This window comes from Vitis riparia, chromosome 5 (assembly GCF_004353265.1).
Source record: "Vitis riparia cultivar Riparia Gloire de Montpellier isolate 1030 chromosome 5, EGFV_Vit.rip_1.0, whole genome shotgun sequence".
NCBI lineage: Eukaryota > Viridiplantae > Streptophyta > Magnoliopsida > Vitales > Vitaceae > Vitis > Vitis riparia.
The window spans coordinates 9,828,512-10,061,653 of NC_048435.1; the positions used below are offsets into that span (position 1 = coordinate 9,828,512).

Below are 233,142 nucleotides of genomic sequence, written 5' to 3' on the forward strand. Positions count from 1 at the left end.
AATTAAAATAAAAAAAAAAAGTAATAAAGGAAAAAAAATTAAAATTTAAAAATTATTTTTATGTAATACTATAAAAAAAATTATTTGATTAAATAATTTTAAAATATATAATATGTTTATTAGTTTTAATTATATTTCACCCTTTTCTATAATTATATTTCACCCTTTTCTATTTTTTTATAGTAAAATTAAATATAAAAAAATATTTCCATATAAAGTTTATATAATTTAAAAATATATATTTTTTATTAATTTTAATTATATTTCACCCTTTTTCTTTATTTTTATGATAAAACTAAATATAAAAAAATTTATTTTTATTTATTTATTTGAGAAATAATTTAAATATATATAATTTTTTATTAATTTTAATTATATTTAATTTTCTTTCAATAGTAAAATGGAATATAAGAAAATCATTATTCAAACAATTTTTCGTGGTTAGTATTTATTAGAAATAAAACATACCATAAAAGGATGCGTCACCATCACCCGTCCTTTCTTTTGGCTCCAGCCTTCAGCCTTTAAGAACCACTCGTCAGTTTAACGGTGCGCCACCCTTGGTTATTTCATGGTCCAAATTTTCCCAAGTATCCCTATCTGTACCTCTCATAGAGTTGATATTTCAACAGAACTGAACTGAGAAGCCCCTAGCGTTATCATTTGACATATAAAATTTCTTGAAAATTAATCCCTTTTGTACCACAAATGAGTTTCTCATCATCTTTATTAAAAGACTAAACAGAAAGTGCACCAAAGCAAATGCTTCAAAGTCCTGTAAAAATCAAATATCAATATGAACAGATGACCTTCTATCCTAAACGTGCCCCATACCTTACAGAAATGGACGCCCATACCTAGTCAGATTCAGTTACCCAATGTCCTCTTCAAATGCAGCAATTCTCGCTCCAAATCTCCACTTGACTGACACATGAATAAAAAATAGCCTCATGCCCACTTGTCTTCCTTTCAAGAACCCATAAAATACTATATATACGTATCTCCATAAAGACACCATATTCAGATCTAATTAAGAAACAAGTCCTATCCTAGCAATCATCTGACAAAACATGTCCAATCCACAGCAACAGTGGACGCCCGCCCAAGCCCCCAATCAAGCCCAGGTATGCTAGTTGACGGAGATGGGTTCCACATTCATTTACCATTTGTACCTTTGCTTATATCATTTCTTTTTATTCACATTTTCACGTGTAATGTGAGGAGGCTGGCGCAGAGAGGGTGACCCAATCGTCTGTAAGTTCAGGAAATTCAGCCCAGTCCATAAGGGAGTCTTCCCAACAAGCGGACCAGCCTCAAGGGTTCCTCGAACAGGTTCTCTTTTAGCCTATATAACCTTAGTCTAGGCAGTTCATTTGTATTAAATTCAATGTTGAAATGGAATTTAATTTTACTTTGTTATCATGTTCCATGATGATGATGTTACAGACAGCAGGACAAGTGATGGATATGGCTCACGGGGCAGGGAAAAGGGTGATGAACGTGGCTCAAGGGGCAGGTGAGACGGTGATGAATGTGGCTCAAGGTACTGGACAGACCGTCATGAGCGCGGCTCATGGTGCGAGGGAGACCGTCAAGAAATCGCTTGGAGCTGATGACAAGGGAAATTGAAATTCCTCTGTGTTTTCCTTTCTTTTCCAAATAATTTCAACACCCAAATTGAAGGGTTCTTGCAAATTTTATTTATTTATTTATTTTTCTGAAGTTTAATTTTGTATCGATTGTTTTATTAATATTTGATAATAAAAAAAAAATTATTGAGACGCTATGAATTTATTTTTGAGATGTATCAATTGGAAAATAAAATTTTATTTTTGAGCTTTTTGTACCTTAACATTTAAAATATAAAATAAGTGTACACAAATAACATCATTAATATTGAAAAATATAAAATACAAATACAAATTTTATATATTAAAATTTATTATTTACTACTTAATACTCTTATTTACATGAAATTAAAAAATATATATTTTGATAATAATATGTATTTAAACTTAAGGGTATAGTATTATTTCAATAAAGATAAATTTTTAAAAAATAATTATAAATTAATAATTTATTTATCAATAAATTAATAATCTTAAAATAATAAAGATAAATTAAAAAAAATGAAAAAAAATGTAGAAATATGAAGCACAAATGTGGTTTCATTTTTGAATTTTTTGCCTTATTGAATTTAACACTTTTGAACTTTTTGTACTTTTTAATTTCACATTTTTGCATGTCTTTATATATATATATATATATGTCTTACTTATTCATATAATTTATCAATTTAAGATTATTAAACTTATTGATAAATTAAATATTAATTTATTAATATTTTTACAAATTTATCTTTATTAAAATAATAGTACTCTTAGGTTTCCACATATAGATTTTTATTATATTGAAGTGTATGTTTTTAATTTCACATAAAAAATACTATTATTTATACACTCATAACATATATGCCTTGAAGATACATTTTGAAATTAGTTAATGAAATTAATTTAAAAAGTTTACTGCAAATTTTAATTTTTGTTAGCTTCATTAAAGTAAAAAAAAAAAAAACCACCAAACATTTATATAGTGGGAAAAAAAAGTAAATAATCCTACATGCCTCCACAAGGAGAAAATCTATGTATAACTAAGACTCTCTTCCTTTTTGGTCACTCATCTCTAATCATAGCAGTAAACAAATCTACATATGACATACGATGAACATCTAACTATGACAGAACCGAAAATAGAGGTAGTGGAGGTAGCATTCTACGTCAACATTGGCCACGCCTACCTCCCAAATTCTTAGGGGTAAATCTAATTAGGTAGATATGAGTCTTCACAAATATAAAGACAAATATAGATGGGTCTAGTGGTGGTAGATGTTTGTGCTAAGGGTATGAGTGATGTCCAAAACTCGGGTCCTAGTGGAGTAGTTAAGGAAGCATCAAGGTACAGTGAAAGGGGGTTGACATATGAGGTAGCGATTATTGAAGATGGTATAAAGAGATTATAGGTACTAACAGTGCATTTAAAGAGGTAGGGTTTTGTGCTGATGTTGGGTCTGAAGAGATAGGTCATTGTATTGATCGTGGGTCTAAAGAGGTGGGGGGTTGTGATGATGTTAGGTTTGACAAGAAGATAGGTTAACAATTAATATATCTACCTCCCCCTGAGATGTCCATTGACCTTAAACAAGTAGCAATCAAGAAACTGTGGACTGTGTTGGTGGCCTACCTCCTCCATGTTATATATGTGGGAGATGATACTTCTCTTGAATTATTCACATAACATCAATGCACCTGTGAGTATTATCAACAATACCAGTGTGACAAGTATTACTATCAAAGTCCTTTAATGTTTGACCTTCTTAAGATATGATCGATGTCATTGTTAAGATAAAACCCTTAAAAGTATAACATGATGTAATAAATTTTAGATTTTATTATTTATTAATAAAGTTCATGTTTTCACTTTTATCTATTCTTATTCAATGCATTAACTTTGTAAGAATTCTAGCCTACACCTCTTATATTGTGTATGACTTGGGTACATTAGGAGTAAAGATAAAAATATTGGTAATCACAAATATATCAATATTTCAATTTTACGAATATATAATATATCAGAGATATATCGATAAATATTTTGAAAAAAGATTTTGATATGCTTAAAATTGATTAAAACTTATGAAAATATTGAGAAAACTCTAAAAATGATATAATAAACAATAATAGACATTTTAAAGTTGTTTTATATAAAAAAAAATGATATATGTATATGATATAATTAATCATATTTGATAATAATATCGTATGCATCGATAAAAAATATGAATTTTATAAATATATATATATATCTTATTAAATTACATCAAATATTATTCAACAATAATGTTGTGATATTTGATTATAATATATCTAATTTTAAAAATTATAATCCATTTAATTTCAATTATATTAAATGATATAAAATAAATGATGATATATGTATAATTTTTTTAATATTTATATTTTTTATATTTAATTAATATATAAATGATATAAAAAACTGTTAAGAAAATGATACTGATAGTTTTTATATTTTTAATAATCAATTAAATGAAATTTAAAAATAAAATAATTAGAATTAATTTGTTTATTAAAATATTCTTTTTAATATTTTGTTTTATGATGATTTTACTATATATTTATCTTGTGCCCTTAATTTAACAAATGGCAAGTTAGCCTAATGGTCAACCAAGGCTATTTGTTTGGTTTTGAGTCCCAGCGCCTACGCCACAATTTAAGATTTTTGAGGGTTTGACCATGCATTGACCAAACCACTTGCATGTTGACCAAATCGGTAGAAATCTTATTTATCGTCGATATCTTGGGCAAAACACGTCGATTTTTTTTTTTTTTTTTTTTTGGAAATTTCACCCATTTGACATTTTGTCACCTTGTTTCGTTTTCACAGCCACCGAAACACGATATTATGATGAAATTTCGTCGAAATTTTTGGAAATTTTCATCCTTGATTAAGAGTTGTACAAAAAATTCGAGTTACAAGTTCTTTATAATTGGATGATTTGTTCACAACTAATTTATGGGCCTGTTAGATTAATTTTTGTAATTAATCTATAATTTGGGCCACACATGTAAATAATTAAAATGTGTGTGCTATCATTTAATTAAGCCTAAATATAGTGATCTAATTAATAATTGATTAATTGGCTTAAGGGTATAATTGTCATGAGATTATTGTGTAGATACCATTAGATAATTATTATTTCTATGAGGGGCAGAAATATAATTGTGATAAAATTAAAACTGCCCTAGCAGTTTATAAATAGGGTTATGGTCCCCATTCTACCACTACGCATTCCAATTTCCGAAAATCCTCTCAGAGAGAAATTGACACAGAATCTAGTGGCCAGAATTGGAAGACCATCTCAAAGGTTTTCTTCCTATAAAGTTTCTCCTTCAATGGATTCAGGTATGTTTCCGCTATTATTTTTCTACTCATTTTTAATCAGGAGATTCCAGTATATACGAAATTAGGGTATTCATCTTGGTTGAGTTATAACAAAAAATATTATAATATATATGAAATTAGGGTATTCACCTTGGTTGAGTTATAACAAGAAATATTCCAGTTTATATGAAATTAGGGTATTCACTTTGGTTGAGTTTTAACAAGTGGTATCAGAGCCAACTCCTTGATTAATTTTTGAGTTATTATTTTAATATATATATATATATATATATATATATATATATATATATATATATATATATATATATATATATATATATATATATATATGTCAATGGATTAAGATTTATGAAATATTGAGTTGATAAATTTTTTTTTATTACTATTATTATTATTATTTAATAGCATTTTATGATATTAATATTTAAGTTATTGATCTAGCATTTTTAAATAGGCTAATTAAAGCGGAAAATCACCAAAGTGACATCTTTCGTGTAGATTAGTCTGTTCGGGGTGTTAGATATTTGTGTGTATGTGATTCATGCGGGTATTGACTGGCCCAAAGGAAAGTTAATATTTGGTCAAATTGCATACATACCTGTGGTGATAAATATGTGATGATTATAAAGGTAACTTAATGTGAATAATAAATCAATCCAAAGATAGATTTATTATTTGACATAACTTATCATCAATGTTTGATCACTACAACAAGAGTACCACTTACAGTTAATATTACTGTCCAAAGACTTGATATTAATGTTGTGCTAGGTATTTTGAAATGTCATAATTTGCTTTTAAATTTAAAGATTATGTGTTTAATTGCTTATTTTATGTGAGCATGATGGTTTATGTGATTCATTTTATTTTGTTCTGGATTCAGCTTTTATATCAACTACTTCTATATCTGCCAACATCAATAATGCCCCTATGTTAAATGGGACTAATTTTAAGGACTGGAAAGAGAATATGATGATTCTCTTAGGCTGCATGGATATAGACTTAGCCTTGAGAATGCCCAAACCCGATGAACTCAATGAGCAAAGTACTCAAGAGGATGAGGTTTATTGGGGTAAGTGGGAACGTTCAAATAGGCTAAGTCTTATGATCATGAAGCGCGGAATTCCAGAAGCTTTCAGGGGTGCGGTAACCGATGAGGTTACTAATGCCAGTGACTTCCTTGCGGAAATTCAGAAACGTTTTGCCAAAAACGATAAGGCTGAAACGAGCACGCTTTTAGTAAGCTTGATTTCAATGAAGTATAAAGGCAAGGGTAATGTTCGGGAGTACATCATGGAGATGTCTCATCTTGCTTCAAAACTTAAGGCTTTGAAACTTGAGTTATCTGATGATTTACTCGTGCATTTGGTTCTCATCTCTCTTCCTGCACAATTTAATCAATTCAAGGTCAGTTATAACTATCAAAAGGATAAATGGACTCTTAATGAGCTCATTTCATTCTGTGTGCAAGAGGAAGAGAGATTGAAGCAAGACAAGACCGAAAGTGCTCATCTGGCTAGCACTTCAAGGATAAGGGCAAACGAAAGAATAAGGATAATAAGGTTGCTGCTTCTAATGGCCTAGAACAAAAGAAACAGAAAGTTGAGGTAACATGTTTCTTCTGTAATAAGCCTGGACATACTAAGAAGGAATGTACCAAGTATGCTGCTTGGCGTGTTAAGAAATGTATATTTCTTACTTTGGTCTGTTCTGAAGTTAATTTAGCTTCAGTATCTAGAAACACATGGTGGTTAGATTCTGGTGCTACTACTCACATTTGTGTTTCTATGCAGGGTTGCCTGAGTTACCGAAAACCAAGTGATGCTGAAAGATGCATCTATGTCGGAGACGGTCAGTCGGTAGAAGTGGAGGCAATAGGGCACTTTAGATTATTATTGAAATCTGGTTATTTTTTGGATTTAATAGATACTTTCGTTGTACCGTCTTTCAGACGGAATTTAATTTCAGTTTCTGTTTTGGACAAATCAGGTTATTGTTGTTCATTTGGAAACAATAGATTTGCATTATCTATTAATTCAAATGTTGTAGGAACCGGTTTACTTAATGTTTATGATAATCTATATTTGTTGGAAACTGTTCCGTCCTATAATGAAACCTTGCATGTGGAATCACGAGGTACAAAACGTAAATTGAATAAAGATAATTCGGCCTCATTGTGGCACAAACGCCTAGGTCATATCTCTAAATCTAGAGTTGAGCGACTTGTGTCCGATGGGATTTTAGATTCACTTGACTTTTCAGATTTTGATATTTGTGTTGAGTGTATTAAAGGAAAACAGACCAAAACAAAGAAATTAGGTGCAAATAGAGCTACAGACGTCTTAGAATTAATTCATACAGATATCTGTGGACCATACCCTACGGCATCTTGGAATGGTCAACAGTACTTTATAACATTCATAGATGACTATTCAAGATATGGCTACCTATTTCTTATACATGATAAATCACAATCATTGGACGTGTTCAAAACATTTAAAGCAGAAGTTGAGTTACAACTCAACAAAAGAATAAAGAGCGTCAGATCTGACCGTGGTGGTGAATACTATGGTAGATATGACGGATCAGGTGAACAATGTCCAGGACCATTTGCTAAATACCTAGAGGAATGTGGGATCGTCCCTCAATACACCATGCTAGGATCACCTAGCATGAATGGTGTAGCAGAAAGACGAAACCGAACCCTTAAGGACATGGTAAGGAGTATGATTAGTCATTCTACTTTACCCGAAAAACTCTGGGGTGAGCACTCAAAACGGCAGCTTATATCCTAAATCGGGTGCCAACTAAAGTGGCTGCTAAAACGCCTTATGAGCTTTGGACTGGTCGAAAGCCCAGTTTAAAGCATTTTCATATTTGGGGATGTCCAGCTGAAGCGAGACCTTATAAGCCTCATGAAAAGAAATTGGACTCTAAAACAGTTAGCAGCTACTTTATTGGCTATGCAGAGCGATCAAGGGGTTTTAAATTTTATGATCCTGCTATTAGTTCAATTTTTGAGACGGGAACTGCAACATTTTTTGAGGATGTTGAGTTTGGGGGGAGAAATCAGGCTAGGAATATTGTCTTTGAGGAGGAAGAGGGATCTACTATTGCTTTTGATAATGTACAGGTTTCACTACCTATCATTGATCAAGATGTAAATTTGGATCCTCAACCAATAGACAATATTGTTCCACCCTTAATTGCAAATGAGGACATTGCTCCTGAAGAACAAACTCAACAACCTCAAGAAAATATGCCATTAAGGAGATCCACGAGAGAGAGGAGACTATCATCACAAATTATCTAAACTCTAAAAAAATCTTAACTTTTCCATTATTAACAAAAATTGCCCAAACCAATACTAAAAAAACTAATTTGTCAAACTAAGAAAATGAATTGTAACCACATTAGACAAAAATCATAATTTCATGCGTTTTAGTTTTAATTTATCTTTTAGTTTAGATGTTATTAAAATTCAGTTTATTAGTTCAATTGATTCCATGCCACTCTTTTCATATCTAAAGGTTGTTAAATTTAATTCATGATTCATCCTTCTAGTTTATTAGTTTTAGAATTTGAGTTGGTTAATTTATTTCATTCCGCGTTGATATATTCATGTTTTAAAATAAATATATAAAAAAAATTATTTTACTCTTGATTGATCCTGTTTTAGTTGATATCTTTTAGAGTTTTAATTAATTCGATTGGTTTCATATTGATTAGTTTAGGTTAAGATTTTTTTTTTAATTCTATTTTTCTACTAATTCTATGCTTTCAAATTGTAGGCTATTAGTTTAATCTATCCCCATGTTGTCATTTTGTGTTTAAAAATAGTTCATTTTATTTTTTGATTAATTTTATTTATTTATTTATTTATTTTCTTTTCATTATTCATTTGTTTAGTTAGTCGATTAAATTTATTACTCCAAATCGTCAATATTAGTTGATACGTATCGTTTGTACTATTTTAAAGGTCACATAATATTTAGTGCTTGATTAAGTTTATCTTAAGATTAAATGTTGTTAAAGTTTCAGTGCTTGTAAGATCTAAGGTTTTGGTTTATCACTTTGGTCATCCTTTGTCAAAATCAATTTTTAGAGGCTATCGGAAAATAGTGAAGATTGGCCTCCATTCCCACCACTTCAATTTTATCGGTTGTCAAAAATTCTACTTTGTGATTTGTTCTTTTTTTTTTTTTTGCTTGGTATTTTGATTCATACATTTTATTGTTTTTAAATTAACTTCTTTTATCTTAAAAACATAACAATATTCTCAAAATCTCATTTCCTTAAAAAGCCATTTCAAAAATTCATTTAGAGTTCTCAGAATCAAAATCTCATTCCCTTTAAAAATTCACTTCAAAAAATTCCTTTAGGATTCTTAGAATCAAAATCTCATTTTTTAAAATAATGTGCAACCATGTTTTGATCGGTTCACATCTTTCAAATAAAATTACAGTTTTAAACAAAACACGAATCAAAGTTTGTGGTCCCAAATAAATGGGATAATTCTAGGCTAAATTTGTGTATATCAATTGGGGAATTGGTGAAACCCCTACATAAGAAAATCTTTTCAAATTTTATTTTTGTTGCCACATTTGACACTTGTTGAAATCACGTCTATCTATTTTTTAGGAATTATATACAAAATGTATGTGATAATTGATGATTCTGTATACTTTGATCACTTTTGCTATGCTAATTAGATAACGAGCATGCTAGGATTTCCATATTTTATTATTTATTATCTAACCCCTTACAACTTGAGGAAGTACGTTACAAATTATCTATGCTATCCAGGTATGTCCTTTATCACCTACTTTCTGAATTCTGTGAATATGCTTGTCATTGCAAAATAATGCTTATGTCTAATAATGCTTGAGTGTTCTGATATACATGTTTCATTGTTTGATTATTTCTAATAAAACACATGCTGGATGATATATTGTTTAAATTAACCATTGATGTTTTATGATAGCGCTTAAGAAGTGGTTCAGGTACGCACCCTAACTCTCCTTTATTGTGGTTTGATCCTGTTTGGCATGTTATTTTTTGTGATCACCTTAGTCAACCTAGGCACCCTTAGTTAATCAATTAATTGCCGCTAGGAATATTGTCTTTGAGGAGGAAGAGGGATCTACTATTGCTTTTGATAATGTACAGGTTTCACTACCTATCATTGATCAAGAAGTAAATTTGGATCCTCAACCAACAGACAATATTGTTCAACCCTTAATTGCAAATGAGGACATTGCTCCTAAAGAACAAACTCAACAACCTCAAGAAAATATGCCATTAAGGAGATCCACGAGAGAGAGGAGAAATGCAATTTCGGACGATTATATCGTATATCTCTAGGAACATGAGGTAGAAAGTGGAATGATGGAAGATGATCCAATCAACTTCCAGTAAGCCATGAAAAGTTCCAACTCTCAGAAATGGATTGAAGCCATGAATGAAGAGTACAAATCTATGCAAGACAATAAAGTTTGGGAACTTGTCCCATTACCAGTTGGTACGAAGCTCATTGGTTGTAAATGGATATTTAAAACCAAGCGGGATTCAAATGGTAATGTAGAAAGGTATAAAGCACGTCTTGTAGCTAAAGGCTTTACTCAAAAAGAAGGAATTGACTTCAAAGAGACCTTCTCTCCAGTTTCTACGAAGGACTCTTTCAGGATAATCATGGCACTAGTTGCACATTATGATCTTGAGTTACATCAAATGGATGTTAAAACAGCGTTTCTCAATGGTGACATTGATGAAACAATTTATATGGTACAACCAGAAAATTTTGTGTCCGAAGACTCAAAGAATATGGTTTGTAAATTAACTAAATCCATTTATGGGCTCAAGCAAGCTTCTCGTCAGTGGTACTTCAAGTTTCATCAAATTATTGTCTCATATGGTTTTAAGGCAAATCTTATGGATGAATGTGTGTATCACAAATTCAGTGGGAGTAAGTATATTTTCCTGGTTTTATATGTCGATGACATATTGCTAGCCACAAATGATATTAGCATATTGCACGACACCAAGAGATTTTTATCAAAACATTTTGAGATGAAAGATCTTGGTGATGCCTCATTTGTCTTAGGAATCCAGATACACCGAGATCGTTCTAGGGGTATTTTAGGATTGTCACAAAGGACCTATATTGATAAAGTCCTCCAAAGGTATGACATGCAAAATAGCAAACCAGGTGATACCCCTGTCGCTAAAGGAGACAAATTCAGTCTTAATCAATGCCCTAAAAATAGTTTAGAAAGTCAAGAAATGCATAAGATTCCTTACGCTTCGGCTGTGGGGAGTCTAATGTATGCTCAGGTATGTACACATCCAGATATTGCGTACATTGTTGGCATGTTAGGCAGATATCTAAGTAACCCTGGAATGGATCATTGGAGAGCAGCCAAGAGGGTTATGAGATATTTACAGAGAACAAAAGAGTACATGCTTACATATAGGAGATTGGATCAATTGGAGTTCATTGGGTATTCCGACTCCGACTTTGCTGGATGCCAAGACAGCAGAAGATCCACATCAGGCTATATTTATCTGTTGGCTGGTGGAGCAATTTCATGGAGGTCTGCCAAACAGACACTCGTAACATCATCCACCATGGAAGCAGAGTTTGTAGCATGTTATGAGGCATCCAATCAAGGAATATGGCTACAAAATTTTGTCACTGGGCTGCGTGTTCTGGATGGTATTGAAAGACCACTGAAGATATTTTGTGACAATAAATCAGTAGTTTTATATTCCAATAACAACAGGAGTTCTACAAAATCAAAATACATTGATATCAAGTTCCTAGTTGTAAAAGAAAAAGTACAGAGTGGACAGATATCCATAGAGCATATTGGAACAAACTCCATGATAGCGGATCCGCTTACAAAGGGATTACCACCCAAGGTCTTTCATGAGCACACTGCTCATATGGGTGTTGTCTCATTTGAGGATATCCAAATTTAGTGGGAGTTTATATTATTCATTGTATATTGCTCTATGTTATGTTTAGACTTTATCTATAAATTTGGATTGTGTTCTGCAAAAATAAAGTATTCATTTTATTGCACTCTGTTAAATTATGCTAAAGATTTGATCTCAATAAAGTTAAGTAGGACCAGTTGGAAATAGGCATGAACAGATCACATTGCATGTAATTTTCATGCTATGCACTCATGATTGATCTATGTCATTTAGCTGTGTAGATATATGTGACCATTGATTGGTCTAGTAACGATTGATGTAACAAAGACCACCTTGATCCTATGTCAGTATAGTTAATGGACGAGATTGTTCGGATATACCCTAAGAACATGATAGCAAATTTTGACCTCATAAGGTTAAGCACATTTATTTGATTACATGTGCATGTGGCCCAATGGGAGATTGTTAGATTAATTTTTGTAATTAATCTATAATTTGGGCCACACATGTAAATAATTAAAATGTGTGTGCTATCATTTAATTAAGCCTAAATATAGTGATCTAATTAATAATTGATTAATTGGCTTAAGGGTATAATTGTCATGAGATTATTGTGTAGATACCATTAGATAATTATTATTTCTATAAGGGGCAGAAATATAATTGTGATAAAATTAAAACTGCCCTAGCAGTTTATAAATAGGGTTATGGTCCCCATTCTACCACTACGCATTCCAATTTCCAAAAATCCTCTCAAAGAGAAATTGACACAGAATCTAGTGGCTAGAATTGGAAGACCATCTCAAGGGTTTTCTTCCTATAAGGTTTCTCCTTCAATGGATTCAGGTATGTTTCCGCTATTATTTTTCTACTCATTTTTAATCAGGAGATTCCAGTATATACGAAATTAGGGTATTCACCTTGGTTGAGTTATAACAAGAAATATTCCAGTATATATGAAATTAGGGTATTCACCTTGGTTGAGTTTTAACATAACCAACCCATTAAAGGTTGTAGTACACTACTTCTTAATTAGAGGTATAGTCTTGACTATCAAGATGATGTTCCCATAGTAAGTGTACTAGTATGTATGATTACACATTAGGCAAAACCTATGATGAGTCATGACATAAGACTATCAAGTAATCATGACTTGACCAAGTTGCTTCATTGTATTGTCTCTCAACCTTGAGACAATATTGAGTTTGTGTCAAAGTTAGCAATGACTTTGACCTATGAGTGAGATCATAAAGTGGTTATATATCCTATAGATTGGGTCACTATTAGTGGAAAATGGTAACAATAAGTATTTTCAGTAGAGGCGTCATGATATCTCATGGAATTGAGATAGTGTTTCTCTTTGGTGATCATAAGGAAGTGTGTTTATGAAAACTATGGTCATAGTAGTTCCTTAAGTGGAACTTGACATAGGCTCTTGGAGAGCTAAATATGTAAATTGTTCACAAAAATCGAGGACCTAAAACTCAAGGATAGTAGAGGTAGTCTTGAGAGGTTGATAATACTTTTCACCTCATTAGACTACAAACACCATGAGAAAATAAAGGCTAATCTTAAATGAGAAAAACACCCAAGATGGGGTGAATTGAGTTTTAAAAAAATTCTTTTTAAACACAACAAATTTAACCACAAGAGAAGCAAATATAAAGAGATAGAGTTAGAGAAATCAAACTTAGATTTTATAGTGGTTCGACACTTCCTTGTCAACGTCCACTCTCCTCAAGCTCCTAATCGAGTAAGAGTTCTATTAACTTGAAGCTTCAACCAAGTTTCTAATCACCTTTACACTTGGATTGCGGTTCTAATGGGCTTTTACACAGTTTCTTCAAGTTTCAACTCACTTGAAAGCTTTAACACTCAATTAACAAGAATGAATCTCTCAACCTAGCTTAACAATAGCTCAAATAAATTTAAGGCTATGATGAATCACAAAGGTGCACTAAAGGAAATGCAAATGGAGATTTAATGCACCAAGAAAAGAATGAGAGCTTTTAAGACAATAACAAGTGGGTAGACAACTAAATGTAGGTGTTCTCTTATTCATAAACGAAGTGGAACTCTTTATTTATATTTCTAACATCGGGAGCCAAGAAAATAAAAAAACAGTATTAACCAATCGAGTTGGGGGTCGATCTGTTTACTAACTGTTGGAGCATTTAATGTTTGGCAGGTGACCGTTACCTTCAATCGAACCTCGACCGGAGATCAATCGGGAAGGTAAATACATCGACTGGGAAAGAAAGATTACTGGAAGAGAGAGAGTATTTTTTGCACTCCTCGGCCAAACCTCGATCGGAAAAGGGAATCGGTCGACCAATACCCCTAGCCAGTTGGCCAGTGCCTCTACTGGTTCACCATTTTTGACCCCAAAACTTATCTTTTTATGGTCTTTTCTCTTCTAACACTTAGACAAGGTCTTTAGGTAAATTAATATGTCAATTTTGAAGTGATTTGCCTAAGGTTTATTTGATAAAACTCTAGTTTTGATGGAAATGTAGCTTTAAAGAATAAACCGAGTTTTTCAAAAATGCATGAAATGATATGTAAAACCTAAGTGCACCCATGCATTCACCTTACATATGTTTCCTATGATTAAAGGTCTTCCAAATGTCTTGATATTGCATCTATTTGGTTTTTTGATGAATTTCTAAATGAATACCTGAAATTATTTATAATTCAAACAAATTAGTAATTTAACCATGATTTGTTATCATCAAAACCTAGTTAGGAGAACCCTTAGGCTAACACACTAGTTCATAGGGAGACTATATGTAACAAATAGTATATTACAGACTTGAGCACTTAGTGTTTCATTATAATATACATAGGGTATTGGAGTGCATATGCCAGAATGAAAATGAGCCATAGAGATTTGATTTTGAAAATCTTGTTTAAGAATTAGGCATTTGTCTCAATAATAAGAAAGTCCAAGGGATGAAGTGTTCCTAGACAAGGAAGACTTTTAACTTGTTATTTGACTATTTTGACTGTGTCTATATGAATTTGAGTCAAAGGCTTGGGATTTTTTTTAAGCCTAAGATACATAAGTTTAATGATTGTCCTAAGGTTGAGATAGAAGTCTAACACATAGTTAAGACTTCCTAAAAATCTTTGAAGTTGATTTTTATCTTTGATCTCATCATGAAATTTATTTGCAAATTCGATTGACCTTTGAATAGGTTTTATCATTCCCTGGAGTATTTCAAATCCTAAGAATCTCATCTTGGTTTGAAATAACTTGATTTTAAGAGCAAATACAACCAAACCATTTTCTTTGATAGCCCTTTAGAATATGTTTAAATGTTTGAAGTGATGTTTAATAGAATTTGAAAATATAATCACATCATCAATATATACTATAGAAAAGTTAGTATAAGGATTGAAGATGTCATTCATTATATTTTGAAACTTTGAATGAGCATTCTTCAAATTGAATGACATCACATTCCATTCATAATTCCTAAATGGAATAGTGAATATTGTTTTATTCATGAAATTAGATTTGCTAAAATCCCGACTTCATATCAAATTTTGAAAAGATCGAAGAATCTTTTCCTACACATTTGGCAAGGGAATTCAAAGTCAAATGGTGGTCAAACTTTGTTCCATTCACCACTCAACAACTCCCTCACATCAAAAATTGGATTATTGTTAAATTCTCTACAATTGTTCAAACTTCTTTTCAAATGCCCTCAATCATTCTAGAATTCTTCCTCCATTCTCAAAAATCCTTTTTTCTATTAGTAAATATTTCAAAAATCATTTTAAAATGCTTCAACAAAAGCTACTGAAACATTGTCTTAACTCGGCTCAGACTCCAAAGATGATACCTCTTCAAGCTTCAAAGAAAATCAAATGAAGATATGTGTTATGGATTGTCATACACACCTTTGGAGTAAAGGTTTCAATAAAATTCAAACAATTTTCAAACTCCTTCAAAGACGAGAACTTGGCTCACATTAAATGAAGGCTCTCCTGTGCTACTCTTTACCTCATGTTCTAATTAGTCAAGTTCAAGAGTTGGATCTCCAAATTACTACAATCTATCTAGAAGATGGACATCTCAGCTCTCTTTTAGAAGATCGAACTTCAAAATCCATATCTTTATAAGATGTTAATTTATTATATATTTATAATATTTATAAAATCATATGAATAGCATTGGAAATTTATTAATTTTGAATTATTATTATTATTTATTTTTAACAAAATAAATCAATTAATGTTAATATCTATATTTTATAGTATTTATAAAGATATAATTTATGATTTTATTATATTACTAAAATTTATAATTTATTTATTTTGAATTTGTTTGTAATTAAAAAATTGTTTTTATTTTAAATAAGATGTCAATTAAATTTAGTTTACATTATATAAATTGAATTTACAATTTGTGTTTTTTAAAAAATTAAAATTAAAAAATTATTTTTAAAAACAACTTATATAAAAGAGTCTTTAATTTTTAAATTTTTAAAAAGTATTTTTAACAATAAAGTGTATCAGGAAATCAAAATACCCTCTATTTGAAATAAATTGAAATCTCACTTATAAGTGAAATTTTATTTTCATTATAATAACTTTTGATTTTATTTTCATTCTCACTTTTCATTTCGAATTACAAATACATCTTTTATGTGGTAATTTGGTTGGGATTATGCTTTGATATTCCCAAAAGTGGTATAGTTTGGTATAAAACTTAAATTAATGACGGGTGAGATAAAAATTCTTTTTTTGTCTTTTTCTCATTTTCTTTATTATTATTTTTCTTTCAACTTACTCTTTTACCTTGATAATATTATTAATTATTACTATGATTAAAACTTTTTAGTATATTCTAGCATAATCATGAGGTCTATGTTATATATATTATTATTTTTAATATGAAAATTTAAATAACCTTTTTAATTTTCTCCTTTTTAATATATATGAAATTAGAATAAAATTACTTCTCATAAAATTAAATTATAAAATTTTTTAATATTAATTTATTCATATTATATCATTTAATATAATTAAAAATGTTAAAAAACAAAAAATTGAAAATAATAAAAAAGAATTGAACCAAACATGATAGGATTGGATTGAGCAAGTATACGAATTTCTTAAATCTTCTCATCTTATCCTATTTCTTTATTTAATTTTTTGGTATGAGTTTGAATAATATGGTCGAGATTAGGCTAGATGTGACTCATCTTGAACTTGCTCCATTATCATCATATAAGTGTGATACAATAATAATAATAATAATAATAAGCATTGTTATATTAAAGTTATTAATAAGAATAGTAATAGAATATTTAGGTGAAATTAATAATAATAAAAACACTGACAAGATAATAATATTTTGGTTGAATAAAAAAATTAAAATAGTTGTTATATTTATGTTGAATAAAAAATGTCAAATATTTTGATTTTTTATTTTTATTGAGACAAGAAATTATATAGATTTGAAGGGGCATGAAATCAAATTTATGATTTTCTTTGTAAAAAACTAAAGCAGGTGCCAATAATCCAACATAGTGAGAATTCTAAGTGAACGGGTAAGAGAAGCAGGGTCAGACCCGAACCCGATGCACAATCTAGAAGTGACCGTTGGGAAAATTGGCTCCTCTTCTTTCTGACTCCAGGGCCTTCTTCTCCTCCTAACCCATCATTCATTCACTCATCGTTCTCTCTCTCCCCTCCCATCCCCACCACCTCCTAAAATTACAGAGCTACCACTGCCTCACACTTCCATGGCCACTCTCCTACCTCTCCAATTCCGAAAATGCCCCTCCCCTCCTCCACCCAAACTCCACCGCAGTCACCACCTCCATGCCCCTACTCTCGCTCTGCGCTCCAAGTCCCGCCTCCTCTCCTCCATTTCTTGGAAGCTTAGGGTTTTCAGCTCCATTTATTGCCTTTGCAAGTCCAATTCTGATGTCCAAAGCGTTTCGGGTCAGGATGAGCTTCAGCGCCCTCCCTTCGATATCAATCTCGCTGTCGTCCTGGCCGGTTTCGCCTTCGAAGCCTATACCAGCCCACCTGTAAGAAGCCCTTTCTTGGACCCCTGTTTGGTTAAGCAGAAGAGAAATATAAGCGAAAAGTTCAAGCCAATTATTTGTAGTGGCCATGTTAAAATGATCAACTCTTTTTTTTTTTTTTTTTTCCTCCACTTTTTCTGACTGATCAAACAGGATGTAGGGCTCTGTTTGGTTGGTGAGAGAATGGACGAAAAGAAAAGAATGTGAAAGCCACGCCTTTTGTGTTTTACTTGTTATCTTGGTTCCTGGAAACGGAAGAGTTAGTTAATGATTGGTTGATTGGGATTTGGAGGTTTCTTTTCTTGATTCCCCAGATAGCGAAAAAACCTACCGCAATGTTTATTTAATTTGTAATGTATTTTCCTTGGCAACCACAAGGAGCAGTCAAATTTTCTGTTTTGAATTAATTCCATTTTTAATTGTTTTGATTTTTATTGACTTTGCTTCGGTCAGGAAAATGTTGGGAGGCGTGAGGTGGATGCAGCGGATTGTACAACGGTGTTTCTTTCAGAGTATGCCATCTACCTTTTAGCATTGGCACTTGTAATTTTGTTGTATATGCTTGCGTATTGAATTTAAGTGTTGTTCTTTTCTCATACCAAAATAGAATTACCTATTTTTCTACAAATCTATAAAGCAGTCGTGACTGGAGTCTGAAGTCATTGAAATTTTTTTAATTTGCTTCTGTGTCCACTTCCCAAAATTTCATGTCTAAGGATGGTTTGCCTCATGTAATTTCTTTGACTGATTACTAACTTCTCCATGGAGTTCAAATATGCTATATATGTTGTTGTTACATGTCATGTCTTCCATCATATTCGACTCAACAAGGTCTTAATAAAAACTAGTTGGAGTGACTGTTGACTGCTTGTTCTCATTCAGCTCTACCTACAGTTGGTTCTCCACTAAATCATTTTCAACAATGTATTTATGTACTTCAAAGTCATGGTGAATTTGACCTTCCTCTTGTCTTTGTGTTTAAACTTGAATCAAACCACTTTTTGAACTTGTCCATGCATTGAACTTTGACTTGACCTGACCACCTTAGAAGATTTCCCTTCATCTCATCCTCACGTGCAGTACCTGCATCCTTTTCTTATTCTATTTTTTCTTGCAATGGTGCTCATCCATCCTAACATCTTCCCTTTAACAACACTCGTTTTTGTAAATGTATCTTATTGCTCAACAAGTCAACATTGTGTAGTATAAAGCTGAGTTGATCTTTACCTTTAAGATTTTCCCTTTTTGATCTCTACTAATTGATGCTGCTTACCAACAGTTGACGCTAATGCTAGGCTTTTTAGGATAAATTAAGGTCTAGGAAGCTCTTTGAAGTTTGGAAGTTAGTTATTTCTACACTTCTTTGTGGACCTCATGCATTTACTAGTACCCCTTTGAACTTGTTAGTGCTAGTTTGAAGGTACATTTGTAAATTAGAGAAGTTAGGCGGAGAGATTGGGCATAAGTAGTTTTCACCTTCTTTGGACTTTTTAAATTTTAATTTTGATGGATGTTCTTAGTAACCCGAGATACAGTGCTTGTAACATTAAAATGTAGATTCAAATTGGAAGAGTGTCTTGAGATCATTGAGGTACAGTGCTTGCAACATTAAAATGTAGATTCAAGTTCTTTTTACCCGAGTTTGGGATTGATGTTAAGGCTCTTATAATTACTTTTCTAATAATTTTGTGTCACTAATCTATTTGGTATAAAGTAAATTAAAAAATGATTCTTAAAGAAGCTCTGACCAACTTTGGTAGCAATTTGAGACGTAGGTAGAAGGTAACTTTTCAAAAGTGATTTTCCAATAATCAAGGTTTTTAATCTTAAATTACCTATTATACCTTCAAATCATTTCCTTTTACAATTTCTTTATATGTTTTTTTCCTCTCTCATCCTCTACTCTAAAACCTTATCGAATTTATATCTTATACTACTCTTTGTAAAATGTAATAGAAAAAAATTATATATGTTATTTGAATTTAATTAAAATAGAAAAATGAATGTATTCATTTTAAAAAATAAAAATAAAAATAAGTTGATTTTTAAATAATAAAATGATCTATTTGATTAAATATTGATTTTTATATCATAATAAAGGAAATTGTTTAAATTTTGACTTCTTATTTTGGTCATAATGCATGTTCACAATAATTTAATAATCTAATTTATCAAGCACTTAGATGTTAATTTTGAAACTTATAATACTTTTTGAAATCTTTGTTTATCAAGACTCAATTATTTTTCATCAAAACTAATTTTTCTTTTGTATAGATAACAATGATTTTCTCAAAAGTCGTAGCAATACCAAACTAGCCCTTAAAGGGTTAGTTGCAAGTCAAAACTTTGAGATTTTTAGATATATAAGTTGAGGGTAACTTAACCATTATCACTTTGTTGAACCATTATCACTTAGTTAAACTAAATTTTGATGGGTTCTTTGAGTAACTTAAGGTGGATAGGGATTGAAAGGTTGCTTAGGAACCAATTTGGCATAGTGTGGTAAGAGCATTTTTCAAACTTGTATGTCAAGGTTTAGCCATTGAGGTAGAGATTCTAACCCTTTTCGAAGGGCTGTTCAAACCAAAATCTTTAAACCTCTCCAATCTCCTAGTAGAAGGAGATTATGCTACTTTCATATCATGGACGATTAAGAAAGAAAGAGAACCCTCTAAGTTGGATGAGTTGTTGTGTCAAATTATTGATATTTCTTTAGAGTTGCAATGCCTCTTCCCTTGGGATGCTTACTTACACAATCATGTGATAGATGTGTTAGTAAAGCATGGAGCTAGGTTTCCTTTTGTATTTCAATGCAATGAAATGAGGCCTACGGAGGTATGATAGGTGGATTCGATAAATTATTGATGTTATGAGTGACTTGAGATGTGTTTTCCTTGGTTTCCATTTGTTGTTAACCAAAAAGTAGATTATTTAGCCAAACAAGGGGCTAGACAATTAGATCATTTTTTTGGTTCCCTTGAGATGTGTTGTGCTCTTGGGTTGTACATTATTTTGGTTTCCTTTAAAAGATATATAGTTTGTTTTGCTTTCTTTTTGAAAGATATGCATATTTTCTTTCCTTTTCTTCATTTTGTTTTTTTTTTTTTTGCAATTCGTGGGAAGATTTCTCATCCATTGTTGTGTTCATCATACTTAATGCAATGAATTATCTTATATTTTTTATTAAACAAGAGTTCAAATCAAAAGTAAGGAATTGTTAGACACAAGAGAAAGTTAGAGCTAGGGGTGACAAACTTGATATGACTTATCCAACACAACTCTAAAATGACATAAAGTGAATTGGTTTAGGATTGGACATTATCGTGTATTTGTTACAATTGTGTTGACTTCTATAACATGTTTAACAAATGAGTCATATTCAAATTTGAAAGTGCAACATGCTTGACCATCAGTTAATAGAGTTAACAGTGTAAAAACAAAATGATTAAAATCTAAGCTATTTATACCTGTTTAACTTACATAAATTTACTAATTTTTTATATTTTAAAAATTGTAGAGTAAAAGAAATACTTTATATTTATACTATAGTTATAAAAAAATTAAATAATTAAACTAATTGAAATAAAGTTTTATACATTTAGAAAATTATGAAGGTTAAAAATATTTAATAATAAAAAAATTAAATAAAACTATTAGATAAGAATAAAATGGAAATTTTATTTATCTTTTATTTTATAAATATATTATAATTAAAAATTAATACCTAAACTAATTAACATTTAAATAAATTTATTATTTAAAATAATAAGAAATAAAATTTAAATTAATCAAAATAGTATTTTAAAAATAACATTTTATTCATTTAAGATCTTAAATAACTTAAATGGGTTAAAATCATGTTAATGAGTTTAACATGTTAGAATCCTGTCAATGGGCTATTTATATTAATCTAGAATAATCCAACAAAAACTATTTATTAAACTAGTTGCATGCAAGGATGAAAATATCGGTAATCATGGATATATCGGTACTTTGATTTTACGGATATATTGGAGATAAATCAGCGGATATTTTGGAAAAAAATATCGATAAACTTAAAATTGACCAAAATTTATAAAAATATTAAAAAAAAACTTCATAAAAATGTAGTTAGAAGTATAATGATATTTTTAAGTTGTTTTATTAAATAATTTGATATATGTATAATATGATTTATTATATTTGATAATAATATTGTATGCATCTATAAAAATATGAATTTTATAAGTGTACATTTATTATTAAATTACATATAATATTATGATATTTGATTATAATATGTATAATTTTAAAATATATATTAATATTAAAATTATGATCCATTTAATTCAAATGTATTAAATAATATAAAATAAATTATGATATATGTACAATTTTTTAATATTTAATTAATTATTAATGATATTAAAAACACTATCAAGAAAATTATATAATTTTTACATTTTTGGTAATCAATTAAAAGAAAATTTTGCATTTAATTATAAAATAATTATAATTAATTTGCTCTTTAAATTTTTTTTTTAATATTTTCTTTATATAAGGAGTTTAACTATATATAGGTTTAGTGCATATTATTTAACAAGGGCAAGTTTACCTGGATGGTAATTGGTTTGAACCCCAAACCTTTTGGTTTGGGGTTCGATTCCCCTCATCAGCAGGAGAAAGGCCATTTTGGGGGGACTACTATAGTGGCACTGGCACTGTAGCTGCTTTGACTTCACTGTAGCGCGTTTGACCCGTTGACCCCACGTTGACTAGGTGATATATCGGCAAAATAGGCACTGTAGCTGCTTTGACTTCACTGTAGCGCGTTTGACCCGTTGACCCCGCGTTGACCAGGTGATATATCGGCAAAATAGGCACTGTAGCTGCTTTGACTTCACTGTAGCGCGTTTGACCCGTTGACCCCGCGTTGACCAGGTCGCAGATATATCATGAGATATCGCCGATTTTTGGGGATTTCTCCCGAAATTTCGTCGAACCGATATTTCCTAATTTCGGCAATATTTTCTTCCCTGGTTACATGAGGTCACAAGTGTATTATCCAAATGACAAGCATATTGAATTATATCATGGTAGTCTAACATGATTATAATACTAGGTTGCTCAAATTGAGTAAATTTTTAGATTAAATAATTGTACATATTGAAAAAGAAAACGATAGTAGTTCAAAATGGTAACCATAATAAAATATTTGTAATCTTCATAACCCTAAAATTAATAAAGATAATAACTATAATTGGCTTTAGTTACCTAAAATTAACATAGAAAATCTAAAAGGATAACAAATCTAAAATAATAATGAATCATAAAAGAATAAGAAATCCAAAAAGACAAATAGCATATAAGATTAGGAATCCTAAAAAATAGGTAGTTACCCATAATAAGAAACCAATCCAAATTGATATAGATTCTAAATGTTGCAAAGCTCTTTATGGTTGAATTAGTCCCTTAGATTGAAAAAGAACTCATGTCTTGAGTTTTTGGTTATTAGAAGAATTTTTATGAAGGGAATAAAAAGCTTGAGATTGGAAGCATTCAAATATCATAAATCCTTTGAAGAATCTCAAAAAGCTCAATCTTTCTTAAGCTCATTTGAATTCTATCTTTTATCATCATGACCCAAACAACATCACCAATAATTTTTATTATTTTTTTTTTATAGGTAAGAATAGAGAGTATATATATACAAAATGAGACACCGATACAACGTCCTAAAGTATACAGGAAGTATTCACCGACCACCTAAAAGGCTCACCCAAGTGGGAGAGGGAGGGAGAGAAACAAAAAAATCATTTGCCCCCACTTAGAACCTAGCCAATCAATAAAGTTAAGAAGAGAAATAGGGTCCATATCTATAGACACCCTAGACCAAGACCACAAATTACAAACAAAAGAATTTTTTATCCTTTAGACTGAAAACTCTGCATTATCAAACACTAACATCTTCTTTTCCTTCCACACCATCCAAAAGATACATAAAGAGGCCACTTTCCAAGACTTTTTATGAGCTTTACTCATAAAGGAACCATGCCACCCAAGTAGGAGCGTCTCCTTAACTGAATAAGAGAGAACCCAAGCCACACCAAAGAGAAAAAAAAAGTAGCAACCATAGAATCCATGTCTTTGCATAGTGACGAAGAATGTGATCAACAGTTTTTTCTTCGGAGTGGTAAAGAGAACATTTGTTTGCCAAAGAAAACCCCTTCCTTTAGACTTGATCCAAAGTTAAGGCTTTCCCTTATGTCGCCTCCCATGCAAAAAAAAGTCACCTTTGGTGGCGCATAAGATCTCTAAATGATACTCCATAGGAATAATAAAGAGGGTCATTGGGCTCCAAAACAGAATAGAGAGATTTAACCAGAAGGTTCTTGCTCCTTGAAACCATCCAAATCACCTTATCTTTCTCATTCCTTTACACCCTTTTTGCTTAAAGCTTCACCCCCTTTGCCTTCGGAGTTACAAACATCTGTCATCCAAGCTTCCTTAGAGATGGCTACGACAAATAAGGAAGGGAAGGAAACACAAAATAGCTCATCTTCACATCACTTGTCATTCCAGAATCTCACTCTTTGACCATTTTCCACTGAGAAAGAAATTTTGCTACTTAAAATATCTCACTCCTTTCTTATGGTTTTTCAATGGCTAACACCATGCCTATCTCTCACTTCACAGGATCACCACTCCCTTTATCTTTACCATACTTCTAACTAATAACTTGCTTCCAAAATGTTCCCCTTTCATTGGCAAAACGCTAACTCCAATTGCAAAGGAGAGCTTTGTTGATCCCTGATAGACACCTCACACCCATGCCCCCTTTCTTTCTCTCCGAATAGACTATCTTCCATCTTACTAAATGAGGTTTCTACACAAGTGCCCCACTACCTCAAAGAAAATTCCTTTGAATCTTCTCCAATCTTAGTCTAACTTGCCTTGACATGCAAATAACATCACCAACATCAAACACTATCCATTTTGTGTGTGTGTTTACTATCTTCCAACTTAATGCCTTTTTTGCTCAAATAAAATAAATCATGTCCTCAACTCTTATATTGTATCTAAATTTTCCTATTGGTAATAAAATAATGCTCTTTCATTTCATAGATTTAAACTTAATTTATTTTTGAATAGATGCAAGATGTTTTTTTCTATCCTTAGAAAAAATGTATGTATTTCTCTAATCAACGTATACCACCTTATTGTCATATTGTCATAGCCTACCAAATAGAAGATGAGATACATACATAGCCATTAGCCACTACATCCGAATTTACAATAAGTCTTGACAATATGCCAATCCTTTCACGAATGGAATAAAAAGCTTGACATTGAAAGCATCCAAATTGACTTGGTAACTTAATTTCATAAGCCTTATCATAAATCTTTTCAAGAATCTCAAAAAGCCCAATTTTCATGTTGCCATGAGTATGGAAGTAGGAGCCAAAGCTCGGATACCAAATCCAATGCTACCTTACCATAGGTAAACAATAAAATGTCGTTTGTAATAATAACTCAAATGGAATGTAAAACAATCCTAACTATAATAAAGTATTTGTGATCTTCTTTAGCCCTAAAAATAATTGGACAAAAATGTACATCCTTTTTATCTATATATTCCTTTGTTGTTTCCTATCAAAAAAAGAAAAAAAAAATGGACAAAAATTGTAACTGTAATTGGTTTAACTACTTGAAGTTAAAACAAATCTAAAAGAATGAAAAATTTAAAAAGAAAAATGTAAAATTCTAAATTATTCTTATTTATAAAAATAAAAAAATGCATCAGAATATATATATATATATATCTAGCCTCCCCTATTCTAGAAAATGATAATTCTTGATATACATGGTAATTCAAATCTCATAGTAACTAATTTACAGTTGTACCCAAAGAGTCCTAAAAGGAGAAAAGTCCCAACTAATTTACAGTTGTATAAGAGAAGTCTTAAAAGGAGAAAAAGTCTTAACTCATTTATAGCTATGTAAGAAGAGTCCTAAAAGGAGAAAAATCCTAATTTTTTTTTTTATAGGTAAAGAAAATATCTATTGAAAAAAGACGCTAAAAGAGCTACTCAAGGTATACAATATATAGATGAAGGACCTTTTCCTTTAATAAACTTTTTTGATTGATTGGGTTCTAGATGAGGGTTGGTGTTTTTTGTATCCCCTCTTCTTTTTGTTCTTACTTTTTAGCGCCTCTTGTATACTCCTTGTATATTTTGGGTCAGCCTTAAGGCGCCCTTTCTTCTAATATATTTTTTTTCTGTGTGTTTACTTATAAAAAAAAAGGTATACAATACTTATACACTCACCGCCAAACTGACCAAAAAGATCAAGAAAATAAGTGCCTAGTTGGGTGAAAAAACAACCTTAACTAGAGCCCAACCAATAAAAAAAAACTAACTAAAGTTAGAGGGTGATCAACTATAAACAACTTTGCCTCTGACCAAAGAGAAAAAACAAAAAAGTATTTGAGTATCTAGATCAAAAACACATCATCATTGAAGGCTAATCTATTTCTCACCTTTCAAATCGTCCAAAAGATGTATAGTGGAGCTGCTTTCCACACCTTACACTTTTTGCCCACAAAAGAACCATGTCAACTAAGGAGAGTCTCTCTAACTGAAGAAGGTAGCACCCAAGGCACCCCAAACCAATGTAAAGAACAAAATCCACAAGACTCTTGTTTTAGTATAGTGAAGAAGCAGGTGGTTACACTTTCTTCTCATAGCACAAAAAACATCTATTTGCCAAGGCCCACCCTCTTTTTGAATCAAGTCCAAAGTTAAAGCTTTGCCCCACGTAGCCTCCCAAGCAAAGAAGCTAATCTTGGGCTGCACCTACATGTTCCAAATGCAATTTGAAGGAAACAAAGAAGGGCTGCCCGACTCAAGAGCATTGTAGAGGGATTTGACCGAGAATTTCCCACTCTTTTTTTTAAGTCCAAAACACCACGTCTTCCACATCACCGCACACTTTCTTCCCATGCAGCCGCCTCAAGAAGCTTTTCGCCTCCTCCACCTCCCAATCATTGAAGGATCTTGAGAAACAAGGGTTCCATTCCCCCTGACCCCCCTTAGCCAAGGAGTCCCAAAAATCCACCACCCACACCTCCTTATCAATAGCTAAATCAAACAAGGTTGGGAATGACACACTCAAAAGGAGAATCCCCACACTATCTATTCCTCCAAAATCTCACCCTCCGCCCATTACCTACAGAGAAAGAAATCCTAGTACCCATAATGTCCCAATCCATCCTTATCCCTTTCCATAACCCAACATGATAGGCCTCTCTCACTTCCTGAGAACACCAACCTCCTCTTTTTTCTCCATACTTCCCTCTAATCACTTGATTCCACAAAGCCTCTCTCTTATTTGCGAACGAACAATTCCATTACAAAGAAGAGCCTTATTTAGAGTGGAAAGAGACTTGATCCCCAACCCTCCTTTCTTCTTACTTAAGCACACCAACTCCCATCTCACTAAATGAGGTTTTTGCTCCAAATTTCCACCTTTCCAAAGAAAATCCCTTTGAATATGCTCTAGTATTTGTCTAACTGAGCTTGGCATGCGCAACAATGATATCAAATAAATGGGTAAATTTGATAACGTACTTCGAATTAGGGTCGTCCTCCCTCCTTTGGAAATGTATTGTCTCTTCCACATAGTCAACCTTCTACGAAACCGCTCTTCCACTCCATCCCAAATTGTTAGACTTAAATGTTGCATCTAGAGGTAGGCCCAAATAAGTGAATGGGAGGTTGCCCACTCTACAACCAAATTCCATAGCAAGGTCATCAATATTCTTCACACTACCCATTGGGATTAATTCTCTTTTTTCCAAATTTATTCTTAACCCCGACACGACCTCAAACCACATAAGCAACCAGCTGAGATAGGTCATTTGATCTTAGGTAGCTTGGCAAAACACCAAGGTATCATCAGCAAACAACAAATGGGATATCTGAACCCCATCTCCATTCCATCCTTTCATCGTGCAACCTGACAAAAAACCTCCATCCACTGTCTTTTTTAGGAGACAACTAGCACCTCTATGGCAATCACAAATAAATAAGGTGATAGTGGATCTCATTGCCTCAAACCCCTTGACTTTGAAAGAAACCAGTAGAGTTGCCATTAACCAACACAAAGAAACTTGTAGTGGAAATCCACCATTTGATCCACTTAACCCATTTCTCCCCAAAACCCATTTTCTGCATAACTGTGAGAATAAAAAACCAGTCCACATGGTCATAAGCCTTCTCTATGTCAAGTTTGCACAAGATACCACATTTGTTATTCTTCAGAAAAATCCTAAATTATAGGACCCAAACTTTCAACTCTCTCCCTTAAGCTGGTGAATAGAAATTCTTTATTCCTAACTTGACTATAATACCTTGACACGTGGTATTAGCTAGGCTTTAGTTAGAACATCTACAAGTTGGCCACTAGTCTTAATATATGGAGTGCAAATAAGACCACTATTATTTTATCAGAAAGAAAAAGGGAAGACCACTATTAAGCTTTTCTTTTATGAAATGTCGATCTACCTCCATATGCTTTGTTCAGTCATGTTGTACTTGATTATGAGTGATGTTGATTACAATTTATTATCACAATAGAGCCTTATAGGGTGTGTCAACTTGATTTTAAGATCATCTAAAATAATGTTAAGCCATAGTAATTCACAAATTCACGAGCTGTTGCCCGAAACTCCACCTCGACACTTGATTTTACTACCATTGTTTTCTTTTTATTTTGCCAAGTAACTAGATTTCCTCCAAGAAAAGCATAGTACCCTGATATTGATCTTCTATCTAAAATTGATCTAGGATAATCTGCATCCGTGTAAGCTTCCAAGCACAACTCCGTACCTTGTTTGAACAACAACCCTTTACCGAAAGTTCCTCGAAGGTTGTCTATGATCCAATAGACAACTTGAAGATGAGTCTTTGGGATTGTGCATAAATTAACTGACAATGCTCATATCATGTGCAAATGTTTGGTCTAGGATGTGCTAAGTAAATAGGTTTGTCCACTAGTCATTAGTACATGCCATGATCTACAATCCCATCCTCCAAGACCTCTCTTAATTTGTGGTTTGTATGCTGACTTACATCAAGTTTCCCGGTTTCTTTGAGAAGATCAATCACATATTTCCATTGTGAAACAAAGATACCTCCTTGAAATGAGCCACTTTGATTCCTAGGAAATATTTCAACCTATCAAGCTCTTTAATCTCAATTTCTCTAGCTACACACTATCGAAGAGCCTCCTATTCTATAGGATCATTATTGTTAACAATGTTATCATCCACATACGCTAACATAGTTGGCGTCCCCTCTGAAGTTTAATGCTTGATGAACGAAGTGTGATCACCCTAACTTTGTTTATATTTCATTGCTAACATCACTTTAGAAAATCTCCTAAACCATGTTTTTGGAGATTGTTTTAAGCCATATAAGACTTTTTTTAAATTTGCACACCTTGGTTCTACCAATACTTTTGCCAAAACTTGGAGGAATTTACATATAGATCTCTTTTTCTAAATCCCCATGCAAAAATGCATTTTTTTTTTTTTACATCAAATTGCTATAAGCTTCAACCAACATTAGTCATTTCCATATAGATCTCTTTTTCTAAATCCCCATGCAAAAATGCATTTTTTTTTTTTAACATCAAATTGCTATAAGCTTCAACCAAAATTAGTCGCCAACAATAATAACACTCTCACGGTATTCATCTTAGCTATGGGAGCAAAGGTTCCTTGATAATCAACCCCATAGGTTAGTGTGTAGCCTTTTATTACCAACTTAACCTTATATCTTTCCAAGGACCCATTAGCTTTGTACTTAATTGTATACCTATTTACACCCAATTCGTTTCTTCTCCTTAGGCAGCTCTACTATTTATATGTTCTATTTTTTTCTAGGGCCTCCATCTCAACACTTATGGCTTGTCTCCAATTCTCATTGTTAAGTGCCTTGACAAGGTTTTGCGGAGTGGTTATGATGTACAAATGAGTGACAACACTTTTATGGGACTAGGAAATCAAATGACACAAATAATGAAAATAGATGTTGTGTGCATTGTCTTGTACCTATCCTAATGGAAATAAGTAAATTAAGATCATTGTCAACATTTGAAGTACTAGGAGAGAGAGAGAGTTATTACCTGGCCTCATTTCAGACTCTTGTATGCATGGGTTCAATGGCAGATGCCTTCTCCTCGAGTAAACTTGTGATGGTTGTGTGGCAGTAGTTTTTGGACTAGTGTTAGTAGAAGGATCTAGTTCATTGTTTTTTGAAGATGGGTCTAATTCGGGCTCATTTGGAATATGAATAGAATCGTTAGTGACAACATTGGTTGAATTCGGATTTGAAGGGATAGAATTTATGGGTAACATAGGAAGGTCAAGCCATGGGGACGAGGAATCTTTATATTTCAAAGGTAATGTCTTCCCTTGAAGATAAGAACCTCATAAGTAATTTTCTTTTTTTTGCAACGGTTACATCCATAGATACATAAAACTTTTCTAGAAGGAGGGTGATAGTATTTGTAGCCCTTTTGTGTGGGTGAATACCCCATAAAAACACATCTCAATGCCCTTGGTTCTAACTTCTCACGATTATGTGCATGAATGTGAACAAACAATATCACCCAAAAACCTTTGAACTCAATCTATAGGTGGTATGACAATTAGGAATGAATTTTGCAAACACTTCCATGGGACTTTTGAATCCTAAGACTCTAGATGAGACCCGGTTTATTAAATGGACAGTAGTTAAAACAACTTCCCCCTAATAAGATTTTGGTACGTGCTTTTGGAACAATAATGTTGGAGTAACACTAAGAAGATGACCATTTTTCCTTTCAACAATCTTGTTTTGTTGGTTTGGATCAACATAAGATGACTCATGAATTATCCCCTCTTGCATTGTCAATTTTGACCTTTTTTTATACAAACCCTGAATTGATTTTTAACCATGGAATGAAAGATGGCAAATATATTGCTCACTTCAAACTTTTGTTTTAACAAGGAAATCCATGTTACCTTTGCCCAGTCATCAATGAAAATCACAAACCATTTAGCACCAAAAACATTCAGAACTTGAGACGGACCCCAAATATATCATTATGCACCAAAGTAATGAAAGGAAGTTTTTGTATTGCTTAAGGGAAACCGAACACATTGATGTTTGGTGAATTCATAGATGTCACAATGGAAACTATTTAGATCCACTGATTTACATAACAAAGGAAACATAGTTTGAAGAACTCTAAATGAGAGGTGCCCAAGACAAAGGTGATGAAGCCAAATTTTCCCCTTATTGGAAGGTGTAGTTTTGGTCAAAAAGGATAGAGAAGACTAGTTTTTTTTTTTTTTTTTTTTGTTAACACACCCACTGGTTTTTCAAGGTAGTAAAACATGTCCTTTGCTTTAGCATGCTCAATTGTCTTCCCCGTAGCTCGGTTTTGAAACACACTAATTTTGAAAAAAGATTACACAACAATTTAGATTGTTGGTTAATATATTAATTGACACAAGGTTAATCGAAAGTTTAGGTACATGTAACACAACTTGTAAAACAATAGATTGAGTGAGATTAATTTTTCCTTAACTAGCAATTGTGGTAAAGGAACCATCCACAATAGAAATCTTTTTGTTATTGGGGCAAGGATTAAATAAAGAGAAACAAAGAGTAGACTGGATCATGTGGTCTGTGGCTCTTGAGTCAATGACAAATTTTAGGTCCTTAAAATATGAGAAATAGAAGACTTACCTGTTTGTGCTAAAGAACACATATTTGACTATTTATCAAGAGTACTTAAATAAATCTATATAGCCGTTTTTACCTCTTCCTTGTTTAGTTCTCCAAATTCTTTGCTGTTAAAACTAGGTTTTCTTGAGTGCTTCCTTTATAATTTGCCATATTTGCTTGACTGTGTTGTTGGCATGCTTTATTTCCCTCATTCCGATTCAGATTCTGAGGTTTTCCATGAAGTTTCTAGTACTTCTCTTTAGTGCGTAGGGGCTTCTTGCAAAAGGTACACCAAAGTTCTTCATGATTGAGATTCTTTAACCCATCGTAACGCCCAACTTCTCCAACAACAGTTGGGTTGAATTTGTTTCACTTTGCAGCAACCATGGCAGAACCATCAATAGAAGAAGGTTCAAGCATCACACATTTCCAACTTTCTTCAGCATGAATAATGAAGATGACTTCATTCATTGATGGAAGTTCCTCTTTCGCTAGAACTTGGACTTGCAATTGATCAAACTCCACATTGAGCCTAACAAGAAATTCAAACATTCGTTCTCTTTTTACAAATTTTTTAAGCATTATTGCATTTTCACTAAATTTCATTTGAATGTTCTGGTAGTAGTTAATTTCCTGCCACAAAGTCTTTATGATATTGGCATATTCAATTATAGATCTGGTTCCTTGTTTTGTAGCCAAAATCTTCACCTTGATTTAAAAAATTTGAGCAAAACCTTGTACCTTTGAATAGGTTTATCAAATGGGCTCCCAAATCTCCCTAGCCATTGTAAAAAAACATATGTGTTCTACTAACTTTAGGGGTCGTTGAATTCCATAACCAAGACATGATTATGGAATCCTCTGCATCCCAACTCTGAAATTTTTGGATCTTCGAGCTTTGGTCCTATGTCAATTAAATAACTTAGTTTTCCTCTTCCCTTTTGAAAGGTATGCACCAGCTGAGACCATTGAAAATAATTCTTCTTAGTAAGGCGGTAAGTAGCTTGGAGGTTCTTTAGTTCCCTTGTGGTTTGGCTTAGCCTTAGTAGAACTAGTGGTACACCGAGAGCCTAGAGTTAGCTTTGATACCATGTGAAATTTTGAATTATCCTTACTAACAAAAATCAAGAGATACATCACAATATCTCTCCCTCTCTCTCTCTTTCTCTCTCTCTCTCTCTCTCTCTCTCTCTCTCTCTCTCTCTCTATATATATATATATATATATATATATATATATATATATATATATATATATAGTCTCTCCTATTCTAGGAAAGGATAATTCCTCATATATGCGGTAACTTAAATCAATTCAAATCTTCTAGTAACTAATTTACAACTGTACACAAAGAGTCTTAAAAAGGAGAACAGTCCTAACTAATTTACCGCTATACAAGAGGAGTCCTAAACGAGAAAAAATCCTTATAAATTTATAGCTATACAAGAAGAGTCCTAAAAGGAGAAAAATTCTAAATTATAGGACTCAAACTTTCAACAAAAAAAACTTAAGAATAGGAATTCTATAAAGATAAGAAAGTTAGCTTATCAGGGGAAAAAAAAAGAAGGAATTTTGGAAAGACATAAAACCCAAAAAGATAAGAAACCTAAAAATTACAAATCCTAAAATTAGGATATTACCCTCAAGGCAATCCAAATTGGATATGGATTTGTAGTCCTGTAAAACTCCTCATGCATTGGGTTGTATCACTAGTCAAGGAATCAAAGCAATATTGTTTAATGCATTTGGATGATACTCTAATGTGTTGGTTCTTTGGGCAAATGTCAATATTGTCTCCATATATCTGAGAATTTATTAGTTGAGGCATGATGTCACACTTGAGGTTTTCTTTACTGTTGCTGATTGAAACTTTCTGAGAGAAAAAAGAACTTCTCTATTTTTCTTATTGAATGAAAACGGAAAAAACACAAGAATAAATAGGGTGAGATATTCTCCCTTAGAAAATAGGAACATGTGGTTTTCTTAGGAAAAGATTTCCAAATTTTCATTATCTAAAAATTGGTATACAAGGCTATTTTTTTTTTTATTTTATTGGAAACGACACAAAGATATATTGATAGAAAAAAGTATAATAAAAAGGATGAGAAATCCTCCCTCCAAAGACAACTAAATTACAGGAAAATACACAGCAAACAAACGAACTCTCTATAAAGGACCATTCCTTATGTAGTACACACCGCTAACCAATCAAGTTGTAACACATTAAGGGGAGTCCCCTTAAACGCCTTGGAACAAAAAGCCCAAAGAGAAGCAATGAATACAATAGAGTCTCAAAGAAACTCTGAATTCCTTGCTTTATCCTCGAAAATCCTCGCGTTTCTTTCCCACCACACAACCCGAATTAGAGCAATTCTTGTAGCTTGCCACAAAACTATCCCCCTCTTAGAAGTACCAAATCCATTAAATTTGATGGACATCATGTCAAAGATGCTCCTCAAGGGAACCCAATCCATCTTAGCTAACTGAAATAACCTGTGTCACAACCCAATCGTCAAGGAATAATGAAAAAAAAGATGATCTGCTGATTCCCCATGCTTCATGCACAGAATACAAATATCAGGACTAAGGGCTTTGTAGGGTCTTCTCACTTGTAGCATGTCATTAGTATTCACCTTCTTGTGTGCCACTAACCAGACAAAGGACTTCACTTTGAAAGGAACTTGAGAATTCCAAACGAACTTAGAAGGGAAATCCTGAGAAGATCCAGAAAATTGAGATAAAGCTAGAAAGAAGGATTTGATTGAAAAAGCCCTGAAGAGGATAATGGCCAAAATCTGGCATCTGGGACCGAAGGAGATAGGTGCAATTCATCAAGTGACCACATGAGGCCTTCTAAGTCCTCTATCTCAGAATCTAACAGGTTACGACGGAATTTTAAATTCTAAGAGAAAGGATAAGTAGGATCGAGAACTGAAGAAATAGGAATGTTTTTATCCACGACTACTCTAAATAGTCTTGGTTATTGGGTTCCCAAAGGTTGGTCCCCCCACCACAAATCTTCCTAGAACCGAATTATTTCCCCATTTCCTACCACAAACCGAGTAAACAAGGAAAACTCCTGAAAGACTTGTGCAATAGCCTTCCAAGGATAGCGATGTGACCATCTTACTAAAGTGTTAGCATCCCAACCATTGGCGTGTGAACCATAAATGTTTAAAATGACCTGATGCCATAGAGCTGAATAGGATACCTCCACAGCCATTTCCCTAAAAGAGCGAGATTCCTCAAAGAAATATTCCTAAAACCCAAACTCCCTATTGCCTTCGGTTTACACACAACATCCCACCTCACTAAGTGATCTCTTTTACCTTCCCTAATCCCTGACCATAAAAAATCCCTTTGCAACTTCTCAATTTTTGTAGCCACTGAGGCGGGTAACTTAAATAAGGAAAGGAAGTAACATGGCATATGGGTAAGGCAAGATTGGATAAGAGTTATCCTTCCCCCGAAGGATAAGTAGGCCTTTTGCCACCCATCTAATCTACTTGAGACTCTCTCAATCACTGGATCCCAAAAGCCACACGCCTTAGGGTTCCCACCCAAAGGAAGACCTAGATAGAGTATAGGCCAGCCGGAAGCCTTGCAATCAAGCATCTCAACCAATCTTGAAAGATGAGCCTGATCAAGATTGATGTCATAAATACTACTCTTGTCAAGGTTGACCTTGAGCCCAGAAATGTGCCCAAACACTAACAACTGACTCTTGAGAGTCTGTAGATCTTCCTCCCTTGTGTTAGAAAAGAAAATGGTATTATCAGCAAATTGCAAATGGGACACCTTAGTTCTGTTTCTACCCACCCTGAAACCCTCCAACATATTTCTTTCCTCTGCTCTCATAAGCATCCTACTCAGTACATCTGCGACTAAAGTAAACAAAAAAGGGGATAAAGGGTTACCTTGTCTTAATCCTCTCGATGCCTTAACCCACCCTTTAGTGCTACCATTCACCAAGATTGCATAAGATACCGAGGATAAACATCCACTCATCCATTTCCTCCATCTAGGACTGAACCCCTTCTTCTCTAACACATGATCCAAAAAATCCCACTTCACGTGATCGTAGGCCTTTTCAAAGTCTATTTTGAAGACGACACCTTCCTCCCCTGATCGTCTTCTCTCGTCCACTATCTCATTCACTATAAGAACCGCATCCAAAATTTGTCTCCCTTGAACAAAAGCGCTTTGAGAATAGTGGATGGTCTCATGTAGAACCCCTCTTAGACGCCCTGAGAGCACTTTGACTATTATCTTGTAGAGACTAGTGATCAAACTAATGGGTCTAAAATCTGATATTTTCTTTGTCAAACTTTTTTTGGGTAATAGGACAATGAAAGAGGCATTAGTGCTTTGATTGATAATTCCACTCCTATGAAATTCTGCGAACACTCTCACCAAATCCTCCTTTATCACATCCCAACAGTCTTGGAATACTACAATAGTAAAGCCATCAGGCCCCGGAGCCTTGTCCTTATCCAGTTGAAAAATGACCTTAGAAATCTCTTCTTCAGTGAAAGGGGAATCCAACCTTAACGTGCTCTCTTTCGAAATAGGGGACCAATCTAATCCTTCAACACCCCAAGACTCTCTTGTAGGGCTCGCGTAGAGCTTTTCAAAGTAAAGTAAGATCTCCTCTGTGATACTCTTGGCATTCTTCAACACTAAGCCCCTCTCATTCTCCAACTCCTTGATATATTTCCTATTTCGCCTGCCATTAGCCACTTTATGATAAAACTTAGAGTTACAATCCCCTTCCTTAACCCATTTCACCCTAGCTTTTTGTCTCCAATGGATTTCCTCCCTCAAAATTAATTCCTCTCTCAAAATTAATTCCTCTAACTCCCTTTTTCTTGAGGCTCTTTGACTTAACAATTCAAAAGTGAGACCCCCTTTCTGCTCAATGACATCAAAGTTAGCTAAATCGTCGAGGATACTTTTTTTTCTTTTCATTAAGCTCTCCAAAAGAAAACTTATTCCACTCCTACAATTTGGCTTTAACATATTGTAGTCTCCTCATGAACTTGTGGCCTTCCCATCCGTTTCCTTGAAAACCACTCCACCAATTTCTAAAGTTCTCCTTGAAATTAGGATGTTGTAACCACATATTCTCAAACCTAAAAGGTGTTGGGCCCCACATAAACGGGTTGGTATCCAAAACAATTGGCCAGTGATCCGAGGTCCTTCTAATTAGGGCTTCTTGAAGGCCTTGGGGAAAGAACAGCCCCCACTCATTTGAGTAAAGAAAACGGTCCAGTCTCTTACACACGGGATACTCTTGCAAATTTGACCAAGTGAATGAAGCGTTCCGAAGAGGTGGGTCAAGCAATTCACATTCTCTAATAAAACTATCAAAGTCCCTCATGCTTGAAGTTAGACTAGAACCCTCCAATTTTTCTGAACTTCTCCTTATGACATTAAAATCGCTTCCCACACACCATAACAGATAAGTTAGACCATATATGTCGAAAAGTTCCAGCCAAAAATCCTTCCTAAGTGAGGGACTGTTTGGACCATAAACAGCGGAAATCTTCTGCAACCCAGTCCTTATTTCTGACCGTCCAGACACTACCCACAAACCTTCTGTCACACTTCTCTTTTTTTGTTTCCTGAATCATCACAACATCTGGATTCTCTAACCTAAGGAAATCTTTAACCACCCTTCGCTTATTCCTTGAACCCAAACCCCTGACGTTCTAGCTGATAATTTTCATGGAAAAACACACAGACCCTAACCTTCCAAGCCAAAACCACAAGGTCTCAATTACCTGTGGAGCCATTGTTCTTCCTCCTGGAATACACCTTAATGTCCAGGGAGCATAAAACCTCTCGCACTTTAGCCATTTCCTGGGGAACAGGCCATCAATAAGGAGATCGCCCGATGGGGATACCTCAGTATCCCCCTGACTACCTAACAACAGATTGGAATCCTCCTTATGCGAGCTAACATTAGACTTCCTATGGGTAAAGCTCTCGGTCAACTGGTTTGATAAAGCACACTGGTTCTCCTCTTCATCACAGATAGGGATATCAACATATTTTAAAGAGTCAACAACACCTTTTTCAGATTTTTTTTTTTTGAAATAACTTGATTTTCTGTAGGAGACTGAGAAAGAGAGACTGAATTAGGGAGATGTGGACCAGAGGGACTCGATAAAGGAGATTCCAGACTACAAGAAGGAAAAGAAGAAGACTCGGGTGGCTGAGAAGGAGAGGGCTGACATACCTCCATGTTTTTTGCTCCCAGAATTTCGCAAATCCCCTCAAAGATGAGTTCTTTACCTTTGATTATTGAAATAGAAGGTAAAACCATGTCTGAAGAGCCACAAGGATCGGACCCCCACTCGTCCCGTTAAACCTTCTTTGTCTTCTTCGCGGAACGCCGAGGTTTCTTCCCTCAAAAAATTACAGTGCCTTGACAGTGGACCACGAAAGAGAAGATTCTCTCTGATTCCTCGTTCCATCTGAAATCCCGTCCCAAAATCTACTTCCATGTTGCGAACTTCGCTAGACGACGATGAACCCCGTAGGAGAAGAGGCTCGTTGCTACTCCGATGCCCCTGTTGGAGATCAACGCTTGGAGGGAAGAGGGTGGACCACGTCTTCTTTGAAACTATCGTCTCTTCTTCCTGCGTAGAGTCTCTCATCTGAACCACGGGGGCTTTTCCCTTTCTCGCTGCGTTTTCTTTCCTTCGAGACCAGACTTCCATACCAGAGGGCTTTGTTCCTCTTAAATTTTGGCCCAACCCCGACGGGCCTTTTAACATACAACCCACGGTAGTGTCTGACGGTGGGCTAGGGTTGGAAAGAGACTGGGCCTTTAACTCAACGGCCCGACCTTCCTCTCCAAAGATAGCCTCGCCTGGACAAAGCAGCACGATCGCCTTTGCAGAGGAACCAACTCGTTGGGCAGATGGAGACGATGCTGCTTCAATCTGGTGGGCTTGAGGAGCTTCTGGGCCAGCGTGAAGCCCACGAATCCTCATCCCACTTTGGGTTCTTTCAGGCTGGACTTTAAAAGAAAGCTCAGGCACTGTGGGCCCAATAAAATTTTCTTCTGTTGGGCCCAAGCTGCTCCTTCCCCTTCCATTCTCCTTTTTGGCAGCCAAACTTGTACTTGAGCGTCGATAACGTGCGCGGGGAAGAAGCCTCCTTTTGTAGCACTCATTGTCCCTAATTCTACCTCATAGCCCTTCTGCAATTTTTGTTGACTGAGAGATGCAACCTCCCGCTTTCACCCACTCGTTCCTGCTACGAGTTGTCTCGGACGTGACAGCATCGTCTTCGTCATCTTCTTCGGTGACTGAAACTGCTACTGTATAGGTCTAAGCCCCATTTTCCACCTCAAGCAACGCTGGAAACACGACATTTGGAAGCATCTCCACCCACAGCTTCACCTTCGTCAAGTTCAACAGCTTCAAAGTTTCCTTTGCCACCTTCGTTACCCTCCCCCACTTCTTCAAAATGAATTTCAGCTGAACTTCATCCCACAAGTGAAAAGGGAACCAACCCCTCCTGAATTTTCCGTGAACAACCAAATTTTCTCTAGGCGACCATTTCCTTAGGAAAACAGGCCTTCCTTTCACTAAAAGTCTTCCTTGTTCATGAACCTGTTCTGCTCTCATTGTTGAACTCACAAAGAAACACCCCTTGAAAGCGGAAATGGGATTTATAGACACCATTCCTTTCATACCCATCATCCTCGCGATGGCTTTTCCTTCGTGAGTCCAGTCTTGGACTTTTTCTTGGCATTCACATATTACAACTCTGGCCCATTTTCCAGCTGACAACATACCTCCTGTCCTAAATACATCCTCTGCCACCACTTCTGCGTATGACCGGCCCCCTTTGTACATGTCCTTATTCATCTGAATATCTCCACACTTCTCCTTCGAAGCTCCTCCGACTTGATCAGGATACTCTTGCACTGATAGGATCGCCTTCCTAAGATCTTCCCACCCATTGCCTTTAACGCCCTCGGGGACGACAAGAAGTAAAGGTTTCCTTTTTGTAACAATTTCTGTAATTTTTATGAATCGCCCTCTATTATTGAAACAAATCTCCATCAAGTGAGTCTTAGTCTTGCCCCTAATCTTTCGTATAAATCCCCTAAAAGCCTCCAACTCCATGGCTTTCTTCAAATGCTCCGTCAACCAATCCAGCTCCTTATTTCCAAATCCTACTGATACTACGAAACCTCGACTCCTTTCTGTTACTTATACCCAAATTCCGCCATTCGATCCCTCAAACTCTACCTGAAAAGACTTTTTCTCCACTACAAACCTTTGAACTTTGCACTTCATCATGTAAAACTGACAAACTGTTATAAATCCTTCAGTTCATCTTCAGGATTTCATGAAAATATATTTAACGATATCTTAAAGTCTCACTAAGGCTTTGTTGGAGTCATACTCCCATATAGAACAAAAACAATGTAGTCTCACACTTGACTCAATCACTCATTATCCTACCCCGTTGGATTCCTCCCATACTTTCACAACCCATGCATCTTAGAACCAACAATAGAGAACAAAACAGAGAAAGCTATACTCAAGGGCAAGTCAGCACACAAAGCAAATGAATTATCCAAAATTAAACTAGTATACAAGGCTAAATATATACACAGTATTGTTAAGAATAAAAAAGAGAAATTGAGACTATCAGCTAGACTATGAGGACTAACGTATCTCTATAGCTAATACACCTAATTTCCTATAATACCCTGACTAATAAATCAAATCAGCCAGCTAATATACAATTATAACCAAAAACTCTAATTAAGGAAAAAAGATTCTTGACCGATTCTTTACACTCCTCCTCAAGCTGGATGGTAGATATCTTCCATTCCTAACTTGCTTATGAAATCCTTGAATTGATGTCCAGTAAGCCCTTTTGTTAATATATCTGCTACCTGATTACTTAAAGAAACATGAGACAAGTTTATAAGCCCAACTTCTATCTTCTCTTTGATGAAATGCTGATCAATCTCCGCATGCTTGGTTCTATCATGCTGAACTGGGTTATATGCAATACTAATGGCAGGTTTGTTATCACAATAGAGCTTCATTGGTATCATCAGCGGCATTCTCAATTCACACATCAATGACTTTAGCCAAATAAGCTCACAGATTCTAAGAGCCAATGCTTTAAATTCAGCTTCCGCACTAGACCTCGCAACAATTGCTTGCTTCTTACTTCTCCACGTTATTAGATTCCCTCCTAGGAATGTACAATAATCTGAGGTAGACCTTCTATCATCTATAGAACTTGTCCAATCAACATCAGTGAAAGCTTCCACATCTAAACTCTTGTCTTGTTTAGAGAATCAGAGTCCTTTTCCAGGAGACCCTTTGAGATATCTCAAGATTCTAAATATTGCTTGTAGATGATCTTCTTTGGGATTGTGCATAAATTGGCTTACTAAACTGACAGCAAAGGCAATGTCTGGACGAGTGTGTGAGAGGTAAATTAACTTCCCCACTAGTCTTTGATAACCTTCTTTATCAACCTCCTTACCTCCTATATGAGTACTCATCTCGATGTTCACATCTATTGGGGTGTCAATAGGTTTGCATCCTAACATGCTTGTCTCTTTAAGAAGATCTAAAACATACTTCCTTTGAGACAGGACAATTCCCTTTCTTGACCGAGCTACTTCAATACCTAAGAAATATTTGGAAGTTTCCTAAGTCTTTGATTTCAAATGACCGTGCCAAAGCTTTGTTCAATCTTAGCATCTCTTTTTCATCACTTCCTGTGAGGATAATGTCATCAACATAAACTATCAAAATAGTTATTTTACCACTGCAAGACTGTTTGTAAAACATCGTGTGGTCGGTTTGCCCTTGAGTATATCCCATGCTTTCATTGATTGAGTGAACTTTTTGAACCAAGCCCTTGGTGATTGCTTCAAACCATACAAAGATTTCTTCAGCCTACACATTTTTCCTCTACCCAATTGATCTTTAAAACCCGCCGACAACTCCATGAACACCTCTTCTTCCAAGTCACCATGTAAAAAGGCATTTTTTACATCAAGTTGTTGTAGAGCCCAATCCATCTTTGTTGTAATAGATAGTAGAACTCTCACTGTATTCATCTTTGCTACTGGGGCAAAGGTCTCCTGGTAGTCAATACCAAATGTTTGGGTGTAACCTTTAGCCATCAGTCTTGCTTCATGTCTTTTTATGCTTCCATCTGCTTTGAACTTGATTGTGAACACCCACTTGCATCACACTGGTTTCTTTCTTATTGGAAGTTTAGTAACTTCCCAAGTATGATTTTTAAAGAGAGCTTTCACCTCTTCATTAACTGCTTCCTGCCATTTTGGAACCCGCATTGCTTCATGAATATCACAAGGAATACTAACATGAGACAGATTAATGGCAAATGCTCTAAATGAGCCCTTTAGAGCACCATAGGAAACAAATTGAGCAATATGATGTTGTGTATAGGATCGACTAGATTTTCTGAGAGCAATAGGTAAATCTAGATCATCAAACAAGGGTTGAGGAGTTGGATTTACCTAAGTGTTTGGCTTTATCTTAGGAGTTGAAGATTAACTCTCCACTAGAGGAGATGGATTTCTTCCTCTTCTCCTAGAATATGTAATGCACTCCTTCTTCTTCTCAATTTTTTCTTCTAGCTCTCTTTTTTCCTTTTTTTCTTCTTCAACTGAAATATTTTCAATAATTCCTCCAATTTCTCCTATCTCAAGAATTCCTCCAATTTCTCCTATCTCTTCCCCCAACTCCTTTCCTTGGGATACTTCCTAAAAATTCTCTTCTCCTCTAATCTCCCCTTGAAGAGAATTTTAGGTGTTGTAAGGCTGATTTTCAAAGAAAAATACATCCATAGACGTAAAATACTTTTGTGATCATGGGTGATAACATTAATAGCCTTTTTGAGTTGGGTGATATCCAAGGAAAATGCATTTATGTGCCCTAGGATCAAACTTGCTACGATAGTGGCCATGGATATAGACAAAAACTGTGCAACCAAAAACCTTAGGAGTTAGGGATGAAGACAAATGATGAGAGGGTGGAAAACATTGTTTTAGGGTATTTATGGGAGTTTCATATTTTAGGACACGGGTTGGCATTCTATTGATCAAATAGGATGCTGTCAAAATAGCTTCTCCCTAGAACACCTTTGGAACATTCATTTGGAACATCATGGCACGGGCAACTTCAAGAAGGTGATGATTTTTTCTTTCCGACACTCCATTTTGTTGTGGAGTGTCAATACATGATGAATGATTCCTTCTTTTTGTAGATACTTTTCTAGAATATTTGAGTAATACTCTCTCCCATTATCCGTGTTAAGGATGTTAATGCTGGTTTCAAATTGATTTAAGATCATCTTGTGAAATTGTTTAAACACACCAGCAGCTTCAGACTTTTCTTTCAACAAATATACCCAACACACTCGTGTGATCATCAATGAATGTTATAAACCAACGAACTCCAGCATTAGTTTTAACATGAGAGGGTCCCCAAATATCACCATGAATTAACATGAAAGGACAAGATTTTTCATAAATTTGAATGGGAAAAGAAGCCTTATGGTGTTTAGCATACTCACAATTCTCACATTTAAATTGAGAAATATCTTTATTCTTGAATAGACTAAGAAACAACAAATTTAGATAAGAGAAACTAGGGTGTCCTAGTCTACAATGCCACGACCACACTTCTTTATTCTCTGCTATACTACTTTCAGCGTGATACACCTTTTTTATTTCATCACCTTGCATTTTTTCTTTTAAGAGAAATAGTCCATCAACCTCCCTAGCACTACCAATCTTCTTCCCCGTACACAGATCCTGAAAAACACAATGGTTTGGGTGAAAATTAGCAATGCAGTTCAAGTCTTTGGTAAGTTTGCTAATGGAAACAAGATTGCAAGACAAGTTAGGCACATGTAATACAGATTTAAGACTCAGGCTCTCAAAAATTTGAACAATGCCTATTCCTTTTACTTTAGTTAAGGAACCATCAGCAATTTTTACCATTTGAGTCCCATTAAAAGGAGTATAAGAACAAAACAGACTTGAATTCCCAGTCATTTGATCGGTTGCTCCTGAATCTAATCCAAGAGTCAGATTTCAAGTACTTAGTAGAAAGGGTTGTACTAAAATTACCTGATTGGGCCAAATTTGCAGAGGTAATATTTTGGGAATTTTGGAATATAAACTTATAGAATTGCTCAAGTTGCTCCTTGGTAGGGTTTGGAACTCCAGTATCTCCTTGCTTTGGCTGTTTTGAAAAATCTGCTATTGCTTGGAAGCCTCGGCCCCCCCACTTGATGCTGGGTTTCGGCCTCGTCCTTCACCACCTTTATTCCAACCACGAGCTTTTCCAAAGTTCTGGGGTAAATTCGCTGGTCTCCCATGAATTTTCCAGCAGTTATCTCTTGTGTGTCGTGGTTTTTGGCAATGGTTGCACCACAAACTATCTTTGTCATCCTTCTTCCCTGCATTTTTCCCTGCAACATAGACCGAATTTGCTCCAATATTTTTGTTTCCTTCAGTTGGCTGATTTGCTGTTGATAATGCAGATGTTTCAGCTGTTGTTGATTTTAGTCCACTCATCATAAAGCCTATGTGACTCTCTTCTCCTTATCGAGTTGAAGACCTCCCAAAGAGATGGAATGGGCAAGCTACTCAAAATCCTGCCCCTTTCTTGATCAAATTCAAATCGCAAACCAGAAAGAAATTTAAAGACTCTTTCCTTTTCAATCAACTTTCGATAAGTGGCATGATCCTCCAGATTTTTCCACAAAATATCCTGGTACAAATCGATTTCTTGATACAGAATATTTAAAGAATTGAAATAGGCCATTACCAACAAGTCTCCTTGCTGAATTGCCCTTGCCTTCTCACTCAACTAATAGAGTTTAGAATCGTTTCCCAGATTTGAGTACATTTGATTAGCTGCATCCCAAATCTCCTTTGCTGTGTTGTAAAGTATATACCCTTGGCTGATTTCTGGCTCCATAGAATTGATCAACCAAGCCATCACCATTGAGTTTTCAACAAACCAGGTTTGATACCCAGCTTCTTTGGGCAAAACAGGCTTGTGTGTGCAATCCAAATACCCCATCTTGCCTCTACCACTTATGAAGAATCTTACTGATTGTGCCCATCGAAGAAAATTTTCTCCGTTCAGTTTATGGGTTGTTATTTGAATCGCTGGGTTTTCAATCGAAGAGGGATTTGAACTGGTCACCAACTTCTCTCCTACCTCAGATCCTTTCTCTACCATCTCTTTTTCAGGAAGATGATGATATCACTCACTCTTTGGCCAAATATTCGGCCCTGATACCATGTGGTTTTCTTAGGAAAAGATTTCCAAATTTCATTATCTAAAAATTGGTATATAGGGCTGAATATATACACAGTATTGTTAAGAATAAAAAAGGGAAATTGAGACTACTAGCTAGACTATGTGGACTAACGTATCTCTACAGCTAATACACCTAATTTCCTATAATATCGTGACTAATAAATCAAATCAGCCAGCTAATATACAATTATAACAATCAGCCAACTCATATACAATTATAACCAAAAACTCTAATTAAGGAAAAAAGATTCTTGATCGATTCTCTATAGAACATAAAAGCAAACAAGTCTTGTCTACAATATTCGAATAATGAATTTGAATTTTAAATAAAAAACGTAATCTAACAACCTAACCACTTCCTAACTTTTCAACACGAGCCTCAAGTTGGAGCATAGATTTCAATCCTACCTAACTTGCTGATTAGAAACTCAAAGTTAGGTCATAGGAGTCTCTTGGTTAGAATGTGAAGAAACTGAGAATAATACAATTGTACATTCAATCATATATAATTTACATAATTGGGTCCCTATTTAATGTATACATAGAGCAAAATATGGAAATATAAAAATCAAACCAAACATTTAGCCTAAATATCAGATCTAATTGGGGCCTCAATCTTCTACCACAATATCCTCCAAATCACCCCCAAATCATATGGGATTTCCACACTCCCGCTCAAGTTGGATCATAGATATTGATCATGTCCAACTTGTAAATAAAATCTTCAAAGCTAGATCTCTGTAACCCCTTGGTGAATATATCTGCCAATTGTTCCCTTGTAGGGATATAAGTCATGCAAATCATCCCCTTCTCAATTTTCTCCTTTATAAAGTGTCTATCCATTTTTATATGCTTGGCCTTGTTGTGCTGAACAGGATTATGAGAAATACTAATGACAGCTTTGTTGTCGCAATAGAGTTTGATGGGGAACTCTACTGTAATGTGTAGTTCTTCCAACAATTTCTGCAACCATAGTCCTTCACACATACCTTGTGCAACTGCTTTGAATTCAGCCTCAGCACTGCTTTTGGCTACTACACTCTACTTCTTACTTCTCCATGTTACTAGATTTCCTCAGACATAGGTACAGTAGCCGGTAGTAGACCTTCTATCTTCTGATGATCCCGTTTAATTTGCATTTGTATAGATCTCTACCTTCTTATTGTCACCCTTCTTAAAGAATAGTCCTCGCCTTGGAGAACCCTTTAGATATCTAAGGATCTTATACGCTGCTTCTAGGCGACTTTCCTTTGGTGAATGCATGTGCTGGCTAACCACGCTTAGGACGAAAGCAATGTCTGGTCTAGTGTGAGAAAGGTAGATCAGTCTACCTACTAGTTGCTGATATCTCTCTCTATCCACGGGTTTTTCGTCGCTTTCCGTCCTTTTTCTTGCCTTGATAGGGGTATCGCTTGGCTTGCAACCAAGCATGCCAGTCTCAGTCAGCAAGTCAAGTACATACTTTCTCTGGGAGATACTAATTCCCTTCCTTGATCTGGCAACCTCCATTCCTAGGAAATATCGCATTTGACCCAGATCTTTTACCTCAAACTCTATGGCTAAGACCTTCTTCAACCTCTCCACTTCTCATGTGTTATCTCCAGTGAGAATGATGTCATTAGCATACACGATTAGGATGGTCATCCTTCCATCGTTGGACTATTTAAAGAACATAGTATGATCCGACTGTCCTTGTTGGTATCCTTGGTTCTTAATCACCTTTGCAAATCTATCACACCATGCTCTCGGAGATTGCTTGAGACCATACAAAAATTTCTTCAATTTGCATACCCTGGTTTCTTCTTCCTTACAAAACCTTGGTGGTAGCATCATAAACACTTTTTCTAGTTCACCATTCAGAAAGACATTCTTAATATCAAACTGATGGAGTGGCCAGTCTAGGTTTGCTGCCAAGGATAAGAGAACTCGTATAGTGTTCAGCTTTGCCATTGGTGCAAATGTCTCAGTGTAGTCGATGTCGTAGGTCTGAGTGAACCCCTTCAAACCAGGCAGGCTTTATATCATTCTACTATGCCATTCGCCTTGTATTTCACTGTGAATACCCATTTACAGTCCACTGGTTTCTTCCCTCTTGGCAAAGTCATCACTTCCTAAGTCCTATTTTTTTCCAATGCCCTTATTTCTTCCATCACTGCCTCTCTCCATTCTGGAATCTCCAAGGCTTCTTGAACGTTTTTAGGAATCTGGATTCTATCAAGGTTAGTTGTAAAAGCACAACACTTTGCAGAAAGAGCATTATAAGACACAAATTTCGAGATAGGATGAAGAGTACATGAACGAGGTTGCTTCCTAAGAGCAATGGGTAAGTCATTCGTTACCTGATCAGGATTGGAGCCAGACTCCTGAGGGGTTGGAACTATCACCAGTTCTAACTTTTTTAGTGCTTCGGAGGTGAGTGTCTCATTGGACTTCGATTTTGGCCTTTTTGAGTAAATGAGTATTTCCTTATTTGCCTGTATTTCTGTATCTCCCCTTGAGTTCAAGTGTCCTTCTGTATTAGGCGAAGAGGTAGATATAAGGCACGGAGTGGATTCGAACATAGCAACATCGAGGTAGTCTAAGGTTAAGGGTGGTCTAGCTTCACTCACGGACTCCCCATAGATCACTATGAATCAGAGTAAATGGTATGGATTGTTTATACTTAGATTTAAGAAAAGATGCACGATGGTGTTTGGCAAGTTCACACACTTCACATTGAAAATCCCATGAAGCTTTATTTGAACATAGTGAAGGAAATAAATGTTGCAAATACTGAAAACTAGGATGACCCATCCTTTTGTGCCATGAAAAAAGTTCACTTTCCCTAGAATTAGATGCAGAATTACAAACAGTAGGAGGACACTGTCCACTCACATTAGTTTCGTCAAAATAATATAGCCTCTCACGTTTCTTAGCACTGCCAATCGTCTTCCCCGATGATAGGTCCTGAAAGACAATGAGAGGGTAGGAATTTAGTTGAACAATCAAATTGTTTGGTTAACTGGCTAATAGATAGCAAATTGCAAGATAAATTAGGGACATATAGGACAAGGTTGAGAGTGATAGACTCAGAAATACGAATACTCCCTTTGCCAGCAACTAGGGATAAAGTACCATCTGCAATTTTTACTAATAGATAGCAAATTGCAAGATAAATTAAGGACATATAGGACAAGGTTGAGAGTGATAGACTTAGAAATACGAATACTCCCTTTGCCAGCAACTAGGGATAAAGTACCATCTGCAATTTTTACTTTTAAATATCGGCACAAGGAAAGTATGTAGAAAATAAATGATGAGCATCAGTCATATGATTAGATACACCAAAGTCAATAATCCAAGGAGTAATATGAGACGTGGTGCTAAGTGCTGTCAGAAAGGTACCTTTGTGGGCTTAAGAACCAAAGGACAGAGTAATAGAAAACTGACCAGAGGCTTGGAAATTAGAAAAAAGCTCATATAATTTCGCAAGCTGGTTGGAATTAAACCTCACACTAGAAGTTAACCGATGATTTTCTATAGGTGTTTTGTCTGCCTGGGTTTCGGTGGAGGCTTGATGAGTATGGGCTTTATTGGGCTGTCTAGGCTTCCAATCCGTGGGCTTGCCATGTAAAGTCCAACAAGTGTCTTTAGTGTGGCCCGTTTTCTTACAATGCTCACAGGTAGTCCTCTTAGATTGTCTTGGGCCAGGTCCAACGTGAGGCCCATAGGTTACAAGTGTTGAAGCCTCAGGCCCAGAAGTGATATGTTCTCGTAACATCGCTTTCCTTTTGCTCTCCTCACGTCACACCTCAGAGAAGACCTCTCAGATGGAGGGCAGCGGCCGGTGACTGAGAACTCTGCTCCTAACGTTGTCAAGCTCGCGGTTCAGCCCCGTCAGAAACTCAAAGACTCTTTTGTTCTCCATCTTCTTCTTGAATCGCACACTGTCACCCGTGCACTCCCATTCTTTTTCGCAGCTGAGATTGAGTTCTTGCCACAAACCCAACATCTCAGTGTAGTATTCTGTGACTTCCCGATCTCCTTGCTACATCTGCCAGAGCCGCGTCTTGAGTTCGTAGATTTGGAAAGCATTCTCGCCATCGGAGTATGTTTCCCATATCGCATCCCACACATCCTTTGCCGTCGGGAGGAACATGTACGTTTTGCCAATGACTGGCTTCATGGAGTTGATCAAGCATGAGGTGATGAAGGAGTTTTCGAACTGCCATTTCTGGGATGTTGCTGCTGCATCTGTCGGAGGTGGTCGTCGAGTCTCGCCGATAAGAAACCTGAGCTTTCCCTTTCCATCAATAACAAACTTGATTGCTTGTGCCCACTCTCTGTAATTCTTACCGTTCAAATTTTCAACGATAAGATGGAGTGGGGAGTTGTCGAATGCACCGGTCGAGCCCATGGAGGAGATTATCTCTGACTCTTCTTCCTGGGTTGTCGATTGACTGCACTCATGGTTGTCTCCTTTTTGGGCAGCCATAGATTGATTAGGGTTTTAGAGCAACCCGAGCTTTGATACCATGAAGAAACTGAGGATAATACAATTGTATATTCAATCGTATATAATTTACATAATCGGGTCCCTATTTAACGTATACACAGAGAGCAAAATATGGAAATATAAAAATCAAACCAAACATTTAGCCTAAATATCAGATCTAATTGGAGCCTCAATCTTCTACCATAGTATCCTCCAAATCACCCCTAAATCATATGGGATTTCCACAGAATGTTTCCTATTTGTTGCGCCGTTGGAACAAAAGGCAATCAAATAACACCAGCCTCAAGTTTCTCCTTTATAAAATGTCTATAAATTTCAACTTGTTTGGTCTTATTGTGCTGTACTAGATTGTGTGCAATGCTGATTGTTGCCTTATTGTCACAATACAATTTTATAAGATGATTAGTTAATCTCTTTAGATCCTTTAGGATTTGTTTTAGCCATAACACCTTGCATACTCTATGTGTCATTGCACTAAATTCTGCTTTAGCACTACTCCGGGCTACAACACTTTATTTCTTGCTTCTCCAAGTTGCGATGTTTCCCAACACGAGTGTGTAGTATCCCAAAGTGGATCTTCTATTTGTAACTGAACCCGCCTAGTCTGCATCTGTGTATACTTCAATATTTTGTTATGTATTTTTTTTAAACACTAGTCCTTTCCCAGGGGTGCCTTTTAGGTATCTTAAGATCCTATAACTAGCCTTAAGATGTTCTTCATATGGTGTGTGCATGAATTGAATCACAACACTAATCACGAATGCAATGTTTGGTCGAGTATGCGACAAGTATATCAACTTGCCCACTAATTTTGGTATTGTGTTATATCAATTGGAACTCCTTCAATTTGTTCTCCAAGCCTCTGATTGGGATCCATCAAGGCATCTAAAGGCTTGCAACCACTCATCCCTATCTCATTCAAAAGGTCGAGAATATATTTTCGTTGTGACACAACTATTCCATTTTTTGAACATGCAACTTCCTTCCTAAGAAAGAATCTTAATATGCCTAGATCTTTAATCTCGAATTCAAACCCTAAGCATTGTTTCAATTTGTTCATCTCCACCAAATCATCTACAGTTAAAATAATATTATTCACATAGACTATTAAAACTGCTATATTTCCTTTAGTTGAGAATTTGAAGAACATGGTATGGTCCCTAGGTATAGCCTTGTTTCTTCACTAAACGAGTGAACTTTTCAAACTAGGCTCTTCGTGATTGCTTTAGCTTGTACAATAATTTTTTTAGCTTGCAAATCTTTGATTCAAATTTCTCCCCAAAGCCAGGAGCTGCATCCATGTAGACATCCTCTTCCAAGTCTCCATTGAGAAAGACATTTTTAACATCCAGCTGTTGTAGGGGCTAATCTAAGTTGGAAGTAATTATAAAGTCTCGAAAGTCTTGAAACCTTTGTTGCATTGTGTTCAATTTTGCAACAGTTTCCAAAGTCTCGAAATAATCGATGCCATAAGTTTGGGTGAAGCCTCTTGCCACCAGTCGAGCTTTGTACCTCTCTATTGAATCATCTGAGTTATATTTCACTATGAACACCCGTTTATAATCAACGATTATCTTTCCTTTTGGTAGATTCACCATTTCCCAAGTTCAATTCTTCTCAAGAGCTCTCATCATCTCAAAAACAGCTTCCTTCCATTCAAGAACATTTAGAGCATCCTGTACATGCTTAGGAATCTCTACACTAGAGATTTGTGAGATGAAAGTACAAAAAGAAGAGGATAGATTTTTGTTAGACACAAAATTAGATGTTGGATCTTTAGTGCAAGATCTAGATCCTTTTTTCCAAGCAATAGGAAGATTAAGATTATCAAGTGAATCAGGATATGAAGGATTCAACTCAAATGGAGTTTTACCTGACACACTAGTTGAATTCGGATCTGATCCCGGGTTAGAGTCATGTCATTGTTGCAGAGTTTTGTTCTTTTTCCTTTGCGTTTGGTTCTTCCTTGAGTAAACAATAAGCTCAGGACTTTTATTAGTTGTTTCTGTACTAATTTCTGCTTCCTTTTGTTGATTCAATGGCATTAAGGAAGGTTGTTCATTTTCACTACGTTAGCACACTATTCTCTATATTTTTTGAAGTGACAACTGGACCAGGTTTGGGTTCTGGACTTTCTGGATTCCTTGGAGACTTGGGTTCGAGACTTTCTTGATTTCTTGGAATTGTGGTTATCAAGGGTAAAACTGGGGCTGATTGGTGTAGGTAAAAAACGTTACCTGAATCTTCATTCTCATTCTCCCCTTGAAGATGAGTGTTACCAAAATATGATTTTGACTCAAGAAATGTCACATCCATGGTTACAAAAAAAATTTTCATGAGGGGATCTAAATCACTTATATCATTTATTTTTTTTTGGAGAATGTCCCACAAAGACACATTTTCTAGCTCTTGATCAAGTTTTCCTCAATTATGATTATGAATACGAACAAAAGTAATGCATCCAAAAATTTTCATATGAATATTTGATGAAATTCTTGATGTGGGATAACAATTTTTGAAAACCTGTGATGGTGTTTGGAATTTAAAACTCTTATTGGCATGATTAATCAAATAAGTAGCTGTTAGAATTGCTTCACCCCATAGGTACTTTGGAACCTTAGTTGAAAACATTAAGGACCTTGCACCGTCTTAAAGGTGTTTATTTTTTCTTTCAGCTACTCCATTTTGTTGTAGAGTATCATTACAAGAGCTTTGATGCACAATACCATTTTCCAAACAATATTTTCCCAAAATCTTTTTTTGATAGTGACACGAAATATGGGATGAAAAATAATAGGTTCTGTCTATTAGATTGACTATACACACAATTTAGATAGGAGATTTTAAGAGAAGAAATAGGAAACAAGAGACATAATAGGAAACTAACTTATTCCTAAATTATAAAACTATCTATTTACAGAAATAGGAAACTAATAAAACTATCTATTTATAGAAATAGGTGTTGAAAGAGAGAGAGAGAGAGAAAACCTTAATTCTCATTTATTTGATTAACTTCTTACAATAGAGAAATATATATACAAGGCTAGGTTGAACTAACTACCATATATGTGACCTATATTAAGAAAGGAAAGAAAGATTGTACACTATAAATACATTATAATCAACAATAGGAAACTAACATAATAGGAAAATAATTCTCTTATTCTATTTACAGCTCAACACTCCCCCTCAAGCTGAGGAAAGATGTCTATCATTTCCAACTTGAATACAAGATCGTGAAACATTGAACTGTTCAGCCCTTTTGTTAGGATATCAACTGATTGATGTTCGGATGGAACATAAGACATACACACTACTCCTTCCTCCATTTTTTCTTTGATGAAATGCCTATCAATCTCAATATGTTTTGTCCTATCGTGTTGTATAGGGTTATGAGCAATATTGATAGCTGACTTGTTGTCACAATAAAGCTTCATAGGACCATCCCACTTGATTCTCAAATCATCTAGAATAATCTTCAGCCAAAGTAGTTCACACAACCCTTGAGCAATGGCCCTAAACTCTGACTTTGCAGACGACCTTGCTACCACATTTTGCTTTTTCCTTCTCCATGTTACCAGATTACCTCCAAGAAAAGTACAGTACCCTGTAGTTGATCTTCAATCCACTAGGGAACCTGCATAGTCAGCGTCGGTGTATGCTTCTAGAGCAAGAGTATTGTTCTTTTTGAACAAAATTCCTTTCCCGGGGTTGCCTTTCAAGTAATGCAGTACCCTGTAAGCAGCTTGAAGATGAGGTTCTCTTGGATCATGCATGAATTGACTGATCACGCTCACCGAGTAGGCGATGTCTAACCGAGTGTGAGCATGGTATATGAGCTTACCAACCAGCCTCTGGTACATTCTTTTATCCACCACTGGTTCTTCTTTAGCTTCTCCCAACTTGTGGTTTGGATCCATTGGGGTAAAGACTGGTTTACACTCAATCTTCCCTATTTCTGCCAATAAATTAGTCACATACTTTTGTTGAGAGATGAAGATCCCTTGTGTGGAATATGCCACCTTAATACCGAGAAAGTACTTTAGTTTCCCTAGTTCCTTTATCTCAAACTCTGTTGCTAATTTTTGCTTCACTTCATGTTTTTTTCTCTCATCATTTCCAGTCACTATGATGTCGTCAACATAGACTAGAAGAGCAGTTACTCCCCCTGCAGCCGAGTGCTTAATGAAGAGAGTGTGTTCACCTTGGCTTTGTTTGTACCTAGACTCTTTCACGAGAATCATGACTTTTGCAAATCTCCTAAACCAAGCCCTAGGAGATTGTTTTAGCCCATAAAGGGCCTTTTTCAGCTTGCACACCTTGTTACCTGTGTTTCCCGTAAATCTCGGTGGGATGTTCATGTAAATTTCTTCATCTAAATCACCATGAAAAAATGCATTCTTAACATCATAATGTAGGAGTTTCCAATTGTAGTGGGTAGCTAGTGACAGTAGGATTCTTATAGTATTCATTTTTGCAACTGGAGCAAAGGTCTCCTGATAATCAACTTCATAAGTTTGAGTGTACCCTTTGGCTACCAGTCTTGCTTTATGTCTCTCAAGAGATCCATCAGCCTTATATTTCAGTGTGAATATCCACTTGCAATCAACAATGTTTTTTCTCTTTCGGTCTTCCAACAATCTCCCATGTTTTATTATTTTCTAATGCACCCATCTCCTCTCTTATAGCATCCTTTCATTCCTTTTTTGTCAATGCCTTAGAAATAGTGTTGGGGATGATAGTGGTGTTTAAACTCACAATAAAATTCTTGTGGGCTAGTGATAGGTGCTTAAGAGACACAGTGTGATAGTGGATAGAGTGGTCGGTTAGTGCATTCTCTGGTGCTTTTTTTGACAGCAATGGGAAGGTCTAGGTCTAGGTTGTCTGTTGAGTCGGTGGAAGTTTCACCAGGTTGTGTATGTAAAGGTGGGTCTGATCTTACCGTGATTTTATTCCCAAGGTTTGAGTTGGATTCTTGGACCTACTTTTGTTCTGGAATGGCCTTTTCCCTTTAATACACCTCAGGAAACTATGGAAAATTGCGAGTGACACTGGCTGGAACAGGGGATGACACAGGTTCAGTGGTAAAATTGGGTAACTCAGGTGTGATTGACTCGGATGACTCAGGTTCTTCATCACCATGGGTTGAGACATGAGAAAGATCAAGAGGTTCAAATGACTCACAAGGACTATCTTCCACCATTGAAATCTCCCCCTGAAGAGAGGACTTAGGGAAAAAAGGTTTATTTTCTGTGAAGGTGACATCTATAGAGATGTAAAATTTTATGGCTAAGGGATTGTAAAACTTGTATCCTTTTTGAGTGGATGAGTAACCAAGGAAGACACATTTTATGGCTTGGGGGTCTAGCTTGTCTCTATGTTGGCTGTGGACATGAACAAATGTAATGCACCCAAATACCTTAAGAGTGAGCCCATTTGAAGTTCTGAAGTGTGGATAGAAACTCTTAAGTATCTCTACAGGGCTTTTGTTGTCTAATACTTGTGAGGGAATTCTATTTATCATGTACGTGGCAGTAAGAACAGCTTCCCCTAATAGGACTTAGGAACATTCCCTTGAAAGAGTAAGGCTCGGGTTGTGTTGAGTAAATGCCCATTTTTCCTCTCGGTTACCCCATTTTGTTAGGGTGTGTTAACACATGATGAGTCATGGAGAATACCCTGTGATTGAAAATAGGGTGACAAAATCTGGTTGAAGTAATCTCTAGCATTGTCTGTCCTAAAGCTTTTTATTTTAGCCCCAAATTGGTTTTGAACTATTGAATGGAAATTAGGTATAACAATGCTAACATTAGATTTTTGTTTAAGAAGAAAGATCCATGTAACCCAAGTGCAGTCATCAATTAAGGATACAAACCAAGGAGCCCCAGAAACATTAGTTATAGTCGAAGGACCCCATATGTCACTATGAATCAAATGAAAAAGATAAGAACTTTTATTGCTAATAGGAAAAGATACACGAGTATGTTTTGCCAACTCACAAGTTTCGCAATGAAACTCAGAAATATCTAATCCTTGGAACAAATGAGGAAACATGACCTTTAAAACCTTAAAAGATGGATGACCTAGACGTAGGTGATACAACCAAATGGTATCTTTATTTGAGGAACTGAGAAAAGACAACGGCAAATTATTACTAGTTTTCTGAGATGATTCAATGTGGTAAAGACCACTCCTTTCCTTAGCAAGTCCAATCCTCCTCCCCGAGCCTTGTTCTTGAAAAACACAATAAGAAGGGAAAAAAATAGCATAACATTTAAGATCATGGGTAAGCTTTTGAATGGAAACAAGGTTAGCCGACGATTTTGGTACATGGAGGACATTTTTAAGAATAAGGGTAGGTGTGATGTATATGTCTCCGAAACTTGCAACGGTAGCTAAAGAGCCATTGGCCACCGCAATTTTCTTGTTACTTGGGGCTTGGGGTATAGGTATGGAAAAGTTGAGATTTGGAGGTCATATGGTCTATGGCACCGGAGTCTATTATCCAAGAGTCATCATAAACCCTGTGTGAGACATTTATGCAAAAAGAGAGTGAAGGTGTACCTAAAAGAGCCAAAGAACAAGTTCCAATAGGTTTGTCAAGGGATCCCAACAAGCTTCTCAGCTTCTCCATTTCTTCACTATTGAACAAGTTCCAGTAGACACGTGAATAAAAAAAAATCCAGCTATGAAGGCCAGAATGATGCCTAGGTCTTAAAAACCTACAACTCTGATACCATGACACGAAATATGGGATGAAAAATAATAAGTTCTGTCTATTAGATTGACTATACACAATTTATATAGAAGATTACAAGAGAAGAAATAGGAAACAAGAGATAATAGGAAACTAACTTATTCTTAAATCATAAAACTATCTATTTATAGAAATAGGAAACTAATAAAATTATCTATTTAAAGAAATAGGAAATTAACATAATAGGAAAATAATTCTCCTATTCTATTTATAGCTCAACAGATAGGTTTGTATTTGTTCAGAATTTTTTTCCCCAAAATCTTATTAAAATATTCCTTTTTATTATCACTTCGAAAAACCTGAATCTTTGTTTGAAATTGTCTTTGAACCATGTTGTGAAAGTTTTTAAAAACTTGTTCTCCCTCAAACTTTTCTTTTAGCTAATATACTGAACCTACCCATGTGTGCTCATCAATAAAGGTGATAAACCATCTTTTACTTGACATGGTATTAATCCTAGAAGGCCTCCCAACATCACTGTGAATAACAGAGAAAGGTTTCAAACTCTTATGTGCTTTCAAAGGAAAAGCTGTCATATGATATTTAGCCAACTCACATATTTCACATTGAAAAAAAGAAGGATTTTTCTTCTTGAACAAACTTGGAAACAAATATTTTAGATGATGAAAATTTGGATGACCTAACCTAAAATGCCATAACATTATTTCATTTTCACTAGTAAGAGAAATAGATTTGAAACAAGTACTTTGAGCTTGCCTTTTCAATTCAATTCTATCTTCAAAGTAATAAAGTCCTTTGCTCTATCTAGCATTGCCAATCATCTTCCCTGAATTCATTTCCTAAAACTCACATCCATCATGAAAGAAATTAGCTTGGCATTTTTTTATCTTAAGTTAACTTATTGATAGACAATAGATTACATGGATCTTCAGTCATGGATCACCTTTCTCATCCCGCATCCAGAGAAAAGGGCTCAACTTTGAGGGGTACTGTGGAATGACGGAAATGGAAATTTTTGAGGTATCTTCTCACCATTTTTCTCAGCCTTATCTGCCTTTTCATTCTCCTTTCTCTGGTGTGGCTCCTCCACACCTGAGCTCTTCTGCCATCGATCTCTCCATTCCAGCCTTTCAATCCTAGTTTCCTACGAAAAATCGAGTGTTAGTTGAAATTTTTTCAAAAAATGATGATGTTGGGACTTATAGTATTGGGTTTGTTGGCATCCCTAACGGTGATGATGCGGTGCCCCAGCTGTCTAGATTGAATCTTTTGTCTGAAAGCTATAATTATGTCAAGACCAAACCTAGCTCGCCTCATGGGGCCCCTATTCTGGGTACAGCTAGCCAGGGAGACACTGAGCTCTCCCAGATGGGTGGGTTCCAAATTGAAGGTCTTTCCTCTAGCAAAATGGCTAAAGTATGTGAGGTCTTAAGCTCCTTGGATATTAAGGTGTATTCAAGGTGAAAGAACAGAGTCCCCATAGACATTTGAGTTATGTTGACGATGGTTAGGAGGTATAGGGTCAGTGAGGTGTTTTTATGAAGATCATAAGTTGGAATATCAGGGGGTTGGGATCTAGGAAAAAGAGAAGGGTGGTTAAGGATTTTTTGCGCCTTCAGAATCCAGATGTAGTGATGTTACAGGAAACAAAAAGAGAGGTGTGCGATAGAAGGTTTGTAGGAAGTGTCTGGTCGATTAGGAATAAGGAGTGGGCTGCTCTCCCGACGTGCGGGGCTTCAGGAGGGATTTTAATCATTTGGGACTCAAAGAAAATGAGCAGTGAGGATGTGGTAATTGGATCTTTTTCTGTCTTAGTCAAGTTCTTGTTGGATGGATGTGGACCTTTGTGGTTATCCGCTATTTATGGCCCAAACAGTCCCTTAACTAGGAAGGATTTTTGGGTGGAGCTATCAGACCTTTTTAGCCTTACTTCTCTTTCATGGTGTGTGGGTGGTGACTTCAATGTTATAAGGAGAAGTTCAGAAAAATTGGGAGGCTCTAGATTCACTTCTAGCATGAGGGATTTTGATGGCTTTATAAGAGAAAGTGAATTACATGATCCCCCATTACGAAATGCCTCTTTTACTTGGTCAAATATGCAAGAGTCACTGGTGTGTAAGAGATTGGATCGGTTTCTCTATTCAAATGAGTGGGAGCTTTCATTCCCTCAAAGCCTTCAAGAAGTTCTCCCTAGATGGACATCGGATCATTGGCCGATTGTATTGGATACCAATCCTTTCAAGTGGGGTCCAACACCTTTTAGGTTTGAGAATATGTGATTGCAACATCATAGTTTCAAAGAGTGCTTTAGCAGTTGGTGGAGAGAATTTGAAGGAAATGGTTGGGAAGGTCACAAGTTCATGAGAAAGTTACAATTTGTTAAGGCAAAATTGAAAGATTGGAATAAGAATACTTTTGGAATGCTTAAGGAAAGGAAAAAAACCATCTTGGATGAAATAGCTATCATTGATGCCAATGAATAAGAAGGGGCTCTCTCTTCTGATCTCGCTGTTCAAAGAGCTGTAAGAAAAGGGGAGCTAGAGGAAATAATAATGAGGGAAGAAATTCATTGGAGACAAAAAGCTAAGGTAAAATGGGTTAAAAACGGGGATTGCAACTCAAAGTTGTTTCACAAAGTGGCTAATGGGAGACGAAATAGGAATTTCATCAAATTATTGGAGAATGAAAGTGGTTTGGTGTTGGACAATTCCGAGAGCATCACAGAGGAGATATTACTTTATTTCAAAATGCTGTACTCGAGTCCTCCAGGTGAGTCTTAGAGAGTAGAGGTATTGATTGGTCCCCTATATCAGAAGAGAGTGCCTCTAGGCTGGATTCCCCTTTCTCCGAAGTAGAGATCCATAATGCCATCTTTCAGTTAGATAGGGATAAGGCGCCAGGGCTTGATGGTTTCACCATAGTAGTGTTTCAGGATTGTTGGGATGTGATCAAGGATGACTTAGTGAGGGTGTTTGCAGAGTTTCACAACAGCGGGATTATTAATCAAAACACCAATGCATCCTTCATAGTTCTTTTGCCCAAAAAGAGTCAGTCAAAGAAGATTTCGAATTTTAGATCTATCAGCCTAATCACTTGTCTCTATAAGGTAATAGCAAAAGTCTTGTCAGGGCGTCTAAGAGGACCTCTGACATCATCAAGTTCCCTGTTTAGACCTGCTAAAAAATCTATAACTCTATCTTTTTCAAGCATTTGCTGGTATTTCACGCTTTCAGTTGGACATCTCCACTCCACGTCAGAAACCAAATCCAGTTCATGCCAAAGAGTCTTCAGATTGTTGACGCATTGAGTGACAGCCAAATCTCCTTGTTTCATGTCACGAATTTGGGTTCTAATCTCATAAATCTGAGCAGAATTGCTAAGATTAGAATAGGTTTCTTTACTACCTCCCGAAGTTCCTCTACTGTCTGAAGGTACATGTAAGGCTTTGAAATTTCTGGTTCCATCAAGTTGAGAATCCAGGACATGATCATGGAATTTTCTGCATCCCAGTTCTCGAATGAAGCTTCGGTCTCCTTTGGCTAACGAGTTGATCCAGTCAAATACCCTATTTTTCTTTTTCCGCAAATGAAGAATTTGACATCTTGTGACCATTGTAGAAAATTCAAACCATTCAGCTCATGGTTTGTACTTTGCTAATTTGGGTTGAAATCTAAATTGGTATTCCCTTGCTGTGATTGCTCCTGTTGCTGCCCTTGTTGGGATTCCTCCAGCTGTTGTGGCTTCAGATTATCTCCTCTGTTGCCCCACCATGGCCTTTTTTTACCATGGGCACAAATTACAGAACCTAGCTTTGATACCATGAAATTCTCTGAGAGAAAATTTTTCTCATTGAATGAAAATGGAAAAGTTACAAGAATAAATAGGGTGAGATCAGAATCTTATCTCCCTTAGAAAATAGGAACAGAAAAACAAACAAGTCCTATCTACAATATTTGAATACTGAATTTGAATTTTAAATAAAAAAAACATAATCTAACAACCTAACCACTTCTTAACTTGTAGGTCCTGGTAAATTTTAGACGAGGATTGAAGCAGATTTTCCTCGTCTTGGAAAATCATCGTCATTCATCAAAGTTCAATTAAATTTGTTTTTGTTCTAACACACACTTGTTTTGATTAATAACCACCTCATTTCCAAAGATATGATTGGAATGGATCATCTGCCTTATGAAACATGGACGGTATGGGGAAAGGAAAGAAAAGTGAAATAAAAATAAATAAATATAAAAGTGAGCTAAAAAGCTTTTACTCCCATATACCTCCAATTTTTTTCGTCTTTTCGGTAGAGAATGAAGACTTTGAAAATGTATGTGTTCTCTCAAAAATTGTTGTTGTGTTTCATTTTCCTTTATATTTTTACAACAAACTAAACCAGAAAATTTTGAGATTTCTTCCTTTTTTGCCCCCCTTTTACCTAGTATTTTCCATGATTCAAACGAAGTGTAGTAAAATTAGCACACTTGCCATGCATGAAACAGTTGGCTTGTTTCTTTTTGTGTGTGGGCTGCACCTGGTTTTCCCCCTCTTTTGCTTTTCTGTTAATTTTTCCTTACCTGATAAAGAAAAAATAATGAATGGAATGGCTCAATGTCTGATTTAAATTAAATTTTGTCCATTAATTTGTCCTAGAAAAAAATGTATCAGGTTTTGTTGCAAAATACCCCCTTTGAGCTGTCTATTTTGAAGTTATAGAAATAGTATATTTGTCTAAAGATCTTGCTGGGAAATTCTAAAGCTCTTGAAACATTATTTTTTTTATCGGAAATGAAGGGAAAGCTCTTGAAACATTATGTATTTTCATAACTACATCGACAAGAATCATTCAGTTCTTATGGAAGAAAGAGTCTTCTTGGACAATTGGAACTTTCATTTGACATTCTAATTTGATTTTATGTGTGCAGGTCTTTTGTACGTGAGCTATATGATGGGCAGTTGGTGATAAAGTTGAAAAAGGGTCTTGATTTTCCTGCTATGGATCCATGGGTTGGTTGTCTTTTTTGCCACTTTCCGCATCAATGGTGTATTTTGTTTGTTGAACTAGTTATTCTGTTTTCTTTTATCACCTGCTCCTAATTAAATACTATAGTTGCCCTTTTTCCAGAGTTTAATGTTTAGTGTGCTGATAATGGATGCCAATGATTTTTTATTTCAGTCTCTACTATTGCATCTTGTTTCAACTTTTTAACATGCTTTCAGGGAACAAGTGATCCATATGTGGTCATACAATTGGATGGGCAGGTTGTGAAGAGCAACGTCAAATGGGGGTAAGTAACTAACATTCTGATATTTTCCTTGAAAATAGTAAATTCATGTTGACAATAAAAGAGAAGAACATGTGGAAGAATGAAATTATGAAAGTTATGATTTTGTAAGGAGAATTAGGCAATCCTGTGATCAAAGGGATTTGTTGTAATTGAGTTAGGAAAATTCCTAATTTAGGTGCTAGGAATCTTTGTATATACAAGTTCTCTAAAACCTTTTGGAATTGAATCACAGTCAACATCTTGAATTGTTAACTCCATAAACACAATTCCTTCTCTTTGAACAAATAGGGGATAAACAACAACCTCCTTTCACCAATAAGCATGTTATGATTCCGTAGTTCCCAAAATACAAAAGAAAAGCATATCTGAATATGGAGTATTGCACTCTCTAAACCAACCCTCCATATTGCTTTTGTGAAACTCAATAACAGTTTATTTATCCAAACTAAATTAGCAAAGAAAAAAATCACGAGAAACTTGTCTTTAATATGGGTTCCAAGTGGGATTGGCGATGGTTTCACCATAAATTTTGACAACAAACGTGTCGCTCTTATGCGTGCGAAAATATGGCCATGGCTCCCAGAACTACCACAAACTGCTAGTTCTTTTTAGGAACACCTTTTTGCCACCACCGTCATTCTCAGCTTCTCCCAAAACATTGCATTTCATCAAACTGTCTCCTATCTCAGACATAACACTTTCATTGTTCCAAACCTTCTAGAACCACGACCATAACTCCAAACATAGTCTTGAATCGGTTGCCATTTGTGGCGAAGAGGAACTATACAATGACAGTTTTGCATAGAAGTGTAAGAGTTTGAAGAAGAAGCTATCGCAGCCATGGAGAGGAGAAAAGATAGAAAAAAGGTTATGTGGGCATTGGAAAAAAGGGGCTTAGGTCATCCTCAAGAGTCAATGAGTATTATGGTTTTAAAGAGAATAACATGTATAATGTCATTTGATATTAATAGGTTATGATAATAGAATAAATTTTGCAACGTTAGATTAGTATTAATAGATTGTAATAAATAAATTGATGAGAGGTATTTTTAGATGACAATTTTGCAGAGAAATCCAACAACTTGAAGAAGAAGTTGTTGCGGCCATGGAGAGGAGAAAAAGATAGAAAAGGGTTATGTGCGCATTGAAAAAGATAGGGCTTAGGCCATCCTCAAGAATTAATGAGTATTATGGGTTTTAAAGAGAAAAACATGTATAATGTTAATTGATATTAATAGGTTATAATAATAGAATAAATTTTGTAATATTGGAATAGATATTAATAGATTATAATAAATAAATTGATGAGGAGTGTTTTTTAAATTAAAAGGCAAGTTGTCAGACATTTTCAGAATGAAAAAAATTGACAAACACCTCACTTTTTATAGTAGTATAGATATGTGAGTCTCTGTACAGGCTAAAGATTAAAGGAAAAGAAGTTTATACCTCTCATTCCTTCCATCTTTGTTCTTCATGATGGTATCAGAGCCTTAGGGTCATAAATTTGGGAAGAAAAAGAATATTTTTTTCGACCTTCATTACCGAGTTGAAGACCAAAGTCGACCTTAAAGTTTAATTCAAACCATTTTAACAAACCTAGATCATGAACTCGGTGGCAATAGCAACCGTCGTCATCACATTGTCATGCCATTGCTACAAGACATTTTTGTCTTTGCCTCTCATCACTGTCACGTCACTGAGATTGCATTGCAACTCCTTTCTTAGCCTTGCCATCAGCCTTGGATCTTTGTCGTCGGCCTTCCCTTTCCCTTAGACTTCCACCCTTACCTTGTCACAAACTCATTGCGAAAGAGAAATCACGTCATTATCGTTGCTGTAAACAAATATTTTTCCTTTTACAAGTGTTTCCTGTGTTGGGATTGAGTCCCTAAAAGTAAGACATGATGTAAAAAAGTTAAACTTAATTGTCTTCTAGCTATCCCTTTGGTGTATTGACATTGATTTGAGTATTTAGCCTATATCTCTTACATTGTATATGACTTGGGTATATTAAGAGTTGCACAGAAGATACAAGTCATGGGTTCTTTGTAAGTAGATAAGTTGTCCATAGCCGGTTCATGAATTTAAGCAATCCAATAGAGATTGTAGTATACCACCTCTTAATTAGAGGGATGACTTGTCTTGGCTATCGAGATGAGTTTCCCATGGTGAGTGCACTAGTGTATGTGATGCACATTAGATAGGACCTACGGTGAATCATGACACAAAACTATCAATTGTCATAATTCACTAAGCTACTATGCTATATGGACTTTCAATCTTGAGTGGATATCGAGTCTATGCCAAAATCAATAGGAGGCTTTAATTGATGGGTGGGATCTTAAAGTGGTCATATATCCCTATGGATTGGGTTGTTGATGGAGGTTGGTAGCAACAAGTATTCTCAATATAGACTGTTAGATAGTGTATAATTATTTAGGTTATTTAATTTTCCTTTTCCTTTTCTTTTCTTATTGTATTGTGGGTCCCACTAACATGTATATATATACCCAAGTCCAATGTGTATTATTTACAGTTTTTCAATAACAAAAATTAGGGATTCTCCATTTTTCTCTTTTTTCACATGGTAATAGAGCCTAGGGAGAAAAAAACCCTAATTATTTCCGGTTTATCTGTGATCGTGTTTCATTCCGGTCACCCTTCCCATCTCCTAAAGCTTTTCGATTAACCGTATTGCCATAAAAAAACCCTCACCGCCAGCGACTTTTTCGGCGACCTTTTTTCGGCGAAGTCCTTTTCCGACACCGACCATACCATCAGGTGCGCAAGGAGGAGATCTTCAAGTTTTCTCAAAGCACCGGAGGGAAACTCTCAGCCACGCGCCGGCCACGCGCGTTTCTTCTCCAGCGGCCTGAATCTCACCCGCCGGTGCGTGAGGGCACGTGGAGCACTTTCCGGCCACGCACTTCCACCTACAGCCTCGCCTGATGGCGTCTAGCCACCCTCCATCTGTGTTTGTGCCATCCGAGCCCTGAAAGTGCATTTTTTGGAGTTTTTTGTCTCCGCCGGCCCTGTAAACAGCCTTTCCGGCAACCTCCGGTGACTTCCTCTCCACCCCGAGCCCTGCACGTATCTTAAGAAGTGTTCTTCTACCCTTCCAATAGTGCCACATTTGTTTTTCTTTACTATTTGGTCTCTCACAGCCGCGGATCCTCGGTTTTTCTTCTTTCAGCCGCAATCTGAAGCCGTATTAGGGCTCTCTTCGATCCAAACATATTTCGTTCTCCAGATAAGTAGATATGGCTACTAAAAGTTCCACTTTTTCCTCTGTCATATTTGGATCTCCTATGATTACTTCGGAGAAATTGGTTGGCAGTGAAAATTATCTGTCCTGGTTTGCCTCTGTGGAGCTTTGATTTATAGGTTAAGGTTATGAGGATCACCTTGTTACACAGGAGGCGGATATCCCTGAGGTTGACAGAGTACAATGGAGGAAGATAGATGCACAGTTATGTAGTGTGTTATGGGAATCAGATGATCCTAAGATTTTGCTTCATCTTCGGGCCTACAAAACATGCTTTAAATTTTGGAATCAGGCGAAAGGGCTATACACAAATGATATCCAACGTCTTTATAAGGTGGCTTCTTCTATTTTCAATGTCAGACAACAAGACATGGATTTATCTACTTATATTGGCTAGATTGCCTCTCTTAAGGAGGAATTCTTGACCGTGATTCCTCTTACTACTAATTTTGGGGATCAACGAACACAGATTGACAAGTTCTTCATAGTTCTTACGCTTATTGGCCTCCGTCCAGATCTCGAGACCGTCCGCGATCAGATTCTTGGCAGTTCCTCCGTTCCATCCTTGGATGATGTGTTTGCTCGCCTCCTCCGTATCTCCTCCACTCAGACTTTGCTATCTGATAACACTTCAGATTCTTTTGTGTTAGTTTCTCAAACTAACTCTCGAGGAGGACGTAGTGGTAACCGAGGTAGAGGCCAACGTCCTCATTGCACCTATTGCAATAAGCTTGGCCACACTCGTGATCGGTGTTATCAGTTTCATGGGCGGCCTCCCCGCACTACCCACGTGGCCTAGTCATCTGATCCTCAGTCGCCTCAGTCTCCCAGTTCCTCCACATCTCAGGGTATTTCCCTCACGACAGTGAGTATGATGACTATCTCCGCTATTAGGCCACCAAGTCAGCTTCTGTTGCCCGGACTGGTAATGCTTCTGCTTGTCTTGCCCACACATCTTCTATTGGACCTTGGATTCTAGATTATGGCGCTTCTGATCACAAATCTGGTAATAAGGATCTTTTCTCTTCTATTACTACTACCCCTGCCTTACCTACTGTTACTTTAGCTAATGGTTCCCAAACTATGGCTAAAGGTTTTGGTTTCGCTCATTCTCTCCCTTCCCTACTTCTCCATTCTGTCCTTTATGCCCCTGAGTGTCCTTTTAATCTTATTTCCATCAACAAAATAACTCGCACTCTTAACTGTTCTATCACTTTCTCTGATAAATTTGTGACCTTGCAAGACCGGAGTACGGGGAAGACGATTGACATAGGACGTGAGTCTCAAGGCCTCTATCACCTCACCTCGCCTTCAACTCCTGCAGTTTGCATTTCCACTGATGCTCCCCTTCTCATCCACAATCGCCTGGGCCACCCTAGTCTATCCAAGTTCCAGAAAATGGTCCCTCGTTTTTCATCTTTGTCGTCACTTGCGTGTGAGTCCTGTCAGCTTGGGAAATATACTCGTGTCTCGTTCCCAAAGCGTTTGAATAATCGGGCAAAATTTCCTTTTGAACTTGTCCACATTGATGTTTGGGGTCCTTGTCGGACCGCGTCTACTTTAAGATTTCAGTATTTTTTCACTTTCATTGATGACTATTCTCGATGTGCTTGGTTATTTTTAATGAAAAATCGAGCTGAGTTATTCTCTATTTTCTAGAAATTTTATGCTGAAATCCAAACCTAGTTCAATATTTCTATTTGTGTGTTGCGCAGTGACAATGCTAGGGAATATTTTTCTGCACCATTTACTTCATTTATGTCCCACCATGGGATCATTCATCAGTCTTCTTGTGCTCATACTTCTCAACAAAATGGGGTAGCTGAACGTAAGAATCGACATCTTGTTGAGACAGCTCGTACTCTCCTTCTCCATAGTCATGTTCCTTTTCGTTTTTGGGAGGACGCTGTTCTTACAACATGTTATTTGATTAATCGTATGCCCTCATCTGTATTACATGATCAGATTCCTCATTCCCTTCTTTTCCCTGACCAACCACTTTATTTCCTTCCTCCTCGTGTTTTTTGTTGTACTTGCTTTATTCATATTCTCACTCCTGGACAGGACAAACTTTCTGCCAAAGCCACAAAATGCATCTTCTTGGGATATTCCAGACTTCAAAAAGGTTATCGCTGTTATTCCTCTGAGACTCATCGCTATTTTCTCTCCGCTGATGTCACTTTCTTTGAGGACTCACCGTTCTTCTCCACCTCTGAGTCTCTTCCTGTTTCTGAAGTCTTACCCCTTCCCATTATCTCCCCACCTGATGTAGTGCCTTCTCGCCCACTTCAGGTTTATCATCGTCGTCATCGTGTCGCTGTTCCTCCTTCTTTGGTTGAGGTACCTGTTGACTCACTTCCTATCCCTTCAGCTTCTCTTGCCCCGGCTCTGCCTCCTTCTGCTGACTTACCCATTGCTCTTCGGAAAGGTAATCGATCTACTCTTAATCCTCATCCCATTTACAATTTTTTGAGTTACCATCGATTATCTTTACCCTATTCTGCATTTGTTTATGCTATATCTTCTGTTTCTCTTCCCAAGAGCACCCCTGAGGCTCTTTCCCATCCAGGTTGGCGACAGGCAATGGTAGATGAAATGACTGCTTTACACTCCAATGACACTTGGGATCTTGTTGTTTTACCCTCTGGTAAATTTACAGTTGGTTGTCGTTGGGTCTACACAGTTAAGGTTGGCCCTGATGGTCAGGTTGATCGCCTTAAGGCCCGCTTAGTTGCTAAAGGCTATACTCAGGTTTATGGTTCTGATTATGGTGACACTTTCTCTCCTGTTGCCAAGATAGCTTTTGTTCGTCTATTGCTCTCCATGGCTGCTATGCATTCTTGGCCTCTTTATCAGTTAGATATTAAAAATGCTTTCCTTCATGGGGATCTTGCTCAGGAAGTTTATATGGAGCAACCACCTGGTTTTGTTGCTCAGGGGGAGTTTGGTTTAGTGTGCAGGTTACGCAGTTCTCTATATGGCTTGAAACAATCTCCTCGAGCATGGTTTAGCCGTTTTAGTTCTGTTGTTCAGGAGTTTGGCATGTTCCGTAGTACAGCAGACCATTCCGTTTTCTATCATCATAACTCTTCGGAGCAGTGTATTTATCTGGTAGTTTATGTGAACGACATCGTCATTACAGGCAGTGATCAGAATGGTATTCACAAACTAAGGCAACACCTTTTCACCCACTTTCAGACTAAAGACTTGGGGAAACTCAAGTATTTCTTAGGGATTGAGATAGCTCAATCCAGTTCCGATGTGGTTCTTTCCCAAAGGAAGTATGCTTTAAACATCTTAGAAGAAACCGGTATGTTAGACTGTAAACCGGTAGACACTCCTATGGATCCAAATGTCAAACTTATACTAGGACAGGGGGAGCCTTTAGGAGATCCTGGGAGATATCGGCGACTTGTAGGTAAACTGAACTACCTCACCATTACTCGTCCAGACATTTCTTTTCCTGTAAGTGTTGTTAGTCAATTCCTACAGTCACCATGTGATAGCCATTGGGATGTTGTAATTCGTATTCTTCGATATATCAAAAGCACACCAGGCTAAGGTGTGTTGTACGAGAACAGAGGTCATACCCAGGTTGTTAGTTACACAGATGCAGATTGGGCTAGCTCACCCACAGATAGACGTTCCACTTCCAGGTATTGTGTTTTTATTAGAGGTAACCTAATATCCTGGAAGAGTAAGAAACAAGATGTAGTAGCCAGATCTAGTGCTGAAGCCGAGTATCGAGTTATGGCTCTGGCAACATGTGAACTTATATGGCTGAAACATCTTCTTCGGGAGTTGAGATTTGGAAAGGATGAACAGATGAAGCTCATCTGTGACAACCAAGCTGCTTTGCATATTGCATCCAATCCAGTATTCCATGAAAGGACCAAACACATTGAAGTTGACTGTCACTTCATTAGAGAGAAGATCGCATCAGGATGTGTGGCGACTAGTTTTGTCAATTCAAATGATCAACTAACAGATATTTTTACTAAATCTCTCAGAGGTCCTAGAATTAAATACATTTGTAACAAGCTTGGTGCATATAACATATATGCTCCAGCTTGAGGGTGAGTGTTAGATAGTGTACAGTTATTTAGGTTATTTACTTTTCCTTTTCATTTTCTTTCCTTATTGTATTGTAGGTCCCACTAACATGTATATATATACCCAAGTTCAATGTGTATTATTTACAGTTTTTCAATAACAAAAATTAGGGATTCTCCATTTTCTCTCTTTTCACATAGACACCATAATATCTCATGGAATTGAGACAATGTGTTCCCTTGGGTGATTTAAAGGACATATGATCATAAAATTTGTGACACCGTGTTGAATATAATGTATTTATAGTGTATAACCTTTCCTTGTTAATATAGGACACATATATGGTAGGACACATGTATGGTAGTTAGGACTCTTAGCCTTGTATATATATATATATTTCTCAATTGTAAGTAGATCATTACATTACCAAGAATCAAGGTCTTTCTTCTTCCTCTCTCTTTCAACATGGTATCAGAGCCAAGGAAGAAAACCTAATTCTTTCCTGTTTCCCGTGTCATCAACTCCGGGAAACCTTCCGGTGACCGTGTTTCATTCCGGTCACCTTCCCCATCTCCCAATACTTTCCGGTCATTCGGATCGTCGACAGAAACCACTCGCCGTCGGCGAACTTTTCCGGTGAACTTTTCCGGCGACGTATTTTTCCGACACCGACCATACCAGAAGGAGCGTCTGGAGGAGATCTCCAACTTTTGTGAAGGCACCGGCACCAAAAGAGCCTCCACGCGCCGTCCACGCGCAATTTTCCGGTCGGCGGCTGCATCTCACGCGCCGCGCGCGTGAGGCCTTTTCCGGCGACGCGCCTCCTCCTCCAGCTTCGCCTGACGCCGACCAGCCTCCCTACCTCCCTGGTTCTCCCATCCGAGCCCTGCACGTACCTCTTTTGGGGATTTTTGTCTCCGTCGGCCCTCCAAACAGTCTTTCCGGCGAAGCTCCGACTACTTTTTCTCCACTCCAATCCCTGCACGTGCCTTGGGAAGTGTTCTTCTACCTTTCTGGTGGTACCACGCCACGATCTGAGGCCGTCTCCCTTTTTCGGTGGTGCCACGCCGCAATCTGAAGCCGTATTAGGGCTCTCTTCGATCCAAACATACTTCATTCTCCAGATAAGTAGATATGACTACTAAAAATTCCATTTTTTCCGCTGTTATATCTGGATCTCCTATGATTACTTCGGAGAAATTGGTTGGCAGTGACAATTATCTTTCCTGGTCTGCCTCTGTTGAACTTTGGTTTATGGGTCAAGGATATGAGGATCACTTGATTACACAGGAGGCAGATATCCCTGAGGTTGACCGCGTACAGTGGAGGAAGATAGATGCACAGTTATGTAGTGTATTATGGCAATCGGTTGATCCCAAGATTCTTCTTCATCTTCGGGCCTACAAAACTTGTTTTAAATTTTGGACTCAGGCCAAAGGATTATATACGAATGATATCCAGCGTCTTTATAAGGTGGCTTCTGCTATTGTCCATCTCAGCCAACAGGACTTGGATCTATCTACTTATATTGGCCAGATTGCCTCTCTTAAGGAGGAGTTCTTGACTGTGATGCCTCTTACTCCTGATGTTGGGGCTCAACAAACACAACTTGACCAGTTCTTCATGGTTCTTACTCTTATTGGCCTCCGTCCGGATCTTGAGCCTGTCCGCGATCAGATTCTTGGTAGTTCATCAGTTCCGTCCTTGGATGATGTGTTTGCTCGCCTCCTCCGTATCTCCTCCACTCAGACTTTGCCATCTGATAGCACTTCAGATTCTTCTGTGTTAGTTTCTCAAACTAGCTCTCGAGGAGGCCGCAGTGGTACTCGAGGTAGAGGTCAACGTCCTCATTGCACCTATTGCAATAAACTTGGCCACACTCGCGATCGTTGCTATCAGTTACATGGACGACCTCCTCGCACTGCCCATGTGGCCCAGTCCTCTGATTCTCCGCTGCCTCAGCCTTCGAGCTCTTCCGCATCTCAGGCTTCTGTTGCCTCTGTTGCCCAGCCTGGTAATGCCTCTGCCTGCCTTACCCACACATCTTCTCTTGGACCCTGGATTCTAGATTCTGGAGCTTCTGATCACTTATCTGGTAATAAGGATCTTTTCTCCTCTATTACTACTACCTCTGCTTTACCTACTGTTACCTTAGCTAATGGTTCTCAAACTGTGGCTAAAGGTATTGGTTTGGCCCTTCCTCTACCTTCTCTACCTCTCACTTCTGTCCTTTATACTCCTGAATGTCCTTTTAATCTTATTTCCATCAGCAAAATCACTCGTACTCTTAATTGCTCTATTACCTTTTCTGATAAATTTATGACCTTGCAGGACCGGAGTACGGGGAGGACGATTGGCATAGGACGTGAGTCTCAAGGCCTCTATCACCTCACCTCGGATTCATCTCCTGCAGTTTGCATTTCCACTGATGCTCCTCTCCTCATTCACAATCGTCTGGGCCACCCTAGTCTCTCCAAGTTCCAGAAGATAGTCCCTCGTTTTTCCACTTTATCGTCGCTTCCGTGTGAGTCATGTCAGCTTGGGAAACATACTCGTGTCTCGTTCCCAAAGCGTTTGAATAATCGGGCAAAGTCTCCTTTTGAGCTTGTCCACACTGATGTTTGGGGTCCTTGTCGGACTGCGTCTACTTTAGGATTTCAGTATTTTGTCACTTTCATTGATGACTATTCTCGATGTACTTGGTTATTTTTAATGAAAAATCGAGCTGAGTTATTCTCTATTTTCCAGAAATTTTATGCTGAAATCCAAACCCAGTTCAATATTTCTATTCGTGTGTTACGCAGTGACAATGCTAGGGAATATTTTTCAGCACTATTTACTTCGTTTATGTCCCATCATGGGATTCTTCATCAGTCTTCTTGTATTCATACTCCTCAACAAAATGGGGTAGCTGAACGCAAGAATCGACATCTTGTTGAGACAGCTCGTACTCTCCTCCTCCATAGTAATGTTCCTTTTCGTTTTTGGGGGGACGCCGTTCTTACCACTTGTTATTTGATTAATCGTATGCCCTCCTCTGTCTTACATGATTAGATTCCTCACTCCCTTCTCTTCCCTGACCAACCACTTTATTTCCTTCCTCCTCGTGTCTTTGGTTGTACTTGCTTTGTTCATATTCTCACTCCGGACAGGACAAGCTTTCCGCCAAAGCCATGAAGTGTCTCTTCTTGGGATACTCCAGACTTCAGAAGGGTTATCGTTGTTATTCCCTTGAGACTCATCGATACTTTATCTTCGCTGATGTCACCTTCTTTGAGGACTCACCATTCTTTTCCACCACTTCTGAGTCTCTTCCTGTTTCTGAAGTCTTGCCTATTCCCATTGTCTCCCCACCTGATGCTATGCCTCCTCGACCACTTCAGGTTTATCATCGTCGCCCTCGTGTCGTTGCTCCTCTCCCTTTTGCTGAGGCACCTGCTGACTCACTTCCTATCCCTTCGGCTTCACCTACCCCGGCTCTGCCTTCTCCTAATGACTTACCCATTGCTGTTCGGAAAGGTACTCGCTCTACTCGTAATCCTCATCCTATTTACAATTTTTTGAGTTATCATCGATTATCTTCACCCTATTCTGCTTTTATTTCTGCTATATCCTCTGTTTCTCTTCCAAAGAGCACCCATGAAGCTCTTTCCCATCCAGGCTAGCGACAGGCAATGGTGGATGAAATGGCTGCTCTGCACTCTAATGGCACTTGGGATCTTGTTGTTTTACCCTTGGGTAAATCTACCGTTGGCTGTCGTTGGGTCTACGCAGTTAAGGTTGGTCCTGATGGTCAGGTTGATCGCCTTAAGGCCCGCTTAGTTGCTAAAGGCTATACTCAGGTTTATGGTTCTGATTATGGTGACACATTCTCTCCTGTTGCCAAGATTGCTTCTGTCCGTCTGCTTCTTTCCATGGCTGCCATGTGTTCTTGGCCTCTTTATCAATTGGATATTAAAAATGCCTTCCTTCATGGTGATCTTGCTGAGGAGGTTTATATGGAGCAACCTCCTGGTTTTGTTGCTCAGGGGGAGTCTGGTTTAGTATGCAGGTTACGCTGTTCTCTATATGGCTTGAAACAATCTCCTCGAGCATGGTTTGGCCGTTTTAGTTCTGTTGTTCAAGAGTTTGGCATGCTTCGCAGTACAGCAGACCATTCAGTTTTCTATCATCATAACTCTTTGGGGCAGTGTATTTATCTGGTTGTTTATGTGGACGACATCGTCATTACAGGCAGTGATCAGGATGGTATTCATAAACTAAAGCAACACCTTTTTACCCACTTTCAGACCAAAGACTTGGGGAAACTCAAGTATTTCTTGGGAATTGAGATAGCTCAATCCAGTTCTGCTGTGGTCCTTTCCCAAAGAAGTATGCTTTAGACATCCTGGAAGAAACCGGTATGTTAGACCGTAAACCGGTAGACACACCTATGGATCCGAATGTCAAACTTGTACCAGGACAGGAGGAGCCTTTAGGAGACCCCGGGAGATATCGACGGCTTGTAGGTAAATTGAACTATCTCACCATTACTCGTCCAGACATTTCTTTTCCTGTGAGTGTTGTTAGTCAATTCCTACAGTCACCATGTGATAGCCATTGGGATGTTGTAATCCGCATTCTTCGATATATCAAAAGTACACCAGGCCAAGGTGTGTTGTACGAGAACAGAGGTCATACTCAGGTTGTTGGTTACACAGATGCAGATTGGGCTGGCTCACCCACAGATAGACGTTCCACTTCAGGGTACTGTGTTTTTATTGGAGGTAATCTAATATCTTGGAAGAGTAAGAAACAAGATGTAGTGGCCAGATCTAGCGCTGAAGCCGAGTATCGAGCTATGGCTTTGGCAACATGTGAACTCATATGGTTGAGACATCTTCTTCGAGAGTTGAGATTTGGAAAGGATGAACAGATGAAACTCATATGTGATAACCAGGCCGCATTACATATTGCATCCAATCCAGTCTTTCATGAAAGGACCAAACATATTGAAGTTGACTGTCATTTCATTAGAGAGAAGATCGCATCAGGATGTGTTGCTACAAGTTTTGTTAATTCAAATGATCAACTAGCTGACATCTTCACTAAATCTCTCAGAGGTCTAGGATTAAATATATTTGTAACAAGCTTGGTGCATATGACGTATATGCTCCAGCTTGAGGGGGAGTGTTGAATATAATGTATTTATAGTGTATAACCTTTCCTTGTTAATATAAGACACATATATGGTAGGACACATGTATGGTAGTTAGGACTCTTAGCCTTGTATATATATATATTTCTCAATTGTAAGTAGATCATTACATTACCAAGAATCAAGGTCTTTCTTCTTCCTCTCTCTTTCAATACACCGTAGTAATTCCTTAAGTGAAATTTGACATATGCTTTTTATGTGATGGAATATGTCATTTGATTACATAATCAGTGAGATTTGTAACTCAATGATTGAAGAAGTAATTTTGATAGGTGATAACACTACCTTATTAGATTATGGACACCGGTTTATAGGAAGTTTGCATGCAGTGGATAGTAGGTCATGAACTCGAGCTTTGTCTTATTGTTATTTACATAAGGTATTGAAGTATAGTTGATTCTCTTTAATGGAATGTTATTTACTTCAGAATTGAATTAAGAGGGAGTCAATACTCCTATGGTTCTTAGTAGTCCCCTCTTTGAACTCATATACCATGATGACACAATTTACGAGGGTTAGATTGGCTCTAGGTTCACTCTTGTGAATAAGACCGTTTTGGTAATTATATAAGGTTGCATAAGGGATAGTGAACAAAGTTTCTGGAATAGGCTAATTGATTAATTAGATGATCATGTGTGGTTAATCAATTAGGACCCGTTTTGGGCTAAATTAAATGACCCAAGCCTTGTTGGACTCAAGTCACTAAAGCTCCATAAAGAACTCTATAAATACCCCCTGAGAGGTTAGGGTTTCTAACGCTTTTGGTGAGAGCTTTCTTCCATCTCCAGAGAGAGAGAGAAAGAGAGTCATAGCTTCCTCCCTTCTAAAACCCACACTTTGGAGTGCTAAGATCGTGGTTCAAGTTATCGAGTGGAAGATTTTAGGTGTACGAGACCTTGAGACATGTTCTTCATTGCTAGGAATTAATCTGGGAACATCCAGATACAAGTATGACTACCATATCTCTAAATCTTTATTCTAATATGGTTTTTATAGCCATTGACCTTTGATGCTATTGTTACAGCCACTGCTATCCCACATCGATACCTGTGGGAGCTCTAACATGGATCCTTACAAGTAAGTGAGTTCTTTACCTAAGAGCTCTTATATATTTTTCATAAAAAAAAAAAAGAAAAAAAAAAGAAAATGTTTGAGATATCATAAACTACCGTTGTCATTGCTCAATCTAAAGAAGTGATTACTAGTAACAATACAGGATAATTGTAGAATATTCAAGCGGCACACAAGCTTAATGGGAAGAATTATTTAAAATGGTCACAACTTGGTCGTACCTTTCTAAAGGGAAAGGGAAATTAAGTCATCTCCTAGGAATTGGACCAAGGAGAGGAGATCCTTGGTTTGATGCTTGGGATGAGCAAGACTCTATGATTATGACATGGTTGTGGAACTCAATGACGCTTGAAATTAGTGACATATATATGTTTTTGACAACTATTAAAGACATCCAGTATGCAGTTCACTAAACATACTCAAAGGCATTAGATGTAGCCCAAGTTTACGAAATAAAAGTTAAGATTGGAGTGGCTAAACGGGGAAACAAGAGTGTCACAGAGCATCTATGGCAAAAATTTGATCATTATCGATGTATTGAGACAAAATGCCTTAAAGATGCAACAATCCTGAAGAATTATATCAAAAAGGATCTAGTCTATGATTTCTTAGTTGGTCTCAATGTTGTGTTTAACCAAGTTAGAGTTCAAATATTTAGCAAAGAAGTTCCAACTTTGAATGAGACTATCTTTAATATTCAAGCAAAAGAAAGTCGAAGTGTCATGCTTGAACCTTAGAATATGAAAGGCTCGACTATGGTTGCTAACAAAAGTAGTGATCATAAGGCTAGCATTGCTAATAACAAAAGGATTGATTGGTCAAGGGCTTCAAATCGTGATAACAGGGATAAATTATGGTGCACTTACTGCTAGAAGCCTAGACAAACATGGAGAAATACTAGAAACTTCATGGTAAGCCAACCACATCTAGCAAAGAGTGGGGTTACAATGGAGGGTAGCAGAGGGATAATGAACAAGCATACTTATCTTCTGTTCAGCTAGTTGAAGAAAAATTCTTGGAACAAGGTGGAATCAGGAGAAGATTGAAAAACTAAGAGTTTTGTTGGAAACTCTTGAGAAACTTTCAGGACCTGCTCACTAGCACTTTTAGGTAAGTTTCCTATTTCCATTGAATTAAAAGTATCGGATAAAACCTTTTCCAGTTCATAGGTTATAGATTCAGGTGTCACAGATCACATGACTCATTCATTATGCTAATTTAACAATTATAACTCTTGTCTAAGCATTCGAAAAATAGCCACAACAGATTGTTCATTAACCACTGTCGTAGGTGTAGGAGATGTTCAAATTAGTCCTAGGCTAACAATTAAAAATGTGCTCCATGTTCCAAATTTGTCCACTAATCTTGTTTCTATACAAAAGCTTACATAGGATTTAGGTTGCATTGTGACTTTTTACCCTTCCTAATGTGTATTTAAGGACCAAGACTTGGGGAAGATGATTGGACTTGCTAAGGAAGGGAATGGGCTATACTACCTTGAGACACAAAGCAAGTCATTTGTATCTTTTCTTTTTGATCATGACATTTTCAATAAAGAAAAAAATCTAGCTTCATCATCATAGACTAAGACATCCGTCATTTAGAATTCTTTAAGATCATGTTCCCTTCTCTATTTAGGAAATTAGATGTTGAGAGCTTCCATTGTGATGTATGTGAACTTGCTAAACACAGGCGTTCAACCTTCCCCACCAATAATAAAAGAAGCTCAAAGCCTTTTCATCTAATTCATAGTGATATTTGGGGGCCCTTTCCCTATCCTTAATATATCCGGGGCACGTTGGTTTGTGTCTTTCATCGATGATTGTACTAGGATTTCTTGGATTTTCTTACTTAAACACAAACTTGACGTAAGTTTTGTTCTTCCAAATTTCCATAGCATGATAAAAAATTAGTTTGATGTCACTATCAAGAGGTTTTGGTTTGACAATGCCAGAGATTATTTCAATCAAGTTCTAACTCCATACTTTCAACATGAGGGAATAATTCATGAGTAATATGTCAACACCCCACAAAAAAATAGAGTTGCTGAGAGGAAAAATGGCCACCTCCTTGATACAACATAAACTTGTTGTTCCAAAAATATGTGCCTAAATCTTATTGGGGAGGAAGCCATCCTAACCACCACACATCTCATAAACTGATTTCCTTTTAGAGTCTTAGGTTTCAAAAGTCCCATAGAAAGACTCATCATTTTATCCTAATGTGAGAACCACAAACCATCTCATTCCTAAGATATTTGGGTGTGTCATTTGTGCATGTTCATAGTCCAAGCAGGGGAAAATTGAACTTAAGAGCAGTTAAATGTATAATTGTGGGATATTCTTCAATTCAAAAAGGATGTAAATATTACCATCCACCATCCAAAATTTTTATTATCTTAGCAGATGTTAATTTCCACGAAAGTGAGTCTTATTTTTTCTCTCTTTTATCTTTAAAGGGAGAATTCAATCAAGGAAGACAAGGATCAAGATTCCTATTTCCTTTCTGAATGACCCTCCAAAAGTCTTTGGTCTAGTGTTTGAATCTCAATTTGTATCCTACTCCTTTGAACTCAAGTCGTCGTCGCTTAAGCATGTTCCTGAGAATTGAATGACTGGTAAAATGTACTCAAGGAAGAAAGTTATAGTCCTTAGACTTATGCAAGTCTAAGAATCTAAACTGGCTTTGGGGAATGAGGTAATAGTCTCTCATCTTAAGTCAGAATTTCACTTTTAAAAACCTATAGATCAAAATCTCCTTATTACCATTAAGAAGGGAACAAAAGAATGCACTAAACGTCCTTTGTATCCACTTTCCCATGTTGTGTCATTCGAAAAGTTGTCTCCATCCTATAAGAGTTCTCTTATAAGTTTGAACAATATTCATATTACTACCACTCTATCCGAGGCTTTATCTAAAGAAAATTGGAGACAAGAATAAAACTTTGGAGATGGTGGATTTGCTTGTAGGAGAAAATCCAGTGGGATGTAAGTGGGTCTATATTGTTAAGTATAGAGCAAATGAGACATTAGAGAGGTACAAGGCAAGATTGGTGGCTAAAGAATACACTCAGATATATGACGTGGACTAGCTGGAGACATTTGCTTCGATTTCTAAGATGAACACAGTCATAATTTTATTATCATTGATAGCAAATTATAATTGGAATCTACAATAGTTCAATATAAAAAATGCATTTCTGAATGGAGATCCGGAATGAGAGATTTATATGGAAGCCCTTCTTGGATTTGGTAATGACCAAGCCACTAAAAAGGTGTGCAAACTGAAGAAAGCTCTATATAGGTTGAAACAGTCTCCAAGGACGTGGTTTAGAAGGTTTTCAAAATTAATGAAGAACATGAGATACAAACAAAATCAAGAAGATCATACATTGTTTATCAAACATTCAGATTCAGAGGGAGTCATAGCTTTTTTGGTATACGTGGACGACATCATTATGACGGGAAATGATGAGCTAGAGAGACAGACTTTGAGACAATGCTTAACTAAGGAATTTGAGATTAAAGAGTTAGGACGGTTGAAATACCTTATAGGAATTGAGGTTGCATATTCTAAACAAGGAATTTTTATTTCCCTGCAGAAATGTGCAGTGGACCTTCTCAAGGAAATGGGGAAGTTGGCATGTAAACCAGCAAACACATCAGTAGATCCTAATTATAAGCTTGGAGAAGCCGAGGATTAGACTGCAATAGATAGAGAGATGCGTCAACATTTAGTAAGAAGACTCATTTATCTTTTTTACACAAGATCAGATATGACATATGTTGCGAGTGTGATCAGCCAATTCATACACAGTTCGACAGAGGTTTTTCAAGTTGCTAATTGAGTACTACAGTACCTTAAGAGGTCTCTAGGTAACATCCTCTTTAAAAGATGCTCGAGACTAATACTTGAAGCATACAAAAATGTAGATTATGTTGGATCTGTAGTTGATAGAAGATCAATTACTGGGTATTGCACCTTTCTTGGTGGGAATTTGGTGGCATGGAGAAGTAAGAAATAGAGTTTGGTGGCAAGGTCTAATGCAGAAACAGAATTTCGCGCAATGGCCTAAGGAATTTGTGAACTACTATGGTTGAAGATCATTTTAGAAGATTTGAAGATTAAATAGGATGAGCTAATGAGACTTTGTTATGATAATAAATCTGCAATCAGTATTGTACATAATCCAGTGCAATATGATCGAATAAACACATAGAAATAGACAGACATTTTATTAAGAAGAAACTAGATAGTGGATTGATTTGTACTCGTTATGCATCTACTAATCGCCAACTTGCAGATATACTCACAAAATGTTTAAATAGTACAAATTTGTAAACAAGTGTCTAAGTTGGGAATGGAAAACATCGATTCACCAGCTTGAGGGGGAGTGTGCAATCATGAAATTAGGAAAGTTGTGATTTTGTAGGGAGAATTACGCAATCCCGTGATCAAAGGGGAGTTGTTGTAATTGAGTTAGGAAAGTTTTTAATTGAGGTGTTAGGAATTTTTGTTTATATATGCGAGTCTTTGTACAGGCTAAAGATTAAAGGAAAAGAATTTATACCTCTAATTCCTTCCATCTCTCTTCTTCTACATAGCAGGTTTTTGTTGTTCTCACCAAAATTTTGCTAAAAAGATCCCTAATGATTGGTGAGGAATTCTATAAAAAAGGCAGGCTGTTTTTCTTGATAGTGCTTTTGTACCTGGAGATTGATGAAATAAGTGGGAGGGTAGGGGAATAGATGCTATTTTCTCTATTCACCATCTCTCTTATTTTTTCATTGTGGAAACCCTAGATTAAATTTAATCTTTTGAGATATCATTTAGAGATCTCATGTAGTGTTATTTTTTCAGTAACCTTGTCCTCCTCTGGTTACACTGAAGGAGCAGAAGAAACGTTTATGTTTACATAATTGCTATATCTTTATGTTACTTGCTTGAATAGTGGGACTTTCCACTTTGAATTTTACTGGGGATACTAATACATGTTTGCAAAATTGACTTCATGGAATTGGAAAGTTGTTACAAATTGTCAAATACAACAACCAAGCAGCAAATATATTCTGCCTGTAAGACAAGTCAAGAAAGGACATTATTTTAATTAGGAGTTGCTTTTATAGATATGTGTAATGCAATTATGTGACATCATGGATTACATAAACCAGATGAATTTCCTATATCAGCATGAAGGATATCGCATCCTTCTTTGGATTCAATTAATGATTTTTATGGAAAAATGATATGAACCACATGGAATTATCACAAAATTGTACATGTAGCAAATACATAGACGTTTACTCTAGATCATCTTATGTTTTAATGAAACTTAAGTTGAAATGTCTGAATGGGTAATATATTGATGCAGGACAAAAGAGCCAACCTGGAATGAGGAGTTCTCTTTAAATATCAAGCTACCCCCAACCAAAAACCTTCAGGTTAATATACATTCTCTTGGCAAATCTCCAATTTATGTTTTCATGTTGGACGCTCTAATCTCCTCCTCAATTAGCTATTGCTTCTCTCCTTGTTGACATAAATGAAATAGGAAAAAAAGAAGTTGATAAACATATGAAGAAGGCATCCTTACAAAAAGCTTCTTATGAGTAAAATGCCATTGAAGCCTATTAAGTCACCAATTTTTCTAGAAGCTTAAGCTATTAGGTAGTGGATCAAAAATACATATCAAGCTCGTTTAGGCTTTAATTAGTCCTAATGCCATGCTTTACTGACAACTTTCTGTAGGCTTGCATGTGGTCTCAATAAATTGAGAGAAATAAACATGCATTGCAGTTTGACATGGTTTTCCACTAATTCTTGATGTAACTTTGTGTTAGCGTACTTACTTTTTTTATTGTTTAGACAGGTGAGAGAATAAAGGGTGCTTCCTATTTTTTAGGAAGTTAGTATCTATTCCTATCTATCAAGTTAGTAGAATTAAAAGGGCAGATCATTGCAAATTGTTGGTTTTAATGGTTTTGATGAATAAAATGCAGTGCTTGAGATTGTTTCTCTCCTTTTATTAGTTTTTTTTTTTTTTTCATGGTATCAGAGATAATATTAAGTTGAGAGAGACAATGGTCAAAACCACCATGATAGGAAGAAGAAGAGTTGATTGTTCTAATGTTACTTCTAGCACTGCTCAACCAATTTTTACAATTGTTCCCACTGCAATTTCTGAAAATTCAAACCATACTTATTTTTGAACTGGTCCCACTTGGTGTTGATGGTGGTTTGAGGCAAGGGAAAATTAGGCTATTTGGATGGCACAATTAAAAAACCAAGCAAGGATGATCCTTCCTATCCGAGTTGGGAGGCTCAAAATTCAATGGTCATAGCTTGGTTAATTCATTCCATGGAAGACAACATTGCTGATACGTATATCCTCTTTCCCATGGCTAAATGGATTTGGGATGTGGTGACATTAGCTTACTCAAACCTTGAGAATTCATCTCAGATGTTTGAGCTCCGCAATAAAGCTAGAAATCTGTGGCAAGGAGAGCATGATTTGACTCAATACTACAGTGATTTGACCAAACTTTGGCAGGAATTGGGTCTTTTCAACTCGCCAGTGTGGAAAGACCCAGATGATGTTGTACTATATTGGAAGATGGTGGAGAGTGATCGAATATATGATTTTCTTGCTGGCCTCAATAAAAAGTTGGATGATGTTAGAGGAAGACTGTAGGGGATCAAACCGTTGCCTCAAATTGAAGAGATTTTTGCTGAAGTAAGATGTGAGGAGTGTCGCCGACGTGTTATGCTAGGAGGCTCAACAATTTCGACCATTGAAACCTCAGCATTGGCTGCTTGTGGTTTAGATAACCGTGCTGAGTCTAGAGGGAATAAAAAATGGTGTGACCATTGTCAGAAACCAAACCACACCAAAAATACCTGCTGGAAATTGCATGGAAAACCCGCTAACTGGACTCCAAGCTGATCTCATGGACGTGATGGTAAAGGATTTCAGGTGATGGCTGAATCTGAGACAAGCTACCTCTCAAACATCCACTGTTTTCTTTGAAAAGCAATTGGAGCAAATTCGGAAGATGTTATCCGCTTCATCGTCGTCCTCAACATCACTTATGGAAAAAAATTGTACCATTATGACTACATATGGCAGTCTTACAGAAAAAGGTGAGCCATGGATCATTGATTCCGGGGCAACGGACCATATGACTAGATGTGAAAAAATGTTCACGGCATATGCACCGAGTCCTGGTAATCATCAAGTAAAAATTGCGGATGGTTCTTTTTCAGTTATTGCTAGTGTTGGAACTATTAAAATCAGTCCTAATATTAGCCTTCAGGCAGTTCATGTGCCTAATTTGTCGTGCAATCTTTTGTCAATTAGCGAAATTACGAAGGATTTGAATTGTGTAGTAAATTTCTCTCCTTCAGTTTGTGTTTTCCAGGACCAGATTTCAGGGAAGAGGATTGGCAGTGCTAGGGAGTTTGATGGTCTTTACTATTTTGAGAGTGCATCTTCTATGGGTGGTCATGTTCAATTGACTGTAGGAAATTCTTCTCTTTCTAGATCTCAACAAATAATGTTATTACATTGTCGGCTAGGACATCCAAATTTTGTTTATTTGAAATATTTGTTTCCTTCATTGTTTCAAAAACATGATTCGTTTCAATGTGAAGTGTGTCGGTTAGCTAAGCATAAATGTGTTTTCTTTCCTCCCCAACCATATCATGCTTCAAAACCTTTCATGTTGATTCATTGGGGACCTTCATGCATTTTAAGTCTTACCAATAAAAGATGGTTTGTTACTTTCACAGATGATCACACACGTGTTTGTTGGGTGTATCTTTTAAAGGAAGAATCTGAAGCTGGGATTGTTTTTCAAAATTTTCATTCAATGATGAAAACCCAATACAATGAAAGTATTAAAATGCTTTGTACCGACAATGGTACAGAATGTTTTAGTTCTATCCTTGGGGATTTTCTCATAAAACATGGAATTATACATCACAGCTCTTGTGTTAGCACACCACAGAAAAACGGTATTTCTGAAAGAAAAAACCGCCATCTTTTAGAGGTTGCTCGTTCTTTACTATTCATGTCCAATGTTCTAACACGCTTTTGGGGGGATGTTGTGTTAACTGCATGTTATTTAAAAAATTGGATGTCATCTCGTGTTCTAAAGTTCCAAACACCATTAAATCGTCTTTCTGAGTCATACCTAGATTCATGGTATTTTTCAAACTTGGACTTTAAAATTTTTAGTTGTACTTCTTTTGTCCATAATCTCGATCCAAACTGAAGCAAACTTGATCCTCGTTCTTAGAAGTGTATTTTTCTCGGGTATTCAACCACACAAAGAGGTTATTGGTGATATTCACCAGAAAAAAGAAAGTATTTTGTGTCTAGGGATGTTACATTTTTTTTAGAACCAACCATTTTTTACCAAAAATCATCTTCAACGGGAGAATATACATGCAGATATTTTTTGGGATTCTTTGAATTTGTCTTCTAGTGTTGATTCAAATTCAAACTTGGGTTATGGGAGCCTTTTTTGGAATTTTCTCCTGATTTTCATCCAACAAATTCTGTCAATTCAGAGTCAGTTTCTCCAATTCAAATCTGTCCAGATTTGTCAACTAAAAATCCAGCCACAACTCAGCCAACTCAAATTTAAAATTCAACTGATTGCTGTCCAGGTTCATCCGCTAAAAATCTGATCACAAATCTGCCAATTCAAATTCAAAATTCACCTGAATTTTTTCTTGGAGAAACTCCAAATTCAAATTCAAATATCAGTCCACCAATTCAGCCAACTCAAATTTAAAATTCAACTGATTTCCGTCCAGGTTCATCCGCTAAAAATCTGATCACAAATCTGCCAATTCAAATTCAAAATTCACCTGAATTTTTTCTTGGAGAAAATCCAAATTCAAATTCAAATATCAGTCCACCAATTCAAAATTCAAATCTACCAATCAGTCCATTAATTCAAATTTCAAATCGGACGCCTACAATCAAGAAGCTTTAATCTACAGGGGGAGGACAACTACAGCCAATTAAGATAACCTACTCACAAAAGAAACATTCGAAAAATATGGAAATACCAAATGCTTCTCACAGCCAAGAATCCAAACCTGGAATCAGGTATGGAAACAAACCAGTCCGACCAAAACATTCCAATTGCAGTGAGAAAAGGAGTCATGTCTTGTACGCAGCATCCCATATCTAGCTTTGTTACTTATGAACATTTGTGCAACTCTGTTCAAGCTCTAGTTTCCAACTTGGCTGTTGTGAAAATTCCAAATAATATTCAAGAGGCATGGGAGAATCCAGATTGGAGAAAAGCAATCAGAGATGAGATGCATGCTCTTGAAAAAATTGGTACGTGGGAGGTTGTGCCAAAACCAAAAGAAAAGGTGCCAGTGGGATGTAAATGGGTGTTCACTATCAAGTATAAAGGTGATGGATCAATTGAGCGGTACAAGGCTCGGTTGGTCGCAAAAGGATACACCCAAACGTATGACATTGACTATCAAGAGACATTTGCACCGGTGGCAAAGATGAATACTGTACATGTTTTATTGTCATTAGCTACAAACTTGGAATGGCCTCTACAGCAACTTGATGTAAAAAAACACCTTCTTAAATGGAGACTTAGAAGAAGAAGTCTACATGGAGTTGCCTCCTGGATTTGATGAAGAAAGGACAAATGGTAAAGTATGCAAATTAAAGAAGGCTTTATATGGTTTGAAGCAATCGCCAAGAGTGTGGTTTGGTCGCTTTGCCAAAGCAATTCGGAGACAGGATTACAAGCAAGCTCAAACAGATCATACCCTGTTTTATAGACGTAAGAATGGCAAAATTACTAGTCTTATAGTCTATGTTGATGATATAATATTAACCGGGGATGATGTGATTGACATGGAAAGGCTGAAACAAAAACTTGCAACTGAGTTTGAGATGAAGGATTTAGGAAGCCTAAGATACTTTCTAGGTATGGAGGTTGCAAGAAACAAGATTGGAATCTCTGTATCACAAAGAAAGTACGTGTTAGATCTTTTAGGAGAAACTGGTTTGGTGGGGTGCAAACCAGTAGAAACACCGGTTGATTCAAATGTGAAGATTGACACACAAAAGGTTAATAATCCAGTAGATAGTGGGAGATATCAACATCTGGTGGGAAAACTTATTTATCTATCTTACACCAGGCCTGACATTGCCTTTGCAGTAAGTTGGGTTAGTCAAATCATGCATGCTCCAGCTGAGGAACACATGGTGGCAGTTTATAGGATTTTAAAATACTTGAAAGGAACACTTGGCCGAGGTCTTTTCTTTGGGAAAAATGGTGAAAGAAGCATAGAAGCTTATAAAAATGTTGACTGGGCAGGAGCTATTGATGATAGGAAGTCTACTTCCGGATATTGTACTTTTGTTTGGGGAAATTTGGTAACATGGAGAAGCAAGAAGCAAACGGTTATAGCTAGAAGTATTGCCAAAGTGGAATTGAGATCAGTAGCTCATGGGATTTGTGAAGTGTTGTGGCTACAAATTTTTTTAGAAGAGTTGGAGGTAATGGTGAAGCTGCCTTTAAGAATTTACTGTGATAATAAGGCTGCCATCAATATCTCACACACTCAGTTCATCATAATAGGACGAAGCATGTTGAAGTTGATAGGCATTTCATCAAGTAAAAAATTGAGGATGGTACTATTTGCATGACTATGTACCTACTACAAAACAAGCTGCAGATGTTCTCACTAAAGGACTTCCAAGGCCATTGTTTGAGAAGTTAATACACAAGTTGGGCATGTTTAATTTGTACAGTCCAGCTTGAGGGGGAGTGCTAGCGTACTTACTATTTTTTATTGTTTAGACAGGTGAGAGAATAAAGGGTGCTTCCTATTTTTTAGGAAGTTAGTTTCTATTCCTATCTGCCAAGTTAGTAGAATTAAAAGGGCAGATCATTGCAGATTGTTGGTTTTAATGGTTTTGATGAATAAAATGCAGTGCTTGAGATTGTTTCTCTCCTTTTATTAGTTTTTTTTTTCTTCACTTTGACATGATTTTTATTTCATTTTATTTTATTTTATTTATAGGAGAATCAGCAGCAAGCTGGTTAACAAAAGTAAACTGTGGTAATTGAGAGAATAAGAAGATGCAGAACCTTAGAATGGCTCTGATACCATGAGGAAATTATGAAATATTTCCATTGATTTTTGAATGTTGATGATTACACATTTATGTAGTTACAAAATCTAATCTAAACTGAGAATGAAAATAAGGTATAGCTGTACAATTGGATTCTGCCTAAGAAAAGAAAAGTCAACAGCCTAATTATATTGATAAGTTTGGGGAAAGGAAAAAGGAAAGGGGGAAAAAAGGGAAAAGGGAATATTCAGTGATTAGAAGACTGATTCATTCAAATTTGATCCTTGACTTATTCAACACCAGCCTATTGCTTTTATGGTTATATGTTGGCATTTTCTATTATCTTAGCTTTGTTAAATACCTTTGCATTGCTCTGTTTGAATTGTGCGAATAAATGACCTTAAAGTTTTCACTTATAATTAAGTAAAAGAATATGTTTATAATGAAAATTCTTTTGAAGTTGCTTCAGTGCTCTTATTTTCTAATATGCAGTATTGAACTTTAGGTTGCAGCTTGGGATGCCAACCTTGTAACTCCACATAAACGCATGGGGAATGCAGCCATCAGTCTGGAATGCCTCTGTGATGGTGAGAATCCACTGAATCATATCCATGGTCATAAATGTTTATGAAACTGATGAATGACAAATCACATCTTTAGTAGTTAAGTTCAATAGTTTAGGTTTTAGCTGGAGTGTGGTTGGATAGATATAGAAATGTTTGTTGATAAACTAATGATTGCATGATAAGTTATGCATTTGATAATGTGGATCAGTGTAATTACAGATACAGAGGCTTCAAAATTTTTGTTTTAGAATGATGAAATCACAAACCTGTGTTTTTCTAGGAAATTTGCATGAGGTGCTGTTCGAATTGGAAGGAATGGGGGGTGGGGGGAAAATATTGCTGGAGGTAAGTTTTCTTGAAAGAAGAAAAAAAAACCCTTACCATGAGTAAAAATTCAGGGGATAAAAAATTTGTTATTTATTTTTAAATTTTGAGAATTTTATCTTATTTTAGTTTGGTTTTCTTATGTACCTCTATCATAAACCAACTATTCAGAGATAGTAAAATTTATATTAAAGACAATAACTAAGAGAAGTTCTATTGAATTGTGTATATCATGGTTCAATCATGAAAATCATCCTTTTTATCAGATTTCATTGGCTGTGGAAAGATGGAATTAGAATTCAGAATAATTCGTTCTTATTGATTTAACTGAATTATAATCTATTTATACAATTTCTACAATCAAGACAAAAAAGGGAATAGGCTATCTAAGGAAATATTTTCTACAATTACTCTAACTTTCTTATGTTACCATACATATACAAATTTGATTCGACTTTTTATTCAAATCCCATGATTTCAGTCCATAATCAAATCAGAAAATTATAACACTTCCCCTCAAGCTGGTGCATGGATATTTTACTATAAATATATAGATCTGATTTGACTTTCTATTCAAATCCCATGATTTCAGTCCATAATCAAATGAGAAAATTCCAACACTCACCCTCAAGCTAGTGCATGGATATTTTACTATGAATATACAAATTTGATTTGACTTTCTATTCAAATCCTATGATTTCAATCCATAATCAAATCAGAAAATTACAACACTCCCCCTCAAGCTAGTGCATGAATCTTATACATTCCCAGCTTGTCTATTATAGAATTAAACATGGTGTTTACGACTCCTTTGTCAAGACATGTGCTCCTTGCTATTTAGTAAACACAAAATGCTACCTCCACTTGCTTAGTTCTTTCATGTTTGACCAGGTTGTGAGCAATACTGATAGTAACCTTATTGTCACAATGGATAGTTGTTGGTCTCTTAGGCTCCAATTGTAGCTCTTCCTAGAGATTTTTAATTCACAATACTTTACAAATTTCCTAGGCTAATGCGTGGAACTCAACTTCAGTGATTGATCATGCTACAACAGGCTATTTCTTGCTTCTCCAAGTAATAAAGTTACCTCCTACAAAAATACAATAACCTGCAGTTGAACTTCAATCATTGACTAAACTAGCCTAGTCTACATCAGTATAAGCTTCCACAAGAAGATGATCATTCATCTTAAAAAAGGACCCTTACTCGGGGTGACCTTTAGATAGCTTAGAATTCTTTTAACTACTTCCAAATGATACTCAAATGGAGAGTGCATAAACTGATTGACAACATTAACAACACAGACTATGTCTAGCCAATTAGATGATAAATAAATAAAGCCTTCCAACAAGTCTTTGATACCTTAACGTATTACAACTTGATTGGCTATCAGTGTGTAGATCCAATAGTTCCAATGGGACGGCCTAGTGTATTGTTATTTTTTCATGTTGTTTAGTTTTTCTTTTGGAGGGAGGATTCCTCATCCTCCTTTTGTACTTCTTTTTCTATCAATATATTCTTGCGTGGTTTCCTATCAAAAAAAAAAAAAAAAAACAAGTCTTTGATACCTAATCTTGTCAATTGGATCTCCCTTAACCTTTGTTTCTAGCTTGTGGTTAGGAACTATAGGTGTAACAAGAAGTTTCATTTTGTCATCTAGTTTCATCCAAGATATCAAGTACATACTTCTTTGGAAAATAGCTATACCATGCTTGGTTCTTGATACTTCCAAGCTTGTTTCCTAGAGATCTAACTACTATTTTTACTTATTAGTGACCTAAACAAGGAACATATGAAGAAAACAATTTTGACAAACCTGTCATATGATTTGTGGCTCTAATGTTAATGATTCAAGGGTTCAATTTTGTTTTGATGGTATGCACAACAATGAGAAAGTTACCTATTTATAGGCTATAATTGTAGGAGGAGAATTAGAAAGGGATTTGGTGTTGAATCATAAACCTATAAAGGTATTCAAGTTGTTCCTTGGTGAAAATTGGTGGTTCAAGGTTCCTGATTGCCCCTCATTCTAAACTTTTGAATGGTTAGTAGCAACTTGAAGGCCTCAACTATTACTATTGGCATGTTTATTTCTTCTACCCCAACCTTTGAGGTTTTCCATGGAGTTTTCAGCACATATCTTTTGTACACATGATTTATGGCAATGATCGCACCAAAGTTTGTGTCTATCATCATTCCATATTACAACATTGCATTGCTTACTAGGAAGGTCATTTTAAGGTTGGACAACAACTAAGGCTGAATTTCTAGTGTTAAGAGTTTCCCATCATAACTGACAATATGCTCTCATCTCTTTTAATGGCAATGTAGACTTCTCTTAGTGAAGGGAGAGAGATTACCCAAAGAAGTTGTCCTTTGGTCTAGTTGAGTTGAGCATTCAAATCTATGAGAATATTAAAGATTTTGTCTTTATCAAGAATTTGTTTATACCTCACACTATCTTCTATGCATTTCTAATCTTGATCTTAATAGAGATCTCTCCTTCCAAAGTTGAGTCATGGCATTGGAGTAGGTAGTCATGATTGGGTTCCCTTGTTTAGTATCGTGCATTATGCACTTTAGATCATACAAATGGGCATCATTTTCCATGTTGGTGTGCAGATTGAGCCACTATCCAACTTTTCCTTAATAAAATGTCTGTCAACTTCCAAATGCTTGGCTCTGTCATGTTGTACCAGATTATGTGCGATGTTGATGGTTGACTTATTGTCATAATAAAGTTTCATAGGTGTCTCCTATTTAATCTTCAAGTCCTCCAAGATAATCTTGAGCTAAAACAACTTACTGATTGCTTGGGCCATTACATGAACCTCAGCTTTTGCATTAGATCTTGCAACAACGTTCTATTTCTTACTCCTCCAAGTTACCAAGTTCCCTCTAAGAAAAGTGCAATATCTTGTGGTAGACATTCGATCAATTACTGATCATGCATAATCTGCATCAGTATAGGCCTCCAACGATAGTTCAATGATTTTCTTAAATAAAATTTCTTTCTTTAGAGTTGCTTTTAGGTAATATAGGATTTTGTATACAGCTTGTAGATGAACTTCCTTCGGGTTATGCATAAATTGATTTACTAGGCTAACTACATAGGCTATGTTTGATTGTGTATGTGAGAGGTAGATTAGCCTGCCAATCAATCTTTGGTATATACCTTTGTCCACGGTTGCATCCTCACTTGCTTTTCCAAGCTTGTGATTCGGATCAATAGGTGTGTTAGCCGGTTTACATCTTCTTTTTCTTGTTTCTTGCACTGAGTCAAGAACATACTTTTGTTGGGAGACAACAATCCCTCTTTTTGAGTGAATCACTTCAATTCCCAAGAAATATTTTAGTTAAGAACATACTTCTGTTGGGAGACAACAATATCCCTTTATAGGGGGAGAATGAAGGAAACTACCAAGGGTGGAAGAAGTTGGTTTAGTGTGGAGTCTAAGTTGTTCGAGCTTTTGGTTGAGGATGTGGGAGGGAAGTTGAAAGGGTGTATTTAGGAGAGAAGCAGAGGTGCCTCCTCTTGGATTAGATTTGGGGAGGTTTGTTTACATTGCCTATTGGACGGAGTTGAAACTTGTTGCAGAGAAAGCGATGATAGAAGATGGGTTCTTGGTTGAGAGGAGAGGGGTAGGAATTATAGGCTAGAACGCTGTTCAAATGAGGTAGGAAGGTTCATCCTCGACTTTGTCTATGATCTCAAGACAAAAAAAACTCAGCATCATCTTTCCAGAAGGGAAAGGGTTGTCTGGTGGATGGAATACTTTAGCTGAGAAGTTGAGAGGCCTTCGAGTGGTCCCTGTTGGAGGCTTAAAGGAAACCAGAGATCTAGAGGTTCCATTGAGGAAAAATGGGGGTTTGGAGGTTTCTTCAAGGAAGAAGGGGATGGAGACAAAGACCTATGTAGATGCTGTAAAGTTAAAATCGGGAAAAATAGGTGATTCAATCTAGTTAGAGTTGGGGAAAAATGAAATGCGAAGAAGGTTAGAACAAATGAAACGGTGTCTGGTGGGCTAGTGGGGTAATTATGCAGCTCCTTTACGTGATCTAGATTTTGTAAGGAAATGGACGCATCAGCACTGGCTTTTAGAAGGGAAATTAAGCATAATTGTGCTAGGCAGAGGATTCTTGCTGTTTGCATTTGAGTTGCCAAGTGAGGCTGAGTGAGTCCTAGCTAGAGACAAAAGGAGTATTAAGGAGAACTTCCTTATTTTGCATAGATGGGACCCAGAGGTGGGGTGCCTTCGCAAGGATTCCTACACTAAAGAGGCGTGGGTGAGGGTGGTGGGTCTCCCACTTCACCTGTGGAGTCAGGAGGTCTTTAAAAAAATTGGTGATGGGTGTGCAGGCTTTATTACAGTGGATGAAGACATTGTTTTTTTGACTGAGCTGCAATGGGCTAGGATCTTGGTGAAGTTGGTAGGAAGGATTTACCTAGCACTGCTCAAATTTTGCTGGGGTCGGGGTGTTATTCCATTCAAATATGGTGGGAAACCCCACCTTGGTTTGCGCAGGTGGTGCCGATGGGACGAAAATACGGGGTAGGCGAATCAATGGTAGGAGAAGAAGTGGGGGGGAAGTCCACGCCTTGCTCGCTATGGGAGTCAAAGGAAAAAGGTGGAGCAATTGAAGCTGCAACTCAGGATACAGGATGTGTTATCCTCTGGAAGCACTTCTGGTGCTTTTCTTGTTGTGGTTTCTGACGAAGAGACTAAATAAGGGGTTAAGGTAGGTAACCCACCATGCAGAGACCAAGAGAGAGGGGTCGATATGTCAATTTCAAATAGACTAGGTGGGCACTATTTAGGTTGGGTGGTTTCAAAAGTGGGCCCCTTGGTTTGGGTCTTGGGGAGGCCCAAGGGCAAGAAAATGAGCCTCAGGTGTTTATGGGCCGGGAAGCTGAAGTCTTAGGCCATTGGTTTAAACGCCTTAAAAGGGTGTTCAGGGAGTTGTGAGGAGGTAGACGATTTGGGCCTTGGGCCTGAAGTTGATGGCGTAGCGGGAGGAGGGTTTTCAAAAGGGCCACCGTCTTCAGTTCCAAAATCTAAGGCACAAGAGGGGTCTTCACTTGAAAATGTTAGAGAGTAAATAGGTAACGAAGATCCTTCTAAAGGAATGGCGAGGGTTGCTTTGTCGCTAAAGGCCCTTGAGGTGGTGGAAAGTGCAACGATTACCGACGAAACTCTGTTTGCAGAGGCCTCTAGGTACGTTGATTCTCCTTCGTTCTTCATGGGGGGTCGACATCTCTCTTCTTCTATTCCTTTTTCTAGGTTTTGTCGGGCTATGGCGAAAAGTGGGTCTTTCGGCGGGTTAGCCTCCGTGGATGGTGGAGAGGAGTAGAATCCGCTGAGTATTATTTTGAATGATGGTAGATCATGGGAGATGGCCTTTGAGGGGGAGAAATCTATGGTTGAGGTAGGAATGAGGGGTGAGGATGAGAAGTCACTTCAGGAATTGAATGAGAATGGTTGTCCATGGGATGACAGTTGTTTGGCAAGGTTCAACAAGTTTTTGGGCTTTTCAATGGAAGGTTTTAAAGGCGAAAATTTGAATTTGCTTCTAAGGACCAAGAGAAAAAGAGAGTAGAGTAACAAGAAGGGTACCGTAGGGACTACTAAGTTTGATCGAGAACTGAAAAAATTACATTGGTCCATAGAACAATTTGGTTGGAGGAGGTGGGGCCAAAGTCTCGACCCTTAGATGAAGATAAAAATTTTATCTTGGAATGTTAGAGGGGCTAATGATAGAAATTAAAGGAAGATAATCAAGGTCATAATCAAGTCTCAAAGAGTGAATTTGGTGTGTTTGCAGGAGACTAAAATCCAAGATATGTTCCTTGGGTTTGTTAATGTTACCATATACAAATTAGGAATCAAATTGGTTGTACATATAGGAAAAGATTAACAGCTTTGTGTCACGGACTTAGTCGTTTCCTAAGCTCGTGCGGCACTTAGACAAGTCAAGACCCTTGATCTTGCTAAGTCAGCCTTACTCCCAATGCTTAGCTTGCTAGGCTAAGACGCTTACGACTCGGAAGCTTGAGTAGGCGTACTAGGCAACTCTTTAAAGAATGGAAGCTTTATTGCTTTCAAACGAAGCTTTACAATGCTTGCAAGCTGCCAAATGAAGCCCTCACCTATTTATAGGCACCAATGGAACTCTCTGGAACCTTGGAGGGTTCCTTACAATTCAAGAATATTCTAGAATGTCCTACATCCTTCTATGTACAAGAGACCTCTAGAATTCTCTAGAAAGCCCTGGACTCCTCTAGGCATGTGTTAAGTGTAGGAGTCTCCAGAAGTTTCCTGGGCTCTATATAAACCCATGGGGAGGCTCATTTGAAGCATCTTGTGACATTTGGCTTACCATGTATTTGTTAATGTTACCACATACAATTTAGGAATTTAGACTCCGTGTATAGGATATATATCTGTATATAGATGGATGCAGGAGATAATAAACTGATTAGAGTTCTCAGAGTTCTCAGTTTCTATGGAGTTTTTTTTAGTATTTTGACATGGTATCAGAGCAAGGTTTCAGCACCTTCTGAGTGGAGTTCGTGATCTTCTACCAATCAAACGCTTAGCATCGAAAACAGTGTTGATCGGGTTCATCGCGACCTGGTTCTTGGCCGTTTCTATTCCAATTTTCTGGTGGGCTATTTCCTTTGTTTCTCGGTTGCATCATGTCATCAGATAAGTTGGAATCGTTTCCTACTAGATTTACTGGCAAAAATTATTGTGCTTGGGAGTTTCAATTTAAATTATTTGTCAAAGGAAAAGAATTATGGGGTCATATTGATGGGAGTAATCCTGCACCTCGTGATGTCGAGGCTTTGTCTAAGTGGGAAATTAAGGATGCTTGGGTTATGACCTGGATCCTTAGCTCGGTTGAACCTCACCTTGTTCTCAATCTGAGGCCTTATAAAACTGCTGCTGCTATGTGGAATTATCTCCACACGGTTTACAATCAAGACAACTCTGCTAGGCGTTTTCAATTGGAGTATGAGATGACTAATTTCATACAAGGAAGTCTCTCAATTGAGGAATATTTTTCTGGTTTTCAAACTCTTTGGACTGATTATTCCGACATTGTTTATGCTAATGTTTCCGCTGCAGCTCTCTAGCTGTCCAAGCAATGCATGCAACCAGCAAGCGAGATCAATTCTTGATGAAGCTATGACCCGACTTTGAAATTGAACGGTCTAATATGATGAATCGTCATCCTGTACCATCACTGGATGCCTGCTTGAGTGAACTTTTGCGTGAGGAGCAGCGTATCGTAACTCAAGCTACCATGGAACATCGAGCTAATGTTAGTGCACCTGTTTCTATAGCTTATGTAGCACAGGGGCGGAATAAGGGTCGAGATATGCGTGCTGTCCACTGCTTTAGTTGTAAAGATTTTGGTCACATTGCTCGGGATTGTCCCAAGAAGTTCTGTAACTACTGCAAGAAACAAGGTCATATCATCTCTGCTTGTCCCATTCAACCTAAAAAGAAGCAGGGTACTGCTTATCATGTCTCCACTGGTGCCTCTAGTTCTATTGCACTGTCTGCTGCCTCTTCGGTTGTTCCTATTCCTGCTCCGACAGCCTTAGCAAACCCGAACACACTCATACCTGAAATGGTACAACAAATGAGCATTTCTGTTTTTTCTGCTTTTGGGCTCTCAGGTAATCATACGATTTCTTCTAAGCCATGGTATTTTGACTCTAGAGCTTTTAACCATACGACGAATACTGTTCTTTCTCTTTCCAATGTCAGAAATTATGATGGAAATCTAAAAATGAACACTACTGATGGCAGTTCTTTGCCTATCAGTGCTGTTGGTGATCTTTCCTCTTCCTTAACTGATGTTTTTGTGTTTCCTGACCTCTCCACAAATCTTCTTTCTGTTGGTCAATTGGTTGATAATAATTGTAATGTCAATTTCTCCCGTTTTGGTTATGTTGTGCAGGATCAAGTGTCCGGGAAGATGATCGTGAAGGGCCCTAAAGTGGGACGACTCTTTCCTCTTCATGTTTCTCTTTCCACTATTATTCCTAGTTTTCCTTTACTTTCCTTTGCATGTAATGTTGTTGGTTCTGGACATAAGATGTGGCATAAACGTCTTGGCCACCCAAACTTTGATGTACTTCGTACTTTGTTTAATTCTGGATTATTGGGAATTAAAGCATGTTCTTCTCTTGATCTTTCTTTCGATGGTACATCATGCAAACTTGGCAAAAGTAATGTTCTACCTTTTCCTTATTCTACATCTCGTGCCTCACAATGTTTTGATATTATACATAGTGATGTTAGGGGGATTGCACCTATTGTTTCTCATGCACATTACAAGTACTTTTTTACTTTCATTGATGACTTTAGTCGCTTTACTTGGGTTTACTTCCTCCGGGCTAAGGCTGAAGTTTTTTTAGCCTTTAAGCGCTTTCTTGCACTTATTGAGACTCAATTCTCTGGCAGCATCAAGGTCTTGCGCTCTAATTCTCGCAGAGAATACATGTCTAATGAGTTTCAGGACTTTCTTCAAAGCAAAGGGATCATTTCTCAGCGTTCTTGTCCTTCGACACCACAACAAAACGGTGTTGCTGAGAGGAAAAATCGCCACCTTCTTGATATTGTAAGAACTCTTTTACTTGACTCATCGGTTCCTCCTCGTTTTTGGTGTGAAGCACTTTCTACTGCAGTTCATTTGATCAATCGCTTACCCTCTCCTATGTTAAATCATGTTTCTCCTTTCTCTAAGTTGTTTGGTCATTCTCCTTTATATTCTAATCTTCGTACATTTGGTTGTGTTTGTTTTGTGCATCTACCTACTCATGAACGACATAAACTTACTGTTCAGTCTGTTAAGTGTGTTTTTCTTGGTTATGCTATCCTTCATAAGGTTTATGTTTGTTATGATCCCCATGCTCGTCGTATACAAGTTTCTCGGAATGTAATTTTCTTTGAAAATCAATATTTCTTTCCATCTCATGTTTAGCTGCCATCTGCATCTATATCTCTTCTGCCTAGTTTTTCTAAATCCCCAACAATTGTGGAAAGGTTCAAACCTGGTTTTGTGTATGAAAGACGTAGTCGACATGAGTCAAATTCCACTTCCTCTGTGCCCCCTTCCGATCTTGACCCAACGCCTGATCCTGCTCCTGCTTCCACCACTCTTCGTCGGTTTACTCGTCTTTCTCGACCCCCTGATTGGTATGGATTCTTCTCTCCTGTCTCTCTTGTTGCTACTTTATCCACTATTTCTATTCCCTCTTGCTACAAACAGGCCATGGAACACGAGTGTTGGCAACATGCAATGCAAGCAGAACTTCAAGCACTTGAGGAGAATCATACTTGGGATATTGTTCCTTGTCCTCCTATAGTCAAACCTTTTGGGAGTAAATGGGTTTTCTCTGTAAAACTTCATTCTAATGGCTCTTTGGACTGGTACAAAGCTCGCCTCGTAGCTTTGGGTAACAAGCAGGAATATGGGGTTGATTATGAGGAGACATTTGCTCCTGTTGCCAAAATGACCACGGTTTGAACCATCTTAGCTATTGCTGCTTCACAGTCATGGCAACTACATTAGATGGATGTGAAGAATGTTTTTCTTCATGGTGATCTCCAGGAAGAGATTTACATGAAGCTTCCCTCTAGTATGACTAATTCTTCTCCTCATGATGTTTGTAAGCTAAAACGTTCTTTGTATGGGCTCAAGCAGGCGCCCTGGGTTTGTTTTGAGAAGTTTCGTAGTACAATTCTTTCCTTCAGTTTTACCCAAATTCAGTATGATTCTTCCCTCTTCTTCCACACGTTTGCGTCGGGTATAGTCCTTCTCTTAGTTTATGTGGATGATATTATCATTACTGGCACTGACTGTGGTTTGATTACTAAGCTTCAGCAGCTGTTACATACAACTTTCCATATGAAAGATCTTGGACAACTCACATAAACTTCTTAGGATTGGAAGTTCATCATCGAGCTAGTGGTATTTTCGTGAACCAGCATAAGTATATTCAAGATCTTATCACTTTGGCTGGTTTGGAGGACACTTCTTCTGTTGATACTCCTATGGAGGTAGATGTCAAATACAGGAAAGATGAAGGGGACTTTCTGGATGATCCTACTCTCTATCGGCGCCTGGTTGGGAGTCTTATCTACTTGACCACTACTCGACCTGATATCTCCTATGCTATTCATCAGGTCAGTCAATTTATGACTTCTCCTCGGCATCTCCATCTTGCTGCAGTTCAACGCATCATCCGCTATCTTCGAGGTTCACATACTTGTGGGTTGTTCTTTCCTACCGGCTCTCTTCAACTTGTTGCCTATGGTGATGCTGATTGGGCTGGGTGTCCAGATACACGTCGATCTACTATGGGTTGGTGTATGTTTTTAGGCGATGCCTTAATTTCTTGGAGATGTAAGAAACAAGATTGTGTTTCTAAATTCTCTACTGAGGCCGAGTATCGTGCCATGTCTACTGCTTGTTCTAAAATTGTATGGCTACGCGGTCTTCTTGAGGAGCTTAGGTTTCCTCAGGCTACTTCTACATCTCATGTTGATAACACTAGTGCTATTCAGATTGCCACCAATCCTATTTTTCATGAACGTACCAAGCACATTGAGGTTGATTGTCATTTTATTCGAGACACCTTGGAAAGTCGGGTGATATCTCTTCCTCACATCTCTTCTGATCTCCAAGTGGCCGATATCTTCACCAAAGCTTTGACTCGACAACGACATCAATTTCTTGTTGGCAAATTGTTGTTGGTTAACTTACCAACATCAATTTGAGGGGGGATGTTAATGTTACCATATACAAATTAGGAATCAAATTGGTTGTCCATATAGGAAATGTTAATGTTACCATATACAAATTATGAATCAAATTGGTTGTACATATAGGAAATGTTAATGTTACCATATACAAATTAGGAATCAAATTGGTTGTACATATAGGAAAAGATTGATAGCTTTGGCTTACCATGTATTTGTTAATGTTACCATATACAATTTAGGAATTTAGACTCCGTGTATAGGACATATATTTGTATATAGATGGATGCAGGAGATAATAAACTGATTAGAGTTATCAGAGTTCTCGGTTTTTGTGGAGTTTTTTTTAGTATTTTGACAGGGTTGGTGCACAGTCTAGGAGTGTGGGAGATTTTTAGGTTAGGGGATAGTGAACGAAAGGGGAGCAGCTGGAGGGGTGGTAATCTTCTGGGATAACAAAGTGTTGGAATTAGTAGGTATGAAGGTGGGCCTTTTCTCAATCTCGTGTCGCTTTAAAAATTGCGAGGACGGTTTCTTGTGGACCTTTACAGGGTTTACGGGCCTACCTTGAAAAGATACAGAGAAATTTTTTGAGAGGAGTTAGAGGACATTCGAGGGTTGTGGGCTGACCCGTGGTGTATTGGAGGGGATTTTAATGTGATCAAATTTCCTAGTGAGCATACTAGGGAAGGAAGAATGTCTGCATCCATGAGAAGATTTTCGGAGGTGATTGATGAGTTGGCTTTGAGAAACCTTCCCCTACAGGGGAGAGCCTTTTACTTGGAGTGGAGGGTTGAATGGTCAATCCTTGTCAAGATTGGATCAATTTTTGGTCTCGGAGGATTGGGAGACTCATTTTAGCAGGGTGATGCAGTGTACTCTCCTAAGGCCGGTGTCTGACCATTTTCCAATTCTGTTAGATGGGGGTGGAGTGAGGAGGGGACCAATTCCTTTTCGTTTTGAAAATATGTGGATGAAGGAGAAGAGGTTTAAGGAAATGCTGAAAGGCTGGTGGCAAGGTTTCAATTTCAGTGGGTCCAATAGTTTTACCTGATAGAAAAATTAAAGGCTTTAAAAACCAATTTGAAGATTTGGAACAAGGATGTTTTTGGGAAAGTGGGAGTGAACAAGGGGCTAGCTCTAGACAAAGTGTTTTTTTGGGACGATCAAAAGCGGCTAAGAGTTTTATCTGCGCTAAAGTTGAGGCTAGAAAGGAAGCTAGGGAGTAGTTCAAGAAGTGGGCGCTTATGGAAGAAATTTCCCGGAGACAAAAATCAAGAGAAGTGTGGTTGAAGGAAGGCGATAAGAACACATAGGATGGTTAACCCTAACAAAAAGAGGAATTGTTTGACAAAGATCAAAATTAATAGTCTCTGGTTGACAAAAGAGCAAGAGATTCAAAGGGGTGTGGTTACGACATACTAGAATCTACTGTCAGATTTTGATGGTTGGCGCCTTAGTTTGAACGGATTGGATTTTGAGAGAATTGGGGTTGAGAAGGAAGCCAGTCTGGAGCATGGAAGGAAACATCGAGATATATTGTGTATCAAAGGTTATGGAAACAATATTTGCTGGAGAAATATCGTTTTAGCGAAATTTCTAGAAAAATCACCAAAAATCGGCGGTATTTCCCGATATATCGGCGATCTGGCGATAAATCACCGATATTTCGTGATATATCGAATGTTCAATGCGGGTTAACGACGGTCAAACGCACTACAGTGCTCCGCCACAGTACATCTACAATGTTTTGCTATAGTGATCCACTATAGTGCTTTCTAAAAAATGCCTCTTTTTGCTGTTGAGGGGACTTGAACCCCAAACAAAAAGGTTTGGGGTTCAGCTCATCTTACCACTAGGGCAAGTTTGCCCCTTATTAAATATGATGTACTAAAAATATATATTCAAAGTCATCATATAAAGAAAATATTAAAAGAATATTTTAGAGAGCAAATTAATTATAATTATTTTATAATTAAATACAAAAATTTCTTTTAATTGATTACCAAAAATATAAAATTAGTATAGTAATTTTCTTCATAGTGTTTTTAATATCATTAATAGATTAATTAAATATTAAAAAATTGTACATAGATCATAATTTATTTTATGTCATTTAATACAATTGAATTAAATGGATTATAATTTTAATATTAATATATATTTTAAAATTAGACATATTATAATCAAATATCATAATATTATTATGAAATAATATTAGATGTGATTTAATAATAAATGTACACTTATAAAATTCATATTTTTATCGATTCATATGATATTATTATCATATATGATAAATCATATCATACATATATCAAATTCTTTAATAAAACAACTTTAAAATATCTATTTATAAAATTCATATTTTTATCGATTCATATGATATTATTATCATATATGATAAATCATATCATACATATATCAAATTCTTTAATAAAACAACTTTAAAATATCTATTATATTTCTAATTACATTTTTATGAAGTTTTTCTTATATTTTTATAAATTTTGATCAATTTTACGCCTATCGATATTTGTTTTCAAAATATCCGCCAATATATCTCCAATATATCCGTAAAATCGAAGTATCGATATATCCGTAATTACCGATATTTTCATCTTTGGTCTGGAGGAGGTGTTTACTATGGAAGAGGTTTTCTCTACCCTTTCAAAGTTGAATGGGGACAAGGCGCCTGGTTCGGATGGGTTCCCCCTAGCTTTTTGGCAATTTTGTTGGGAATTCGTAAAAGATAAGATAATAGGTTTCTTCAAAGAATTCCATGAGAGGGGAAGATTTGTTAGGAGCCTGAACACCACGTTCTTGGTTTTAGTTCCGAGAAAAGGCGGGGTAGATGATCTGAGAGACTATAGACCCATCGGTTTGGTAAGAAGACTATACAAACTGCTAGCAAAGGTCTTAGCTAATAGGCTAAAGAAGGTTGTGGGAAAGGTGGTGTCCTCATCCCAAAACGCTTTTGTTCAAGGAAGACATTTTCGATGCTACGTTAATTGCTAATAAGGCCATATATTCTATGATGAAAAGGAATGAAAGTGGAGTGTTGTGTAAGTTGGATATAGAGAAGGCATAATCTCATATTAATTGGAATTTTCTATTGCTAGTGATGCAAAAAATGGGTTTTGGGGAGAAATGGGTTGGTTGGATTAGTTGGTGTATATCCACTGCAACGTATTCCGTTTTGATTAATGGAGCATCAATGGGTTTTTTTCATAGCACTAGGGGGCTGAGGCAAGGGGACCCTCTATCTCCTCACTTATTTGCGATTAGGATAGAGGCCTTAAGCTGTCTTATAAATAGAGCAGCAAGGAGGGGATTCTTAACAGGCTGTAGGATAAGGGGAAGGGGTGGTGATGGGGTTCAAATTACCCACATGTTGTTCGCTGATGATACACTGGTTTTTTGTGATGCTTCCTAGGAGTAGATGACTTTTCTAAGTTGGTTGTTAATGTGGTTTGAAGCTATTTCAGGGCTGAGAATCAATTTGGATAAGAGTGAAATTTTGCCGGTGGGAAGAGTAGAGAATGTAGAGTTGTTGGCTCTAGAACTCGGCTACAAAGTGGGAGCTCTTCCTTCCACTTACTTGGGGCTCTCCTTGGGTGCTCCGCACAAATCGATGACAGTTTGGGATGGTGTGGAGGAAAGGATACGGAAGAGACTAGCCTTGTGGAAGAGGCAATACATTTCTAAAGGAGGGAGAATTACTCTCATTCGAAGCACTTTGGCTAGCATGCCAATTTATCGCATGTCTTTGATGCGTATGCCAAGAGTTGTTAGAATGAAATTAGAGCAAATCTAAAGGGACTTTCTTCGGGGTTAGGGAACTTTGGAGAACTTGTAAAGTGCGCAATCATTTGTTCAGATAAAAAGAAGGGTGGTTTGGGTGTTAGAAGTTTTTTTATTCTCAATAGGGCCCTTTTGTGCAAGTGGAGTTGGCGTTTTGCGGTTGAAAGGGAGTCCTTGTGGAAGCTTGTTATTAGTAGGAAGTTTGAGGTGGAAAGAGGAGGTTGGAGTACTCGTGAAGTAAGGGAAGTCTATGAGGTGGGATTATGGAAGGAAATTAGAAAGGAAGGCTCCTTGATGTTTAAAAATATTGCTTTTTTACTGGGGGATGGTAGAAGAGTGAGATTTTGGAAGGACAATTGGTGCGGGAACAAGACCCTTTGTGATTTTTTTCCTTCTTTGTACGCTTTAGTGGATTCAAAAATGCATGGGTAGCGGATTGTTGGGATTCTTTGGGGGAAGAAGGGGGATGGAATCCCCGGTTCTCTAGATCTTTTAATGATTGGGAGGTGGAGGCGGTGGAGAGTTTCCTTTTGACTTTACAAGGAAAGCAGCTAGTCTTTGACTTCGAGGATAGGGTGGTATGAAAAGATACAAAGAATGGGAATTTTTCTGTTAAATCCCTTTATAGTACGCTTGAACATAAAAGTGCAGTCCCGTTTCCGTGGAACATCATTTGGAGCCCTTGTGTTCCTACTAAGGTGGGTTTCTTTGCTTGGGAAGCTTCATGGGAAAGTTCCTAACCCTAGATCAACTCAAAAGAAGGGGGTGGAACATAGCTAACAAACAGATGTTTCCTTTTGTTATGCTAAAGAGGAGACGATTAATCACATTCTTATCCATTATTCCAAGGCGAGGGTTTTGTGGGAGCTTGTTTTTGCACTGTTTGGTGTGATGTGGGTCCTTCCGCTTTTGGCTAGAGATACCCTTCCATGTTGGCATGGTTCCTTTGTGGGCAAGAAGCATAGAAAGGCTTGGATGGCAGCTCCCTTTGTTTATTTTGGTCTGTTTGGAAGGCAAGAAAGAGGATAGCTTTTGAAAATGAGGATATCTTGATTCAAAGGATGAAATATTCGTTTGTTTGTAATCTTTGGTCTTGGTCTAAGTCTTGTTTAGATGCAGGACCTTTACCTTTAATCAACTTTTTTGATTGGTTGGGTTATAGATGAGGGCTGGTGAGTTTTTGCATCCCCTCTCTTTTTGTTCTTGCCTTTTGGGGCCACTTGTATACTTCCTGTATGCTTTGGATTGCCTTTTAGGTTCCTTTTTCTCTTAATATACTTTTTCTGTGTGTTTATCTAAAAAAAATCCTTTTTTTTTTGTGTGAATCACTTCAATTCCCAAGAAATATTTTAGTCTTCCAAGCTTCATTATTTCAAAATCTTTTGCTAAGCACCGTTTCCATGCTTATCTTTCTTCAAGATCATTTACAGTCATTATTATATCATCCACATAAGCTAGTAGGGTAGCTACTCTCCCTGAGGCCGGGTGTTTTACAAATAAGGTGTGGTCACTGTGACTTTATTTGTAGCTAACAATTATCATGATTTTGGAAAATCTTCCATACCAAGCCAGTGGAGATTGTTTTAACTCATACAAAGCTTTCTTCAATTTATATACCTTTTTTCCTTGTAAGTGCATATTAAAGCTAGGTGGAAGATCCATATAAATTTCTTCTTTGATCTCTCCATGTAAGAACACATTTTTCACATCAAACTGTTTTAAGTCCCAATCAAATTGGGTAGCCAAAGAGAATAATACTTTTGTAGTGTTCATCTTGGCTACTGGTGTGAAAGTCTCTTGGTAGTCTACTCTATATGTATGAGCATATGATGAAAACTGAAAAGCTATTATAGCTACAATCCAAGTAGACTACAACCTAGTTACTCTAAACACTGTCGGAGCCAAGATTTCTTAAGGAAAAATCTAGGAAAAACTCCTTGCATAAGCTGAAACCAAAAAGTTTTGGTTAATCACTTATATTTTTTATGGATAATCATCAAAAGTCCTTACAATAAGTAGGTTCTTCCCTTTTATAATGATAACCCTTAACTACTTTCTAAAGGTTTCCAAGACATAATTAGTAGCCTTTAATAACAAAAAACTGGCCTTTTGATTTCTAATTTAATAACAAACTTTTCCCATGCAAACCTTTGATATGTTCAAACTTGCTATAATTGTCTATTAAGGACTGCATCATTCTCTCCTCTTTAGAAGAAGTTCGTCCTCGAGTTTGGTGTTGTTGGAAACCTCTTTTACGTTCTCATCAGTGTACGAATATAAATCTGAAATGTTGAATGTTGAATCTATTCCCATATATTTTGGCAGATCAACCATATATGTATTTTCCCCTATCTTCTTGATGATTTTGTAGGGTTCTATCTTTCTTTTATTTAGCTTAGAATAAGAGTTAGCTGGAAGTCTTTCCTTGCGTAGGTACACCATCACCATGTCGCCTTCCTGAAAGCTTTAGCTGCGCCTCTTCTGATATGCACATTTCTTATACTTTGCCTTCGATTGCTCAATTTTCATTCTGATTTCTTCATGCAGTTTTTTCATAAAGTCATCCATGTTTTCACCCTTTAAGCTATGTCTTCCCATTTCTAGTAAAGGAGCTAAATCATAAAGATGCACTAGTTTGCGCTTCAAAAGTTTGAGAGTGTTGGGGTTTTTCTTTGTTTTTAGCTTTCTAAAGTTTGGTGTTTTCTCTTTTGTTCAGTTTTTTTGTGGGAAGGACCCCTCATCCTTCTCTTCTTTTCTTCACTTTCTGTTGTATCTCTTCTTTCTGTTGTATCTTTTCTTCTATTAATATATTTTTCTTCGTTTCTGATCAAAAAAATAAATTAATAAAGATGCACTGGTTGCTTCCCATAAACAACTTCAAAACGACTTTACCTGTAGTTCGATTCTTGGAATAGTTATAGGTAAATTCTGCTTGTACAACAATAACTTCCCATTGCTTAGGATTTTCTCCAACTAGGCACCTCAATAAATCACCCAAACTTCTATTGACAACTTCAATTTGTCCATCCGTTTAAGGATGATAGGAAGTACCATATTGCAACCTAATTTTAAACTTCTTCCATAAAGTTCTTCAAAAATGAGAGAGAAACTTAAGAGTCTCGATTTGAGGTGATTGGTTTAACAATAACTTCCCATTGCTTAGTATTTTCTCCAACTAGGCACCTCAATAAATCACCTAAACTTCTATTGACAATGTCAATTTGTCCATTCGTTTAAGGATAATAGGAAGTACCATATTGCAACCTAGTTTTAAACTTCTTCCATAAAGTTCTTCAAAAATGAGAGAGCAACTTAAGAGTCTTGATTTGAGGTGATTGGTTTTGAAACTCTATGCAATCGCACAACCTCTCTAAAGTAGAGATTTGCTATATTTGATGCATCCATAGTCTTCTTGCAACAAATGAAATGAGCCATTTTTGAGTATCTATCAACCACCACAAAGATGGAATCCATTCCTTGTTGAGTTCTAGGCAATCCTACCACAAAGTCTATACTTGCATCTTCCCAAGGAGCTGTAGAAACTGGTAGTGGAGTGTACAAAACCTGTATTTTGAATTTTTCCTTCTAATTCTTGGCATGCTTAACACCTTTTAACAAATTTGTAAACATCCTTCTTCATTTTTTGGTCAAAAGAACTTCTGTTCAATCATAGCATATGTTTTACCTTGCCCAAAATGTCCTCCTAAGCCTCCACCATGCATGTCTTGAATGATGTTTTCCCTCAAAGGGCAATCTGGAACGCAAAATTGATTCCCTTTGAATAGGAAGCTATCATGCAACAAATACTTTCCTGGCTGCCCATTGGTATGATCCATCCAAATGGAACCAAAGAAAGGGCCACTAGGATAAAGATCCTTAAAGGAATCGAAACCCTTGACAGTAATAGTCATACTAGTCAACAACAATCTTCTTCGACTAAGTGCTTTTACCACTTTGTTACTTGCTTTGAACTTGTGCTTTATCACAAATGTAAATCGTTGCAAGTAAGAAACCCAATGGGCATGCATCTTGCTTAACTTTTGCTAGTTGTTGAGATGCTATAAAGCTTCATGATTTGTATGCAAAATAAATTCTTGATGTATCAAGTAATGCTCCCACTGAGAATAGCTCTAATCCTAATTCCGGAAGCATCACACACTACTTCAAAGACCCTTTAAAATCTGGCAGCACTATTATCGGGGTTGAGCTGAGCATCTCTTTAATCTTTTGAAAACTTTCTTCAGCGTGTTTTGACCATTGAAACCTCCCTTTCTTCAAGCAATCAGTTACAGGAGCAATTATGGTGTTGAAATTCTTGATGCAGCGTCTATACAATGAGGCTAGACCATGAAAATTGCACGCATAAATGTGCTAGGTGCATTTGACAAACCAAAAGGCATCACAGTTCATTCATAAAGCCCATGTTTAGTTTTGAAGGTTGTTTTCCACTCATCACCTTCCTGAATCCTAATTTAGTGATAGCCACTTTTAAGATCAATTTTAGAAAATATCTTTGCTCATGCAACATATCCAACATATCATCTAATCTTGAGACTGGGTATCTATACTCCATCATTATTCGATTTATTGCTTGACTATCGATGCACATTCTCCAAGTACCATTTTTCTTTGGAGTTAATAGTGCTATAACTGCACATAGACTCATTGATTCCCTCATATATCCCTTATGTAGAAACTCTTCCACTTGTCTTTGAAGTTCATGTTCTTTTAGAGGCATTTTGTAATGTGGCAAGTTTGGTAGGCTGGCTCTTGGTACTAGATCAATATGGTACTGGATGCTTCTTTTTGGAGTCAATCCACTTGGCAGCTCTATAGGAAATACCTTTACAAAATTTTCGAGCAATGCCTTTGTTTCATTAGAAACATCTTGCTGGTCTTCTAAGACTTCTTTGGGCTAACAGAAAAAAGGCAACTCCATTAGCTTCATACCCATTTAAAAAGCATTGAACAGTTACATAAGATTGTTCTTGTTTGACCTTAGACTTAACAAACTCTTCTTCTTTCATTGGGGCAAGTACTACCTTAAGCCCATTTTTGTAGAAAGCATAAACATTCTTCTCTCCATGGTGGGTAGTTTTATTGTCAAATTGCCATGGCCTTCCAAGTAGCAAATGGTGGGCTTCCATTTCCACCAATTCATATAAAAACCTTATTTGAATAGTTTTTCTTGATTGAGCAAGGAACAAAACATTGTTGCACTACTTCTACTTCACCTACTTTCTTGAACCAAGCAATTCAATATAGCTTTGGGTGTGGCAGTACTTCTAAGTTGAGCTTTGTCGCCATTTCTTTAGAGACAAGATTCTCACAACTTCCCCCATCAATAATAACATTGCAAAGCCTCCCATGTGAAGAGCATCTAGTTTTAAAAATAGTGTTTCTCCACCGATCGCTTTTTGAAGCTTTTGGAGTTAACATGGAATGTCTTACCACTAAATTTGGAAGATCATGGTCTTCATATGTGACTTCATCTTTTGTGAATTCCAGCAAACCTCCATCGCCTTGAGGTTCCATCACCACCTCCTCATTATCATTATTCTCCCCTTTTTCTTCATTAATTAGTAAGTTTTTTTTTTATAGGAAACGACAAAGGAATATATTGATAGAAAAAAGAAGTACAAGAGAAGGATGAGGAATCCTCCCACCAAAGAAAATTAAACTACAAGAATACGAAAACAAGAAAATACAATGTAATAACGAACAAACTCTCTAGACTAGACCAAACTAAACTTCATTAAGTAGTAAGTTGTTGGTTTGTTTTCGCCAATCATATGATTTGTGACCCTCTTTTCCACATTTATAACATATTATTCTATGTCCCGCAGGTTGAAATGAGTTGCTACTATTTCTCAGAACATGATTTCTCATTGTTGCATGCCCTTTGCCTTGGTTGTGAGTGTTTGATCTAGAATTCTGCAAATCTGATGAAAATTGAAAAGCTATTATAGCTACTATCCAAGTAAACTATAACCAAGTTACTCCAAACACCATCGGAGCCAAGATTTCTTTAAGGAAAATCCTAAGAAAAACCCTTTGCATAAGCTGAAACTAGAAAGTTCTGGTTAATCCCTTGTATGTTTCTAGATAATCATCAAAAGTCCTTACAATAAACAAGTTCTTCCCTTTTATAATGATTACCCTTAACTACTTTTTGAAGGTTTCCAAGACACAATTAGTAGCCTTTAATACCAATAATTGACCTTTTGACTTCTAATTTAATGACAAACTTTTCCCACGCAAACCTTTGATATTTTCAAACTTGCCATAAATTGTCTATTAATGACTACATCATTCTCTCCTCCTTGGAAGAAGCTTGTCCTCGAGTTTGGTGCTGCTGGAAACTTCTTTTACACTCTCACCAATGTACAAATATAAATCTGAAATGTTGAATGTTGAATCTATTCCCATATATTTAGGCAAATCTACCACATAAGCATTTTCCCCAATCTTCTTGATGATTTTGTAGGGTCCTATCTTTCTTTTACTTAGCTTGGAATAGGAGTTAGATAGAAATCTTTCCTTGTGTCGGTACACCGTCACCAAGTCACCCTCTTGAAAGCTTTGGTTGCGCCTCTTTTGATCTACATATTTCTTATACTTTGCATTCGACTCCTCAATCTTCAATCTGATTTCTTCATGCAGTTTTTTCAACTCTTCTAGCAAACGTCTCAACCACAAGAGTTCACATATGCCATGAGCAACGGCCCGAAGTTATGCCTTAGCACTACTTCTTGCAACTACAGTTTGTTTTTTGCTTCTCCAAGTTACTAAGTTCCCCCAAACAAATGGACAATAGCCAAAATTAGACCTCTTATCTTCCATAGAACATGTCCAGTCTGCATCTGTATAGCCTTCTATGGTGCGAGTTTCACCCTCCTTAAAAAATAACCCTTTTCCCCAGAGACCCTTTTAGGTATTTTAGGATTTTGTATACAGCTTCCAAATGCTCCAATCATGGAGCATGCATGTACTGACTTACCACGCTTATGGCAAAAGCAATATCAGGTCTTGTATGGGAAAGATAGATTAATTTTCCCACCAATCATTGATATCTTCCAGTATCAATGGGAATACTTTTTTCTGAATCCCCAATCCTTTTCAATGGATCCATTGGAATATCGACTGGCTTGCAACGAAGCTCCCGGTCTCTTTTAATAAGTCTAAGATGTAATTTCTTTGAGAGACTGAAATGCCACTCCTGTTTCTTACTACTTCCATTCCTAAAAAATACCTCAAAGATCGAAGATCTTTAACTTCAAACTCAACAGCTAGCCTTTTTTCAATTCTACCATTTCAGCATAATCATTTCCTGTCAGTATAATATCATCCACATATACAATTAAGATAGTAATTTTACCATTTTTTTTTTACAGAAAAACAAGGTGTGATCAGTTTAAGCTTGCTTATATTCTTGCTGTAAAATGGCCTTCGTGAATCTTTCGAACCATGCTCAAGGCGATTGTTTTAGTCCATAAAGAGATTTTTTTAGTTTACAGACTTTTCCTTCTTTCTGCTCTTTATCAAAACTAGGTGGTAAGTCCATGTAGACTTCTTCTTCCAGGTCTCCATTGAGAAAGACATTCTTTATGTCTGGTTGTTGAAGCTGCGAGTCTAGATTTGCTGCTGGGGATAGTAGAACTCTTACGGTATTGAGTTTGGAAACCGAGGCGAATGTTTCTTGGTAATCAATTCCATAAGTTTGTGTGAATCCCTTAGCTACCAATCTCGCCTTGTACCTGTCTATGGATCCATCTGATTTGTATTTTATAGCAAACACCCATTTGCATCCAACTGGTGTTTTCTCTTCTGGTTTGTTAACAATTTCCCATGTATGGTTCTTATTAGGAGCAGCCATTTCTTCTAAGATTGCTTTCTTCCATTCTGACTTGTTCAAGGCCTCATAAATATTCTTTGGAGTCTCTGTTTTTGCAAGTCTTGATATAAAAGCTTGAAATGAAGGTGAGAGATGATTGTAACAAACATAATTGGAGATAGGATGCTATGTACAGGACCTGGTCCCTTTTCTTACCACAATTGGAAGATTAAGATCATTTACCTCAGGAAGAATTGTAGGATCCAACTCTTGATAGGGCTGAAAAACCATGGTGGACTCTACATCTCTTGGTCGGATATGCCAGGAATAAACACGAAGTTCCTGTTGATGCTGTTGAGCTCCCCCTGACCTAATATTATAGACTGTCGTGGGCACTACAGGTTCAATTGTTGTTGTGGACTGAAGCTGAGAAGGTTCGACTATTGCTGTGGGCTGAAGCTGAGAAGGTTCAGCTGCTACTGTGGACTGAAACTGAGAAAGTTCGGATGCTGCTGGTTGGTTTGGAGAAATTGTTGGCAGGTTTTTTTAGTGAGATTGGCTGAGTGATTGAGGGGTTTAAAGGTGGCTGTTGCAAGGTATTGGTCTGGGCAGTAGGAGTTTCATTTGACTTTGGTTTGGGTTTAGAAACTGGAAAAGGTGTTGGTGTTATGATTTGAAACAAGTCCCAAAAATTCTTTTTACTCCCATTCTCCCCTTGAAGTGAAATTTTGGGAAAGTAAGGTTGATTTTCGAAGAAGGTGACATCCATAGTGACATAATATTTTCTTTTTTTGGGAGAATAGCAACGGTATCCCTTTTGTGTGGCAAAATATCCTACAAACACACATGACACAACTTTTGGGTCAAGCTTGTTTTGATTGGTGTCTTGAATATGCACAAAGGACTTACAACCAAAAACTTTTAAGGAAATGGAGCCTATGGTTCGAATTTGTGGGTATAAGTGGGTGAACATATCTAATGGTGTTTTGAAACTCAAAACACGGGTTGACATGCAATTAATAAGGTAGCAAGCAGTAAGAATTGAGTCCCCCCACAAATATTTTGGTACATTAGTAGTAAAGATGAGAGATCGGGCCACTTCTAATAAATGTCTATTTTTCCTCTCAACAATTCCATTTTGTTGAGGGGTACCTACACACGTGCTTTGGTGAATGATTCCTTGTTCCAACAAATACCCCCCAAGTAAGGTGTTAAAGTATTCAAGTACCATTATCAATATGTAAGATTTTTATTCTTGTGTTATACTCATTTTGGACCATGACATGGAAATTTTTGAAGGTTTGTTCAGCCTCACTTTTTTCTTTCAGAAGATAAACCCATGTTACTCTTGTATGATCATCAATAAATGTGATGAACCATTTTTTTTCCCATTAAGCTTTGTATTCGTGAAGGACCCCATATGTCACTATGGATTATGGTGAATGGTGTGGAAGGTTTATAAGTTTGAGATAGATATGAAGAATGTTGGTGCTTGGCAAGTTGACAAATTTCACATTGAAAAACATCTTTATTTCTGAAAAGAGAAGGAAACAAATGTTTCAAGTACTGAAAATTAGGGTGGCCTAACCTGAAATGTCAAAACATTATTTCATTTTTCCTAAACAAAGAAGAAGATGCACAACTTGCTGTGGATGCTTGTTTATTCTCAAAGTAGTAGAGTCCACCAAGCTCTTTAGCACTGCCAATCCTCTTCCCCGAAGTCACTTCCTGAAATTCACAATGAGATGGTAAGAATTGGACTGAGCAATCAAGATCTTTGGTGAGTTTGCTAATGGACAGTAGGTTGCAAGCCAATTTAGGAACATGTAAAACATCATAAAGGGTTATATGAGGGTTTAGAACAATTATACCAGTCCTTGCAACTGTTGCAAGGGAACCATCTGCAATTTTCACCATAATATGTCTTGAATCAAGATTATAAGTAGAGAAGGAACTTGCATACCCCGTCATATGATCTGAAGCACTAGAATCTATGATCCAAGGGTCTAATTTTTCAGTGGTATTGCTTAAAGCAGTCCGAAAAGTACATTTTTGGGCCAAGAAAGATGTGTTAAGTCCTAATGGAGGCGAGACAGTAGCAACTGATGGTGTTAACAACTTGTAAAGCTGTTCAAGTTGGTCTTTATTCAGTGAGACATTCTCACCAGTCTTGTTTCCAGGTTTTGATGCAGTCTGGAATTCTCTCGGGTTCTGAGAAGTACTCCTGTTTTCTTTGTTGTCCTTCCAATTTTGTGGCTTCCCGTACAACTTCTAGCAGTTTTCACGATTATGGTTAGATCTTTGGCAATGTTCACACCAGAGATTACCACTTCTTCGTGTATTACAAGTATCTCCGTGGGGATCTCCACAAGCTCCATCAACTCCATGAGCAGTTAGGGCAGAATTATCACCAGATGGGACTAAAACAGTGGTCTTTGTTGGATCAAGCATCACTCTTTTGTGTGTCTCTTCACGTCGTACTTCAGCAAAGACTTCTTCAATTTCAGGTAGAGGTTTGATGGCTAGAATTCAACTACGAACAACATCGAGGTCTTGATTGAGTCCAGCCAAAAAATCATAAATACGCTCCTTGTTAATTCTTGCCTTAAACCTTTTGCAATCTTCTGTACACGTCCATTGAAAGTCATCTGCTAGGTCTAGTTCTTGCCACAGCTTTCAAAGAGAGGTAAAATAGGTGCCCATGTCTGTATCTCCTTGGTTTAAGTTTCATGCCATATTTCTTAACTCAAAAAATTGGGCAGAATTCAATGAGTCCCATATTTTTTTTGCAGTTGGATAACATAGGTAGTTGTTTTGGATATCATCATTCATGGAGTTCACAAGCCATGACATGACAATATTGTCGTTTGCAAACCAGGTTGTGTATAAAGGATCTGTCTTTGTTGGTTCTGAGATCGTGCCATCGAGGTAGCCTTGTTTTCCCCGTCCTCGGATCGTCATCATAATCGCTCTTGACCATTAGAGAAAATTCTTCCCATTCAGTTTCTTTGTTGTAATCTTTAATGGGGTATTTTCTGGAGTGAATACAATGGGAGCAGTTGTATTCATTTCCTTGCTTCTATTCATTTGAGGATAAAGCAAGGAATTCAGAGAATCTTTGGGATTCTATTCATTTCCTTGCTTCTCTTTGGGCTTTTTGTTCCAAGGTCTTTAAGGGGACTCCCCTTATTGTGTTACAACTTGATTGGCTAGCGGCATGTAATTCCTTTGGGTTGGTCTAGTCTAGAGTGTTTGTTCATTATTACATTGTATTTCTTTGTTTTCGTATTCTTGTAGTTTAGTTTTCTTTGGTGGGAGGATTCCTCATCCTTCTCTTGTACTTCTTTTTTCTATTAATATATTCCTTTGTCGTTTCCTATCAAAAAAAAAATACGGTGGGAGCAATTGTAGAGGGCATTTGAGTGGTATTCATAGATTCCTCTGTGACACTGCCTCTGTTTACTCCAACCATGGCTGTTTTAACCATCCTTTTTCCTCAACTAAGAACCGGTTCTGATACCATGTTACCGGAAAGGAAGAAGAACTAGTATGCACCCGTAATTAAATCTTCATTACACCAAAGAATAACATACAACCCTGATTTATACTGGGACTCTTCAATAGAATCCTCAAAATCTAGGAAATCAGAATTTAAACTCAAAAAAAATAGGATAACTACCAAATAGGATAACTATCTTTATTTTCAAACTTAGATGAGACTCCTAATCTGATAAGCATAAAATTTAAACAATAAAGATTAATTCAAATAACTTATCTAAAACTAAAGGAATTCAAATGATATTTGACTCTAACTTCCAACACTTCCCAGTTTTGGTAAAGGAGCTAAATCATAAAGATGCATTGGTTGCTTCCCATAAACAACTTCAAAAGGACATTTGCCTGTAGTTCGATTCTTGGAATAGTTATAAGCAAATTTTGCTTGTGCAACCACAACTTCCCATTGCTTACAATTTTCTCCAATCAGGCACCTCAATAAATCTCCCAAACTTCTATTGACAACCTCAGTTTGTCCATCTGTTTGAGGATCATAGGAAGTACTATACTGGAGCTTGGTTCCAAACTTCTTCCATAAAGTTCTCCAAAAATGAGAGAGAAACTTGGAGTCTTGATCTGAGTTGATTAATCTTGGAACTCCATGCAATTGCACAACCTCTCTAAAGTAGAGATTTGCTATATTTGATGCATCCATAGTCTTCTTGCAACAAATGAAATGAGCCATTTTTGAGAATCTGTCAACCACCAGAAAAATGGAATCCATTCCCCATTGACTTCTAGGTAATCCTCCCACAAAGTTCTTACTTACATCTTCCCAAGGAGCTGTAGGAATTGGCAATAGAGTGTACAAACTTTTATTTTGAACTTTTCCTTTTGATTCTTGGCATGTTTAACACCTTTTAACAAATTTGTAAACATCCTTCTTCATTTTTTGGTCAAAAGAACTTCTGTTCAATCATAGCATATGTTTTGCCTTGCCCAAAATGTCCTCCTAAGCCTCCACCTTGCATGTCTTGAATGATGTTTTCCCTCAAAGAGCAATCTAGAACACAAAGTTTTGAATAGGAAGCCATCATGCAACAAATACTTTCCTAGCTGCCCATTGGTACGATCCTTCCAAATTGAACCAAATAAAGGGTCACCAAGATAATGATCCTTAAAGGAATTGAAACCCTTAACTGTAATAGCCATACTAGTCAACAACAATCTTCTTCGACTAAGTGCTTCTACCACTTTGTTACTTGCTCTGAACTTGTGCTTTATCACAAATGTAAATCGTCGCAAGTGAGAAACCCAATGGGCATGCATCTTGCTTAACTTTCGCTGGTTGTTGAGATGCTTTAAAGCTTCATGATCTGTATGCAAAATAAATTCTTGATGTATCAAATAATGTTCCCAATGTTTAAGAGTCCGAATGATAGCATAAAATTCTTTATCATAAGTGGTGTATCTCCTTCTTGTGCCATTCAATCTTTCGCTGTAAAATGACACAGGCCTGCCTTCTTGACTCAGAACAGCTCCAATCCCAATTCTAGAAGCATCGCACTCTACTTCAAAGACCCTTTTAAAATCTAGCAACACTAGTACCAAGGTTGAGCCAAGCCTCTCTTTAATATTTTGAAAACTTTCTTCAACTTGTTCATACCATTGAAACCTCCCTTTCTTCACGCAATCTGTTATAGGAGCAATTATAGTGCTGAAATTCTTGATGAAGCATCTATAAAATGAAGTTAGACCATGAAAATTGCGCACTTCTCCCACTGTTTTTGGTATTGGCCAACTTCTAATTGCTTCAACCTTACTATCATCAACTTTTATCCCTTCTCCACTAACTATATATCCCAGAAACAACAAAGAACCAGTGAAGAATCTGCACTTCTTCATATTGGCATGAAGCTTTTCTCTTTTGAGATCTTCGAATACTCTCTTCAAGTGTTACAAATGAGACTCCTTGGATGGGCTATAAATAAATATATCATCAAGTACGCCACCACAAACTTTCCAATGAATGGCTTCAGAATTTGATTCATCAAATGCATAAATGTGCTAGGTGCATTTGACAAACCAAAAGGTATCACTTTCCATTCATAAAGCCCATGTTTAGTTTTGAAAACTGTTTTTCACTCATCACCTTCCTAGATCCTAATTTGGTGATGGCCGCTTTTAAGATCAATTTTAGAAAATACCTTTGCTTCATGCAACATATCCAACATATCATCTAGTCTTGGGATTAGGTATCGATAGTTTATCTTTATCCGATTTATTGCCCGACTATTGATGCACATTCTCCAGGTATCATCTTTCTTTGGAGTTAATAGTGCTGGCACCACACACAGACTCATTGATTCCCTTATATACCCCTTCTGCAGCAACTCTTCCACTTGTTTTTTAAGTTCTTCATGTTCTTTCGGAGGCATTCTATAATGTGGCAGGTTTGGTAGGCTGGCTTCTAGTACTAGATCAATGTAGTGCTGGATGGTTCTTTTTGGAGGCAATCCACTTGGAAGCTCTATAAGAAATACCTTTGCAAAATTTTCCAGCAATACCTTTGCTTCATTAGGAACATTTTGTTGGTCTTCGAAAGCCTTCTTTTCCCAACAGCAAAAATGCAACTCCATTTGCTTCAGACTCATTTAAAAAGCACTGAATAGTTACTCAAGATTGTTCTGGTTCGAGCTTAGACTTAACAAACTCTTCTTCTTTCATCGGGGTAAGTACTACCTCAAGCCCATTTTTGTAGGAAGCATAAACATTCTTCTCTCCATGGTGGACAGTTTTATGGTCAAATTGTTATGGCCTTCTAAGTAACAAAAGGCAGGCTTCTATTTCCACCACATCATATAAAACCTTATCTAAATAGTTTTTCCCAATTGAGAAGGGAACAAAACACTATTGCCCTACTTCTACTTCACCTCTTTTCTTGAACCAAGCAATTCGATATAGCTTTGGGTGTGGCAGCACTTCCAAGTTAAGCTTCATCGCCAGTTCTTTAGAAACAAGATTCTCACAACTTCCCCCACCAATAATAACATTGCAAAGCCTCCCATGTGAAGAGCATCTAGTTTTAAAAATATTGTTTCTCCACCAATTGCTTTTTGATGCTTTTAGAGTTAACATGGAATGTCTTACCACTAAATTTGGAAGATTACGATCTTTATATGTGACTTCATCACTTGTGAATTCCAACAGCCCTCCATCGCCTTGAGGTTCCATTACTACCTCCTCATCATCATTATTCTCCCCTTCATCTTCATTAATCAGTAAGTTTTTTTTTCTTTTTTTTTATCAAAAACAAAATACATGTATTAAATGAGAAAAGAAACATGAGAAGGATGAGAAATCCTCCCCATGAAGTACAAGCCTGATCAAAAGAATTGGGTAAACCTCCACTAATCAAGCAAAGCTATATAAAAGTTACAAAAGACTGCCTGATCAAAAGAACTAAGTAAACCTCCACTAACCAATGAGGGCTATATAAAAGGAACAAAAGGCCTGTACAAGTAAAACAATCCTGACCCTATCAACTCAACCCTAGGGTGTACATAACAGAAGCCAACTAAGTTGGATTACACTCAAAGGATAGGGTTTAAAAATGTTTGTATAGTAAGCCCAAAAAGAAACATAAAAATAAAGTTGATCCCACATCATATCTAACGTCTTCCAAATGTCCTTGAAAATCCTAGTATTCCTCTTTCCACACAATCCACAACAGAGAGAGACGCGATCCTCCAAAGAGTTTTGCCTCTAAAAGAAATCTCAAAACACTTGAAAGAAATCACCAATATATCGCAAATACTGCTAGGCAGNTGTTATGCTAAAGAGGAGACGATTAATCACATTCTTATCCATTATTCCAAGGCGAGGGTTTGTGGGAGCTTGTTTTTGCACTGTTTGGTGTGATGTGGGTCCTTCCGCTTTTGGCTAGAGATACCCTTCCATGTTGGCATGGTTCCTTTGTGGGCAAGAAGCATAGAAAGGCTTGGATGGCAGCTCCCTTTGTTTATTTTGGTCTGTTTGGAAGGCAAGAAAGAGGATAGCTTTTGAAAATGAGGATATCTTGATTCAAAGGATGAAATATTCGTTTGTTTGTAATCTTTGGTCTTGGTCTAAGTCTTGTTTAGATGCAGGACCTTTACCTTTAATCAACTTTTTTGATTGGTTGGGTTATAGATGAGGGCTGGTGAGTTTTTGCATCCCCTCTCTTTTTGTTCTTGCCTTTTGGGGCCACTTGTATACTTCCTGTATGCTTTGGATTGCCTTTTAGGTTCCTTTTTCTCTTAATATACTTTTTCTGTGTGTTTATCTAAAAAAAATCCTTTTTTTTTTGTGTGAATCACTTCAATTCCCAAGAAATATTTTAGTCTTCCAAGCTTCATTATTTCAAAATCTTTTGCTAAGCACCGTTTCCATGCTTATCTTTCTTCAAGATCATTTACAGTCATTATTATATCATCCACATAAGCTAGTAGGGTAGCTACTCTCCCTGAGGCCGGGTGTTTTACAAATAAGGTGTGGTCACTGTGACTTTATTTGTAGCTAACAATTATCATGATTTTGGAAAATCTTCCATACCAAGCCAGTGGAGATTGTTTTAACTCATACAAAGCTTTCTTCAATTTATATACCTTTTTTCCTTGTAAGTGCATATTAAAGCTAGGTGGAAGATCCATATAAATTTCTTCTTTGATCTCTCCATGTAAGAACACATTTTTCACATCAAACTGTTTTAAGTCCCAATCAAATTGGGTAGCCAAAGAGAATAATACTTTTGTAGTGTTCATCTTGGCTACTGGTGTGAAAGTCTCTTGGTAGTCTACTCTATATGTATGAGCATATGATGAAAACTGAAAAGCTATTATAGCTACAATCCAAGTAGACTACAACCTAGTTACTCTAAACACTGTCGGAGCCAAGATTTCTTAAGGAAAAATCTAGGAAAAACTCCTTGCATAAGCTGAAACCAAAAAGTTTTGGTTAATCACTTATATTTTTTATGGATAATCATCAAAAGTCCTTACAATAAGTAGGTTCTTCCCTTTTATAATGATAACCCTTAACTACTTTCTAAAGGTTTCCAAGACATAATTAGTAGCCTTTAATAACAAAAAACTGGCCTTTTGATTTCTAATTTAATAACAAACTTTTCCCATGCAAACCTTTGATATGTTCAAACTTGCTATAATTGTCTATTAAGGACTGCATCATTCTCTCCTCTTTAGAAGAAGTTCGTCCTCGAGTTTGGTGTTGTTGGAAACCTCTTTTACGTTCTCATCAGTGTACGAATATAAATCTGAAATGTTGAATGTTGAATCTATTCCCATATATTTTGGCAGATCAACCATATATGTATTTTCCCCTATCTTCTTGATGATTTTGTAGGGTTCTATCTTTCTTTTATTTAGCTTAGAATAAGAGTTAGCTGGAAGTCTTTCCTTGCGTAGGTACACCATCACCATGTCGCCTTCCTGAAAGCTTTAGCTGCGCCTCTTCTGATATGCACATTTCTTATACTTTGCCTTCGATTGCTCAATTTTCATTCTGATTTCTTCATGCAGTTTTTTCATAAAGTCATCCATGTTTTCACCCTTTAAGCTATGTCTTCCCATTTCTAGTAAAGGAGCTAAATCATAAAGATGCACTAGTTTGCGCTTCAAAAGTTTGAGAGTGTTGGGGTTTTTCTTTGTTTTTAGCTTTCTAAAGTTTGGTGTTTTCTCTTTTGTTCAGTTTTTTTGTGGGAAGGACCCCTCATCCTTCTCTTCTTTTCTTCACTTTCTGTTGTATCTCTTCTTTCTGTTGTATCTTTTCTTCTATTAATATATTTTTCTTCGTTTCTGATCAAAAAAATAAATTAATAAAGATGCACTGGTTGCTTCCCATAAACAACTTCAAAACGACTTTACCTGTAGTTCGATTCTTGGAATAGTTATAAGCAAATTTTGCTTGTGCAACCACAACTTCCCATTGCTTACAATTTTCTCCAATCAGGCACCTCAATAAATCTCCCAAACTTCTATTGACAACTTCAGTTTGTCCATCCGTTTAAGGATGATAGGAAGTACCATATTGCAACCTAATTTTAAACTTCTTCCATAAAGTTCTTCAAAAATGAGAGAGAAACTTAAGAGTCTCGATTTGAGGTGATTGGTTTAACAATAACTTCCCATTGCTTAGTATTTTCTCCAACTAGGCACCTCAATAAATCACCTAAACTTCTATTGACAATGTCAATTTGTCCATTCGTTTAAGGATAATAGGAAGTACCATATTGCAACCTAGTTTTAAACTTCTTCCATAAAGTTCTTCAAAAATGAGAGAGCAACTTAAGAGTCTTGATTTGAGGTGATTGGTTTTGAAACTCTATGCAATCACATAACCTCTCTAAAGTAAAGATTTGTTATATTTGATGCATCCATAGTCTTCTTGCAACAAATGAAATGAGCCAGTTTTGAATATCTATCAACCACCACAAAGATGGAATCCATTCCTTGTTGAGTTCTAGGCAATCCTACCACAAAGTCTATACTTGCATCTTCCCAAGGAGCTGTAGAAACTGGTAGTGGAGTGTACAAAACCTGTATTTTGAATTTTTCCTTCTAATTCTTGGCATGCTTAACACCTTTTAACAAATTTGTAAACATCCTTCCTCATTTTTTGTCAAAAGAACTTTTGTTCAATTATAGCATATGTTTTATCTTGCCCAAATGTCCTCCTAAGCCTCCACCATGCATGTCTTGAATGATGTTTTCCCTCAAAGGGCAATCTGGAACGCAAAATTGATTCCCTTTGAATAGGAAGCTATCATGCAACAAATACTTTCCTGGCTGCCCATTGGTATGATCCATCCAAATGGAACCAAAGAAAGGGCCACTAGGATAAAGATCCTTAAAGGAATCGAAACCCTTGACAGTAATAGCCATACTAGTCAACAACAATCTTCTTCGACTAAGTGCTTCTACCACTTTGTTACTTGCTCTGAACTTGTGCTTTATCACAAATGTAAATCGTCGCAAGTGAGAAACCCAATGGGAGAGATCATGCATCTTGCTTAACTTTTGCTAGTTGTTGAGATGCTATAAAGCTTCATGATTTGTATGCAAAATAAATTCTTGATGTATCAAGTAATGCTCCCACTGAGAATAGCTCTAATCCTAATTCCGGAAGCATCACACACTACTTCAAAGACCCTTTAAAATCTGGCAGCACTATTATCGAGGTTGAGCCAAGCCTCTCTTTAATCTTTTGAAAACTTTCTTCAACTTGTTCATACCATTGAAACCTCCCTTTCTTCACGCAATCTGTTATAGGAGCAATTATAGTGCTGAAATTCTTGATGCAGCGTCTATACAATGAGGCTAGACCATGAAAATTGCACGCATAAATGTGCTAGGTGCATTTGACAAACCAAAAGGCATCACAGTTCATTCATAAAGCCCATGTTTAGTTTTGAAGGTTGTTTTCCACTCATCACCTTCCTGAATCCTAATTTAGTGATAGCCACTTTTAAGATCAATTTTAGAAAATATCTTTGCTCATGCAACATATCCAACATATCATCTAATCTTGAGACTGGGTATCTATACTCCATCATTATTCGATTTATTGCTTGACTATCGATGCACATTCTCCAAGTACCATTTTTCTTTGGAGTTAATAGTGCTATAACTGCACATAGACTCATTGATTCCCTCATATATCCCTTATGTAGAAACTCTTCCACTTGTCTTTGAAGTTCATGTTCTTTTAGAGGCATTTTGTAATGTGGCAAGTTTGGTAGGCTGGCTCTTGGTACTAGATCAATATGGTACTGGATGCTTCTTTTTGGAGTCAATCCACTTGGCAGCTCTATAGGAAATACCTTTACAAAATTTTCGAGCAATGCCTTTGTTTCATTAGAAACATCTTGCTGGTCTTCTAAGACTTCTTTGGGCTAACAGAAAAAAGGCAACTCCATTAGCTTCATACCCATTTAAAAAGCACTGAATAGTTACTCAAGATTGTTCTGGTTCGAGCTTAGACTTAACAAACTCTTCTTCTTTCATCGGGGTAAGTACTACCTCAAGCCCATTTTTGTAGGAAGCATAAACATTCTTCTCTCCATGGTGGGTAGTTTTATTGTCAAATTGCCATGGCCTTCCAAGTAGCAAATGGTGGGCTTCCATTTCCACCAATTCATATAAAAACCTTATTTGAATAGTTTTTCTTGATTGAGCAAGGAACAAAACATTGTTGCACTACTTCTACTTCACCTACTTTCTTGAACCAAGCAATTCAATATAGCTTTGGGTGTGGCAGTACTTCTAAGTTGAGCTTTGTCGCCATTTCTTTAGAGACAAGATTCTCACAACTTCCCCCATCAATAATAACATTGCAAAGCCTCCCATGTGAAGAGCATCTAGTTTTAAAAATAGTGTTTCTCCACCGATCGCTTTTTGAAGCTTTTGGAGTTAACATGGAATGTCTTACCACTAAATTTGGAAGATCATGGTCTTCATATGTGACTTCATCTTTTGTGAATTCCAGCAAACCTCCATCGCCTTGAGGTTCCATCACCACCTCCTCATTATCATTATTCTCCCCTTTTTCTTCATTAATTAGTAAGTTTTTTTTTTATAGGAAACGACAAAGGAATATATTGATAGAAAAAAGAAGTACAAGAGAAGGATGAGGAATCCTCCCACCAAAGAAAATTAAACTACAAGAATACGAAAACAAGAAAATACAATGTAATAACGAACAAACTCTCTAGACTAGACCAAACTAAACTTCATTAAGTAGTAAGTTGTTGGTTTGTTTTCGCCAATCATATGATTTGTGACCCTCTTTTCCACATTTATAACATATTATTCTATGTCCCGCAGGTTGAAATGAGTTGCTACTATTTCTCAGAACATGATTTCTCATTGTTGCATGCCCTTTGCCTTGGTTGTGAGTGTTTGATCTAGAATTCTGCAAATCTGATGAAAATTGAAAAGCTATTATAGCTACTATCCAAGTAAACTATAACCAAGTTACTCCAAACACCATCGGAGCCAAGATTTCTTTAAGGAAAATCCTAAGAAAAACCCTTTGCATAAGCTGAAACTAGAAAGTTCTGGTTAATCCCTTGTATGTTTCTAGATAATCATCAAAAGTCCTTACAATAAACAAGTTCTTCCCTTTTATAATGATTACCCTTAACTACTTTTTGAAGGTTTCCAAGACACAATTAGTAGCCTTTAATACCAATAATTGACCTTTTGACTTCTAATTTAATGACAAACTTTTCCCACGCAAACCTTTGATATTTTCAAACTTGCCATAAATTGTCTATTAATGACTACATCATTCTCTCCTCCTTGGAAGAAGCTTGTCCTCGAGTTTGGTGCTGCTGGAAACTTCTTTTACACTCTCACCAATGTACAAATATAAATCTGAAATGTTGAATGTTGAATCTATTCCCATATATTTAGGCAAATCTACCACATAAGCATTTTCCCCAATCTTCTTGATGATTTTGTAGGGTCCTATCTTTCTTTTACTTAGCTTGGAATAGGAGTTAGATAGAAATCTTTCCTTGTGTCGGTACACCGTCACCAAGTCACCCTCTTGAAAGCTTTGGTTGCGCCTCTTTTGATCTACATATTTCTTATACTTTGCATTCGACTCCTCAATCTTCAATCTGATTTCTTCATGCAGTTTTTTCATCAAGTCAGCCATGTTTTCACCCTTTAAGATATTTCTTCCTGTTAACGGGAAGGAAGAAGAACTAGTATGCATTACAATTAAATCTTCATTACACCAAAGAATAACATACAACCCTAATTTATACTAGGACTCTTCAATATAATCCTCAAAATCTAGGAAACCAGAATTTAAACTAAAAAAAAAATAAAATTGATAACTACCAAATAGATAACTATCTTTATTTTCAAACTTAGATAAGACTCCTAATCTGATAAACATAAAATTTAAACAACAAAGATTAGTTCAAATAACTCATCTAGAACTAAAGGAATTCAAATGATATTTGACTCTTAACTTCCAACACTCTCTCTCAAGTTGGGCTGTAGAGGTTGAACATGCCCAACTTGGTAATTTGCTATTCGAACGGTCTTCTTACAAGAGCTTATGTAAGTAAATCAGCAACTTGCTTGCTTGTGGGCACATAGATCATGTAGACAGTCCCATCTTCAATCATTTCTTTTATAAAATAACAATCAACCTCCACGTGTTTAGTTCGGTCGTGATGAACCGAATTGTGAGATATGTTGTGGAAATCTGTTATAATTTTGAAGATGATTGGTAGGATAATAGGGAAAGATTGAGGCCCTAATTGTGGATAATTTGTGTTCTTCCATATTTGTATTTTTTTCCTTTTTAATTGCTCTTTGTGTATTTGTTAAATAGGGATATGTTTATGTAAAAAATATAGTTTTGAATGAATTTTAAAAATCATTCTCAATTTCTACATATGTTTATGGCAACTTTATCATCGCAATACATCTTTATTGGCATAATTCTTGTTACACCCAACTCTTCTAGCAAACGTCTCAACCACAAGAGTTCACATATGCCATGAGCAACGGCCCGAAGTTATGCCTTAGCACTACTTCTTGCAACTACAGTTTGTTTTTGCTTCTCCAAGTTACTAAGTTCCCCCAAACAAATGGACAATAGCCAAAATTAGACCTCTTATCTTCCATAGAACATGTCCAGTCTGCATCTGTATAGCCTTCTATGGTGCGAGTTTCACCCTCCTTAAAAAATAACCCTTTTCCCCAGAGACCCTTTTAGGTATTTTAGGATTTTGTATACAGCTTCCAAATGCTCCAATCATGGAGCATGCATGTACTGACTTACCACGCTTATGGCAAAAGCAATATCAGGTCTTGTATGGGAAAGATAGATTAATTTTCCCACCAATCATTGATATCTTCCAGTATCAATGGGAATACTTTTTTCTGAATCCCCAATCCTTTTCAATGGATCCATTGGAATATCGACTGGCTTGCAACGAAGCTCCCGGTCTCTTTTAATAAGTCTAAGATGTAATTTCTTTGAGAGACTGAAATGCCACTCCTGTTTCTTACTACTTCCATTCCTAAAAAATACCTCAAAGATCGAAGATCTTTAACTTCAAACTCAACAGCTAGCCTTTTTTCAATTCTACCATTTCAGCATAATCATTTCCTGTCAGTATAATATCATCCACATATACAATTAAGATAGTAATTTTACCATTTTTTTTTTACAGAAAAACAAGGTGTGATCAGTTTAAGCTTGCTTATATTCTTGCTGTAAAATGGCCTTCGTGAATCTTTCGAACCATGCTCAAGGCGATTGTTTTAGTCCATAAAGAGATTTTTTTAGTTTACAGACTTTTCCTTCTTTCTGCTCTTTATCAAAACTAGGTGGTAAGTCCATGTAGACTTCTTCTTCCAGGTCTCCATTGAGAAAGACATTCTTTATGTCTGGTTGTTGAAGCTGCGAGTCTAGATTTGCTGCTGGGGATAGTAGAACTCTTACGGTATTGAGTTTGGAAACCGAGGCGAATGTTTCTTGGTAATCAATTCCATAAGTTTGTGTGAATCCCTTAGCTACCAATCTCGCCTTGTACCTGTCTATGGATCCATCTGATTTGTATTTTATAGCAAACACCCATTTGCATCCAACTGGTGTTTTCTCTTCTGGTTTGTTAACAATTTCCCATGTATGGTTCTTATTAGGAGCAGCCATTTCTTCTAAGATTGCTTTCTTCCATTCTGACTTGTTCAAGGCCTCATAAATATTCTTTGGAGTCTCTGTTTTTGCAAGTCTTGATATAAAAGCTTGAAATGAAGGTGAGAGATGATTGTAACAAACATAATTGGAGATAGGATGCTATGTACAGGACCTGGTCCCTTTTCTTACCACAATTGGAAGATTAAGATCATTTACCTCAGGAAGAATTGTAGGATCCAACTCTTGATAGGGCTGAAAAACCATGGTGGACTCTACATCTCTTGGTCGGATATGCCAGGAATAAACACGAAGTTCCTGTTGATGCTGTTGAGCTCCCCCTGACCTAATATTATAGACTGTCGTGGGCACTACAGGTTCAATTGTTGTTGTGGACTGAAGCTGAGAAGGTTCGACTATTGCTGTGGGCTGAAGCTGAGAAGGTTCAGCTGCTACTGTGGACTGAAACTGAGAAAGTTCGGATGCTGCTGGTTGGTTTGGAGAAATTGTTGGCAGGTTTTTTTAGTGAGATTGGCTGAGTGATTGAGGGGTTTAAAGGTGGCTGTTGCAAGGTATTGGTCTGGGCAGTAGGAGTTTCATTTGACTTTGGTTTGGGTTTAGAAACTGGAAAAGGTGTTGGTGTTATGATTTGAAACAAGTCCCAAAAATTCTTTTTACTCCCATTCTCCCCTTGAAGTGAAATTTTGGGAAAGTAAGGTTGATTTTCGAAGAAGGTGACATCCATAGTGACATAATATTTTCTTTTTTTGGGAGAATAGCAACGGTATCCCTTTTGTGTGGCAAAATATCCTACAAACACACATGACACAACTTTTGGGTCAAGCTTGTTTTGATTGGTGTCTTGAATATGCACAAAGGACTTACAACCAAAAACTTTTAAGGAAATGGAGCCTATGGTTCGAATTTGTGGGTATAAGTGGGTGAACATATCTAATGGTGTTTTGAAACTCAAAACACGGGTTGACATGCAATTAATAAGGTAGCAAGCAGTAAGAATTGAGTCCCCCACAAATATTTTGGTACATTAGTAGTAAAGATGAGAGATCGGGCCACTTCTAATAAATGTCTATTTTTCCTCTCAACAATTCCATTTTGTTGAGGGGTACCTACACACGTGCTTTGGTGAATGATTCCTTGTTCCAACAAATACCCCCAAGTAAGGTGTTAAAGTATTCAAGTACCATTATCAATATGTAAGATTTTTATTCTTGTGTTATACTCATTTTGGACCATGACATGGAAATTTTTGAAGGTTTGTTCAGCCTCACTTTTTTCTTTCAGAAGATAAACCCATGTTACTCTTGTATGATCATCAATAAATGTGATGAACCATTTTTTTTCCCATTAAGCTTTGTATTCGTGAAGGACCCCATATGTCACTATGGATTATGGTGAATGGTGTGGAAGGTTTATAAGTTTGAGATAGATATGAAGAATGTTGGTGCTTGGCAAGTTGACAAATTTCACATTGAAAAACATCTTTATTTCTGAAAAGAGAAGGAAACAAATGTTTCAAGTACTGAAAATTAGGGTGGCCTAACCTGAAATGTCAAAACATTATTTCATTTTTCCTAAACAAAGAAGAAGATGCACAACTTGCTGTGGATGCTTGTTTATTCTCAAAGTAGTAGAGTCCACCAAGCTCTTTAGCACTGCCAATCCTCTTCCCCGAAGTCACTTCCTGAAATTCACAATGAGATGGTAAGAATTGGACTGAGCAATCAAGATCTTTGGTGAGTTTGCTAATGGACAGTAGGTTGCAAGCCAATTTAGGAACATGTAAAACATCATAAAGGGTTATATGAGGGTTTAGAACAATTATACCAGTCCTTGCAACTGTTGCAAGGGAACCATCTGCAATTTTCACCATAATATGTCTTGAATCAAGATTATAAGTAGAGAAGGAACTTGCATACCCCGTCATATGATCTGAAGCACTAGAATCTATGATCCAAGGGTCTAATTTTTCAGTGGTATTGCTTAAAGCAGTCCGAAAAGTACATTTTTGGGCCAAGAAAGATGTGTTAAGTCCTAATGGAGGCGAGACAGTAGCAACTGATGGTGTTAACAACTTGTAAAGCTGTTCAAGTTGGTCTTTATTCAGTGAGACATTCTCACCAGTCTTGTTTCCAGGTTTTGATGCAGTCTGGAATTCTCTCGGGTTCTGAGAAGTACTCCTGTTTTCTTTGTTGTCCTTCCAATTTTGTGGCTTCCCGTACAACTTCTAGCAGTTTTCACGATTATGGTTAGATCTTTGGCAATGTTCACACCAGAGATTACCACTTCTTCGTGTATTACAAGTATCTCCGTGGGGATCTCCACAAGCTCCATCAACTCCATGAGCAGTTAGGGCAGAATTATCACCAGATGGGACTAAAACAGTGGTCTTTGTTGGATCAAGCATCACTCTTTTGTGTGTCTCTTCACGTCGTACTTCAGCAAAGACTTCTTCAATTTCAGGTAGAGGTTTGATGGCTAGAATTCAACTACGAACAACATCGAGGTCTTGATTGAGTCCAGCCAAAAAATCATAAATACGCTCCTTGTTAATTCTTGCCTTAAACCTTTTGCAATCTTCTGTACACGTCCATTGAAAGTCATCTGCTAGTCTAGTTCTTGCCACAGCTTTCAAAGAGAGGTAAAATAGGTGCCCATGTCTGTATCTCCTTGGTTTAAGTTTCATGCCATATTTCTTAACTCAAAAATTGGCAGAATTCAATGAGTCCATATTTTTTTTGCAGTTGGATAACATAGTAGTTGTTTTGGATATCATCATTCATGGAGTTCACAAGCCATGACATGACAATATTGTCGTTTGCAAACCAGGTTGTGTATAAACGGATTGTCCTTTGTTGGTTCTGAGATCTGCCATCGAGGTAGCCTTGTTTTCCCCGTCCTCGGATCGTCATCATAATCGCTCTTGACCATTAGAGAAAATTCTTCCCATTCAGTTTCTTTGTTGTAATCTTTAATGGGGTATTTTCTGGAGTGAATACAATGGGAGCAGTTGTATTCATTTCCTTGCTTCTATTCATTTGAGGATAAAGCAAGGAATTCAGAGAATCTTTGGGATTCTATTCATTCCTTGCTTCTCTTTGGGCTTTTTGTTCCAAGGTCTTAAGGGGACTCCCCTTATTGTGTTACAACTTGATTGGCTAGCGGCAGTAATTCCTTTGGGTTGGTCTAGTCTAGAGTGTTGTTCATTATTACATTGTATTTCTTTGTTTCGTATTCTTGTAGTTTAGTTTTCTTTGGTGGGAGGATTCCTCATCCTTCTCTTGTACTTCTTTTTTCTATTAATATATTCCTTTGTCGTTTCCTATCAAAAAAAAATACGTGGGAGCAATTGTAGAGGGCATTTGAGTGGTATTCATAGATTCTCTGTGACACTGCCTCTGTTTACTCCAACCATGGCTGTTTTAACCATCCTTTTTCCTCAACTAAGAACCGGTTCTGATACCATGTTACCGGAAAGGAAGAAGAACTAGTATGCACCCGTAATTAAATCTTCATTACACCAAAGAATAACATACAACCCTGATTTATACTGGGATCTTCAATAGAATCCTCAAATCTAGGAAATCAGAATTTAAACTCAAAAAAAAATAGGATAACTACCAAATAGGATAACTATCTTTATTTTCAAACTTAGATGAGACTCCTAATCTGATAAGCATAAAATTTAAACAATAAAGATTAATTCAAATAACTTATCTAAACTAAGGAATTCAAATGATATTTGACTCTAACTTCCAACACTTCCCAGTTTGGTAAAGGAGCTAAATCATAAAGATGCATTGGTTGCTTCCCATAAACAACTTCAAAAGGACATTGCCTGTAGTTCGATTCTTGGAATAGTTATAAGCAAATTTTGCTTGTGCAACCACAACTTCCCATTGCTTACAATTTCTCCAATCAGGCACCTCAATAAATCTCCCAAACTTCTATTGACAACCTCAGTTTGTCCATCTGTTTGAGGATCATAGGAAGTACTATACTGGAGCTTGGTTCCAAACTTCTTCCATAAAGTTCTCCAAAAATGAGAGAGAAACTTGGAGTCTTGATCTGAGTTGATTAATCTTGGAACTCCATGCAATTGCACAACCTCTCTAAAGTAGAGATTTGCTATATTTGATGCATCCATAGTCTTCTTGCAACAAATGAAATGAGCCATTTTTGAGAATCTGTCAACCACCAGAAAAATGGAATCCATTCCCCATTGACTTCTAGGTAATCCTCCACAAAGTTCTTACTTACATCTTCCCAAGGAGCTGTAGGAATTGGCAATAGAGTGTACAAACTTTTATTTTGAACTTTCCTTTTGATTCTTGGCATGTTTAACACCTTTTAACAAATTTGTAAACATCCTTCTTCATTTTTTGGTCAAAAGAACTTCTGTTCAATCATAGCATATGTTTTGCCTTGCCCAAAATGTCCTCCTAAGCTCCACCTGCATGTCTTGAATGATGTTTTCCCTCAAAGAGCAATCTAGAACACAAAGTTTTGAATAGGAAGCCATCATGCAACAAATACTTCCTAGCTGCCCATTGGTACGATCCTTCCAAATTGAACCAAATAAAGGTCACCAAGATAATGATCCTTAAAGGAATTGAAACCCTTAACTGTAATAGCCATACTAGTCAACAACAATCTTCTTCGACTAAGTGCTTCTACCACTTTGTACTTGCTCTGAACTTGTGCTTTATCACAAATGTAAATCGTCGCAAGTGAGAAACCCAATGGGCATGCATCTTGCTTAACTTTCGCTGGTTGTTGAGATGCTTTAAAGCTTCATGATCTGTATGCAAAATAAATTCTTGATGTATCAAATAATGTTCCCAATGTTTAAGAGTCCGAATGATAGCATAAAATTCTTTATCATAAGTGGTGTATCTCCTTCTTGTGCCATTCAATCTTTCGCTGTAAAATGACACAGGCCTGCCTTCTTGACTCAGAACAGCTCCAATCCCAATTCTAGAAGCATCGCACTCTACTTCAAAGACCCTTTTAAAATCTAGCAACACTAGTACCAAGGTTGAGCCAAGCTCTCTTTAATATTTTGAAAACTTTCTTCAACTTGTTCATACCATTGAAACCTCCCTTTCTTCACGCAATCTGTTATAGGAGCAATTATAGTGCTGAAATTCTTGATGAAGCATCTATAAAATGAAGTTAGACCATGAAATTGCGCACTTCTCCCACTGTTTTGGTATTGGCAACTTCTAATTGCTTCAACCTTACTATCATCAACTTTTATCCCTTCTCCACTAACTATATATCCCAGAAACAACAAAGAACCAGTGAAGAATCTGCACTTCTTCATATTGGCATGAAGCTTTTCTCTTTTGAGATCTTCGAATACTCTCTTCAAGTGTTACAAATGAGACTCCTTGGATGGGCTATAAATAAATATATCATCAAGTACGCCACCACAAACTTTCCAATGAATGGCTTCAGAATTTGATTCATCAAATGCATAAATGTGCTAGGTGCATTTGACAAACCAAAAGGTATCACTTTCCATTCATAAAGCCCATGTTTAGTTTTGAAAACTGTTTTTCACTCATCACCTTCCTAGATCCTAATTTGGTGATGGCCGCTTTTAAGATCAATTTTAGAAATACCTTGCTTCATGCAACATATCCAACATATCATCTAGTCTTGGGATTAGGTATCGATAGTTTATCTTTATCCGATTTATTGCCCGACTATTGATGCACATTCTCCAGGTATCATCTTTCTTTGGAGTTAATAGTGCTGGCACCACACACAGACTCATTGATTCCCTTATATACCCCTTCTGCCAGCAACTCTTCCACTTGTTTTTTAAGTTCTTCATGTTCTTTCGGAGGCATTCTATAATGTGGCAGGTTTGGTAGGCTGGCTTCTAGTACTAGATCAATGTAGTGCTGGATGGTTCTTTTTGGAGGCAATCCACTTGGAAGCTCTATAAGAAATACCTTTGCAAAATTTTCCAGCAATACCTTTGCTTCATTAGGAACATTTGTTGGTCTTCGAAAGCCTTCTTTTCCCAACAGCAAAAATGCAACTCCATTTGCTTCAGACTCATTTAAAAAGCACTGAATAGTTACTCAAGATTGTTCTGGTTCGAGCTTAGACTTAACAAACTCTTCTTCTTTCATCGGGGTAAGTACTACCTCAAGCCCATTTTTGTAGGAAGCATAAACATTCTTCTCTCCATGGTGGACAGTTTTATGGTCAAATTGTTATGGCCTTCTAAGTAACAAAAGGCAGGCTTCTATTTCCACCACATCATATAAAACCTTATCTAAATAGTTTTTCCCAATTGAGAAGGGAACAAAACACTATTGCCCTACTTCTACTTCACCTCTTTTCTTGAACCAAGCAATTCGATATAGCTTTGGGTGTGGCAGCACTTCCAAGTTAAGCTTCATCGCCAGTTCTTTAGAAACAAGATTCTCACAACTTCCCCCACCAATAATAACATTGCAAAGCCTCCCATGTGAAGAGCATCTAGTTTTAAAAATATTGTTTCTCCACCAATTGCTTTTTGATGCTTTTAGAGTTAACATGGAATGTCTTACCACTAAATTGGAAGATTACGATCTTTATATGTGACTTCATCACTTGTGAATTCCAACAGCCCTCCATCGCCTTGAGGTTCCATTACTACCTCCTCATCATCATTATTCTCCCCTTCATCTTCATTAATCAGTAAGTTTTTTTTTCTTTTTTTTTATCAAAAACAAAATACATGTATTAAATGAGAAAAGAAACATGAGAAGGATGAGAAATCCTCCCCATGAAGTACAAGCCTGATCAAAAGAATTGGGTAAACCTCCACTAATCAAGCAAAGCTATATAAAAGTTACAAAAGACTGCCTGATCAAAAGAACTAAGTAAACCTCCACTAACCAATGAGGGCTATATAAAAGGAACAAAAGGCTGTACAAGTAAAACAATCCTGACCCTATCAACTCAACCCTAGGGTGTACATAACAGAAGCCAACTAAGTTGGATTACACTCAAAGGATAGGGTTTAAAAATGTTTGTATAGTAAGCCCAAAAAGAAACATAAAAATAAAGTTGATCCCACATCATATCTAACGTCTTCCAAATGTCCTTGAAAATCCTAGTATTCCTCTTTCCACACAATCCACAACAGAGAGAGACGCGATCCTCCAAAGAGTTTTGCCTCTAAAAGAAATCTCAAAACACTTGAAAGAAATCACCAATATATCGCAAATACTGCTAGGCAGAACCCACTCTCTCCCAACCTGTGAAAAAATTCTATGCCACAATCCCAAAATAATCGGACAATGCAAGAAGAGATGATCAATCGTCTCTCTGCTTCTCCTACAAAGGATACACCAATCAAGGCTAAGGGCTTTGAAAAGTCTTCTCAACTGTTGCATGTCATTAATATTTACCTTCTTATGTGTCAGTAATCAAGTAAAGACCCCAACCTTAGAGGAGACTTTTGATTTCCATAAAAAATTAGCTGGATAGAAAGGAACAGAATTTGAAACAATGGATAAAGCTGAAAAAATGAATTAATTGAGAAAATTGCTGACAATGACAGTTCATTAATCAGTAAGTTGTTGGCTTGTTTTCAATAATCAGAAGATTTGTGACCTTTTCCACATTCATAACATATTATTTTACATCCCGCCAGCTGAAATGAGTTGCTACTATTTCCAAGAACATGATTTCTCATTGTTACACGCCCTTGGCCTTGGTTGCAAGCTTGGAAGTGAGTGTTTGATCTAGAATTTTGCAAATCATCAGTCGCTGCCATTGATTTCTGCTTAACATCTCCCTGCCGCTTATTATCCTCCAATTGATTATGCCCCCTCACACTTCTAATCAGGTAGTTGTTGGATTGTCTTTGTTGACTTTCAATCTTTATTGCCAATTGAACAACACCAGATAGCATCCAACAAGGCTGTAGCTCCATCAAATTTCTAACATTTGGCCTCAATCCTATCAAATAAAGATGAATGAACTGCACTTCCGTTTCAATCAGTTGTACTCTAGTCTGCATTTTGTAAAACTCATTAGTGTATTCTCGCACAGAACATTGGCCTTAATGAAGAGCTTAGTATTGCTGAAAAAGAATTCCTTCATAGTTTAATGGAAGGAATTGACTTTGGATTTGTTGCTGCATTTTAGTCCAACTCTTGATTTTCTCTTTTCCTGATTGGACTCTTGTCATCTGCACTTGTTGCCACCAAGAGGAAGCATAACCCTTCAATTTTATAACCATCAGCTTCACCTTTTTATTTTTTGGAAGATTTAGAAACTCAAAAACCTTTTCAGCTTCATTCAACCAATCTAAGACCTCCTTTGGTTGCTCCTCTCCAGTAAAGTATTGAATATCTACCTTAATGTTTAGATTTTGATCACGATTTGTAGTACAATGAAACGTTGGTTGCCTCTCCAAAGGTAAAACTCCACCTTCTTCATCCGAAAAGTCCCTTACAGTTTGTTGGAACTCCTCCATAGTAGGCTGATTTCTTGAATTCCTCCACTAGTAAGATAAAAAATTCTGCCTTGTTTGGCGTCCAATAGTGGAATTTGGAACACCAAAAATACCAGGTTGCTCCAATCTGGCACATTATTGATTAAGTTGTTGCTGCAAGTTTACAAACTCTTCTCTAGTTGGACGACTTCCTGCTAGTTGTGATGTTGTAGCATTCAAATGATCCCTAGACCAAACCATTGATTCAAACAAGCACAAATTTGGAACAAAGGCTCTGATACCAATTGATGAAAATTGAAAAGCTATGATAGCGACTATCCAAGTAGACTATAACCAAGTTACTTGAAACACCGTCAGAGCCAAGATTTCTTAAGGATATCTAGGAAAAACCCTTTGCATAAGTTGAAACCAGAAAGCTCTGGTTAATCACTTGTATTTTTGTTTTTTGGGATAATCATCAAAAGTCTTTACAATAAGCAAGTTTTCTTTTTTATGATGATAACCCTCAACTACTTTCTGAAGGTTTTCAAGACACAATTAGTAGCCTTTAATAACAAAAACTAACCTTTTGACTTCTAATTTTTTTTTTTTTTTATTGGAAACGACAAAGACATATATTGATAAAAAGGAAAGTACAAGAGAAGGATGAGGAATCCTCCCACCAAAGAAAAACAAGTCTACAATGAAACAAAAGCGAGAAAATACAAGGTAGATACAGGCAACTGCTATGAATTAGGCTACCCCAATGGAGTTGCACGCCGCTAACCAATCAAGGAGTATCACATTAAGGGGAATCCCCTTAAAAACCTTAGAACAAAAAGCCCATAAAGAAGCAAGGAAGTGAATCATGTCCCAAAGGTTCTCTGAATTCCTTGTTTTATCCTCAAAGATCCTTGCATTTCTTTCCCGCCACACCACCCATACTAAAGCGATGCACGCAGCTTGCCATAATACAATCCCTCTCTTAGAAGATCCAAACCCATTAAAATTGGTAGAAAGCATGTCTCGGATGCTCCTAGGAGGGACCCAATCTATCTTTGTTAACTGAAATAGTCTGTACCACAACCCCATCGTCAGAGGGCAATGAAGAAAAAGATGATCTACTGTTTTTCCCTGCTTCATGCACAATATACAAATGTCGGGACTAAATGCTTTGTAGGGTCTTCTCAACTGTAGCATGTCATTAGTATTAACCTTCTTGTGATCCACTAACCAGACAAAGGACTTAATTTTGAAGGGGACTTGAGAATTCCAGACTAATTTGGAAGGGAAATCTGAAGGCAAACCAGATCTTTGGGATAAGGCAAGAAAGAAAGATTTGACTGTGAAAAGTCCTGAAGAAGATAAAGACCAAGATCTCTTATCTGGAACCGAAGGTGATAAATGTAAAAGATCAAGAGACCGCATGAGACTCTCTAAATCTTCTATCTCGGAATCGGAAAGGTTACGGCGGAAGTTAAAGTTCCAAGAGAAGGGTCGAGTGGATCCGAGAATAGAAGAAATAGGAATATTTTTATCCAATACTACTCTAAGTAGTCTTGGATATCGGACCCCCATAGGTTGATCCCCCCACCACAAGTCTTCCCAGAATCGAATTCTTTCCCCATCTCCTACCAAGAACCGAGTAAACTTGGAAAAATCTTGGAAAACTTGTGCAATAGCCTTCCAATGACAACGATGTGACCATCTAACAACAGTGTTGGCGTCCCAACCATTAGAGTGTGATCCATAAATGCTTAAAATGACCTGATGCCACAGCGCTGAACCCTCCCTGGGATATCTCCACAACCATTTCCCTAAGAGAGCGGAATTCCGCAAGGAAATCCTTCCGAGACCCAAACCCCCTTTCGCCTTCGGATTACACACTACATCCCAACTGACTAGATGATCTCTTTTTCCTTCCCCAACCCCGGACCATAAAAAGTCTCTTTGCAACCTCTCAATTCTTACTGCCACGGAGGCGGGAATCTTAAACAATGAAAGGAAGTAACAAGGCATATGAGTGAGACAAGATTGAATGAGAGTTATCCTACCTCCAAACGATAAATATGCCTTTTGCCACCCATCTAATCTGCTCGAGATCCTCTCAATTACAGGATCCCAGAAACTACCCGACTTGGGATTCCCACCCAGAGGAAGACCCAGGTAGAGTATGGGCCACCCAGATGCCTTGCAATCAAGCAGCTCGGCCAACCTATGAAGATGATCCTGACCAAGGTTGATGCCATAAATATTACTTTTGTCAAGGTTAACCTTCAGCCCAGAAATATGCCCAAACACAAGCAAAACGCTCTTGAGAGTTAGCAAGTCCTCTTCTCGAGTACTAGAGAAGAAAATGGTGTCATCTGCAAATTGTAAATGGGACACCCTTGTTCTGTTCCTACCCACCCTGAAACCCTCTAGAGCATTTCTTTCCTCTGCTCTCAATAACATCCTGCTCAAAACATCTGCTACTATGGTGAACAAAAAAGGGGATAAAGGGTCTCCTTGTCTTAAACCTCTAGATGCCTTAACCCACCCTTTAGCGTTTCCATTCACTAGAATTGCAAAAGACACCGATGACAGACAACCTCTTATCCATTTCCTCCATCTAGGATTGAACCCTTTTTCCTCCATCACATGGTCCAAAAAATCCCAACTCACATGGTCATAAGCCTTTTCGAAGTCAATTTTAAAGACAACTCCTTCCTCCCCTGATCGTTTTTTCTCATCCACTATCTCATTGGCTATGAGGACTGCGTCCAAAATTTGTCTCCCTTGAACAAAAGCTCCTTGAGTGGAATGGATGGTTTCATGAAGTATCCCTCTTAAACGCCCTGCTAACACTTTGGCTATAATCTTGTAAAGACTTGTGATCAAACTAATGGGTCTATAGTCTGATATCTTCTTTGCTATACTTTTTTAGGTAGCAGAACTATGAAGGACGCATTAGTGCTCTGATTAATTACCCCGCTCCTGTGAAACTCATCAAACACTTTCACTAAGTCCTCCTTAATCACATCCCAACAATCTTGAAACACTGCAATAGTAAAACCATCAGGCCCCGGTGCTTTATCCCTATCCATCTGAAAAATGGCCTTATAGATCTCTTCTTCAGTAAAAGGGGATTCCAACCTAGACGCACTCTCTCTAGATATAGGAGACCAATCTAAGCCTTCAACTTTCCAAGATTCTCCAGAAGGACTAGCATAGAGCTTTTCAAAATACCTTAAGATCTCCTCTTTGATGCTCTCTGAATTATCCATCACCAAGCCTCTTTCATTCTCCAACACCTTGATAAATTTCCTATTTCTCCTACCATTAGCCACTTTATGGAAAAATTTTGAATTACAATCCCCTTCCTTAACCCATTTCACCCTAGCTTTTTGTCTCCAATGAATTTCTTCCCTCAAAATCAACTCCTCTAACTCCCCTTTCCTTACGGCTCTATGGATTAAAAGTTCAGGGGGAAGACCCCCTTCTTGCTCCATGTAGTCAAAGTTAGCTATATCTAACAAAATGCTTTTTTTCCTTTCACTTAGGTCACCAAAAGAATTCTTATTCCACTCTTTCAATTTGGCCTTAAGGAATTAGAGTTTCTTCATGAACTTGTGACCTTCCCACCCATCTCCTTGAAACTCCTTCCACCATCTTCCGAAACTCTCCTTAAAACTTGGATGATGTAACCACATATTCTCAAACCTGAATGGTGTTGGGCCCCACTTGAACGGGTTGGATTCCAAGACAATCGGCCAATGATCCGACGTCCATCTCGGAAGAACTTCTTGAAGAATTTGCGGGAATAATTGTTCCCACTCATTTGAGTAGAGAAAACGGTCTAATCTCTTGCAAACGGGATTCTCTTGCATGTTTGACCAAGTGAATGAAGCACTCCTTAAAGGAGGATCAATCAGCTCGTTTTCTCTTATAAAGTCATCCAAGTCCTTCATGCTTGGGGTCAATCTAGCGCCGCCCAATTTTTCTGAACATCTCCTTATGACATTGAAATCTCCACCCACACACCAACATGGGTACGAAAGTCCATAAATGTCTGAAAGCTCCACCCAAAAATCCTTCCTAAGAGCTGTGCTATTTGGGCCATAGACGGCTGATAACCAAAATTGTTCGCTTCCTTCCACAGCTAACTTGACTGAGACCGAAAAGGAACCTAATACCACCTCCTCTTTGTGCAACTTTTTAGAGTCCCACATAACCAAAATCCCCCCCGAAGCCCCACACGCCGGAAGGACTGCCCATTCCTTATTTCTGGATGTCCACACGCTACCCACAAACCTCCTGTCACACTCTGCCTTTTTTGTTTCCTGAATCATCACTATATCCGGTTTTTCTGATCTCAAAAAGTCTTTAACTACCCTTCTCTTTTTCCTTGAACCCAACCCCCTGATATTCCAACTGATTATCTTCATGGATTAAACATACGGACCCTAATCCTCCAAACCAGCTCCAGCTCATCTCACAAACCTTTGGTACATCTGCTTTTCCTCCTGGAATATACTTTTATATCCAGAGTCTTTAAGACATCGCGCACTTTTGCCATTTTTCTAGGAGAAATTCCTTCTATTTGAAACTCACCTGATGGGGAACCCGCACAGACACCCGGACTGACCATAGCCTGATTGGGATATGGGTTTGTATTAGGCATCCCTGGGCTAACACTGTCGGTCACCTGGCAAGGATAATCAATCTGGTTCACCTCCAAACCGAGGTTAGGGAAACCAACACTAATTTGACCCACAGTACCATCGTCATCTTTTTTGAAAAGAAATTTTGAGTTCTCTCGGTTTTCCAAAGAAATCAGGGGCTGAATGTCTGAACTGGGAAGAGTGGGGGCAGCAGGACTCAAAAGGGGAGAAAAAGATCCAAAAGAAGGGGGGAAATGAGACGAGGGAGACTGAAAAGTTGAAGACGGGGTTACCTCCAGATTTTCCGCAGCCATTAATCCACAATTCCCCAAAATTCTTAGCCCTTTACCTCTGATTTTTGGCGTAGAAGGCAAAACCATGACTGTTGCGCCGCGAGGATCGGACCCCACTCGGCCCAAAAATCCTTCATTTTGTTCGTCGGAGTGGAAATTGTGCATGACCGCTTCGTTTTCTGATGTCGAAGCCCCTTCCCCACAGCGGAGCTTCCAAATCTTTGAATAGCGGCGAGAGACGAGAGGACTCGCGCTAAATCCTCTTTCCGCCAAGTAATCGGCCCCTAAAGCCGCAACTTCTGGTTGCTCTTCGATGCCGACCTTGTCCTTCTCGCTCAAAATGGTCTCGCTGCGACATCGAAGACCTTGTCGGCGCTCAGAGCTTGGAGGGAGAAGGGTAGACCACAGCTTCTTTGAACCGATCGACGTTTTCTTCTTCGCGGGACTACTGGTCTGAGCCTCAAGACCATATCCAGAAACTTTTCTCCCCTTTCCCGCTGCGGGCGAATCATCTCCATTTCCTGACGACGTCTCCACCTCCACTGTATCTTTTCCTCTTGGGCTCAGGCCCATCCCCGACGGGCCTTTATAACAGCAGTCCACTTTTTCAACTTTTGATCCAAACTTATATGGATTCTGGGCCTTCCTCTCGTAGGCCCGGTTGTCCTCAACAGCAGAGGCCTCGTCCCCTCCGGCCCTTTTCCCGCCCCCTTCCATCTTCTCAATAGTCCCATCGTCCTTTTTGTTTGAATTCGAATTGGGCGACGACTGTGTCTGCTCTCCTTTACTACGTGTCCCCTCTGCAACAGCCACAACCATACCCTTTTCTTCCCCCTTCCTCGTTCTATTGTCCTCCTCGACACGGCATCTATCTCCAGCCGTTGATCTGAATTTCTCCACCCACCTTCCTCCACCTGTCCCCGAGTTAGATGCATAGGCCTCCCGAGTCGACTCGCCCTTTGCGCTACCTCCTCGACAGTCTTCTTCTCCGACCACTACGACGGCAACTGTAAACACCCAGTCGCCATCTGTCACCTCGAGTAGAGCTGGGAGGACTGACCTGTCTTCATTGCTATTCTTACCCTCGCCTTGCTAAGATCGAACAATTTTAACGTGCGCCAATCAATTTCAGTCACTGTCCCCCATTGCTCCACTACTTTCTTCAGATGTATCTCAGTCCAGAGGTGAAATGGTAACCCCCGTAGTTCGATCCAGCCTCTTCTGAACTTCCCCTCAATTTCCGCATTTTCCTTTGGCGACCATCTTCTCATCTGTACTGAAATCCTTCCCTCAACCCGAAACTTCCTCAAGTCTTGAAGAAATATAGCTTCCTCTGTTGTTTCGACGAAGAAAACTCCTTTTCCGCCTAAGAATGGTACAATCGTGACTATGCCTTTCTTCCCTAATTTTCTCGCCACCACTCGGCCAACCTCAGCCCAGTTGACCCTATCCTCATTGCACTCACACACCACTGCACGCGCCCATCTCCCGATAGAAATAAGGCCGCCTTCTCTTGTTCCTTCGCCACTGACCACTTTCGCAAAAGACCTTTGCAAGGGATCCACCTGATTTTGTGGGAAACCTTCTCCTCTGTGTTGCCTTCCTTTCTCAGCTGTTTTCGACGAGGGGACCACCAACATTGAAGACAGCGCGCTTCTAATATTCTCCCACCCTCTGCCCTCCTTGCCCTCTGGAATAATCAAACAGCAATATCTTCTCTTGGTAGCAAACTCCGATATCCTTATGAACCTTCCATGGTCGTTGAAGCCAACTTCCATCAAGTGGACACTACGTTTTCCTCTGATCTTTCTGTTAAAACCTAGATGACCCTCCCTTTCTATGGCATTCGTCAAATGTTTGATCATCCACCCCACTGCTTCCTTTTCAAAACCTAAGACGAAATCAGAGCCTCTACTGTGCTCTGTGATCAAACACCACGTTCCTTCTTGCTCGCCTTCATACTTAACCAAGAAGGTCTTCCTCTCCACGAAAACCTTCACCGACATCCTCCTAATTAAACACTCCTTTTGACTTCTAATTTAATAACAAACTTTTCGCATGCAAACCTTTGATATTTTCAAACTTTTCATAAATTGTCTATTAATGACTGCATCAAAATCATCAGTCATTGCCACTGATTTCTGCTTGACATCTCCCTGCCACCTATTATCCTCCAATTGATTAGGCCCCCTTACACTTTTGATTGGGTGGTTGTTGGACCATCTTTGTTGACTTTCAACCTTCATTACCAACTGAACAACACTAGATAGCATCCAACAAGGTTGTAGCTCCACCAAATTTCTAACATTTGGCCTCAATCCTATCAAATAACGATGAATGACCTGCACTTCCATTTCAGTTAGTTGTCCTCTAGTCCACATTTTGTAAAACTCATTAGTGTATTAACATTGGCCTTGCTAAAGTACTTGGTATTGTTGAAAAAGAATTCCTTCATAGTTTAATGGAAGGAATTGACTTCGGATTTTTTGTTGGATTTTAGTCCAGCCCTGGATTTTCTCCTTTCCAAATTGGACTCTTGTCATTTGCACTTGTTGCCGCCAAGAGGAAGCATACCCCTTCAATTTTATAGCTACTAGCTTCGCTTTTTTATTTTATGGAAGATTTAGAAACTCAAAAATCCTTTCAACTTCATTCAACCAATCTAAGACCTCCTTTGGTTGCTTCTCTCCAGTAAAGTGTGGAATGTCTACCTTAATGTTTAGATTTTGATCACGATCTATATTACAATGAAACGTTTGTTGCCTCTCCAAAGGAAAAACTCCACCTTCTTTATCCAAAAAGTCCTCTATAGTTTTTTTGGCCTCCAATGGTGAAATTTGGTGCACCAAAAATACCAGCTTGCTCCAATCTGGCACATAATTGATTAAGCTACTGTTGCAAGTTTGCAAACTCTTCTCTAGTTAGGCTGCTTCCTGCTGGTTGTGATGTTGTAGCATTCAACTGATCCCCAGACCCAACCATTGATTCAAAACAATCACAAATCTCGAACAGAGGTTCTGATACCAATTGATGAAAACTAAAAAACTATTATAGCTACTATCCAAGTAGGCTGCAACCAAGTTACTTCAAACACTATCAGAGCCAAGATTTCTTAAGGAAAAATCTAGGAAAGACCCTTTGCATAAGCTGAAACTAGAAAGGTTTGGTTAATCACTTCTTATATTTTTCTTGATAATCATCAAAAGTCCTTATAATAAGTAGGTTCTTCCCTTTTACAATTAAAGCCCTCAACTACTTTTTAAAGGTTTCCAAGACACAATTAGTTGCGTTTAATAACAAAAAAATGGCTTTTTGACCTCTAATTTAGTAACAAACTTTTCCCATGCAAATCTTTGATATATTCAAACTTGCCATAAATTGTTTATTAATGACTGCATCAATATAGTCTTTGGCAACAAGCTTGACTTTGTATCCTTCAAGAGAATCATTTGCTTTGTACTTTACTCTGAACACCCACTTACACCCTACTAAACTCTTTTTCTCTTTGTAACTCAACCACATCCCAAGTTCCATTCTTTTCAAGTGCTTCCATTTCGGCCCTCATGGCTTGTTTCCAGTCCTTACTATTTAGTGCCTCAAATAAGGTCTTCGGTATGGCTATGATGTTTAGGTTGGTGAGAAAATTTCAACGAGATGATGACAATTTGTCATAGTACACAAAATGGGAAAGTGGATATAAAGGGTGTTGACTACATGTTCTTATGCCTTTACTAACTGCAATGGGCAGATTTTGGTCACTAATATCAACAAAATCAAGAAAAATCTCAAGAGAAGATGGATCATTTACCTCATAGGAAGTAGTCAGTTCTAACTCTTGGAACTGCATAGGTTCAGTGATGGTTGTTTTCTTCCTTGAGTAAACCACATTTGGCCTTGTAGAACTGGGAACTTGAATCCCTAAAGGTGACTTTTAAGGTTAGGACTTGTAGGTTTAGGAATTTGTGAGTGCTCAACCACAAGCTCAAACACGAATGATTGTGATTGTGAGGGTTTAGACATAGATGGGGGCAAGTCAAGTAAGAATAAATCTCCTGTATTTGTATCTTCTATGAATGATGTCTTCGCTTGAAGATAAGGATGATTGAAGTAGCTTTCATGTTCAACAGAGGATACATTGGAAGAGACATAAAATTGTCGAGCGGGTGGATGATAACATTTGTAACATTTTTGAGTTGATGAATACCCCACAAAAATGCACTTAATTACTCTTGAATCTAGTTTCCCTTTGTTATGAGCATAGGCATAGACAAAAGAAACACAACCAAAAACTTTTGGAACAAGATCGGTAAATGTTGTAAAGTTTGGGAAGTATTTTGAAAACAATTCCATTGGACTTTTGAACCCTAAAACTCTAAATGACAACCGGTTTATAAGATGAGCAACAGTAAGTACTTCTTATCCCTAATATAATTTAGGAATATTTTTCTCGAACAAAAAGGCTCTTGTAACGGTAATGAGATGACCATTTTTTTTCTTTTAGCAACCTTATTTTGTTGAGGTGTAAGAGGATTCATAGATAATACCTTCTTTTTTAAAATAAGGATATAGGACTTGATTGAAGAAATCCTTTGCATTATTAGACCTAAACTTTTTTATTCCCACCCCTAATTGAGTTTTGACCATTTTGTGAAAATTGGGAAATATAGTACTCACATCTGATTTTTGTTTGAGAAAATAGATCCAAGATGCTATAGTGCAATCATCTATAAATGAGACAAACCATCTAGAGCCTAAAATATTATAAATTGTGGAAAGATCCCAAATATCATTGTGAACTAACGCAAAAAGAATTGAAACTCTTTTATTACTTATTGGAAAAGAAGCACAACGGTGCTTTGCAAGTTCACAAACATCACAATGTAATTTTTCTACATCAATTCTTTTTAACAATCAAGGAAACATAATTTAAGAACGCCAAACAACGGATGTCTAAGATGACGATGATGAAACCAAATCTCTAACGGTGGTTAGAGAGCCATCAACAGTGGCTATTTTCTCATTACTATGACATGGGCTATAGGCACTAAACTTTTGTGAGGAATGAGTCATATGATCTGTAGCTTTTGAGTCGATGACCTAAGAGCCTAGGAAAGACATCCAAGACACTAAAAGCAAGAGAAGGGGAATACTTACCTGATTGAGCGAGAGAGCAAGCTCCACTGGACTCTCAAGAGTTCCTAGGAGATTCTTCAATTTCTCAATCTCTTCCTTGTCAAGTTCAGTATGGTCATTGCCATTAGAATTCACACTTTTTTGTAACAGGTTTTCATTGATCTAAGAGTTGGTGAAGTGTGTTTGAATTCTTTGTTGTCCATCCTTGAAGCACCAATCTTTACTTGAAGTTTGAGGCTTTCCATAGAGTTTCCAGCGCTGGTCCCTTGTGTGTCTCGGCTTCTTGCAGTAAGTACACCAAATGGTGTCCTTGTTTGTTGTTCTGGACAAATCTGCCATTGATGGAGAATTCACACTGTCGGTCACTTGAGTTTGGGTAGTGTTGAACATAATTTTTAGAGAAAAACATGGCAGAGTGCCTTTGAAATAACCATGAAGGTTGTTAAACTGGGGTTCAAAAGAGAGAGGAAAAAGGGTACTACAACTTAGCAATGAAGGCTGAAAAGAAAAATCCCAAGGAGCCTAATTTGACTCTAATATAATGTGGAGAAAAGTTGTATTTCTCAATTATATATTAAATGTATACAACCCTTGGAATATATACGGCAATACAAAAGAAAAAATAAAGAATATTAAAGATCCTTATAAATCAGGGATTATATACACCCACACAGTTGTGTATACACACAACTGTACATAGTTGTGTATACACACAACTGTACATAGTTGTGTACACATATGGCTGTATATGACAGCTATCTACAAACACAACTGTATATGACATAGTTGTATCTTCCACAGAGACCTAGTATCAATGAGATGCATTTCAAGTCAATTCAAAGAGAGGAGGCAAGGGTTTTGGAGAGACCCTTTTTAGATGAAAAGATCTTTAAGGCTTTAACAAGATTGTTTGGGATCAGGCCACTAGTCTGGATGGTTTCTCCATGGATTTTTGGTAGTTTAGCTAAGATTTTATGAAGTACAAAGTTATAGGTCTCTTTAAGGAGTTCCATGAGCATAACATTTTCTAGGGGAACATAAATGTTACGTTCTTGATCTTTGTTAGTAAGAAAGAAAGGGAAAATGATTTAAAAGACTTTAGACTTATTAGCTTAGTGAGCAGTTTGTTGAAACTCCTAATAAAATTTTTAGTTAATATGCTCAAGAAGGTCATTAGAACTATGCTATCCAATGCACAAAATGCCTTTGAGGAGGTAAAGACAAATTTTGGACATTATGCTCATTGCAAATGAGCATTCACTTCATGATTAAAGAGCTCTAAGGGAGGTGTGCTATGCAAGCTAGATATAGAGAAGGCATATGACCATCTCAATTAGGAATTCTTCTTAGCAATGCTCAACAAGATAGGTTTTGGGTAGAAATGGATTGGTTGGATTCAATAATATATCTTAATAGTTAGATTCTCTATATTGGCAAATGGAACCCCCCTAGTTTTTTTCCAAAGTTCAAGAGGTTTGGGGTAAGGTGACTCTCGTTCTCTCTACTTATTCATTTTGGCGATGGGGGGCCATTAGCAGTTTTTTGAAGAGGGCTAGGGAGGGAGGCTTCATGTTAGGCTTTAAGATAGGAAGGAATGGCAATGAGGGAGTAGAGATGACCTACCTTTTGTTTGCAGATGATACCCTCATTTTTTGTGATGCTTGTGAAGAGCAAATAATGTATTTAGGTTTGCATATTGTTGTGGTCTATGGTGGTCTCATGGCTAAAAATTAATTTGGTGAAAGCTAAGCTTATTTCAATAGGGGGCTCCCTAATAGGGATGCTTGGGCTTCTTTGTTAGGATGCAAAATGGGAAGATCCTTACTTTTTTTTAGGTCTCCCATTAGGTCCTCATTTTAAGGTACAAGTAGTTTGGGAGGCAGTGAAATAAAGATTCATTGGGAGGTTTGCTATGTGGAAGAGATAATGTTTTTCAAAACGTGGAAGGCTAACAATGATTGAAGGCACTCTATCTAATTTGCCAATATACTACATGTCCTTGTTTGTTATCTCAAGAAAAATGTGTTTGAGACTTAAAAAGATTCAAAGAGTTTTTCTTTGGGAAGAGAAGCCTATGAGAAAAATCCTCATTTGTGAAATGGTCGATTGTGTGTATGAATAGGAAGCAGGCAGTTTGGGAATTAGAGATCTAGCTTTTCTGAACAAGGTGTTGCACGAGAAGTGGAGTTGTAGGTACTATTCAGAAATGGAGCTCCATGGAAGAGGATGGTGCTTTTTTGGTGTAAAAGATTGATTCAGAGTTGGGGTATGGAAGGTAATAAGGAAAGGGTGGGGGATTTTAAAAGTAGAACTTGTTTTGAGGTGGGACAAGGAAGGGAAGTGAAGTTCTAGATGGACATTGGGTGCTGAGTTACACCACTGAGGATTTCTTTCCCTTCATTGTTTACCCTAGCCAATTCAAAGGATGTGTGGGTTGTGGATGTATGGGAGAAAATAGGGGAAGGAGGGCAATGGCGTCCATGCTTCCCAATATAATTTAATGATTGGGAGCTAGAAAGTGTTGAGGCCTTTCTTGCAAAGCTAAAAATTACATAATGAGAAGGGACACAATAGATTGGAAGGAATGAATGGGAGGACTTTTCTCAGTTAAAGTCTTCCACTCTTAGTTAGACCTAAAGAGAGAAAGGCAAGGAACCTTCTTAGAAAAAACAATGCAGAACCTGTGGGTGACAACAAAAATAGGATTCTTTGGAGAATAAATGTAAATTTTGTAAAGTTGAGGAGGAATCAACTAATCATGTCCTCCTTCATTGTGCTAAGATGAGAATCTTATGACATTTGTTAGTCTCATTTTTAAAGCTAAGTGGGTGTTGCCTTATATATAGTCAGAAAAACATTATCTAGTTGACCAGGGACCTTTGAGGGGAAGAAGCTCATGAAGGTGTGGAGGGCTGCTCCCCTATGCTTATTCTAGACCATTTGGAATGGGAGAAATTATAGACCTTTTCTACATGAAGAACAATCAAATCAAGCTCTCAGAAACTCTTTCCTGTGCTCTCTCTGGCTTTGGGTTAGAAAGTCTTTGGATGGAGTCCCCATGTCTATTTAGATTTTGTTAAATAGTTGGGCTCTTTTTGATGCAAAAGAGGTGTTTTTTAGTTTATCTCTCTATTTTGTTGCCTTTTCAGTACCGGTGTATACTCCCAATGTACTTTGGTGCAACCTCTTTTGATTAGGCACTGTTAATAATTTTCTTATTTGCCTATCAAAAAAAGATCTCCAGATGAGTCATTGTGCTATATTACTTATTCTTGCTAATGGTGACGTTTCAGGTTAAGTACAAAAGCTTCAAGGAAATTGATGAAGAAAAAAACTGGTGGAAGGTCCCCTTTGTTTCAGAATTTCTTAGAAAAAATGGTTTCGAGTCTGCTATGAAAATGGTTCTTGGCTCTGAGACAGTGCAAGCACGCCAGTTTGTACAACATGCTTTTGGGCAATTAAGTTTGTCCAATGATGCCTACCTTCAGAAGAATCAATTTTCAAACATTGACAAATATGAAAGGGAAAGCACTGAGTCCAAAAGTTCTGTCCTTGTATCAGACACGCCTCCACAACTGGAGAGTAGTCTTGATGGCTCCTTAAATGACACAAGCTCCATGGATGGTAGCAATTTGCAGGATTTTGGCAGTAATAATGCTGGTAAGGATAATGGAAATGTTTTGTCAGTAGTCCCACAAATTGGTGACAGAATGCAGTCAGACAAATATTTTTGGAATAACTTTGGTGATCTAATAAATCAAAGTGTTGTTCAAAAGCTTGGTTTCCCTGCTCCTGAGAAAATAAATTGGGACGGATTTGACTTATTAAAGGGAATTGGCCTGCAATCAAGAAGGATTGCAGAAGCAACTTATATTGAGTCAGGGCTTGCAACTCCAAAAAGTCAGGATGTTGTTGATGATGGTGATGATACAACTGGCCCACTTAATTTTAGCACAATTCAGTCTTCACTTCCAGATATTAGGAAGGCAACACAGGATATAATGAGTCAAACTGATTCCATTTTAGGAGCATTAATGGTTCTGACTGCGGCAGTTTCACAATTAAACAAGGAAGGACGTCTTTCAGGAAAGGATGAAACCAAAGAAAATGATTCTAACAAGAAGGAAGATGATGTCTCAGAATATTTCAGGATTGAAAAGTTTTCTGGCTCACAAGAGGGGTCAGTGGTTGATGAAAGGAAAGCTGAGGAGATGAAGGCTCTCTTTTCAAAGGCAGAAACTGCCATGGAGGCATGGGCGATGCTTGCCACTTCACTGGGCCATCCTAGTTTGATTAAATCTGAGTTTGAAAAAATATGTTTCTTGGATAATCCGTCCACAGATACACAGGTAAAGATTTTTCTGCCATCAACATTGTGGATGCTGAACCGCAAATTTCTGAAACATGTTTTGTCTCACCGAGTCATAAAATGTTGTAGGTGGCAATTTGGCGTGATTCTGCGCGCAGAAGATTAGTTGTTGCTTTCAGGGGAACAGAACAAGTTTGTATTACCTTGTTATGCTTCTCTATGAAGTTGGCTGATTTAGCTTTTGGTTCAAATTATTGATTTATTGATTTCTCCAGGCAAGGTGGAAGGACTTACGAACTGATTTAATGCTAGTTCCTGCCGGGTATTATATCTAATTTGTATGCAAGACATGACTTGCTTGGCAGATTTTTTTTAAAAAAATATTTTTTGTCAGAGTTTATTCTCATTAATGTATCTAATTTATTCTGTCATTGCATCTAAATAATCATTTTCTAATTTTAGGGATATGGATTTCAATGTTGGGACTGCTACTGCATAATAAAAATTGCTTAAAAAAAATGTTTTCATGAGTTCTATCTCTAGCAATAAAGAAAGAGTTGTATTAAGGCTTTCCTGGCTAAAACACATCTAATATTTTACATTTTCTAACTTAATGGAATCTTGGGCAATTGTTGAATGATTGCAATTATTCTTGTTAATATATCTTCATATATCATATTGCATTTAAGAAAATTTTCTTTTAAACAATCTCTAATTAGGTTATGTTAGCTTGACTACCTTTTTAAGTTAGTCATGGTTTGATTTTTTACTAGTTGACTGGTGATTTCTTCCATTGTAAATTTGTTAATCTTGAGATACGTTTTTATGATTTATATATTATACATTTGGTCACTTGCTGATTTCTTTTTCACCTTTTTAGGCTAAATCCTGAACGAATAGGTGGGGATTTCAAGCAAGAAATTCAAGTATGTTTAGTAATTTTTACCTTGAACTATATGTTTGAAAGTGTTTTGAGAATAATGGATTATTGAAAATTGAATTTGTCTAGTTTAGTTTGAAGATTTAGCATTTTTACTAAGAACCCCTCTCAAATGGGATTGTAACAAATTTTTTGGGAATTAAAACTCTTTCTTTATTTTTGGCAGGTTCATAGTGGTTTTTTAAGTGCCTATGATTCTGTCCGGACAAGAATCATCTCACTCATTAAATTGTTGGTTGGTTATATGTAAGTTGTCTTTTCTGTGAATCTATTTAATGGGCATCAAGGCATAAAGATAGCAATTTGATGTTTCTTGAAATGAAGGTTGACAAATAATGACAATCTCGTTGCCTTTTTGCAATGCAATTTAGTTTCATGTTTTGTATAGCCAAGTTCCGATGTATGGATTGTATCCTGATTAGAATATTAATCTCACATAGTGAGATGTGATTACTTTCTATAGGCTTTCTAGTATTTGCAAGAAAACATTTTGTGTTAATATTATTTTGATCGACATTTTGGATTAAAATGTTGAATGTGTTTAGTTGCTTCATAACAAAAAAAAAAAAGGCTCAAATTTGTAATACTTGAAATTCTTCCACTTTTGAATGTATGGATATTAAGTATTTGCAGAACTTCACTAACCCCTAAACATTAACTCAAACATGTGAACTGGATAAATATTTCAAAGCAACCATGAACATTAACTTAGAAAAATAAAGTGGAAAAAATCTGACAATATATGTTGTGTGAAGGTAATGGCGACATTTTAAACTTTTTGTTGGAATGCACTCCTATGGTGGCCTAGATATTGATGATCCATTACTACGTTCATTGAAAATTGTATGTAGAGACTTTGTTGTACATAACTTACAAAAGAACTCCCAAATATTTTGTCTTGAAGTTCTTACAATGCCTTCCATACCTGTATGACCATTAGGAAAATTTATCATGAAAAATTTCTCTTCCATTTTGGATTGTAATGAAATGTTTGTGTGCATGTGACAATGATGAGTGTGATTAACATATAACAATTAGGCAAATGATTTTTACCTAGCTAATTTTTTGTGGAACTCAAAAGTCCCCTCTAAGGTCAAGGTCTTTGCTTGGTTAGTGGCTCATAAGAAGGTAAATAAATACCAATGACATGTTGCAGTTAAGAAGACCTTTCAAAGCCCTTAGCACTAATTGGTGCATTCTTTGTAGGAGGAGTAGAGAGATGATTGATCATCTCTTCTTGCATTGTCCAATTAATTTAGGATTATGGCATAGAATCTTTTCACAGGTTGGGATGGAGTGGGTTCAACCTAGCAGTATTTGCAATATGTTGGTAATCTCCTTCAAGCGTTTTGGGAATTCTATTAGAGGCAAGAGTCTTTGGAGGATCACATCTCTCTCTGTCTCTGTCTCTTATGGATTGTGTGGAGAGAGAGAAATACTAGGATTTTCGAGGACATTTGGAAGATGCTAGAGATGATGTGGGATCAATTTCATTCTCATGTTTCTTTTTGGGCTTACTATATAGACATTTTTAAACCCTATCCTTTGAGTGTAATCTAGCTTAGTGGCTTCAGTTATGCACACCCTAGGGTTAGGTTTATAGGGTCAGGATTCTTTTACTTGTATAGGCCTTTTGTTCCTTTTGTATAGCCCCCCTTTGGTTAGTGGAGGTTTACTTAGTTCTTTCGATCATGCGGCCTTTTGCATCTCTTGTATAGCCTTCCTTGGTTAGTGGAAGTTTACTTAGTTCTTTTGATCAAGCTTGCACTTCATGGGGAGGATTTCCCATCTTTCTCATGTCTCTTTTCTGTATTAATACATAAATTTTGTTTCTGATAAAAATAAAAAAATAAAATTGGGCAAATGATTAACTAGCCATTTTTAGGTAGGTATGAAGGCTGTTTGAGAGCCTATCATTAGAAGACACTGCAACAGAAGTATAATGTCTCTATGCTAACCAAGCTACGGTGATAGATGAAATCCTAGCAAGAATGACGATGGTGCGGGCTTGAGACCTAGATGAAACAATAGAACTTGTGAAATCCCATTCTTGTTAATTTCTATTTTCAATCTTTCTTTGTTGTCATTGGATCAATTGTCAATGTAAGTAGAATAAATATTTTCACAATTCCAACATGCTCTCATTTTAAATTTTTAATTAATCACAATTCCGCAGGGTTGGGCAGACTTTGATTGGCTTGTATTAGGCAAAGAGAATGGAAAGGGGTGGTAGGCTTTGTAGGGCTTGAACTAGCAATATAACCCCCATTATGAGCTGTACGTTTCAACAATTAAACTATAAGTCATTGTTGATCTCTACAAGCAATTCACTTGCTTTGGGAAGACTGGACAGAAAAGGGAAGCATTTGCTCTATCTACTTCTTCCTCTTCCCAAGATGAAACACTGGATTAATTCTAATTTAATTTAATTATTTTTAGATACAATAGAATATGGTATATCGTTAAGGCTTCAGCCTAAGTCAGTTTGATCTACATTGTTAGTCCATTACTCAATAAACTTAAGTTTGTAGGTTATATTGACAGCTTAACATGATATTAGAGCTTTGTTTTACATAAGTCGTGAGTTTGAATCTCATCAGTATTTATTTCCCCATTTTTGTTACTAAGCATATGCATTAGCCGAAAAAAAAGGTTGCTTGTGAGACAGGGCATTAAGGCTTTACATGGTAAACTTGATATACATTTTTAATTCATTACGTAATAGCTTAAGCTTTCAGTCAATTGGTAGCTTAACAGTATCTACTAATAAATCATATCTCTCATGAATGTATGTCTTTTGATGATTAATAGTTATAGTTTTTGTTGTTAATTAATGGAACTCTTTAAATGGGTGTAAATGAATAGTTTCTCTAGGTTGATGATGACCATTGGAAATTATTGAAGTATTTATATGGCAAAAAGAATTCTATTTGCGCTATATTTGTGTCATGAAATGTGTAATTTGTTAGTCAAAAAGAAGTTGATCTTTCTTCCCTTGGGGGCAGAGATGATGGTAGGGAGATGCAGCTCAAATGGCATGTGTATGTGACTGGTCATAGTTTAGGTGGTGCATTAGCCACCCTTCTTGCGCTTGAGCTTTCATCAAGTCAATTGGCAAAGTGAGTTCTTTCTCTTTTTAGTTTACATGCTTAAGTGTTTTGCTTCCTCCATTCGTTTATGGTGGCCAACTTTTGGTTTTCTCCTAAATTCTTTCATTCCTACTAAATGGATTTTTTTTAAAAAAAAAAAACCTTCTTGTTGTGTGTAATTGTCTCTTTTTTAGTCTTTGAAGTTAGACCACATTGTCTTACCAGTTTTTCATCTTATCCTATGGTCTTCTGCACAAATATGCTATGGACTTTCAACCATAATGCATGCATGTATAATAGAACAAGAAATGTGGCACATTACTCCATGTGAATTGCAGGCATTTCCTAAACCCCCAAGTTTCCAAAACTAGAAAACACGGATGGAATATTCAGAGGTTTAAAGTCTCAAAAAAAATAAAGTATAATGAAATAAAATCGAATAAACAAAAATAAAAGTGATAGGAAATTACCCTCCTGGATGAAGATATCCTCCATGATGCTACAAAAACGTGTTTATGTTCATGCATATGATGCAAATGTTCATCCTAGCTATTTATATTGTGTCTCGAAGAAGTACCACTGACGAAACTCAGACTGTGGATAAGAACACACCAAATGGCTAAGGTCAGTTTCAGGGCCTTAGAACCAGAAATTTCAAGAGACCTTAGGCAACCTCTATGCCCAATGCTCAAATTCATGATATTGATCTTTGACTTTGTTTTATATTGGATGATTCATTGTTTTATTTTCCAAGTATGTCAAGTTTGTAGGAGGGATTTTGATCTTTAATTTTTCCCCTTTTTAAACCTTTACCTTTCTAGATATCGGTTCTTTTGCCTTTTAAAACCTCAGTATTATGTATTGCTTTGTAATTTTCTAGATGTTTGTTGCTTGATTGTAATTAAAGTTTAATTAAACATATGAATAAAAATTGAACTTGTTGAAACTTTTAAACGTGTCTAAGCTATTCTAAAGCTCACTTTAACATTCTTTATGTAATCTGAAGATCCTGAGAACTATTATGTGGTAGCTACTTAAGATCCAGTGTGTTTATGGTTTTTTCTTTATTTATTACTGGTTTGAGAGTAATGGCACTTTGGATATAGATACAATTTTCTAATTCTTTGTGTATTTTAGGCGTGGGGTAATTTCTGTGACTATGTATAACTTTGGATCTCCTAGAGTTGGAAACAAAAGATTTGCTGAAGTTTACAATGAGGTAATTGAGAGTCCTTGAAATTTTCAAGTTGCTTTCATAGTAAGGCTTTAAATTTTGATTTTTTTAAGGCAATAACCTCCCTCCTGTGGCTCCATTTTAAGTTTATCTCCTGACAGAAACCTCATGCTTCTATTGGTTATCTCATCTAAAAAAGGATGAGTTTAAATTTGCGTGGTGGTTATTGTCTTCTAAGAAATGTTTTCCAAGTTCTATTATGTTTCTAGTAGAAAAATTCTCTTGTAGGAATTATGTTCCAAAATTTATCATGTTGTGTTAATTAACTGTGAGATTTTTCGTACAATAAATTCTCTCTCTCTCTCTCTCTCTCTCTCTCATATATTTATTCTCATACACATATTTTCCTTGCTACTTATAATATTTAGGATGCCTCCCATATCTTCCTATTCATGAGATCATTTTTTTTAGTGGGTTTTTTGTTATCTATACTCTGTTGTATGAAATTTACTCCTGTTTTATGCTTGCAAAGGAAAATATGAGATCAATTTTATTTACTTTTTCTCACATTTCAAGAGCTGTGTTTTCCATGATATCTTTTGCAATTAAAATTTTATCTTGTTAATTTGTCATTTTCATGGCAAAAATGTCATTTTTCTGAAATTAAGAGGGACAGGGAGAAAAAAAAAAGGGCAAGATAGCCTAGAAGTACTTTTCAGTCAAGACCAGTATTGATATATTGTCTCCTTGTGCTATTATTACATATGATGGTGCAAAAGTTGGACTCCTGATGCATAGCATATGAATATGGTCTATCAACAAATCATCAGAAGTTTAAGTGGGGGGTTATGATAGTTATCTTACTTGAGGTAAACCAACAGTTCGAGAAGTTCATTTCCAACCTTGGCATTTTTCAGTGGTGACAGCAGGATGCCATATTATTTTACTTGAATATTCTGATTATATTGTTGAAAACTGGAAATCTAGAGCATGGTTTTAGTAACTTGGGGTTTAGAGCAAGGGCTGCCATGTGAAAGTCCATTCTTAATTCTAACGAATAAAATTTGCTATCAATCCTTTGGAAGAAACTTGTACTATGGTATCAAACTTCTTGATACTCCTATATTCTAATAACAAGTTTGAGGCAAATATAAGTGTTAGCATTATATAATTTTTATTTTTATTTTTATTAGAAACAGGAGATGTATATATTAATGTTAAAGAAAACATGAGAAGGATGAGGAGTCCTTCCCACAATTACAAAAAACCTTATCAAAATATGATTAACTCCTCCACTATACAAGGAATCTATACAAAAAGTTTAGATTACAACACAATATACAAAGATGTCATTTCTTGAAGTTCTAACTAAGCTCCTCTCAATGATATCCAAACCCTTTGATTTACACATTGAATGCCAATTGAGTTGAATAACATTGAGAGGAATGCCTTTAAAAGCCTTGGTGCATGAGGCTTAGAAAGAGGAATAGAAGCGAACTAAATTCCACAATCCCTCTATTGTACTCCACTTATCCTTGGAAATTCTAACATTTCTCTCTCACCACACAATCCAAAGCAATGTGAGATAAGCAATTTGTCAAAGGGTCTTACCTCTAATGGAGCTCCCCAAACCCCTATATGAAATGATCATCATATCAAGGGATGATGAATTTGGAGTGCTTTGAAGTGGAGTAAAAGGTTTTCGAGGTTAGATTTGAAGGCATCCATGTGGGTTCTTGGATTTAAGTTATAAAGAAGGTTCCAGGGCATGCTTTCTTGATGGCTTTTGAAGAGAAGGAAATCGTATGGATTTTAGAACAATTGAAGAAGGTTGTGGAGTTGTCGGAATCTTATGGTTTCATTCGAAAGTTCAAGGGTAGATCGAGAACACATTTGGTGGAAACCTGTTTCAATAGCAGAGGAAGATACATCAGAATTTCAGAGTTCATCACAAACAGAAAATATTCTCTGATTGTTCCTAATGATGTCAAAGGTAGAGGATGGGAAGCTCTATGGATTTCAATCTTCTCTATGTCAGAGAGCCCTTTTCATTCAGTTAGGAGAACAAAGGAGGTGGAAGCAAAGGTGAAGAATAAAGCAGGGTTGGTAAGGTGGTTTGGAGATAGGTCTTATGCAAGAGTGGTGGAAGAAAAGGGTCCAAGGAAAGGAGCTCTCTTACCAGTTGGAAAGTGGGCTAGGGCTGTGATTTATGGAGGCTAAGTTGTGGTTCAAGATTGGGGCGTTGTAGGTAAGGCTCTTGCAAGAATGATGGGGGTGAGGGGAATGATCTCCATAAACCCTTTTTCAGCTTTCAAAGGTGTCTTCTTCGTGGATTCAGTTGAAAGTCAGGTGCGAGGAAGGCTGGTTTCGAGAGGAATAGTTTTTAGGTTGCGGAAATGGTCGCCAAGAGAAAATATAGTGGTTCTTGGAAAATTTAGGGGGGATTGGATAGAGTTGCGGGGTCTCCCATTCCATCTGTGGAATGAAAACCAATTACGGTTCATTATGAAGAATTGGGGGAAGGTGACAGAGGTGGATCGTGATACTTTAAAGCTTATTGATTTATCAAAGGTAACAATTGAAGGTGGAAATGAATCCAAATGTGGTGTTGTCGGCGCTGTTGGAGGTGATAGATGGTGCCTAGGTTTTTACAGTTGCAGTCACAGTCATCGGAGAAAAAGAAGGAGATGTACGTAGAAAGCTTGAGTTAACTCGCTGCAAAAGTGAGTCGGCTTAAAAAAAGCTCGTGGGAGGAAGGGATGTTTCGAAATTAGTTTTTTGAAGTGGAGAGAAAGGCTTTCCAGGTAAAGTTTGAAGGCTTCAATGGGGGAACGTGGATTTCAATAACAGAGAGAAGTCGAGGTTTTGTTGTTTTGTTAGGTTTTGGAGAGGAGGAGTTGGATTGGTTGTTGGAGCATTTGAAGAAAGTTGTGGAGTTGGAGGCTTCCAAGGGTTTCATTCGAAAGATGAGGGGCAAGACTAGGACTCATCTGATGGAGATTTGTTTTAATAGTAGAGGGAGATTTATGAAAATTACAGAAATCGTTGCAAAGAGAAAACCTCTAGTTCTAGTTGTTCCTGAGGGTGTTAAAGGCTATGGGTGGGAAACCCTTAGGAAGGCGATTTCTTCAGTCCAAGACTTGTCTGTTCAAGTTGTAAGAGCCTCGAAGGAGATGTTTAAAGAGTCTCAGGTGAGCAAGGGAATGTATAGAGGAGGGCGGTCCTATGCAGATGTGGTTGCAGAGGAAGGACCTAGGAACAGAGTTTTGATGCCAGTTGGAAAATGGGTAAGAGCTGTAATTTGTGAAAGTAAAGGAAAAGTACTAGATTGGTTTGATGTAGGAAAAGTTATTGCGAGGATGATGGGTATGAAAGAAATGGTATCTGTAACCCCTATTTCCGATTACAAGGGGTGTTTTTTCGTGGATTTTGCAAGGAGAGCTCATTGGTTTCAATATCAAGGGAGTTTAACAGTGAGAGGAGGGGCTATTGCTCTGAGGAGATGGTCGCCAAAAGAAAACTCTATTGTTTTTGGAAAATTTAGAAGGGGTTGGTTAGAACTAAGACGCCTTCCTTTTCATCTGTGGGATGAGGTTTAGCTGAGATACATTTTACAGAAGTGGGGGAAGGTAACGAAGGTGGCGATGGAATCTCTAAAGTTTGTAGACTTGTCGAAGGTAAAGTTGTGGGTGGAGATGCTTCCAAATTTCGTGCTACCAGCGCTACTAGAGGTGGAAGATGGAGCCTGGTCATTTACGGTTGCAATTTCAGTCACCGGAGAAGCTGAAGGAGACGACCTTCTCAGGCCTGAGTCAACTTGCAGCAAGGACGAGTTGATGTCAGCGGGAGGTTGCGTCTTTCAGAGGCCAAAGAACGTTGAAGGGCTACGAGCTACTGCTAGGGACAATGAGTGCCACAGTTGGAGGCCTCGTCATCGTTCCCATTCTCGTTCTTCAGATTCAAAATCGGCTTCCAAAGTGGAGAAAGGAAGGGGAGGGAGTCTTTTGGGCCCAACGGCGGGAAGCATTATCGGGCCAACAAAACGAGACGCCTTTTTTAAAGCCTAGTTTGCGGCGAAGTGTTTTGGGCCTCTCACGGGTCCAGTCCACGAAATAGAAGCAAGTTCTTCTAATGGTGGCCTAGCAGCGCCTTCGTTCTCAAAGCTTCTGCGCTCAGGGTCCTCTGCAAATGAGGTAATGCCAATAGTTCATTCTCAAGAGTCGTCAAAGCTAAAAGGCCCCTCAGTCTCCACAAGGCGCAAAACGAGAAGCTGGCCGCCGAGCCTAAAGGTGTCGTCTTCTGTCCCGAAGCGTAACCTAGAAGGGGGGTGGCTCATTGGAAGCAAATCGAGCCATTCTTCGGGACAAATCACTCTCTAGTAAGGGTGTTCTTTCTCCTGTTCCAGAAACCTCCCAAGATTTCACCGGGGAGACAGAGGGAGACGAAGGGATTTCGCGTTGCAATTTGGTAAACAAGGTGCGTCCTCCTTTCTCAGCTTTCTTCGAGTAGGGTCTTCCTTTGGTTGGGGCTTTTGATCCAAATTTTCTTCTCGAATCCTCTGTTTCTTCTATTCTTCCTTCTCGTTGTCAGCTTTTTTTTCCGATTCCGTTGGAGTCAAGCTTTGCCTTTCAGTGTGGTCCCTTTTCGAATTCTCCTGTTGTTGAGCTCAGTCGTCGTGGTGGCGTGTCCTGTTCTGAAGGTGTGGTGTTTCCCCTAGAAACCTCTAACCAAAATTTTAAAGACTGCTATTCCTTAGGGAATCACTCAGTAACCCAGAGGAGTTTTGTGTCTTAGGCAAGGCTTCGTCCCCAGAGCCAGAACCTCCCACCCTCCTGTTGGAAGGTTTTCAGGTTGAGGGACTCACGCCTAGGAAGATGGTCAAGGTTTAGTCGGTTTTGGAGAGTTTGAGGATTAGAATTGTTAGAGATAATGGAAAAGATGCGGAAGTAGAGAGCAAGAGTACTCTTTTTATGGATAAGATATATTTCAGAAGGAAGAGGAAAAATGACTCTGGAACCCGAGGAGAGGATTAGGTTTGGTTGTTGGTTGTGTTGGGTTGTTTTTGTTTACATGAAGATCTTAAGTTGGAATATAAGAGGATTAGGTTCCAAGAAGAAAATGAGGTCTGTCAGAAGGTTTTTAAGTACTCAAAGTCCAGATGTTGTGATGCTTCAAGAAACAAAGAGAGTAATTTGGTACAGGAGGTTTGTGAGTAGTGTCTGGAAAGACAGAAGCTTGGAGTGGGTTGCTCTTCCTGCTTGTGGGGCTTCAGGGAGGATTTTGATTTTGTGGGATTCAAATAAGTTCAAGTGTACAGAGAAGATGGTAGGATCTTTCTCTGTAACTGTGAAGTTGAACTTTGGTGAGGAAGGGTCTTTTTGGTTAACTTCAGTGTATGGCCCGAATAAGCCTTTGTGGAGGAAGGACTTTTGGTTGGAGCTTCAAGACCTGTATGGTCTGACCTTCCCAAAGTGGTGTGTAAGAGGAGATTTTAATGTTATCAAGAGGATCTCTGAGAAGATGGGTGATTCTAGGTTAACATTCAACATGAGGTGTTTTGGCGAGTTTATAAGGGAGAGTGGTTGGCTGGATCCCCCTCTAAGGAATGCGGCTTTTACTTAGTCAAATATGCAAGTTGTTCCTATTTGCAAGAGATTGGATAGGTTTTTGTTTTCTTCTGAGTGGGATTCCTTTTTTCTCTCAAAGTTTTCAAGAGGCGCTTCCTAGATGGACCTCTGATCATAGCCCAATTTGTTTGGAAACTAATCCTTTGAAATGGGGTCTGACTCCTTTTAGGTTTGAGAATATGTGGTTGCTTCATCCTCAGTTTAAAGAGAAGTTTAGAGATTGGTGGCAAGAGTGTACGGTTGAAGGTTGGGAAGGTCACAAGTTCATGAGAAAATTAAATTTTGTTAAATCAAAGTTGAAAGATTGGAATATAGTGTGGCCTTTGGAGATTTAAGAGAGAGGGAAAAGCACATTCTTTCGGACTTAGGTAGAATTGATCTAATTGAACAAGAAGGGAATTTAAATATTGATTTGGTATCAGAAAGAACCTTAAGAAGAAGGGAGCTAGAGGATTTGTTATTAAAGGAAAGGGTTCGATGGAGACAAAAATCTAGGGTCAAGTGGATTAAAAAAGGGGATTGCAACTCTAAGTTCTTTCACAGAATGGCCACTGGAAGAAGAAACAGGAAGTTCATTAAGTCTTTGATTTCTGAAAGGGGGGAGACTTTAAGTAACATTGAGGTTATCTCTGAGGAAATTGTAAATTTCTTTGGGAAACTCTATTCCAAACCTGAAGGTGATTCTTAGAAGATTGAAGGAATTGATTAGGTCCCTATTTCTGGAGAGAGTGCAGTTTGGCTGGATAGGCCTTTTTCTGTAGAGGAGGTACAAATGGCAGTTTTCCAATTGAATAAGGAAAAGGCCCTTGGTCCTGATGGTTTTACTATTGCAATTTATCAAAAGTGTTGGGATGTGATAAAAAAGGATCTTATGAGGGTGTTTCTTGAGTTCCACACCAATGGGGTAATAAATCAAAGTACAAATGCGACATTCATTTCTATGGTGCCTAAGAAAAGCCAAACTTTTAAAATCTCAGATTATAGACCTATTAGCTTGGTTACAAGTTTATATAAGATAATTGCTAAGGTTTTATTAGGTTATTTATGCAAAGTTCTTCATGAAACAATCTCTGGCTCTCAAGGAGCCTTTGTTGAAGGGACACACATTCTGGATGCTGTGTTGATAGCCAATGAAGTGGTGAATGAGAAAAGAAGGTCAGGAGAGGAAGGGGTAGTCTTCAAAATCAATTTTGAGAAGGCTTATGATCATGTGGATTGGGGCTTTTTAGATCATATGCCACAAAGGAAGGGGTTCAGCCAGAAATGGAGATCTTGGATAAGGGGCTGTTTGTCTTCATCAAGTTTTGAAATCCTAGTTAATGGGAATGCAAAGGGTTGGGTTAAGGCCTCTAGAAGTTTGAGACAAGGAGATCCCCTTTCTCCTTTCCTTTTTACTTTAGTGGCAGATGTTCTAAGTAGGTTGATGATCAGAGCAGAAGAAACTGGGCTAACTGAGGGTTTCTTTGTGGGGAAGGATAGGACTAGAGTGTCTTTGTTACAGTTTGCAGATGACACCATTTTTTTCTCAAAAGCCTCTATGGAACATCTTCAAAACCTTAAGATTATCCTTTTGGTTTTTGGGCAAGTATTTGGTTTAAAAATCAACTTAGAAAAAAACACCATTTCAGGTATTAACACTAGGCAGGAGTTGTTGTCTAGTTTGGCCTCGGTTTTGGATTGCAGAGTGTCAGAGTGACCTTTGTCTTGTTTAGGCCTTCCATTGGGAGGGAACCCAAAGACAATAGGCTTTTGGGATCTGGTGGTTGAGAGAATTTCGAGGAGGCTGGATGGTTGGAAAAAGGCCTTTTTGTCTTTAGGAGGGAGGATTACTTTAATTCAGTCTTGTCTGTCTCACATCCTTAGCTACTTCCTCTCCCTATTTAAAATCCCAGCATCAATAGCTTCAAAAATTGAGAAGATGCAATGGAGTTTTGAGGACATGTTGGTTATTGCTTTTAAAAGCTTGGGGAACTCATTAAGAGGCAAGACACTTTGGCAAATCACTTGCCTTACTTTGATTTGGATGGTGTGGTAAGAGAGAAACAATAAGATCTTTGAGGATAAAGGGAGAACAGAAGAGATGTTATGGGATTTGATTTGGTTCTATTCTTCTCTATGGGCTTCTTGTACTGAAGCTTTTAGAGGAGTTCCTCTAAGTGTTTTACAACTCAACTGGATTGCGGTTTGCACTTCAAAATTTTGAAGAATGTTGGGGTTTCTCTTTGTTTTTAGATTTCTATTGTTGGGAGTTTTCTCTTTTGTTCAGTTTGTGTAGGAAGGACCTCTCATCCTTCCCTTGTTTTCTTCTCTTTCTTTTGTATCTTTTATTTCTTCTATTAACATATTTTTCTTCGTTTCTGATAAAAAATAAAAAAATAAAAAAATAAGTGAGTTGGCTTCAATGTGAGATGGCGTGGTGCAAGGCCCTTCACAGGCTTGGAGGACACGTGGCAAGGCTAGGATAGTTGTACGGAACAACTGCCACCCACTTTTGTTGGTCTCAAACTTCATTTCAAATTCAAATAGGCTTGTGAAGCGAGGGATTGTTTTAATGGAAAAAGAGGCCTGCAACGGGAGAGAATCAGGCTTAGTTGAGAAGGAAAGCCTAGACCTTTCCAAAGGTTTTCTGGGTATTGGACCAAATCCATTTGGAAGACGGCCCAGTGATGGCAAGGCCTGCTTCGGAGAAGGCCCACATTGTAGCAAAGACTATGGGTTGTTATCTCTCCTCTCTAAAGACCAAGCCTGTTTGCATGGCCCTAAAGTTAGAAGACAAAGTTGTGAGGGACGACAAGTCAAAGGAAGCTCCTCCAAACATCAGTCTCTGTGTGCCGAGATCCCACCACAGTCTAAGCAGGAAGTTGGGTAAGAAGCTTGCCTATATCGTTTGTTTGTGAGAATCTGCAAAGCCCCTTGCCTAGAAATGTTGAAGCGAACAGTGAATTTTGGTCTGAAGAGTGGAAGCTTTCCTCAAAGGCTGAGTTTTTTTTTTAAGGAAGAGAGATACAAAGCTTTCCTCAAAAGGAGGCAGCGAGGCTATCAAATCTTTAAGGGTCGATTGAGGAGGCTAAGGGAGCTTCGAGCCCTTTCGTGTTGAGTTCGAAGGATGGTCTAGATGGAACTAAGGTCAGAGATGGGTCTCAACCCCATGGGTGTCTCATTCAGGTATAGTCTTCTACTCCACTTTCCTTAGCTAAAGGCCGGTTTTTAAAGGAGGCTTTCGAGGAGTCATCTTCTCCTTTCTCTCCTGTTGTTTCTCTTTAATCTCATAGTCGTTTTGTGCCTTCTTCGACCCCCCCTTTGAGGTTTTCCTGTTGTCTTATCTCCACATCAACTAGTCCTTCAGGGGTTAATAAGTTACTGTATGGTTCATTTGGGGTTTGTTTCAGTCCCAAAGGTGCGGTGTCCCTAGTAGTCAATCCCAGCCAAGAGTTAGAGGGCAATTCTTCTCTCAGGGTATCTCAAACCAACCCTAGTGGAGCTTCTACCCCAATGAGATGTTTGTCTCGAGCGTCGGGTCTTGCTCAGATGGTGGATTTCCTTATTGAAGGCATCTCTTCTTCAAAAATGGCTTCCATTAAGTCGATTATGGGTACCTTGAATGTCAATATTGTCAAATACAATAAGAATGGAGTTCAGTCGGCCAAAAACAATGGTTGCTCAGTGGAAAAGATGTATTCCAAAAGAAATAACAAAAATTCTTCTAACGCCCCTAGCTTTCTTTAGTTTCTTGAGTCCTCCGGTGTCTTTGGGGTTTTTCAGTTTTTGTGAAAATTATTAGTTGGAATACTAGAGGTTTCAATTCCATTAAGAAAAAAAGGGTAGTGAAGGATTTTCTTTATCTTAAAAATCCAAATGTTGTCCTGTTGCAGGAAACAAAGAGGGAGTCTTGTGATAGGAGGTTTGTGGGTAGAGTGTGGAAGGTCAGAAACAAACAATGGGTAATTCTTCCAGCAAGTAGGGCTTTGGGAGAAGTGGTAATTTTTTGGGACGCTTTGAGGTTTAAGTGCTTGGAGGTTGTTTTAGGATCTTTCTCTGTAATAGTCAAGCTGGAATAAGAGGAAGAAGGGTTGTTTTGGTTTTCTTTAGTCTATGGTCCTAGTTCGTCACACTTTAGAAAGGATTTTTGGTTGGAGATTCAAGATATTTCATGCTTAACTTTTCCAAAATAGTGTGTTGGTGGGGATTTTAATGTCATAAGAAGAATTTCAGAAAAGTTAGGAGGCTCCAAGTTAACCTCAAGCATGAGGGATTTTTGACAATCTTATAAGAGAATGCGAATTAATTGATCCGCCTTTAAGGAATGCATCCTTCACTTAGTCTAATTTGCAAGAAAACCTGTTTGCAAAAGATTGGACTGATTCTTATTTTCTAGTGATTGGGAGCAAGATTTCCCTCAATGCATCTAAGAAGCTCTCCCCAGATTAACGGCGGATCACTGTCCAATTGTGTTAGATAGCAATCCTTTTAAGTGGGAGTCGACACCTTTTAGATTTGAAAACATGTGGTTGATTCACTTAGATTTCAAGGATATTTGAGGTGATTGGTGGAATGAGTGTCGGGTTGAAGGGTGGGAAGGTCACAAATTCATGAAAAAACTATAGTTTGCCAAGTCAAAATTGAAAGAGTGGAATAAGGTGTCTTTTGGAGACTTAAAAGAAAAAAAAAAAAAATTATTCTTTCGGACATAGTGGGTTTGGATGAAAAGAAGCAAGAAGGGAATTTTTCATCTCATCTAGCAACAAGGAGGACGTTAAGAAAGGGATTTGGAAGATGTGTTGCTAAAGAAAGAGGTGTTTTGGAGGCAGAAATCCAGAGTCAAATGGATAAAAGAAGGGGATTGTAATTCAAAAAATTTTCATAGGGTGACCAATGGTCGGAGGAATAGAAAATACATTAAATCCTTAGTGACAGAAAATGGGGTAATCTTAGATAATATCGAGAGCATTTTAGAGGAAATGAAGCACTATTTTTGGGAAGTTATTTGCCAAGCCTTTAGGTAGTTCTTGGAGGATTGAACGTTTGGATTGGTCTCCTATTTCAGTAGAGAGTGTTGAGTGGTTGGATTGCCCTTTTTCGGAAGAGGAAATTCACAATGTTGTGTTGCATTAAAATAAGGAAAAGGCCCCTAGTCCAAATGGTTTCACAATCGCTTTTTATCAAGATTGTTGGGAGATGATTAAGGATGATATTTTAAGAGTGTTTTTAGAGTTTCACAATAATGGAGTTATCAATCAAAGCAAATGTTACTTTCATAGCTTTAGTTGCAAAAAAGAGTCAAACAAGTAGGATCTCAATTTATAGACCCATCAATTTGGTTACTAGCTTGTACAAAATCATAGCCAAAGTTCTATTAGGGCAGTTGCGTAAAGTTCTACAAGACACCATCTTTTTAACTCAAGGTGCCTTTGTTGAGGGGAGACACATTCTAGATGCTATCTTGATTGCTAATGAGTTGGTGGATGAGAAAAGGAGATCAAGAGAGGAAGGGTTAGTCTTCAAAATTGATTTTGAAAAGGCTTATGATCATATTGATTGGGATTTTTTGGACCATGTTCTTAAAAGAAAAGGGTTTAGTTCAAGATGGAGGCCCTGGATGAGGGGATGCTTATCTTCAATGATGTTTGCAATCTTAGTAAATGTAAACATTAAGGGGTGGGTTAAGGCATACAAAGGACTAAGACAAGGAATCTCCTTTCCCATTTTCTTTTCACCTTGGTGGCTGATGTTTTAAGTAGATTGATTGTGAGAGCGGAGGAGTGAGGTTTATTCGAGGTTTTTCTAACAGGCAGAAATAGGATCAGGGTGTCTCATTTACAATTTGCGGATGACACTATCTTTTTTTCTAGAGCATTCTATGAAAAGTTGCATTCTCTTAAGTTGATTTTGTTGGTGTTTAGGCGGTTATCAGGGCTAAGGATCAATCTAAATAAGAGCACTCTTTCGAGAATCAACATTAGTCAAAACCAAACTGCAAGGTTGACTTCTTTGCTTGATTGTGCAATCTCTGATTGGCCTTTATCGTATTTGGGTCTCCCTTTAGGGGGGAATACAAATTCGCTCTCCTTTTGGGATCCAATGCTGGATAGAGTTTTTAGGAGGTTTGATGGATGGAAAAAAGCCTTTTTGTCCTAAGGAGGAAGAATCACCCTTATTCAATCTTGTTTGTCACACATGCTGAGCTATTTTCTTTCTTTTTTCAAGGTTCTAGCTTCAATAACCTTGAGGATTGAAAAATTACAAAAAGATTTTCTATGGTTAGGTTCTAGGGAGGGTAAAAAGGATCATTTGGTTAATTGGAATATGGTCTATAAGCCTGAGGAGTTTGATGGGTTAGGGTTTGGGAAAATCTCTTTGAGGAACCAAGCTTTATAAGGGAAGTAGCTTTGGAGGTACCCTAAAGAAGGTTTTTCCTTTTGGCATCAAGTTATCTTGAGTATCCATGGGACCCATCCTAATAGATGGGACGCAAACAATATAATTAGATGGTCACATCGTTGCCCCTGGAAGGCCATTGCTCATTTTCTTCAAATTTATTTCTACACATTCGTTTTCTAGTAGGTGATGGGACTAGAATTCCTTTTTGGGAAGATCTTTGGTAGGGGGACCAATTTCTTTGTTTACAATTTCCAAGACTGTTTAGAATCATCACTACTAAAACTCGTCTTATTTCAGCTATTTTGGGTAACAACACTTTTTTGTCTTGGGATCTAGTCTTCAGACATAACCTAACTAATTAGGAGATTGTGGATCTTAAAAGACTAAAATCCTTACTTTCCCTTGTTCATCTAACTCCTTCGATTCCAAATGTGAAAGTTTGGATTCCTTCCTCTTCCAGAATTTTCTCAATTAAATCTTTTTTTTCAACCTTAGCCAATGTCTCAAATTCTATTCCTTTCTACCCAGCTAATTTTTTTGTGAAACTCAAAAGTCCCCACTAAGATCAGGGTCTTTGCTTGGTTAGTGACTCATAAGAAGGTAAATACTAATGACATGTTGCAGTTGAGAAGACCTTTCAAAGCCCTTAGCCCTGAGTGGTGCATTCTTTGTAGGAGGAGCAGAGAGACAATTGATCATCTCTTCTTACATTGTCCGATTACTTTGGGATTGTGGCATAGAATTTTTTCATAGGCTAAGATGGAATGGGTTCAACTTAGCAGTATTTGCGATATGTTGGTGATTTCGTTTAAGTGCTTTGGGAATTCTATTAGAGGCAAGACTCTTTGGAGGATCACGTCTCTCTCACTCTCTCTCTCTCTCTTGTGGATTGTGTGGAGAAAGAGAAATGCTAAGATTTTCGAGGACATTTGGAAGACACTAGAGATGATGTGAGATCAACTTCATTTTTATGTTTCTTTCCAAGTTTATTGTACAAACATTTTTAAACCCTATCCTTTGAGTGTTATCCAACTTAGTTAGCTTCCGTTATGTACACCCTAGGGTTAGGTTTATAAGGTCAGGATTCTTTTACTTGTATAGGCCTTTTGTTCCTTTTGTATAGCCCTCCTTGGGTTAGTGGAGGTTTACTTAGTTCTTTCAATCTCGCGGCCTTTTACTTCTTGTATTGTCTTCCTTGGTTAGTGGAGGTTTACTTAGTTCTTTTGATCAGGCTTGTACTTCATGGGGAGGATTTCTCATCCTTTTCATGTCTCTCTTCTCTATTTATACATATATTTTGTTTTTGATCAAAAAAAAAAAATGATCATCATATCACATATGCTCCTAGGTGGGACCCAATCAATCCTTACTTGTCTGAATAGATAGTGTCAAAGCCCCAAAGTTATCGAATAATGCAGAAATAGATAGTTAATAAACTCTCCACTCTCCTTACATAAAACACATCAATTAGGCATAAGAGATTTGAAAGGTCTTTTCAACTGTATCATGTCATTGATATTTACCTTCTTATATGCCACTAACCAAGAAAAAGTCTTGACCTTAAATAGGACTTTAAATTTCCATATAAATTTGATTGGAGAGAAAGAACAATATATAATGGATTAAATTAAGTCATGAAGAATGATTTAACTAAGAATAATTCTGAAGTGGTCAATGACGATGCTCTCGCATTTAGGGCGGATGGAGATAAGTGCACATAAGTAAGGGATGACATGAGTCTCTTAAGGTCCTCAATCTTTGAATCCGTAAGGTTGTAACAAAAATTAAGATTCTAGAAAAAAAATAGTGGCTAAAAATAGTTGAAGTGGTGAGATTTTTAACAACTCTATAAAGACTTGAAAATTGTGAACACAAAGGTTAATATCCTCATCACAAATCCTCTTAAAAACGAATTCTCACCCCATCACCCGCCACAAAATGAGTGTAACTTGAAAAAACCAAAAACACCTATGTAATGACCTTCCAAGGGCACCGATGTAACCATTTAACTATAATGTTGGCGTTTCATAGATCAAGATATGTCCCATAAATGCTCAAAATAACTCGGTGCCAAAGGCCATAACTTTACCTAAAGAACCTCAAACGCCATTTCCCAAAGAGAACACAATTCCTCAGAGAGATCAACCCAAATCCCAAACCTTTAGACTCATTAGACTTACACACTAAGTCCCAACTGATGAAACATCTTTTTTAACCTCCCCAACTCTTGACTAAATAAAATCTCTTTGCAATTTCTCAATCTTAGATGCTACTTACACTGGAATCTTGAAAGGAGATAAGTAGTTAAGAATGTGGGATAAACATGACTGGATTAGAGTGATTCAAGCCCCTAGAGACAAAAAGGCCTTTTCCCATCCATCCAAGTCTCCTCAAGGCTATCAATCACTAGATCCTAAAACGCAACTACCTTTGGATTCCCCTATAATGAAAGACCCAAGCAAGTTAAAAGCCCAGCTGAGACTTTGCATTCAAGCATTGATGTCAACTTGGTAATCAAATCTTATGTTAATTCCATATAGAGTGTTCTTATCTAAATTGATCTCTAACCTTGATATGTTCCAAAATCTAATAGGATTAGTTTAAGGTTTTGCATATCTTCCATGGAAGCTTTAGAGAAAAAGATGGTATCATCTATAAATTGTAAATGAGACAATCCAATCCTATCCCTACCCATTAAGAATCCCTCTAAAAGACTACCCTCCGCCGCTCTTAGCATTATCTTATCTAATACATCAATTGTTGTAGTAAAAAGGAATGACAAAAGAGGATCTCCTTATCTTAAACCTCTGGTTACCTTGACCCATCCTTTGGCATTTTCATTTACTAAGACCATTAAACTTGCTAAGGAGAAGCAACCCCCCTCATCCAAGACCTCCATCTTGTATGAAACCCTTTTCTCTCTAGTACGTGATCCAAAAAACCCCAATATATGCCTGCTCAAAATCTATTTTCAAGACTATCCCATCCTTTCTTGAATGTCTTTTCCCATCCATAACTTCATTGGCAATTAGAACCGCATCTAAAATTTGTTTGCCCTCAACAAAAAGATCCATAGGAGATGTATATGGTTTCGTGGAGGACTCTTCAGATATGCTCTGATGAGACCTTAGATACAATTTTGTATAGACTGGTGACTAGGCTTACAAGTCTGAAATCCGAATTTTCTTGGTTTGTCTCTTTTTTGGCATAAAAGTAATGAAAGTTGCATTGGTGCTTTGGTTGATAACTCCATTATTGTGAAACTCTAAGAACACCTTTAGTAGATCCTCCTTGATCACATCCCAACACTCCTTGAACACTACAATGGAAGAAGCATCAAGTTTGAGGGCCTTTTCCTCGTCTCACTAGAAAACAACATTGTGAACCTCCTCAATTGGGGGCGTTGTGATATGCTGACCTTCTCCACCAATCATTGCGAGGAAGGGTAACCTACTCCTCTAACGTGGTGGTTTCCCTTGCAGAATAAGGATGGTGATGGCAGAATATGCTTTGGGTTTGTAAGATATTGCCTTTGGAAGCTCAACAAATGTTGCTCAATAAATATCCTTGAAGTGCATCATCATTGTTCTTTAAGGCGTTTCAGTTGGTAAAGAGGATAAAAAGTGCGCATGGGATGTCAAAGAATAAGGTGCATAGAAGGGGTGATTTGGAGGTGTGCCAAGTGTGAGGGGGGCTGCATTGGGTTTGTTTTTATGGAGAAACTCGTTTCTTTACGGGTGTTGACTTTGTATTTTATGTAAATAGGTTTAAATCTGGTAGATAATGTAACCCTTGATTTATACGGATTTAGTTTATTGATTTAAAGGGATTTGGTTTAGGGTAGTTTCAGTATTATGTAACACTCCTATGACTTATCCTTTTAGTATATAATCAGATGTGTATTCTATTCAAAATGAATTAGATTTTCTTCTCAATTTTTCCACTTGGTATCAGAGCCATAGGCTCTTGAAATTCACATTCTTTTGTCCTTTGTCAATCTAGTTTTCTTCTTAAGACCTAGTAGTTTTCTTTAGTCACATTTCTGGTTCTTTACCCCTTATTCAATCCAAGTTTCTGGTTCTGTCTTTTATTCAATCCAAGTTTCTGGTTCTTTGCTACTGTTTCAATCCAAAAGAAAAATAAAATTTTAAAAAATAAAAAATAAAAAATCCACCATGTCTAAGACATCTGAAGCCACCAACATTCTTGCAGTACAACCGATTGACGTGTTCCCAAATCAGTCAAATGGGGAGTTTCAAAATATTCATGCTATATATAAATTGAATGGGAAGAATTATTTGTAATGGTCACAAGTTGTGAAGACGTTCTTGAGCAACACGGATATTCAAGATAAAGACGAAGATTTCAGCCACCAAACAAGGTAGGCGATCTGTGATTGAATATGCCCATCTCCTAAAAAATTTGTGGCAAGAGATGGATTATTATCAATGCATTCAAATGAAGGATAGTGAGGATGCGCATATTAAAAAGATTTGTTGAGAAAGAATTTTTGAATTCCTTGCTGATCTAAATCTGGAGTTCAATCAAGTTTGAGTTCAGGTCTTGGGAAAAGAGGACCTTCCATCTCTAAATGAAACTATTTCCATAATTTGAGTGAAGGAAGAAGAGTTGTAATGATGAATGAAACACCTACGGTAGAGAGCTCAGCTATGATGTCAAACATTGGAAACATAATGAATGTTGGTGCAGAAAATTAGCCTAATGCTGCAAACGAATGGCCAAATTCATCCAGGTGGTGCAATTACTACAAGAAACTGGGGCACACTAAGGATATGTACTGGAAGTTGCATGGAAGACCACTAAAATTCAACAACAATAATAGGGGATAGAGACCTAATGGCAAACAATGGCAAAAAAGTTCAAGGACATGCAAATCTCACCAACAGTAGTCCACCAAACGATGAGAATGAGAATCCAACACATGGTGGGGTTTCTAACATGACTATTCTCATACTAGCTTCTATCCTTACAATTGAGAACACTTCACTGAAGGATGGAAGTGTTTCTTTTCCAAGAATCTACACTGTAACTTGATCATATTCAACATTTAATCCAACAAGATATTCAAAATTCTCTCCCTTTTAACAAACTTCTTAGAATTGTTGCATCTTCAATACATTTCATCTTCACATTTTGATCTCAAGCCACAAAAGTTTTTAAGGTATTATAGTACTAAATTACAGACAAAGTACCTTGTTTGATGGATGAAATCTTTGTTTTAATATCATGAATCTAAGCAGCACCCTGTACCTTAGAGTTTGATTTCTTAATGGCCTCCCATATCTACTTCGCTATTGTGAGAAACACACAAGTCAGTATCTTTGATTGCAATGAGTTCCAAAGCTAAGACATTATCATTGGATCCTCTTAACCCCATGCAGCAACCTTCTAATCTTTTGAGCTTGATACCGGTCCAACTAAATGGCTAAACTTCTGCTTTCCTTTAAGGGGTGCCTTCACAAGTTGAGACTAAACTAGATAGTTGTGACCATTAAGCCCGAATGACGCCTGGAGATTATCTAAGCAGCATCTTGTACCTTAGAGTTTGATTTCTTAATGGCCTCCAATATCTACTTCACTGTTGTGATAAACATAGAAGTCAGTATCTTTAATTGCATCAAGTTCCAAAGCTAAGACATTATCATTGGATCCTCTTAATCCCATGCAGCAACCTTCGGGTCTTTTGGACTTGATACCGGTCCAACTAAATGGCTTAACTTCTGCTTTCCTTTAAGGAGTGCCTTCACAACTTGAGACTAAATGGTCAAAATTATCAAGTTAAGCCTGAATGATGCTTGGAGATTTTGGTATTCACCATTGAAAGAGTGGGCTACCACCATTTGATCAAAATTTTAAGTGGATGGAGAGATCTAGACATCAATACATATTTCAGAAATATTGAGAAAACAAATAAAAGCAAAGAAAGGGATTAGAAGTAGAGAGAATGTGGGAGAACCATTAATGAAGGTTGTATTTCTCTATGTTGATTTTGGCCAAGAAGACTGGTTACAACAATTAAGGCTAAATAACAGAGAAGAAATTTTAATAGAAACCTTGCTTTAATACCATGTGAACAATCATGGAATTCTATTTCTTATATGGATGGAGGAATTTAAAATGAACATATTTATATATAGAATTTACAAGGAAAGCAATAAAGGAAAATAATCCTAGAATACATTGAATGTAGACACCATTAGTCAACTATACAAACAAGGAAGGAATCCTTAATTTTATCATTGATTTACAACCGTAATTTACTAGTGTATAAGCTATAAATTTCAATCAATCACAATCAGTCAAGTTATCAATCAATCACAATTAGTCAGCCGTCAAACAATCACAATCAGTGGACATTGTCTTTGTTCTTAGTACAAAATATTTGAAAAATGAAAGCAAATTATTCTCCATATCTTTAATTTAATGTCTTTATAACCTACTTTTCTCAGGTCTAGGGTCAAAAAATGATCAAAATAAAAAATAAAAAAATCAAGATTAATTTATGAAAATTAAGCATGAATGTAGTAAACAAAATTATCAGATCTATTTGAAAAGCATCTCAATTAAGACTACAAGCTAAAAATATCAGACGCCTTGACAAGAACGATTATATAAAGTATGAGTTATTCCATACACACATATGTGTGTGCATTTTTGGGTCTAAAAGTGATATATATTGATCGTTCTAAGTCTCTTCTTCTAGCTAATGTTTCATGGCATATTGAGTAGATTTGGTTCTAGTCATTCATGTTTTTAGAAAGCATCTAGATCTTGAACTCTAATAGGAGTTGTGGCTCATGATAGGTCAAAAATGGCTTCATAATTGGCCATAGTTATTAACACCCTCCACAATCGCCTAGATCTAGAACTCCTTTTTGTTCCTTATGAAACCAAATTCATTATCAATTCAAAGTTATATCTTCTTATAACGTAGTATCCTCTTGCATAGGTTCTTAATGTCTTAACAATTAATCCATATTTTCTCAATTATAACGCATTTTTTGTTGCTTATGTTTTCAGAAAGTTAAAGATAGTTGGAGAGTTGTAAATCATCGAGATATTATACCTACAGTTCCCCGCTTGATGGGTTACTGCCATGTTGCTCAACCTGTTTACCTAGCAGCTGGAGATATAAGAAATGCCTTGGTGAGTAGTTTGTTATGGGCTTAATCTCATGGATAATTCTCTTGAAATGCCTTCTACTATAAAAAGTATCATTTATTATTTTTATAGTAAAACAAAGTATTCAAGGTTATGCAATGTACATGATTGATAGACATTTGTGGTATTTGTCACTTCAATGAAAACTTTATGTTATGCAGATAGAATAAACAGTAGTTCACTCTAGTTTTTAGTAGGAAGTGTTATGGTGGTTTTATCATCAAAAGTATTTATGTTTTGCAAAATAATATTTAAGATGCCAATCAAATTTCTCATCAATACTCTTAGAAAGCCATCGCCTAAGTTTGTCTTCCCTTCTCTCACCTAGTTGGATTCAATGTTTGTGAGGGTTCTGAAATTCATTCTAGTTACAAGTGAAGACCTGTGAGGATGTGGTTAAGGTTAGGAAAAAGGAAAGGAAGAAAAGAGGAAAAAAAAAGTGTAAAAGCTTTGTCTAATTGGACTTTCTTGTAACTTCTCACCTATTTGTATTACTAACGAAGATTATAATAATGCCTCAAATAATTATACCTAACAAATAATCAATAACTCTTAATGAAACAAAACAAAAAAAAAAAAAAAACTCAAATCTCTTCCTCTCATAAAGTTGGAGCCTAAAGGCTAAACACTTCAAGCTTGGAATTTATGAAAGATATTACAAGCTAATGAATTTATGAGAATGTTGCCCAACTGATCATTAGATTGAAAATGAGGAGTGGCAATTTGCATTCACATGAACATATCTCAAATAAAATGACAATGAACTTCTTTATGTTGCATTTGAATTCACAGAAAAAAAAAAAAAAATCTCAAATAAAATGATAATTAGCTTTCATATGTCGTAATTTCTATTGCATCCACAAATCTCAAATAAAATGACAATCAACTTCCTTATGCTTGGTAGATTCATGAAAGACGGGAATATTTGCTATAAAGATGGTAACTTGATTGTCGCAATGCATCGAAATAAGAGTAGGAACATCAAGGCTCATCTTTGTAAGAATGGAGCAAACCCATAATCTCATTAGTAGTGTGAACCATAGTCAGATACTCGGCAAATAACATAAGCAATTACAAACACATAACAAAATAAAATGAACTCTAATTCGTAGTATCTAATAAAATAAAACATAACAAAAACATTTTTCTCCTTAGGTGGACGAATAACTTTCATTTAGTTTTTTTTTTTTTCACTTTCCTAGTTATTTCTTTTAGATGTACAAGATCTCATCCTCAAGGGCAATAAAGATTGAGAAAATGCAAAGGGATTTTCTTTGATCGTGAGGGAAAGAGATAATATCTTATTAATTAGATCAAAGTGTGCAAGCCTAAGGGGTTTAGGAACATATCTTTGAGGAATAAGTCCCCTTTAGGGCAGAGGTTTTAGAGATTTCCAATAGAGAGTATTGCTCTTTGGCACAAGGTTATTTTAAACATCTATAGGACACACCTAATGGTTGGGATGGAAACATTTTAGTTAGGTGGCCACATCATTTCCCTAGGAAGGCCATTGCTAAGGTTTTGCAAGATTTCTCTAGTCACACCTATTTTTGTTGTGGGAAATGGGACATAAATTCGTTTTTGGGGCTAACCTTTAGGTTATCAGTTTTCTAGTCTTTGTAGAGTTACATCAGTTAAAAATTCTCTTATTTCATTTATCTTTGGACTCTTTTCCCCTTTAACTTCTAGTTAAACCTCACTGATTCAAAGATAGAGGATCTTGAACTATGTATGATTCCTTAGATCTTGAGAGTTTGGTCATTATTGCCTTCCAGGTTATTTTCAAGCAAATATTTCTTCTTAATCTTATGTAATCAATCAACTCTAGCTTTCTTCTATCTATCCAACAAAATTCACAAGGTAATCAAAAGCCCCATCAAAGGTCAAGGCATTTGCTTGCTTAATAGCCCACAAGAAGGTTAATTCTAATAACTTGTTTCAGCTAAGAAAACCTTTCAAAGCCTTTAGTTTGGATCTTTCACTTTGTGTATGATCAAATAGATCACCTTTTCTACATTGTCATATGACTTTAAAGTTAGGTACAAGCTATTCAAACTAGCTAGTTGGATTGGGTTCCTCATAAAAGTGTTAATGACATGTTGAGAATTTCTTTTAGGGGTTTGGGGAGCATTAGTAGAGGTAGATTTCTATGGCAAATCGCTTGTCTTACATTAAATGAATTACCTAATTTTTTTAGCACATTAAAGAATAAATATTTTAACTAAATATATTTTTTTTTACTATTTGGATGAAAAATAATAAGTAAAAAATAGATAATATAATTGAAACTATATGTAATTTCAACATATAAAATTGAATAAATTTGAGGGAGAAAAAAAAAACTTCTTTATTTTTCTCTTATTTTCAAACTGATTATTGTATTAATATTTATACATGAATGGTTGAGGCTGTCTGACTTAGAAAAGAAATCTAATCCTTGATCTTAGGAGATAAAGTCTCTCATAAAATTAGAATAGAAAATACAACTATATCACAGTTGTGCACACAACTGTACATTCTAGATATCCACACTCCCCCTCAAGCTGGGTTATAAATGTTGATCATTCCCAACTTGGATCTTAAGTCCTCAAAGTTGGATTTAGAAAGTGTCTTGGTAAGGATTTTTGTTGTCTGGAGAACTATTGGAGTGTAAACTAATGAAACTAACCTTTCTTCTATCTTCTTCTTGATAAAATGGTGATCTTTCCAAATGCTTTATCCAATCATGATGAACCAGGTTCTTAGCAATAGTTGTAGTAACTTCATTCTCATAGAACATCTTCATAAAATCTTTTACTAAAATTTTTGGCTTGTTTAGGAGTCTCTTTAACCACATTCCTTCTCAGATTCTATGTGTCATAGCTTTAAATTCTACTTTAGTACTGCTCCAAATTACAACAAACTATTTCTTACTTCACCAAGTAACCAAATTCCCCTAAACATAGGTGCAATATCTTGAGGTTGATCTTTGATCAATTATGAAGCCAGGCCAGTATGCATCTGAAAAAATTTCAATGTTTCTCTTTTATGTTATTTTGAAATAGAGTCTATTTCCTAGAGTCATTTTAAAATATCTTAGAATACGATACACAACTTTCATATGTTCCTCCATTGGATTGTTCATGAATTGGCTAACCACATTGACTAAAAAAAGAATGTTTGGCCTTGTGTGAGAGAGATAGATGAGTTTCCCCATAAGTTTTTTATACCTCCCTTCATCCACTAGAGTACATCCTTCAACAGTTCCTAGTTTAGTAGTGTAGTCCATAGGTGTGTCTGCATGTTTATAACCAAGCTTCTCGATCTCCTTTAGCAAGTCAAGAACATACTTACGTTGAGAGACTACAATACCCATTTGTTATCTAGCAATTTCCATCCCAAGAAAATATTTGAGATTACCCAGGTCTTTAATTTCGAACTCATAAGCAAGAAAACTCTTGAATTTGCCTATTTCTTCCTCATGATCTCCGGTCAAGGTTATGTCATTCACATAAATGATGATAATAGCAATTCTTTACTTGGCTATGTGTTTTACAAACAGAATGTGGTCAAATTGACATTGGAAGTAACAAAACCTCTTTACAGCATTGGTAAAACAATCAAACCAAGCTCAAGGAGATTTCTTGAGACCATATAGGGATTTTTTTTAGTTTGTAGAATTTGTTAATGTTTGTCTTAGTCTCAAAACCTAAAAGAATTTCAATATGCACTTCTTCTTCTAAGTCACCATTAAGAAAGGCATTCTTGATGTCCAATTGATGAAAAGGCCAATCTCAGTTAACAACTAATGACAACAGAACATGAATTGTGTTCAATTTGACAACTGGAGCAAATGTTTCTTGGTAGTCAATTCTGTAGGATTGCATAAGATCTTACTTCTTTCCTTTTAACAATTGGCAAATTGAGTTCATCATCTTCTGATTCATTAGGATTAGAATCAATGTTCCTTGAGTGTGTCTCGTTTAGGACATAATTCAGTTCAGTTTCATGTACTAGCTCGAGATGTGTTCATTGCTCTATATCTTCTTGAGACTTCTTTTTTTTTTTTTTTTTTTTCCCTTGAGTAGACAATAAACTCACTATTATTGACAATTTGAGATTAGTTTAGGTGAAGAGGAGTACTCAGCTCAGTATCCACGAATTCAGTAGTTTGGAGCGGGAGACTTAGAGTAGGAAAGATAGGATTAGAGTTGTGAACTATAACAGACTCAAGTGTTTGAGGTTCGGTCATGGTTTTTGTTTCTCAAAACTAGCATTCTTGAATTCTATTCTCTCCTTGATTATCGGTTTTGGAGTAATAGAGCTGATTTTCAAAGAATGTCATATCCATGAAAATGTAGAACTTTTTTGTGACAGGAGAGTAACACTTATAACCCTTTTAGTTTGGAGAGTATTTTAGGAAAATACACTTAATGACCCTAGGATCAAGCTTACTCCGATGTTAGTGGGGAATGTGAACAAAGGTCGAGCAACCAAAACACATTCAATGGAATGGAGGAGATAAGTCGAGCCCTAGGGTATGATTTGAGAAAGACTTTGCATAGTGTTTGGAAACTCAAGACATGAGAAGGCATTTTATTCATGAGTAGATTGCAATAAGTACAGTTTCCCCCCAAAACTTCTTTGGGACATGAGAGAACATAAGGGTCATTGCAACTTCTAACAAGTGTCTCTTCTTTCTCCCAATTATCTCATTTTTGTTGAGTATCAATGCAAAAACCTTGATGAACTATACCTTCTCTTAATAAGAATTCCCCTATGATAGAATTGAAATAAACTCTAGCATTGTCATTTTTCAACACTTGTATATTGGCATGGAACTAGGTATGGATCATGTTATAGAATTTTTTGAAAATTTAACCCACTTCTGATTGGTCTTTCATTAGGAATATCTAAGAAATTCCAATATTATCATCCATAAAGGACATAAACCATTTAGTCCCTGTTATGTTCTCTATCTTAGATGACCCTCAAACATCAATATATATAATGGAAAAATGATGAGATGATATGTATCGTTGAATTATATAGGGCTTACAAACATGCTTGGATAATTGACAAATTTCACACTGAAAAACATCTGAACTTTTAGTGAATAATAATGGAAAGAGTTTTTTTAGATATAAGCAACTAAGATGTCTTAGATGATAGTGCTACGATATAACATCACTATCTTTATTAGAATTAAAAAACAAGAAGAGACTATTTTTTACCAACTATTGGTTGACATTGTCTTTCAATATAATCAATCACTTTGAAGATATAGTCTCGAATACACCTCAACATTGCCAATCGTCTTCCCCGAATTCAAATCCTAAAAAACACAATGATTTGGGAAAAAATTAGTAAAAATTCTTTTCCTGAGCAAGTTTACTAATGGACAAAATATTGAAATCCAAGTTTAGAACCAAAATAACAGAATCAAGAGTTAGGTCCTTAGAGATGACAACAGAACCTGTACCGGCCAACTTTGAGAAAGAACTATCAGCTATATGAATCATATAATTTCTAAAACAACGCATATAATTTTGAAAAATTGTGACATCTCCAGTCATGTGATCAAAAGCTCATGAATGAACAATCCAATGACTCAAATTTTCCTTTTTTACTTTTAGGGCAACAAGCAAAATACCTTTTTGAGCTAAGGATCAAAACCCAATGATAGAATTGGAGGAATTTGCCTCTTGTTGGAACTGGTTGAACATTTTTTGCAACAAGTCTAATTGCTCTTTGCTAAACGGAATGGAATTAGGTGGTGTTGGCCTATCCTCAATGGAGACATGGTGTCCTTGTCTTTCTTTGTCATTTTAAGGATGTGATGGACTCCAATCCTCTGGTTTCCCATGGATTTTCCAACATATGTTTCTGGTGTGACCTAGTTTTCAGCAATGATCACACCAATGTCTCCCTTTTCTTGATTAGTTGTCATTAGAAGGATAAGGAGGACCCTGAGCCGCTAGGGTTGAACCCTTGGTGATAGATTGGTTGGTTATGACCCAACCTGACTTTCTTTCTACTTTCTTCTCGATTCACTTCTGAGGCTACTTCTCAGGTGTTGGGTAAAGGTTTAGTTCCCAATATTTTGTCTCAAACTTCATCCAGATTTTTTATCAACCCTAATAAAAATTTGTAGGTCTATTTCTTCTTAATGATCTTCTTATATTTGATTGCATTCGTTGGGCGATCCCATTTGGTGGTTTCAAACATGTCCAACTGTTGCCAATAGTGAGTTAGAAAACCGAAATATTGAGTGATAGACTAATCACCTTAACATAAATCATGGAGGATCCCTTCTATTTCAAATGTTTGTGCTATGTCTTTTGTATCGAAATAAATCTCCCTTGCTGCTTCTTAGATTTCTTACATCGTTTCATAGACTACAAAATTTTCCTCTACATCATTGTTCATTGAGTTAATTAAACAAGACATAACCATATTATTCTCATCCTTCCATCCTCTAAATTTCGGGTCTTCTTTCATAAGTTGAGGCCCTACACCAATGAGGTAATCGTTCTTCCCTTTACCGCATATGAACATCTTGACTATGTGAGACCATTGAAGATAGTTTTGGCCATTCAGTTTGTGTCTAGTAATGAGAAAAACAGCACCATCCAATCCTCCATTGGTGCTCGAAATAGGAGCTTCTTGAGTGGAGGTGACTTCTGAGGTTAAGTAGTCCTTCTTAGTGGCCATTCCATATTTGGTCATGGACAAATTGAATGATTCAGAATTAGCTCTGATACCATGAAGAAATTTGAGGGAGAAAAAAAAAACTTCTTTATTTTTCTCTTATTTTCAAATTGATATTTATACATGAATGACTGAGGCCATCTAACATAGAAAAGAAATCTAATCCTTGATTTTAAGAGAGAAAGTCTCTCATAGAATCAGGAAATAAAATTAAATAGAAAATACAACTATATCATAGCTATGACACAGCTCAAACGAAACTGTGACATAGCTATAACACAATTGTGACAGAGCTATAGCTGTAACAAAGTTGTGCATAAAGCTATACATTCTAGATTTCCTCCGGATTTCCACAAAAATTCATTAATAAAAGGAATATTTTCAAATCTAATTTCAAGATTCCTTAATTAAAGGAATAATTTCAAAATTAAATATTGATGTGTAATAAATTTTATTAAAACTCAAAGATCAAATTAAAAATTCCCTAATTAAAGGAATAATTTCAAAATTAAGTATTGATATGTAATATGTTTTATTAAAAATCAACATAAATACCTAATGCTAAAATAAATATCTAATCAAGATCATATTAATAAATTTTGTTTAATTTGAGAGGGAGAGCAGTTGTCAATGCTGAAACAACAGTGAGAAGCTACCGAAGTTGTTAAGAGGGGCTTGAGATGATGGTGGTGGCAGCAACATTTGTAACAGTGAAGTATTGTGGTGACAGCAAGAGTGAGGGCTAAGGTTTTTTCAATTTCTCTTCTTTGATTTCACATACTCTGGGATCTTTCAGGTTAAAGACTTTCTTTTTTCTTTTCAAAATTTTTTTTCATGCCACCTCAACAAAGAGAAATATGCAGGGGCTTCACCTCACATAGCAGTGTGCTAAAGGCACACTGGAAGTGTGTCTTAGATTAGATTTAATCCTGAAGGGGTACACCTTTTGGGAGTCTCATCACTTTTTCTAATGCCTCAATGCGTTTTGCCAATGCCTTAATGCGTCTTTCCAATGTCTTGTCTCAAAAAATCCTTTTTGAAACCTTTGCAAAGCCCATGAAATTTTGTTAAAAACTCAGAGAAAACAACAATTGAACTTTTGTGACCCAAGACCCTAGAGGGAAGCCAGTTTATTAAGTGTGCAGCAGTCAAAACTGCCTCTTCCCTATATGACTTTGGACTATTTTTCTGAAACAATGAGGCAAGTGACAACAGGGGTCAATTTTTTCGTTCAACAATGCCATTTTGTTCTAGGGTATCTATGCAAGAGGACTAGTGAATAATGCCCTCTTTTTAAAGGAATGGAGATATTATTTGATTGAATTACTCCCTCTCATTATCAAACTTGATAGTTTTAATTTGGACCCCAAATTGGTTGCTAATCATTTTCTAAAAATAAGAAACACACTGCTCACATCAGATTTGTTTTTCAGAAGGAAAACTCAAGTCACTCTAGAACAATCATCAATAAAGGACTCAAACCACCATGTCCTTAAAATACTTGGAATTGCGAGGGCCCCCAAACATTAGTATGAATTAATGCAAAAGGGGTAGAAGACTTTCTATTAGTCAAAGGAAAGGACAAGTGATGGTGTTTGGCCAATTTGCAAGTCCCACTGAAAAATGTTAACATCCAAATGTGAATAATAAAGGAAACATCAAGGAAGTAAAGTCCTCCCATTCACTAGCATGTCCAATCATTCTCCCCATAATTTGGTCCTGAAAAACACAATAAGATAGGAAAATTGTTACATTACAATTTCAGTCTTTAGTTATTTGATTAATTGACAATAGGTTGACTGCAAGTTTAGGATGTGATACATATTGGAGTGTGAAAGAGGGTGTGATATTAATGGTTCCTTGTCCAGCAATGGCTGCAGGCATGTCATCAGCAACCTTAATTCTTTAGTGTCCAGGGCATGAATTGTATGTAGTGAAACAGATAGAGGTGTGGGTCATGTTGTCTCTGGCACCTGAATTGATGATCCAATGCTTAGTAAACAGTCTTTTGAGATGCTAAGAGAATGAGAAACAAGATACTTACATCACTGCCAAAGAACAAGAGGCCCTTGACTTGTGTTTGAAGTCTTTCAATCTTGTCCTTGTTAAAAGCACCATTGTTAGCAGTAATGAAGCAACATTATCACCAAAGTGAGCCATATTAGCTTGTCCTCCTTGTTGGCCAGTTCAGTTTCTAGTGCCTACACCTAAGGATTGAAGTTTCCAACCAGTTTCTTTGGTGCGTCGTGGCTTCTCACAGTAATTACACCACAGGCCATCTTTGTTGTTGGATGGTTGAGGCCCCTCATTTGTTTCCAAAATCTACATTGCTGCCATTATTTTTATTTGGCATTACACTAAAAGGAATTATTATAGCCAAGGTTGAACTTTTAGAAGTTGGATTATCAAGCATCACCATCTGTCATTGAAGAATTTTTGAATTCCTTTATTGATATTTTTAGGTACACACCATACACATATATATACACAAATGACTGAATAAGAAAATATCAATCTAGCTTGATTCTCTCCTAAAATTAGGAAACTGAATCATCCTAAATGATCTCTCCTTTTTTATTCCTAAAATACTTTCCTAAATTAAATTAAAAACCCTAACTTTGAATGCCAAATTTCAACACTCCCCCTCAAGTTGGAGAATATATATCATATAATCCCAGCTTGCAAGTTAAGTCTTCAAAGTTAGGCCTAGGTAAAGCTTTGGTGAGGATGTCTGCGGTTTGGTGCTTGGTAGGAACATAGTTCAATTTAACCGTCTCACTAGTCACCTTCTCTGTGATGAAGTGTCTGTCAATCTCAACGTGCTTGGTCCTGTCATGATGCACGGGGTTCTTTGCTATGCTTATAGCTGCCTGATTATCACACATCATCAGAATTGGAGATGAACTCGTTTGCCCCAGTTCACTAAGAACCCTTTTTATCCAAATCCCTTCACAGATTCCCTGTGCAAGAGCTCTGTACTCAGCTTCTGCACTACTTCTGGCTACAACTGATTGCTTCTTACTCCTCCAGGTAACAAGATTTCCCCAGACAAAAGAACAATATCCAGAAGTGGACCGCCTGTCAATGATGTTTCCTGCCCAATCCGCATCTGAATATACTTCAGTGTCACGGTTCTCTGTCTTTCTGAAGAATAGACCTTTCCCTGGTGTCATTTTTAAATATCTAAGAATCATGTAGACTGCTTCCATGTGTTCCTCAGTGGGGCTGTGCATGAATTGACTTACAGCACTCACTGCAAAGCCAATATCTGGCCGAGTGTGTGAGAGATAAATCAAGCGCCCGACGAGCCGCTGATATCTCCCCCTGTCTACCGGTGTACTTTCTTTCTCGATACCAAGTTTCTTCTGACTATCCATAGGAGTATCAATTGGTTTGCATCCAAGCATACCGGTCTCCTTAAGAAGATCGAGTATGTATTTTCTTTGAGAGACTACAATTCCCTTCCTTGATCTAGCCACTTCCATACCAAGGAAATATTTCAAATTTCCAAGGTCTTTAACTTCAAACTCCTCTGACAAATACTTCTTCAAATTTTGTAATTCCTCCATATCATTCCCAGATAGAATAATATCATCAACATAGACTATCAATATGGCCATTTTCCCGGCATGAGACTTCTTGACAAATAGAGTATGATCAGCCTGACCTTGTTTGTAGCCCAGCTTCAGGACTGCTTTTGTGAATCTATCAAACCAGGCTCGGGGAGATTGTTTAAGGCCGTACAAGGATTTTTGGAGTTTGCAAACCTGATTCTTTGCCATACTTCCTTCGAAACCAGGTGGTATTTCCATGTAGACTTCCTCTTCTAGGTCACCATTTAGAAACGCATTTTTTATGTCCAGTTGTTGCAAGCACCAATCTTGATTGACAGCCAATGAGAGAAGAATCCTGATAGTGTTCAGTTTTGCAACAGGAGCAAAAGTCTCCTGATAGTCTATCCCATAGGATTGTGTAAACCCTCTAGCTACCAAACGAGCCTTGAATCTCTCGACTGATCCATCTGCTTTGTATTTTATGGTGAAAATCCACTTGCACCCCACGGGCCTCTTCCCAACCGGCAAATCTGTGATAGTCCACGTCCCATTCTTCTCAAGTGCATCAATTTCATCTTGTACTGCCTTCTTCCATTCTGAAATTTTTAATGCCTCTTGTATTGTGTTGGGAACCTGAGTATCATCAAGAGAAGTAGCAAATGCTCTGTAAGATGGTGATGGCCCTTCATATGTAACATAATTCCCAATTGGATGATTTGTACATCTCCTAACACCCTTCCTCAATGCAATCGGCAGAGTAGAATCATCAATGCTGGGAATTAACACCTCTCCAGCCCTATCCTCACCTATGTTCTCTTCAGGAAGACTTGAATTGGAGTCAATATATTGGCCACATGTTGACTGTGATCCGTGCTCTAATTCCTGTCTTTTCCTCCTCCTGATGTAAACTTGTAAGTTCTCATTAGTAAGTTGTGGGGCTATAGGTTGAATAGGCATGGGAGACTGGATGGTCACAGGAGAAGGAACATTTGTGTGCTGGGCTGGCTGGACTGATGACGGTATGGGTGTGGACAACTCAGTGGGCGCGAATTGGAAAGGATTTGGTGACTCTGAGTGAAAAGAAGGTACACCCTCAAGAAGAGACTCCCAAACTTAATGTTCATTCATGCTCTCCCCCTGAACATGACATTTGGGATAGAAGAAGACATGTTCAAAGAAAGAGACGTCCATGGTGGTGTAAAATCTTTTGTTGGTTGGAGAATAGCATTTGTACCCTTTTTTGGGTTGGAGAATACCCTAGGAAAATGCACTTATTGGCTCGAGGAGCAAATTTGCTACGATTTTGAGGATACACATGAACGAATGTCGTGCAACCAAATACTTTGAGTGGCAAATCAGAAGAGGCTGCACGGGTGTGAGGAAATTGTTTTAAGAAAAGTTGACGTGGGGATTGAAAGGTAAGCACTCTGGATGGCATACGGTTAATCAAATAAGTAGTTGTAAGAATAGCTTCCCCCCATAAATAGTTTGGAACATTAGAAGAAAACATAAGGCACCGGGCAACCTCCAAGAGATGTCTATTCTTGCGTTCAGCCACCCCATTTTGTTGTGGGGTGTCAACGCAAGAACTTATGTGGATAATGCCGTGATTTTGAAGATAAGTACTGAGACTACTAGTAAAGTATTCCTTTGCATTATCTGACTTGAGGACTTGAATTTTGGAATTGAATTGATTTTGAACCATAAGATGGAAGGTTTGAAAAATGTGTCCGACCTCTGACTTTTCTTTCATAAGGAAAACCCATGTTACCTGTGTATGATCATCAACGAATGTCACAAACCATCGAGTGCCAGAAATATTTTTTATCCGGGAGGGACCCCACACATCACTATGTACTAGAGAGAAAACAGTCGAAGGTTTGTATAGGATTTGAGGATAGACTGTTCGAGTATGCTTTGCAAACTGACAAATTTCACAGTGATAAGATGCTGGATTTTTATTGATAAATAATTTGGGAAACAATTTTGCAAGGTAAACAAAGCTAGGATGACCAAGGCGATAGTGTAACATTATAATCTCACTATCTTTATTGACCTTAGAATTTGACACAGAATTGAAAGACTCTAACATACTCTGAGACTGTACGCAACTTGCTTGAGAGACTTGGTTTGAGAATTGGCCACATGAGAGGAGGTAGAGTCCGGAACACAGTTCAGCACTGCCAATCATCTTCCCCGATTTCAAGTCCTGAAAAACACACAAGTTTGGATAAAATTTAGTAACACATTGGAGATCACGGGCCAATTTGCTAATGGACAAAAGATTACAATCCAAGTTTGGAACATGGAGGACAGAGTCAAGATATAATTCTTTAGTAAGTTTTATAGAACCTATCCCGGCAATTTTTTACTTTGAACCATCAGCAATATGGACGAATGAATGACCATTACTTGGCTTGTAATTTTGAAGAATGACAGCATCTCCTGTCATGTGATCAGAAGCACCTGTGTCCACTATCCACGACTTCATTCCTCCTCGATTAGCAGTGAAGGCTACACCGGTAGTGCTGCCACTGCCAACTTGGCTTAATAGTTTCTGTAGCATCTCCATTTGCTCTTTGTTGAATGGACTCGGCTCGGGAACAAATGTGCTCTTAGAGTTGGCAGCCAGGTGTGCTCTGCCATCTCTGTCAGACCATGGCTTTGGTTTCCAATCAGCCGGTTTGCCATGAAGCTTCCAGCAAGTCTCCTTATAATGGCCTGGTTTCTTACAATAATCACACCAAGGCCTATCCCGTTTCTGACGATCTCCACCACTACTATTAAATGACCGAGCAACAAGGGCAGAGGCATCCAATGTTGGGGCAGGTTGCTCTTTGGATCCCATCATCACTTTCTTTCTACTTTCTTCACGCCTAACCTCTGAAAAAGCCTCCCTGAGACTTGGCAGGGGTTTAATGCCCATGATTCGGCCTCTAACATCATCCAATTCCCTGTTTAGTCCTAGGAAAAACTTGAGCAATCTCTTTTGTTCCACAATTTTCCTGTATGTTGCTGCATCATCAGGACATTTCCATGAGTGAGTCTCGAATAAGTCAAGGTGCTGCCAGTACCTTGTGAGTGTGTTGTAATACTGTGTAACTGTCTGCTCTCCTTGGCGGAAGTCATGTAGGGCTGATTCAACCTGAAAAAGTTCTGAAATATTTTCAAAACTTGAGTAAGTTTCTTTGGCTGCATCCCATATGTCCTTTGCAGTCCTAAACAGCAAGAAATTTTCACCTATGTCATTGTTCATGGAATTGATAAGCCATGACATGATCATGCTGTTTTCAATCTTCCACTTCCTGAAACCTGGTTCTGTAGTTTCTGGCATGGCTGCTTCTCCAGTGAGGTACTCATCCTTTCCTTTACCGCAAATGAACAGCAACACAGATTGTGACCACTGTAAATAGTTATGGTCATTTAATTTGTGTCCTGTGATGAGAATAGGAGAGGAATCACTGCCACCAAGGTTTGGAATTTCAGATCTGCCTCCTAATTCTAGTGACGTGACGTTGGATACTTGTGATGATGCCATTCCGTATTTTGTCATGGACCGGAAAGGTAGAAGAACACTTCCCAAGGCACGTGCAGGGATTGGAGTTGAGGAAAAATAGCCGGAGGACGTCGGAAAAACTGATCGGAGGGCTCGCGGAGGCAAAAGGACCCCAAAAGAGGCACGTGCAGGGCTTGGATGGCAGAAACAGGTATGTAGGGTGGCTGGTCGGCGTCAGGCGAGCTTGGAGTAGGAAGCGCATCGCCGGAAAGTGGCTCACGCGCCCTCACGCGCCGGCGCGTGAGATGCAGTCGCCGGCCGGAAAAACGCGCGTGGGCGGCGCGTGGATGGCTTTCTGGCTCCGATGTTTTGGGAAAAGTTGTAGATCTCCTCCAGACGCTCCTTGCGGTGTGAAAAAAACTGTCGCCGGAAAAGTTCGCCGGAAACGTCGCCGGCGGTGAATGTTTTCTGACGACGATTAGACCGACCAGAAAGCGTTTTCTCCCTTGGCTCTGAGAACAGGGACTGATGACCGGAATGAGAGATGGTCGGATTGAGAGATGGCCAGAGAGATTTGGCCGGAATGAATGATGGCCTGAATAAGAGGTGGCCAGAAGGGATTAGGGTTTCAGAAAACTGGCTCTGATACCATGAAGAATTTCTGAATTTCTTTATTGATATTTTTAGGTACACACCATACACATATATATACACAAATGACTGAATAAGAAAATATCAATCTAGCTTGATTCTCTCCTAAAATTAGGAAACTGAATCATCCTAAATGATCTCTCCTTTTTTATTCCTAAAATACTTTCCTAAATTAAATTAAAAACCCTAACTTTGAATGCCAAATTTCAACAGTCATCCTTCTTTAGCTTATATGATGATGATTGGACTTGCTAAGGAATGGAACGGGTTATATTACCTTGAAAAATCAAATGAGTCATTTGTATCTTTTCTTTCTAAGCATCCCTTTTTAATAAAGAAAAAAAATATGACATCATCATCATAGACTCATTTAGAACTCTTAAGATCTTCTTTCCTTCTTTATTTAGGTAATTAGATGTTGATAGTTTCCATTGTGATGCATGTGAACTTGCCAAATACAAGCGTTCAACCTTCCCCACTAATAATAAAAGAAGTTCAGAGTCTTTTCATTTAATTCTTAGTGATATTTGGAGCCCTTCTCCTATCCCTAATACATCTAGGGCACATTGGTTTATGTCTTTCATCGATAATTGTACTAGTGTCTCTTGAATTCTCTTAAACACAAATCTAATATAAGTTTTGTTCTTCCAAATTTTTATAACATGATAAAAAACCAATTTGGTATCACTATCAAAAGGTTTCAGTCCAACAATACCAAAGATTATTTCAATCAAGTCCTAACTCCATACTTTCAATATAAGGGATTAATTCATAAGTCATCATGTATCAACACCCCACAACAAAATGGAGTTGTTAAGAGGAAAAATGGTCACCTCTTCGATACAACATGAGCTTCTCTATTCCAAAAACATGTGCCTAAATTTTATTAGGGGGAAAGCCTTCCTAATCGCCACGCATCTCATGAACCGATTACCTTCTTAAGTCTTAGGTTTCAAAAGTCTCATGGAAATATTCTTATTGTTTTATCCTAATATGAGAACCACAAACCATCTCATTCCTAAGATATTTGGGTGTGTGTCCTTTGTGCATGTTCAAAGTCCAAATAGGGGAAAATTAGACTCAAAAGCAGTCAAATGTATTTTTGTGGGATATTCCTCAATTCAAAAGAGATATAAGTGCTACTGTCCACCATCCAAAAAAAAATTATCTCAGCAAATGTTACTTTCAATAAGAGTGAGTCTTATTTTCCCACTTTTTATCTTTAGAGGGAGAATTCTATTGAGGAAGACAAGAATCAGGATTCCTATTTCATTGATTCCTTTCTCATTGACCCTCCTAAAGTCTTTGGCCCAATGTCTATTCCAATATTTGTACCCTCCTTTGAACCTAAATCGTAGTCCATTGAGTTTGCTCTTGAGAATCGAATGACTAGCAAAGTGTCCTTAAGGAAGAAAGCTATAGACCTTAGACTTATACAAGTCTAAGAATTTGAACCAGCTTTTGAAAATGAGGTAACAGTCTCTCATCCTCCCATACAAACTAAGTTAGAACTTTAGTCTGAAAAACCTATAGATCATAATCTCTCTATTGACATCAGGAAGGGAACAAGGGGACACATTAAACGTTCTTTGTTTCCACTTTCCTATAAGAGTTTTCTTACAAGTTTAAACAAGATTCATATTCCTACCACTCTATCAAAGGCCCTGGAGAAGAATAAAACTTGGGAATTGGTAGATTTGCATGTAAGAAAAAGGTCAGTGGAATGTAAGTGGGTTTATACTATTAAACATAGAGCATGTGGAACATTAGAAAGGCACAAGGCAAGATTGGTGGCTGAAGGATACACTCAGACATATGATGTGGATTATCTAGAGACATTTGCTCCAGTTACCAAAAGGAACACGATCAGAATTTTGTTATCATTGGCAGCAAATTATAACTAAGATCTAGAATAGTCCAATGTCAAAAATGCATTTCTGAATGGAGAGATAGAAGAAGAGATTTATATGGAAGTCCCTCTTGGGTTTGGCAGTGACCTAGCCATTAAAAAGGTGTGTAAACTGAAGAAAACTCTATACAGGCTCAAACAATCTCCAAGGGTGTGGTTTGGAAGATTTGCTGAAGTGATGAAAAACTTGGGATACAAACAAAGTCAAGGAGATCATACATTTATCATCAAACATCTAGATTCAAGGAGAGTTACAGCTCTTTTGGTATATATAGATGACATCATCATGATGGGAAATGATGAAAAAGGGAGACAGGCTATGAGGCAATGCTTGACTAAGGAATTTGAGATTAAAAAGTTAAGAAGGTTGAAATAATTCCTAGGAATCAAGGCTACACATTCTAAGTAGGGAATTTTTATTTTTCCAATAGAAATATGTAACGAACCTTCTCAAGGAAACAAACAAGTTGGCGTGTAAACCAGCAAGCACACCAATAGATCCTAATCATAAACTTGGAGAGCTTGAGGAAGGTGTTGCGGTAAATAGAGAGATGTATCAACGTTTGGTAGGAAAACTCATTTATTTCGTCTCACACAAGACCGGATATAGCATATGTTGTGAGTGTGATTAGCCAGCTCATGCACAATCCTAAAGAGGTTCATTTGCAAGTTGCTAACCGAGTGCTATAGTACGTTAAAGGGTCTCCAAGAAAGCATCCTATTTAAACGAAGCACGGGACTAGTATTTGAAGCAAACACATATGCAAATTATGTTGGATCTATGGTTGATAAAAGATCAACTACTTGGTATTGCACCTTTCTTGGTGGGAATCTAGTGATATGGAGCAGTAAAAAACAGGGTTTGGTGGAAGCAGAATTTTGTGTAATGGCCCAAGGGACTTTGTGAACTACTATGGTTGAAGATCATTTTGGAAGGTTTGAAGATTAAATGGGATGACCCATTGAGACTTTACTACGACAATAAATCTATAATCGTATTGCACATAATCCAATACAACACGATCGAACAAAACACATAGAAATAGATTGACATTTTATCAAGGAGAAACTAAATAGTTGATGGATCTATATTCCTTATGTATCTACTAACCACCAACTTACAGATGTACTCACAAAAGGTTTTAGCAGTATAAAGTTTCAAGTAAGTGTATCCAAGTTAAGAATGGAAAACATTTATTCACCAACTTGAGAGGGAGTGTGGAACAATGAAATTAGAAGATTTTGTAGAGAGAATCAGGCAATCCCATAATAAAAGGGATTTGAAGTAATTAAGTCGGGAAAGTTCCTAATCTAGGTGCTAGGAATTTTTGTATATATATGTGAGTCTCTATATAGGCTAAAGATCAAGGAAGAGAATTTTATACCTTGTATTCTTTCCATCTCTCTTCTTCTACATGCCAAAGCCATGATATGATCATAGAAGTTGCCTCATCCCACACACCAAATCTAGGATCATATTTGGCCCGATCAAGTGACTTAATTTCCCTTTGCCTTTCAAGAATGTCTTCACCAATTGCGACCAAACCAAATAATTTTGACCATTTAATCAAAATAATGTGTGAAGGTTTTGCTTTTCTCCTTATGATGAAGATTCGATGTTGACATTTGAAAGACTGTAGAGATTACTTTTGATATTTTAGACATGATTGGTGAGAGGAATGGGAAGAGAAGAAAAAAATGTGGAAACAAAGGAAAAGGAATAATTGTCGATGGGATAAACAGAAAAACAAATTAATACTTGTCGGCAAAGAAATCATGCGATCTTAGAAAAAATTTCAGCAACAATGAAAGCTGAAAGTTTTCCTATAATTCTGATACTATGATGAAGAAGAATAATTCATTTCTTTCTGAATGAATCAATACATGGTATATACAGACTCCTCTACACTAAAAGGGAAATAATTACCTAGTTGTACAATTCCTAAAATTCAAGGATCAATCTCTAAGAATCAGGATCATTCCTAACTTTGCATTATGTTTAGTTTCCAACACAGGTTATGCACATTAAATAGTTAGAAACCTCAAGATAGATTAATTTAATTTGGTGATTTATATTATATTTTTGATATGGGGATTTAAATAACATTGGTCAGGCTAATTTATTCAAATATAGAAACACTCTTACTAACACTTATATATTACCTTAAAGAACCTACTTCTACTCTCAGTATTCTATAACTGTCACATCCATGCTGCAAGAAAAGTTATTTCCCGCTGAACAACTAAGGAATTATCCATCATAAGAGTTCCAAGTTTAGAATACCCTTACTAGTTTGGATTTTGGGTTAAGTCTATATTATTTAATTATAATCAAAGAAGACCATTCAACTAAATGGACCAATATTCCTGCCATTTGAGATTGCCAATGATCCTTTTAACATAATTAACATTTTATTGTATGGAAAATAGTCTTCTATGATGTAAAAAAATTAAATCTAATATTTAAAAGTCAATAAATAAATGGCAATCGCCAATCAACCGCGCATTTTTATTTCAAAAATTAGCAAATTGTTGCAACTACTTAAAAGTTAAAACATGCTATTTCAGGAAAACATGGAGCTTTTGGGAGATGGTTACCAAGGTGATGTGATTGGAGAGTCAACACCTGATGTTCTTGTTAATGAATTTGTATGTTTCTTGTCTTTGATCTTTTCCTCATTAATTATTTTCATTGATATAATAGCATGTTTGATATATCACTATGTCTATTTATTTATGTCACACCCTGGATTTTAGACTTACTAATTAATACAAAATTAGTGCTCTCAAAACCTAGGAGACAAAAATAAATGTTGAGTTTTAGGTAGATTTTTATCCAAAATGAGGATATAGAAACTTGTTATAAAAAAGTAATACCTTATAATAAACCTTTGGAACCATTAATTAACAAAATATAATTTGTTTCACATAAAGAAAACATATACAATGTTACTTTGTACGTACCAAAACCCAATGTTTCACTAAGGGTAGCTGTCACACACGCAATTTCTGGGTTAAGTTTTTGCGTCTAGGCACACCCTAGACCGGCCTTTCCTCAAGCCACAAAGTACACACACAATATTTATGAGGCTCTCCCCAACTTGAATCTCATTGATTTCCAATAGATTACAAGAACTCTCTACAAAGACTCCCATAATCTCATCGAGTAGTTCACTTGCCTTTAGGAGGCACGAGGCTCTTCTTTTATAGAGGCTGCAACAAGCAGTCCTAATCCCACCAGGGAACTAACATTTGAGTCCTAGTCTAACTCTGATTCCAAGCTCAACAGACGCCACCTTAAGTAGGACTCAAAGTCCTACTCAATCTCAAACTCCCAAGCCACAGCCTACTGCATGAAGACTTAGTCTTCCAATCTGATTAGGAGTCTTTACGTGTCAGAAGTCCCTTCCCTCCTGCATCGGGTCTCTGTCTCCCACTCTGACTAGAAGTCCCATGCCAATGGGAGTTTCCCATGCTCAGCCCACAGTGCTTGCTACTGCAGATGATCACACCTTTCTTGGGCTCATCCCAATGCCAAGATGTGCTTGACTCAGTCTGCCTGCTCAAGACTCGTGTTGCTGTATCAGTGCGTGCTGGGGTCACGCATCAAGACCCTTGCTACTAAGGTCGTGCTCGTCCTTGTTGCAGCAAGGCTTCCTTCATCCAAGGCATCCATCTAAGTTCCCTTCAATAACTGTGTCATTGCATCCATAGGCCGCACCACCTTGTGGCACCAAGCCTGCGCCTGTGTGCTTGTCTTAGCATGCTGCCACATCAACCATGTTGTGCACTGCTGCTACTCAAGCGTGCCAGCAGCCAACCTACCATTCTGAGGTAACCTTCCCACACTTTTGCACCTTACTTTGCTCATGGGTCACTCAGGGGCAAAGTTGTTGCCCGCCTAAAGCCCTAGTGCCACCAAGCCTAGTTTGAGGGGCTGACAAACCACAACCCCCCACTTGACTCTTTCGGCGTCTTCGTCAACTTGGCCAGCAAATACTCCTATATTTTATCTTCAAATTGCCACAAGGTGGCACCCTTTTCCCAGCTTGCTTCACTCTTAGGTGTTCTCTTCCAGTGAATAAAAAACTAGGTCCATTTAACTTTCCAATTTCCCATTTTCCTATCCTGTAGGATGCTCGCTGTTGAATATAATGTATTTATAGTGTACAATCTTTCTTTCCTTTCATAATATAGGTCACATATATGGTAGTTAGTTCAACCTAGCCTTGTATATATATTTCTCTATTGTAAGAAGTTAATCATATGAATGAGAATTAAGGTTTTCTCTCTCTCTCTTTCAACATGGTATCAGAGCCAAGGGAGAAAACTTTATTTTTTCTGGTTTACCCGCGTAATTAATTCCGGGAATCCGTCTAGTGACCGTGTTTCATTCCGGTCACCTTTTCCATCTCCCAAAGCTTTCTGGTCAGCCATATGGTGGTCAGAAAACCCTCATCACCGCCAACATTTTTCCGGCGATATTTTCCGACAACTTTTTTTTTCTGGCGATATTTTTCGACACCGACCACATCATTAGGAGTGCAAAAAGGAGATCTGCAACTTTTCTCAAAGCACCGGAGCCAAAAACCAATCCATGTGCCTCCCATGCGCCGGCGCATGAGGATGCGTGAGGGCGCATGGCCCACTTTCTGGTGCCGAGTTTCTACCAGTAGGCTCGTCTGGCGCCATCTTGCACTTCTAAGCCTCCGTCAGTCCTCTCCAAACCCTGCTTCTCCATTTTTTTGGCATTTCAACCTCCGCGGGTCTTCTTTCAGCCTCCTCCGGCCTCCGACGACAACTCTCTTCCTTGGTCAAGACCTGTGTGTGCCTTAGGAAGGCCTCTTCTTCATCTCCAGTCACTTTTCTCCTTTGTTTGGGTCCCGACATACCAGGTTCTTCTTCCACAACTGTGATCCGACCTCCCTTTAGGACTCTCTTCGATCCAAACGTGATTCAATCTTAGGTGAAGTGGATATGGTGACTAAAAATCCTATTTTTACATCCGTCATCTCTGGATCTCCTACTATCACATCAGAAAAATTGATTGGTAGTGAGAATTATCTCTCCTGGTCAGCGTCCGTGGAACTCTGGTTTATGGGACAAGGTTATAAGGATCATCTTGTTACACTTGAGGATGCTATACCTGATGTTGACAAAGTGCAATGGAAGAAAATCGATGCACAATTATGTAGCGTATTATGGCAATCTGTTGATCCCAAAATTTTATATCATCTTCGTGCCTACAAAACCTGCTTTAAATTTTGGACTCAGGCTAAAGGATTATACACGAATGATATTCAACGATTTTGTAAGGTGGTTTCTGATATTGTTCATGTGAGACAGCAGGACATGGATTTGTCTACTTATATTGGTCGGATTGCGTTTCTTAAGGAGGAGTTCTTAACTTTGATGCCCTTCACTAATGGTGTTGAAGCTCAACAAATACAGACTGACAAGTTCTTTAAGGTGTTAACCCTCATTGGCCTCCGTCCAAATCTTGAGTCTGTCTGAGATCAGATTCTTGCTAGTCCATCAGTACCATCATTGGATGATGTGTTCGCTCGTCTCTTACGCCTCTTCTCTACTTAGACCTTGTCGACTGATGGTCCTTCAGATTCACCTGTGTTAGCCTCTCAGACTAACTCTCGAGGAGGACGTAGTGACAATCGGGGTCGGGGACAACATCCTCAATGCACCTATTGTAATAAGTTTGGTCACACTCAAGATCATTGCTATCAGTTACATGGACGGCCTCCTCGCACTGCCCACATTGCTCAGTCATCTGATCCTTTGCTATCTCGACCTGACTCCGCTGCGAGCTCCACATCTCAGAGTATCACCCTTATTGGTAGTGATTATGATGCCTATCTTCGATATTAGCCAGCCACATCAGCTTCTGTTGCTTCTGTTGCCCAGACCGATAATGTCTCTGTCTGCTTTACTCAGTCTCCTTCTCTTGGCCCATGGATTCTAGATTCTGGAGCATCTGATCATATCTCTGGTAATAAACACATTTTCTCCTCTATTACTACTACATTTGCCTTACCTACTGTTACTTTAGCTAATGGTTCCCAAACTATGGCTAAAGGTATTGGTTTGGCTCATCATCTCCCTTCCCTACCTCTCCATTTTGTTCTTCATGCCCTTGAGTGTCCTTTTAATCTTATTTCCATCAGCAAAATAACTCGCACTCTTAACTGTTTTATCACTTTTTCTGATAAATCTGTGATCTTGCAAGACTGGAGTACAGGGAAAACGATTGGCATAAGGCGTGAGTCTTAAGGCCTCTATCACCTCACATCACCTTCATCTCCTGCAGCTTGCATTTCCATCGATGCTCCTCTTCTCATTCACAATTGTCTGGGTCATCCTAGTCTCTCCAAGTTCCAGAAGATGGTCCCTCGTTTTTTCACTTTGTCGTCGCTTGCGTGTGAGTCGTGTCAACTTAGGAAACATACTCGTGTCTCGTTCCCAAAGCGTTTGAATAATCAGGCAAAGTCTCCTTTTGAACTTGTCCACACTGATGTTTGGGCTATCGTTGTTATTCCCCTGACACTCATCCTTATTTTCTCTCCGCTGATGTCACCTTCTTTGAGGACTCTCCATTCTTCTCATCCTCTGAATCTCTTCCCATTTCTGTAAGTATTGCCACTTCCCTATATATCCCCCCCTTCAAATGCACTCTCTCGTCCTCTTTAGGTTTATCATCGTCGACATTGTGTTGTTGCTCCTCCTCTCTCTTCAGCTGAGGTACCTGATGACTCACGTCCTGTCCCACCGATTTCTCCTACCCCGACCCTTTCATCTACTGACCATTTACCTATTGCTTTTTGGAAAGGTAATCGATCTACTCGTAATCCTCATCCTATTTATAATTTTTTGAGCTACCATCGATTATTTTCATCTTATTCTGCCTTTGTCTCAACTTTATCCTCTATTTATCTTCCTAAGAGCACTAGTGAGGCACTTTCTCATCCTGGGTGGCGACAGGCAATGGTTGATGAAATGGCTGCTCTGCACTCCAATGGCACATGGGATCTTGTTTCTTCACCTCTTGGTAAATCTACAGTTGGTTGTTGTTGGGTCTACACTGTTAAAGTTGGTCCTGATGGTCAGGTTGATCGCCTTAAGGCCCGCTTGGTTGCTAAAGGTTATACTCAGATTTATGGTTGTGACTATAGTGACACCTTCTCTCCTGTTGCCAAGATTGCTTCTGTTCGTTTATTTCTCTCCATGGCAGCTATGTGTCATTGGCCTCTTTATCAGTTGGATATTAAGAATGCTTTCCTTCATGGTGAACTTCTCGAGAAAGTGTAAATGGAGCAACCACCTGGTTTTGCTGCTCAGGGGGAGTCTGGTTTAGTATGCAAGTTACACCGCTCTCTATATGGCTTGAAACAGTCTCCTCGGGCATGGTTTGGGCATTTTAGTTCAGTTGTTCAAGAGTTTGGAATGCTTTGGAGTGAAGCAGATCATTTAGTTTTCTATCATCATAACTCTTCGAGCTAGTGCATCTATTTGGTAGTTTATGTGGATGACATTGTCATTAAAGGCAGTGATCAGGAGGGTATCCAAAGACTAAAGCAACACCTTTTCAACCATTTTCAAACCAAAGACTTGGGCAAACTCAAGTACTTTCTGGGACTTGAAATAGCTCAATCCAGTTCAGGTGTGGTTATGTCACAAAGGAAGTATGCCTTAGACATCTTGGAAGAAACAGGTATGTTAGAATGTAAACCTGTTGACACTCCTATGGATCCAAATGTCAAACTTGTACCAGGATAGGGGGAGCCTCTAAGAGATCCTGAGAGATATCGACGACTTATAGGCAAACTGAACTACCTCACCATCACTCGGCCAGACATCTCTTTTCCTGTGAGTGTGGTTAGTCAATTTCTACAGTCACCATGTGACAACCATTAGGATGTTGTGATCCGCATTCTTCGATATATTAAAGGAACACCAGGCCATGTTGTATGAAGAGAAGGGCCATACCCAAATTGTTGGTTACACAGATGCAGACTGGGCTAGTTCACCCTCAGATAGGCGTTCCACCTCAGGGTATTGTGTTTTTGTTGGAGGTAACTTAATATCCTGGAAGAGTAAGAAACAAGATGTAGTGGCCAGATTAAGAAGTTGAGTATCGAGCTATGGCTTTGGCAACATGTGAAGTCATATGGTTGAGGCAACTCCTTCAGGAATTGAGATTTGAAAAAGATGAATAGATAAAGCTAGTCTGTGACAATCAGGCCGCATTATATATTGCATCAAATCCAGTCTTTCATGAAAGGACCAAGCATATTGAAGTTGACTGTCACTTCATTAGAGATAAGATCGCATCAAGGTGTGTTGCTACAAGTTTTTTAATTCAAATGATCAACTAGCAGACATCTTCACTAAATCTTTGAGAGGTCCTAGGATTAAATACATTTGTGACAAGCTTGGTGCATATGACATATATGCTCCAACTTGAGGGGGAGTGTTAAATATATGTATTTATAGTGTACAATCTTTCTTTCCTTTCTTAATATAGGTCACATATATGGTAGTTAGTTCAACCTAGTCTTGTATATATATTTCTCTATTGTAAGAAGTTAATCATATGAATGAGAATTAAGGTTTTCTCTCTCTCTCTTTCAACACTCGCTATGTCCCTGCTGAACTCCTTGCAAATGTTAGGAGGCGGCCTCTTAGCTTGCACTCGGTCTGGATTAGGATCCTCATGATAAGGCTTTAGAAAGCTTACATGGAATGATGGGTGAAGCTGTAGTCTCTCTGGAAGCTTCAGCTTGTAAGCAACAGGACCAATTCTCTTCAAAATTTCAAAAGGACCATCATACCTCGAGATCAAGCCCTTCTGATACTGCCTGCTCTTGATTTTCTTCCAAATATCAGGAGTGAGCTCGAGCATCACTCTATCTCCCACCTGATATTCTAGTGGTCTCTTCCCTCCATCAACATACTTCTTCATGCGCCGGTTCGCTTTCTATAAACTCTCCCGGCCTTCATCAAGTAATTCTTGTCAGGTCTTAGCATACTTCTGTATGCTGCAAGACTTAAGCACTGCCTTGGCTAATAATTGGCTAGCACATCCATAGGCATACGAGGTTGGAACCCAATTGCCACCTCAAATGGGCTCTTCCCTGTTACAGAACTCTGATGCAGGTTATACGACAACTGAGCTACATCCATAAGCTCCAGCCAGTTCTGCTGCGTTGCCGACACATAGTGCCTTAGGTATTCTTTTAACAAGGCATTCACCCTCTCGGCTTGCCCATCCGTCTGAGGGTAGTTGGTAGTGGAAAACTTGCACTCAGTTCCCATCATCTTGAATAGCTCTACCCAAAATTTGCCTATAAACCGTGAGTCTCTATCACTCACTATATCCTCAGGTATCCCAAAGTATTTTACCACATTGCTGAAAAAAAGTCTTGCAGCTTCCTCAACAGGGCATTCATGCTGCACTGGAATGAATACAACATACTTAGAGAATGTGTCAACTACCACGACAATAGACCGATACCCCTGTACCTTAAGGAATCTTGTAATGAAGTCCATTGAAAGACACCGCCATGGTCTTTCAGGGAAGGCAGAGGATGCAACAAACTTGGTTCCTTCTTCCTCTCTGTCTTATCCATCTGACACACCAGACATGATTTCACATAATCCTACACGACATCCTTCATCTTTGGCTAGTGAAAGGATCGTGAAATCAAAGAAAATGTCCTCTCTTCTCCGGGGTGACCTGCCCACTTAGTATCATGTGTTTCCTTCAGAAACTCCCGTCTCAATTTTCTGGAGGGAACATACAACTTCCTCCCCACATAGTATAGCAACCCATCATCCAACCAGTAGCGTCTAGTGGTGTCTTCCTTTACTTGATCCACTAGTTTGTTGTATATGGAGTCTTGTGGAGCTTCCTGCCTCACCCTTGCACTGAAGTCTGCCACAACTTGGGATAGGGATCCCACAAATTCCGTTACCTTCTTGCGACTCAGGGCATCTGCAACTTGATTATGCCTGCCTGCTCTATGCACCCACAAAAAGTCAAAGTCTGCCAAGAACCCCTGCCATCGAGCTTGCTTAGCAGTCAACTTCTTCTGAGTTGTAAAGAACGTGTTAGCCACATTGTTTGTTACCACCATGAACCTAGTGCCCATCAAGTAATGCTTCCAAGTGTCAAGGTAGTAGATGACCGCAATCATCTCTTTCTCATGCATGGAGTACCTCTGCTCCGATGCATCTAGCTTTCGGCTCTCAAATGCCACCAGGTGCCCTTCTTGTACCAGCACACCCCTTAAAGCCTTGTCTGAGGCATCAGTTTGCACCTCAAATGGGAGCTCAAGGTCGGGCAGTCTCAACACTGGTTCAGAGGTTATAGCATCTTTGAGTCTTTAAAAAGCATCCTGACACTCCAGTTCCCACTTCCACTCCCTCTCTTTCTTCATCAAATCAGTGAGGGGAATGGCTATCTTGGAGTAGCCCTGAATAAACCGCCTGTAATAGTGTTAGCTAACCCGAGAAAAGAATGCAATTCAATTACCTTTGTAGGTGTAGGCCAATCCCAGATTGCTGCCACCTTGGATCCATCCACGCATATTTGTCCCTTGGACACCAAGTGCCTTTGAAATTTGATCTCAGTTTGTGCGAACTTGCATTTCTCCTTCACATACAACTTGTTCCCCCTTAGTCTCTAAAATACCTTCTCGAGGTGGACTAGGTGATCTTGTAGAGTCTGGCTGTAGATCACAATGTCATCCAAGTATACCACCACAAACAAGTCTAGGAAGTCGAATAGAACGTCGTTCATGAGGTTACAAAATGTGGCAGGAGCATTAGTTAGCCTGAAAGGCATAACTAAGAACTCATAGCTCCCATATCGAGTCACACAAGTTGTCTTGGATTCATCTCCCTTAGCTATGTGAACCTGCCAATATCCCGATCATAAATCCAGCTTTGTGAAGTACTCAACCTTAGTCAACCTATCAAACAAGTCTGTAGCTAACGGAATCAGATACTTGTTCTTGATGATGACCCTGTTCAGTGCCCAATAATCAACACATATTCACAGCAACCCATCCTGCTTCTTTTAGAAGAGTACCGGTGCCCCATACGGTGCCCTTGAAGGTTGGATCAGTCCTGCATCCAACAACTCAGTCAACTGTCCCCTCAGTTCTACCAACTCTGAAGGAGTCATGTGATAGGGGACTTGTACAGGGGGCTTAGCCCCTGGCACTAACTCAAACTAATGATCAGTAGGCCTCCTGGGTGGAAGCTTCTTAGGTAACTCCGAAGGCATCACGTTTGCATACTCTTGCAGGATTGGCACAATCTCGTTAGGAACTTCCACCATCTTCTCTGGCTTGATCTCTATCAAGGCAGCAACATAAGTAAGTTGCTCCTTCCTCAATCCCTTCTCTACCTGTAGGGCAGAGACGGTCTCTTCCTTGGATGGTTTCTTAGGTGGCTTGCTCAGTCCACGCAGGTAGCAAGGCTGTGTCTCATCCATAATGAACATGCCGTTCAAATGTGGCAGCAGTGCTACCTTTGCCCTCTAGAAAAAGTCATTGCCTAATATGAAGTCGAAATCATCCAACGGCACACTCAGGAAGTTGATGGTGCCTTTCCAGTCCCCCAACTGTACCATCGTGTTCTTTGCTAAGCCATGGGTCTCCTGTGTCTGGCTATTTACGGCTTTCAGCTTACTATCATCCTTGCTAAGCTTCAAGCCTAGCCTGGTTGCTTCCCGCGTCGAAACAAAGTTGTGAGTTGTCCCACTATCCACCGAAGCCACAACTTTCTGTCCACCCATAGCCATCTCAACATACATCAGTCCCCTGTGAGTCTCTGCTCAGATTGCATTCAGGAGCTGAAGAGGGTTCATTCTCGTGGGGGTCCCTGACTCACTATTGTCCTCTTCAGCAGCAATAAGAGCATTCAGTTTCTCCTTCTTTGGCAGTCCCTTGCTCTATGTGGCCCATTGCATATGAAACAACCAGATGGCTTGGTTGCTTGTGAGGAATTTGCCTTCTCCCCCACCTTGGCCTGTGAAGACTCAAGCTTTTTGTTCAGTCTACCGCCATTCTTCTTGGACAATCCTTTTTACCTGGTTGTTGCTGTTGGTTCTTCCCTTTCTGGGTCGTAGTGGAAGGAGAACTTAACTTCTAGTCTATCAAGCAATCAGCAGCCGCCATAGCTGTAGGCAAGTCTTGCACCCCTTGCCTCCTCAATTCCATTTGAGCCCACCCCTGCAAGCCAGACATGAAGTTGAACAGTTTGTCTTCTTCGGACATGTTTCTGATGTCAAGGATCAATGAGCTAAATTCCTTGACATAGTCTCTAATAGAACCCGTTTGCTTTAGTTTCTTCAGAGACTCCCGAGCCACCCACGCCTTGTTCGTGGGAAGGAACTAATCCTTCAATTCCTTCTTCAACATCTCCCAAATACAGCATCATCACTGGTTCTCGTTTGCCACCAAAGTTTAGCATCTCCAGAGAGATACATGGATGTGAACATTACTTGTTCGTCCGTGGGAATATGAGCAGCACTGAAATACTGCTCTATGTCCCAAAGGAAGTTCTCCAAGTCCTTGGCATTTCGGGCACCACCAAAGGGCTTGGGTTCAGGCACTCACACCTTTGTAGGGGTTGGTTTTGAAATGGATGGTGTGCCCTGCAACACAGCTCGCTTCAGCAATGCGATCCCCCCCTCAAGAGATCCAACCCATCCACGAAATTCCTCTACTGCCGTTTTAATCATTGTTGCAAGGGATTCCATCATCTCTACATATTTGTCCCGATTTTCTGCAAGTCCGCGCTGCACACTGAGTTCCTCAACCGTTTCTGCTACTCTTGCCGACAGAGTAGTGTCTCCATCAAGAGAATCCCCCACATATGCCTCCAGGCGTGTGATCTGTTCACGAATTGCATCCATAGCACTGCTTCTTGCGGCCATCAAGCTCTGATACCAACTGTCACACACGCAATTTCTGGGCTAAGTTTTTGCGTCTGTCCGGTGTCTAGGCACTCCCTAAACCAGCCATTCCTCAAGCCACAAAGCACACACACAATATTTACAGGGCTCTCCCCAACTTGAATCTCATTGATTTCCAACAAATTACAAGAACTCTTTGCAAGGATTCCCACAATCTCACCGGGTAGTTCACTTGCCTTTAGGAGGCACAAGGCTCTCCTTTTATAGAGGCTGCAACAAGCAATCCTAATCCCACTAGAGAACTAACATTCGAGTCCTAGTCTGACTCTAATTCCAAGCTCAACAGACTCCACCTTGAGTAGGATTCCGAGTTCTACTCAATCTCAAACTCCCAAGCCACAGACTGCTGCATGAAGACTCAATCTTCCAATCTGATTAGGAGTCCCTTCCCTCCTACATTGGGTCTCCGTCTCCCACTCTAATTAGAAGTCCCATGCCAATGGGAGTCTCCCATGCTCAGCCCACAGTGCTTGCTGTTGTAGATGATCACACCTTGCCCGGGCTCATCCCAATGCCAAGACGTGTCTGACTCAGTCTGCCTACTCAAGACTCATGTTGCTGTATCAGTGCGTGCTAGGGTCACATATCAAGACCCTTGTTGCTGAGGTCGTGCTTGTCCTTGTTGTAGCAAGGCTTCCTTCATTCAAGGCATCAATCTAAGTTCCCTTCAGTACCTGTGTCATTGAGCCCACAGGCCGCATCACCTCAAGGCTCCAAGCCTGTGCCTGTGTGCTAGTCTCAGCATGCTGCCACGTCAACCATGTTGTGCGTTGCTGCTGCTCAAGCATGCCAGCAACTAGCCTACCATTCTGAGGTAATCTTCCCACACTTTTGCACCTTGCTTTGCTCACGGGTCACTCAGGGGCCAAGGTGCTGTCTGCCTGAAGCCCTAGTGCCGCCAAGCCTAGTTTGAGGGGCTGATAGTAGCCCATACTACAAATGAACAAAAACAAACATAAATTACATCATTTCTTCAAAATGATTTAGTCTTCCTATAATACAAAGGCAAAAGCCTCAAAATACTCTCAACATGAATGAAGCAGCATCCAATCAACAGGACATGCAAAGTTCAAGCATTAACTCTAGCAAGTGTCTTATGACTTGCATCTAAAAGTGGAAAGGATAAGGTGAGTTCACAACTCAGTTAGAAAGTTTATAATCATCTTACGCATATTTTTAAAAACCTTGAATTAAACATATCGCAACATGCATGATAAACATTTTATAACCATTAACAAATATGTAATAATGTCAGATATGCATGTTGTTAATGGTTTCATTAAAGCTTTGCCTCACCCATTCTCTCACACATGATAAATTGCTAATCCCCACCAATGTACATATCAACCATCAATGCTCTAAAAGGTGCTTTGTTATAAATAATGACTATTCTGGGACTATAAGTTATATCCCATATCTTTTAGGACTCATACCCAAGGGCAGGACCAACTTCGTGTCTTTTGGGACTTCTACCCAAGGACAAGACCAACCCCGTGACTTTTAAGACTATAATCCAAGGGCAGGGCCAACCCCATGTCTTTAGGAACTAAAACCTAGGGGCAGGATCAACGTTATACACCCACATCAGAGTGTCTTCATCAAAGGCTTTAGGGATTTTCACCCAAGGACACAGTCCCACATAAATAATATATCTAAGTATAATACTACAACTTCTCATAGATACTTTCTGTTGTCAATTTGTCCTCTGGATATTATCGGATACTGTTCCATACCATTCTTGCAATGTAACCACATCATTAACCATGCCCACAATACTGACATCATGATTCCTTATCCAATACATTTCCAAACATCATGGCAAGATCTAAAATTTTCCTTTCTCCGTGTTTTATTTTCTTGCACTTTCTTAGCTACCAAACATGGGACTCAAAGTTGAATTCCCTATGATCAATGGCTAGATCTTCATTTATTCAAAGGAGGATTGCATCTAAGAGGAATTTGGTGAGGAGTACATCTCTTGTGATAAAATTCCATCTCTATTCTCTAAAATCTCAGCTATTATGGGACAAAATTCTCTGCAAGTCTATCTAGACTAGATATCTTTGATGCTTACATTGGCTCAATGAATGCTTATCTTTATTATTTTATTCATTGATGATAAAGTTTGATCAGGGATGTGTCAAATCTTAGATTATATTTTGAGATGAATTAAGGATCAAAAGTTACAGAGATTAGAATTCCAATCCAATTCTTAGCTGAGATTTAATTTTAGATGTAAGACTTTCTCTAGATAGTTTTACCATTTGACTAATCAATTCACTACCATTGTTATGTTTTCGTGAAGATTTTACTTCTAAAAATCAATTCAATTGACAATTCACCACATTGATATGATTTTAAGACATTAGATAATAACAATTCTAATTTGCATGTCAATCTTTTTGTTAAAAGTTACTTGTAATCCCAGATAAGACGACCAAACCGTTGTAAAACAAGTTGTTTGTCCTTTTTCAGTTTTTCTTGCTTTTTTTTTTTTTTTTTGTTTGGAGGATAAATGGTTCAGCAATACTTTTGCTTATCAAAATCATAAGTGAGCAAGACGAAACAAACCATTTCAACAATTTCCTTCTTTGATAAGAATCTTGAAAGTAACTCTCAAGAAACAAAGTCATAACCATGAAAGGAAGAATGTGAACATTCCAAGGAACCAGGTGCAAGAAAAAGAGGGGGAGAGCTTGAACATTCCAAGCTACTAAGATCAAGAAAAGAAGTTAAAGGTTTGCTTTAGAAGGAATAAAGAAACTAAACATCTTACTCACTTCCTACCCTCTTAACCAAACATGGTAAATCTAGAAATTTTAAATGAGTCTTCAAAATCAAATAAGTCTCCTAAATTGTCTTCTATTCAAGGACCTCAATCTAATCTTTGATGTTTCAATTGCTCGTCTTAGGTCATGTACTCAATATCCTATCTTCAACATTGTCTCATGTAGTAGACTTAAATCCTTTTAACTTCTACTACTAATTTTTCTTGTGAGACTACTACTAGATTTATACAGAAGGCTTTAGAAAATCCAATGTGGAAAGAAGCAATTCAAGAGGAAATGAGGGCTTTGTATAGGAATGAGACATGGGAACTTGTGGAATTTTCTCCCAAGAAGGCGGGGGGTTATAAATGGGTATTTATATGAAAATTTAAGGCTAATGGGACAATTGGCAAATATAAAGCCAAGCTAGTAATCAAATGATTCACTCAAACATATGACATTGACTATTGAGAGATGTTCACCCTAGTTGCCAAAATGAACAAATGCAGGTTCTACACTTCTTCGTCGCCAACCTAGATGGTCACCACATCAAGTAGATGTCAAAAATGTATTTCTTGATGAAAATCTAGATGAGGAAGTATACATAGATTTGCTCCCTAGTTTTGAAGCAAAACTTGGAAAGAAGAAGGTTTTCAAGTTAAAAAAATCCCTATTTAGTTTAAAGCAATCTCCAAGGGATTGGTTTGAAAATTCTAAGTCAGTTGGTGATATGGAATATATGCAAAGTTAAGCTGATCACACCATGTTTTATAAGCTTACTAAGGGAGTTAAAATCACCATTCTCATTATTTAGGTTAATGAAATAATAATGACTGGTACTGATGTGACAAAATGGAAAGATTGAAGAAATCCTTTGCCAAAGACTTTGAGATTAAAGAATTGGGAAACTTATGATAATTTCTTGGTCCTAAAGTTGCCATATCAAAACGGGGAATATTTCTGTCATGATAGAAATACTCTTTGGACCTTCTATAAGAAACGGGTATGTTGGGGTTAAGTCAGGGGACATACCTATTGATGCCAACCAAACAATTGGGGCACCTACAACAAGCATTATTGTGGATGAGGAGAGCTACCAGAGGTTAGTTGTACTAGACTAGGCATTGCCTTCTCTATGGGGATTGTTATACATTCTCCAAATGATGATTATATGAATGTAGTTATTAGAATTTCAGGATACTTGAATGGAAGGAACATTGGCCAAACAGGACTTTTTATTTTCAAAGAATGATAATTTAGAAATAGAAGCCTGTACCAATGTTGACCAGGTAGGTTCAATAAGTGATAGAAGATCTACTTCTAGATACTGCACCTTTGTTGGGGGTAACCTGGTGACCTGAAGATGCAAAAAACCATCTGTTGTTGAACGATAAAGTGCAGTTGATTGAGTCAAAATTCCCAATTTGGGAGCATGTAACTAAATCTTTGGAGTATGTAAATCTGCTTGACACATGAAGTGCAATCACTACGAGGCTAAAGAAGTTACATGAGTGATTTCATGATCACAGACGATAGATGATCATGAAACAATCAAATGCACAGTGCACTCGTTTACTGGTATTTGCTAAATAATTTCATTTTCTTCAATCTTCAATCTCCACTCTCCACTTTGTGGACATCTTTCTCTATTCCTGAGTTTATATTCATGTCAGATGTGTTATTCTGATTTCTGAACTCTGTTCAATTGAATTTATATAGATGAAAGGTGAAAAGGAACTTATTGAAAGAATATTACACACCGAGATAAATATTTTCCGCTCAATCAGAGATGGAAGCGCGCTTATGCAGCATATGGAGGATTTCTATTACATTACACTGCTGGAGGTATGTATCATATACTTGAATATTTTTTATTTTATTTACTTTTTACCCTCTATGTTTTCTGTGGAATATTATGAGTGCTCCTATTATTTGTGTATGATATTGTTTGTTTATCAAGTTTGAGTGGCCCTTTGTTCTATTTTTTTTTATTCAGAATGTGAGATCAAATTATCAAATTGTTGCGAGGTCACAAACCACTGAAGAAGACAGCTTGTCAATCAGCTAAGAAGGTGATAACATCTCATTGTCTGTAGCCAAGCTTGTTTATACACGTCTCTAGTTCCTCTCAAAGTTCTTCAAATATTATGAGAGGAAACATGCCCAAGACCAGAATTCCAACAAATTTTTTACTGAGGCCTTCATTTTCACTAAGCTATGCTTCACATAAAGGCTTTTAATAAGGTGACATGTACTTTAATACTGATTAGTTATCTTAATTGCAAGATTATGTACAGTCTGTGATTATAAGAAGATTATTATTCATCATTTCATGAATCATTCCCTTTTTCGATGGATGGGTGAGCATGGGGCGCAGGCATTTAAGAAGTAAACTTCATTGAAGGTGAAAGAGAAGGATAAGACAGTCTTTGAGGAAAGACTGCAAGAAAAAGGACAGGCACTAAAATAAAAATAAGAAATCAAGGAATTTTAACCTCTACACCCTGAGAAACAGAGACAATCTCAAGGCAAGTAGAAACCCCTTGTAAACAATTTTCTGTAATGGTTCCATATATTTGCTGTCTTTGTGCAATTCCTATAGCAAATTGTTTTACCTATGCATGTTTGGCATTTTTATGGTCATCTCTCATTGTATGGCATTTTATAGATAAGATTCATCATTTAAGATGTAACACATAGTACATTCATTATTACTGTTTTACAAGTGCAAGCTACGAGAGAAGTGCTTGGTGCTATGTTTTGTCTCCTTCTTATTGCTGATTATTCGCAGGCTCTGCCTCAGTATGTCCACCTCCCTTTCTCTCTGGACCTCTTCCTTCTCCATGGAAGCTAGTCGTGCTTTCAGAACTTCAATGGTTTCTTCTTTGGCTTTGAGTTCCCTATGTAGATCTTCTATCGAGTCTTCTTCCTCTGCTTTCCAGTTGAGTCTCTCTCCTACAAAATGCTAAACTATTAGTTACTCCAGAACCTTTGTTAAGAAATGGCCTAACGTTGTGCATAAGGATTATACTGTCCTTGCCTTCAGCCCCATGAGGAGGACAACCAATCACAAAGAAAGAAATGGGAGAATAAATAAAGGGTCTCTTCTCTAATACCATGTTGAACTACCTGTTACTTCAAAGGCTAAATTGTAAAAGAATGATGGGTTAACAATGCATAAGCTAACACAAAGTAGCAAATGTTATTTATATATAACTCTAAATGGGTTAGTTATCACTATGTAGATTTTCTAGATTGGGGAGGGTATTGGAGATCAAATTATCAAATTCTTTTAAGGATGATTGATTATTTGTCACTATGCTAGCTTTTCCTCTCTCTCTAGAAGCACTTAAAAGAGACTATATCAACTATAGGTGTAGTCTTCTTAGCATACCGATAGAATGAAGCCTTTAACAATGTGGGGAAAGGAGAGTGGACAGTGAGAAACTTTCCAACCCGGAAGCAAAGTTGCCACTGATGAACCTCTATGAATGGACATCGTCAGTTAGTCAAAACTTTTATAACTATAACTTGATGGATAAGGATTTGATATATGGATATATATATATATATATATACATGAATATATCCCCAAATATCAAAGCCCAAGCCTGACTCGAGTGGTAAAGGGATAGGGAGGGTTTGTAGGAGGTTTCAGCATGGGGACAAAAATTTGCCTATCAAAAAATATATATATCCCCAATATCAAAGGGAAAAAGGTATTGTGAGATGTGTTACTGTCAAATTCTTTAAGAATGGCTGGTTAGTTGCCACTGTGCTCAGTTTTCTCTCTCTCTCTCTCTCTCTCTCTCTCTCTTCATTTATATAGCTTGAGGGACAACTATGTTTTGTCTCAGTTGAAACTTGAACTTGGAACTCTCTCCATGTATACGTATATGTACATGTATTATTTTGAGGGGTAAAATTTTTTGTTGCTCCTGTTGGAACGTCATATTTTTCTTTCTGCTGTGCCTTGAACTTGGAACCTCCCATTTCCCCATCTCAACCACAGAATGTGGGCCAAATTTCTAACATAATACCACCTGTTAGTGTATGCCCAAGACTTAGACCTACCGGTTGAATTCTTACCTAACAGCAACTTGAAACATCATATATGCTCAAACAAATTGGATTTGCAGAAAATATATGAGATAATTGAGAGTTTTGGAACTTGATTAGAAATGCTCTTACTGCTCTTGTTTTTGCTTGCATGGCAATCCTTTGGATTAGGACATGTGTGTCTACTTTATGTTTCCAGCAGCCACTAATGGCAGTTTAAAGGGTTTTTTAGTGTTGATCAAATTCTAAGAGAAGGCGACCCCTTATCACCTTATTTTCTTGCTGGTATCATGGAGTGTTTCTCTGAGTTGATCAAGAAGAGAGCATCAAATCCAGAATTTGAGTGTCATTCCCTGTGTAACGATCCTGTCATCTCTGATGATGAGGTTATAGGTCTTTCCAGGGGAGGCATTCCCTCAATTCATTTAGTCACCAATGAATTCTGACATTGGTGAGGCCTTAGGAAAACCCTAAAGAAAGCTCTTCTTGTTCTTCTTATAGTTGAAGGAGAGTCAATCCCTCGAATTGTAGGTATTCAAGGGATTTGATCTGTGGCCTAAAAGGTGGCTCTTGGATGGCCCTTGAGCACTAAAATGCAGAAAGAGCCTAACTGAAACTACTGGCATTCCTAGTGATGTCAAAGTCGGGCATAATTCCAAACCAAGATAAAGTCATGCGACCCCTTGTTCGTCTCCTGGTTTGTTGGACTCATGGGTCAAGAAATAAGCCTTGAGATTAAATGATAAGTTTCAGGCCCTGCTTCAAACGATGGAGGATTCAATGCTACCTGTGCTGAACACAACTAGAGGTTGTGTGGCACAAGATGGTAACATTCGCCTCTCTTTATTCCTAAAACATGCCTTCTAAAATCTCAAACTAGGTTTTGGAGCTACCTTTGCAGTACTTTTAATCTTTTTCTCTGAGTTGAGGAAAATGATAGAAAATTCAGAAGCAGACTCTTATTTTATCTGTATAATTCAGTCTTCCTAGTGTGGGTTGAAATGTTAAAATAAGATCCTTTCGTGTAAATACCCACCAGGTTTATGCATTAGTATGCCAGTGACTTCTTGCATATACCAATTTCTTCTACGTCTCTGCAGCTGAGGATTTAGATCCTGTACTAAAACTATTTCATTATGAGAAATCTTTGCTGTCATGATAATGATATGATTTCCTGACATATCAATTTTCTGCTATACTAAAAGTGATTTTGTTGATATATCCTTATCAAAGTTCAAAGAAGAAAATAAAGAAAAATAGTAGCGCATACCTTGATCTGTCCTCTGAATAAGGTCATCAAGCTCAGCCTTAATTGCAAGATAGAGCCGCTTCCACTTCTCCACAGCCTCATCTCGCCGGGCTCTCTCCTCCCAAATGTGCTCCACCAAGAGTCTAGTTCCCAGAAGCTGAAAGCCTTTCTCCCCTTTGTCCCCTACCAACCCATCTTCCATTCCTCTAATCCTCTCTTCTTTCTCCTCCAACCTCTTCTTCAGCCTCTTCACCTCCTCCCTTAACCTCCTCCTCTCTCGCTTCCACTGGGCTTCCTTCAATGCGAACACCATCGTCTCTCGCTCATACGCCATACTTTGCTTCTTCCTCTCATACACCATCTCCTGGAGTTCCCCCTGGATAAGCCTCGTTTTCTCGGCTAAAGCTCTCACCCTTTCCTGCTTATGTGAACTCTTCTCTTTTCCTAAAGAACTACCCATCCTCAAGATCAATTTTCTTGCCTCCTTCGCTCACCGGAGTGGCGGAAATATTAGCACTCAGGCCATGAGTTGGGTTGCTGAAAAGAATGATGAGGTTTATGAATTACAAGAGAAGAGTAGATAGGAGACAAAGACTTGCAGAGGCTCCTCAATTAATGAAGAGCTACCTTCTTGAATTCTGGTGTAGGGAAGATACTGTTGTCAACTAAAATTATGTGGAGAAAGAGACCCGTGAAGAGGATGTGTGAAGATGCAGGCACATGAATTTCATGCACATTTATAAATGGAGAGATTGCCCGTCAGCTATTGGTTTTAAGGGACGTGGAGTACACGCTCCATACCACCCAAGAATTTGGCAGCTTAAACCTAGTGGGTGTTTCTCTATAATAAGGTTTGAGGTTTGGAGAATGAATGCCTTAATTCTCATAAAGGATAAATGTCCTAAAAATCAGCAACTAAATGTGCTGCATGGATTCGTGCCGACAAATGCCTCTAGTTTGACCAAATGGGAAAGAAGGAAATAGTGAAATTACCTTTTAACCCTTTTTAATACAAGGATTTTTGGGATGACTTTTAACTTTTGTACATGCTAGTAAAAAATTTATAAGTAATCATTATTGATATATGATTTAATTTGTGGTAGAAAACTATTGAGTTTGATTTTTATTTTTATTTTTTTTAATTAAATAAAAATCTACTTCAAACATAACATGAAGATGAAAATATGGGTCTATGTTTGAAAGTCACTTACAAATATTCTTAAAAAGTTGTTTTTAATTTTGTATATAGCTTTTAATGTCTTTTAGGGTTGCTTAACAAGATAAATATCACCAATATTGTTGATTTTATACATAAAAAAAAAAAATCTATAAAATATTGTACTATATTTTAAATTATTTGAAAATATGAGTGAAAATAACCATTAAATTAGAAAAATACCCTCAAGCAATTTTTCTCACAAAAGAAAACCAACAGGGTTATTGGACTCACCCCTAACAAAAAAAAAAACTTGATTAGAAAATATTGGCCGGGCAATAATACTTTTCAAATCTTGAAACATATGTATAGAGAGTAGTGAAATATTCAATGAATTGATTATTTCAAAACAAAATTGCCACCTAAAACTGACAGTTTTTGTTGCAGAAAAATAACATCATGATGTTTCATTTGCATGTCTGCTTATAAATTCAGACAAGGTCAGGGGGTAGGAGAGCAGCAAGTGGGAGGTGTACCCTAGAAAACAATTTGTAAGTAGGGTAAAATATCATTGGATTCCATACAAGAGAGAGGGACAAATGATCATAAAGACTTGGAATCTAAAGCTGTGCTCTTGTACTAATGTAGGTCCCTTTGTAATAAAGGTAGTTCTTTCAAACTACATTATATGTGTAGTTAGTGTCATTTTGCAATGATTTTTGTATGTACAAGCAACCCATCATTACTCCTTTCTTATCTTATGGTGTGTATTATTAATAGGTTTCACATTTTATTTTGTTTTTTTTATTTTTTATTTGTTTTGTTTTCGTTTTTTTGAGTTAAAAAATGTATGAAAATCAATTGTATTTTTCAAATTTCAAAAAGGGATTCATTTTCAAACAATTATTACTTATGAAAATTTTGGACCCATATGATTTTATTTCAAATGTATGTTTCGGCTCTTTCTATATATTAGTACAATGGTATAATCATACTCTTGTCTAGTATAAATAGTTTCAAATTGATTGAAGAGCGAAAACTTGTTCTTAGATGTGGAGCTATGTAGAGGGGAGGGTCAATAGGTAATTTTAAAAAATTATGACATTTTTTGTTCTAAATTCAAACTATATAACTATAAATTTTATCAATAGTTTAATTCACAAATTGAAATGTTATGCATGAAAGATAAATTTGCATAATCATGCTATGTAACATTGAATTCTAAATGAAAAAAAAAATAGTAGAAAAGTTATTTCCTCATAGAAAAATTGACCTTAGACCAAGAAAGTAATTCTATAAATACATCAAGGGTTTTAGAGTTTTATTAGACTCACAAGACAAATTCGATTCATTGGATTTACTCTGATCGCTACTTATACAATCTTCACATTCCAATGTGGCAATATTCCATTGGTCCTTAATAAATTATTACTCTTAGCTCCTTAAAACATGTGATCCTCTAAGTTAAACTTCATTACATCTTCAAAGTTTAGTCCAAGGGTCTTAGGATAGCATGTGATTTCTAAATCAATTCTCATGTAGTTAGGGTTTTGTACTTTTTACAATTTGTTTTTATATGAAAATTAACCCTAGTATAATAATAATAATAATAAACCAGGCATGCATCATTCTAAACTTTTAGATTTAAAATTTTTATTTTTATTAAAAATTAAATCAATAACCACTCAATCATCAAAGAAAAAATTGATGAGTCATCAAGTAGAAGATTAATCTGAAAGTACCTAGTAGACATTAGATTAGCTATAAAGGCAACAAAAAGTCCTAGTCACTTTTAAAATTAAATGATGTTGCCAAGGGGACAATCAATTGGCCTTTTAGCAATTTCAATTTTGTTGCATATTAGGCATCAATTTTAATTCAATTCACTTAATATTCATGCTATCTATCATAAACCTCAATACACACATGCATTTTGTATGAAAAATGGTGGCTTGACACATGATTGAACTCATCATTCTTGAAGTGCTCGAGTCCTAGTAGCAATGAATCACAAGACTTTCTTGGACTATAATTGTCAAAAACTTTGAAGATTAACAATCTCCTCCTTCAACAATTTCGAGATAAAACCATAGAATACAATACAAACCCCAAGACTCTCATTATTACATTGGGTCCTTAGTCAACCTTAAGTCTCCCAAACTATACAATCAAACAAACTCAAAACTCAATTAACTAGATTATTAACAAAATCATACTTCATCAATGGCCAATCTAGCTTCAATAACTAATCCAATTACTTGCACACCCTACCAAACCTACCCATGAAGAACACTGTGTAAAGAACATAACAACCACAACATCAAGCAAGTAACAATCATTATCCAACAATTCAAATGATGTGCATTATGCACAAGCTTATAAGCAGAAAAATGGAATAAACATGTAGTGCAGTATGCTATCCATTTAACCACTCCCCCTGTTTTTCTAGAACACATCAAAGATGCTAAAAAACCTTCAATATGCCACATAATATCACATATCCAAGAACATCAAAAAACCAAAAAGGAGTAGTCGTACTTAGATATCCAAAATAACCAAGTCCTAGATAACAATCTTGAGACAATAAGCTATTGAAATAAAAAAAAGGGTGCATGCCACTAAATCCTAGGCACAATGGGAACATATGTAGATTTTTAAATCTTTACTAGAAATACATGCCTTGAATTTGGGTTTTCCCAAAAAAATTTCCAAGTTGATGAAGACTTCCTTGCAGACCAAGCATTTTTCACCTAATGACTCTCCCTTTGGATCCTAGCATAGAGAGAAATCATGTGAACTTCTCTTTCACCTTGAGAGGATGGTAACTAGTGTTTCCTCTTTGGAGAATGGAAGATAAAATGTTATCTAACTCTAAATCTAAAAAGATTTATATAGATTAGTGGGCTTAAGTTGTTAGAATCTTTGGATTAATCTATTCTAAGACCTAGATCGTGAAGTGCATGCTACTAATATCTTGGGGATATTAAATCTACGTGATGGAGGCATTCAAAAATTTGAACTTAGATTTAGGGGCTTAGAAAACTATACTTATGATCAAGATGTTCCTAAATCAATTATAATTGATGAAGAAAAAGCTAAAAATCTCGAAAACCTTATGATCTTCTGCCCGATGGCTCTTTCCTAGACCTTAACATGTGAGAATGGTGGAATCCTCTATGTAAAGATGGAGGCTAGGGTTCCACTCTCTAGAAAACTAAATAAAATAAAATAAAACTATAAAAGCCTTAAACCCTTAAGGGGGTTTATAGAAGCTTACTTGTTAGCTTAAGTGACACAACCCCACCTTAGGCTTGGGTCACTTAATCTAGCTTACTAGGTTATAATTAATTAATTAACCCCATTGGACTTCAATTAATTAATTATCCTGATCCATAAAAAAAATGCATAAGCTCTTGGACAACCTCACATATTTACCAAAACACCTTTTTGCACACATATGACTAAAGAACCCAACTATACCTCAAATAATGTACCATCAAGGAATATGAGTTTGAGCAAGCACCATTGGGACTCATAGGAAAATATCAACCCCATTAGAATTCAATTTTGAAGTTGAATCAACATTCTATTATAGAGAATCAACTATACTCTAGTATCCTATGATATTAGATCAAGATAGAAAACTTGAGTTTGTGACTTACTAATAACTACGTGTAAGCTCCTTATGAATTAGTGTTTGTAACCTAATAAATTAAATTATATCAACCTTTTAAGACTACTTCTACCATCCTTGAGTATTAAATTCTCATATTATATGATTAACTGACATACTCTTTATCTCTAAGAACATATGTCAAATTTCACTTAAAGAATTACTACGACCATAGATTTCATGATCGCATGTCCTTAGGAACACTCAAAAGAACACACTCTTAATGAACGTCGATAGCAATAAGAATTATCGATAGAGGCACCATAATATTTCTTGGAATTGAGACAATGTGTCCCATTGGGTGATCTTAAGGAGGTGTGATCATGGAAACTATGATCATAGTACTTCCTTAAATAGAACTTGGCATAGGTTCTATGAGAGTTAAGACATGTTAATTGAACACATAATAGAAGGATCTATAACTCAAGGATAGTAGAGGTAGTCTTGAAAGGTTGATAACTTTCACCTAGTTAGACTACGAATACCAATTCATCGGGAGACTGAACATAATGGATAATAGGTCACAAACTGGAGCACTTGGTGTCTTGTTGTTATTTACATAGAATACTGGAGTTCAATTGATTCTTTGTAGTAGGATTTTGAATCTACTTCAGAATTGAATTCTGAGGAAGCCAGTATTCCTATGGGTCCCAGTAGTCCCCACTATAAGCTCATATACCTTGTTGGCATGAGTTATAAGGGTCAAATTTGTTCTATGCTCACTTTTGTGCATTTAGATAGTTTGGAAGATGGTCCATCATTAGAACCTAAAGAAAAATCAATTCAATCTTGGGTATGCAGTGAGAAGAGTACAAATGAGAGCCAACCTGCAGTTATAGCTCCTATAATTGAGAACCAACCTTCAACTACAACTCCAATGACCTCATTATCTCAAAATCTGGAAGTTGTGGCCTCTCCACAATCCTCAACACTAAATCAACCATCAATTCTGTCAAGTCCAACCATAAACAAATTGAAGCATTAGAATCTTAAACTTCATCAGTCCTACAAAACCAACCTAGACATCCAATGCAAACACAATAAAAAAAGTGGCATCTATAAACCCAAAGTTTATGCAACCAACCATACGAACTCTTCAAAATAGCCCCCTTGATATCCTTCAAACTACTAGTATACCAACTTCCGTGGAAAATACTTTGGTGTCCCCAATGGGAAAGAAGACAATGGATGAAGAATTTGGTACTTCAATCTGAAATTATACTTGGTACATTATACCTTACTCACCACAGTACAATATAATTGGAAATAATGGGTGTTCAAGCTAAACTCAACCCTAATGGAAGTATGGAAAGATACAAAGTTAGGTTGGTTGCTAAGGGGTTCCACCAAACACCTGGAAGAGACTTTAGCCTAATGGTCAAAGTTGTAACCATTTGAGAAGTGTTAATAGTGGTTGTGTCAAGAAATTAGGACATCAAACAATTGGAAGTAAACAATGCTTTCTTGAATGGCACTCTTCAAGGAGTGTTTTACCTGGCCCAACCTGAGAGATATGTTGAAGCCTTAAAACCAAATCATGTGTGCAAACTAAATCATGCTTTGTATTGATTGAAGCAAGCCCCTAAAGCATGGTTTGATAAATTGAGAGCTGCTTTAATACAGTGGGGTTTTAAGAACTCAAAGCCTAATACATCTTTCTTCATTTTCAACTCAAATGGAAAGACCATTTATTTGTTGGCCTATATTAATGACATCTTGCTAACAAGGAATGAAAAGTTATTGTTGAACAAATTCACAAGTGACCTAAATAAAAAGTTTACTTTGAAAAACTTAAGATAGATCCACTATTTTCTGAGCATTGAAGGGCATCATGATGCAATAGGATTATACCTCACTTAGTTGAAATATGTGATTGATCTTCTTAAAAAACGCAATATGGAAAATGTAAAACCTTGTCCAACTCCAATGATAGTTGGAAAGATACCATCAAGTCAAAGTCAAGATAAGGAAAAGGAACAGATGAAAAATCTTACTCTATATCAAAGTGTGATTGGTGCTTTACAATACCTAACCTTGACCCGGCTAGACATCTCCTACAATGTGAACAAGCTCAACCAATTTATGAAAAGTCCAACTATAGTGGATTAGCAAGTAGTGAGGAGAGTCTTGTGATACCTTAAATGAAGTGTGGATTGTGGCATTCACCTAAAACCAAGTAAAAGACTTATTTTAATTACATATTCAAATATTGAATTGGGCTCATGTCCACATGATCAAAAGTCGATTAGTGGTTATTGTGTCTACTTTGGCAATTCATTGATCTCTTTGTCATCCAAAAAACAACATGTGGTGTCCCGGTCTAGCATATAATCTGAGTATAGAACCCTTGCCCTTGCAGCAACTGAATTAACCTGGCTCCAATCCTTTCTAAAAAAGTTAAGAATTCATTTTTCTACTTATCCACTGATTTGGTGTGACAATATGAGTGTTGGCTGACCCAATTTGTCATGCAAGAACTAAGATCTTGAAAATTGACCTTCATTTTGTAAGAGACAAATTTCTTCAACAAGACTTAGAAGTCAAACATGTGTCATCTTGTGATCAACCTGCAGATTGTTTAACCAAAGCCTTGGCTGTCACTTGACATCAATATTTCAAGTCCAAATTTAGTGTAACAAAGTCTTTTTTTAAAGGTGACTATTAGAAAAGATATTAAAATTCAATATTTTTTTATAAATGTACGGACTTGTTAAAAATTATTTTCTAAAATACCGTAGATTGGAAAATAATTCCAATTTTACGGCATTTTTGGACATGTAGGAGAAAGGTGGAAAAAAATATGTTATATTTTAACTTTTCTAACGTAACCTATTTCCATATCTCTTGAATTTGATTTTATATTGAAAATGTCTCTTCAAGAGACATTTTCCTCAATTTTTAAATTTACGGTATACACTTAAAATAATTGAATTTAAACTAAAGGTGTCTCTTCAAGAGACACATTCTACAATTCTAGAAAATTGGATTTATAGTAAAATGTGTCTCTTGAAAAGACAATTTCCACAAATCCACAAAATCCAATATATACTTAAAGTGTCCCTTGAAAAGACATCTTCCATAATTTCACAAATTTTAATTTATATTACAAGTGTTTCTTGAATTTGATTTTATATAGAAGGAGTCTCTTGAAGATACACCTTCCATAATTTCACAAATTTTAATTTATACTACAAGTGTCTCCTAAATTTGATTTTATATAGAAGGTCTCTCTTGAATGGACACCTTCCACAATTCCAGAAAAAAAATCTAATATATACTAAAGGTGTCTATACATCTTTCATAATTTCACAAATTTTAATTTATACTACAAGTGTCTCTTGATTTTGATTTTATATTGAAGGTAAATATTTTCTACAATTCCAAAAAAAAAAAAATGGATTTATACTAAAGGTGTTTCTTAAAGAGCCACCTTCTATAATTCCATAAAATCCATTATATACTAAAGGTATTTCTTCAAAAGACACATTCGATATAAAATCAAATTTAAGAAACACTAAATTAAATTTTGGAAAATTGTTGAAGGTGAAAATTAAAAATAAAATTAAAATCCAAGACACCTTTAGTATATATTGGAATTTGTGGAATTGTGAAAAATGTTTCTTTAAGAGACACCTTTAGTATAAATCCATTTTTTTTTTGAATTTCAAAAGGTGTCTCTTTCAATATAAAATCAAATCCAAGAGACACTTGTAGTATAAATTAAAATTTGTGAAATTGTGAAAGGTGTTTCTTGAAGAGATGCCTTTAATATATATATTGAATTTTATAAAATTGTGGAAAGTATCTCTTGAAGAGACCCCTTTACTATAAATCCATTTTTTTTGAAATTGTAGAATGTGTCTCTTCAATATAAAATCAAATTCAAGAGACATTTGTAATATAAATTAAAATTTACGAAATTATAGAAGGTGTCTCTTGAAGGAACACCTTTAGTATATATTGGATTTTGTGAAATTATGAAAAATATCTTTTTAAGAAATACTTTCGGTATAAATCCAATTTTTTGAAATTATAGAAGATGTCTCTTAAAGAGACACCTTTAGTTTAAATTCAATTCTTCCAAGTGGATATCAAATATTTGAATATTGTGAGACACCTTCCACGTGGCGAAAAGTGACATAAATCTATCAATATTTTTCCAAAAATCATTTTCAAAGAATTATTTTTTAAAGGTGCCATAAGTTAAAAAAAAAAAAAAAAAAAAAAAAAAAAAAAAAAAAAAAAACCCTTAAATTCATACTTGAGCACCTATGCATCAACATTCTAACCATGCCATGTCTCGGCTACAATTGAGCCAAAAGTTCTCTTGTTTTTCGTGTGACTTTCTCTAATATAACAAAAGCTCTTGTACAGGGTTGTTATAGTGTAGAAACCCTTTGGTATCTTCTTGGTCATATAAATTGAAAGTCCAAAGTCAACCTCCTTTAAGGGTCAATCGCCTTTATGTTGAACCATTTTCAAAGGGTTGTTCTTTGGTACCCACTCTTCATTTTGGGGGGTACCTACCTGCATTTGATCCCAATAATAAAATGACATGCGTAAAGTACATGTCATTAAAAAATTTATAAAAACTTATCAAACCAGTAAAGATGACTTGTTGGTGAGAAATAATCACATACATTTCATACATATTTAAATATTACAACTTTTTTATAATTTATTATTAAATATCCAATATAATTTGTTATTTAATGAATTACCTAACTCTATCTAAAAAAGAAAATCCTACCAACTACCCTTATACTCTCATTATTCATATATACAAAACGGGATAGTAATTTAATATGAAAATTAAATAATTTCAACTACCATATTACAAAATATGTAAGATGTATTCTGATGAATCGAATTTGAAAATCAAATTTAAAACTTTTTGAGGGAGAAAATTTAAAATTTGTATTATATGAAGAAGATGAAGGATTTGAAGTGATTACAAGTGTCAAAGGTAATATTTGATATTTTTTTATTTAAATATAAATTTTGTATGTAGAAATGTGATGTAAAATAATGATTTTAGAAGTTTTTATGAGTTTGTTATTAAATTTTGTTATCAAATTATTATTAATATTTTTATGTCATTTTTTTTTTTGTTTAGAGATTAAATTTGAAGATGAAGTTTTATATGTTTGGAAGAAGATATTATATGAAGGATGTCAAGTGATTACAAGTGTTTAAAGGTAACATTTTATTTTATTTTATTTTTATTTAAATATAATTGTTGTAGGTAGAAATGGCATGTTAAATGACATTTAAATATGTAATGATTTGTAACATTTAGATTTTTGAATTTTTTTTTCTGAGTTATCAATAATCAAATTGAGAGCATTTAGTCATTTGTTATCAAATTGTCATCAATATTTTTATATTATTATTTTGTGTATTCGTAGGCTAAATCTGAAGATGAAGTTTTACATATCTTGAAGAAGGAAAACAATGTGAGAGGGGGTACGAAAATTGTGAGGGAGGGACGAACAATGTGAGAGAGGGTACGAACATTGTGAAAAGGGGTACGAACTTTGTAAGAGAGGGTACAAACTTTGTGAGAGGGAGTACGAACTTTGTAAGAGATGGCACGAACTTTGTAAGAAACTATACGAACTTTGTGAGAGAGGGTACGAACTTTGTGAGAAAGGGGTATGAACTTTGTAAGAAATGGTACGAACTTTGTAAGAAATGGCACGAACTTTGTGAGAGATGGTACGAACTTTGTAAGAGATTGTACGAAATTTGTGAGAGAGGGTACGAACTTTGCGAGAAAGGGTATGAACTTTGTGAGAGTGGGTATGAAATTTTTGAGAGATGGTATGAACTTTGTGAAAGAGGGTACGAATTTTGTAAGAAATGGTACGAACTTTGTAAGAGATGGTACAAACTTTATTAGAAAGGGTACGAACTTTGTGAGAGATGGTACAAACTTTGTAAGAAAGAGTACGAACTTTGTGAGAAGGGGTACGAACTTTGTGTGAGAGAGAGTACGAACTTTGTGAAAGAGGATACGAACTTTGTGAGATGGGATACAAACTTTGTGATATGGGATACGAACTTTGTGAGATGGGATAGGAACTTTGTGAGATGGGATACGAACTTTGTGAGAGGGGTTAAGAACTTTGTGATAAAGGGTACGAACTTTATGAGATGGGGTACAAACTTTGTGAGAAATGGTACGAATTTTGTGTGAAATGGTACTAACTTTGTGAAAGATGGTACGAACTTTGTAAGAAATGGTACGAACTTTGTGAAAGAGGGTACAAATTTTGTTAAAGAGGGCACGAACTTTGTGAGATGGGATAGGAACTTTGTGAGATGGGATATGAACTTTGTGAGAGGGGTTAAGAACTTTGTGATAAAGGGTACGAACTTTGTGAGATGGGGTACAAACTTTGTGAGAAATGGTACGAATTTTGTGTGAGATGGTACTAACTTTGTGAGAGATGGTACGAACTTTGTAAGAAATGGTACGAACTTTGTGAAAGAGGGTACAAATTTTGTTAAAGAGGGCACGAACTTTGTGAGAGATGGTACAAACTTTGTAAGAGATGGTATGAACTTTGTGAGAGGGGGTATGAACTTTGTGAGAAGGGGTACAAACTTTGTGAGAAATTATACGAACTTTGTAAGAAATGGTATGTACTTTGTGAGAGATGGTACGAACTTTGTGAGAAAGGATATGAACTTTGTGAGAGTGGGTATGAACTTTGTGAGAATGGGTATGAACTTTGTGAGAGAGGGTATGAACTTTGTGAGAGAGGGTACGAACTTTGTAAGAAAGGGTATGAACTTTGTGAGAAATGGTATGAACTTTGTAAGAAATGGTACGAAGTTTGTGAGAAATGGTACGAACTTTGTGAGAAAGTGTACAAACTTTGTGAGAGAGGGTACAAACTTTATGAGATGGGGTACGAACTTTGTGAGTACAGGTACGAACTTTGTGAGATGGTACAAACTTTGTGAGATGGGGTACAAACTTTGTAATAAATGGTACGAACTTTGTAAGAAATTGTACGAACTTTGTGAGAGATGGTACGAACTTTGTTAGAGAGTGTACAAACTTTGTGAGAAATATTATGAACTTTGTGATAAATGGTATGAACTTTTGTGATAGTATGTACGAACTTTGTGAGAGAGGATACGAACTTTGTGAGAGAGGGTACGAACTTTGTCAGAAATGGTACAAACTTTGTGAGAGAGTGTACGAACTTTATGAGACATTGTACGAACTTTGTGATAGAGGGTACGAACTTTGTGAGGTAGGATACAAACTTTGTGAGAGGGGATACGAACTTTGTGAGAAGAGGTACAAACTTTGTGAAAGGGGGTACGAACTTTGTGAGAGAGGGTACGAACTTTGTGAGAGATGGTACGAACTTTGTAAAAAATAGTATAAACTTTGTAAGAAATGGTACGAACTTTGTAAGATGGGGTACGAATTTTGTGAGAGGGGTGCGAACTTTATGAGAAATGATATGAACTTTGTGAGATGTGGTACGAACTTTTTGATATGAGGTACGAACTTTGTGAGAGATTGTACGAACTTTATGAGATATGGTACGAACTTTGTGACAGAGGGTACGAACTTTGTGAGTCGGGGTTCGAACTTTGTGAAAATGGGTAAATTATAAAATTGTCACAAGTGCCTTCTATCTATGTTGGCATGCCTCCCTCTCATATTTATATTGGTGTAAATTATAAAATTTATTTTGGAAAAAGTGGATTTTAATTTACCAATTTAAAAAAATTTGAAAGAAAGAACCTCAATTTTTATAAATTAGTTTTATCTTCCTTTATTTAAAAATATTTTAAAATACATGTCCTTTTTCATAAGTCGGATTATTATTTCTTAAAATACTCTTTTACTTGATAATATTAAATAAAATTATCAAAAAATAAATTATTTATCATTTTAATTCGATAAAAGTATCTTAAAAATAAATATATTATAAATTTTTTATTATGTAATATGATTTACAAATTATTTTGAAAAAAATCTCCAAGATCCTCAAGTGATAAATAAAATCTTTTTAATTTTCTAATTAATAATCATTTTATGTCCAATATTATATAAATCCACCCACCTATAAAAATTTTGGTAATTGACATCAACAATAAAATAAGAAATTTTAAAAATTTAAAATAAAATTAAAACTAAAATAATTAAAAATTAAACACAATTAAAACCAAAAAACTTTAAATTTTTTTTAAAAAAAATGGACTTTTGTCGTATTTCTAATTCTTTCTTGAATCTATATTTTTTACTAGTATAATTTAGTCAAGTAAAAGTTAATATTTTATTTTTATATTTTTAGTTTTAAAGTTTTTTAATTATATTTTAAATTTTTAAAATTTCTTATTTTATTTATCTCAATTCTCAAAGTAAAAATAAATAAAAGTTGTCAAATGGTGTTATTAACCTCACATGTAAAAGATCATTTTATAAAATAATTATTTTTTTTTTTTATGAAGATCACGTATTTTAAAATATTTTAAAATGAATGAACATAAAAGTAATTTCTATATTTTTTTAAATTAATGAGTCAAAACCGATTGTCCCTATATATTTCAACTTTGCCCCCTTTAACCAAAATCTTCGTCTTCATCCCCAAGTATGGAACCTGTGTCCAAACTCTTGTAATACTATTAGATTCTCACAGTTTCAGTAACATATGTAATCAAAAAATGGCTTGAAATCAAAGCAATGGATATACCCTCTTCATATAAATTAAAGACTTGACAAATCCTCTCTTATAAGAACAAGACCAGTCCACCTGAAATGGCCAAAACCAACTGGCTCCAAACACCCAAGCCGATTATCCTATAGGAAGAAGATGGGGTTGAAGATGCTCGAGGAGACCCAGTCTCATCTAAGGCAGTTGGAGCATCTGCAGCAGGGCTAATGTCCGGAGCTGGTGCTGGAGCTGGGGTAGGAGGAATGTCGGTGCCAAAGATTGCTACAGGCAGAAGGACCTTATCAACTTGATACACAGCCACAGGATCGGTCGAATGCACGCTGCTACTCACCTTGGTGTTAGTCCATCCTGAGCCAATGTTACCGGCAACCTTAACTTATTTCCTTTTTCTTTTCTTTTTTTTTAAATACATAAGCCAGTTGGACGGTCCGGATTGAACCATCTTCATCCAATGGCCAAAAATGTTTTTTGGGTCGGTACCGAAGTGGTACTGTAGAATTTCCCTTTTTCAAATCCAGAATTGTTTGTTCTGTTTTCTCTTATTTTTTGACCGGAGGGAAGAGGGCGGATCTGTCAGTGGCGTGCCAGTCGTTCGCGATGGAGACGGAGGCGACACCGGCAGAGAGGGAGTACAAGGAGGGGGGTGCAAAGGCTACGGGGAAGGGGGTGCCGGTTTACGTGATGATACCTTTGGATAGTGTGACGATGGGGAATGGTGTGAATACGTGGGAGGGGATGAAAGAGAGGATGCAGAAGCTGAAGAGCGCGGGTGTGGAGGGGGTGATGATGGACGTCTGGTGGGGACTGGTGGAGAGGGAGGCCCCTGGCACCTATAATTGGGGTGGCTACGTGGAGCTCCTGGAGATGGCCAAGCAGCATGTGCTCAAAGTTCAGGCGGTCATGTCCTTCCATAAATGTGGTGGAAACGTCGGTGACTCCTGCACGTGCGTTTTCTAGCTTTTCTCGCTTCATCTTGCGCCTTTATTTCAAGTTTTTAGAAATTTGCTTTTGGATTGATCACTATTCCCTTGGGTATAAATTTCCAAATCATAAGGCTTGGTGTTTGTTTCTGTTCACTGTATGATGATACAATAAATCCTCGTCCACAGTTTGCATAAGATTTGCTCCCATGCTGCTTCCAATGCAGTACTAATGCTCCTATCATTCAATGCCATAGGATGGATCTTGTCTATGTGTGCCCCAATTACTAGGGTTTGTATAGGGTAGGAAACATGTTTTCCAATTTTTACCTGTTTGGTAGTGATAGTAGCCAGAATTTATTCATATGTTAGATCTATTGCAGTGCGTGATTTAGTTGGGTGGAGAAGTGTTCTACATGTGTTACTGCTTTTTTATCAATTTTCATGGTTAATGCTCTTGTTGTACAGGATCCCTTTACCTAACTGGGTTGTGGAAGAGATCAACAAAGATCCGGACCTTGCATACACTGATCAATGGGGGAGGAGAAATTATGAATATGTGTCCCTTGGGTCTGATACTCTTCCAGTCCTCAAGGGGCGAACACCCGTCCAGTGTTATGCTGACTTCATGCGTGCATTCAGAGACAATTTCAAGCATCTTCTTGGTGACACCATTGTGGCAATTACCTATCCCTATCCCTATGATTCTCATAAGTTTAATGCAGTTACAACAAAATGGCTTTTTTTGCCCCATTTCCCCAAGCCTAGAGTTTGGCAGTCAAAGCCCAATTGTCTAGTTTGAATACAAAATTACAGCAGGTTTCAGTGGCTGGTTCATACTCCTTTAAACTCTCTCTAGTATGTGATGGAAGTGATCACTAATCATCTTAAGAACTTGTCTCATTCAGGAAATCCAAGTGGGGATGGGACCATCAGGTGAGCTCCGCTACCCTTCATATCCAGAGCAAAATGGGACATGGAAATTCCCAGGCATTGGAGCATTCCAGTGTTATGACAAGGTATTTCTCTTGTTCTTTTTTTCCTTTTTTACTTCTGATAATATTGCAAAGGCTAATAAGATGCAGTTTCCAGTTCTTACATTGTGCTACACTATGAATATAGCCCAAAAGTATTAGCTAATCAGCCCACGATGTATATTGGGTTAACATTCCCCTCATGATACAACCACATATCCACACATGGAGAGGTAAAATCAAGATTATGGATTATCACAGATATATAGATAGGGGAATCAAGTGATACTGGAACTCAGGATCTCTAATTAATGCTTAGATTACCATATTAAGCTAAAATTTGACTCAAAAGCTTAAACTATTAAGTAATGGGCTCGCAATGTATACTACATGAACACATTCTCTACAAATATGGTGCAGTATATGCTCAGTAGCTTGAAAGCTGCTGCAGAAGCTGCTGGCAAACCAAAATGGGGTAGCACCGGTCCCACAGATGCTGGCCACTACAACAACTGGCCAGAAGATACACAGTTTTTCCGACGAGAAGGAGGGGGTTGGACCAGTCCTTATGGTGAATTCTTTCTTAACTGGTATTCTCAGATGCTTCTAGACCATGGTGAGAGAATACTGTCATCAGCCAAGTCCATCTTTCAGGACATGGGAGTTAAGATCTCAGTCAAGGTTTCAGGTATTCACTGGCACTATGGGACACGGTCCCATGCTCCAGAGCTCACGGCAGGGTACTATAACACACGGTTCCGAGATGGATACATTCCTATTGCTCAAATGTTAGCACGCCATGGTGCCATACTCAACTTCACCTGCATAGAGATGCGTGATCATGAGCAGCCACAGGATGCTCGTTGTGCACCCGAGAAGCTTGTGAGGCAAGTGGCTCTAGCAACTCGGAAAGCTCGAGTCCCACTTGCTGGGGAAAATGCATTGCCTCGATATGATGAGACTGCGCATGAGCAGATCTTGAGAGCATCATCCTTGAATTTTGACGGTGAAGAAAGAGAGATGTGTGCTTTTACATACTTGAGAATGAATCCGGACCTATTCCAGGCAGACAACTGGAGAAGGTTTGTTGCATTTGTGAAAAAGATGAAGGAAGGGAAGAATGCACACTAGTGTCGGGAACAAGTGGAGCAGGAAGCAGAGCACTTTGTAGGATAATAAATTGCGACATATGAGTGTTGGTTTTAATAAACTTAAAAATGTCAAAGCCAACTTTAATGGTCAGGCAAATTAAAGGGGACTTATATTTTCTAAAAATTTGCTTAGAATATTTTTTTCCGTGGTTAGCACTTTTTGGAAATCAAACATGGCATAAAAGCATCCAGCCTTCAGCCATTAAATTCGACGTCGCTTTGTAAAGTTGATTATAAATGATGAAGCTATATATGGTGAGTAGGCTACATATATTGAAATGGAATTTAATTTTACTTTATTATCATGTTACATGATGATGATGTTACAGACGTCAGGACAAATGATGGATACGGCTCACGGGGCAGGGAAGACGGTGATGAACGTGGCTCAAGGAGCTGGTGAGACGATGATGAATGTGGCTCAAGGTACAGGACAGTCCATCATGAACGTGGCTCATGGTGCGACGGAGACTGTCAAGAACTCGCTTGGAGCTGGTGACAAGAGAAATTGAAATTCTTTTGTGTTTTCCTCTCTTTTCCGTAATTGCATATATGTCATAATCATATAAACCCATATCCGTAATTGAGATTGTTTGGGTTTGACTACATACCCAATCTAGAGTTTTGCGTGAAAATAGTCCTTGAGTGGGAAAAGGAATCCATTATAACCTGGTTTCAAACCTTTTCTTGTCATGGATGAGCCACCTCATTTTATTTTTATTTTTTCAAGTCCTGATCAAATACTTAGAAGATGCGTGCCCGAGGAGGAAATCCCTGATGTGCTAACTCCTACATAGATTGGAAAAGAAAACTATAATCTAAGCCAGCAAATGGACCTCAAATACGGTAGTTGTCACTCTCACTAGGAATGGAACGGAAGAGGCTTCTCCTAAAACTTCAATTGGGGGACCTACGCTTGCCCGAAAATAAAAGCAGATATCAAGCAAGATAATATATTTAAGTCTTCCTTCGAAAAGGGGCATTACTATTAAAATTCAAGTCTATTCCTATTTGTGAAATCAAAATTTGGTGAATCTCGATTTTGATGATAACAAAATAAGGTTTAAAATTAATGATTATATTTCAAATATGATTAGACAAGAAGATTTCCAAGGTGACAATCATATAAAAACAAAATCAAACTAAAAAAAAATCAATAAAAATAAGATCTCAAAAAGAAGTGTTTTCTAAAATTTAAGTTTCATAAAATCTTTTTATCAAGTTGTTGATGTACTAAGCTTTTCATGCATTACATTGTTTATTTATACATCAAAATCATCTAAGAGTTATTTTATTTTAAATTTTTTAAAATTTGATGATTTCATGTTTTTAACTAAAACTTTGTGTCAAATGTTTTCCAAACTTGTTTAAAAAGTTTTAAATTAAAAATAAAATAATTGTTGTTGAGCCAAAAACTGCTCAACCAATTTAACCGGATGAGGAATTGATCAACCTATTTAGCTCAACCGATCAAGGGGTGCAAAAATCTTCTCTTTCTTCTAGAACGCTTATTCAACCGGTCAAGAACCGGTCGAAGGTCAGTCAAGGGGCGATCGAGGTCCAACAATCACCTATCATGCATTAAATGTCGACGACTAGTCAACTGATCAAATTGGAGCTCAATTGAACGAACCTCCAACAATTAGTTTGACATTTTTTTTATATAAAAAGGTTTTAATATTCCTTGTTTTAAGATTTTAATCTTCCTAAACCTTTCTTGAATATGTTTAAGCCTTAGAAAAGTGTTTTTTGAGTGCACCTTGTTCTAAAGAGATTGTAAACAATTATTTTTATATTGTTTTAATATATATTTGCATATAATTATCCTTTATATTCACATAATTTAAATTTATAAAAAGAGACAATCACCCTATTCACCTCCCTTTTGATAATAATTTTATATTGGATTAGCCAAATTTTCTAATACTATTCATCTTTGTTTGCCTATACCTATAGCTTCTTACCCCTTTATGGATATCCCATTTAAATTAGGTTGTCATGTTACTAGGGATGGCAATGGGGCGGGTCATTTCGGGTACCCGCCCCGCCCCGCCCCTAATGGGATGGGATATTATTTTCTTAAACGGGTATGGGACGGGTTTGGGATTTTTTTTTGAAACCCGGGGCGGGTTCGGGTATGCCCCCGCCCCGCCCCGCCCCGCCCCGATTATATATAAAATTAAAATTAAATTAAATTTTAATTTAAAATTTAAAATTAAATTAATTTAATTTTTATTTTATTATTTTTAATATATAGATAATAATAAATTATTTTTAATAAAATAAGTTATAAAAAATATAATAATTTAATTATTTATAAAATATATTTATTTTAATATAATTAAAAAATTTAAAAGTAATTTTTTAAAAAAATTAAAATTAAAATTAAATAAAAAGTTAAACGGGGCGGGTATGGGAATGTAGCATACCCGCCCGCCCCGCCCCGCCCCGTTTAATTTTTTAAATGGGACGGGGATGGGAATTCCTTTAAATAAACGGGGCGGGGTTGGGAGGGGGCGCCCCGCCCCGTTGCCATCCCTACATGTTACCGGTTAACATCTATTTCAATGGATTTTTAATTACTTTTTTATTGTAACCCATCATATTGCCTATTGCCTATACCAATCCCAAAAAGGGTGGGTCACCATCCAAAAATGAGCAAAAATCCTTAGGATTTTCAAAATAATAATAATAATAATAAATAATTTTTAAATATGATAATTCAAAAAATAATTCCAAATCTAGGAAAGTTGGAATAGATTTAATTATTTGTCTCAATTTCAATTTAATTTTGAAGTTATTTTTTTAAGAGACAATTTCAATATTTAAATTGATGTTATCTCTTCAAAAGACACTTCCTAACTAGATTTTGAAATATTTTTTGAATTATCATATTTTAAAAAAATATTTGTAAGAAGCAATGTATATTTTCCCAGATCCATAGAATTTTAATTGAAGCCTAATCCCCCTAACTTTTGGTAGGGCAGAAGGCAGTCTATTTTCACAATTTGAGAAACCCAAGGCCCAACGTCAGCCCATATCCACAGCCCATTCTGATTCTCTGCACAAGATATTTATTATTTACAACCTCTGTATTTTCTCAGAAATCAATCAATTTTCAACCCAATTCAATGACTGCGTCTATCACAGTCTGATCCCCAGAATTTATTGGAAACATTTAATGGACATAAAGCCCCAACCCCTACCTTCTAAGCCCAGCCCAATTCCAGTTGTCCATGAGGACCGTATCATATGAAAAAGTTGGGCTTCAAAAATGTGGGTCAATATGCTAGGACTGAGAATGGCCTATTAGCAGTTAAGTTCCTTGTTGATCATTTGAAAATGTTTAAATATTTTATTTTATTTTTCTCAAATTTCTCTCCATAATTGCCCCCTCATTTTCCAATTAACCCTGCCAGCGTTCCAAATTATTACAGCACCCAATGATCTTTTAATACCCACAAGAGAAAGCTGTTAGAAGTGTTTGGATGAAGAGAAAAGAAAATAATGAATGGTGGGTGGAGTTGACCCCAGTGGGTCCCCCATTACCATCGTCCTAAAGTTCTAATTAGTGAGTAACCACCATACCTGGATTTTCAAACATTCTGGAAAGAGAATTGATAGCTGACCTGCCAGGCTTTTGGAGACAAAAAGTGGGGAGTCTTTTTTGAGTATCATCGGGTAAAAGCATTGCTAGGCTTGGAAGTTGGAACCACAATCATGGTTGGCTTCTCTCTAAAAAAAGAGGTCAAAAATAGTAACCACAATGGAATCCATCCCGTCTACTCTGGGTATGTTTTTGTTTAAATGTTTTTTTTAATGCCATATTTGGTTATTTGGAAAATGATTTTTTCATTTTATTATAAAAATATAAAATATGTATAATTAAAATTTTATATTTTCAACTTATTTCATTTTTAGATCAAATATTTAAAATAAATTAAAAATAATTTAATGATTTTTTTATCTTTATTAGCTCTTTCCTTCTACATCCCTTGCTATCTTCACCTCCCACTTTCCTCTTTAAGTTCTTTGAAAATCAAACTCTGCCCAGGAGAATTTTGCAAACAAAAGTTTTCATTCAATTTATTAATAAATTTTAATTTTTAATATTTTATTATATTTTTATTTTTTAGACAATCTCCGTTGAAAGTAGTTTTTAGATTTTAATAAATAAGCAAAACCTTTTTGTAATAACTCACAACTTATGATAGGCCCTTAAGAGTTCATACAGATATATCACTAAAAATTTTCTCTTATATCCAATGTGGATAGACAAATACCTCTCATAAGACCAAACAAACTCCCACATTAGGGTTTCAGGGTTCAAAGAGGTTCTCATATGAGATATCACAAAACACCTTCTATGTAAACACAACATTATCATTATATCTAATGACGCTATGTGGTCAAACAAACAAACAAACAATCACCACTCACGAGGCCAAACAAACTTCCACATCAGGGTTAAGAATCGACTCTAACACCATTTGTAATTATTTACATCTAATTGTATAGATATCATCCGTTGTTGACCCAAAGAACCTTTTATGGTTTTAAAAAGCATTATAGGGTTAAAAGTACTCTCATATATAGCGTCAAAATTTGTTTTTCCTATTCGGTGTAAGACAACACACTTCTGCTTATGTTTGACAATTTAAAATATATATATATATATATATATTATGTTATATTTTTATTCTTATAAATAATTGTTAAATTTTCTAATTAGATAAACATTTAAATTTCATTTTAAACATTTTTAATGTTACTAATTTTCGCATCTCTTTCAATATTTGTACATATAATTTATTTGGTGTTCAAGTTTTATTTAATTTTATTGTATGTCTGCGTGGTTATTTAAATTGAATAAAGGATTTTGCTTTCTACTTTATTACAATTATTAAATTTAGATAGCTGGATTTTAAATTGACTATCATCAACTTGTTAGTTAAAACTTTTTAATTATCTTCAAAACGTGTCATAGAAAAAGCCAAAAAGAAAATAAAAATTGTAGATAAATTGGCCCACCACTATAAGAAGGACCTAACAAGTGAATTATTTAAAACCACGTTATTGCAGTAATTTATTATTATAACATTATTCAATTATTTTATTTATAAAAAAATATTTAGATACTTTAAAACTTAGGATTTTTTTTTATTAAAATCGTCAATGAAAACCCAAATTTTAAAACTTAACCATATATTTTTATTTGTCTCATTTTGACAAAAATACCCTTATTATTTTCTAATAAAAATAACATTAAAGTAATTTAATAACTTAATTTAAGTAATTAATTAAATTAAGTATGTTTGATAAAATGACTTAATAGTACTGACTTTTAAAGTTAAAAAAACAACTTTAAATAATAAGTAAAAATAATTAGCTTATTTTTAAATCTACATCTTCATTTTACATTTTTATCCCAATTTACCCCCATAATCTCCTTTGCTACTTCACCAACTCCACTATCACTCAACTTGCTTTAACCTAATTATAATTTATAAAGATAAATATGTCAATTTGATGATTTAAAATAAATTATAAATTAATTTTATCAAATAACTTAATATAAAAATTAAACAATAAGTTTTAAATTAACAACTTAAATATAATTTAACTTAAAATAAACTTAAATTATTAAGTAATGAGTATTAAATTTTATCAAACACTCTTTTACTTTTAAGATAATTCAAATAGGCTCACGTAAGTGACTTTTATATTCCAGTTTATTTTTGAAAATTATATTTTAAAATAATTTTATTAAAAATAAGTATATTTTCATAAATTTTAAAGATTTTAATTGAATCAGAATTAATTTTCTATGTTCCTATAAAAAAATGTATGAGTAATTTTTTTACATGGAATTATATTTAAAAATCATTTTTATTAAAAATAAATATATTTTTATAAATTTTAAAGATTTTAATTGAATCATAATCAATTTTCTCTCTTCATAGAAAATAGTGTATGAATATTTTTCTTTCATAAAATAAATAATATCGAAAATGTGGCATCAGGCTTGAGAGTTTTATCCAATAATTACAACGTTGCATTTTACCCCTGTTCTTAGCCTTTCCCATGAAATAAAAAAAACAAAAAAAAAAACCTTTTAAATTGATTGAATGTACTTGAAGTGGTTTGCAAATTTAAAAAGTATTCAATTACTTGAAGCCAAAATCAAAATTGTGGTATTTGAATACATTAACTTGAAAATATGTGGCTAAATAAGAGCGTGGACCACAAACATAAAAACATAGTGTATTGAAGGAGTCTGATACTGAGTTAACTCAGTTGAGAATAAATGAAGAGAAAAATGGGCAAATGGGACCCCACTCTCGTTCCCATCATTCTCATGCAACTGCGTCCACAATTATTAGGTGGGCCCAATTTTTATCTTTTAATTTAAATGAAAATACTTTCAAGATCATCCTCGCTCTCCCCTAAAGTGCTTTTCCTAATCTCCATTTTCTTTATCAAACTATAATCATCTTCTCAATTAATTAGTGACATCATCAAACAATACCAAAAAAAAAAACCATTTTTTTTCTTTAGCAAAAAATACTGATCCAATCGTCACGTTGGTAATAAAACTATGTTTATTATAGTTTGAGTAAATTGTCATTAAGAATAGTAATCACAATTATTATTATTATATTGGTTTTTAATATTATTATTTTATCCACGTGTTGCAGAATGTACGGATTCAAAATAAGTGAGTCCACGTTTCACGCTCTGATTGGTTGGAAATGAAGTTCAGGGAATAAAAAATGCAGGGAAACCCCGAGGCAGAGTCAACCACATCTCATCCCGCTCACGTTTCGTCTTTTTCATCTAATCGCACGACCCTGACTGCTCCGATCCCCGTGCATGCGACTCCAGCCGTTGAAGGCGCATCCTCCATGCAACAAGGCGAGACCTCATGACAGGTTGCTGCGATGCGTCATCACAACGTGAAAGTTAATTTTGGGACGGGGAAAAGGATCTCCCGATGTAGCGGAGCTTTGCAACTTAATTAGGTGGGGTCCGGTGGTATGTGGACCGTTAATTCTGATTTGTTAACGTCACCAACGGACAGGAGGTTTTTCTGGAGAGTTTGTTGGAGTGGTTTTACGAAAATGTGGTGAGTTGTGGAGGAGAATAAC

The 233,142-nt window shown here is 36.9% G+C and overlaps 4 protein-coding genes across 11 annotated transcripts; 3 read left to right on the forward strand and 1 right to left on the reverse strand.

Annotated features, from left to right (window-relative positions):
- Window positions 1-920: 920 nt before the first annotated feature.
- LOC117915063 lies at window positions 921-1,733 on the forward strand. Of its 3 annotated transcripts, none has more exons than XM_034830628.1 (3): window positions 921-1,124; window positions 1,222-1,332; window positions 1,447-1,733. In XM_034830628.1, the coding sequence occupies exons 1-3, from the start codon at window positions 1,071-1,073 to the stop codon at window positions 1,627-1,629; spliced, it is 348 nt and encodes a 115-aa protein (XP_034686519.1). In that variant the 5' UTR covers window positions 921-1,070; the 3' UTR covers window positions 1,630-1,733. The 3 variants fall into 3 exon arrangements, 2 of the variants coding, with proteins under 2 accessions (XP_034686519.1, XP_034686520.1); XR_004651361.1 differs by having other exon boundaries at window positions 1,008-1,124; window positions 1,235-1,332; XM_034830629.1 differs by having other exon boundaries at window positions 1,014-1,124; window positions 1,225-1,332.
- A 15,840-nt stretch (window positions 1,734-17,573) lies between these two features.
- On the forward strand, window positions 17,574-211,177 carry LOC117913903. Of its 5 annotated transcripts, none has more exons than XM_034829015.1 (19): window positions 17,574-17,966; window positions 18,417-18,475; window positions 61,220-61,301; window positions 61,515-61,582; window positions 80,540-80,609; window positions 86,796-86,877; window positions 87,137-87,201; window positions 146,637-147,692; window positions 147,782-147,844; window positions 147,928-147,974; window positions 148,533-148,578; window positions 148,759-148,838; window positions 151,598-151,711; window positions 152,819-152,900; window positions 171,902-172,027; window positions 190,911-190,991; window positions 205,827-205,952; window positions 206,104-206,179; window positions 211,019-211,177. In XM_034829015.1, exons 1-18 carry the CDS (start codon window positions 17,676-17,678, stop codon window positions 206,173-206,175), a joined length of 2,610 nt encoding a protein of 869 aa, XP_034684906.1. In that variant the 5' UTR covers window positions 17,574-17,675; the 3' UTR covers window positions 206,176-206,179; window positions 211,019-211,177. The 5 variants fall into 5 exon arrangements, with proteins under 5 accessions (XP_034684906.1, XP_034684907.1, XP_034684908.1 ...); XM_034829016.1 differs by having other exon boundaries at window positions 211,067-211,177; XM_034829017.1 differs by lacking the exon at window positions 211,019-211,177 and adding an exon at window positions 206,405-206,700.
- On the reverse strand, window positions 206,732-210,170 carry LOC117913904 (inner centromere protein). Of its 2 annotated transcripts, none has more exons than XM_034829019.1 (2): window positions 209,437-210,142; window positions 206,732-207,062 (listed from the first exon to the last, which is right to left on the reverse strand). In XM_034829019.1, the coding sequence occupies exons 1-2, from the start codon at window positions 209,873-209,875 to the stop codon at window positions 206,827-206,829; spliced, it is 675 nt and encodes a 224-aa protein (XP_034684910.1). In that variant the 5' UTR covers window positions 209,876-210,142; the 3' UTR covers window positions 206,732-206,826. The 2 variants fall into 2 exon arrangements, with proteins under 2 accessions (XP_034684910.1, XP_034684911.1); XM_034829020.1 differs by lacking the exon at window positions 206,732-207,062 and adding an exon at window positions 207,069-209,281 and having other exon boundaries at window positions 209,437-210,170.
- Window positions 211,178-223,484: 12,307 nt separating the features above from the next.
- LOC117914981 (beta-amylase 1, chloroplastic-like) lies at window positions 223,485-226,263 on the forward strand. The gene is made up of 4 exons (XM_034830521.1): window positions 223,485-223,893; window positions 224,338-224,548; window positions 224,778-224,888; window positions 225,264-226,263. Exons 1-4 carry the CDS (start codon window positions 223,547-223,549, stop codon window positions 225,972-225,974), a joined length of 1,380 nt encoding a protein of 459 aa, XP_034686412.1. The 5' UTR covers window positions 223,485-223,546; the 3' UTR covers window positions 225,975-226,263.
- Window positions 226,264-233,142: the final 6,879 nt, after the last annotated feature.

Coding starts and splice junctions, on each gene's coding strand:
- LOC117913903 (XM_034829015.1), top strand. CDS start 17,676: ATGGCCACTCTCCTACCTCTCCAATTCCGAAAATGCCCCTCCCCTCCT. Junction 87,202..146,636: donor GGGGGAAAATATTGCTGGAG/GTAAGTTTTCTT, acceptor GTGACGTTTCAG/GTTAAGTACAAAAGCTTCAA. Junction 147,693..147,781: donor ATCCGTCCACAGATACACAG/GTAAAGATTTTT, acceptor AAAATGTTGTAG/GTGGCAATTTGGCGTGATTC.
- LOC117915063 (XM_034830628.1), top strand. CDS start 1,071: ATGTCCAATCCACAGCAACAGTGGACGCCCGCCCAAGCCCCCAATCAA. Junction 1,125..1,221: donor AAGCCCCCAATCAAGCCCAG/GTATGCTAGTTG, acceptor GTGTAATGTGAG/GAGGCTGGCGCAGAGAGGGT. Junction 1,333..1,446: donor CTCAAGGGTTCCTCGAACAG/GTTCTCTTTTAG, acceptor ATGATGTTACAG/ACAGCAGGACAAGTGATGGA.
- LOC117913904 (XM_034829019.1), bottom strand. CDS start 209,875: ATGGGTAGTTCTTTAGGAAAAGAGAAGAGTTCACATAAGCAGGAAAGG. Junction 207,063..209,436: donor TATTCAGAGGACAGATCAAG/GTATGCGCTACT, acceptor AGCATTTTGTAG/GAGAGAGACTCAACTGGAAA.
- LOC117914981 (XM_034830521.1), top strand. CDS start 223,547: ATGGAGACGGAGGCGACACCGGCAGAGAGGGAGTACAAGGAGGGGGGT. Junction 223,894..224,337: donor AACGTCGGTGACTCCTGCAC/GTGCGTTTTCTA, acceptor CTTGTTGTACAG/GATCCCTTTACCTAACTGGG. Junction 224,889..225,263: donor CATTCCAGTGTTATGACAAG/GTATTTCTCTTG, acceptor AATATGGTGCAG/TATATGCTCAGTAGCTTGAA.